Source organism: Salmo trutta, chromosome 7, assembly GCF_901001165.1.
Source record: "Salmo trutta chromosome 7, fSalTru1.1, whole genome shotgun sequence".
NCBI lineage: Eukaryota > Metazoa > Chordata > Actinopteri > Salmoniformes > Salmonidae > Salmo > Salmo trutta.
In genome coordinates, this window is record NC_042963.1 from 5,643,476 (window position 1) to 5,861,429 (window position 217,954).

Below are 217,954 nucleotides of genomic sequence, written 5' to 3' on the forward strand. Positions count from 1 at the left end.
ATCCCTCTCTTTAAGCAGTGTGTTTGAGTAGGCTAAACTAGCTAGCTGCATTTGCTAGCTAAGTAAGTGAAACTGAAAGGGAAAAAAATTACAATCTCTATCTCTCTCTTGCTTAACCCTCATTTTGGAAGAAATTAATTTCTTCAAAACTGTTCAACTATTGTCTTTCTCTCTCTTTGAGTCAACTACTCACCACATTTTATGCACTGCAGTGCTAGCTAGCTGTAGCGTATGCTTTCAGAACTAGATTCATGCTCTGATCCTTTGATTGGGTGGACAACATGTCAGTTCATGCTGCAAGAGCTCTTATAGATTGGAGGATGTCCTCTGGAAGTTGTCATAATTACTGTGTAAGTCTATGGAAGGGGTGAGAACCATGAGCCTACTAGGTTTTGTATTGAAGTGAATGTACCCAGAGGAGGACGGACGCTAGCTGTCCTCCGGCTACACCATGGTGCTACCCTTCAGAGCCCTGTTGAGGCTACTGTAGACCTTCATTGCAAAACAGTGTGTTTTAATCAATTATTTGGTGACGTAAATATATGTAGTATAGTTTTATCTAAAAAGGATAACTTTTTAAATGTTTTAAACATTTTATTTTTTGAAATTCACTGAGGAGGATGGTCCTCCGCTTCCTCCTCTGCGGAGCCTCCACTAAGTTTAAGGATAAAAAGAAACGGGATGGCGCTGAGCACATGCAAAATCCTAGAGGAAAACCTGCTTCAGTCTGCTTCACACCAGACACTGAGAAAGGAATTCACCTTTCAGCAGTACAATAACCTAAAACACAAGGCCAAATCTACACTGGAGTTGCTTACCAAGAAGACAGTGAATGTTCCTGAGCGGCCAAGTTACAGTTTTGACTTAAATCTGCTTTAAAGTCTATAGCAAAACTTAGATCCCCAACACCTTGACAGAGCTTGAAGAATAATTTTAATAATGGGCAAATATTGCATAATCCAGGTGTGCAAAGCTCTTAGAGATGTACCCAAGAAGACTCACAGCTGTAATTGCTGCCAAAGGTGTTTCTAACATGTATTCACTCAGGGGGGAATACTTATTTTATCAAGGTATATCAGTGATCTTTAAAAAATATATATAATTATTCTTCCACTTTGGCAGTACAGAAAAGGTTGTGTAGATCATTGACAATTAAATCAATTTTAATCCCACTTTGTAACACAATAAAATGTGAAGAAATCCAAGGGGGATGAATACTCATGATACTTACATTAGAACTTTTTCCTAATCACAGAATTCTAATTGTTCTTATATTTTTTCACAGGATCAGTTGAATCCATTGTTTCTTTGCTACAGTGTAACCAGGACTAGCCTATATACACAGAACAGCCCACAGTACTATCAACTCAATAGGGATGGATGGCATTGCCATTTCCCAATGTCTCCTTCCCTCCCAGCCATTGCATACAGCAGGCTACGCTGTGGGTTTATTTGATGGGCTTGTCAGTGCTTCCCCTTTATATACAGTATATTATTATTTTCTGCCAAGACACCCTTTTAAGATCAGAGTGACAAGTTACATATCTTCCTCAGATTCTCATCAGATTGTCAGAGAAACCTCCAAGCTAACTAGATAGCTTTTAATCATGTTTAGCCAACCCTATTAATAGATGTATGTAATAATAGTTAGCTAAAATACAGTAACGTTACGCTACCTAAATCATTTTTGGGGTTAATATAGAATTGGCTGGAGATGTCACTGAGATCAAGAGATAAAATGGAACTGTCCTCGATTTTCAGATGAGTTTCAAAGGAAGAGAACATAATTTAATTTTCTTGCATTTTGGAGTAGAATGTCCTTTTAAAAATTCACCAGAAGTCCCCTTCCCACAGTCGTTCAACAACAAAAATCTCCTGGGGGGGGGGGGGGGGTCCCCCATCCGCTACCTCTGCCACCGCTGTTGTAAAAAAATGTATCTTAAAGGGATCCCTTAAAACGCCAATCCCTTTAGCGGGATCGATTTGACAACACCCGGTGAAATTGCAGAGCACCAAATTCAAACTACAGAAATGTCAATATTAAACATTCACGAAAATATAAGTGTAATACATCAAAATAAAGCTTAACTTCTTGTTAATCCAGCCGTGAAAGCACATCATGTGATTATCTGAGGACAGTGCCCCGCAAACAAACACATGAAAATCATTTTTCAACCAGGCAGGTGCGACACAAAAGTCAGAAATAACGATATAATAAATTCCTTACCTTTGAAGATCTTCTTCTTTTTGCAATCCCAAATGTCTCAGTGACACAATGAATGGTCGTTTTGTTCAATAAATTCCTTCTTTATATCCCCAAAATGTCCATTTATTTGGCGCGTTTGATTCAGAAATACACCGGTTCCAACTCGCCCAACATGACTACAAAGTATCTAATAAGTTACCTGTAAACTTGGTCCAAACATTTCAAACAATGTTCCTAATCCAACCTCAGGTATCCTAAAATGTAAATAATTGATCAAATTTAAGACAGGATAATCTGTTTCCAATACCGAAGAAAAATAACACGGAGCACGCTCCTGTTCACGCGCAACAAAAGACTAGGGACCTTCAGAGTGACATGTACAAAGAACAGCACTACTTCTTCATTTCTCAAAAGAAAAATATCAACCAATTTCTAAAGACTGTTGACATCTAGTGGAAGCCATAGAAACTGCAACCAGGTTCCTAACAAATAGGGTTTCCCATAGAAACCCATTGGAAAATCCTATGACCTCAATTTCTTTTTCCTTGGATGGTTTGTCCTCAGGATTTCACCTGCCAAATCAGTTCTCTTATACTCACAGACATTATTTTTAACAGTTTTAGAAACGTTAGAATGTTTTCTATCCAAATCTACCAATTATATGCATATCCTAGCTTCTGGGCCTGAGTAACAGGCAGTTTACTTTGAGCACACTTTTCATCCGGACGTCAAAATACTGCCCCCTAGCCTTAAGAAGATTTATTCATTTGATCACTCTTTTATTGCTGTTAGTTTTCCTGCAAAATGCAAAAGTAGTGTATTTGAGGTTTAAAAAGGCTTCTGTTTGTAATTTCCACATGAATTATAATCCACATAATAATTCACATTTCCTGTTGCTGCAGGGTTATTTTCCTGCTGTAGAAAACTGGCTCAAATTAAGATCCTACATCTGTAGGGGAAACACTGGGGCTTGTTATATGGTCAGATTGTTCCTAATACCCCTATCTGGTATGGTCTCAAGAGAAGACAGTGACCAGAAGAGGATGAACAGTTCTGAAAGAAATGGTATGTGTTGTGTTTGTGATTGTCAGTTTGAAACTGAGTAGCAGCTGTGATGTAGTTGAACTGTAATCAGAGCAGACAGATAGATTCTCTAGTAAAAGAGCTCTCATTTCTCCTCTATATGGAAAGCTCATAGCCCTGTGCTAAGGGGCATCACATCCATCTGGGATTTACCACACGAGAAGCCTGTCTATGCTGAGCTGTCTGTAATGGGCTTGTTTTCCTGATCCATGTGGTGAAGCATGGGGCTGATGAGGCTCAAGTAACCAAAGTCCTATTGAACCCAACCAGGTCTAACTGGCTGTGCTCTGCTCCAGGCCTTCCTCTGTCAAAGACTGGAGGTGGATAGAAGCACTTCTAGTCACCTAGGCAAGTTGTCCTCTCAGAATTGTTTCTTCCTCAATAACTGCTGTGGACGATTACCATATGCAGTTTTTCGCTAGATAAAAATGTCAATAATTATATTTTCATCTTTCTAATGGCAGATAATTCCTCCAAATGATGCTAATACTCTGGGTAGGTTGGGCTAATATAAGGGAGAGACATCTAAACTATACTCACCTCGCTGAAAAGGGCAGGACCAGGGAGCCATTCAATTCACAAAGGTTATCCTGCATGGGCCTTTATAGTAGCACACATCACACAGTAGTAATGAGGGACTTTCCTCAAAATTGAGAGAGGCTCAGATGAAACATGTAGATGGGGCGTTCTGCGCTCTATGATGAAGCCCAACGTCTCTGATCATCATCATAGAAGTGTTTCATCTAGCAGAGATTATGAATGCAACAGGGGGCACAGTCAGTGCCTTAATGAACCTACATAGGGTGACATCACCCCACTCAACCAAGCCACTCAATCCCTCTATTCTAATGGAAAAGTAGTAGTGACTTGATCTTTCAATGAAAGTGAACATTTGCCCCAATTCATCTGAAAGCAAAAGCGTGCTTCCTTTATTTAAGTGGAATGCTGAAGTATGTTAGAGTTAGAGTGTTAAAACGACATCAAATCAAACGTCAAATCAATGTCTATTCCACGTTGATTGAACGTAATTTAATTGAAATGACATGGAAACAACGTTGATTCAATCAGTGTGCCTAGTGTGGGATACTACTCCAAGGTGCTTAAATCCACCTTGTACAATGTCTCTCAACACGTTGTTACTTTAATGTCTTTACAATAACTTTTACATATACAATAACTTATAATATATTTATGGAAGTATATCAGACAATGTGCTAATCGAAAAGTGCCAAGGCACCAATAGACAGTCCGTAACCCTCTGAAAGTCATGTTGAAGAGAGGTGTGTTTTCGGGGACGTTCGGAGGGTCGATGATGATGTAAGAGGAGAGGGAGGGATTGCCCCCATAACGCTCAACATGAACGCTCCGCGGCAAAAGGATGTGTGAGCAAGCAGCGCGCTACTGCAGGGACGGTGTCCACAAACTGCTCCAAAAAGAACAACCGAAACTCCGGGCTCAGGACAGCAAAGAGCAACCAAAACCCGTGGCCGAGGAAAGCGAGTCAGCGACGGCTGCACAGTCTGGAAACAGCGGCGCCCAGCCCGGTGGAATTGACGGGCTCGTCCGCTGGATAGTCACCAAGATGAGCGACAACAAAAGCATCTCTACCCGGGAATACGCGAAGGAGGAGGCAGCGGTTGCCCAAGAGCAGTTCTTCGCACCAGAGCCACGGAAAGGCATCTCTGTAATATTGGATGTAGGTATCGCTTACTTACCTGTAGAATTATCAGATATTTTACCTGCAAATTATTCATTGGTATTGTGACAGAGGTGGAAGAAAGTCTCATTTTAATTCAGTGCACAATTACGCGTAAAGATCCCCAATGTTGTGCCAATACTGTACTCATCATCAATTCGTTACATAGCCTCTCTGAATATACACGTATTCACTTTATATTACTTGAAAATAAAGTTTTTCTGTAATCTGTAGGCTATCTGATTCGTGTTTTCCTTAAACGGTGGATGAATTCAAAGCACCATAACCAAATCAAATAGGCTACTGAGAGTTTTTATGGAGTTGGCCGTAAAGGTAGACTATGCGAAATTACTTTTCCACGAGCATCACCGCACATGTTGGCCATGTTCGAGAGCATCAAAACCGTTATGTATCATGGGTAACTAGTGACCGATTGATTGATCTACAAATAATATTAAGTTGTTATTTATGATGCAATGTGATTTGTAGATTAGTCCGCCTTGCCTTTAATAAAGGCGGCTGCAATTTCGAATGAGCACATTGAAATCCATGAAATGCAAGACTTTGACACACATTATCTGCGCACAGCGGGTTCACTTCATGCTGTTACAGCGTGGGTTCGGGACATAAACAGCGGAACATTTAGTTGTTGCTGAAATTGACCCATTATGCTATTTACTTTCTGCATCTACCCCATATCGCTGAGTCTACCTGTAATTAAGTGCACCCCATATTGGATGTGGGTGGTGGGTATAGGCTATACATCCTAGATATAATATTCTCCATGCTCCAAATTGGTATCAATTGGTGTAAATGCTCCTAGATGTGTGCAGTTTGTTACATTGTAGTCTTACTGGTGTCATTTTATGCCACAGCATGCATATACAGTACAGTCCTTTAAATGTTGACATAATAAATAATCTTATACAGAGCTATAGATTAATATATGACTGATAGCCAGACATCTTGTCTTTATACCGCTAGTGCATCTTTGACAGGCATACCTTACTTTGAATAATTTATATATTTTTTGCAGAGTATCCAGCAATTACACTAGAGGTAGGCGGCTGAAGCTGGTCTCAGCAGTATTCATTTAGTAGGTCAAAGTGTTGCCGTAGGATTATTCATCATTGCTTCATAATTATGTGTGTCTGATGCTCCTTCTTCTAGGGATCTACATATTGCATTTAGGGGTAAAACTAATCTGAGAGTCAGAGAAACTAGTTCACTTTTAGACCCAGACCCAGATAAGCTAGGTGATGAAGAAGTGGTGCATGGAAACGCATTAGAATTCTGAAATGAAGACCGGGGGGGGGGGGGGGGGGGGGGGGGGGGCTTGTATTACTATCCTTGTGGGTACCGGAAATCCCCCAAAGCTCCCACAAGGATAGTAAAACAGGAAAAATACTCCCTTGTTGGCACATTTTCCAGGGTTATAATTAGGGTTAGGGTTACAATTAGGATTAGGTATAAAGTTAGGGGTTAATGTTAGGGGTAAAGGTTAGGATTAAAGTTAGGGTAAGGGTTAGGTTTAGGGTTACGGTTAGGGGTTAACAAAAATAGGATTTTGAATGGAAATAAATTGTAGGTCCCCACAAGGATAGTAAAACATATGCTGTGTGTGTGTGTGTGTGTGTGTGTGTGTGTGTGTGTGTGTGTGTGTGTGTGTGTGTGTGTGGCAGAGAGAGAGAGATTACAGTGGAAATATAGTATTCAATAATATTATCTATTGCTTGGTGTGTGCAATTACATATCTGCCATTAAATAGGATTCCAAGACCATTGTCTAAAGGTGTGTGAGTATTGAAAACCCATAGAATTAGAAGCCAAACTTCACAGTGGCTGTTCTTTGTACTGTATTTTTATAGCCTCATTTTTCTCCTCTCTTCTCTCCTCCACACCCCTCCTCCACACAGCAGAGGCATAGATCCATCCATTTGTAATGAGGCAAAAAGATGCAGGAAGAACACTGCCTCCCCTCTCTTCTTTCTCTCTCTACCTGTTCCCACCATTCCGTGCCTCTTTCTTTCTCACACATTTTTTCCTTCTTGTTTCTCAGCCTCTCATTATTACCTGCTTCTTAATTCTTCCTTCTGCCTTGCATGCTATTCAAGTCTCCATCCATCCCCATGACACCTCCGTTCCATCTCTCTGTGCCACAGTGAGTGGCGTTGGCAAGACACCGCTCTCGTTCTCATGTAGTGTTCTCACATGACTTGTTTAAGCTAATGCTCTGCTGAACTGTCTTCCATTTACTGTAAACCAAGCCCATCTGTATTGTTTTCTATTGTATGAGGCCCTCTGTAAACTCCCTCTCTCAGGATCATGTGGATATTGAGCAAGTTGAGGTGACTAAACTGCTTGGAGTAATCCTGGATTGTAAACTGTCATGGTCAAAACATATTGATACAACAGTAGCTAAGATGGGGAGAAGTCTGTCCATATTAAAGCGCTGGTCTACCTTCTTAACACTATCAACAATACAGGTCCTACCCTAGTTTAGTCGCAACTGGTCTACTGTTCATTCGTGTGGTCAGGTGCCACAAAAAGGGACTTGAAAATTACAATTGGGTCAGAACAGGGCAGCACGACCGGCCCTTAAAAGTACATGGGGAGCTAACATTAATGACATGCATGTCAATCGCTCATGGCTCAAAGTGGAAGAGAGATTGACTTCATCACTACTTGTTTTTGTAAGTAGTGTGTAGCTGTAGCTGTCTGTTTAAACTACTAGCACACAGCTCGGACACCAATGCATACTCTACAAGACATACCACCAGACACACCTACTTATTCAAAGGTTTTTCTTTATTTTTACTATTTTCTACATTGTAGAATAATAGTGAAGACATCAAAACTATTAAATATCACATATGGAATCATGTAGTAACCAAAAAAGTGTTAAACAAATCAAAATATATTTTATATTTGAGATTCTTCAAAGTAGCCCCCTTTGTCTTGATGACAGCTTTACACACTCTTGGCATTATCTCAACCAGCTTCACCTGGAATGCTTTTCCAACAGTCTTGAAGGAGTTCCCACATATGCTGAGCACTTGTTGGCTGCTTTTTTCCGTCACTCTGCGGTCCAACTCATCCCAAACCATCTAAAAAACAAAAACAAACGTGACGCAGAGGTGAAACAGACACTACTCAAAACTAATCACCCACAAACCCAGGTGGGAAAAAACCCTACTTAAGTATGATCTCCAATTAGAGACAATGAGGACCAGCTGCCTCTAATTGGAGATCATCCCAAACAAAACCAACATAGAAATACAAAACTAGAACATGAACATAGAACTACAAAACATAGAAAAACACCCCCTGTCACGCCCTGACCTACTCTACCATAGAATATAACATCTTACTATGGTCAGGATGTGACACTTACACAGCCTGGAGGTGTGTTTTGGGTCATTGTCCTGTTGAAAAACAAAGGATATGTCCCACTAAGCGCAAACCAGATGGGATGGCGTATCGCTGCAGAATGCTGTGGTAGCCATGCTGGTTAACTACTTTAAATATACATATAAGTGAATTTGTCCCAATACTTTTGGTGCCCTAAAATGGGGGGACTATGTACAAAAGTGCTGTAATTTCTAAACGGTTCACCATATGGATGAACATACCCTCAAATTAAAGCTGACAGTCTGCAATTTAACCTCATAGTCATTGTATCATTTCAAATCCAATGGGCTGGAGTACAGACCTAAAACAACCAAAATATTGTCACTGTCCTAGTACTTCTGGAGCTCACTGTATGTTTTTCATCTGAAAAGTAGTGAAATTGGTTCACCTATATTATGTGACACTATGCTGTAAGGCCTGACAAATGGATTATCAGACAGGTCCCTTAACACTAGAATGGCGAATGTTATACACACATACCTCTGCCACTTTTATCATTAGTCATGCCCCACTTCTGTTGCTTTAATTGTGGTTTACATTTAGTATGATATGTAATATTTTAATGGTCCCTTTGTTTTATAATGTAAGTGAGAATGGGTCTTTCTGGAGGATATGTACCTGTATTTCTTTACCTGTCCCGTCAATCATCTACATAATAATGAAAGCCATTGTGATGTATGGCGTGCTCTCTGAGTCAGTGTCCATTGTCTTTCGCTCAATGGTTTTATATCTCATCTGATGAGCTTTTCCCAATGTCCAATGGACAATTTCTTACCCCCGATTTGTTTTATTAAAAGTCTCAAGTGCTCATCAGTCTGGTGAAGAAAATAGATATCAATAATGGCCCAAAATACAAACACCTATACACAGTTGTTTATACTGTTAAATGGAAACTCCACTCAAAAACTTTATAAAATGAGTCCACTGTTGATACAGTCCCAAAATGGTTTGCATATCAGCAGTCAAGTTTTCAAGATATTGGATTATCAAAAAGTAAAGTGAAGTTCCCCTTTAACCTCGTTCATGCATGAAATGCACTTACCACTTTCAAAAGCATAGAAAGAAAGACATTAATATATATCCCCCACCAGATATAACAAGGATTTACAGATCATGTATTGGTGTTCTAAACTGGTGTGATTACTGCTTTCCCAGTGACAAACCCAGGATTGGAGTCTTAACCGGGCTATTACACACAAAACTGGTGTGATAACTGCTTTCCCAGTGACAAACCCAGGATTGGTGTCTTAACCGTGCTATTACACACAAAACTGGTGTGATTACTGCTTTCCCAGTGACACACCAAGGATTGGTGTCTTAACCGTGCTATTACACACAAGCGCACAATGTGGTTATGCTTTTTAAACAAGATTATGCTGGATTTTCACTTAGTCTTACCTAGCTATTCAGGCGGGCTTATTTACTGTCTCTCATTGACCATTTGCGGCATGTTTTATCATGTTTTTACACTGTTCACGTGACTAGTCTCTTCACTAATGCAGAGCTCATGTTTTGTCTTAACAGATCTTCCGTAGAGCTGATAAGGATGGTAAGTGTGTTTTGGTTTGTTAAACGTATTTGTTATCATGTTGTCTGTGTCCTCTCAGTGAGGTAGCCACTCTGGCCAGTCTTGTGTAATTGTTAGTACATTGTTTAATTTCCAGGCTAGCACGCACAGTGTGGTGCAGTTCCAGAGCTTCCCTCATTCCCTCATTCCCTCTGGCACTTGTTTGTTCTGCTGTCGTGTCTTGGAGCCTTTGACAGTATAGAAGAAAACTAACAGGGAGACAACTTAGAAGGATGCATTTTTATGCCAACCAGATGGCCATTTTATTTTCTGATCTGTGTGGCTGCACTGTGTCTCTAACTACCTTTTTAGTTATCTATTCTGTGTGGATGTTTCTTGGAGATACCGTAGATACACTACAAATATGTTATTAGCTCCTAGTTAAAGAGAATCCTTGTCATTTGATGTTTGGAACACGCTCAGTTTGTGCTATTTTTACCCTCCTCTCCTGGGAAATGTTCTGTGGCTGTTTCAATGAAAGAGAGATGCTAAACACGCTGTGCGAGAGGGCTGGAGAGGCTGAGAGAGAGAGAAGATAGAGTAGCAAGAGAGACAGAAAGAGATTGAGATAGATAGGGGATAAGGGAGAAAAAGATCAGGGGTCCAACATCGCTCCAAAATTTGCTCTGGTCTTCACAATGGGATCCATGTATGGATCGACTAGGGTCAAGGTTTATTGCCTCTCCCTCTCTGCCCGCTTCCAAAAGGGCACCTGCTAAATAAGCCTATATGTCTCCTAGCGTTGATAACACAATTAACAGTGAGAAGGGTAATCATTAGTGTGTGTTTTATAGCTGAGCTAACATGCTCCTTTGGCCCAGGAGCTTTTATCATTGCTGCCTCCAGGCGAGCGCTGCCTAACAGGCCCTGATTAGAGGTTCTGATCCTGCGGTGTTATGCTGTTGGGCCCACAGTCATAGAGAGGACCGCATCACAGCCCTTTAAATACGGACGTCCTGTAATGAAACTCTTTCCTGAGAGAAAGAGAGGTATGAGTAATTATAGACAAGTGTGTGGTAATGGAAATGTAATTGTCTTCTTTCTCCCACTCCCAATTGCATGATATGCTCCACTCTCGAAACTGCTCAGGGAGGGGGTGGGGGGGTGTTTCCCATCCAGCATTAATGGAGGTAGCTGTAACAGCACACATGAAAAAAATACTACAGTTTGCTATAGACTACTACAGTACTTACTGTAGAATTCTGTTGTAAACTGTAGTACCTACCTACCTACAGATTATGGAAAATGTACTCTTTGAGTAGTTTGTCCAGTAGGTTTCCTCAAGGAGAAAGCCCCCACTGCTATGTCAAAGATAATAAAGCCAAAACACTATAGTAAATACTACAGTAATATCTGCAAAAAAACACTACAGTAAATACTACAGTATAATACAGCCCGCAAATATACTACAGTAATTACTACATGTTTTAAAATTATATATATATTATAGTAAACTATAAATACTACAATATACTACAGTCATTTCTGCAACACTACAGTGAATATTACATTAAAGAATGCAAAAACACAACAGTGAATACTATAGTATTTATACCATAGTATACTATAGAATTTTTTCATTTTGGAGCACCGCTAGTTTGTATGAGAGAGTAAGCCTGTGTACCTGATTAGTGATTACCTTGCCTTGGTCGTTGTGGATCTATGACTCCGTTTTTGGAACTGGCTTGCAGAGAGTAATCCACTGCCTATTGTATAATATGCTATTTTCATGACTGCTCAGGGTACAAGTTTTCAGAAATGTTATTTTATTGAAGCACAATGAGGAAATATTTGCAGATTTCAGCCTTTGTGAGTAAGACCTTTAAACAGGTAAACATTCACAAGGCCGTAGGGCTAGACTGATTACCAGGACGCATTCTCAGAGCATGCAGTGACCAGCTAGCAGGTTTCTTCACTGACACTTTCAACCTCTCCCTGACCCAGTCTGTAATATCCATATGTTTCAAGCAGACAACCATAGCCCCTGTGCCTAAGAAAGCCTCTCCCTCAATGTCAGCAAGACAAAGGTGCTGATCGCGGACTACAGAAAATGGAAGGCATAGCATGCCCCCATTCACATCGACAGGGCTGTAGTGGAGACGGATGAGAGCTTCAAGTTCCTGTATCCATATCACTAAGGACCTATCATGGTCAAACACACCAACATGGTTGTAAAGAGGGCACGACAATGCCTCTTCCCCCTCAGGGCTTCTATACCAGGCAGTGTCAGAGGAAGGCCACCCAAGTCACAGTCTGTTCTCTCTGCTACAGCACGGCAAGCTGTACCACAGCACCAGGTCTGGGACCAAAAGGCTCCTGAACAGCTTCTACCCCAAAAGCCATAAGACTTCTGAACAGTTAATTAAATGGCTACCTGGACTTTCTTTTCACCCCTTACTATAGCTACATGTGCATAGTACAATACTTCAATCAATCACCTAACCAAGCCTACATGTACATATTACCTCAATCAATCACCCCAACTACCTCGTACCTCAGTACACTGACTCAGTACAAGTACTCATTGTATATAACCTGTATGTAGCCTTGTTATTGTTATTTATTGTGTTATTTTATTGTTTTAATATTTCATTTTTATCTATTTGTTCATTTACATACTTTTTAACTGCATTGATGGGAAAGGGCACATAAATAAGCATTTCATGGTAAAAATCACATTTTTATTGGTCATATACACATATTTAGCAGATGTTATTGCACGTGTAGCATTTACATTTACATTTAAGTCATTTAGCAGACGCTCTTATCCAGAGCGACTTACAAATTGGTGCATTCACCTTATGATATCCAGTGGAACAACCACTTTACAATAGTGCATCTAAATCTTTTAGGGGGGGGGGGGGTTAGAAGGATTACTTTATCCTATCCCAGGTATTCCTTAAAGAGGTGGGGTTTCAGGTGTCTCCGGAAGGTGGTGATTGACTCCGCTGTCCTGGCGTCGTGAGGGAGCTTGTTCCACCATTGGGGTGCCAGAGCAGCGAACAGTTTTGACTGTGCTGAGCGGGAACTGTGCTTCCTCAGAGGTAGGGAGGCGAGCAGGCCAGAGGTGGATGAACGCAGTGCCCTTGTTTGGGTGTAGGGCCTGATCAGAGCCTGAAGGTACGGAGGTGCCGTTCCCCTCACAGCTCCGTAGGCAAGCACCATGGACTTGTAGCGGATGCGAGCTTCAACTGGAAGCCAGTGGAGAGAGCGGAGGAGCGGGGTGACGTGAGAGAACTTGGGAAGGTTGAGAACTTGGGAAGGTTGAACACCAGCGAAATGCTTGTGTTCCTAGCTCCAACAGTGCAGTAGTATCTAACAATTCACAAGAATACACACAAATCTAAAAGTAAAAGAATTGAATTAAGAAATATAGGACGAGCAATGTCGGAGTGGCAATGACTAAAATACAGTAGAATAAAATACAGTATATACTGTACATACAGTTGAAGTCGTAAGTTTACATACACCTTAGCCAAATACATTTAAACTCAGCTTTTCATCATTCCTGACATTTAATCCTAGTAAAAATTCCCTGTCTTTGGTCAGTTAGGATCACCACTTTACTTTAAGAATGTGAAATGTCAGAATAATAGCAGAGAGAATGATTTATTTCAGCTTTTATTTCTTTCATCACATTCCCAGTGGGTCAGAAGGTTACATACAAATAGTATTTTGTAGTATTGCCTTTAAATTGCTCAATTTGGGTCAAACGTTTTGGGTAACCTTCCACAATATTCCCACAATAAGTTGGGTGAATTTTGGCCCATTCCTCCTGACAGAGCTGGTGTAACTGAGTCAGGTTTGTAGGTTTCCTTGCTCGCAAACCCTTTTTCAGTTCGCACATGCTTTTTCAAATTTTCTATAGGATTGAGGTCAGGGCTTTGTGATGGCCACTCCAATACCTTGACTTTGTTGTCCTTATGCCATTTTGCCACAACTTTGGAAGTATGCTTGGCGTCATTGTCCATTTGGAAGACCCATTTGCGACCAAGCTTTAACTTAATGACTGATGTCTTGAGATGTTGCTTCAATATATCCACATAATTTTTCTTCTCATGATGCCATCTATTTTGTGAAGTGCACCAGTCCCTCCTGCAGCAAAGCACCCTCACAACATGATGCTGCCACCCCCGTGCTTCACGGTTGGGATGGTGTTTTTCGGCTTGCAAGCCTCCACCTTTTTCCTCCAAACATAACGATGGCCATTATGGCCAAACAGTTCTATTTTTATTTCATCAGACCAGAGGACATTTCTCCAAAAAATACAATCTCTGTCCCCATGTGCAATTGCAAACCGTAGTCTGGCTTTTTTATGCCAGTTTTGGAGCAGTGGCTTCTTCCTTGCTGTGCGGCCTTTCAGGTTATGTCGATATAGAACTCGTTTTACTGTGAATAAAGATACTTTTGTACCTGTTTCCTCCAGCATCTTCACAAGGTCCTTTGCTGTTGTTCTGGGATTGATTTTCACTTTTTGCACCAATGTATGTTCATCTCTAGGAGACAGAACGCATCTCCTTCCTGAGCGATATGACGGCTGTGTGGTCCCATGGTGTTTATACTTGCGTACTATTGTTTGTACAGATGAACGTGGTACCTTCAGGCGTTTGGAAATTGTTCCCAAGGATGAATCAGACTTGTGGAGGTCTCCAATGTTTTTTCTGAGGTCTGAGATGATTTCTTTTGATTTTCCCATGATGTCAAGCAAAGAGGTACTGAGTTTGAAGGTAGGCCTTGAAATACATCCACAGGTACACCTCCAATTGACTCAAATGATGTCAATTAGCCTATCAGAAGTTTCTAAAGCCGTAACAATTTTCTGTAATTTTCCAAGCTGTTTAAAGTCACAGTCAAATTTGTGTGTGTAAACTTCTGACCCGCTGGAATTGTGATACAGTGAATTATAAGTGAAATGATCTGTCTGTAAACAATAGTTGGAAAAATGACTTGTGTCATGCACAAAGTAGATGTCCTAACTGACTTGCCAAAACTATAGTCTGTTAACAAGAAATTTGTGGAGTGGTTAAACAAATAGTTTTAATGACTCCAACCTAAGTGTATGTAAACTTCTGACTTCAACTGTATGAGATGAGTGAAGCAGTATGTTAACATTATTAAAGTGACTAGCGTAAAGTCTACACTTGTTTTATTCGGCGCATGTTACAAATACAATTTGATTTGAGTCACTAGATTTATTGTTGAAGTAATTATCTTTCTGAGAGGTTTAATCCTGGTGTTGCCTTAGGTTTCAGTTTGAGTGGAATGTTTGCACCATACTATAACAGGGTGAAAATGAGCTAAGTCATTGGCTAGTATAACTGTGTGTTGTTGTGTTTTGCCTCTCAGCTGTCTCCTCTTGCCTGGACAGATCTAGTGAGGCAGATCACTTTGCTGACGGAGTGGAGGCAAGTGGTCTGCCTCAAAGTGACAGGCGACTGACATTGTAATGAGAGAGCGATGGTGTGAGAGAGGATAGAGATGGAGAGGGGAAAAGAAGAGAATGGGTGAGAGAAGGGAAGAGAGAGAGTGAGAAGGAAAATGCATTGGAGAGGGGAGAGAAGCCTTGCGGGGAGGATTCGCATAAAGGTTTCAGCTTGCCCTATTTTCTTCTCCTTCTCTCTGTTGGTACACTGCAGGGAAAGTCCCTTTCCCAACCCAACAGAGGGAAACATGAGTCTGACCCGCTAATCCAACATTTCCTTCTCTGCTATAATGCTCTTTTTGTTCCCCTCTTATTCCAGTATTTTGTGTCTAATGCCTGTGGTGAGCTCTCAGGAGTGTTGACCGTGTTGCTTAGATAACGGCAGTTGTTCTATTTCCTACCTACTGATAGAAATGGGCCCATAGACTAAGTCCTCTATCGTCTATCCCAGCTGTAATGGAACCTGCACAGCGTGCTAACAGAGGTGACTTTGGAGTCTGCTTCATACGTGTCACCTCACTGCAGGGTAGGCTGATCCCTCTTGCCCCATCACAGCGCTGGATTTCCCTGGTTTTCCCTGACTTTCCCTGGCCACAGTTAGGACAGGAGTCAGGACAGAGGCTGGGGAGCTTCACAGGGCAGCTGGAAGCTGATGAGGCGTGAACAGATATAACTGCTGGTGCTACTCTCCTCTCCACCCTGTCCTGTCCTCTGTTCAGCATCATCTATTATTCAGGGGCCTCTGCCTTGGCATTTCTGACATTCTACTCAAAGTTGGAACATCATTTGAACCAGGGCAGTCGCCAATGTCAGGAAAGGACAGTGTACGTACACACACACCCATGCATTTCCACCTCATCCATGTTCCTCTTTCTCTCTCTGTCTATCTGACTCTCTCTCGCTCCCTTACTCACTCTGTCTGTTTCTCTCACTTTTTTCTCTCTCTCAGAGTAACCATATTGTGTACTGTATACATGAAGATATACACACACACACACACACACACACACACACACACACACACACACACACACACACACACACACACACACACACACACACACACAATCTTTCTCTCTCTCTCTCTCTGTCGCTCTCTCTCTCCAAGTGACTTTCCCTTGTGTTTTTTCATCATCCCTGTGTGAATACCTGTCAGACACGTGTCCTCCCGGCAGGATCGTGCCTGTCTGTCTGATGCTTGGTGCCCTTGTTCCTTTCTTTGTGGGTTTAATTATTGTTTTTGATGCTCTATAGATTTCTGACTCATTTAGCTTGAAGTAATTATTGTCACTCACGGTGATAAGGAGACAACAGGCATTTAGGGATGTTTCTTTATCCAAGATTCTCTACAAATGCGTACACAGTGATTTTAGTGTTGGGCTAGGGTAAAGGGTAATGGCGTGGTAATGGTGATTGGTGGACCTAAATGAGCAGCATTACTGCCACAAACACTTGTAAACATGTGTTCCTCTAACTGCCCCCCAGAGTTTGTCAACCAGTCCCAAACTTGCTAATTTATTTTTTAACCTGCAGCCAGGCCAGGGAGAGGAGAGGGCTGGGGAGAGGAGAGGGCTGGGGAGAGGAGCAAGAGGAGACTGGAAGAGAAAGGTGCTCATGGTTTATTCAGCATCAACACCAGCATGATAGAACCTGCTCACTAACTTTAAGCCTCAGATAAGCTATTCTATTCCCCAGACCAGACCAGGCCAACAAGAAACACAGCTTTAATATATATATATAAAAAGCCAGCAGGAGCCTGTAACACATTACTTTGAAAATGTTTTTTAAAAAGTTAAGCTTTACTGAAGCGACACAAAAGTGCATTAGTCACTCCCTACAGGCTGGCATGCTAGCTAGTACAGTACATATTCTCTGCAGGAGAGTACAGAGAGGGTAGGATAGGAGGTCTAATTAACTCCGAGCTGGCTGCTCTCATAACAATTTTCTTATTTTATTAAGTACAGATACATTTAGTTATACCACTAGTCCTTGCTGTGTATTTCAGCAGTCTCATAATTACTGATATCCTCACTCAAAACTGTGCCATCTGTATTTAATAACCAAAAGTGCTCAATTACAGTACCTGAATCCAAATGATACAGAATAGACCATCTGTCCCAACAAGCTCTCACAGTCTCACTGCAAAATTAAACGTTCATCCACGTTCTCCAAATGTCAAATTTCGAAGTTGCTCCAAAAGTGTTTTTGTTGCTCCTGCTACTCTACAAACATCAAATTTCGAATTTAATAGTTAATAGTTAAGTTTAAGCACTCATTCCGAATAGTTAAGGTAAGGGTTAAGGTTTTGGGATAGGGTTAAAATGCTTAGTTAAGGGATTGATTTGAAAGTTACTGAATGGTTACCTGGATAAAATGGGGGAGGGTCATGCTTTTTCAATTTCATTCAAGGGGAGGGTTTAGCATTTTTTTATCTAGCAAAATTATATTTCTAAGATAGCTGCTGGGATGGTGTAAATAAAACTAAGCTGCATTACACACTGCATTGTGTGGCAGTTTGTCACGTCCTGGCCAGTATATAAGGTTAATTGTTTTGTAGTTTGGTCAGGGCGTGACAGAGGGTATTTGTTTTTTGTGGTTCAGGGTGGTGTGTTTGATTAAGGGTGTTTGATTTAGTATTTCCGGGGTTTTGGTTTATAGTCTGTTTATGTATTTCTATGTCTAGTCTGGTGAGTGTGTTTCTATGTTGGTTAATTGGGATTGGGACTCTCAGTTGAAGGCAGGTGTTGTCTATCTGCCTTTGATTGAGAGTCTCATATATAAGGGTGTGTTTGTGTTTGTGATTGGTGGGTGATTGTTCTGTGTAAAGCACTATGCTTTGACAGACTGTTAGTTGTTCGTTTTCGTATTTTGTTATTTTTGTATGTTCATTTTTGTAGTGAATAAAAATCAAGATGAGCATTCACGAACCTGCTGCGTATTGGTCCACATTTTCCGATGACGATTTCGTTATATCGTCAGAGGACGAAGACAACCGTGACAGAATCACCCACCACCAAAGGACCAAGCAGCAGAGGAAGGAGCAGACGGCATTCGAGTTGGACTGGCGGGAGAAGTGGACTTGGGAGGAAGTTCTGGACGGGGCCGGACCTTGGCATCAGGCTGGGGAGTATCGCCGCCCGCAGTGGGAAATAGAAGCAGCCAAGGCAGAGAGGCGGTGGTACGAGGCCAGAGACGCGCTGAGGGAGAAGCACGAGAGGCACCCCCAAGAAATTTTTTGGGGGGGGCACACGGGTAGTTTGGCTAGGCGAGGGAAGAGCCGGAAGCCAGCTACCCGTGGTTATATGGAGGAGCGTATGAGGTGGGGAGCGCCATGTTTCGCTGAGAAGCGCAATATCTCACCCATACGCACGCACAGTCCGGTGCGAGTTATTCCAGCCCCTCGCAGGTGCCGTGCTAGAGCGGGCATCCAGCCTGGTAGGAGGATGCCTGCGCAGCGCATCTGGTCGCCGGTACGCCTCCGAGGACCAGGCTACCCAACTCCCGCTCTACGCACGGCTACCATCAGGCCCCTGCACAGCCCAGTCTGCCCTGTACGAGCACTCCACTCGTACAGGGCTACTAGTTCCATCCAGCCAAGGCGGGTTGTGCAGGAGGTAAGATCTAGACCGGCTGTGCGCCTCCATAGCCCTGGGTTTCCAGCTCCTGTCTCTCGTGCGGACCCGGAAGTGCGTCCACCCAGTCCGACTCGTCCTGTTCCCGCTCCCCGCACTAAACTGAAAGTGCGTAAACCCAGCCTCGCCAGTCAACAGTCGTCGGAGCTGCCCGCCAGTCAACAGTCGTCGGAGCTGCCCGCCAGTCAACAGTCGTCGGAGCTGCCCGCCAGTCAACAGTCGTCGGAGCTGCCCGCCAGTCAACAGTCGTCGGAGCTGCCCGCCAGTCAACAGTCGTCGGAGCTGCCCGCCAGTCAACAGTCGTCGGAGCTGCCCGCCAGTCAACAGTCGCCGGAGTGGTCAGACTGCGCTGAACTGCCGGAGTGGTCAGACTGCTCTGAACTGCCGGAGTGGCCAGACTGCTCTGAACTGCCGGAGTGGCCAGACTGCGCTGAACTGCCGGAGTGGCCAGACTGCGCTGAACTGCCGGAGTGGCCAGACTGCGCTGAACTGCCGGAGTGGCCAGACTGCGCTGAACTGCCGGAGTGGCCAGACTGCCCTGAACTGCCGGAGTGGCCAGACTGCCCTGAACTGCCGGAGTGGCCAGACTGCCCCGAGCTGCCGGACTGCCCAGACTGCCCCGAGCTGCCGGACTGCCCAGACTGCCCCGAGCTGCCGGACTGCCCAGACTGCCCCGAGCTGCCGGACTGCCCAGACTGCCCCGAGCTGCCAGACTGCCCAGACTGCCCCGAGCTGCCAGACTGCCCAGACTGCCCCGAGCTGCCAGACTGCCCAGACTGCCCCGAGCTGCCAGACTGCCCAGACTGCCCCGAGCTGCCAGACTGCCCAGACTGCCCCGAGCTGCCAGACTGCCCAGACTGTCCCGAGCTGCCAGACTGCCCAGACTGTCCCGAGCTGCCAGACTGCCCAGACTGTCCCGAGCTGCCAGACTGCCCAGACTGTCCCGAGCTGCCAGACTTCCCAGACTGTCCCGAGCTGCCAGACTGCCCAGACAGCCTGGAACGGCCTGAGCCGGAGCCACCTCCAGAAATAGGTGGGTTGGGGAGGGGGGGTGTAGCACAGTGCCGTCGTTGACGGCAGCCACCCTCCCTTCCCTCCCTTTAGTAAGGGGGAATTTTTCTTTTGGGTATTGTTTGGGGGTATTTTTTTTTTTTTTGTTAAGGTGCTTCTGGGGTAGCACCTTTAAGGGGGGGGTACTGTCACGTCCTGGCCAGTATATAAGGTTAATTGTTTTGTAGTTTGGTCAGGGCGTGACAGAGGGTATTTGTTTTATGTGGTTCAGGGTGGTGTGTTTGATTAAGGGTGTTTGATTTAGTATTTCCGGGGTTTTGGTTTATAGTCTGTTTATGTATTTCTATGTCTAGTCTGGTGAGTGTGTTTCTATGTTGGTTAATTGGGATTGGGACTCTCAGTTGAAGGCAGGTGTTGTCTATCTGCCTTTGATTGAGAGTCTCATATATAAGGGTGTGTTTGTGTTTGTGATTGGTGGGTGATTGTTCTGTGTAAAGCACTATGCTTTGACAGACTGTTAGTTGTTCGTTTTCGTATTTTGTTATTTTTGTATGTTCATTTTTGTAGTGAATAAAAATCAAGATGAGCATTCACGAACCTGCTGCGTATTGGTCCACATTTTCCGATGACGATTTCGTTATATCGTCAGAGGACGAAGACAACCGTGACACAGTTCAGGTACGGTGGCAGTTCAGGAGGAGAGTCAAAGGCTTCTTCCGAAAATATTTTTGGATTTGGCCAAGTCCAAAAAATGCACGTTGACTAGCCTATAGCCTATGTTCTGTTCAGTTTGAGAAGGAGAGTGCAAAGATGAGAAGGTGGACCGGAGGTAAACTTTGATAGCTTGCTACTACTGTAATATTTTTTTTTTAAACAATATGTTTATCGCCAATTATGTATCATTGACCTCACAATAAGACAGATTCGAGTAACTTACATTGTCGTGACATTGGATTGATTAATGTGACGACTGCTGCTCATCGAATGATTAACGGTTTATAATTACGTGATTAAATTAATTAGGTAATTATTAACTCATTAACCTGGGGCACCATGGGAAAGTTTTAGCTTTATTGAGTTTCTATTTCTCAAATTAACTCAAAGAATATCAGAATATCAATTTTACAACAGTCGCTAATTAATCAATTTCCTCTACAGTCCTCTACAGTCTCATAGGCCTTTTCTGTAGTCAAATGACTAGTGGCCTCATGGGTGGAATGCTATTCATATTTTTCATAATTTCATAATTAATAAACATAATTTTTTATGTCAAACTGTTTTGTTACATTTCAGTCTTCTGTGATGTATGTAAAGTGTAATATTGGGATGCAAACTCAAAATGTAATACATTTCAACTCTATATCTGAAATGGTACATTTCTCTGTTTTTTGCTCATAACCATGTGTGTGAGGTGTATACTTTGGTTTCAAAGCAGCTTTGTTTAAGACTACCAAGAAACACTCTATGTGACCCTGATTTAGCCCACTGCAGTAAATGGTTAAGAAATAAGAGGTAGGCCTACCTGTTTGACAGAAAAAATTAGGCTATGGGCTGCTATAGGTATATATAGATGTGTCAGTCAATTCCTCCACCCACCATGCACACTTTAAATTGCCGACCTCCGTGTCATCGAAGGGCTGTTAAGTTAAAACCAAAACTCAAATGGCAAAAAGCACAGGCCTACCTCTTGTTATCTTAAGATTTTGAAGAAAATAAACAGATCTGATTATATAAAGTGATCAATAATAGAGCTTTGGTCCACGATGCTTTATGCTTAGAAACAAGCTTTAAAATACCCGGGAAAGACGTGACTTGTTTCTTTGAAATTCAAAGGCTGAGCTACAACCTTCTATAGCCGAGGAGACAAAAAATGTGCTTGTGAAGTAATCTAATTCTGTCACTATCAATTGATTAAGCTATTCACTTTCTGTCCAATATAATATGTTTAAACCCAGACAGCTTTTAGGGTTAAGCCATGGGGTGGAAAGTGTCACGAGAATTTTCAATCCCAATGATGATAACAATCACTATAGCTTTGACCAATTCCCCCTAGATTGTAAAGCTAGCATTAATAAGACTTACGCAGACTCAGATTCTGCAAAAGGTTTGTTGTAGTTTATTCATGAGAGCTCTAAAATCAACCAAAATGTGAACAGTCTTTATAACCCCCTCTACGCACGCACACGCACACGCACACGCACACACACACACACACACACACATCACTTTTCTACCAGCCTTGGCCGTTTCTCGCCATTCCTTTCCTCCCCAGATAAGAGAGGCCTTGGAAGGGCCCTCCTGTTGTCAGCTTTTTCAGAGTTATCATGTGTAGTCTACCAGCCTCTGTTTTCTCCACATATTTGTCCCTCTTAACTTGTCCCACACATGTATTATTGGAATATAGTCTTATACATTTCAGGGTGGAATTCTTTAGTCATTACTTTAAACATATAAATTCCCTTATCAGAAAGGTAGGCCTAACTTTTGAAAGTGCCATGCTCAGATTCCTAATTATTTGCAAACAGGGACAGTTTTGTTGCAAATAAGAAACATTGATTTGGTATTGGAAAAATATGATGAGATGAACACATAACACCTATCTCTCTGTCTATTCTTAGCCTGTAATTTCAGTAATTTGTGTGGTACTAAAAAAGATTCTGCTAATATGTAAAATGACGTAGAATTGCATGAAATGTTTTTAAAAGGCAATATTTTTCTCCGACCTGCAAATACGATGATAGATTCATGCAATACTTCTACTTTAAAGGAGATCGTTCCACCCCTACTCTTGTCCACGGTGGTCTGCAAATGCACAACCTTCTGGCCCGCAGCCCTGTGTGCTATCAAAATTCCTGCGTTGCCATGAGGAATAGCAGTTTCTTAAACGACATATCTAAGGCTCTGGTCTGCCCAAAAAGTGAGGGTAAACGGTAGACATGTTCTCTGCTATCCACTTTGTTTGAATTATTATAGGTTTAGGGGAGGGTCACTTGTTTTTCTTTTCAAGCGTTCCAGGAGGGTTTATGCATACTATACATACACATGGACTTAGTACTGTAGATATGTGGAAGTGGTGGAGTAGGGGCCTGAGGGCACACAGTGTGTTGTGAAATCTGTGAATGTATTTGAATGTTTTTTAAATTGTATAAACTGCCTTCATTTTGCTGGACCCCAGGAAGAGGAGCTGCTGCTTTGGTAGCAGCTAATGGGGAACATTAATACATACAAATACAAATACAAAAGTGTTTGAAAATGGTTTGGGCACCCGCAGATCTGTCGCACTTCCTAATCCCAGGAGTCATTGGCTAATTAAAACACATTTTTGGCCTCAAGCAAAGAGCTTTGGGTTTGTTCCCATTTTCAATTGTTATGTCCCCCCCCCCCCCGCCCACCCCACCCTCTCTCTCCTCAGTACTCTATCCAGATTAATTAGGTTTGGCCAAAAGTTAATAAAGAATTATGCCAATAATGTTTTTTATCACTTCTCCCAGAATTAACAACGGAGTGATGCTGTTTTTGAATGTAGAGGTATCAAATAATGTAATCAGAATTGTTTGGGTGACAATGGTCCTGAGCAAATAGAGGGTGTGTTTCTGACTTTCTTCCAAAGGTGTCTGCCTCAATAGTGTGTGACTGTGTACCGCAGTTCGAGGCGTTACTGCATGTGGGCAGTCCTCGAGCATCTCTGCATGTGGCTTGTGTTTAAGTAACGCTTTTGATATTCTGGATTTCCCCTGATTGTCTATGCAATTAAAATGTGGTCAATAGGGAAATAAAAGTATTATCAGAGTTTATTGTTTAAGATATGCCATTATTCTAGTATAATTAATGTGCAATGTTTTATCATAAAATGTACACTACCGCTCAAAAGTTTGGGGTTTCCATGAAAACATACATTATATGATTTGCAAAATTAATAGGAAATGTAGTCAAGACGTTGACAAGGTTATAAATAATTATTTTTAATTGAAATAATAATTGTGTCCTTCAAACTTTGCTTTCGTCAAAGAATCCTCCATTTGCAGAAATTGCAGACCTTGCAGACCTTTGGAATTGTAGTTGTCAATTTGTTGAGGTAATCTGAAGAGATTTCTCCCCATGCTTCCTGAAGCAACTCCCACAATTCGGATTAGCTTGATGGGCACTTCTTAGCCTCTCTGGGCTAGGTGGGACGTTTGCGTCCCACCCTAGTCAACAGCCAGTGGAATCCCGTGGCGCAATATTCAAATACCTTAGAAATGCTATTACTTCAATTTCTCAAACATATGACTATTTTACACCATTTGAAAGATAAGACTCTCCTTTATCTAACCACACTGTCCAATTTCAAAAAGGCTTTACAACGAAAGCAAAACATTAGATTATGTCAGCAGAGTACCCAGCCAGAAATAATCAGACACCCATTTTTCAAACTAGCATATGTCACAAAAACCAAAACCACAGCTAAATGCAGCACTAACCTTTGATGCTCTTCATCAGATGACACCCCTAGGACATTATGTTATACAATACATGCATGTTTTGTTCAATCAAGTTCATATTTATATCAAAAACCAGCTATTTACATTAGCATGAGACTAGCATGTGACTAGCATTCCCACCGAACACTTCCGGTGAATTTACTAAATTACTCACGATAAACGTTCACAAAAAACATAACAATTATTTTAAGAATTATAGATACAGAACTCCTTTATGCAATCGCGGTGTCAGATTTTAAAATAGCTTTTCGGTGAAAGCACATTTTGCAATATTCTGAGTAGATAGCCCGGCCATCACAGGCTAGCTATTTTGACACCCACCAAGTTTGGTACTCACCAAACTCAGATTTACTATAAGAAAAATTGGATTACCTTTGCTGTTCTTCGTCAGAATGCACTCCCAGGACTTCTACTTCAACACCCAATGTTGTTTTGGTTCCAAATAATCCATAGTTATATCCAAATAGCGGTGTTTTGTTCTTGCGTTCAAGACACTATCCGAAGGGTGACGCGCCGGCGCGTATCGTGACAAAAAAATTCTAAATATTCCATTACCGTACTTCGAAGCATGTTTAAAATCAATTTTTATGCGATTTTTCTCGTAAAATAGCGATAATATTCCGACCGGGAGACGTTGTTTTCGTTCAAAGACTGAAAGCAGAAAATGGTGTCTTCACATGCACGCGCGGGCCCGTGTCATTGTTCTCAGATCGACCAGTATCCAAATCCCCTACTGTTTTCCGCCCAGGGACTGCAGAGTCATCATTCCCCGTTCTGGCGCCTTCTGAGAGCCTATGGGAGCCTTAGAAAATGTCACGTTACAGCAGAGATCCTCTATTTTCCATAAAGAGGCTATAGAAGGACAAGAAATGGTCAGAGAGGGCACTTCCTGTATGGAATCTTCTCAGGTTTTGGCCTGCCATATGAGTTCTGTTATACTCACAGACACCATTCAAACAGTTTTAGAAACGTTAGGGTGTTTTCTATCCAAATCAAACAATTATATGCATATTCTAGTTTCTGGGCAGGAGTAATAACCAGATTATCCGGCCGTGCAAATACTGCCCCCTGGCCCCAACAGGTTAAGATGGTGAGGAAGGCACTTTTAAAGAATAGCCAGGCATCATCTACTGATGTATCTAAGAATGCTCTTAGATACTTACCCAGAAATTGCTGCCAAAAGTGATTCTAACATGTATAAGATATATTAGTGTTTTATTTTCAATCATTTTTTTCCAAATGTTTGAATTTTTCTTCCACTTTGACATTACAGAGTATTTTGTGTAGATCTTTCGCAAAAAATAACAATTAAGTCCATTTTAATCCAACTTTGTAACACCACAAAATGTGGAGAAAGTCAAGGTGTGTGAATACTTTCTGAAGGCACTGTATGTAGTTTATTGCAATAGCACTATGTGACTTTAAAGAATATTTATATCACGGCTCAGGAGAAGACCCAGATGCAGACAGTTCGAAGTAACAAAAGTTTATTACAAAAACAGGGGGCAGGTAAACGACAGGTCAAGGACAGACAGAGGTCAGTAATCCATAGCAGAGTACGAAAGGTACAGAACGGCAGGCAGGCTCAGGGTCAGGGCGGGCAGAATGGTTAAAACCTGAAAACTAGAATATAGGGACTAGAGAAAAACAGGAGTACGGGAAAACCCTGGTAGGCTTGACGAGACAAGACGAACTGGCAACAGACAAACAGAGAACACAGGTATAAATACACAGGGGAAAATGGGGAATATGGGCGACACCTGGAGTGGGGTGGAGACAAACACAAAGACAGGTGAAACAGATGAGGGTGTGACAATTTATCTGAAAACTGTGATTCTTAAAAGATGTTTCCAGAGATTGGTCAACTCTGTCAGATTTGTCTAAAATGCTAAATTAATCAGGAATGAGCAGGGTCAGCTATACCATCAGGACCCTTTATTCGTGTCCTCATTACGTGTAGTGCAACAAGAACACTCATGGTCTGTAAATTTCTCTACTTTTGATAGATTCAAACAGACAATATTGGAATCACCATAAACTATAAACTCCATCTGCTTTATAGATTACAATAGAATATGAATTTTGATTGAAATATGTTACATTGAATTGCGTTTTAGAGTTATAAGGCAACTGAGAAAAAACGAAATTGCTACTGTGTATGTGTATACCACTTGAATGAAGAAAAGAAAATGTTGTCAACACCGTAAAACATAATCTCCGTCAGATTTGCGTCTCATGTCAACTCCATCAGAGTGCTGACAGATCTGATAGAACGGTTGTCTTTATTGGGGATTTTCAAATGAATCAATATTCAGAAAAAAATATTTTCTGTGCTAGACCTAAGTGATAATGTTTGCTTTATAAATGTTCAGAAATTTGAAAAACATGCCAAAATGCAAAATAAATGAGCCCTGGAGCATTTAATAGTGCTATAAAACAAATCAAAAAGGCGTTTGGATATTTGAATAACTTAATGTTAGAATTAAACAATAAAGACCTTTAAACACTTGTTGGACAATTACTGTAAAAATGAAATGCCTTTTATTGTGTCCAGTTAGTTGCATTTTATGAAGAAAAAATACATTGCTTTAAATGGTGTGATAGCTTATACTTTGATCCAGAGGTGGGACCAAGTCATTGTTTTACAAGTCACAAGTAAGTATCAAGTCTTAGCACTCAAGAACCAAGTCAAGTACCAAGTCAAGTCTCAAGTCAAGACCGTCAAGTATCAAGTCAAGTCTCAAGTCCTAAACTTTGAGCATAATGTGCTCTTCACCAAATGTAATACCATTTCATATTTTTAACAAGAGTAATAGTTAGTATATTACATTTATGCAAATCATGGATGCTTTTAAATATATCTATATATTTATTACTTTCCAAATAAACGTTATATTTCCATGGAAATACATGGGGAGCCATGAGAAAGACCCCCCCCCCCCCCCCCCCCATAGGGATCGACTATCGAGGATCGCTATGGGGCGCAATCGGCAATGTAGGCTTGTACACAATCGCCCAACCTTAACACACACACACACACTCTCTCTATGTGGTTTTAGGAACAGCAGTAACATCAGGCAGGATTTAGGCTACCAACTACCTAGCCAGTTGTAGCTCAATCTTGGGTGCAATGATCACGTTCCCGCACTGACTAACTGTGTGGAGGCTCATAGATTTAACGTTACGTTAGCCTACATGATACACTAGTAAAGTAATAAAATATATAGCTGTCGGCTATATTAGCCACGACTTACCGTTCTTTGTGTAGCTTCAAATGTCGAACAAAGTTGAAAATTGTTGCGCCTCCGTCTGTAATTTTCTTCCCGCATGTTTTGCAAGTTGCAATCCGTTTTTTGTTGATAAAGCGTCGTCTTTATATCCGTAAATAATAATTTTGGGTATCATCTTTCCAAGGGCTACATCTGAATTCACCCGCCGACGTTCCTCTGCACTGCCACACACAACTTTTTCTCAGCTGACACAATTTGATTGGCTGCTGTCTGATTCAAACTGTAATCTGTTAAATGAAGAGTTGATGCAGCACACTTTTTTTAATAGCATCATTTTTAATATTTGGGCTTGGGGACGGTATCACGTCAGGTTGAGTCATAAGGCTCAAGTCCAAGTCAAGTCACGAGTCATTGGTGTTAAAGTCAAAGTCGAGTTGCAAGTCATCATATTTGTGACTCGAGTCCAAGTCATGTGACTCGAGTCCACACCTCTGCTTTGATCTATCAAAATGTATATAACATTTTTTGCTAAGACCAATTTTTCCTAATTTTTTTTTTAGATTGTTCTCTTTCAAGAATCTCCGAGATCTAAAACAGCAACATTTTTACTCAGCCTTATAGCAAAATGTGTAAAATAGCATGAGATTACTGTACATTTTCCTCTCTACACCATGGCAACCCTCCTCCCCCCACCCCACCCCTCATTTTGGAGGTGAGGTTGAGGTCGGGGCTAAGCTCGAACCTTGCAAGCGGGCCCCATGAAACTGTTTTACGCCACTGTAGGCATTGATTGGAGTTAGGAGACAGACTATAAGAGAGTATGATTTTTTTCAGTAAGTGTCTTGATCTTGTGGATTTTAGATCAAAGGCTCAAAGTTAAGATGCCCCTTGAAGATTTTTTCTTTACCTGAACCTTTAAGGGGCTGAAAAGCTTAGCACTGTGATAAAACCCCCTCCCCTTCACTCTCTCTTCTAAACCCAGGTTTTGTTATCTTAGGTCATAAATTCCTGGCAGAGACTCTCTCCCCCTGGTCATGCAGAAAGAGAGGGAGAGAGCACAGAGAGAGACAAAAGGACTTCACTTGGCCAAACTCCTAAATCCCCAACATAGGAGAATTAAACATTCTTTCCACTTTTGAGAATGTGGGAATGATCTGTGTACACATAAGGGACAGTGATGTTGAGTGTGACAGGAAACACACATAACGATATCTCTTAAAGTGTACATTTCCCAGCTGTCAGGTTTACATCTAAATATTGGGAAAAGTATGTGATTAACCATGAAACTATTTGTGAAAAGAAGTAAAGTGATGTTAACCTTCTAAATGAGAGTATGGGTTTTTCATATAAAGATGAACTACTCAGTGACCATTGGACATTACGTCCACGTCATGGAACCGCCCTTTTCTACTGAAACGTATAAAACCCACTCCTGATGAAATTCACACCAGACCACGCAAACCCCGGTGTAAGATAAGGTTGAAAATGGTTGAATTTCTGAGACCAAAACATGCCGGGTGACGCTGGTGTGTGAAGTGGTTTAAACTACAACTCTACCAAAGGACAAGACTATACCAGGCCGTGTAGCACTGGCTACACGGCTGGAAATGGTTCAACTCTGAGACTATTGATCCCTACAGAATAAGAGCAAATCTTAGACACAAATTACTAGTCGGGCTAGAAATTATGTAAACCCAGGACGAGAATACAGACAACCACCAAAGTACCTATTCTATGAGAACATTTCTGAATAGTACTCTGAAGTAACCATTCTAACCACCTACAACCACAAAAGACTTTGTGACTTCAATGAAAGTTAACCAGAGACTCTGATGAACCCTACAGGATGATCAAGGATTCCAACAGAGAAGACAAACAGGCATAAATATATATACATTGCAATTATTCTCGGATGAGTAGGATTAACATTTCAATTAATATAATTATAGACTGTGTGTAATGAATCCATTTGTCTTTCCTGCTCTTTCTCAGTCCCACCCCTTTCCTTTTGTCTACCAAGCTGTAATATCGGCTTAGCCCACTAGGGACTTTTCCATCATTGTTACTAACCAATAGCTTCTGTTTGTTTGTTATGTATTTCTGTGATTATTATGTTAGTTAGTAAATAAATAATTAAGGCAATTTGTATATCGCTGATTCGTAACTTATGCTAGGGTTCGTGCAGATAACCAAGAATTTTACAACGTTCAGATCAGACTGATAGAAGGTAGCAATTAATAATCATTAATGGCAGACTGTAATTGATAAGATATGAAAATATCTGAAGAGTCGATTCGGGAAATAGAGACTCTATAAATCAAATCAAAATCAATATATCATCAGCTGATATATCAAAGTGCTGTACAGAAACCCAGACTAAAACCCCAAACAGCAAGCAATGCAGGTGTAGAAGCACGGTAGCTAGGGAAAACTCCCTAGAAAGGCCAAAACCTAGGAAGAAACCTAGAGAGGAACCAGGCTATGAGGGGTGGCCAGTCCTCTTCTGGCTGTGCCGGGTGGAGATTATAACAGAACATGGCCAAGATGTTCAAATGTTCATAAATGACCTGCATGGTCAAATAATAGTAATCACAGTGAACAGGTCAGGGTTCCATAGCCGCAGGCAGAACAGTTGAAACTGGAGCAGCAGCACGGCCAGGTGGACTGGGGACAACAAGGAGTCATCATGCCAGGTAGTCCTGAGGTATGGTCCTAGGGCTCAGGTCCTTCGAGAGAGAGAGAGAAAGAAAGAAAGAGAGAGAGAAAGAGAGAATTAGAGAGAGCATACTTAAATTCACACAGGACACCGGATAAGACAGGAGAAATACTCCAGATATAACAGACTTACCCTAGCCCCCCAACACATAAACTACTGCAGCATAAATACTGGAGGTTGAGACAGGAGGGGTCAGGAGACACTGTGGCCCCCTCCGATGATACCCCCGGACAGGGCCAAACAGGCAGGACATAACCCCACCCACTTTGCCAAAGCACAGCCCCCACACCACTAGAGGGATATCTTAAAGCACCAACTTACCATCCTGAGACAAGGCCGAGTATAGCCCACAAAGATCTCCGCCACGGCACAACCCAAGGGGGGGCGCCAATCCAGACAGGAAGACCACGTCAGTGACTCAACCCACTCAAGTGACGCACCCCTCCTAGGGACGGCATGGAAGAGCACCAGTAAGCCAGTGACTCAGCCCCTGTAATAGGGTTAGAGGCAGAGAATCCCAGTGGAGAGAGGGGAGCCGGCCAGGCAGAGACAGCAAGGGCGGTTCGTTGCTCCAGTGCCTTTCTGTTCACCTTCACACTCCTGTTCCAGACTACATTCAATCATAGGACCTACTGAAGAGACAAGTCTTCAATAAAGACTTGAAGGTTGAGACCAAGTCTGCATCTCTCACATGGGTAGGCAGACCATTCCATAAAAATTGAGCTCTATAGGAGAAAGCCCTGCCTCCAGCTGTTTGCTTAGAAATTCTAGGGACAATTAGGAGGCCTGCATCTTGTGACCGTAGCGTACGTGTAGGTATGGACGGCAGGACCAAATCGGAAAGATAGGTAGGAGCAAGCCCATGTAACGCTTTGTAGGTTAGCAGTAAAACCTTGATCAGCCCTTGCCTTAACAGGAAGCCAGTGTAGAGAGGCTAGCACTGGAGTAATATGATCACATTTTTTGGTTCTAGTCAGGATTCTAGCAGCCGTATTTAGCACAAACTGAAGTTTATTTAGTGCTTTATCCAGGTAGCCGGAAGGTAGAGCATTGCAGTAGTCTAACCTAGAAGTAACAAAAGCATGGATTAATTTTTGGACAGAAAGTTTCTGATTTCTGCAATGTTACGTAGATGGAAAAAAGCTGTCCTTGAAACAGTCTTGATATGTTCGTCAAAAGAGAGATCAGGGTCCAGAGTAACGCCGAGGTCCTTCACAGTTTTATTTGAGACGACTGTACAACCATCAAGATTAATTGTCAGATTCAACAGAAGATCTCTTTGTTTCTTGGGACCTAGAACAAGCATCTCTGTTTTGTCCGAGTTTAAAAGTAGAACGTTTGCAGCCATCCACTTCCTTAAGTCTGAAACACAGGCTTCTAGTGAGGGCAATTTTGGGGCTTCACCATGTTTCATTGAAATGTACAGCTATGTGTCATCTGCATAGCAGTGAAAGGTAACATTATGTTTTGACATCCCCAAGAGGTTAAATATATAGTGAAAACAATAGTGGTCCTAAAACGGAACCTTGAGGAACACCGACATTTACAGTTGATTTGTCAGAGGACAAACCATTCACAGAGACAAACTGATATCTTTCCGACAGATAAGATCTAAACCAGGCCAGAACTTGTCCGTGTAGACCGATTTGGGTTTCCAATCTCTCCAAAAGAATGTGGTGATTGATGGTATCAATAGCAGCACTAAGGTCTAGGAGCACGAGGACAAATGCAGAGCCTCGGCCTGATGCCATTAAAAGGTCATTTACCACATTCACAAGTGCAGTCTCAGTGCTATGATGGGGTCTAAAACCAGACTGAAGGATTTCGTACATTGTTTGTCTTCAGGAAGGAAGTGAGTTGCTGCGCAACAGCTTTTTCAAAATGTTTTGAGAGGAATGGAAGATTCGATATAGGCCGATAGTTTTTTATATTTTCTGGGTCAGGTTTGGCTTTTTCAAGAGAGGCTTTATTATTGCCACTTTTAGTGAGTATGGTACACATCCGGTGGATAGAGAGCCATTTATTATGTTCAACATAGGAGGGCCAAGCACAGGAAGCAGCTCTTTCAGTAGTTTAGTTGGAATAGGGTCCAGTATGCAGCTTGAAGGTTTAGAGGCCATGATTATTTTCATAATTGTGTCAAGAGATATAGTACTAAAACACTTGAGTGTCTCCCTTGATCCTAGGTTCTGGCAGAGTTGTGCAGACTCAGGACAACTGAGCTTTGGAGGAATACGCAGATTTAAAGAGGAGTCCGTAATTTGCTTTCTAATGATCATGATCTTTTCCACAAAGTTCCTGAATTTATTACTGCTGAAGTGAAAGCCATCCTCTCTTGGGGAATGTTGCTTTTTAGTTAGCTTTGCGACAGTATCAAAAATACATTTCGGATTGTTCTTATTTTCCTCAATTAAGTTGGAAAAATAGGATGGTCAAGCTGCAGTGAGGGCTCTTCGATACTGCATGGTACTGTCTTTCCAAGCTAGTCGGAGACTTCCAGTTTGGTGTGGCGCCATTTCCGTTCCAATTTTCTGGAAGCTTGCTTCAGAGCTCGGGTATTTTCTGTATACAGGGAGCTAGTTTCTTATGACAAATGTTTTTAGTTTTTAGGGGTGCAACTGCATCTAGGGTATTGCACAAGGTTAAATTGAGTTCCTCAGTTAGGTGGTTAACTGATTTTTGTCCTCTGATGTCCTTGGGTAGGCAGAGGGAGTCTGGAAGGGCATCAAGGAATCTTTGGGTTGTCTGAGAATTTATAGCACGACTTTTGATGCTCCTTGGTTGGGGTCTGAGCAGATTATTTGTTGCGATTGTAAACATAATAAATGGTCCGATAGTCCAGGATTATGAGGAAAAACATTAAGATCCACAACATTTATTCCATGGGACAAATCTAGGTCCAGAGTATGACTGTGGCAGTGAGTAGGTCCGGAGACATGTTGGACAAAACCCACTGAGTCGATGATGGCTCCGAAGGCCTTTTGGAGTGGGTCTATGGACTTTTCCATGTGAATATTAAAGTCACCAAAAATGTGAATATTATCTGCTAAGACTACAAGGTCCGATGGGAATTCAGGGAACTCAGTGAGGAACGCTGTATATGGCCCAGGAGGCCTTTAAACAGTAGCTATAAAAAGTGATTGAGTAGGCTGCATAGATTTCATGAATAGAAGCTCAAAAGACGAAAACGTTGTTTTTTAAAATTTGTATTGAAATTTGCTATCGTAAATGTTAGCAACACATACGCCTTTGCGGGATACGCGGGGGATATGGTCACTAGTGTAACCAGGAGGTGAGGCCTCATTAATTAAACACAGTAAATTCATCAGGCTTAAGCCATGTTTCAGTCAGGCCAATCACATCAAGATTATGATCAGTGATTAGTTCATTGACTATAACTGCCTTTGAAGTGAGGGATCTAACATTAAGTAGCCCTATTTTGAGATGTGAGGTATCACGATCTCTTTCAATAATGGCAGGAATGGAGGAGTTCTTTATTCTAGTGAGATTGCTAAGGCGAACACCGCCATGCTTAGTTTTGCCCAACCTAGGTCGAGGCACAGACACGGTCTCAATGGGGATAGCTGAGCTGACTACACTGACTGTGCTAGTGGCAGACTCCACTAAGCTGGCAGGCTGGCTAACAGCCTGCTGCCTGGCCTGCACCCTATTTCATTGTGGAGCTAGGGGAGTTAGAGCCCTGTCTATGTTCGTAGATAAGATGAGAGCACCCCTCCAGCTAGGATGGAGTCCATCACTCCTCAACAGGCCAGGCTTGGTCCTGTTTGTGGGTGAGTCCCAGAAAGAGGGCCAATTATCTCCAAATTCTATCTTTTGGGAGGGGCAGAAAACAGTTTTCAACCAGCGATTGAGTTGTGAGACTCTGCTGTAGAGCTCATCACTCCCCCTAACTGGGAGGGGGCCAGAGACAATTACTCGATGCCGACACATCTTTCTAGCTGATTTACACGCTGAAGCTATGTTGCGCTTGGTGACCTCTGACTGTTTCATCCTAACATCGTTGGTGCCGACGTGGATAACAATATATCTATACTCTCTACACTTGCCAGTTTTAGCTTTAGCCAGCACCATCTTCAGATTAGCCTTAACGTCGGTAGCCCTGCCCCCTGGTAAACAGTGTATGATCACTGGATGATTCGTTTTAAGTCTAATACTGTCTAATAAACATTTTTCCTGTGGTGCCCCTAGTTAATTAAGGTTTACATGATTAGCTTAATCACGTAATAATAATTACACATAGAGAATTGATTTGATAAAATGACAGTCTTCACATTTAAGGATAGTAAAGACTTGACAAATGCTTTGCCATCCACCCCCCTGTGAGCTGTAACATCCATGCTCTGAGCACTCATGCTGCATGTAGACAAAACAATCCACAAATATGACTCAACATTGGCTAGTCTTCGTATGTTTGTAAGCTCTCTATGCTTATAATACAATTGAAGCCTTATTCTGATTGCAGTGTTACATTATGTTAATGTTAAAGGCCCAATGCAGACATTTTTATATCAATATCAAATCATTACTGGGTAACAATTAAGTACCCACTAAGTATAGTTTGCCATTCAAATCTTTAAAATTTTTTGCTATGACTGTCTGGGAGTGGTCTGAGTGGGGAGGGGAACACTGAAAACTAGCTGTTACTGGCAGTGAGGTTTGGAACTCTCTTTGTTATTGGTCTATTAACTAATTTACCACCGGGTGATGTCACCAAGCAAGCTGAAGGTCTGGTATATATTGCATTTTCAACCAGCAACTATCAGGAAATAACACTGATCAAATGTTTACAGTGTTAGTTTCATCAGCTGTTACAAAATATGATACAAAACACAATATGAAACAAATTATTTGGACTGCACTGGGCCTTTAAAGGTATCACTTCTTTCCAGCTGTGTTGTCTCCTGCATTCACTAAAAGTTACTGACACCTGTCTAGTCAGGCGATCTATAGTGACTGTCTATAGTGTCAGCTGGAAACACTATGACACTAACACAGACACTATGGAGACACTAGAGACTGGGGTAGAGTGTATCACCTGGAATACCATGGTGAGCTGCTGTCTGACTTCAATACAAACTGCCCTGTCATACATGCAGGTGTAATATTTTAATTTGACCAGTTTTTCTCAGCAGGAAAATAATACTGCAGTAACAGGAAATGTGAATTATTATATGGATTATGGACATGGACATTTTTTGACATTTCTGTAGGGGTTGATACATTTTTTGTTAGGATAAATCAAGTCTGACATTTTAAAGTGGTTATTACATACTTTATAAGCCTTTTTAAACCTTGAATATACTACAATTTGCATTTCCTGCCGCACAGGAAAATCGTCTGTGACAACAGAGCGATCAAATTAAAGGGGCAATAATTTACCTATAAATGAATGATAGGTACCCATCTTGAAAATATATATAACTTATATAAAATATATAACTTATACATGCCTTATGAGCTTAGTTCATCTGTCGTACCCCATCAGAACCCAAAATATAAGCTTGTTTTACTCAAGATGTCCTCAAGCTGCTATAAAGGTTATTTTCCTATCACAGTAGAAGGCCTGTGTCTCACCAGGCATCTCAGAATGTCTTCCTCTGACTCCTGCAGTGAGAGGTGCAGGCAGGATATATTTACGTTGCCTGTCTGGCACCACTATCATATGCCAAGCTACTGGCAGTACTGTCATTGGAACAGTGGCAGTAGTGGAGCCGTGTAAGCCTGGGGGAGGCTGTGGGCAGATACCACACTCTCCAAACTCCTCTCCAGCGATGGCCCACAGCAAGGATCACAATTATCCATTTAATTCTGTGCTTATGTAACTGGAGTAGAGTGAGGACTGCCAGCAGGGGAGAACTTATGAAATAAGGAGATTTAGCAAAACTTTTGTTAAAACCATTTGGTTGTTGCTGAAGGGGGACTGAGGAGCTGAACACCGGTTCATGCAGCATTCACAGGCTCAGATTCATACTGTAGATACCTGTGCAGTACACACATACAGGGAATGCACACTGTCTATTAATAAGAACAATGCATACCAACAAAAGAAGTGCTTGCCTGTGGTATTATTATCTTGTGAATGATTTTACCATCATACTCAAATTAGGTGATATATCCCAGTTGTCCACCCAGTATCCTGTGAGGTGTGGGAATGAATCATTGATGTGACCTTTCTGCTCAAACCCTTTAATAAACAGACAGACAGCCTCTCTGACCTTCTTACTAACCAGAACAAACAAACAACTCAATACGACAGGATCACAGCACTGCACTGTGTGTCCTGGCATAGATTACACTACCCAAATCGACCAGGGTTGTGTCAGGTAGCAGGATGGCAGAGACAGGCGACATGGTGGCTGAGTTAGACTGAAAGTGGAGATTAGAATCAGCCTCTTGTTAATGTTGTAGTGGAAGAATGAGAGAAGGTGATAGTTGTGACTAGCAACTGGCTGGAGTGGGAGCACAGCGTGATGACTCAATCACGATTTATGACATTGTTTGGATGGCCGACCATCTGTGGGCTACCACAGGGATCAAACACACTTTATCTGTGGTTATCTCGATGAAGAGTGCGTTCTCACAGAAGTTCTAGGGTCACTGAAGCCAGGAGAGGTGATGACTGATGAAACTTGAATCAACTAAATTAATGTTACTAGGTTGATTTAATTGTCATGTTTGGATTGTTACAAGAGTTCATGAAGCGCTATGAATTTTGATATGTTTCATTGTACTCTAAGTGCTATGGATGTATTGTTACAGAGAAACTGTTATTCTGTTTGTCGGACGGCGCATAGGTCAAAGAGGAGCAACACAGGGGTGGTGATTTGATTAGATTTTTTGATTTGATTAGATTAGAGAATGTGTGTTGTTTTCATGCCTTTGTTTTAGTGTTTTTGGGCCATACAAAGTTATGTTAGTTAGACGATAGGAGATTCTGGGAGTTTGCGTTTAAACGTCGATCATGCAGTCATTGGTTAACCGATCTCCTGATGTACGTTTGTATGCCATAGATGTGAATTTTCTATGCTGTTAAGACTTAGGATATTTTGTATTCTTTTTTATTGTGAAGATTTCTGGTATGTACCATTTGGTAATTGTATTGTTATTGAGTAACTGCAATAAATCGGATTACTTCAAGCTAGAATCCAACACACAAGCACGAACCATATTCCTCACATTTCTGAGTAATATTCCTTGAATTATTATTTGGTGAAATGTTTATTGGGAAATGTTATACGCAAAGTATTCAGACCCCTTGACTTTTTCCACATTTTGTTACATTACAGCCTTATTCCAAAATGTATTAAATCGTTTTTCCCCTCATCAATCTTAACAACAACCTATAATGACAAAGCAAAAACAGGTTTTTAGACATTTTTGCTAATTTATAAAAAATATAACTTAAATATAACATTTACATAAGTACCCTTTACTCAGTACTTTGAAGCACCTTTGGCAGCGATTACAGCATCGAGTCTTCTCAGGTATGACACTACAAGCTTGGCACACCTGTATTTGGGGAATTTCTCCCATTATTCTTTGCAGATCCTCTCAAGCTCTGTCAAGTTGGATGGGGAGCGTTGCTGCACAGCTATTTTCAGGTCTCTCCGGAGATGTTCGATCGGGTTCAAGTCCGGGCTCTAGCTGGGCCACTCAAGCACATTCAGAGACTTGTCCCAAAGCCACTCCTGTGTTGTCTCAGCTGTGTGCTTAGGGTTGTTGTCCTGTTGGAAGGTGAACCTTCGCCCCAGTCTGAGGTCCTGAATGCTCTGGAGCAGGTTTTCATCAACGATCTCTCAGTACTTTGCTCCGTTCATCTTTCCCTCGATCCTGACTAGTTTCCCAATCCCTGCCGCTGAAAAACATCCCCACAGCATGATGCTGCCACCACCATGCTTCACTGTAGGGATGGTGCCAAGTTTCCACCAGGCGTGACTCTTAGCATTCAGATCAAAGAGTTCAATCTTGCTTTCATCATATGAGAGAATCTTGTTTCTCATGGTCTGTGAGTCTTTAGGTGCCCTTTGTCAAACTCCAAGTGGGCTGTCATGTGCCTTTTACTGAGGAGTGGCTTCCGTCTGGCCACTACCATAAAGACCTGATTGGTGGAGTGCTACAGAGATGGTTGTCCTTCTGGAAGGTTCTCCCATCTCCATAGAGGAACTCTAGAACTCTGTCAGAGTGACCATCGGGTTCTAGGTCACCTCCCCGACCAAGGCCCTTCTCCCCCGAATGCTCAGTTTGGCCGTGCGGCAAGCTCGAGGAAGAGTCTTGGTGGTTCCAAACTTCATCCATGATTTCATTTGGAAAGGTGATGGAGTCCACTGTGTTCTTGGGGACCTTCAATGCTGCAGACATTATTTGGTACCCTTCCCCAGATCTGTGCCTCGACTCAATCCTGTCGCGGAGCTCTACGGACAATTCCTTTGACCTCATGGCTTGGTTTTTGCTCTGACATGCACTGTCAACTGTGTGCCTTTCCAGATCATGTCCAATCAATTGAATTTACCACTGGTGGACTCCAATCAAGTTGTAGAAACATGTCAAGGTTGATCAATGGAAATAGGATTCACCTGAGCTCAATTTTGAGTCTCATAGCAAAGGGTTTGAATACTTACAGTATGCAAATAATGTATTTCAATTATTATTATTTTTTTTTATAAATGTGCAAATATTTCTAAAAACCTTTTTCTATAAGGGCACAAGGCGAGACCCAAATGCAGACACAGGAGGCAGATGGTAGAGCTTCAACATTTATTATAACAAAGGGAGTAGGCAAAGGCAGGTCGGGGACCGGCAAGAGTTCATATATCAGGTCAGGGTCAAAACAGTACAAGACGATAGGCAGTCTCGAGGTCAGGGCAGGCAGGGGTCAGAAACCAGATCTGAGTCCAAAAACAGTACAAGGGCATAGGCGGGCTTGTAGTCAGAACAGGCAGAGTGGTCAGGCAGGCGGGTTCGGAGTCAGGACAAGCAAGGGTCGAAACCAGGAGGACTAGAAACAAACAGAGACTGGGAAAAATAGGAGCAAGAAAAAACGCTGGTTGACTTGGCAAACAAGACGAACTGGCACAGAGAGACAGGAAACACAGGGACATACAGTTGAAGTCGGAAGTTTACATACACCTTAGCCAAATACATTTAAACTCAGTTTTTCACAATTTCTGACATTTAATCCTAGTAAAAATTCCCTGTTTTAGGTCAGTTAGGATCACCACTTTATTTTAAGAATGTGAAATGTCAGAATAATAGCAGAGAGAATGATTTATTTCAGCTTTTATTTCATTCATCACATTCCCAGTGGGTCAGAAGTTTACATACACTCAATTTGTTTTTGGTGGCATTGCCTTTACATTGTTTCGGATAGCCTTTCACAAGCTTCCCACAATAAGTTGGGTGAATTTTGGCCCATTCCTCCTGACAGAGCTGGTGTAACTGAGTCAGGTTTGTAGGACTCTTTTTCAGTTCTGCCCACAAATTTTCCATAGGATTGAGGTCTGGGCTTTGTGATGACCACTCCAATACCTTGACGTGGTTGTCCTTAAGCCATTTTGCAACAACGTTGGAAGTATGTTTGGGGTCATTGTCCATTTGGAAGACCCATTTGCGACCAATCTTTAACTTCCTGACTGATGTCTTGAGATGTTGCTTCTATATATCCACATAATTTTCCTTCCTCATTAATGCCATCTATTTTGTGAAGTGCACCAGTCCCTCCTGCAGCAAAGCACCCCCACAACATGATGCTGCCACCCCCGTGCTTCAAGGTTTTGATGGTGTTCTTCAGCTTGCAAGCCTCCCCCTTTTTCCTCCAAACATGACGATGGTCATTATGGTCAAACAGTTCTATTTTTGTTTCATCAGATCAGAGGACATTTCTCCAAAAAGTACGATCTTTGTCCCCATGTGCAGTTGCAAACCATAGTCTGGCTTTTTTATGGCAGTTTTGGAGCAATTGCTTCTTCCTTGCTGAGGGCCATTCAGGTAATGGCGATACAGGACTCGTTTTATTGTAGATATAGATGCTTTTGTACCCGTTTCCTCTAGCATCTTCACAAGGTCCTTTGCTGTTGTTCTGGGATTTACTTGCACTTTTCGCACCAAAGTACGTTCATCTCTAGGAGACAGAACGCGTCTCCTTACTGAGCGGTATGACGGCTGCGTGGTCCCATGGTGTTTATACTTGCGTACTATTGTTTGTACAGATGAACGTGGTACCTTCAGGCATTTGGAAATTGCTCCCAAGGATGAACCAGACTTGTGGAGGTCTACATTTTTTTTCTGAGTTCTTGGCTGACTTCTTTTGATTATCCCATGATGTCAAGCATAGAGGCACTGAGTTTTAAGGTAGGCCTAGAAATACATCCACAGGTACACCTCCAATTGACTCAAATTATGTCAATTAGCCTATCAGAAGCTTCTAAAGCCATGACATAATTTTCTGGAATTTTCCAAGCTGTTTAAAGGCACAGTCAACTTAGTGTATGTAAACCTCTGACCCACTGGAATTGTGATACAGTGAATTATAAGTGAAATAATCTGTCTGTAAACAATTTTTGGAAAAACAACTTGTGTCATGCACAAAGTAGATTTCCTAACCGACTTGCCAAAACTATAGTTTGTTAACAAGAAATTTGTGGAGTGGTTGAAAAACAAGTTTTAATGACTCCAACCTAAGTGTATGTTAACTTCTGACTTCAACTGTATACACCGGGGATAATAAGCGATACCAGGAGGGGGTGGAAACAGTCACAAGGACAGGTGAACCAGATCAGGGTGTGACATTTTTGCTTTGTCATTATGGGGTATTGTGTGTAGATTGCAGAGGATTTTATTCTATTTAATCCATTTTAGAATAAGGATGTATCTTACGAAAATGTTGAAAATGTCAAGTGGTCTGAATACTTTCCAAAAGCACATAGCATATATGCTTGGTATCTAACTGTGCATCTCTGAGGTTAACTGAATAATTGAATGCTAGACATCGATTGCAAAATATTAGCTCCTTGTTCCTCAGCCTCTTAATAATTGCATAACGGTAAACCTAGACACGTGCATTTTATAGTATTCCGAGTGGTGACGCAAGGCTTGCAACCTTGGCTATATTCCCTCGGGATACCATTCTGGGCCTATAGCATTCACATGATAATGTAGTCAGATTGACTAATGTAGTTTATTATATTCAAATAATGTTTGGATAATTTCCATCCACCTACATCATAGTGACTCATCCAATTGATGGGGATTTTCTGTATTACACTACAATGTCATCATCATCAGCTCTTTCTCTCTATTCTTCACATTCATTTTAGAGCACCGGGGTTGGTGACACAAAGGGTTAACATAGGAGGATGACATTAAGGAGGATTGTTTTAGAAGTAATATGATTGACAGGCCTGGTAAGTGGCCAGGGTGACGATATCTCTGTTTATTCTTGGCGAGGTATCAAATCAAGTAAAGGTTTATTGGTGGCATACAGTACACAGTTTAGTAGATGTTATAGCGGTACAGCGAAATGCTTGTGTTACTAGCTTCTAGTGCAGTAAAATGTCAAACAAGTAAACAAATAATAAATAATAAAGAATATCAGAAAGAATCCATTTCAAAACCCAAATAACACTGTATGAGTAATCCAAATGCAATCTATGCGTACAGTGCCTTCAGAAAGTATACACACAATACCCCATAATGACAAAGTGAAAACATGTTTTTAGAATGTTTTGCTATTTTATTTTTGATTGAACATTAAATACAGAAATACTGTATCTCATTTACATAAGTATTCACACCCCTGAGTCAATACTTTGTAGAAGCACCTTTGGCAGCGATTAAAGCTGCGAGTCTTTCTGGGTAAGTCTCAAAGAGGTTTCCACATTACACTTTTCAACATTCTTCAAGCTCTGTGAAATTGGTTGTTAATCATTTATAGACAACCATTTTTAGGTCTTGCCATAGATTTTCCAGTAGATTTAAGTCAAAACTGTAACTCGCCACTCATGAACATTCACTGTCTTCTTGGTAAGCAACTCCAGTGTAGATTTGGCATTGTGTTTTAGGTTATTGTCCTGCTGAAAGGTGAATTCATCTTCCAGTGTCTGGTGGAAAGTGGACAACCAGGTCTTCCTGTAGGATTTTGCCTGTGCTTAGCTCCATTCCACTCCTTTTTTTATCCTGAAAAACTCCCAGGCCTTAACGATTACTAGCATACCCATAACATGATGCAGCCACCACTATGCTTGAAAGTATGGAGAGGGGTACTTAGTAATGTATTGTATTGGATTTGCCCTAAACATAACACTTTGTATTCAGGAAAAAAAAAGTGAATTGCTTTGTCACATTTTTTGCAGTATTACTTTAGTGTTGTTGATCCATCCCCAGTTTTCGCCTATCAAAACCATTCAACTCCGTAACTGTTTTTAAGTTACCATTGGCCTCATGGTGAAATTCCTGAGCAGTTTCCTTCCTCTTTGTAACGGTTGTCTTCGGGAATGGAGGACCAAAACGCAGCAGGAATGTGGATGCTCATCTTGTATTTATTTTAAAATAAAGCGAACACCAAAATAACAAAATGAAGAACGCACAAACAACAAAACAGTCTTGTCATGCTCACACAGGCAAAACAAGAAACAATCTCCCACAAACACTAAACCAAACACATACCCATATATAGGACTCTCAATCAGAGGCAACGAGAAAACACCTGCCTCCAATTGAGAGTCCAACCCCAATAAACTAGACATAGAAATACAAAAGACTAGAGACCACGTAGAAATACAAACATAGAACATTACCCAAAAACCCGGAAATAATAAATCAAACGCCCTACTAAATAAACCACCACCCCGAACCACATAAAACAAATACCCCCTGCCACGTCCTGACCAAACTACAATAACAAATAACCCTTATACTGGTCAGGACGTGACACTCTTAGGCAACTGAGTTAGGAAGGGCACCTGTATATTTGTAGTGACTGGGTGTATTGAGATAGTCATTAAAAAATTCATGTTAAACACTATTATTGCACACAGAGTGAGTCCATGCAACTTATTATGTGGCTTGTTAAGCACATTTTTACTCCTGAACTTGTTTAGGCTTGCCATAACAAAGGGGTTGAATAGTTATTGACTCAAGACATTTTTATTTGTTAATAATTTGTAATACATTTAAAAAAATCCACTTTTACATTATGGGGTATTGTGTGTAGGCCAGTAACCAACATAAAACAATTTAATCCATTTTAAATTCAGGCTGTAATGCAACAAAATGATGAAAAAGTCAAAGGGTGTGAATACTTTCTGAAGGCAGTATATACACCAACAGATATAGTAAGAAAGATATGTACAGCAGTATGTGGACACCTACCCGTCGAACATCTCATTCCAAAATCATGGCCATTAATATGGAGTTGGTCCCCCCTTTGCTGCTACAACAGCCTCCACTTTTCTGGGAAGGCTTTCCACTAGATGTTGTAACATTGCTATGGGGACTTGCTTCCATTCAGCCACAAAAGCTTTAGTGAGGTCGGGCACAGATGTTGGGCAATTAGGCCTGGCTCGCAGTCAGTGTTCCAATTCATCCCACAGGTGTTCGATGGGGTTGAGGTCAGAGCTCTGTTCAGGCCAGTCAAGTTCTCCCACACCGATCTCGACAAACCATTTCTGTATGGACCTAGCTTTGTGCACTGGGGCATTGTCATGCTGAAACAGGAAAGGGCCTTCCCCAAACTGTTGTCACAAAGTTGGAAGCACAGAATCGTATAGAATGTCATTGTATGCTATAGCATTAAGATTTCCCTTCACTGGAACTAAGGGGCCTAGCCCGAACCATGAAAAACAGCCTCAGACCATTATACCTCATCCACCAAACTTTACAGTTGGCTCAATCCATTGGGCATGTAGCATTCTCCTGGCATCCACCAAACCCAGATTTCTCGACTGCCAGATGGTGAAGCGTGATTCATGACTCCAGAGAACGGCGAGCTTTAAACCACTCCAGACGACGCTTGGCATTGCGCATGGTGATCTTAGGCTTGTGTTCGGCTGCTCGGCCATGGAAACCAATTTCATGAAGCTCCCGACGAACAGTTATTTTGCTGAAGTTGCTCCCAGGGGCAGTTTGGAACTCAGTAGTGAACTGAAGACAGATTATTTCTACGTGTTACACGCTTCAACACTCAACGGTCCCGTTCTGTGAGCTTGTGTGGCCTACCACTTCACGGTTGAGCCGTTGTTAATGTACTTGTCCTCTTCCTCAGTTGTGCACCGGGGCCTCCCACTCCTCTTTCTATTCTGGTTAGAGACAGTTTGCACTGTTTTGTGAGGGGAGTAGTTCATAGCTTTGTACCAGATCTTCAGTTTCTTTACAATTTCTCACATGAAATACCCTTTATTTCTCAGAACAAGAATAGACTGATTAGTTTCAGAAGAAAGTTATTTCTGGCCATTTTGAGCCTGTAATCGAACCCACAAATGCTGATGCTCCAGATACTCAACTAGTCTAAAGAAGGCCAGTTTTATTGCTTCTTTAATTAGCACAGCAGTTTTCAGCTGTGCTAACATCATTGCAAAAGGGTTTTCTAATGATCAATTAGCCTTTTAAAATGATAAACTTGGATTAGCTATTATTAGCTAATATATTAGCTATTAGCCAGTGGAACACAGGAGTGATGGTTGCTGATAATGGGCCTCTGTATGACTATGTAGATATTCTATTAAAAATCAGCCGTTTCAAGCTACAATAGCCATTTACAACATTAGCAATCTCTACACTGTATTTCGGATCAATTTGATGTTATTTTAATGGACAAAAAATGTGCTATTCTTTCAAAAACAAGGACATTTCTAAGCACATTTCTAAGCACATTTCTAAAACAAGGACATTTTTCATGACCCCAAACTTTTGAACAATAGTGTAGTACCAGTCAAAAATGTAGACACACCTAGTAATTCCAGGGTTTTTCTTTATTTTTACTATTTTCACATTGTAGAATAATAGTGAAGACATCAAAACTATGAAAAACACATATGGAATCATGTAGTAACCAAAGAATGTATAACCAAATGTAAATATATTTTATACACTGCTCGAAAAAATAAAGGGAACACTTTAACAACACATCCTAGATCTGAATGAAATAAATAATCTTATTAAATACTTTTTTCTTTACATAGTTGAATGTGCTGACAACAAAATCACACAAAAATAATCAATGGAAATCCAATTTATCAACCCATGGAGGTCTGGATTTGGAGTCACACTCAAAATTAAAGTGGAACACCACACTACAAGCTGATCCAACTTTGATGTAATGTCCTTAAAACAAGTCAAAATGAGGCTCAGTAGTGTGTGTGGCCTCCACGTGCCTGTATGACCTCCCTACCACGCCTGGGCATGCTCCTGATGAGGTGGCGGGTGGTCTCCTGAGGGATCTCCTCCCAGACCTGGACTAAAGCATCCGTCAACTCCTGGACAGTCTGTGGTGCAACGTGGCGTTGGTGGATGGAGCGAGACATGATGTCCCAGATGTGCTCAATTGGATTCAGGTCTGGGGAACGGGCGGGCCAGTCCATAGCATCAATGCCTTCCTCTTGCAGGAACTGCTGACACACTCCAGCCACATGAGGTCTAGCATTGTCTTGCATTAGGAGGAACCCAGGGCCAACCGCACCAGCATATGGTCTCACAAGGGGTCTGAGGATCTCATCTCTGTACTTAATGGCAGTCAGGCTACCTCTGGCGAGCACATGGAGGGCTGTGCGGCCCCCCAAAGAAATGCCACCCTACACCATGACTGACCCATCGCCAAACCGGTCATGCTGGAGGATGTTGCAGGCAGCAGAACGTTCTCCACGGCGTCTCCAGACTCTGTCACGTCTGTCACGTGCTCAGTGTGAACCTGCTTTCATCTGTGAAGAGCACAGGGCACCAGTGGCGAATTTGCCAATCTTGGTGTTCTCTGGCAAATGCCAAACGTCCTGCACGGTGTTGGGCTGTAAGCACAACCCCCACCTGTGGACGTCGGGCCCTCAGACCACCCTCATGGAGTCTGTTTCTGACCATTTGAGCAGACACATGTACATTTGTGGCCTGCTGGAGGTCATTTTGCAGGGCTCTGGCAGTGCTCCTCCTGCTCCTCCTTGCACAAAGGCGGAGGTAGCGGTCCTGCTGCTGGGTTGTTGCCCTCCTACGGCCTCCTCCACGTCTCCTGATGTACTGGCCTGTCTCCTGGTAGCGCCTCCATGCTCTGGATACTACGCTGACAGACACAGCAAACCTTCTTGCCACAGCTCGCATTGATGTGCCATCCTGGATGAGCTGCACTACCTGAGCCACGTGTGTGGGTTGTAGACTCCGTCTCATGCTACCACTAGAGTGAAAACACCGCCAGCATTCAAAAGTGACCAAAACATCAGCCAGGAAGCATAGGAACTGAGAAGTGGTCTGTGGTCTCCACCTGCAGAACCACACCTTTATTGGGGGTGTCTTGCTTATTGCCTATAATTTCCACCTGCTGTCTATTCCATTTGCACAACAGCATGTGACATTTATTGTCAATCAGTGTTGCTTCCTAAGTGGACAGTTTGATTTCACAGAAGTGTGATTGACTTGGAGTTACATTCTGTTGTTTAAGTGTTCCCTTTATTTTTTTGAGCAGTATATTTGAGATTCTTCAAAGTAAACACCCTTTGCCTTGATGACAGCTTTGCACACTCTTGGCATTCGCTCAACCAGCTTCATGAGGTATGCTTTTCCAACAGTCTTGAAGGAGTTCCTACACATGCTGAGCACTTGTTGGCTGCTTTTCCTTCACTCTATGGTCCAATTCATCCCAAACCATCTCACCTTGTGTGTGTGTATTTATGTGAGTGAGTCTATCTTTGTCTCTTACTACAAGAGTTGGCGTATAGTAGGGAATCTATCCTGAGGGTAATCTATCTTTGTCTTTCTGTTAATGCCTGCCCCTTCTGTGCTCTCACTAATGAGCTGCGGTCATGAAGGTGTCAATCACATGACATGGCTGGATGCAATGTGCTTCTCTGAGCCAGGGCTCAGTAGGGTCCCTGTCCAAATGACATTTAGATGCCTGGTAATTAACCAGGCTGCCTTTCTGTGTGTTTGTCTGTGTGTGTGTTTGAGTCTCAGAACTCTGTGTGAAATGACAGAATTGTGTGTGTGTGTGTGTGAGTTTGTGTGTGTGTGTTTGAGTCTCAGAACTCTGTGTGATATCCCATAATTGTATGTGTGTTTGTGTGTGTGTGTCTTTGTCTGTGTGTGCGTGTGTGTGTGTGTGTGTGTGTGTGTGTGTGTGTGTGTGTGTGTGTGTGTGTGTGTGTGTGTGTGTGTGTGTGTGTGTGTGTGTGTGTGTGTGTGTGTGTGTGCATTAGTGCCTGAGCAATGGAGCAAACAGAGCAGCTGCACCCTCACTTTCAAAACTTTTTTACCAGAAAATGATCATGATCCATTGGGTAATTTGTAATTTTCAATGATTAGTGATGTTTTGAGATAGGTCTGTATTAAAATAGATACAGTTGAAGTTGGAAGTTTATGTACACCTGAGCCAAATACATTTAAACTCAGTTTTTCATAATTCCTGACATTTAATCCCAGTAACCATTCCCTGTCTTAGGTCAGTTAGGATCACCACTTAATTTTAAGAATGTGAAATGTATGAATAATAGTATAGAGAATGATTTATTTCAGCTTTTATTTCGTTCATCACATTCCCAGTGGGTGAGAAGTTTACATACACTCAATTAGTATTTGGTAGCATTGCATTTAAATTGTTTAACTTGGGTCAAACGTTTCGGGTAACTTTCCACTAGCTTCCCACAATAAATTGGGTGAATTTTGGCCCATTCCTCCTGACAGAGCTGGTGTAACTGAGTCAGGTTTGTAGGCCTCCTTGCTCGCACATGCTTTTTCAATTCTGCCCACAAATTTTCTATAGGATTGAGGTCAGGGCTTTGTGATGGCCACTCCAACACCTTGGTCTTGGTTGTCCTTAAGCCATTTTGCCACAACTGTGGAAGTATGCTTGGGGTCATTGTCCATTTGGAAGAGCCATTTGTGACCAATCTTTAACTTCCTGACTGATGTCTTGAGATGTTGCTTCAATATATCCACATAATCTTTCTTCTCATGATGCCATCTATTTTGTGAAGTGCACCAGGCCCTCCTGCAGCAAAGCACCCCCACAACATGATGTTGCCACCCCCATGCTTCACAGTTGGGATGGTGTTCTTCAGCTTGCAAGCCTCCCCCTTTTTCCTCCAAACATAATGATGGTCATTATGGCCAAACAGTTCTATTTTTGTTTTATCAGACCAGAGGACATTTCTCCAAAAAGTAGGATCTTTGTCCCAATGTGCAGTTGCAAACCGTAGTCTGGCTTTTTTATGGTGGTTTGGGAGCAGTGGCTTCTTCCTTGCTGAGAAGCCTTTCAGGTTATGGTGATATGGGACTCGTTTTACTGTGGATATAGATACTTTTGTACCTTTTTCCTCCCGCATCTTCACAAGGTCCTTTGCTGTTGTTCTGGGATTGATTTGCACTTTTCGCACCAAAGTACGTTAATCTCTAGGAGACAGAACGCGTCTCCTTCCTGAGCGGTATGACGGCTGCATGGTCCCATGGTGTTTGTACTTGCGTACTATTGTTTGTACAGATGAACGTGGTACCTTCAGGCATTTGTAAATTGCTCCCAAGGATGAACCAGACTTGTGGAGGTCTACAATTTTTATTCTGAGGTCTTGGCTGATTTCTTTTGATTTACCCATGATATCAAGCAAAGAGGCACTGAGTTTGAAGGTAGGCCTTGAAATACATCCACAGGTACACCTCCAATTGACTCAAATGATGTCAATTAGCCTATCAGAAGCTTCTAAAGCCGTGACATAATTTTCTGGAATTTTCCCAGCTGTTTAACCTCTTACATCTAGACATTCCGGTAGCGCGGGGGTCGGCAACCCGTGGCTCTAGAGCTGCATGCGGCTCTTTAGCGCCGCCCTAGTGGCTCCCTGGAGCTTTTTAAAAAATATGAAAATGGAAAAAGATGGTGTGAATATATATTTTTTTTAATATAATTTATTATCCAATGCTGTAAAAATGTGTATAATAAATATTTAATTTCAACATTTCTGTCAACGAAGATTTACGTCATAGAAACACACGTTTCTTTCAGCTCGGCGTAGTGCCAGACAGGTGGCTGTTGCAAACAAACCGGCGGGTGTGTCATGGGCCATGGATCCCAAAGGGAAAAAGAGAAAGATGGCTGAGGAGAACAGAGGATTCCACAGTTCTTGGACCGAATCATTTGCTTTCATTGCCAATGCGGAAGGATTGCCTGCATGTTTGCTTTGTAATGAGAAGTTGTCAAATAACAAAAAGAGTAACGTGGAAAGACATTTCCATTCTTCCTGACAGTTATAGGAACATGAAGAAATATGCATTTGGAGTATTATCCATCTTTGGATCAACATACCTGTGCGAGCAGATATTCTCAAACATGAACTACATAAAATCCAAATACCGCACCCGCCTCACAGATGAGAGCTTGCAGTCCTGCATGAAGATTAAAGTTACATCTTACATGCCCGATGTTGAGAAGCTGTCCAGTGATGTCCGAAAACAGAAGTCACATTAAACGGGTAAGAACACAATCCTGTCATAGGCACATATTTAGTAACAAAGTGGCTGTTTTTATAAAGTGATTTCTGATTTTTGTCAGTATATATTTGGAATGACACAGGGATATTGTGTTTTGTTGCTCAGGTCCGAGGATGGCTGCATTGTATTGTGCGTGTCAAAAGAGAAGAGGAGCTGCTGCACATTTGCAGAAAACTAAGGAGAAGAGGATAATGCTCAGAAATTGAACTTAAACTGTATTTTAATTTTATATACTTTACCTTTTCAAAAGGCTGCTGTTTTATTGCACTCGGTCTGTTGCCCAGATAAGGGGGAAAAGAGAAGAGGATTGTATCATATTATTGAGGATTGAAAAGGACTGCATTTTATTTCCATGGGGAGGTCTGAAATTACAGGAGGCCTATTATGCACGTTGCACATTTTGTTGTTTTTTCGAATCCTAAAATAAAAATGACATCAAAAATCTGATTTCTTTATTGTATTTCTATAATTTCATCAATGCAACGAAACATAATACATTAATATTATAATGGAAGTTAAACTTAAAGCACCATCGTACAGCAGAGTAGTCACGTGGTGCGTCATTCTCTCCAGCGCTGCATGTAAAATAAACGTTTAATCATGAATGCTCATTATGTATTTGTAGCCTACTTATCATTTTGATAGTAGGCTAATATAGCTAATATAGACACTTACAGCATGTGTTGCCTTCATTATAAGGCTTTTAATTTTTTGTGGCTCCAGACAGATTTGTTTTTTGTTTTTTTGGTCCAATATGGCTCTTTCAACATTTTGGGTTGCCGACCCCTGCGCTAGTGGAACACCTGCTCCAATATCCAATGATGGGCGTGACGCGAAATACAAAGTCCTCGAAAATCCGAAAACTTCCATTTTTCAAACATATGACTATTTTACACCATTTTAAAGACAAGACTCTCCTTTATCTAACCACACTGTCCGATTTCGAAAAGGCTTTACAGCGAAAGCAAAACATTAGATTATGTCAGCAGAGTACCCAGCCAGAAATAATCAGACACCCATTTTTCAAGCTAGCATATAATGTCACAAAAAACAAAACCACAGCTAAATGCAGCACTAACCTTTGATGATCTTCATCAGATGACACTCCTAGGACATTATGTTATACAATACATGCATGTTTTGTTCAATCAAGTTCATATTTATATCAAAAAACAGCTTTTTACATTAGCATGTGACGTTCAGAACTAGCATACCCACCGAAACTTCCGGTGAATTTACTAAATTACTCACGATAAACGTTCACAAAAAACAAAACAATTACTTTAAGAATTATAGATACAGAACTCCTTTATGCAATCGCGGTGTCCGATTTTAAAATAGCTTTTCGTTGAAAGCACATTTTTCAATATTCTAAGTAGATAGCTCGCCATCACGGGCTAGCTATTTTGACACCCACCAAGTTTGGTACTCACCAAACTCAGATTTACTATAAGAAAAATTGGATTACCTTTGCTGTTCTTCATCAGAATGCACTCCCAGGACTTCTACTTCAATAACAAATGTTGGTTTGGTTCCAAATAATCCATAGTTATATCCAAATAGCGGCGTTTTGTTCTGCGTTCAAGACACTATCCGAAGGGTAAAGAAGGGTGACGCGCCCGGCGCGTTTCGTGACAAAACAATTCAAAATATTACATTACCGTACTTCGAAGCATGTCAAACGCTGTTTAAAATCAATTTTTACGTGATTTTTCTCGTAACAAAGCGATAATATTCCGACCGGGAGTCGTTGTTTTCGTTCAAAGACAGAAAATGTAAACATGGAGTCGTCTCGTGCACGTGCCCCCAGTCTCATTGTTCTCAGATCGACCACTATCCAAATGCGCTACTGTTTTTCAGCCATGGCCTGCAAAGTCATCATTCAATGTTCTGGCGCCTTCTGAGAGCCTATGGGAGCGTTAGAAAATGTCACGTTACAGCAGAGATCCCCTGTTTTGGATAGAGATGATCAAGAAGGCCAAGAAATGGTCAGACAGGGTACTTCCTGTACAGAATCTTCTCAGGTTTTGGCCTGCCAAATGAGTTCTGTTATACTCACAGACACCATTCAAACAGTTTTAGAAACTTTGGATTGTTTTCTATCCAAAGCTAATAATTTTATGCATATTCTAGTTTCTGGGCAGGAGTAATAATCAGATTAAATCGGGTACGTTTTTTATCCGGCCGTGAAAATACTGCCCCCTATCCATAACAAGTTAAATGCACAGTCAACTTACTGTATGCAAACTTCTGACCCACTGGAATTGTGATACAGTGAATTATAACTGAAACTATCTGTCTGTAAACAATTGTTGGAAAAATTACTTGTGTCATGCATAAAGCAGATGTCCTCACCGACTTGCCAAAACTATAGTTTGTTAACAAGAAATTTGTGGAGTGGTTGAAAACGAGTTTTAATGACTCCAACCTTAGTGTATGTAAACTTCCGACTTCAACTGTATGTCCATAAGATTTGTTTTAGACATGTCTGCCTTAAGAATATTCAATAATTTTGCTTTGATCCCGCATGCCAATGTTTTGGTTCAGTGCAGTTAAAAAGTAAAAAGTACTAGTCAATTTTTGTCAATCTATTTTGTTGTGCTGTTGTTACATTTGTATTGGTGCACTCAGGATGCAGTTACGTATAATTTGAGCGCCGTACAGCATGAGCAAATTCATTGTATCATTTCACTTCGCCTGCAATAACCAAGATTAGCATGGGCATGTCTGATTAGGCTTCGATGCAAATTTGATGATGATAATTATAAATGAATAATGTGTTTGCAATATAACGTAAACATAATCTATGACCAAATTTAAATACAAAACTCTAGTTTGCATTTTCAAGTTGACAGTTCTTGTTCAGTGACTTACCAGATAACACTGCCATATTGAGAAAGAAAATGGTTAAAAGATCAATTAAAGTTCACATTTGTAATTGTGCTACATTATTGTTAGCGTATAATATATTAATTTTTTTATGTGACAAAAAGAAAATGAAAACTAAATGCAATTTAACAATGTTTTTTCTTAACCAACCAAGTACAAAATTCTAATTCAAATCCTTATTGGGTAAAACAATATTATTCCTCTCATTTTACATTTAATTTATTTATCATGCTTTGTCCTGGCCACATTCTTAACGGTTTGGCGTGTCTATCAATTACTGTGGGTGGGATTGTCAGGGGAGGAGCAGGATATTTGTGAGAGTCACAGAGTTGGTAGTGTTTCAGATCTGTCATTCAATCAATATCAGTGGGATTTTCAGGGAATGGGGCGGGGTGTTTGTGAGCCACAGGTTTGGCAGGATTTCAAACCTGAAGGAATTATTGAGGGTGGGATTTACAGGGAAGGGGGTAGATTAGTAATCTAGTGATTAAAACAGATTTTCAATAAAATGTATTGTGGAAAAACCTAATAATTTTTTTTTCTTTCTGTTCATGAATTTGAATTCCCCCTGTAAAAAACAAACAGTGTAGAATTGCAAACAGTGTAGAGTTGCAAACATTTTCTGGGAGAGATCCGACAGAACAAGATGGCTGAGTGCTTTAATGAAATGGAAATCTAATCTCAGGTCAGATTATGTCCTCATCTTATCGCATGTGCTTCATATATCCAAAGAGGTTTGACTGATTGAGTAATTGAGTGGCACATCGTACATTGATTCAGAAAATGAGCCATGTGACCAGCGTTTCCTTTGCCCTTCCCTAATGGAAGGTGAAGACCTGCCATTGAACACTAGCCGGATTTAATTGAATCGTTCCTTCCATGGTTTTCCCTTCATGTCTGTTGGTTTCAAAGTGGATGTCCAGTCAGTTGTATTCAAATGCTTTCACTACCTTTTTCACCTTTAAATCCACACAGCATGAACATGTTTTTATATTGAAAATGTTTAATCCTCTGAGGAAATAAAAGAGTCTTATTAGATTAGTGGTCCTTTAAGAGTGAGTGGGAGTAGAATGTGGGATGTTATTATTGTCTATTGTAGAGTGTACTTCTGAGCGGACTCCTTTTTTCTCTCTTATTTTCCTCTCTTTTACCCCTCTTTGGTATGTAATGTTCCAAGTGACATTTCTAGTACATTATTAGATACCCGGATAACACCAATTTTAAAGGCCATTTAGAGACTTGACCTACGTTGGAAAAAACACTTCTGGTTGTGAATTAAGGTGATTAATGGCCAAAGGACTATAAGGCAGCAAAACTACAACCATACGACCTCCTCTGTGTCCCTTATTCTATTGTCTATTATTAAGCAGAAAACATCATTATTCAACATAAAGCTGCAGTATTGACCATGAAACACTACAACTCACCATAATGACAATGAAACCCCATTAGTGATGAAATCCCCTCTGACCATGGTGTTAGTTACCATCAGAGGCCTTCTCACTGAATAAATCTTCAACGTGACACATTGCTATTTTTGACTATAAAGCATAATTACCTAAACAGCATATCATTATGGATATTTGCATGTGCACACAGATACACACACGTACGCATGTGCACACACACGTACGCATGTGCACACACACAAACACACACACACACACACACACACACACACACACACACACACACGCACACTGTACTGAGCACTGACTCTTGTTCATCTACTTGATGGATGATGATTACATGACAGTCTGTCCTTGTACCATTTGAATCAACTCTTAGCCAAAGAGGAAAAGGTGATCATTTATTGGATCTTCTTCACCCATCATATCTCCATAAAAAGCCTTAATGTACTAGATTACAGTATTAGGTTCTGACTATGCTAAATAACCCTCAAGTACTTTGTGCACAGTCCTTTGTAATGATTAGGGGTAACTGATTTTGTACAGTTGAAGTCGGAAGTTTACATACACCTTAGCCAAATACATTTAAACTCAGTTTTTCATAATTCCTGACATTTAATCCTACTAAAAATTCCCTGTCTTAGGTCCCACTTTATTTTAAGAATGTGAAATGTCAGAATAATAGCAGAGAGAATTATTTATTTCAGCTTTTATTTCGTTCATCACATTCCCAGTGGGTCAGAAGTTTACATACACACAATTAGTATTTGGTAGAATTGCATTTAAATTGTTTAACTTGGGTCAAACGTTTCGGGTAACCTTCCACAAGCTTCCCACAATAAGTTGGGTGAATTTTGGCCCATTCCTCCTGATAGAGCTGGTGTAGCTGAGTCAGGTTTGTAGGCCTCCTTGCTCGCACATGCTTTTTCAGTTCTGCCCACTATAGGATTGAGGTCAGGGCTTTGTGATGGCCACTTCAATACCTTGACTTTGTTGTCCTTAAGCCATTTTGCCACAACTGTGGAAGTATGCTTGGGGTCATTGTCCATTTGGAAGACCCATTTGCGACCAATCTTTAACTTCCTGACTGATGTCTTGAGATGTTGCTTCAATATATCCACATAATCTTTCTTCTCATGATGCCATCTATTTTGTGAAGTGCACCAGGCCCTCCTGCAGCAAAGCACCCCCACAACATGATGCTGCCACCCCCATGCTTCACAGTTGGGATGGTGTTCTTCAGCTTGCAATCGTCCCTCTTTTTCCTCCAAACATAACGATGGTCATTATGGCCAAACAGTTCTATTTTTGTTTCATCAGACCAGAGGACATTTCTCCAAAAAGTACGATCTTTGTCCCATTGTGCAGTTGCAAACTGTAGTCTGGCCTTTTTTATGGTGGTTTGGGAGCAGTGGCTTCTTCATTGCTGAGCGGCCTTTCAGGTTTTGTTGATATAGGACTCGTTTTACTGTGGATGTAGATACTTGTGTACCTGTTTCCTCCAGCATCTTCACAAGGTCCTTTGCTGTTGTTCTGGGATTGATTTGCACTTTTCGCACCAAAGTACGTTCATCTCTAGGAGACAGAACGCTTCTCCTTCCTGAGCGGTATGATGGCTGTGTGGTCCCATGGTGTTTGTACTTGCGTACTATTGTTTGTACAGATGAACATGGTACCTTCAGGCGTTTCGAAATTGCTCCCAAGGATGAACCAGACTCGTGGAGGTCTACAATTATTTTTCCAAGGTCTTGGCTGATTTATTTAGATTTTCCCATGATGTCAAGCAAAGAGGCACTGAGTTTGAAGGTAGGTCTTGAAATACATCCACAGGTACACCTCCAATTGACTCAAATTATGTCAATTAGCCTATCAGAAGCTTCTGAAGCCATGACATAATTTTCTGGAATTTTCCAAGCTGTTTAAAGGCACAGTCAACTTAGTGTATGTAAACTTCTGACCCACTGGACTTGTGATACAGTGAATTATAAGTGAAGTAATCTGTCTGTAAACAATTGTTGGAAAAATTACTTGTGTCATGCACAAAGTAGATGTCCTAACCGACTTGCCAAAACTATAGTTTGTTAACAAGACATTGTGGAGTGGTTGAAAAACTAGTTTTAATGACTCCAACGTAAGTGTATGTAAACTTCCGACTTCAACTGTATGTTGCGATAAAAATAGTTTGACTTCTTAGTGAGTGTATTTTGAGCAGATTGGTTGGTAGTGCTGTGTTCACAGTCTGTGCTGAGCTGCTATTGCCTGGGCTCATGATCATTTTAAGTCACGGCTGTTCCCCAATATAGATACAACTAAACATCTCTATGTGTTCTCCAGTCCTGAACATCAAGCCTCACCAGGCCTCTGTCTCTGTGGCCATGTTCTGAGGGATGAGTAGTAGGAGTCGATTAAATCTTAATCACGTTGGGCTATTGTTCATTAATTGATCCTGTCAGTGAGGCTGAGGAACATAATGTTTAATGAGGGTAGAACTTCGTTAATGAGGGTTGAACCCCACTCTCATCATGACAGATGACAGCCACTCATTGAGGAGACACGGGATTCATAGATTACTCAATCTCTGTCTCTACCAAGCTCTGCACTTAATGTAATCACTAATGATACAGTATGTTGCTGTATGCTTCACACCTACGCTAAAGTCTGTTCATTTATGTGGTAACATCTGTTGGTATGCAGCTGGTGTGTGAGGAGTTGGGTGTGTTCCTTTATCCTGGCAGATAGGGCAGGTCTGGCTGTGCTGATGGATGGAGGGAGATAAGGATAGCTGACAGCCTTGTGTGAGCCACTTGTGTTCCTCATTTATCAGCCAAAACAGGCCTCTGTCTCTGGAACAGGCCCTGGCTGTGTGTGGGGCCGATCCTGTGTGTGTGGGGCCGATCCTGTGTGTGTGGGGCCTGTGTGTGGGGCCGATCCTGTGTGTGTGGCCGATCCTGTGTGTGTGGGGCCGATCCTGTGTGTGGGGCCGATCCTGTGTGTGTGGGCCGATCCTGTGTGTGGGGGGGCGATCCTGTGTGTGTGGGGCCGATCCTGTGTGTGTGGGGCCGATCTTGTGTGTGTGGGGCCGATCCTGTGTGTGTGTGGCCGATCCTGTGTGTGTGGGGCCGATCCTGTGTGTGTGTGGGGCCGATCCTCTGTGTGTGGGGCCGATCCTGTGTGTGTGTGGCCGATGCTGTGTGTGTGGGTCCGATCCTGTGTGTGTGGGGCCGATCCTGTGTGTGTGGGGCGTGTGTGGCCAATCCTGTGTGTGTGGGGCCGATCCTGTGTGTGTGGGGCCGATCCTGTGTGTGTGTGGCCGATGCTGTGTGTGTGTGGGGCCGATCCTGTGTGTGTGGGGCCGATCCTGTGTGTGTGTGTGGCCGATCCTGTGTGTGTGGGGCCGATCCTGTGTGTGTGGGGCCGATCCTGTGTGTGTGGGGGCCGATCCTCTGTGTGTGGGGCCGATCCTGTGTGTGTGGGGCCGATCCTGTGTGTGTGGGGGGCCGATCCTGTGTGTGTGGGGCCGATCCTGTGTGTGTGGGGCCGATCCTGTGTGTGTGTGTGTGTGTGTGTGTGTGTCACAGGAGGTTGGTGGTTTCCATGTGTTTGATGCTATTTCATTCGCTCCGTTACAGCCATTATTATGAGCTGTCCTCCCCTCAGCAGCCTCCACTGGTGTGTGTATTATCATTTTCAGACACTCACACACTCTCTCTCTCTTTCTCTCTCACTCTCTTTCTCACTCAAACACACACACACACACACACAGACACATTATCACTTTCAGACACTCACAACCACAACTTGTTCTCTGATGAATCTTCCCTCAATCCATCATGGGAAGATATTCCTCTGTGTGTGCTAGTCTTGCTTTGTAGGGGGCTATTCTCCTGTTCTGAATGGATGGATCCCTGACATGGACCACATCAGACAGGAGATAATAACTGTAAAAAGGTCCTTTATTAATCCAGGAGATAAAAAAGAGAAAAGATGTGGAACTCCCAATCATGGCCGGTTGTTATCCAGCCTGGAATCGAACCAGGGTGTCTGCAGTGATGCCTCTAGCACTGAGATGCAGTGCCATAGACCGCTGCGCCACCTGGGAGCCCGAGTGGTGAGGAGAGAGGAGAGAGATGTGCACAGAGTGAGATTGAGACATCCCAAGGAGGGTCAGGTCACTTTTTCTGGTTGCCATAACAACCAGGCAGCCCTGCGCCCCAAAAAAACAACGATTAAGGATAGACATGAAATACATAGTGTATGTCTCTTCTTCTTCTTAGAAGCGCGCAGGATGTGAGAGCCCTGCTGGAAGTTAAAAGTGCTAATTGCATCCCTTTTGTCCGTAGCAGCAAGTTCTGCATAGCGTAGTCCCCATTCCCGTCTGCCCACTCAGACATATCAGCAGAACTGTTCCCATCTGTCTGATGTACCCCTATATGTCCTCACTTCAGATCCCTCCCCACATACACACAGTTATCAATTTTTGTCATAAAATAATACCACTGGCTTTGAGGTCTTTTCATTACTTTGAATGTTCCCTCTTATCTGGGCTCTTAATGTAATCTGAAAATCGTGGCCATCTGAGCAGAGCTTTTCATGCAGCTTGGCATTTACAGTCTGTTATTATCAGATCCTGATTCTAAGATATGAGTGATAGTCCACCCATTAACCTTGAACACAGAGAACGTTCTCTTCCCTGTTGGTGAATGGAGGCAGTGCTGGAACCTGTGATCTGCCCACATCATAACCTATCCAGCCCTTATCACACAGTACCCACTGAGCTTCAGCAAACTCTAATTTAGAGTAGAGGATGGCTGGGTTGGGCTTCAATGCTTTTTCATGCAATGGTATTCCTTAGTGGCGAGTAATGTGGTAAAGTGGGTCAGTGTTTAATTAACTAGTGGTACAATTGTGTTGTTCTGAGGCTCTACCCTTCACAGAAAATGGAGTAAGACAAGGGGACACAGAGGAGGGGTACCCTCTTAGAAAAAAAGGGATCCAAAGGGTTCTTCAGCTGTCCCCGTAGGAGAACCCTTTTTGGTTCCTGGTAGAACCCTTTTTGGTTTCAGGTAAACCCTTTCAGGTTCCATGTAGAGCCCTCTGTGGAAAGGGTTTTACATGGAACCCAAAAGTGTTCTACCTGGAACCAGAAAAGGTTCTTCAAAGGGTTCTCCTATGGGGACTGCCAAAGAACCCTTTTAGTTTGGAGATGAGCCTGTGTTCAGTAGAGAGATGGCTCTGCTCTCTATCCTTCCTCCTCTATTCCAGCAGTTCACTCAGCTTTTATGTGCCTATGCGTGTCACTCAAAAGCAAACAAGAGACAAATGACAGTGACAATGGAGAGAAGAGAGAAAGGAGGGGTGATAGAAAGAGCAATGATAAAGGTAGAGAGAAGAGAATGAACAGGGGAGGGATATCAATAGGATAAAGAGGAGGACTGAAATAGAGAGAGAAGGATGGAGGGGGGATGTGCTTCCGCAGCCAGTTGTCATTTCAATTCAAAGGACTGGATTCAAAAGATGTTCTCTTTAACCTCTTAAGGATTTTCGCCTAAAATGACATACCCAAATCTAACTGCCTGTAGCTCAGGCCCTGAAGCAAGGATATGCATACTCTTGGTACCATTTGAAAGGAAACACTTTTGAAGTTTGTGTAAATGTGAAATGAATGTAGTAGAATATAACACATTAGATCTGGTAAAATATAATGCAAAGAAAACCTTTTTACAAACCTTTTTTTGTATATATTTTTTGTACCATCATCTTTGAAATGCAAGAGAAAGACCATAATGTATTATTCCAGCCTAGGTGCAATTTAGATTTTTGCCAGTAGACAGCAGCAGTGTATGTGCAAAGTTTTTGTATTTATTTGTATTTCTGTTCAAAATGTTGTATCAAGACTGCCCAAATGTGCCTAATTTGTTTATTAATAACTTTTCATGTTCAAAACTGTGCACTCTCCTCAAACAGTAGCATGGTATTCTTTCACCGTAATATCTACTGTAAATTGGACAGTCCACTAATCCTAAAGAAGTCTCAATAGTTCTGGTCGGTGGCAATAACTAAAACCACTCGTTATTTTTAGGCTTGCGCTGCAGTCATTTTCATACACTGGAGTTTAGAGCCCACACTTTGTCCAATAGCCAAAAGTCCAGCTGAACAGCTTCAAGGGCAAACATAGTGGTATGAATATTTCATTTCCTTCCCATTCACATGGTGAGCCAGGGCACAGCACGGCTCCACAGGCTCCTGTAGTCCTTTAAAGCTGGCTGGAGTCCTCCTGGCTGGGACTGGGCTTGGAGTCTGGGGCTAAGGGTGGGGCTGGGGACTAAGTTTGGTACTGGGGCTTAGCTCTGTTTCTAGTCCTGTTTCAATTGGAGTCTGCAGCAGACTCTCTCCCACCTCCAGCTGCCTGTAGCAGCCATGTACAGTTGAAGTCGGAAGTTTACATACACCTTAGCCAAATACATATCAACTCAGTTTTTCACAATTCCTGACATTTAATCCTCGTAATAATTCCCTGTCTTAGGTCAGTTAGGATCACCACTTTATTTTAAGAATGTGAAATGTCAGAATAATATCAGAGAGAATTATTTATTTAAGCTTTTATTTCTTTCATCACATTCCCTGTGGGTCAGAAGTTTACATGCACTCAATTAGTATTTGGTAGCATTGCCTTTAAATTGTTTAACTTGGGTCAAACATTTCGGGTAACCTTCCACAAGCTTCCCACAATAAGTTGGGTGAATTTTGGCCCATTCCTCCTGATAGAGCTGGTGTAACTGAGTCAGGTTTGTAGGCCTCCTTGCTCGCACACGCTTTTTCAGTTCTGTCCACACATTTTCTATAGGATTGAGGTCAGGGCTTTGGGATGGCCACTCCAATACCTTGACTTTGTTGTCCTTAAGCCATTTTGCCACAACTTTGGAAGTATGCTTGGAGTCATTGTCCATTTGGAAGACCCATTTGCGACCAAGCTTTAACTTCCTGACTGATGTCTTGAGATGTTGCTTCAATAAAGCCACATAATTTTCCCACCTTATGATGCCATCTATTTTGTGAAGTGCACCAGGCCCTCCTGCAGCAAAGCACCCCCACAACATGATGCTGCCACCCCCGTGCTTCACGGTTGGGATGGTGTTCTTCGGCTTGCAAGCCTCCCCCTCTCCAAACATAACGATGATCATTATGGCCAAACAGTTCTATTTTTGTTTCATCAGACCAGAGGACATTTCTCCAAAAAGTACAATCTTTGTCGCCATGTGCGGTTGCAAACCGTAGTCTGGCTTTTTTTATGGAGCAGTGGCTTCTTCCTTGCTGAGCGGCCTTTCAGGTTATGTCGATATGGGACTCGTTTTACTGTGGATATAGATACTTTGTACCTATTTCCTCCAACATCTTCACAAGGTCCATTGCTGTTGTTCTGGGATTGATTTGCACTTTTCGCACCAAAGTACGTTCATCTCTAGGAGACAGAACACATCTCCTTCCTGAGCGGTATGACGGCTGTGTGATCCCATGGCGTTTGTACTTGTGTACTATTGTTTGTACAGATGAACGTGGTACCTTCAGGTGTTTGGAAATTTCTCTCAAGAATGAACCAGACTTGTTGAGGTCTCCAATTTTTTTCTGAGGTGTTGGCTGATTTCTTTTGATTTACCCATGATATCACGCAAAGAAGCACTGAGTTTGAAGGTATGCCTTGAAATACATCCACAGGTACACCTCCCCTTCACTCAAATGATGGAAATCAGCTTATCAGAAGCTTCTAAAGCCATGACATAATTTTCTGGAATTTTCCAAGCTCTTTAAAATCACAGTCAACTTAGTGTATGTAAACTTCTGACCCGCTGGAATTGTGATACAGTGATATATAAGTAAAGTAATCTGTCTGTAAACAATTGTTGGATAAATTACTTGTGTCAAGCACAAAGTAGATATCCGAACCGACTTGCCAAAACTATAGTTTGTTAACAAAAAATTTGTGGAGTGGTTGAAAAAAGTGAAAGTTTTAATGACTCCAACGTAAGTGTATGTAAAGTTCTGACTTCAACTGTACTTCACTCTAGAATCATTCTGAGATAAGGCCTATATCAAAAGCTCTTCAAGTGGTTTTCACTTCATTGATCTTACAGCTCGCAAATGCCCAAAGCATTGTATACATTCTTTATCATAATCAATAATGGTTCAGCATTGAGCCCGAAGACTGCAGGGAGATTTTGATAGATCGTGATGCGGATGATGATGATGATTATTGTTATGACGATCATTATGCTGGTTTTGCCATTGTTCGTGATGATAATGGTGATAATGATATAACACTAAAGAGGATGTTTATTGATCACTGTGTGTATATGATAGTCACAATGAGTCCAGGGTGTAATGACAGTGATCATGATGTGTGTAGTTGCATGGCTAATGGCAGCGTGGCTAAGGACAGCTGTTAACCTGATGGATGTCTCCTCCTTTCCTCTCATCTGCTCCTCTCCTGCCTGCAGATGATGGGAAGCTATCTCTGGACGAGTTCCAGGCGTTCTTCTCCGACGGGACGCTGAACGAAGAAGAACTGGAGAAGCTGTTTCACACAATTGACTCTGATAACACCAGGTGAGACAGAGCATCACATCACACTGCAACAGCAGAGCAGAGCTACTGATGGGCACAATGGGTCTGGACCTCAGTGTGGAAATATCATTGAAGCTATATGAAACTATTGCTTTTTTTTTACTGAAGTTATCCTCTAGTTCTCTAGTCTACTTTTATCCATTGCTGGGCTATCCCAGAACCTCGATTCCCCTCTATTCATGCTTGTAGCCTGTTCACTAACATATAGGGCTGCAAAAGACTTGTGTGCGTGTCTGCATATGTGAGTAAATGGGCGTATCCTATAGGAATGTGTGTTTGTGCTGTGAAGTGCTATGCAGGCAAGTTGATGTTTATTGTCATGAGTCTTGTCTTGGAGGCAGAACTGAGCGATTTCCCCTTAGATGAGCCAGCTGCAAAGACAAAATTGGCAATATTGTAAGAATTCATGTAAACTAAAATTTGCTTTTTGGTCTTAATTTAAGTTTAGGGTTAGGCATTAGGGTTAGCAGTGTGGTTAAGGTTAGGTTTAAGGTTAGGGTTAGGTTTAAAATCAGATTTGATGACTTTCTGGCTGTGCCATCTAGTGACCACTCTGCAGAGCTGCCTCCAGAACAAGATTAATGACTGAAACGCTAACCTGCACTATATGTGTGTATTTTGATCTAGTGAACTAGATCTGTAATATGTAAATCATCATCTGGACTGTTCAAATAAAGTGTGTTACATTGAGGAGGAAATTTCACAAGTCTGAGCTACAATAAAAAACTACCGTGTGTATGTGCGTGTGTATGTGCGTGTGTGTTTGTACATATGTGACTGTGCACGTGACTGTGCATGCGTGCGTGTGCGTGCGTGTGCGCGTGTGCGTGTGTGTGTGTGTTTGCAAAAGTATACAATTTATCTATACTCATAAATATCACATCCACTTTTTGAAGGTCTTTTGATGTGGAACTGGTGTAACCTTCAGCTGACAGGCCTTTGTTGATGACACCTTTAGATTAAAAAAAGAGAAAAGGAGAATGATGAAGAGAAAGATGGAGCATCAGGAAAAGAGATGGAGAATGATGAAAGAATTGCAGAGACTAAGGCCAGTCGCCCAGTTCCTGTGTTACCTGTGGTCTCTCCTCTTATCTCCTGCCACTCTTTCTGCCTTTTACCCGTGGCTATCCATGACATCAACCTTGTTATTTTCCGACACTAAATGCTTTCTCTCATTAGAATATCAATTGAAATAACTTTATGGTTCCCCTAAATTTCTCTTTAATCAGGACTTTATATTTTTTATCAAACACATCTTTAGATATTATCAGAAAGTTTCCTTCACCATTACTTGTTTTATTTATTTAACGAGGCAAGTCAGTTAAGAACAAATTCTTATTTACAATGACGGCCTGGGAACAGTGGGTTAACTGCCTTGTTCAGGGGCAGAACGACAAATGTTTACCTTGTCAGCTCGGGGATTCAATCTAGCAACTTTTCGGTTACTGGCCCAACTCTCTAAGCACTAGGCTACCTGTCACCCCCATTACTCAACAGTATAACCAGTTACTGTTGGGGGGTAATTGATTGGCCTGTTTAGAATGTTAAATTACAATGTAAGTTTTTGCTATTTAATGGCAATCTAATTTATCAGATGACTGGACCACAGCAAGCAAAGATGAACTGTTCTCCTTATTCCTGCTCCTCATCAATCTGGTTCAGGCAGATTGTAATTTGTAATCAGTGATATGTAGCAGTTTCATGCCAAAGAATAAGATTCAAAATTAATAACGATTTAGTGACCTGAAGCTGAATTCATGGGCACAGATATGCTTCTGATTCAAGTTCGGGTCTTGTAACCTGCTGGTCCCCCCTGATGGATAAGTATAGATATAGAGGGTTTATACTGTAGATCCATGTTGTGTCGCATGCCAGCCTTTCCTCTGTTTCTTACCCCATTCTCCCACTGCCTCTTCCCGCTCTCTCTCTCCCTATGCTGCTCTAACCTGTGGTGTGTTAGTAATGTTGACACTAAGGAACTCTGTGGTAAGTTTTAACAGATTCATCTGTGTGTGTGTGTATCTGTGAGCTCTACATGGTGTTTGTTTGTGTCTTTGGATGTATTGGATATGTGAACGTATGACCAGATTGTTAATATGCCATGAGTAGTTTTTCATCCCAACCATCCCAGTAGAATATCTGCATTGATTAATCACGTAGCTAGTCCGTTATCCCATAAGTTACATGAAGTGCCTGTGTGTGTGTGTGTGTGTGTGTGTGTGTGTGTGTGTGTGTGTGTGTGTGTGTGTGTGTGTGTGTGTGTGTGTGTGTTTGTGCATGCCTGTGTGTGTGTGTTTGCCCCTCTTACCACTGTCCTCTTCCCTGTCCTTCCAGACTACTTTGCCAAACACATGGGTGACTATGAGGGTGTACTGGCCTCCCTGGAGACTCTCAACCTGTCCATCCTCAGAGCCATGGACTTCACCAAGAAGGTGAGTCTCAACCCGGTACACTACACTACTAGGTGCTATTAGATGTGTGTGTGCATGTCCGTCTGCCAGTTTGTCCTGTCTGTACTACTGTATGTATTAATCATTTGCATGTGTTTTCAGGGCTGTGCTGGTCATGGAATTTTGAATGACGGTTATTACTCAGCCAAATGACCGCGGTCACAGTTATAACCGTTGGAATAGCAACAGCAAAAAATAAATACAAAAATGTAATGTAAGACACACATGTTCTCCTCTCCCCCGCTCCTGACTACATGTGTTGCCATAGAAATAGATTTCTATGGCAGCCCAGGTAACCGAAGACTTGTTTGCAACAAAGTTGCATCATGTTGTTAAGAATCCATGTTATCGTAGAAACCAGTGGCGTTCGGGTGTCGTTTAAGATGTGACAGGATCAATATATTTTGGCGGGAATATGGCCATATTTTATATTACAGCCTATTGGATGACTGTCATTCATATTCCATTCACCCAACTGAATGTAACGTCGATAGGTTTAGGCTACTACATGAGCCTATGCTACAACTTAGCCTATGAATGAAAGTTTACAACATACGTGCACAGAGAATTTTGAGTAATAAAGATGACAGACAGTGGTGACACATTCATATAATTCCTTCTCGCATCTATCTACACTCTTCCTTTCTCTCACATTTTCCCTTCGCTTGTAGACTTCAGTGCACAACACATCAGCTGTCTGTGGCCAGGTGAAAAAAACATATCATGACTGCTAACCACTAAACACAGCCTACGTCACTGTCACGTCAGAGACAACATAGCTACTAGAACTAACGTGTTAGTAAACCCGCAACAATCAGGCAGTACAGTGTACATTCAGCAGCAAGCAGTTTAGCAGGTCCTGGTGGCAATAAATTAATCAAACCAAAAGTGTACCTTGACTTGGAAGAGTTCCAGTGTTGGATAGTCATAGTCAGGTAACTCCCCTTCTCCTTCCTCTCTGTTTGAGCTGGTTGTATGAGTAGGCTACACTAGCTAGCTGCATTAGATATTAGATAAGTATGTGAAAGTAAAAAAATAGGGCCTCCCGAGTAGCACAGTGGTCTAAGGCACTGCATCGCAGTGCTAGCTGTGCCACTAAAGAACCTGGTTTAAGTCCAGGCTCTGTTGCAGCCGGCCGCGACCGATAGACCCACGGGGCGGGGCACAATTGGCCCAGCGTCGTCCGGGTTAGGGGAGGGTTTGGCTGGCAGGGATGTTCCTGTCCCATTGTGCATTAGCGACTCCTGTGGCAGGCTGGGTGCAATGCATGCTGACACGGTCGCCAGGTGTATGGTGTTTCCTCCAACACATTGGTGCAGCTGGCTTCCAGGTTAAGTGGGTGTTGTGTCAAGAAGCACAGCTCTTTGCCTTTCTCTCCCGAGTCCGTAAGGGAGTTGCAGCAATGGGACAGGTCTGTAACTACCAATTGGACAAAAATGTTTTATATATATATATATATATATATATATATATATATATATATATATATACACACAATGAAATATAGCTAGCTCTCTCTATCACTCTCTTGCTTCTCCTTCATTTTGGAATAAATGTATTTGTTCAAAACTGTTCAACTGTCTTTCTCTCACTTTGAGTCAACTACTCACCACATTTAATGCACTGCAGTGCTAGCTAGCTGTAGCTTATACTTTCAGTACTAGATTCATTCTCTGATCCGTTGATTGGGTGGACAACAGGTCAGTTCATGCTGCAAGAGCTCTGATAGGTTGGAGGACGTCCTCCGGAAGATGTCATAATTACTGTGTTAATCTATGGAAGGGGGTGAGAACCATGAGCCTCCTAGGTTTTGTATTGAAGAGGACAGAAGCTATCTGTCCTCCTGCTACACCATGGTGCTACCCTACAAAGTGCTGCTGAGGCTACTGTAGAGGTTCATTGTGAAACAGTTTGTTTTAATAAATTATTTGGTGGCGTAAATATATTTTGTATATATTTGTTGTTTCAGAGCTTCACTTCCATATTATGTGTTTGTGCCTGGCTTCTCGTTAGCGTTGAGTCTGGGTTCAACTTGATGATGGTAGGGCATCCAGCAACACATAGCCAACAGCTAGTTACCTCTCCCCTTCTAATCAAATATATTTATAAGGCCCTTTTTACATGAACAGATGTCACAAAGTGCTTATACAGAAACCCAGCCTAAAACCCCAAACAGAAAGCAATGCAGATGTAGTAGCACGGTCACTAGGAAAAACTCCTTAGAAGGAGGAACCTAGGAAGAAACTTTTAAGGGGTGGCCAGTCCTCTTCTGGCTGTGCCGGTTAAGATTATCAGAGTACAAGGCCATTAAGGCCAGATCGTTCTTCAAGGTGTTCAAATGATCATAGATGACCAGCAGGTTCAAATAATAATCACAGTGGTTGTATAGGGTGCAATAGGTCAGCACTTAGGAAGTAAATGTCAGTTGGCGTTTCATACTCAAGTATTCAGAGGTCGAGACAGCAGGTGCAGTAGAGCGAGAGATGGTCAAAAACAGCAGGTCCGGGACGAGGTAGCACGTCCGGTAAACAGGTCAAGGTTCCATAGCCACAGGTAAAACAGCATAAACTGGATCAGTAGCACAACCAAGTGGACTGGGAACTGCCAGGAGTCATCAGGCCAGGTAGTCCTGAGGCATGGTCCTAGGGCGAGAGCGCTTAGGTCACAAAGGACACCAAATAAGACAGGAACATTTCACCAGATAGGACAGACTTACCCAAGCCCCCATCACATAGACTATTGCAGCATAGATACTGGAGGCTGAGACAGGGGGGGAGACTGTGGCCCTGTCCGACGATATGATGATGTAACCCCACCCACTTTGCTAAAGCACAGCCCACACACCATTAGAGGGATATCAACAGACCACCAACTTGCTACCCTGAGACAAGGCTGAGTATAGACCATAAAGATCTCCTCTACCACACGAGCCCGAGGGGGCACAAAACTGGACAGGAAGTTCACCTCAGTGACTCAACCTACTCATGTCGAGTGTAGCAAAAAATGCCTGACACAACGTGACGCACCCCTCCTAGGGACGGCATGGAAGAGCACTAGTAAGTCAGTGACTCAGCCCCCGTAGTAGGGTCAGAGGCAGAGAATCCCAGTGGAGAGAGGGGAGCCGGCCAGGCAGAGACAGCAAGGGCGGTTCGTCAGTCCCATTCCTTGCCGGTCACCTTCGCACACCTGGGCCAAACTACACTCAATCATAGGACCTACTGAAGAGATGAGTCTCCAGTAAAGACTTAAAGGTTGATACCGGGTATGCAGCTCTCACATGGATAGGCAGACTATTCCATAACAATGGAGCTCTATAGGAGAAAGCCCTGCCTCTAGCTGTTTGCTAAGAAATTTTAGGGACAATTAGGAGGCCTGCGTCTTGTGACCGTAGTGTACATATCAGTATGTACGGCAGGCCCAAATCGGAGAGATAGGTAGGAGCAAGTCCATGTAATACTTTATAGGTTAGCAGTACAACCTTGAAATCAGCCTTAGCCTTAACAGGAAGCCACTGTAGGCTAGCACTGGAGTAATTTGATCCCATTTTTTGGTTCTAGTCAAGATTCTAGAAGCCGTATTTAGCACTAACTGAAGTTTATTAAGTGCTTTATCTGAGTAGCCGGAGAGTAGAGCATTGCAGTAGTCTAATGCGGAAGATAAAAAAATCATGGATTCACTTTTCTACATCATGTCTGGACAAAAAGTTTTTTGCAATTTTACGTAGATGGAAAAAACCTGCCCTTGAAATAGTCTTGATATGTTTGTAAAAAGAGCGATCAGGGTCCAGAGTAATGCCGAGGTCCTTCACAGTTTTATTTTAGAGGACTATACAACCATCAAGATTCCTTGTCAGATTAGACAGCAGATCTGTTTTGAGTTTAAAAGTAAAAAATGTGCCCCCATCTAGTTCCTTATGTCTGAAACAAAGGCTTCCATGGCTTCACCATTTTTAATCGAAATGTACAGCTGTGTGTCGCCTGCATAGCAGTGAAAATTGACATTGTGTTTCCAAATGACATCACCAAGAGGTAGATTATATAGTGGAAACAATCGTGATCTAAAACAGAACCTTGAAGAACACGAAAACATACAATTGATTTGTCAGAGGACAAACCATCCACAGAGACGAACTGATATGTTTCCGACAGATAAGATCTAAACCAGGCAAGAACTTGTCCGAAAGAATGTCCAAAAGAATGTGGTGATCGATGGTGTCAAAAGCGGCACTAAGGTCTAGGACAACCAAACTCAACTGTTATGTTAAAGGCAATACATCATTTTTCAGACATCTTTAAAAAAAAGAATCAACTGGATGCAGCGGCCGCTTTAACTCAGCTACCTCTTTCTCGCTCTCTCTAAGCAACGACCGCCTCTACTAGGGCCCCGTCTAATCCAATCGCGTGGTTATATGCACATACAAGAAGCCGCGTCTTACCCAATCACATTAATCCAAATATCCTCAGCGGAACCTTGGGACAAGTAGGCAGAAAGAAACAGAAAGATTTGACTGCGGTTCAACTGTAAATATCACAGATAGAAGAAGCTTAGTTACCAGTATCTTTGTTAATATGGCTTGTTGAAATATATATACTCTGAAAACCGTATATTCAAAGACGAGTGGACAGAACAGTATTTGTTAATTCTCCCCGCAACTAGCATAAAACAAATATGCCTGATATGCAATGAGTCTGTAGCTCTCGTGAAAGCAGGCAATGTTAAGCGTCATTATAACACCAGGCACAGTAAATTCGATCAGATGTATCCCCTGAACACAGAGGTGAGAACAAACAAGATTAACCAACTCAAATCCCAATATGAGAAGTCCACCAAGGTCCTTGTCAATTCTCTGACAGCCTAACAACGTGCAATGGAGTGTTCACTGAGGATAGCTTGGGTTTTGGGAAAACACCCCAAAACAATTCAGACGCTGAGATGTTAGAAGAATGCATGTGTGAAGTTGCTGACACCTTGCTTGAGGGTTAAAAAAAGATGAGCTCAGGGAAAATATCAAACAGATCCCACTGTCAGATTCCACAGCAATGAGGAGAACTGAAATATTAGCTGAAGATTTAACTTCACAACTTGATGTATAAGGGCACAAGGCGAGACCCAGATGCAGACATGGGAGGCAGATGGTTTGAGTATTTATTAAACAATCCAAAATGGGTAGGCAAGAGAATGGTTGTGGACAGGCAAAAGGTCAAAACCAGTTCAGAGTCCAGGAGGCACAGAGTGGCAGGCAGGCTCGATGTCAGGGCAGGCAGAATGGTCAGGCAGGTGGGTACGGAGTCCAGAAAATAGGCAAGGGTCAAAAAATGGGAGGACTAGCAAAAGAGAATAGAAGCAGGAGTACGGGAAAACCGCTGGTTGACTTGAAAAGCATACAAGACGAACTGGCACATAGAGACAGGAAACACTGGGATATATACAGCAGGGATAATAAGCGACACCTGGATGGGGTGGAGACAATCACGTCAAGTGAAACAGATCAGGGTGTGACATGATGAGGCTATTCAGAATGCAACATGTATTTCATTAGCTGTGGATAAATCAACAGATAACACTGATAATGCCCAGCTTCTGGTGTTTGTCAGATTTTATAACGAAACAAGGAATTCTGTGAGGAGCTGTTGGGCTTAACAAATCTAGAAGCACACACGCGAGGACAGGATATGCATGAGGCCATCAAAGGGATGCTGACAAAAGGGAGATAGATCTGAAGTCACCACAGATGAAGCTCCAGCCATGATAGGAAGAGGGAGGAGACTGGTTGCACGTTTGAAAGAAGACCACCCTGACCTGACATCTCACTGCATCATCCATCAATTTGTCCTGTGTGCCAGTCTGTGAAAATAGTATTCTGAGGCCATGACAATGATGATGAAACTTCTCAACTTTTTGAGAGCGACATCATCCCTACAACACTGCCTGCTACAAGGCATTCTGACAGAGGCCAATGCCAGTTTTGATTACTTACTACAGCACAACAATGTTAGATGACTCAGCAAAGGCAGGGTTCTGGAACATTTTTTCAGAAGAAATTGGCGCTTTTCAAGAATGATCTCCAGGGAGAATTTGTCCTCTTCCCCAATCTTTTGGTGCAAATGCAGGGAGACAAAGATGTTCCCAACCATGTTGATTTCACCCAGAAGCTGAAGGATAACTTCAAGGCTTGCTTTGATGACTTCACTGTTGGAAGATAACTGCTGCTGTTCATCCAGAACCCCATTCTTGGTCACAAATGTGACAAAGTTGTCAGAAGAAGCAAAACAGATCTTCAGGTAGGTAGATGTTGCATCACAACAAATGGAGTTGATTGAGCTGCAAGAAAATGTGGCTTTAATAAATGAGCAGGCTGGATATTGTGACCCTGATACTTTCTGGGAAAGATGGTGCCTGCAGCTGATGTCACTGTTCTCAAGAAACTAGCATTATACATCCAGACTATGGTTGGCTCCACATACAGCTGTGAATCAGCCTTCTCCACAATGAACTAAAAACAAATACTGTACCAGGCTCACCAGTGAACACCTGCACCATTGTCTCAGAGTTGCTCTCACACCATTTGTGCCAAAGTTCAAAGCATTGGCAGGAGACAGAAAGTGTAATTTCTCTCATTAATGCAAGGTAAGGCCCAGAGTGACTTATACATGAATATTGCATGGCCCACAACGACATTCTGCCCATTCAGATTATTATTTTTGTTAAACTCTCCTTTGTTCTCCAGAAAACATGCACTGTATTTTATTTAAATATATATATATTAATTCAAGGCCAATGTACAATGGTTCACAGTGCACATTTTGCATAGACAATTATGCAACCACTTTTGTTCTTCAGCAATGTTGATGCAATGTTGTACGTTTACATTCGAAATAAGTTGTATTTAATTCATAGTCTCATTTAATGTATTTAATGTACATTTTATATAACAACATGTTTCCTAAGTCGTGGACGACTATGTTTGTTACTACGCTGTACCACTGCAGCAATAAAGGATGATATCCATCCGGACCTTTGCCACCTAGGAAATTTGTGTCTCTGGACCTTCTTAAATAGTAGTTGAGTACCCCTGGTCTAGGAACAAGAGGACAGATACAGAGCCTTGGTCTGACGCCATTAAAAGGTCATTTACCACCTTCACGAGTGCAGTCTCAGTACTGTGATGTTGTCTAAAACCAGATTGGAGTGTTTTGTATTCATTATTTATCTTCAGGAAGGCAGTGAGTTGCTGCGCAACAGCTTTTTTTTTGAGAGAGGAATGGGAGATTCGAAATAGGCCGATAGTTTTTTGGGGGGGGATCAAGGTTTGGCTTTTTCAGGAGAGGCTTTATTGCTGCCACTTTTAGTGAGTTTGGTACACATCTGGAGGATAGGAAGCAGTTTATTATGTTCAACATAGGAGTTGAACTATTTCAGTAGTTTAGTTGGAATAGGGTTCAGTAGGCAGCTGGAAGTTTTAGAGGCCATGACTATTTTTGTGAATGTGTCGAGAGATACAGGATTGCAAAACTTGAGTTTCTCCATTGATTTTAGGTCCTGGCAGTTCTGTGCAGACTCTTTTCGTCGAAGAGTTCATGAATTTATCACTGCTGAAGTGAAGGCCATCTTCTCTTGAGAATGCTGCTTTATAGTAAGCTTTGCGACAGTATCAAAAATACATTTTTTATTGTTTTTATTCTTAATTTGGTTGAAAAAGTAGGCTGATCGTGCAGCAGTGAGGGCTCTTCGAAATGTAGTACTGTCTTTCCAAGCTAGTCGGAAAACTTCCAGTTTGGTGGAGCGCCATTTCCATTCCAATATTCTGGAAGCTTGCTTCAAGGCTTTATTATTTTCTACATTGTAGAATAATAGTGAAGATATCAAAACTATGATATAACACATATGGAATCATATAGTAACCAAAAAAGTGTTAAACAAATCAAAATATATGTTATATTTGAGATTCCTCAAAGTAGCCACCCTTTGCCTTGATGACAGCTTTGCACACGCTTGGTATTCTCTCAACCAGCTTCACCTAGAATGCTTTTCTAACAGTCTTGAAGGAGTTCCCACACATTCTGAGCACTTGTTGGCTGCTTTTCCTTCACTCTGTGGTCCAACTCATCCCAAACCATCTCAATTGAGTTGAGGTCAGGTGATTGTGGAGGCCAGGTCATCTGATGCAGCACTCCATCACTCTCCTTCTTGGTCAAATAGCCTGGAAGTACGTTGGTTCATTGTCCTGTTGAAAAAGAAATTATATGTCCCGTTAACCTCTCTAGGGTATGTGGGACGAAATCGTCCCACCTACTCAACAGCCAGTGGAATCCCGTGGCGCGATATTCAAATACCTTAGAAATGCTATTACTTCAATTTCTCAAACATATGACTATTTTACACCATTTTAAAGACTCTCGTTAATCTAACCACACTGTCCGATTTCAAAAAGGCTTTACAACGAAAGCAAAACATTAGATTATGTCAGCAGAGTACCCAGCCAGAAATAATCAGACACCCATTTTTCAAGCTAGCATATAATGTCACAAAAACCCAAACCACAGCTAAATGCAGCACTAACCTTTGATGATCTTCATCAGATGACACTCCTATGACATTATGTTATACAATACATGCATGTTTTGTTCAATCAAGTTCATATTTATATCAAAAACCAGCTTTTTACATTAGCATGTGACGTTCAGAACTAGCATACCCACTGCAAACTTCCGGTGAATTTACTAAATTACTCACGATAAACGTTCACAAAAAACATAACAATTATTTTAAGAATTATAGATACAGGACTCCTTTATGCAATCGCTATGTCCGATTTTAAAATAGCTTTTCAGCAAAAGCACATTTTGCAATATTCTGAGTAGATAGCTCGCCATCACGGGCTAGCTATTTTGACACCCACCAAGTTTGGCCCTCACCAAATTCAGATGTACTATAACAAAAATTGGATTACCTTTGCTGTTCTTCGTCAGAATGCACTCCCAGTACTTCTACTTCAATAACAAATGTTGGTTTGGTTCAAAATAATCCATAGTTATGTTCAAATATCCTCTGTTTTGTTCGTGCGTTCAAGACACTATCCGAAGGGTGACGAAGGGTGACGCGCCCGAAGCGTTTCGTGACAAAAAATTTCAAAAACTTCCATTACCGTACTTCGAAGCATGTCAAACGCGATAATATTCCGACCGGGAAACCCTGTTTTCGTTCAAAGACGAAAAAATAAAAACATGGTGTCGGCTCGTGCACGCGCCCCCAGTCTCATTGTTCTCTGATCGACCACTATCCAAATGCGCTACTGTTTTTCAGCCATGGCCTGCAAAGTCATCATTCACCATTCTGCCGCCTTCTGAGAGCCTATGGGAGCCGTAGGAAGTGTCACGTTACAGCAGAGATCCTCTGTTTTCAATAAAGAGAGTGTAGAAGGCCAAGAAATGGTCAGAGAGGGCACTTCCTGTAAGGAATCTTCTCAGGTTTTGGCTGCCATATGAGTTCTGTTATACTCACAGACACCGTTCAAACAGTTTTAGAAACTTTAGGGTGTTTTCTTTCCAAATCAAACAATTATATGCATATTCTAGTTTCTGGGAAGTAGTAATAACCAGATTAAATCGGGTACGTTTTTTATCCGGCCGTGCAAATACTGCCCCCTACCCTAGAGAGGTTAAGCGCAAACCAGATGTGATGGCGTATCACTGCAGAATGCTGTGGTAGCCATGCTGGTAAAGTGTGCCTTGAATTCTGAATAAATCACAGACAGTGTCACCAGCAAAGCACCTCCACACCATCACACCTCCTCCTGCATGCTTTACGGTGGGAACCATATTATGTAGAGGTCATCCGTTCACCTACTCTGCGTCTCACAAAGACACGGGCGTTGGAAACAAAAATTGCAAATTTGGACTCATCAGACCAAAGGAAAGATTTCCACCTGTCTAATGTCCGTTGCTCGTGTTTCTTGGCCCAAGCAAGTCTCTTCATCTTATCAGTGTCCTTTAATAGGGGTTTCTTTGCAGCAATTCGACCATGAAGACCTGATTCATACAGTCTCCTCTGAACAGTTGATGTTGTGATGTGTCTGTTACTTGAACTCTGTGAAGCATTTATTTGGGCTGCAATTTCTGAGGCTGATAACTCTAATGAGCTCATCCTCTGCAGCAGAGGTAACTTTGGGTCTTCCTTTTCTGTGGTGGTCATCATGGGAGCCAGTTTCATCATAGCTCTTGATGTTTTTTGCGACTGCACTTGAAGACATTTCAAAGTCCGGATTGACTGACCTTCAGATCTTAAAATAATGATGGACTGTCATTTCTCTTTGCTTATTTGAGCTGTTCTTGCCATAATATGGACTTGGACTTTTACCAAACAGGGCTATCTTCTGTATACCACCCCTACCTTGTCACAACATAACTGATTGGCTCGAATAAAAGGAAAACAATTCCACAAATTAACTTTTAACTAGTCACATTCATTGAAATGCATTCCAGGTGACTACCTAATGAAGCTGGTTCAGAGAATGCCAAGAGTGTGCAAAGCTGTCATCAAGGCAAAGGGTTGCTACTTTGAAGAATCTCAAATATAAAATATACTGCTCAAAAAAATAAAGGGAACACTTAAACAACACAATGTAACTCCAAGTCAATCACACTTCTGTGAAATCAAACTGTCCACTTAGGAAGCAACACTGATTGACAAAAAATGTCACATGCTGTTGTGCAAATGGAATAGACAACAGGTGGAAATTATAGGCAATAAGCAAGACACCCCAATAAAGGAGTGGTTCTGCAGGTGGAGACCACAGACCACTTCTCAGTTCCTATGCTTCTTGACTGATGTTTTGGTCACTTTTGAATGCTGGCGGTGCTTTCACTCTAGTGGTAGCATGAGACGGAGTCTACAACCCACACACGTGGCTCAGGTAGTGCAGCTCATCCAGGATGGCACATCAATGCGAGCTGTGGCAAGAAGGTTTGCTGTGTCTGTCAGCGTAGTGTCCAGAGCATGGAGGCGCTACCAGGAGACAGGCCAGTACATCAGGAGACGTGGAGGAGGCCGTAGGAGGGCAACAACCCAGCAGCAGGACCGCTACCTCCGCCTTTGTGCAAGGAGGAGCAGGAGGAGCACTGCCAGAGCCCTGCAAAATGACCTCCAGCAGGCCACAAATGTGCATGTGTCTGCTCAAATGGTCAGAAACAGACTCCATGAGGGTGGTATGAGGGCCCGACGTCCACAGGTGGGGGTTGTGCTTACAGCCCAACACCGTGCAGGACGTTTGGCATTTGCCAGAGAACACCAAGATTGGCAAATTCGCCACTGGCGCCCTGTGCTCTTCACAGATGAAAGCAGGTTCACACTGAGCACGTGACAGATGTGACTGAGTCTGGAGACGCCGTGGAGAAAGTTCTGCTGCCTGCAACATCCTCCAGCATGACCGGTTTGGCGGTGGGTCAGTCATGGTGTGGGGTGGCATTTCTTTGGGGGGCCGCACAGCCCTCCATGTGCTCGCCAGAGATAGCCTGACTGCCATTAGGTACCGAGATGAGATCCTCAGACCCCTTGTGAGACCATATGCTGGTGCGGTTGGCCCTGGGTTCCTCCTAATGCAAGACAATGCTAGACCTCATGTGGCTGGAGTGTGTCAGCAGTTCCTGCAAGAGGAAGGCATTGATGCTATGGACTGGCCCGCCCATTCCTCAGACCTGAATCCAATTGAGCACATCTGGGACATCATGTCTCGCTCCATCCACCAACGCCACGTTGCACCACAGACTGTCCAGGAGTTGGCGGATGCTTTAGTCCAGGTCTGGGAGGAGATCCCTCAGGAGACCACCCGCCACCTCATCAGGAGCATGCCCAGGCGTTGTAGGGAGGTCATACAGGCACGTGGAGGCCACACACACTACTGAGACTCATTTTTACTTGTTTTAAAGACATTACATCAAAGTTGGATCAGCCTGTAGTGTGGTTTTCCACTTTAATTTTGAGTGTGACTCCAAATCCAGACCTCCATGGGTTGATAAATTGGATTTCCATTGATTATTTTTGTGTGATTTTGTTGTCAGCACATTCAACTATGTAAAGAAAAAAGTATTTAATAAGATTATTTATTTCATTCAGATCTAAATCAAATCAAAATCAAATCAAAATCAAATTTATTTATATAGCCCTTCGTATATCAGCTGAAATCTCAAAGTGCTGTACAGAAACCCAGCCTAAAACGCCAAACAGCAAGCAATGCATGTGAAAGAAGCACGGTGGCTAGGAAAAACTCCCTAGGAAAAACTCCCTAGAAAGGCCAAAAACCTAGGAAGAAACCTAGAGAGGAACCAGGCTATGAGGGGTGGCCAGTCCTCTTCTGGCTGTGCCGGGTGGATATTATAACAGAACATGGTCAAGATGTTAAAATGTTCATAAATGACCAGCATGGTCAAATAATAATAATCATAGTAGTTGTCGAGGGTGCAACAAGCACGTCCGGTGAACAGGTCAGGGTTCCGTAGCCGCAGGCAGAACAGTGGGAACTGGAGCAGCAGCATGGCCAGGTGGACTAGGGACAGCAAGGAGTCATCATGCCAGGTAGTCCCGAGGCATGGTCCTAGGGCTCAGGTCCTCCGAGAGAAAGAAAGAAAGAGAGAAAGAGAGAATTAGAGAGAGCATATTTAAATTCACACAGGACACCGGATAAGACAAGAGAATACTCCAGATGTAACAGACTGACCCTAGCCCCCCGACACATAAACTACTGCAGCATAAATACTGGAGGCTGAGACAGGAGGGATCAGAAGACACTGTGGCCCCATCTGATGATACCCCCGGACAGGGCCAAACAGGCAGGATATAACCCCACCCACTTTGCCAAAGCACAGCCCCCACACCACTAGAGGGATGTCTACAACCACCAACTTACCGTCCGAAGACAAGGCCGAGTATAGCCCACAAAAATCTCCGCCATGGCACAACCCAAGGGGGGGGGGGGGGCGCCAACCCAGACAGGAAGACCACGTCAGTGACTCAACCCACTCAAGTGACGCACCCCTCCCATGGACGGCATGGAAGAACACCAGTAAGTCAGTGACTCAGCCCCTGTAAAAGGGTTAGAGGCCGAGAATCCCAGTGGAAAGAGGGGAACCGGCAAGGCAGAGACAGCAAGGGCGGTTCGTTGCTCCAGCCTTTCCGTTCACCTTCACACTCCTGGGCCAGACTACACTTAATCATAGGACCTACTGAAGAGATAAGTCTTCAGTAAAGACTTAAAGGTTGAGACTGAGTCTGTGTCTCTCACATGGGTAGGCAGACCATTCCATAAAAATGGAGCTCTATGGGAGAAAGCCCTACCTCCAGCCGTTTGCTTAGAAATTCTAGGGACAATTAGGAGGCCTTCGTCTTGTGACCGTAGCGTACGTGTAGGTATGTACGGCAGGACCAAATCGGAAAGATAGGTAGGAGCAAGCCCATGTAATGCTTTGTAGGTTAGCAGTAAAACTAGGATATAGGCCCTTGCCTAAACAGGAAGCCAGTGTAGGGAGGCTAGCACTGGAGTAATATGATCACATTTTTTGGTTCTAGTCAGGATTCTAGCAGCCGTATGTAGCACTAACTGAAGTTTGTTTAGTGCTTTATCCGGGTAGCCGGAAAGTAGAGCATTGCAGTAGTCCAGCCTAGAAGTAACAAAAGCATGGATTAATTTTTCTGCGTCATTTTTGGACAGAAAGTTTCTGATTTTTGCAATGTTACGTAGATGGAAAAAAGCTGTCCTTGAAACAGTCTTAGCTGTCCTTGAAAGAGTCTTATTTATCAAGTTGATTGTATAGTATGTTTTATTTACAAACCTTACTACAGTGGGTCACACCAAATTTAGCAACAGCTGCACAGCATTCATTAGTTATGTGCCAATTTCAAGTAGAGTTCGCTTTAAAGTTGGATGCAGAGGTCAGGTTTTATAACTTAGCTTTCTTCAGTCTTGCATATGTTTTTTGACCTTATTGATATAGTGTATCCAGTGTTAATGTAAAAATAAAACCATACACAACAACACAGAATCACACCAGCAACCTTAATAAAGAATTCTGTTTGAATTCCCTCTTCAGCCTAGCCATAAATCTATGGGCTGTAATGTATTTGGTTAGGGGCACCACAGTTATTCTATCTCCTTCTCTCTCTCGCTCACTGCAGCAGCAGTTTCTATCATATCCCCCTACCCGAGAGAGAGACCCCATTTACTTTTGGGAATAGAAACTAAAAAAAGATTGAATCCTGTAATCTATAATTCATTGAGGTCAGGGACCTCTAGAGAGACGGCCCCCTCTATCTGGAAGGTTGATTTGCTTTGTTTTCATCTTACTCTTCACCTGTTGTGGTTGTGTTGTGGTTGTGTTGTGGTTGGGCTGTGGTGCTGCTAACACATGACACCCTAGAAGCTATCATTTTTTGTTTGAATCTACTTGATTCTAATTTCCATAAATATGCATCAATGCAGTATCAGCAATGCCCGTCAGGTACTAGACCAGCCAGCCAATCCTACTGCTTTACAAACTGACTTATGATCAGATTTTCCCCCGATAATATCTTTAACTTTCATTTAGTCCAATTACAGCCCAACATAATGATGACTGAATTGTTAGTGCCTGATGAATAGTACCAGTGAATTGAATGTTGAGATTAGAAGAATCTTTGCTCTTGTCTCAACTCTTTTCTTCACCAGAGTGGAGGGAAGTGAGAGAATATGACATGCTGTCACTTTGTGTGTTTATAATCAGTGCTTGACTTGGCCTGAAATAGGTGCCGGTGCTCATTTTGGGTGCGGTACTGTTTACATTTGGGTGCAGGAGTGCCACAATACTTTAGAGCTAATATTCTATAAGAGGAACAGGAACTCAAACAGTAGAACATTTGAGGTGCTGGTACTCAGCTCCAGTAAACTCCTGCCCAAGTCAAGCACTGTTTATAATTACATCTTATCAGTTTGAAATAGGTCAGGCTTTCAAAGATTCTCTCTCTGTCTCTTCATAACTCGTTGTTCTCACGTTTATTTTGAGTTTGAGTCTCCCTTATCCATTAAGAGAGTGCTGTAGTAGCTTGTCTTGAAGTATCAACGTGGATGGGACAATAGGGTAGGTTGGGAGTGTGAAGCAGAGAGATGTTTGGGCGGCAGCAGGGTCTGGGGTGTGGAGGATGAAGATGTATGTGGTGGAGCAGCAGCAGGGTCTGGGGTGTGCAGGAGGAGGAGGAGGATATATATGGTGGAGCAGCAGCACTATGTGGGCCGGCCCATCCCTGGCTAATAGAGGGAATGTGCTCTTTCGTTAAGCCTGGGAGCCTCCTGCTCTACAGTAAACCTCTCTGGGGGTTTTCTGTGTGGCTCAAGGCGCCAGTCAGCGAGACAGACTCCACAGCCTCCCTCTCTCTCTCCACCCATTTTGTCTTCAGTGATACTCCAGGAGCGTGTTTGCCGTGCTGCAGACTCGTAGTTAGTTGTCTGAAATGTGGGCAGTTATATCCCAGAAGTGATCCCTGTCTGGAATATAAGCGCCATGTGAATTGAAACAGACTTTCGGGGGAGTTTGGCTATTGACTTTCTTTCTTTTCTTTTCTTACCGCACTGTAGTGGAGAACTCCTTTCATGCAATAATATAATATTTCTCGTTACTCCCTTTTGAAGAGGCAGGTTGTCAGTTCAGTGGTTTTACTGAATGCAGTTCTTCTGCATCATTAAACTAAATCACTGAGCGGGGACAGTATGACTCCTCAGTAACCCTTCCTCTGTAGCAGGGAGTACAGTAGGCACAGGGAACCCGAGATACAGCCGTGCTGCATCATGTCTTCATCAAAGACGATAGAAAAAAGCCTTCGTTGAAAACTATTTATTGTACAGCCTTCTCCACCGTCCAAACAAAAGCCTTATCATCATTTCAGAATGCCAGGCCTTCTCCAATCACCCTTCCTGATTAAAATTGCCTGGAAAATGGCGGTGAGCAGCAATTATAATTAGGCACTAGATGGGACTCATTTGGTGGTATTTGGGGGCATTGTATGTCGTTACCTTCCTGCTGACCTGATGGTGTGGAGAGAGGTGTCCACTGGGAGAGAAGTACACCTAGGGCTGTGGTGGTCTCGAAATTTCGTCAGCCGGTTATTGTCAAACAAATAACTGTCATTCTCACGGTAATTGACCGTTAATTAACATAAACACATTTAGCATCTCCTGGCTTCCACACATAGCCTACAAGCCACTTTAAAAAGTCTAATAAATCCATGACATATAGTCTACACCTTCACAATAAATCCATTTATTTTAGTCACGTCTAAAGAAGCATGATATGAAGAAAATGTAGTCTATTTCAGAAGAAAAGAATAGCGTACTCTGAGTTGTCCTGATGTAGCTATGCCAAATGGCTGTGGGCTACACTAGTTCATTTAGCAGACAAGATTTCCTTATAATTCCGTGGCATTATTTTATATTATTTTATAGTATGAAGAATACAATTGAACAAAGCTGAATAAAATATAAACATTTTCTCCAATCGATTTGAGGGAGTGCGCACATGCGGCTATTCTGTGTTGAGCAGTTAACACAAAAATAGGTACACATATGCTTAATTTAGAGTTATTAATATAACTTTAGCTGTTCGACAAACGTTGTGCTATATGTTTAGAATTGTAATACATTGTAAGGCTGCATGATGAGACTCTAATGATGATTTGAAAAGAGTCGCTTGAAAGGTATGAGCTCTGCTTTGTTTTTTGCGCAGGCTGTACACACTTCGTCAGTCTCTCATTCACAATTTGACAAGCACTTGATAATGCCTTGAATTTCACGGCGGCATCCCCGTTGTGGCCGCAATGCACCCTAAAAAATCCATGCCTTTTGCGGCCTGAGTGCTGCGTTGTGCCCTTCTCCCTGAGTGTGCTGCGCAGTCAGAAGTGTGTCTCACTCACACACGGCTCTAAGTCATGTGATTGAGTCTTTCTCACAGGCTACAAGTTATGACAGACAGATCAGGGACGCGTCCTTATCCAATTTCGAGGTGCATATTGAAGATATTGGATGAAATGTCCACATTTACTTTTCGTCAGCCAACAAGATGAGTAGGCCTAAAGAACACTAAAAGCACTAGCCTATGTCAATCTACTATCCCCCATAGTACAAAAGTCGACCTATTCTTTGCGAGTGTCACGTCCTGACCAGCAGAGGGAGTAATTGTATTAGTTTTGGTCAGGACGTGGCAGAGGTTTTGTGTTGTGTGTAGGTTGGGTGCTGGACTCTCAATTGGAGGCAGGTGTTTCTAGTTGCCTCTGATTGGGAGTCCTATAAACAGGTGTGTGTTTTTCTTTGTGGTTGTGGGTAGTTGTTTTGCATTGCTTTTAGTATAGCCTGCAAGACTGTTGTACTGTTGTGTTTCTTTGTTTTTTTCGTGTTCACTAATAAATAACAATGATGAGCACGCAACCCGCTGCGCCTTGGTCCATTCCTGACGACAGATGTGACAGAACTACCCACCATACCAGGACCAAGCAGCGGAGGAATTCTGGCGAGGACTGGGGAATACGGCGGGTAAGGGAGCCCGAGAGGCAGCCCCAAGATTTTTTTGGGGGGGGGGCACAAGGGCTGTTTGGCGGGGCGAGATTGGAGACCCAGGCCAGCTCCCCGTACCCTTTTTGGACAGAAAGAGACTGGACAGGTCCCATGCTTTGGGGTAGGTGCTGTGGTGAGGCCTGGTATTTTCAGGCCGGTATGTGCAGTACCAGCGCCCCGCATGTGCCAGGGGAGAGTGGGCATCGATCCTGAAGGGGTGATGCCAACCCTGCGCTCGAGACCGCCAGTGCGCCTCTACGGTCCAGCGTTTCCCGCTACACGCACTAGCCTTGAGGTGCGTGTCTCCAGGCTGGCACGTCCTGTACCAGCCCCACGTATCAGGCATCTAGTGCGTCAGCCCAGCCTCGCCAGTCTGGGGCCGCCCGAGTGGCCCGCCTGTCCTCCGGCCCAGCCCGAGTGGCCCGCCTGTCCTCCGGCCCAGCCCGAGTGGCCCGCCTGTCCTCCGGCCCAGCCCGAGTGGCCCGCCTGTCCTCCGGCTCAGCCCGAGTGGCCCGCCTGTCCTCCGGCCCAGCCCGAGTGGCCCGCCTGTCCTCGGGCCCAGCCAGAGTGGTCCGTCTGCCCGGCGCAGCCATCAGCGCCACCTAAGTGGGCGACGCTGAAGGTGGAGCGAGGTCCACGTCCCGCACCTGAGCCGCCGCCTATATAGGTGGGTTGGGGAGGGGGGTGTAGCACAGTGCCGTCGTTGACGGCAGCCACCCTCCCTTCCCTCCCTTTAGTTTAGGTGCATATTTTTGTTGTTTGTGGGTTTTTGTCTTTTCTTTTAGGCGCAGTCGGGGTCTGCACCTTTAGGGGGGGGGGGGGGGGGGTACTGTCACGTCCTGACCAGCAGAGGGAGTAATTGTATTAGTTTTGGTCAGGACGTGGCAGAGGTTTTGTGTTGTGTAGGTTGGGTGCTGGACTCTCAATTGGAGGCAGGTGTTTCTAGTTGCCTCTGATTGGGAGTCCTATAAACAGGTGTGTGTTTATTCTTTGTGGTTGTGGGTAGTTGTTTTTGCATTGCTTTTAGTATAGCCTGCAAGACTGTTGTACTGTCGTGTTTCTTTGTTTTTTTCGTGTTCACTAATAAATAACAATGATGAGCACGCAACCCGCTGCGCCTTGGTCCATTCCTGACGACAGATGTGACAGCGAGAAATACATTTTCCAGTCTGGGACAGTTGTGGGATGCGATAGATCCCAAATTAATACAACTACTAGCATCAAAAAAACTTGTTTTATGCAATGTGGCTGACGCAACAGATCAGAACCTTTAGCTTAAAATGTTGATAAATTATTAGGCCATTTCTTCACATTATAAGCACAGCAATGCGCACATGGTAGTAGGCTATAAGCTCGAATGTTCCATTAGTGGAAAACACCATTATCAAAAGTGACCGCATGTAATGCTTTTATTATAAAGGTGCATTTTTATGGTGAAAATTATTATTCCCGAACTTGAAACTCACACACTGTTTATATATGCCAGTTAGGCTCTACACCCCTTGTAAAGCGGATTAATGTGCTTAATTTTAGGAAGTTATTTGGCCAAAACCTATTAAAATATATAGGCCTATGGGCTAGGCTACATGAGGTGTGCGACTATGATTCTAACAAGTCGCAAAAAAAGGTATTGTTTCTTATGCTGGACATCATTCACAAGTGATAATATATCAAATCAAATCAAATCAAAGTTTATTTGTCAGTGCGCTGAATACAACAGGTACCTTACAGTGAAATGCTTACTTACAGGCTCTAACCAATAGTGCAAAAAAAAGGTATTAGGTGAACAATAGATAGGTAAAGAAATAAAACAACAGTAAAAAGACAGGCTATATACAGTAGCGAGGCTACATACAGACACCAGGTTAGTCAGGCTGATTGAGGTAGTATGTACATGTAGATATGGTTAAAGTGACTATGCATATATGATGAACAGAGAAAAGCAGTAGCGTAAAAGAGGGGTTGAGTGGGACACAATGCAGATAGCCCGGTTAGCCAATGTGCGGGAGCACTGGTTGGTCGGCCCAATTGAGGTAGTATGTACATGAATGTATAGTTAAAGTGACTATGCATATATGATAAACAGAGAGTAGCTGCAGCGTAAAAATAGGGGTTGGGGGGCACACAATGCAAACAATCTGGGTAGCCATTTGATTACCTGTTCAGGAGTCTAATAAGTGATAGGCTGATATTGTCACCCATCAGACTATTCTTGATTTAATCTTGTCTTTACATTTACTAAATAATATATGTGTGACATTTGTTATGATTTAAAATGGGCCATTATCCTGCACCTGTATTGAAACAGGGGCAGCGGGAAAAAATACATGTCATCTATGCACTTAAATAGCGAAAGGAGGACACTTTCCCTATGGTTAATTTTCATGCCAGCCAGGTAGGTTATACTCCTGTTGTAAATATAAGCAATGTGGTTAATATTAAGAAAGTTGAGAAATAAATATAGTAGGCATAGCCTATAAAAAGCTCATGGGATCCTCTTCTTTTTATTAGCGGCCATCACTCTGTTTTCCCCCACAATTGCATAGCCTATGTAAATGTTGCGCAACATGAGCTCATGGGCTGCCATGAAGTGTTTGATTAGATTTTCGAATACATTTGCATTGATGTCAGAGTGATTAGAGAGACACTAGAGTGCATAGTACCAGGCATTTAGCAAATTTGGTAGTCTACTAATGACCAGCAACAGCATCAGCGCTTGGAGAAGCTTAATAACCGTGACTAAACGGTCATTTGTAATTTGACTGCCTTCATGACTCGTGACTGCCGGTTTGGCGGTAATACGGTCATCTCAACAGCACAAGGTACACCCTGCTCGAGATCACTCTGCACCTGCTAAACTATTGCTAGCGCTATCTTGGATCCTTGGAACGTCTCTACCCTAAACTCTAACTCTAACATTAACCCCTACCCTTACCCTAACCATAACTCTTACCTAACCCTAACATTAACCCTTACCTTAACCATTTTAAATGTCAACTTTAATGGGGTGACGTCAGAGGTGGGACATCCCAAGGATCCTGTTTAGACATTTCTGCTAAACTATTACTGCCAACTTCACACAGAGATAACTGCAGAACTCCCATTTCCTGTCTCTCTTCTGTTTTTAGTACTACTTTTACTACTACTGCTTTCACTGTTTTTACTGTGGCTTGACTGACAGGTGGATATTGATGTATTTAAGTCATGCTTGAGCAGTTCTGTACTGATTGTGTGTATTCATCAGAATCCAGTTACCTATGGCAGGCTTCCACCTGTCACCAGAGGGTGGCAGAGACCGTCCTAGAGACATTAAGGACACTTAGGTCTGTCCAATTTAGTCATTTTGATTTCCCTGTTAAAAGAGGTGTGTTTTCTGTTGTCCTTTGCAGAAGCTTGAATTGTTTACTGTGTGCGCGTGCGCTTGTTTCCTGAGGGAGTTTTCAATACTTTTTTCAAGTGTACTGTGTAGCTACCGTTTCTAAGTAAAGTATTATGTTCATCCTTAAACTTCTTATGTATACGTGGGACGGTAGCGTCCCAACTGGCCAACATCCAGTGAAATGGCAGAGTGCCAAATTCAAATTAAATTACTATAAATATTCAACTTTCATGAAATCACAAGTGCAATACATCAAAATAAAGCTTAACTTGTTGTTAATCCAGCCAAGGTGTCAGATTTCAAAAAGGCTTTACGGCGAAAGCAAACCATGCGATTATCTGAGGACAGCGTCCAGCACACAAATGCATAACAAATCATTTTCAACCAGGGAGTTGCGACATAAAAGTCAGAAATAGCGATATAATGTATGCCTTACCTTTGAAGATCTTCTTCTGTTGGCACTCCAAAAGGCCCCAGTTACATTACAAATGGTCCTTTTGTTCGATAAAGTCCTTGTTTATATCCATAAAAACTCAGTTTAGCTGGCGCGCTTCAGTCAACAATCCAAACGTTACCAATAAACGTATCCAAACAAGTCAATCAACATTTCTAATCAAACATTAGGTACCCTAATAGGCAAATAAACAATACAATTTAAGATGGAGAATCGTTATTGTCTTTACCGGAGATAAACAAAAAGAACGTGCTCTCTCGGTCATGCGCTTGGAAACACTACAGCCAAAATGGGAGCCACTTAGAAAAACTACAACTTCTCCCTCATTTTTCCAAAAACCAGCCTGAAACTCTTTCTAAAGACTGTTGACATCTAGTGGAACCCCTAGGAACTGCAATCGGAGACGATTTCGCCCCCTATTATAAAAGTGCCAGGCATTGAAATCAGTGGTATGCTGAATGTTTTAATTTTTTGATGGTTTGTCCTTGGGATTTCGCCTGCCATTTCAGTTCTGTTATACTCACAGACATTATTTCAACAGTCTTAGAAACTTTAGAGTGTTTTCTATCCAAATCAAAAATTATATGCATATCCTAGCTTCTGGGCCTGAGTAGCAGGCAGTTTACTTTGGGCACGCTTTTCATCCGGACGTCAAAATACCGCCCCCTATCCCAAAGAAGTTAACCACTGATTCCTCGTCTGGTCTCTTCTCTGCACCTGGGTCCAACCTTACCATGTCACAGCAAGCTTCTGCCCAAACATGGACCCAGCAGAGATCACCCAGATCAAGAATGTAATTTGATAATTTGGTAATTTGTACATGTAGGTAGGGTTGAACCACAGTCCAACCTCAATCCAGGAGGAGCCAATGTCCAAGTCTCATCGCCCAGTGCTACAGGCGTCCCCGTAGTTCCTCCAGGGAACCTGCACCGGGAACCCAAGATCCCAACCCCTGAGCGGTATGATGGCCACCCGGGAGGATGCAAGGGGTTTCTCACTCAGGGTTCTCTGGTGTTTGAACTACAGTCCACCTCATTCCACACCGATCGAGCCATGATTGCGCTACATCACCTCTCTATTCTCACACAAGGCCCTGTTGTGGGCAACGGCGGTGTGAGAACAGCAGCCACTATCCTGCAGCTCCATATTAGCCTTCATTGTCGAGCTGTCATGAGTCTTTGACCAACCAGTCAGCGGACGAGAAGCAGCCAGCCGACTGTTCAACATCCTCCAAGGGGCCAGACCTGTGGCTGACTTCGCCATTGAGTTCCGCAGCCTCGCCGCTAAGAATGGGTGGAATACGAAGGCCTTGGTCACTGCTTTCCACCAGGGTTTGTCTAACTCCATCAATGATGAACTGGCCCCTTGGGAACTGGGAGAGGACCTTGAGTCCCTGATAACGCTGGAAATCAGGATCGACAACCTCCTCTGAGAACGCGTGAGACAGCGCCTTTTTGACACCACCCCAGTATCCCGGTTTCCTGAGCACCCCAAGCCCCCCGAACACAGCATTGAGGAGCCCATGCAGCTGGGACGTACACGTCTGAGCCGACAGATGCATGACAGGCGCATGCGCGAAGGCTGCTGCCTCTACTGCGGAGGTCTCGGCCATCTCCGTGCTACATGCCCAGAGCTGACGGGAAACGCCAAGGCTTGCCAGAACAAGGGGAGACCCTGACAGGCTGTGCAGTTACCTCCCAGCTACCCTGTCACCGTCAGTCACTACCCCGCAACCTTCCACTGGGACAACCGTCAGCACCAGATTCAAGCCTTCGTGGACTCCGGGCCGCAGACAATTTCATTGACCAGAGAATTACAAATCCTCTGCGTCAAGTGTCCCATCCCTCTGCAGATTCAAGCCCTTGATGGATGGCCCATTGTCTCTGGCCAGGTGGAATATCAGACCAAACCCATTCTACTGCAGGTTGGGGTGAACCACTCAGACTCTTAGTTTTTGTTTTGATCACTGCTCCCGAGAACCCCCTTATCCTAGGGTACCCCTGGCTAGCGCTACATAACTCACTATTCTCCTGTTCTATGGGACACCTACTAGACTGGGGTAAGGACTGCCAGACTAACTGTCTAAGACCCCCACCAAGAGCCTCGCCGTGTCCTCCTGCATCCATTGAAGACCAAGACTTCTCCACTCTCCCTGCCGAATACTTCGACCTCCGGGAGGCCTTCAGTAAGAGGCAAGCCACCCCCCCATTGTCCATACGACTGTGCCATAGAACTCCTACCAGGCTCTACACCTCCCCGGGGCCGTTTGTACTCCCGCCCATCCCCAGCCGACTCTGGTCCCACCTGTCCGTGTACTTTATCACAGCCACCATTCTTTATCACACCACCATTCCAAGGGCTTACCACTATCCTGGTGGTATCCTGGTGGTCGTTGATCGGTTCTCCAAGGCAGCCCATTTCATTACCTTACCCAAGTTGCCCTCAGCGAAGGAGACTGCTAATCTCATGATTACCCATGTCTTTCAACTACACAGACTTCCCCAGGACATTGTCTTGGATTGTGGGCCCCATTTCGTCGCACGGTATTGGAAAGCCTTCAGCTCCCTGTTGGGGGCCACGGTGAGTCTCTCCTCGGGATTCCACCCACAGCAGAATTGGCAAACGGAGCAGGCCAACCAGGAGTTGAAGATGTTCCTCCGCTGTTTCGTCTCCACCCAGGCCAGCAACTGGAGCAAGTTCCTCGTCTGGGCGGAGTATGCTCGCAACACACTGCCGAACTCGTCCACTGGACTACCTTAGTTCGAGTGTTAGTTTGGGTTCTTTATCCTTAACCACTGATTCCTCATCTGGTCTCTTCTCTGCACCTGGGTCCAACCTTACCATGTCACAACCTCTCCAGTCTCATGGTATGGATGTGGAGATATTGTCAAGAGAGCCTCTGGTGTACCTAAAGGGTTTTTCTAGGCCTGGGTTGTACATCATTGAAATACCTCTCTGGTGAATTGATGGTCTTCCTACTTTAATCCACACCTTTACAGTATGTAATTTTCCCATATTGACAGTCAACGGTTGAACCTTTTCTTATTGAAGACTTCATTTGGAAAATACACTTTGCATTCAATCTATATGACTCTCTCCTAGAGAGACAATCTTGGAATACCAATATCTACATTGCTTAAAATATTTATATAATTTCTGGCCGATTAATCAGCTAATAGCCTTTCAGTTTATTTGTAGAACCATCTTAAATAATTGAATCCGCTAACCATGGAACATGAAGGTGGACCTTAACAGGTTTTTATCTTCGCTGAAGGGGTGAGAAATGACATTGTAAGAAATGTCCTTTCTGGTAGAATTGCTGCAGAGCAGTATCATCCCCTTCTACTGTAGATTAGAAGGGGATGATACAAGCTTCTGTAAGGTTCCTCTCAGCATTCTGAACTCACTGAGGCTCAAGAAACTCACACAGCCATGGAATGTGCACAGAGGACAAAGAAAAGCAGAGACTTCATTTCACAGTGTATGGATTCCCCTGACTTACCTTACACACACACACACACACACACACACAATGGAAGAGATACAGCTCAATCATTGGCTCCTTTGAGAGGAGGGTCCTCGTCTCCTCCATTAATTTTCTCCAGCAGTAGATCTAATCCCAGTCTTGTAAAGTCTCTGCAACATAGCAGCCGCTGAATGGCTGTATCCATGACTGAAAAACTGCCTCATGTTCTGACTGCTTTCAAGCCTCACTAATGCGAATGAGATTCAATCTTTTCTTTCATTTTCTCTGACGCTCTGTCTAACTGGGTCAGGAGCAGGACCAAAGGAGTTCTACTGATGCAGGCAGCACATTGCCTTTACCTGTCTGTCACTGTTCAGACTCCATCATGCAGGGGATGAGTTTAAAAATCCCAAACCTTTCTTCAGCCACTCTAATGTGCTAGTGACAGTGTAACACTGTGAACTGTCTCTTATAATACAGTTGAGGTAATACAAGTCAAACTTGTGTAACAAGTCAAACTTCATGTTTGTCTAACTTCCTATATCCCATACCTCTGTCAATTCCAGGGTATGATAGTGATGTATTACAATGACTAAGTACATACACAACAGATGTCAGGTTGTCATGAAATATTATTTGATATTTGTGAACTATGTGAACTGTGGTTTTTATGGAATTGACAGTGTAACATTATCCTTATAGACAGGAAATGGGCATTATAGTAGGCTCAAGTGGAATTATTGATTTTGCTTAGAATTTTCAGTCTTTCGCAGGGCCTATTCTACAGTAAAGCATTCCTCGGTGTCACTGTCTCTGTTGTCCAGCTGGAATGCAATCCTGCCAACAAAGGTGTGATCTGTTTGAAAACAAGTATGCCAAGATAACTCATGTTTTTATCTATATTAAAATATAAACATTCAAAGCTACACATTCTAAAGTGGTTGTTGGCTGACTTGAACCAATTTATAGTATCCTAGCAACAGCAGTCAATATGTTTCTTAGCAACACCATTTGGATATGCATAAATTATATTTAATTCAAAACGGCTGTCACGCCCTCTCCATAGAGAGGTTTTTGTTCTCTATTTTGGTTAGGCCAGGGTGTGCATTCTATGTCTTTTTTTCTATGTTTTGTATTTCTTTGTTTTGGCCGGGTATGGTTCTCAATCAGGGACAGCTGTATATCGTTGTCTCTGATTGGGAGCCATACTTAGGCAGCCTGTTTTCCTTTGGGTTTTGTGGGTAGTTACTTTCTGTTTAGTTCATGTTCCTGACAGAACTGTTTAGCTGTCGTTCATTTTCTTGTTTTGTTGAAAGTGTTCTATTAAAAGTTAATGATGAGCACTCACCACGCTGCGCCTTGGTCTACTCCCTGCAACAGCCGTTACAGAACCACCCACCACAAGAAGACCAAGCAGCGTGGTATGGAGAAACAGGGGGTTATGGACTCCAGGACTTGGGAGATGATTTTGGACGGAAAGGGACCCTGGACAACGCCTGGGGAGTATCGCCGCCCGCAGTGGGAGATCAAGGCAGTGAAGGCAGAACGGCGATACTGAGAGGAACAGGCAAGTCAGCTACAGGAGCCTGAGAGGCAGCCCCCCCAAAGAATTGGGGGGGGGGGCACACGGGGAGTTGGGGTAAGTCAGGTTGGAGACCTGAGCCAACTCCCCGTGCTTATTATGGGGAGCGACGGATCAAGCAGGCCCCCTGTTATGCTGAGTTACGCACTGTGTCACCAGTGCGCAGCTATAGCCCGGTGTGGTCGATACAGGCTCCTCAGCGTTGCCATGCTAGAGTTGGCACTCAGCCAGGGAGAAGTCTGCCGGCGCAGCACATCTGGCCACCAGTGCGTCTCCTTGGTCCAGCCTACCCTGCACCTGCTCTACGCACGGCAGCCATCATTCCCCAGCACAGCCCAGTTCGCCCTGTGCCAGCGCTCCGCCCGTGCCGGGCTATAGTGACCATCCAGCCAGGACGGTGTGTGCCAGCCCTGAGCTCCAGATCTCCGGTACGCCTCCATAGCCCAGTACGTCCTGTTCCTGCTCCTCGCACTAGCCCTGAGGTGCGTGTTACCAGTCTGGCACCTCCAAAGCCAGTCCCACGCATCAGGCCTCCAGTGCGCCTGCCCAATCCAGTACGTTCTGTTCCTGCTCCTCGCACTAGCCCTGAGGTGCGTGTTACCAGTCTGGCACCTCCAAAGCCAGTCCCACGCATCAGGCCTCCTAACTGCCTTGTTCAGGGGCAGAATGACAGATCTTTACCATGTCAGCTCAGGGATTCTATCTAGCAACCTTCCAGTTACTGGCCCAATGCTCTAACCACTAGGCTGCCTGCTGCCCCAAGGTGAATGAAGTGATTGTTAGCCTTAGTAGGCTAGCTGGCATGCAAAAGATAAGAGTGTTGCCAGCCAGCATGGCAACCTGACCGATTGAATGAATGGCCAGCCGGCTTGGCAAGCAACCATAGATGTCGGGACTAGGCCTATATTTTTGTTAAGGGATGAAATAGTTGCCTATGAAAACATTTATCAAAAGAAAGTTTTTTATTTAATTGGTAACCCCTTGTAGAAAAGCAATAGTCTGTAGACGGCTCCGCCTCGTACCTATGACCGCAGCACACCCGTGCTAAAAAAGTAGTTTAGCACGCCCTCTTGTGTATAATTGCTTTAGCAGGGCCTTTGAAAAAAGCATTTGAGGAAGCCAAGGCTCACACATTATCAATAAGGAATCATCAGGCACCGTTATCTTAGAAGTCATAAAACTATGAGCTTCCAGGAGGTTACTGTATGTCTAGATTTTGCATAATCTTATAGGAGCCTACTCTGAAAGGGATACAAGTGGCAGATATCACTCAACTCAATTCAGGTATATCTCTGTCTCACACTGCATTCAACCCTCATTATGTCTCATTTTCTGACTGACTGTCGGACTGACTGACTGCTGAAAGCCTTTATCACACAATGCCTCTCTCTTGAGACCCTTCCTGTGTGTGTCTGTCCCTGGAGGTAGACCCTGTTAATGAAGAGATCATAGTCCTCTTTATCATCAGGCCCTTCAGCTCACACACACAGAGCAGCAATTAGACCTCTATCGCTCGTCTTCTGTAATCAGCCCACAGCAGCCAGGCTTAATGTTATCTATTAATGCTTTCTCTCTCCCTATGTAATGACCAGCGGAGGCTGCTGAGGGGAGGACGGCTCATAATAATGGCTGAAACGGAGTAAATGGAATGGCGTTAAACACATGGAAACCATGTGTCTGATGTTTTTGATAAGAATCCACTTATTCCACTCCAGCCATTACCACGAGCCCATCCTCCCCAATTAAGGTGCTACCAACCTCCTGTGGTAATGACCTACAGTGATATGATCTGTGGCTGAAAGGGCTTTGCGTCAGGTGCTACCTACTGCTCAGGTGTCACGCCCTGACCCTAGAGAGCCTTTTATTCTCTATGTTGGTTAGGTCGTGGTGTGACAAGGGTGGGTAATCTAGGTTGTCCTATTTCTATGTTGGCCTGGTATGGTTCCCAATCAGAGGCAGCTGTTTATCGTTGTCTCTGATTGGGGATCATATTTAGGCAGCCATTTCCCCACTGTGTTTTGTGGGTTCTTGTTTATGTGTAGTTGCCTGTGAGCACTCCATAACGTCACGTTTCGTTTGTTCTTTATTGTTTTATTTGTGCTGAAGTTTCACTTTATAATAAAGATGTGGAACGCTACGTACACTGCGCCTTGGTCCCGTTCTTACGACAGCCGTGACATCAGGACACTAATATTTGATATTTAACAAGCCCATTAGTTAACGAAACACCTTTTCTGATTTTCCCACCTCTGAATTGTCACTCATATTACAGGTACATCTGAGACAAGATACACCTTATTCAGCCGCCATTTAATATGGATGGCTCTGAAATGAATTACAGATTTTGGGAAATGAGCTCTCTTCACATGCATTTCGAGGTTGTGGCTATTTCTCTGGGCCAGCCATTTGATAATCAGTTTTCCAAATTCATGTAATTTTCCTCAACCCCTCATCTGGAGCTGGGAATCCTGTAACTTGTCAATGATGCAGGGCTTTGAACCCACAACCTTTTAACGGGCTGCACTCTGCGCACACACCCTATCCTGGCGACCTCAGCGTAATAAAATATGGACCTGTGAGCCAACACTGTAGTATTCACCCTGCCTGTGTTACTATCACACTACTAATAGACCTCTCTGTCGGTCTCCCCTGGAGACCGACAGAGAGGTCTCCAGGGGAGACCGACTTTTCAAACTCATTTTCATTATCTCCAGCACAATGACCAGTGTCTACATAACTGTGCATGCAATATATTTTCAATCCATTGCATAAACCATTATCTCTTGTTGTTACTGTCTCTAAATTACACCCTGTACTTGTAAACAACATTGTATCACTGTTTTGATGTTTTTTAATGAAAATACTGCCATGCTTGATTGCTGTATTGTCTACTATATTAATTCTCTCAGTATTACTTTGGTGCAGACTGCAGTATAGTCCTTTACATAATCCATCATCTCCTCTCTGCAGAGACAGGGTCAGAGCCAGAGCCAGAGACAGAGCCAGAGCAAGTGTCAGAGCCAGTGTCAAGAGACTCTTACACCTCCTCCTTCCTGCTGTCACACTATAACCTGAACTCTACAACCTCGAGAAAAAAAATATGATGCTGATGAAACATGGCCACGGCACCAACCCCAGATTCCATTCCATTCTGTCTGCATCTTTACTATACCAGTTCAGCAATGTCCATAGTGTGCAATTTGAGAACAAAGTTATAACTCTTCTAAAGTATCAGACAGCCTCTTCATAGATTCTCTAAAGTCACACAGTAGGCTATATTTCATATTATCACGCAATGATGAGACTTAGATTAATGTTCATTCTTTGGTATGCAATCACCAGAAATGCCAATACAAAGTCTTAGATTCAGCACATTATCTCATTTGTTCTTATCAGACCAGTATGCAAACTGTTTCTGAACCTACAGCCGACATTGGCTGAGATAATGGAATTCGATATTCACTTTCTATTTTCTTGGCCTGTTTACATTTTTCTGTGATAATTAATTATAAGGCTGATGTAAGAAAGTGTTCCCTGTGGCTCAGTTGGTAGAGCATGGTGTTTGCAACACCAGGATTGTGGGTTTGATTCCCACGGGGGGCCAGTACGGAGAGAAAAAAATAAAAAATGTATGAAATGTATTCATTCACTACTGTAAGTCTGCTAAATGACTAAAATGTAAATGTAATTATCTCAGAAATCTTATTGTGTGTCTGTTTACAAGAGCTGACAATTAAGTTTATCCAAAAGAACATAAAGCATGTTTGACAGCACAAACCATTTCCCCACAATGGCAAAGCAGGAAGAATATTGTCTATTTCAACCAGTGAAATTAAACTGACTATAGATGAGTACGGCCAAGGCTGCATACGAGCTGACTACTGCCTATATTTCATTTTTTCTCTTAAGCTTAGAGAAAGTGCCTGTCTTCAACCTTGGGGGGAAAAATGTTGTTCTAAAAGCACTGCAGGAAGGAAGCTTTCACAGGCAGTGAAAGACATGCAGAGAGGGACTTATCTGATGTGTTCAGATGGGCAGAAGGGTGCTAAGGCTTCTCTCATCCTCTATCTCCTCCGCCCCTACGCCTCACTCTATCTCTCCTCTCGCCAGGTGTACGAACGAGGAACCAACGTGGAGCAATTTGTTACTCGCTTCCTGTTAAAGGAATCAGCCAATCAGATCCATTCTCTGCTCAACTCGGTGGAGAGTGCTGTGGGCGCTATTGACGAGCAACACTGTAGTCAGTCAGGGTGAGTTGTGGAGTGAGGAGGACACCATTGCTGTGTCATGTCATTATATGTGTGAAATTTAGCCTGGAAGTCCCCCAAATGAAAATCACTCAGGTTCCTAGTAATGTGCCTTCTCTGGCTACTGTGATCCACCCTCATCCTCTCTCTCATCTCTCATCCCTCTCTGGGACAGCCGGTAGCCTAGTGGTTAGAGCATTGGGCCAGTAATCTAAAGGTTGCTGGATTGAATCCCCGAGCTGACAAGGTAAACATTTGTCGTTCTGCCCCTGAGCAAGGCAGTTAACCCACTGTTCCCCAGGTGCCGAAGACATGGATGTTGATTATGGCAGCCCCCCACACCTCTCTGATACAGAGGGGTTGGGTTAAATGTGGAAGATGCATTCAGTTGTACAACTGACGAGGTATCTCCCTTTGTCTGTCTGTCTTTCACTCCCTTTGTATAGGCACCCTACTAAGGTCAGTCAACAGGTTCCAGAGAAATGTTATGAGAACCCAGTGCCTGACTACCCTCCTAACAACAGAGTCAGTGCTGCCAAGGATGCTTCCCCAAGGAACATCAACACTGCTACAGGTGAGGCCTCTACGCCTGTGTCACACACAGCATACTGTACACTGGCATAGGCCTACAGTATGTAGTCTCTCACTGAAGAAGGTTTGTATGGATTGGAGTCAATTATCCAGCCCCTTCTACAATCCGCTGATTCATTTAAGTGATGTACTTTACATTCTGTCTCCCTCTCTCTCCCCTAAGAACACCAAACACCCTCTCTCTCCCCTTAAAACACATCCCGTTTAAGCAGAATGTAGACGTGTGTCACCTGAACCAAATGCAATGTAATAAAAAATCATCTGAATGAAGTCTGACATACCTTAGTGATTAGCTTGGAGACAAGCCTGGTAGAATGAATCAAGCAGAATGGAAGTCAAAAGCACTGTTCTCTTCAGGCAGAGTGTTTTATTTCCCATTTTCTACATTCTCAATCAATCATCTACAGGAACATGGAGATGTGACTAGTGGCTCCAGCTCTCCCACAGAGAGGATGAGGATGAGGGAGGGAGGAAGGAGCGGCTGTAACAATGACACAGATATGCAGATCAAAAAGTCAAATACATTATACTCTGCATGCAGCCATCACTTCAGTTGGAGTTGGTTCTGCAGTGAGCCGCTGTAAAGCAGCACATGTAGGCCTATGGGTTTGAGTAGCAATATCAGTCTACCGAAACCAGTGTGCATATGCCAGACACCCTGATTTATAGATTTCTTAATTCATTCAGAACCACAACGACATTTCAGCTATTTCATGCTTCTGTCTCAAAGATAATTCTGGAATGTATCAATTTAAAGCAGCTTGCATAACGTACAGCATTCAAAGCAATTACAGAATAAACAAAGAGTGTACAATCAGCATGCATCATGCATGCAGTAGATAAGCATTGTGTACTGTGGTGTACAATGGTTTGGGAGTAGACCAAGTGCTGAAAACTAACTTTTCAATGGGGATAAATAATCCCTTTTCCCCTGAATCCATTCCTGAATTTCAATTAGAGAGTGGCTCCACTGAAAAGCAGAGTTAGAGCTTCTGGCTATGGCCTCACAAATTAATTCCAGTCCAAACTGCTCTCATTTATTAACAGGCTTTATTGAATTACATTAGAATGACATGGGAACCATAGAAACGGTCTATAGAAAGGGGCAATTTTGAGTCCATTACTAAAGCCTGACACCAGTTAAACATTTCCCACAGACACTCATAAACCTGACAGTTTGGGCAATAAAAGCCAGTATTACAGCTGTCAGCGGCTGGAAATAGGGCCTTGACTGGGGCCAGCTTGGTCTGGCCTGTCATTTATTTTATCAGGAAGATATTGATCTATACTTCCCTGTGCCCCCTCCCCCTCTCTCTGTCTCTCACTCTTAGACTCACTTGTTCTTTCCTGACTATCCCTCACACTTTTATCAAATATGTTTATAAATATATATTTTTTTTCCCACAGTTGTTCCTGCTATTTTGCAATATCCCTCTTTTTTAACCATGGCAGACAAAACATTCTCATTGCAGAATCTGTCTGTGCTCTCTCTTCACTGATCAGGGAATACCTTGCCAGTGAAAGTGCTAAATGTAAACATTCATGCTGATCAGATTTGTGGAACTGCCTCCTTGCAGGACTATATGACACTATGGGAGAAATGTTGTTTTTAAATGAGCCATTGTTCATTGTTCAATGTTACCTGAGGCAAGCCACACTCCTCCATGCATTTTGACAAGGGTGTACTTGTGCTTGTGTGTGTGAGTGTGCAGGCACCAGTGTGTGGAATGAAAACGTTCCTGCGAAAATGTTCCTGCGAACATCTGCGACTGCCATATGTGTGACAGTATGCTAAGGCAGCTGCACATGGAGATGGCTGTCTGTTGTTAGCATGGCCAGTCAGGAATAATGACTGCTCTCCTGTGTATGACAGAGAGCATACTCAAACAGTATGGACAGCCATTCAGCCCAAACTGACCAAATGTGCCTGCTATGTGCATGCTTCAAACGTCTCTATGGTTATGGCTGGTAGGTTCCAAAATGCCACAGCCCCTCTAGGCTCTGTGCTTCTGTGGTAAGCTCATCAACACAGGGGGAAGTGTCATCCTCTAATTGGCTTGGCACCTTGAGAGGTGATGATTTGAAAGAGCAGAAAGCCCTTTTCCACCACTAATTGGTTATGTTGCATCACATAGAGAGGAGAATGGAAGGATTAATATTATTGGCCTTCCTATTCATGTCTGCCTCACTGAGGCCTCTTATCACAGGGCCTCTCAGTGTGTTTCATTCTATTGTCATTGTCGTCCTGGCTGGGCCTTTACTGCACACACTATTATCCAGGGTGACTCACAAAGGCAAAGCTAATCAGAAGGGCCAAGTACGTTAGGATAGAATGTGTTATTGCTTTCTACACAGAGCTGAAAAGCAATAAAAGCCTCTTCTCTGCTGAGGCACTAGGTATATATTTCAATGTCAAACCTTGAATAGTCATGATTTTTCCTGATTAACACATTTATTCCCTATTTATCAGACCTGGTTGGAACTCTTTAATTGCCTCAAATATTCATAGACTCTGGGGGAAAAGATCTGTACCATAAAATGTGTTGAATGCTGAGAGTGTGTTGGCTTCAGGTGTTGAATGCTGGGGAGTGTGTTGGCTCTGTTCTATCAGGGGTGGTGGAGGTGAGGAAAGAGACGCTGGAGGCACAGATCAACCGACTAGCTGAGCTGATTGGACGCCTTGAGAACAAGGTAAGAACACCCACCCTGCTCAAAAAAAGTATTGTAATTAAATTAAAAAATTACACTAAACAAAAATACAAATGCAACATATAAAGTGTTTCATGAGCTGAAATAAAAGGTCCCAGAAATGTTCCATTCGCATAAAAAGCTTATTTCTATCAAATTGTGTGCACAATTGTGTTTACATCCCTGTTAGTGAGCATTTCTCCTTTGCCAAGATAATCCATCCACCTGACAGGTGTGGGTTATCAAGAAGCTGATTAAACAGCATGGTCATTACACAGGTCCACCTTGTGCTGGGAACAATAGCAGGCCACTCTAAAATGTGCAGTTTTGTCACACAACACAATGCCACCAATATTGCAAGTTTTGCGGGAGCGTACAATTGGAATACTGACTGCAGGAATGTCCACCAGAGCTGTTGCCAGAGAATTTAATGTTAATTTCTCTACCGTACATGGTTTGAGAAAATTTGACAGTACGTCCAACAGGCCTCACAACCACAGACCATGTGTAACCACACCAGCCCAGGACCTCCACAACCCTGCTTCTTCACCTGCGGGATCGTCTGAGACCAGCCACACAGACTGCTGATGAAACTGTGGGTTTGCACAACCAAAGAATTTCTGCACAAACTGTCAGAAACCATCTCAGGGAAGCTCATCTGTGTGCTCATCATCCGCACAAGGGTCTTGACCTGACTGCAGTTTGGCATCGTAACCGACTTCAGTGAGTAAATGCTCACCTTCAATGGCCACTGTCACGATGAATCCCGGTTTTAACTGTATTGGGCAGATTGCAGACAGCGTGTATGGCGTCGTCTGGGTGAGCGGTTTGCTGATGTCAACGTTGTGAACAGAGTGCCCCATGGTGGTGGTGGGGTTATGGTATGGGCAGGCATAAGTTACTGACAGCTAACACAATTGCATTTTATCAATGGAAATTTGAATGCACTGAGATACTGTGACAAGATCCTGAGGCCCATTGTCGTGCCATTCATCTGCCGCCATCACCTCATGTTTCAGCATGGTAATGCACGGCCCCATGTCGCAAGGATCTGCACACAATTCCTGGAAGCTGAAAATGTCCCAGATCTTCTATGGCCTGCATACTCATCAGACATGTCACCCATTGAGCATATTTGGGATGCTCTGCATCGACATGTACAACAGTGTGTTCCAGTTCCCACCAATATCCAGCAATTTCGCACAGCCATCGAAGAAGAGTGGGACAACATTCCACAGGCCACAATCAACAGCCTGATCAACTCTATGTGAAGAAGATGTGTCTCGCTGCATGAGGCAAATGGTGGTCACACCAGATACCGGCTGGTTTTCTGATCCATGCCCCTACCTTTGTTTTTAATCCATACATTAAGGCCTAATGAATGTATTTCAATTGACTGATTTCCTTATATGAACTGTACCTCAGTAAAATCTTTGAAATTGTTGCATGTTGTGATATCTTGGAAAATGCAGTTTGTATTTTCTATTTCGGCATGATCAGCTCAGAAACTTGAAATCACTGATTATCATGACAATTTAGCCCACCCCAGTCATAGACTGTTCTCTCTACTACCGCATGGCAAGCGGTACCGGAGTGCCAAGTCTAGGACAATAAGGCTTCTCAACAGTTTTTACCCCCAAGCGATAAGACTCCTGAACAGGTAATCAAATGGCTACCCGGATTGTTTGCATTGTGTGCCCCCCCCAACCCCTCTTTTTACGCTGCTGCTACTCTCTATTTATCATATATGCATAGTCACTTTAACTATACATTCATGTAAATACTACCTCAATTGGGCCGACCAACCAGTGCTCCCGCACATTGGCTAACCGGGCTATGTGCATTGTGTCCCGCCACCCACCACCAGCCAACCTCTCTTTTACGCTACTGCTACTCTCTGTTCATCATATATGCATAGTCACTTTAACCATATCTACATGTACATACTACCTCAATCAGCCTGACTAACCTGGTATGTAGCCTCGCTACTTTTATAGCCTTGCTACTGTATATAGCCTGTCTTTTTACTGTTGTTTTATTTCTTTACCTATCTATTGTTCACCTAATACCTTTTTTGCACTATTGGTTAGAACCTGTAAGTAAGCATTTCACTCTAAGGTCTACACCTGTTGTATTCGGCACATGTGACAAATAAACTTTGATTTGATTTGACTGAAACTCCTGGACAGCAGTCGTGAGTAGCCTGATTTCATTCCATTGGCTATTGTCCATTTTACTTTGACCTGTCCTGTTTATAGGATGTGGTGTGTTTGTTAACATGTTAATTCATATTTACACTGAAGCACATTTTTATTTCATAGGTCGCCATTTAGGCTATTTAATCAGAAACACTCATGATGTAAAAAAGTGTTTCATGACATTATCATAAATTTGGTCGTCCTGCAGGCTACAGAAAAGGCCACAGAGGCTATATAGTATTTCTACTGTATAGGCTGCTACATGATTTATGTTAGATGACTTTGACGGAGCGTTGGTGGAGTGCCACAGCTCTGCGTCTCTCCAACAGTACCATGGAGAGGTGCACTGGGCATGGACAAGATAAATGTTTCGTGCCCCTGCCTTTGGCAAAGTGGACACTGCTTATCATGGGGCAGCATCACCACTCACCTTAATAGCCCATATGCCACTGGTTGAATAATGTTTCCATTGTTTTGGGCAGAATTATGTGAGGTGATATGTGTTGTTGGAGGTGCGTCTTAGTCAATTTAGCTTGTTAAATGCCACCCTCGTCAATCTGCTGCCCTAAGAGGCTGCCTAATCATGCCTAATGGGCGGGCCGTCCCTGATAGAACCAATCTCTAGCACATCCCATGGTGGCTCGTTAGCGCATCTCCAACCTCACATCCAATCTGTGCTGCACCTCTCAGGCAGGGCTCAACATTAAAACATCTCTAGCACTGGTGCTCCCTACTTGACACACTGCTCGCTTAACCCGGAAGCCAGCCACACCAATGTGTCGGAGGAAACACTGTACAGCTGGCGACCGTGTCAGCGTGCATGTGCCCTGCCCGCCACAAGAAGTCGCTAGAGCGCGATGGGACAAGGACATCCTTGCCGGCCAAACCCTCCCCTAACCCGGACGACGGATGGACAATTGTGCACTGCCTCATGGGTCTCCCAGTCGCACCCAGCTGCGACACAGCCCAGGATCGAACCCGGGTCTGTAGTGACGCCTTAGAATGCTGCGCCACTCGGGAGGCCCAGTGCTCCCTACTTTAAAAAGCTAGGAGCACAACATCACATTTTGGAGTGCCAGAAAAAATGTATTGTACATGTTAAATTTTGATCCTTACTGAACACTTCTGTTTTTTGATTCTACCTGTTGTTTTTGCACTCACCTGGTTTCCCAGGTCCCAGTTCTTCGGCCCTCAAGTCAAATCAAATCAAATCCAATTTTATTGGTCACATACACATATTTAGCAGATCAGGGTTGGAGAGTAACGTATTATGTAAGGGATTAAAAAAACTGTAATCCATTACATTAACAGCAAAAAAAAATATTGTAATCAGACACGACCCTGAGCCTAGTCACAGAGCTATCACAACAACAACCTTGAGTCTAGTCACAGAGCTATCACAAAAACAACCTTGAGTCTAGTCACAAAGCTATCACAACAACAACCCTGAGTCTAGTCACAGAGCTATCACAACAACAACCTTGAGTCTAGTCACAGAGCTATCACAACAACAACCTTGAGTCTAGTCACAGAGCTATCACAACAACAACCTTGAGTCTAGTCACAGAGCTATCACAACAACAACCTTGAGTCTAGTCACAAAGCTATCACAACAACAACCCTGAGTCTAGTCACAGAGCTATCACAACAACAACCTTGAGTCTAGTCACAGAGCTATCACAACAACAACCTTGAGTCTAGTCACAGAGCTATCACAACAACCTTGAGTCTAGTCATAGAGCTAACCAACTGTGCCACACAGGAACACAATCTACATTGCATTCTGGATGGAATGTTACTGATCTGGAAGTTTTGGTGTCAAAATGACACTTGTTGATATTCTGAATCTCAGACTGAGGTATCTATGGCTGTAGTCAGATAGCACGGTAGGTTTTGAAAAAGCAGAAAGGGTGCCAATGAGTGCTGGGGTAAGAATGATGGTAATTATATAACCTGAAATTAGGACACAGACTGTTTATAGTGTAAACATCTGCTCTAATAACTTTCTGTTTCTAGACACTTTCCTCTCCAAATTTATCAGATTACAGATACTTTTTAAAAACTAGATGATTACTTTGAGGATTACTTTTAAATTCAGAAAGGATGTTTGTGAAAAAAAATCTTTGACACTTCTCTGTTTCTCAATGACATTCAAATCAGCATTGAAAAAGGCACAAATTTAAGTTTGTTCCACCTGAGCGAGTCTGACCAGAATTCAGAGACCACTATGATGACACACCAAATGTGTTTGATGGATCGCGGGAAAAGAGCAGGAATAGGCTTTTATAGGCTACAGTCCAAACTATGTCTTCCAATGGTGCAACTGCTGTCGGCATCCAAAGATTATCCAATTTGAATAAACGCATGGAGGTAAGGATGACAGCAGTGGTGTAGTCTATGGCGATACGGATATCACTTATTATGGATATCTCCATAGCTCATTGATGTGAATCACACTGCTGCTCTCTCATTTAGCTATTTACGCCTTTACGGATTGTGGTTGTTGTGGATGGTTGTTCACAAATCTAAATGTGTATTTAAACCCAATAATGGTTGAATTCAAGAAGTTTAAGCTGATTATCAATCATTGTTTTTGAAACCAGTGGAATGCCAGTGAAAATGCGCTCTTGCAAAAGCTACATAGTGCAGATCCCAGCCTATGGAATAAAAGTGGGGCTTTTATTGCTCAATCTAATTCATAATGAATATTTTATTTTTTAAGGCTGTCAAAAGTGTGCGAGTTTGAGCATGTGGCCTATAGACACATGCTCAAACTCGCACAGTTTTGGCACACTTAAAGGGGCAATCTTTAGTTGCTACATCCATTTTTGGACTTATAAATTATATATATATATTCTTCAAGAATCAATGGATATATGGATATATAATGGATATATATATATTATCAGCATCCTTGAAGAATATAACTTATAAATGCCTCATGAGCTAAGTTCAACTGTTACACTCCATGAGAACCAAAAAATAAGCTTGTTTTCCCCCAATGTTTGTAAACATTGTAAATTTTATAGCCTATGGCATAGTTAAAACAATCATTTTGATATCACCATAGCTCTGTCTATCAATCTGAGCGTGGTTACATTTCTCCAGGTCCATCCCTCAGCGTTTTACTAAAACAGATGCGGGGCGTCCATTTTGTTATTGTTTCATCTGTGGATGTGCCCTTTAAACAGCTGTATATTACCAAGATATCAAAGTGTCATCAACAAAAAGGTGAACAAGAGGCCAATAGCAAATGCAGCATATGACGTTCATTTTTACATGGAAATAGCACTTTTCAGTAGCACTCAAAGCATGCAATTCCATGAGCGCATCATTTATTTTTCATCTCGAATCAATGAGCCCAATCAGTCCTCCAAGACAACAAAATCATAAACAACAGAGTTGTTCTGGCTAACAAGTCCTTAGATTTGGGGTTATGCTCAGGTAAAACAATATTATTGAAGATCAAGGGGTATGACATTTATTGGAAGGACTGGAATTCTAATAGACTTTGGTTTTTAATGTAAATATATAATTTAATCGTATTATTACAGTACCAGTCAAAAGTTTGGACACACCTACTCATTCCATTACATTGTAGAATAATAGTGAAGGCATCAAAACTATGAAATAACACATATGGAATCATTTGTAACCAAAAAATGGTTAAACAAATCAAAATATATTTTATATTTGAGATTGTCACAACACAACACAATTCTTCAAAGTGGCCACCCTTTAACTTCATGACAGATTTGCTCACTCTTGGCATTCTCTCAACCAGCTTCATGGAATGCATTTCAATTAACAGTTGTCCCTTGTTAAAAGTTAATTTGTGGAATTTCTTTCCATCTTAATGAGTTTGAGCCAATCAGTTGTGTTGTGACAAGGTAGCAGTGGTATACAGAAGATAGCCCTATTTGGTAAAAGATCAAGTCCATATTATGGCAAGAACAGCTCAAATAAGCAAAGAGAAACGACAGTCTAATAATTTCTTTAAGACATGAAGGTCAGTCAATCCGAAAAATGTCAAGAACTTTGAAAGTTTCTTCAAGTGCAGTCACAAAAACGATCAAGGACTATGATGAAACTGGCTCTCATGAGGACCGCCACAGGAAAGGAAGACTCAGAGTTACCTCTGCAGCAGAGGATAAGTTCATTTAGAATTACCAGCCTCAGAAATTGCAGCCAGAAATAAATGCTTCACAGAGTTCAAGTAACAGACACATCTCAACATCAACTGTTTAGGGGAGACTACTTGAATCACGCCTTCATGGTCGAATTGCTGCAAAGAAACCACTACTAAAGGACACCAATAAGAAGAGACTTGCTTGGGCCAAGAAACACGAGCAATGGACATTAGACCGGTGGAAATCTGTCCTTTGGTCTGATGAGTCCAAATTTCAGATTTTTGGTTTCAACCGCCGTGTCTTTGTTAGACGCAGAGTAGTTTAATGGATGATCTCTGCATGTGTGGTTCCCACCGTGAAGCATGGAGGAGTAGGTGTGATGGTGTGGGGGTGCTTTGCTGGTGACACTGTCTGTGATTTATTTAGAATTCAAGGCACACTTAACCAGCATCACTACCACAGCATTCTGCAGCGATACACCATCCCATCTGGTTTGCGCTTAGTGGGACTATCATTTGTTTTTCAACAGGACAATGACCCAACACTCCTCCAGGCTGTGTAAGAGCTATTTGACCAAGAAGGAGAGTGATGGAGTGCTGCATCAGAAGACCTGGCCTCCACAATCACCCGACCTCAACACAATTCAGATGGTTTGGGATTAGTTGCACCACAGAGAGAAGGAAAAGCATCCAACAAGTGCTCAGCATATGTGGGAACTACTTCAAGACTGTTGGAAAAGCATTCCAGGTGAAGCTGGTTGAGAGAATACCAAGCGTGTGCAAAGCTGTCATCAAGGCAAAGGGTGGCAACTTTGAAGAAACTCAAATCTAAAAGATATTTTGATTTGTTTAACACTTTTTTGGTTACTAGATGATTCCATATGTTATTTCATAGAAAATGTCTTCACTATTATTCTACAATGTAGAAAATAGTAAAAATAAAGAAAAACCTTGAATAAGTAGGTGTGTCCAAACTTTTGACTGGTACTGTATATGTAGTAGAAAGTGATGGGTTGGAAGAAGCCTACATAACCAAGCCATAAAGTAAAATGTAACATCCATATATGGCAAGCTATGTAAACTTTAACATTGATTTATCCTGCAATAGATATTGTTCAATTGGTAATATACATTGTTGTCTTCTCTTGAGGGGAAAGTAATCTAAAAGTAACTGAATGTAATCATATTACATTACTGAGTTTGGATAATCCAAAAGTTACATTACTGATTACAATTTTGGACGGGTAACTGTGACGGATTACATTTAGAAAGTAACCTACCCAACCCTGTAGCAGATGTTATTGCAGGTGTAGCGAAATGCTTGTGTTCCAAGCTCCAACAGTGCAGAAATATCTAACTATTCTCAACAATATACACAAATATAAAAAAATAAGTCGGAAGTTTACATACACTTACGTTGGAGTCATTAAAACTCGTTTTTCAACCACTCCACAAATTTCTTGTTAACAAACTATAGTTTTGGCAAGTCGGTGAGGACATCTACTTTGTGCATGACACAAGTAATTTTTCCAACAATTGTTTACAGACAGATTATTTCACTTATAATTCACTGTATCACAATTCCAGTGGGTCAGAAGTTCACATACACTAAGTTAACTGTGCCTTTAAACAGCTTGGAAAATTCCAGAAAATTATGTCATGGCTTTAGAAGCTTCTGATAAGCTGATTTCCATAATTTGAGTGAAGGGGAGGTGTACCTGTGGATGTATTTCAAGGCATACCTTCAAACTCAGTGCCTCTTTGCTTGACATCATGTGAAAATCAAAAGAAATCAGCCAAGAACTCAGAAAAACAATTTTAGACCTCCACAAGTCTGGTTCATCCTTGGGAGCAATTTCCAAATGCCTGAAGGTACCACATTCATCTGTACAAACAATAGTACGCAAGTATAAACACCATGGGACCACACAGCCGTCATACCACTCAGGAATGAGACGCGTTCTGTCTCCTAGAGATGAACGTACTTTGGTGCGAAAAGTGCAAATCAATCCCAGAACAACAGCAAAAGAGATGCTGGAGGAAACAGGTACCAAGGTATCTATATCCACAGATAAACAAGTCCTATATCGACATCACCTGAAAGGCCACTCAGCAAGGAAGATGCCACTGCTCCAAAACCGCCATAAAAAAGCCAGACTACTGTTTGCAACTGCACATGAGGACAAAGATCGTAGTTTTTGGAGAAATGTCCTCTGGTCTGATGAAACAAAAATAGAACTGTTTGACAATAATGACCATTGTTATGTTTGAAGGAAAAAGGGGGAGGCTTGCAAGCTGAAGAACACCATCCCAACCGTGAAGCACGGCGGTGGTAGCTTCATGTTATTGGGGTGCTTTGCTGCAGAAGGGACTGGTGCACTTCACAAAATAGATGGCATCATGAGGTAGGACAATTATGTAGATATATTGAAGCAACATCTCAAGACATCAGTCAGGAAGTTAAAGCTTGCTCGCAAATGGGTCTTCCCAATGGACAATGACCCCAAGCATACTTCCAAAGTTGTGGCAAAATGGCTTAAGGACAACAAAGTCAAGGTATTGGAGTGGCCATCACAAAGCCTTGACCTCAATCCTATAGAACATTTGTGTGCAGAACTGAAAAAGCGTGTGCGAGCAAGGAGGCCTACAAACCTGACTCAGTTACACCAGCTCTGTCAGGAGGAATGGGCCATAACTCACCCAACTTATTGTGGGAAGCTTGAGGAAGGCTACCCAAAACTTTTGACCCAAGTTAGACAATTTAAAGGCAATGCTACCAAATACCAATTGAGTGTATGTAAACTTCTGACCCACTGGGAATGTGATGAAAGACATAAAGGCTGAAATAAATCATTCTCTCTGCTATTATTCTGACATTTCACATTCTTAAAATAATGTGGTGATCCTAACTGACCTAAAACAGGGAATTTTTACTCAGATTATATCTCAGGAATTGTGAAAAACTGAGTTGAAATGTATTTGGCTAAGGTGTATGTAAACTTCGGACTTCAACTGTAAATATTAGGACGAGCAATGTCGGAGTGTCATTGACTAAAATACAGTAGAATAGAATACAGTATATACCAATGAAATGAGTAAAGCAGTTTGTAAACATTGTTAAAGTGACTAGTGTTCCATTATTAAAGTGACCAGTGATTCCATGTCTATGTATATAGGGCAGCAGCCTCTAAGGTGCAGGATTGAGTAACCGTGTGGTAGACAGCTAGTGATGGCTATTTAACAGTCTGATGGTCTTGAAATAAAATCTGTTTTTCATTCTCTCAGTCCCAGCTTTGATGCACCTGTACTGACCTCGCCTTCTGGATGATAGTGGGGTGAACAGGCCGTGGCTCGGGTGGTTGATGTCCTTGATGATCTTTTTGGCCTTCCTGTGACATTGGGGGCCGTAGGTGTCCTGGAGGGCAGGCAGTGTGCCCCCGGTGATACGTTTAGCAGAACACACCACCCTCTGGAGAGCCCTGCGGTTGCAGGTGGTGCAGTTGCCGTTTCAGGCCGACAGGATGTGCTCAATTGTGCATCTGTAAAAGTTTGTGAAGGTCTTAGTAGCCAAGCCAAATTTCTTCAGCCTCCTGAGGTTGTTGCGCCTTCTTCACCACACTGTCTGTGTATGGGGACAATTTCAGATCGTCAGTGATGTGTACGCCGAGGAACTTGAAGCTTTTCACGTTCTCCACTGTGGTCCCGTCAATGTGGATGGGGGCGTGCTCCCTATGCTGTCTCCTGAAGTCCACGATCAGCTCCTTCGTTTTGTTGATGTTGAGGGAGATGTTATTTTCCTGGCACCTCTCTGCCAGGGCCTTCTTTTCTTCATTGTTGGTAATCAGGCCTACTATGGTTGTGTCATCTGCAAACTTGATGATTGAGTTGGATGCGTGTGTGGCCAGTCATGGGTGAACAGGGAGTACAAGAGGGGGCTGAGCACGCACCCTTGTGGGGCCCCTGTGTTGAGAATCAGTGAAGTGGAGGTGTTGTTTCCTACCTTCACCACCTGGGGGCGGCCCGTCAGGAAGTCCAGGATCCATTGAAAAATGGAGTCATGATCTGATTTTCCAAAGGTAGGGCGGGGGAGGGCCTTGTAGGCATCCTGGAAGAGAGAATAGCACTGGTCGAGTTTTTTCCCAGCGTTAGTACTACAGTCAATGTGTTGATAGAACTTCGGTAGCGTTTTCCTCAAATTTGCGCATATCCTTTAATCCTCAGCTACAATAAATGTGGCCTTAGGATATGTGGTTTGCATAATCTCCAGTGTAGTTCCTTGAGGGCCGTCATGGTATCGGCTTGAGGGGGAATATACACAGCTGTGACTATAACCAATGAGAATTCTCTTTGCATGTAATACGGTCGGCATTTGATTGTAAGGTATTCTAGGTCGGGTGAACAAAAGGACTTGAGTTTCTGTACGTTATCAGAATCACACCATGAGTTATTAATCATGAAACATACACCACCGCCCTTCTTCTTCCCCGAGAGTTCTTTATTCTTGTCTACACGATGTACTGAGAACCCAGCTGGCTGTCTGGACAGGTGACAGTATATCTGGAGAGAGCCATGATTCTGTGAAACAGAGTATGTTAGTCCCTGATGTCTGTCTGGATGTAGACCCTCGCCCTGAGCTTGTCTACTTTATTGTCCAGGGACTGAACATTAGCGAGCAATATACTCAGAAGCGGTGGATGGTGTGCCCGCCTCCTGAGTCGGATTAGAAGTCCACTCCGAATACCTCTTCTCCGCCGGCGGCGTCTTGGAGCAGACTCTGGAATAAGTTCAATTGCTCTGGGGGGTGCGAACAAAGAATCCAATTCGGGAAAAACGTATTCATGGTCGTAATGCTGGTGAGTTACCACCACTCTGATATCCAAATGTTATTTCCGGCTGTATGTAATAACACAAAAAAAACATTCTGGGCTAATAATGTAAGAAATAACACACAAAAAAAAGAAAATACTGCAAAGTTGCTTAGGAGCTAGAAGCAGAGCTGTCATGTCTGTCGGCACCATCTATTACCCACCAGCACTGACATTGAACAGCCCAGGCCTATATGAATTCTAGCTACTTCTGAAGCACATGTTGTGCCATCGAAGCTCATTTGTAACTCTGTAAATACATTTGTTTATTATAAAAAATGTAAAACTCTTCATAAAAATACTTATCATTGAAATTAAAAAGACATTTGTGGAATATTAGGTTTCTACATTATGTAAAAGCACAAATTTGAGATGATTACATTAAAAATTGTACACTGCCTTTTTAAGAGTGTCAAGTTTGTGACTACAACATGCAAGTGATCAGTCATTCATTTATTCATTGCTATGACCATTGATCTCCTGAAGAAGCTATCCCTTTTCCATTCTTACTGTGCCCCCAAATGTTCGGATATACTACTGGTAAAGTTATCAGGTTGCTAGCTAGCTAGCTAATGAGGTAATTAACTTGACTGAAGAAGATATAAAAAAAGTTTTTTAAAAAAAGGTCAAGGGCCATAAAGTCCAAATTGTCTATATTGTAAAAATTCATGAAAATTCTTAATTTAAGGTTAGATTTAGGCTTAATGTTCGCAGTGTGGTTAAGGTTTAAAAAAATCTGATTTTAAGAAGATAAATTGTATAAATAAGTGGGGTTTATGACTTTGTGGCTGTGGGAATTAGTGACGACCTTTTAGAACGCAATCCGCAATAGGAAGATGGTGGAAAGGGAAGGGATGAGAGAAGAGAGTGAGGGAGAGCAAAAGAAAGAGACAAAGAAAGCAATTATAGAGCCCTGACATCCAAACTATTGCAATATGTCTTGCTATTTCTTTCACTCATCCCTCCCTCTCTCCCTTGCACTCTTCTTCTCCCTCATGCCCTCTCCCCTTCTCCACGCTGTCTTCCCTCACTCATTCCCTCAGGCTTTATCTGTGTCTCTCTCTCTCTTTCATTCTCTCTCCTCTCTCACTCGCTCCGCTCTTTGTCTCTCTCCGTTGCCCATGTCTTGTATGCAGTGAGCATGGTAGACTAATGGAGTCTCCAGTTAATTCTGTTGTATCTGGCAGGCAGGCAAGTTCTTATTGCAGCAGCTAAGAATAGCTGAACAGTTTTATTCCACGCTCGATGAAGCGCCCCTGAGAGAACAAGGAAGGCACTGTCAGATCCCAGTGAAGATTCCTAAAGGGAGGATTTTTAGGTCTTCCTAGGGAGACCTTCTGTGTCACAGGGCTAGTCAACTGTACTGCACGTCTGGCGGGATGGATTTGGTGGAATCAGACAAACGTTCCCTCACAGAAAATGTGTATTCGCAGCGGGCTGCGCTGTTTGCCACAAGTGCTTATTATCCATGTTATGGGAGAGGGGCTGTACAAATTTATGGATGTGGAAAAAATGTATCACAAAAGTGTTTCGAACAGAGTGAGAATCTTGTTTACTGGATGCCGGTATGACTAACATGCATTGCACAAATTGAGTTGTCTTCTGTCTCACGAGATCAAAGTAGTAGTCCCCTCAGCTATGTCCATGCTATCACCGTCTGTGATTGTAGTCATGAATGTACTTTTCTGGATTTCTCCTTCAAACCAGGCATATGCTTTAAATTTGTTAGTCCCATATATTGTGACTTATTTGCACACACTGAATGCCCTGATTGCTATAGTTATGTCTGATCTAGTCATTGTATATTTTTAGCGGGATGATTTTAACCAGAGGTGACCTCAAGCCCATCCCAGATGTGTGAAGGATCCTTGTCATCAGAGCTCTTGTTATCTTTAGAATGCTGTGGAATGCTGTAGAGTGCTCGCCTGCTGGTTCAGGAAGCATCATTTCCTTTCCCCGTTGTGTCATTATAAATGCCTCAATCACCGTGGCAACTGGAGCACCAGCATCCTTTCTTTCTCCAGCAGCCCTCATATTGCTACAGATGAAGGATACTAATTTGATCACTATTTTGTTGCTGAGAATTTTCCTGCACAGCAGGAAAATACAAACTTGTAGTGTATTTTCAATAACCAAAAATATAGTATTTTCACCTTTTTGAAGCTGGTGTATAAAACCGGAAGTAAAAGATACAAAGAAGAAACTTAAGAACGAGAAGCATAGAAATAGCGCACAAAGAACAGATCTGCAGCTTCTTAGACTAGCTTTCAACGAGAATGACAGATCTATAACTCACATGTCTATGTGAATTTGGTCGGGTCATTACATATTGCAGCCTTAATTATAATCCACATCATAATTCACACTTCCTGTTGCTGCAGGATTATTTTTCTGCTGTAATTTAGCAGACTGGCTCAAATTAAGATCCTACATCTGTACAGTATCTGGTGCTGTATGAAAGATAATCCAGGGTCTCAACCCACATTCAGACACATCTGCGTTAAGTCTGTTCATCATTATGCACCAATGTACACTCAGTAAGACATTTGTCGGAAGGAAACTGCTATACAATACAGTGTTTCACTCCACTCCCATCGGATAGATGAGAGTAGCTTCAGAAACACCACAGAATGTGAATTTTTTTTAGTTTTCAATAGTTGCAGTCCATAACTTACTCATCACAGTTTGTCTCATGTAATGTATTGGCTCTGTCTTATGTGGCCTCCTGTAAACTAGATTTCAGATGAATAGGCCACAGAATGCCTGCATTGCTAATGGCATTGTAACTTTACTCAGTTGATCCAGGCAACTTTCTCCTATCACTGCTTTAAATTCTGCTTTAAATTCTCAGCAACAAAATAGTGATCAAATTAAGATCCTTCATCTGTAGCATTTTGAGGGCTGCTGGAGAAAGAACGGATGCTGGTGCTCCAGTTGCCACGGTGATTGAGGCACTTACAATGACACAACGGGGAAAGGAAATGATGATTCCTGCACCAGCAGGCGAGCACTCTACAGCATTCCACAGCATTCTACAGACAACAAGAGCTCTGATGACAAGGATCCTTCACACATCTGGGATGGGCTTGAGGTCACCTCTGGTTAAAATCATCCTGCAGATAATATACAATGACTAGATCAGACATAACTATAGAAATCAGGGCATTCAGTGTGTGCAACTGAACCCAAAAACGATATTTTGGTTTTGGTTTCATTAGTCCGTTGTTGATATAGTCCCAAAATGTTTTCTATGTCATCAAGTTTTCAAGATATGTAACTTTCTAAGTACAGAAATACAGCCGGTAGGATGCTGTCTTTCCGTATTTTGAAAGTTATACATTTTGAAAACTTGATTGCTGACATTCAAAACATTTTGGGACTATGTTATCAATGGACTAATGAAACAAATACCAAAATATTGTTTTGGGGTGTTATTTTCCTTCATTATGTGATTGGAAATATAGCTCTGTAATACAGTGATGGGTTTTTCTGGGCTTGACATTTTCCTGCAGTCGGAGATGCTCATCTCTGATTAAGATCTCTGTGATTCTATATTAAATGGTTTATAAGGCCGTTCCACATTATACTATATGATAGCTACCCTCTCTGCAGTGTAACATTTTCCTCAACAGATCTGTGAGTATATTAGCGAGCTAAGCGATATAGCGTGTCACAGTATCCAAGGCAGATTTCTGCTCAAATAGAAAGCAAACATTTCCTTCATTTATTGCCTACCTCATGCCTTTTGCACACACTGTATATAGACTTTCTTTTTTTCTACTGTGTCATTGACTTGTTTATTGTGTTATTGGCTTGTTTATTGTTTACTCCATGTGTAACTCTGTTGTTGTCTGTGTCACACTGCTTTGCTTTATCTTGGCCAGGTCGCAGTTGTAAATGAGAACTTGTTCTCAACTAGCCTACCTGGTTAAATAAAGGTGAAATAAAAAATTAACAAATTACATTAAAAATCTGTTCTAGAAACAAATAGGGGGATAGTTTGACAGTTTGTTAACTGTAATAAAGAGGTAATAAAGCAGCAATAAAAGTATAATTCATGACCCCCTTAGTTACTGCAGTTTTTATTAACTTCTCAACTAATAGCTAACTACTGGAACTACACACTACTTTTTTAGAAAAAATTAAATATAGATGAAGTAAGCAAGAGTTTCCTTTATTTCTCGGCATTAGACCTGCCTAATTCTTGCTTGAAACACTTTTTGTGTGCCTAATTCTAACTTTTTGTGTTTTATAGGCTAAATTACACATTCTGTTAACATCTGACTCCAGAGTGAACTGTTCTTGCAATTTGTAGTCCATGACATTTTAGATATAGATATGATCATTTTTCACTAAGTAGTTTGGTTGTAGTTAACAACTTTTCCAAAGTAAGTTTAGTTAAGTAAAGTGTATTTTTATTAAGGGTAGCTGTAGTGTAGCTTAACTTATTTCAGTGTGAAGTAATTGGTAGCTTGGTAAACTACATTTTCAGAGTAGCTTCCCCAACACTGATATTCATTCAGCTTAGTGATCAATTGTCATCAGAACAGTATCAAGGCAAGTCTTGAGTTCGGATTAAAAGAAACAGGCATTATTTCTGTACAATTGCAAATAAGAAATATGAGGTGGAAAAAAACCTGCCCACCTGGGTGTGTGCAGTGCAGAGTAGGGTGCCTCTGTTCCACTGCAGTTTAGGCTTAACACTAATCCACTTGTGGTTCTTGTGTTTTGGTTCTTGTTGCAGACAGTTTGGTTTGACCTGCATCAGAGGCTAACAGACACTGATGGCACAGCCAGCGCAGTAAGTAGCATATTTATGCCTGAGAGCCTGGTAGGGGGGCACGGTTTGGCTGTGGCACTGCGGGGGGTTTGCTGCTCCACCCTTAGCTACCCCTCACTACCCCTCACAACCCCCAAGCTGGGAGCTCCATTCTGAAGCTCCCAGCTTGCACAGAGAATCATTGGCATCTCATATCCACCTCCTTTCAAGCAGAAAGCAGCCAAGAAGATGACTTATCTCCCTGCATGAAAAGCATGAGTGCATGTTATTTATCTTTTCTTATCAAAGTGGTCAGACTCAGTGCTTGAGTTCAAATTAAGTATTTTAAGTGTCTCCCATGGGTGGTTATTTGACCCTGAAACCTCAGGGCAAACATACATTCTGTTCATATTGTTGTTATGGCCTCATGCTTCCATATTAACAATTGTTAAACAGTTTGAACAGTTTCCTACAGTATAGCTAAGTTATTTATCTTTCAATCCGAAACATGCTTAACAAAAAAACTAAATACTCATATGTCGCTATACAGTTTGTGTAGTCTGCAACAAGCATACTCTCCAAATGCCAAAATGGTATTATGCTCTTATGACCCTTTCATTATTATTTTTTACTGAAGAGACAAAAGTTTCTCCATCTGGTTCTTGAAATATATATCCCTCCGTCAGCATGCCTGTATGAGATGTGGATGCAGTGGCTTGTAGAACTGTCACCATGAGTAAGACGGAGAGATGGCAGTTCACACAGGGACAATCAGAGGTCTGATGAATCTGAGGAATAATATAGGGACTGGTGTCTTTATCTGAGCATCAGTGCAGTTCCCCTGCTCACTCCTAGGGTCCTACTGCAGCAGTCCACTGGCAGCACCTGCTCTGAATCTGAACCAAGCCGCCCGGAACCTGCCTCTGATTGACTTCTGCCTTATTGATGCTTGAGGGATCCAAGCAAATTGAATCATTCCTTTTCTCCCATGAATCATTGTCAGCGTCTAGAGCTATCATTTGCTCTCACAAATAGGATTAGAGCAGGCTTCACCTGTCAGCTGGGCCAGTCTGATTGGTGTGGAGCTGCATGTGCGCTTGTGTGCCCAATGCTCAATGGGGGCACATTAGTAGGCCCGACGGGTATTCTTAAAGTGGGAGAGAAGATTGAACCTTTTGACCCACCATACTCTCAGCAGGGTTTTCTTGGTGCTGTGAGCACTACTGCAAGTGATTCACTCAGCATACAATCAAGAATAGAAAGATTGAATCTAAAGTCATGTTTTCTACAACAGCACGCACAGTAGAGGTGCCAGAGTTCACCATCCACATTTGAAATGCCTTGAAATAGCTTACTGAGTATCCTTGCTTGCAATTGCTCTTAGAAAGCATTTTGTATGGCATTTTGATATTAATGCGGTACCATTGCTGTATGTGTATTATGCAGTGTTCCTTAATATAAATACCTAACTCGTTCCAGTAATTTCCCCCTCCTCTCCAGCACCCAGGTCACACATACACTACTGTTCAAAAGTTTGGGGTCACTTAGACATTTCCTTGTTTTTGAAAGAAAAGCACATTTTTGGTCCATTAAAATAACATCAAATTGGTCAGAAATACAGTGTAGATATTGTTAATGTTGTAAATGACTGTTGTAGCTGGAAACGGCTGACTTTTAATGGAATATCTACATAGGCGTACAGAGGCCCATTATCAGCAGCCATCACTCCTATGTTCAAATGGCATGTTGTGTTAGCTAATACAGGTTTATCATTTTAAAAGGCTAATTGATCATTAGAAAACCCTTTTGCAATTATGTTAGCACAGCTGAAAACTGTTGTTATGATTAAAGAAGCAATAAAACTGGCCTTCTTTAGACTAGTTGAGTATCTGGAGCATCAGAATTTGTGGGCTCGATTACAGGCTCAAAATGGCCAGAAACAAAGAACTTTCTTCTGAAACTCGTCAGTCTATTCTTGTTCTGAGAAATTAAGGCTATTCCATGTGAGAAATTGCCAAGAAACTGAAGATCTGGCACAGCGCTGTGTACTACCCCCTTCACAGAACAGCACAAACTGTCTCTAACCAGAATAGAAAGAGGAGTGGGAGGCCCCGGTGCACAACTGAACAAGAGGACAAGTACATTAGAGGGTCTAGTGGCAGCTGGCAGCTTCATTAAATAGTACCCGCAAAACACCAGTCTCAACATCAACAGTGAAAAGGCGACTCCGGGATGCTGGCCTTCTGATCAATTTGATGTCATTTTAGTGGACAAAAACAAATGCTTTTCTTTAAAGAACAAGGACATTTATAAGTGACCCCAAACTTTTGAACGGTAGTGTAGATATGAGTAGGGTCTGATTATTAGCTCTTTGATATCCCTTAGTCTCTATTTAATGACATGATTCCAATGTATTGTGCCACAGCTAATGATGCTCAGGCTTCTGTTTTCTTGCTGTATTGTGATTTTCAATAGCCAAGCATTTCCATTTTACATATTGATTGCCTGCTTAGAAATTGCAATGTTTTGTACATGTTTGCCTAGAGGGGGTGGCAATGTTGGAAAATATTTGTTATTTACTTTTATTTACATAAAATGGGGGTGTGATGCATGCCCTCAAGAAGCACTCGGTATGCAGCAACCCCATTATTGACACTGATTTATCTGGTTTGACTGTGAGGAAAACAAAAGGCCAGTCTGCCTTACCTGAAAGACCACACTGTATTTCTCCTTCCATTATCCAGTTCAGCATGATATACTGTACCTGGGACAGAGCAGTGCTGCAGACCTGTTATCTGACCTAACTTCAGCCAGTACAGCGGATACTGTATATAGCACTGACCACAGTGGTACTTCTGACTGACCTTTTTCACCCTGGGTGCAGCCTGGGTAGTACATATACTCTCCAATTGTTTATTCCATAATGTGAAACTCAACAGCTATGTGGTGAGGAAGCGGGGCGTTAGAGGGACTGAGCAGTAGTTATTGCTCACTGTAGCCTTGTGGGAGTGACCAGTGCTCAAACATGCACTGTCTCCATCGGGAGAGAGTCAGTGTGTGAACGCATCATTGCTCTTGTACATCACACCACAGTGTATCTATTGTGTCAGCAGTTTCTTTAAGGGTTTCAAATGCATCTTCACAGTTGTTAATAGTCTCCCAGACCACACACAGCTTTATTTTATATTGGCAGACCTGAAATCACTGGCCCTTGTCGAAACAACCACTGTGCCATGAGGGATGGGGAGAAAGGCACAAGGAGAGAGAATCATTGGAGAAAGATATGCAGCATTGCTCATTTGGAGGGTGTTATGGTGCGAAGGGATGCACCACTGCAGAAAGAGAATTGTCTCTCTAGGACATGGATCCCAACTAGCAGTTTATGGGCCGAATTTGGCCCACGGATGGTTTTATTTGGCTCTCCAATATGTTTTTCTTTTTATATTTCTTTTTCTTTCATTAATAGACATAAAAGATTGTAAAAACACCAGGAAATCAGCTCCAAGTGATTTTAATTTTGGAAATCTGTTCCCATTTATTCCCATGCATCATATAGAGACATACAGTACATTTAGAAAGTATTCACACCACTTGACTTTTTCACCATTTTGTTGAGTTACAGCCTGAATTTAAAATGGATTACATTTTGTTTTGTTTTTTTGTCACTGACCTACACACAATACCCCATAATGTCAAAATGCAATAATAGTGTTTTACATGATTTCTGAATGACTGCCTCTGTACTCCTCAGTCGAGCAGTGAATTTCAAACACAGATGCAACCACAAAGACCAGGGAGGTTTTCCAACGCCTCGCAAAGAAGGGCAGCTATTGGTAGATGGGTAAAAAAAAAAGTTAAGTTATTGATTATACTTTGGATGGTTTATCAATTCACCCCTTTCCAATACAAAGATACAGGTGTCCTTCCTAACTCAGTTGTCGGAGAGGAAGGAAACCGCTCTGGGATTTTACCATGAGGCCAATGGTGACTTTAGAAAAAACAGTTACAGAGTTTAATAGCTGTGATAGGAGAAAACTGAGGATGGATTAATAACGTTGTTGTTACTCCACAATACTAACCTAATTGACAGAGTGAAAAGAAGGAAAATCGGCCAACGGCTGAATCCCGAGTGGCGCAGCGGTCTAAGGCACAGCATCTCAGTGCAAGAGGCGTCACTACAGTCCCTGATTTGAATCCAGGCTGTATCACATCCGGCCATGATTGGGAGTCCCATAGGGCGGCGCACAATTGGCCCAGCGTCATCCGGGTTTGGCCGGGGTAGGCCGTCATTGTAAATAAGAATTTGTTCTTAACTGACTTGCCTAGTTAAATAAAGGGGGGGGGGGGTATTCTCCAGTTTCCATGTTAACGGTGCAATTCTGTGATTCCCCTCTGAGTTCTCCGCCAACTTCTTCCATACCCTATGGGGGACACATTCCCGTACATACATTCAAATTCTCTTTCACACACACCCTCATATACACAGCCATGCACTATTATCTCATGATATATTCAATTCCTTACTGCCTTCATTATTCCATGTATGCCTGCATGTGTTCGTGTGCACACATATGCCTACATATAGATATTGCCCTGAGCCATACGCACACACAAACCCTTGTACAATCACACACAAACCCACAGACAGACAGACAGACAGACAGACAGACAGACAGACAGACAGACAGACAGACAGACAGACAGACAGACAGACAGACAGACAGACAGACAGACAGACAGACAGACAGACAGACAGACACAATAATGTAGGTAATAAAGAGAGAGAAGGGGGATGAATGGATGGATTTTAATACTGCCATTGATAAGGCCTCTTGTATCTTTATTGCAGTGGTGGTCAAAATATTTCCTATCAAACTAGCTTATAGAGTCAATAACCATTTGTGAAATGTCCCCATTTTCACATCCAGTAATGATGACACTTTATAGATCTCCCCACAGACAATTACTATTTTATGGAAACTCATGCTGAGATACACAGTTACAAGGATTTCTAGTTTTGTTTGAGTTTTTGTCTGTGCCACACGCTGTCTTGTTAAAACCAGCCTAGATGACAAATGAAAGGCACAAAATTGAATGAACTTTAATTTAGCATGATGGGCCTAGCCCTTATTTTAGGCAGCCTGGTAAATGCTGCATGTGTCTTGGTAATAGTTGATTTATTCTCCATCTGGAATGGAAGAGGAAATGTAATAATATTGCTCTGGTTTGAGGTAAGATGGGTAATTTACTGTTTCTGATTGAGTTTTGAGTTTATTATCAGTTTTTTGCCCATTTATTGCCCTGGCCCAGAGGGGATGATAACTGTGGTTTGGAATGGTCCTGTCAGACAGGAGTTTCTAATGGCTTCAATTAGTTTTTATCTTTCCCACCCGCTGAAGCACTACATGTTGGACTCAGCTGCTAGCTAAATAATGAAGAAAAACAAACAACTGTAGATTTAAGCAGTTTGATTGCGTTGTCACAGTCTCTATGTCACATATCAGAATAATGTTAGGCATCATTTAAATTCATGTATTGTATAGCAATCACCGAATCAGTGACATAAATACATACAGTATATTATATAAATTATACTTTTTTCAAACAGAAAGAACATGATTTAATGACAGGAGTTGGCGCAGGACTTAGGGTTGTGGTTGAGGCTAGGGTTAGTGTTGAACCAGGATGTGGACATGAATCTAGGTTTAGGGTTGTGATTGAGGGTTAGGGTTGAACAGGGAAGTGGACATGAAGCTAGAGTTAGGGTTATGCCAAGATTAGGATTAGGGTTATGCAAAATTAGGATTTAGGGTTAAGGCTTGGTTCTAACTAACAACTGCTGCATCCAAAATAATTATTTTGCAAAGATCACAACCAAATGTTATCTTAGCGACTGTTCAAGCAAGAATCAAAACATCCTTTTATGCATATGGAAACCCCAAAAAGTGGTTTTCACAGATGGTGATGGCTTTCTTACTGCCGCCAAGAGTCGCACGCATCTGTGCGTGACGTCAGTGTGTCACGTACTGAAAAAGGGTCTATACCATGGCTATACAGGACACTGCAAGCACTCCGTAGAGCAGGGTTCCCCAACTGGTGGCTCGTGGGAGGAATTTGGCCCACTGGGGGGTTTTATTTGCCCCCCCAAGTTTTCAGAGCGAAAAAAATAAAATAATAATATATTGTTTTTAAAATGTATTTTCATTGTTAGATGGGAAATAATGTAAAAACACCAGAGAATGAGCTCCAAATGATTTACATTTTGGAAATCTGTTCCCAAGTATTCCCACACATAATAGAGAGATGTGAATATATAAATGTAAGCAAGGTTTGAAATTACTATGTTTTAGTAAAACATTATATGTTTGGGCTTCTTGCTGTAAAATTGCAGTCTACAAATTACTAGTAATTATGTTCCGGCCCCCCGACCATCCGCTCAAGAAAAAAGAATCGGCTCCACGGCTGAGTCTAGTTGATGATCCCTGCCATAGTGTCACAGCTGTTGTTGTAAGAATTGGACCAAAATACAGCGTGGTTTGGGTTCATCATCTTTATTACGTGAACCTGCAAAAAACAATACAGAACAAAAACGAACGTGACGCTATGCAGTGCTCAAGGCAACAATACACAAACAAGATCCCACAAAACATAGTGGGGAAATGGCTGCCTAAATATGATCCCCAATCAGAGACAACAATAAACAGCTGCCTCTGATTGGGAACCATACCAGGCCAACATAGAAACAGAACGTCTAGATAGAAACACCCCGCCCCCTAGTCACACCCCGACCTAACCAAAATAGAGAATAAAAAGGCTCTCTATGGTCAGGGCGTGACACATAGAGCATTCCCATCACATTGTATTTTTTTATTTTTATATATATTTTTATTCAAGTTTTACAAAATGTACACCAAAGATTTTACCATATTCCAGCAACCCTCTCTTCCTCCCTCCACACAACACATCCACCCCCAACCACCCAAGTCCCTTCCCTACCTATCCACGCTACCTCAGTCCACCCACCTCGATTCCCTGTGATAGATGTCATGGTGAGACATGACATCTATCACACTCATCATTTACATTTGGATATATTTCAGACGATCTGGATTTGGAAAAATGCACTCTGTAAAACCTTAAATTGTTTTAGACCAAGACGAGCACAAGATGTAGTGGAGCGTACTCTATCAATCGTCTCATCCCACCACTCCTGTGTAAATTCAACACCCATTTCCCATTCCCAAGCAGTTTTAGTTTTGTTGGTGGAGTGTTTGTCCAATGACATAATACACAGATAGATCTGAGAAATTACTGCTTTCTGTCGAGGTAATAGAGTCAATATTTCATCCCAGGGTTGGCAAGGGGTTGGAGCAGGGAAGCCAGAAAATTGGGAGGAGACACAATGCCTAATTTGAAGGTAACGGAAAAAGTGAGATGGAGGCAAAGAGTATTTAGAGACCAGGTTGGGAAAACTAGAAAAATCAATTCACGATAAGTCTTGGAAGGACTTAATGCTTTCTCTCACTGGACAAGTAAAGCTATTATCTATTAGGGAAGCGGGGAATAAGTGATTCTTATCAATAGGATCCATAGTAGACGCAGAGGAGAATTAAAATGCCGTCGAAACTGGTACCAAATCTTAATTGTGGAAAGTACTGCTGGATTGCCAGTATAGCGAGAAGGGGATGCTGGGAGAGAAGAGCAGAGAAAAGCATGAAGAGAAGCAGAAATACAAGAATGTGCCTCTAGGTGGCACCATGGGGTATCTGGAGCATGTAACCAGAATAGCCATTTATGAAAGTTGGTTGCCCAGTAATAGTATAACAAGTTGGGTAGTGCAAGCCCTCCACTAAACTTGCATCTCTGAAGCAAAAATCTCCTGACTCTGGGTACCTTTCCTCCCCAGATAAATGTGGTAACTAAATGTGGTAAACTTTTTTTTAAACTTTGATAAAAACAATGGAATCGATTGAAATAGGAATTTGGGAATTTGGGTAAATGTTTCCTTTTTACAGCATTAATCCTTCCTATAAGTGATAGTGGTAAGCTACCCCATCTCTGAAAATCATATTTCATTTGCGTAAGGAAGGGAGCAAGGTTTGCAGAAAAAAGAGCATGTAATGAACGAGTTACGTTCACTCCAAGGTATTTGAAACCAGAGTGGCTAAGCTGAAAAGCAAGTCTTTCTGCTGGAGCTGTAGCGTGCTGGATTGATTTGGAAGCACTCACTTTTCTGGAGATTCAGCTTGTAACCGGAGAAAGAGACAAAGTTCTCCAGAATAGAAAGGATAGAAGGTAAACAGGTTACAGGGTTATTTACATAGAGAAACAAATCATCTGCATATAATGATAACCTATGTTCAACTCCTTCCTGTGTTACATATTGGAAAGAGGTGGATGCCCGTAAAGCTACTGAAAGGGGCTCAATGGTGACAGCAAATAACTAAGAGGAAGATGGGCAGCCTTGGCGTGTCCCATGTTCCAGGGAAAAATAATCAGAACAGGTGTCATTGGTACAGACAAGAGATGGATCCATGAGCTAACTTTGTCCCCAAATACAATTTTTTTTAAGAAAGCAAATAGGTACTATAATTCAATTCTGTCAAATGCCTTCTCTGCGTCTAGGGAGATTGCCACCTCAGGGGAGTTGAAAAATTGTTTAGAATAAATTATGTTAAACAGCGTCCAAATAGAAAAAAAAAATGAATATCTGTAACGGCTGTCGGGAGAGAGAGTAGACCAAGGCGCAGCGGAGTTAGTGTTCATCATGATTTTAATTTAATAAAGAACACTACACAAAACAAAACAAGAAAACTGACAGCCAAACAGTCCTGTCAGGTGCAAAACACTCAACAGAAACAATTACCCACAAAACCCAAAGGAAAAACATGCTCCTTATGTGTGACTCCCAATCAGCAACAACGAACTTCAGCTGTGCCTGATTGGGAGCCACACATGGCCCAAAACAAAGAAATACAAAAAACCTAGAAAACGAACATAGAACGTCCACCCAATGTAACACCCTGGCCTAACCAAAATAAAGAACAAAAAACCCTCTCTATGGCCAGGGCGTTACAATATCTGTCCTTTATAATCTGGTTTGTTCCTGTGATATGAGTCCTGGTAAGACTACTTCCAGATGCCTCGCTTTCACCTTCTGAAGCACCTTTACATCCACATTAAGGAGGCTTAGGAGCCTAAATGAAGAACAGGAAGTGGCGTCTTTCCCCTTCTTAAGGAGAAGCGCTATTGAAGCCTGTGTTAGGGTAGGTGGCAGTGAGCCACGTTCAAGTGACTCGTTATACATAGATAAAAGTAAAGGGGCTAACTTGGTATGGAATTTCTTAAAGAACTCAGTTGGAAACCCATCAGTTCCTGAAGCTTTGCTGCTCTGCATTGACTTGATAGACTGAATAACTTCTTCAAGGCTGAGAGGAGAATCAAGGTCATCAGCAGTTTCAGCCTCAACTGTGGGAGTCTCCAGTTCACCCAAAAATGTAGTCATATTGGCAGTATCTGATGGAAATTCAGACGTATACTCAGACGTATACAGGGAGGAGTAGAAATATTTGAAGGTGTCATTTATCCCCGTAAGATCAGAAATCAAGTTATGAGAGGAATCATTAATTTGGTGAATCAGACGGGTAGTAGCGAGCAGACGACTTGCCCTGTCGCCATGTTCATAGTAGATACCACGTGAATGCAATAGTAACCGTTCTGCATCTGTAGTGAACAAGAGACTGAATTCAGATTGTAGGTTCAAGCGTTGCTTATGTAGCTCTTGGGATGGCGTCAGATCATATTGATGGTCTACATTGTTTAAATGAGAAGAATAAGAAATTATTTCTCCTCTAAGATAGGCCTTAAGTGATTCCCATAAGAGAGAATGAGAGGTTGAGCTTGTCTGATTGGAAAAGAGAAAATGATCAATAGAAGTGGAGATAACGTTACAGAAGTCTGCATCAGACCTGAGAAGAGAATCGAAGTTTGTCCTGAGAGGACTATGTCGAGGGCTAAAGGTCTATGGTCAGAAATTACAATGGATAAATATTCAGAAGAGGTGACATTTGGAAGTAACTTATGATCAATAAAGAAATAGTCAATATGAGAAAAAGAATGGCGTACATGTGAAAAGAAAGAATAATCTCTTGCCTGGGGATTTTGAAATCTCCAGGGATCTGTACACCCATTCTGAACCATAAAATCTGAGAAGGACTTTGACATGGCAGAAGGATACATAGTTCTGGGGTTTGAGCGGTCTAAAGCCGGTCTAATAACAAAATTCAGATCCCCACCAAATATCAAAAGATGGGTGGTCAGAGAAGAGATTTTCCCCAGCAACCCATTGGCAAATTCAACATCATCAAAACTGGGAGCATATATATTGACCAATACTACAGGTGTGTGCCAAATGGTGCCAGTTATGATCTCCCATTACTGTCTGAAATAACATTAGTAGTAGAGAAATGTATTATTTTACTAACCAAAATTGCAACACCTCTGGCTTTGGAGTTAAAGTCTGAGTGGAAAACCTGACTAAACCTGGAGTTTTGTAGCCTTGAATGATCTTTAATGCATAAATGGGTCTCTTGTAAAAAATACCTTTTAGCTTTTTCAAATGGGAGAAGACTCTTGACAGGATTGACAGGATTGTTCTTAGTATTCCAGGATGAAAACGTTCTCGGATTAGGTCTACCTATAGTTCTATTATTAGCATTGTTAACCATCTACAATATTGAAAGGAAAAAGGTGTGAAAACAAACCAAGTATTTGCAAAAATAACAGAGAAAACTGATGAAAAAAGCTCATATTTAAAACAATTTCTTTAAATAGGACCAAAAAAGGTCACTCCCCCTCCTACCCAAATCCAAAGTCTCCTTCCCCAGCGAATGGAGACAGCAGGTTGACGTTTGCACAGCTTCGGTACATATAAACAGAAACCCTTCCTTTCCTAACGCGGAGAGGCTCCATAGCACGAGTAGTGAAATACATTTGAAAAGGCATTCACAAAATGGTAAAGTAGGTCAACAGATGACCAAAACAAAGTCAGAAAACACCATAACAGTAAAACGAAACTGTCCTGACTCAGGGAGTCTTCAATCAGTGCAACATGTGCAATGTGTCTTAAAGATGGCCAAATAAGTGTCCCGCAGTATGTTACCCTGTTACAAAAAAGAAAAGGGGCAGAATGTCTGTACATGTACGAATGATCAATGGGGTGTAATAATGTGGTGAAAAGTCCTTCAGTAAGTATCTAGATCAAAAATCTAGGAAAGCTCTGCAAAAGCCTGGAATTGTAGCCATGCATTGCTACGCTAGCCATCTAGACAAATAAAAAGGACCTCCCAAACGTGTAGCTTAAATAACAACCACACAAGACAGTATTAGTCATTTTTATCAGAGTTCAATAGTGTTTCTGCAGAGTAGAAAAGGAATGGCAACAGGGGGAAAAAGTCCCTGCCATAAAAATCAAAACTTACCTTCGACTTGGAGGGTAGGCTAGGTTATGCAAGCTAACTGGAAAAGAGTAGGACATAGATCCAAGAAACGGCTCAGAAGTGACTGTCGAACCAACGCTGGGCATCCTCGTGGGAGTCAAACTGTAGCTTGTCGTCTCCGCCCGCTGGGGAGGGGCCAATGGGCTCTGTCCAGCTTCGGGGGTGATGAACTATGGCAGGACACAGCACCTCCGCGAAGAAGTCTGACATGAACTTACATTTACATTTACATTTAAGTCATTTAGCAGACGCTCTTATCCAGAGCGACTTACAAATTGGTGGATTCACCTTATGATATCCAGTGGAACAGCCACTTTACAATAGTGCATCTAAATGCCCAACATCAATTTCAACATTTATTTATTTTGTCTCCACCTAGAGTTTCCGCTTTCCTCTGTTGTGGTGCTGATGTGTTTTCTCTCGGGAGCTGTACATGGTCCTGAAATCAAATCATCTGATTTTGCTTGGACACCAGCCTGATCTCCAGCTCCTTCCACCTCTGGAAACTATCTAGGTGGTCATGCGACTTCTCATGCGAGCTGAGGAGGTGGCACAGATTCTTCCAGTCCCTGGTTCCATCCCTGACCAGTGCAGATTTGCACTAGTGTGAAAAAGGTTTGCAGCAAAAACAGGAGGCTGCATCGTTTTGCTTGGAATAGACAAGCCTTGGTCTCTCCCAATTCTCCATCCTCCTATTGTAGTGGGCCACAGAAAACTTTCATTGTCCCTCATCTCTTGGGAAATTCCCCTCCTTATCCTGATGTGGCCCAGCCTGCACTAACATATCCCTTAAAGATCCATTCCTATATTTTGGCCACTCACCGGGATCTTTTATGTTTCTTTGTCTGGGAGTTCGGATTTAGCAGCAGCACCACCACTGTCATCTGGGACGGGGAGCGACGAATCTGAATCTGGGTCCAAGATAGTAGGGTCTTCGCCGGCATTGTTTGGAGGTGTGGCTAGGCCTGGTGCGACCACCTGTTCTTGTCCAGCCAGAGAGCTTTAATCATTGGTGGAAGTGCATGGCTCGGACTCCTCCGGTTTGCCCTCTTCGCTGCTAGGATCAGCGAACTGGGGCTCGTCATTCTCGGCGAATGAATGGCCTGTCCTAGTAGGCTTGTCATTCTCCACACCAGCTGATGGACATTGCTGCACGCTGATCAATTTCACCAGCGAATTTGTCTTTGGTTTGAGATTGTGCCTCTTTTGTCATTGTTTTTTTGTTTTTTTTTAATCTCCGCTTCCTGATAGCTTTTGTCTCTTAGACATGATAGCAAATTGTTTCAAATCTCTATAGATTACTTTTAGCTAAAATAATATCCACTAGTAGTAGCTAGCTAACGTTAACAAGCTAGGTTAGGCTACTGCCTTAATCACTAATCGTTTTCGTCACACACAAACAAAATAAAAATCCAATCACTTAACTGAGTCCCCTCCTTCAAGTTTCTCTGGTATACCAACAACCCAAAGATTGCAATGGCGAGAAAGGGATTCCAGGTCATCGGTCTTGTCAATCAGCTTTTGGTTTTCGGGGAGCTCAGACGGGTGACCGTTTTCTCAAGGGCTACTATGAGGTCACTGTAGTCACACAGGTCATGTTCAAAGCTGCCAAGTCGTTCATCTGCAGTGGCGCGGACACCATCCAGGACGGTGGAGAAGGGTGGCCAGAGCAGCATCAATGGCAGTTTTGAGCTGGGTGGCAATGGTAGCTGTAATTTCCGAGACCAGAACCGTACGGAGGTTCTGACGATCTGTGTGGAGTGTGACCACATGAGAATCCGTAACGTTTGGACTGGAGTTGGCGCCATTACCATTCACGTTTGCCATCACGGTTGAAATGTTAGTTAGAGGTCTTCTGCTCCTCAGATTGTGTGACATTTGAATCAAAAAGGTAACTTACGAACTCATCAATCAAATCTGATATGTAAGAAAGTGGAATGCAAAGTAAAAATGTGGCAAATTTAACTAATGCGTACAAGCCTCGTCCATAAGCTTCTTCTCCACTCACATGCTAAACCAGGAGCCCCCATCACATGATCAAATGGATTTCATTACCTATTTTTCTGCTTTTATCTCACTCTTTTTCTCAACCCCTCGCTTTTCACTTCTGTATTTCTTTCTGTCCAGTCCCTGTATCTGATTCGCCAGGAGATGACGGTATCCCAGAAGCAGCTGGGAGAATTCTGTGAGGCCCTGAAGCAGTACCTGAAGAATGTCTCTGCTGAAAGAGACTGCTTCCAGTGAGTCCACCTATTTAACTTTATCTGTGTATCTTTTATTGTCCATCTCACACAATACCTTTCGTGACCATTTGTCCACTGTGTGTGTTTTTCTACCTGGCTGATGTATTCACAACCTAACTGGTTATCTACCAGTGGAGGCTCTTCAGAGGTGGAAGGGGAGGACCAACCTCCTCAGTGAATTTCATTTAAAAAAAAAGTAAAACATTGAAAAGGTTATCCTTTTTAGATTAAACTATACTAAATATATTCACGGCACCAAATAATTGATTAAAACACACTGTTTTGCAATGAAGGTCTTCAGTAGCCTCAACAGCACTCTGTCGGGTAGCACCATGGTGTAGCCGGAGGACAGCAAGCTTCCTTCCTCCTCTTGGTACATTGACTTCAATACAAAACCTAGGAGGCTCTTGGTTCTCACCCCCTTCCATAGACTTACACAGTAATTATGACAACTTCCGGAAGACGTCCTCCAACCTTTCAGAGCTCTTGCAGCATGAACTGACATGTTGTCCACCCAATCAAAGGATCAGAGAATTAATCTAGTACTGAAAGCACCGTTAGCTAGCACTGCAGTGCATACAATGTGGTGAGTAGTTGACTCAAAGACAATAGTTGAATAAATGAGTTTATTCAAAAATGATGGAGAAGCAAGAGGGAGAGATTTTGTCTTTTTTTCACTTTCAGTTTCACTTACTTAGCTAGCAAATGCAGCTGGCAAGTTTAGTTACTCAAACACCCGGCTCAAACAGAGGGATGCTATGTTAGCTAGATGGCTGTGACTATCCAACACTGGAACTCTTCCAAGTCAAGGTAAGCTTTTGGATTTATTAATTTATTGCCGGTGTAACTGCTTACTGACTATACACTGTAACGTTATTGCATGATTGTAGCGGGTTTACTAACACATTAGTTCTATTAGCTATGTTGACTAGGACGTTACTTTAGATAATATGTAGGCTGTGTGTAGCGGTTATGACATGGTTTGGCTAGAAACATTTTATTTGCCTGGTCACACACAGATGATGTGTTGTTCATTGAAGTCCACAAACAAAGGGAAAAGGTGGATTTGTCCAATAGAAACTCTTGTTTGCAACTGACGAATGATTACACCCTAGATAAGCTAGATGCAGGCAAGAGTGTGCAAGGCAGTATTGAATGTGTCACTGTCTGTCTATGTGTCACTGTCATCACATTTTTCTCTCGACCCTACGTTGTAAACTTCATTCTTAGGCTAGGTTGTAGCAACCTCATGATGGGTACAGGGACTATTGTACTATCATGACGTAGCCTAAACCTATCGATGTTACATTGAACTGGGTGAATGGAATATGAATGACAGTCATCCAATATGCTGTAATAGAAATAAGGTCATGCTCATGAAAAACAAATGGTCCTCCCTCATCATAAACAGCACTGATTGCCAATGTTATCTACTGACCATGCTCAAGTACTTTACCAATCTTCAATATACAACTTAATATTGTGAGACAGATGCCCTGACACATTTCTTTGTTAACCCTGTTGTGATTGTGTCATGCCTTTACAAATCCTCACATTTGTCTCTGGCATGATGGGCCATGCCTTCATACAGATGGAGGATCTTAATTTGATACAGCAGGAAAAAAATCCTGAAGCAACAAGAAATGTGAATTATTATGTGGATTATAATACATTTTTGTAGGGGTTGATTCATTTTTCAAAAGGGAAAATAAAGTCTGTAATTTCAAAGTGGAAATTACAAACTTCAGAAGCCTTTTTAAAACTCAAATACACTACAAGTTTTAAAAGTAAAGTACTCCTGCAACAGGGTGATCAAATTAAGATCCGACATCTGTAATGCTTATTTTGTCACTATTTTGTCTGTAATGCTTATTAGTACCTTTGCTCCGCAAGGTACTAATCTCATCTCAAAGTATAATGGCAGGAAGGCTTGGGGAGGAAACTCAGAGAGAGCATGAATAGATATTAGAAAATAATGGACGAATAAGTCAACATTACAGATAGGGAGAGACAGAGCGCCTCTGAGTACTGGTGTGTACAGGTTATGGATGGTTGAGGGAGCATCTGGCAGAGAATGGATGTGCTGGCGACTGAAGAGGCAATCAGACTGGATAAACCTGTTTAACACACTGTTGTCCTCTGCCTCTCCACAACCATCATCAACCAGGAGGAATCTCCATGTGACAAGGGATGATGAAATGGAAAATAGGGCTGAGCAGATTAGAGAAACCTGGATTTAGGTGGACAGAGCCTCTCAGATCTTCTTGCTCTGAGCTGAGGTAATGTGCGGCAGCCTACTGCACAACCTTCAAATATGCTTTAGAGCACTGCTGTCATAGCAAGGAAAGAGCTGATTTGTAGAGAAGATGACATGTATATCCACTATTACTGCTGCTGCCTGTAGCACAAATGTATCTTCTTTCCTATCAATGTAGCAGCAGATTCTCATGCCGAGGGTGTTTAAGACTCAGTTCAAAAGGACAAGTTCCTCTACAGTCGGTTTCAGAGCGACTCCCTGGAGCCAAGTCCAGAAAATAGGCTGGATGCTGTCATCAACATTTTGTAGTCTCATCATAATACACATAGGGATGGTGAATAATTGATCACTGAGGAATTGGGCTCTGACTCAGTACTGTGAATAGACTGTTTTCTTTCTCTCTTTCTTTCTCACATTACCACTATTTAAGTCTGAAACTTTATGTTCCTCCCTCATGTCTCTACTATTGGTTCCTTTAAGTGCTTCTACATGGTACTAACACATCCTGCAAATTATGCCATAAGAATACATTCTCCTTTTTATGGGAAGGAAGCACATGTGTGGATGCACAGACACACTCAAACACCCTCCCCTTGTGCACATCTTTCTTTTAGATGGACACACATTGACTTGGACATGTTTATTTTCGGTTTAAAGAATGTGATTGTGGGGCCTCGCACAGCAGCGGCCCGTCAAATGAAACAACGCAGTGGTGGTCTGATCTAGATGTAACCTCAGACAGAGAGCTGTCAGCTGTAATGGAAGCATTCAGCAGGTCAATAAGATGTGTCATGAGTCTCTCCAGTTGCGAGCTCCACTGTGATGGAAGGAAACATAAAACCCAGCTCATACAGTAGAAGTCTTCTACTGCACTAAACCCCTGAGACACAGGTCAGCCGTCTGAACCACTACTGCCCTCCGGTGGAGGATTATGCGTGGGAGTGAATGGAGCTGAAGTCAAGTGACTATGGGCTTCTACTATAATGGTTGACTATGGGTTTCTATTATTATGGTTTATGTGGTGTGAAAGTGTTTCTGTGCTCAACTACCACACATCACTCTCTGACATCGGTCTGCGTAAGCTTATTGGCAATTCACTGTTTTTATTCAAATATTTTAGAGTTCTCCAATGTCCACTGGCCATTATTGACTTGCCAGTGTCTTACTCTCTCTCTCTCTTTGTATTCCTTTCTTCTTCAGTGTGACTGCAGTGAGGCTGCCAGATGGGCTCTCCTTCGTGGTGTATGAGTTCTGGGATGGAGAGGAGGAGTGGAAAAAGTAAGTTCTAGAATTGTGCCTCATTTGACTTCTCACCTACGGATCCCTCCCTCCCCCCACACCCCCTTCACCCCTTGGTCTTCTTATAATCCCCATAGGTACAATTTCCAGCAAATATGGAATCAATAATGCACAATAATTTGATATGTTGGAGTCTACTATTTTGTAAGCACAGGTCTCATATGAGATATGTGTATTTCTTTACACAATTGGGTAGATGATTACAGAAGAGCTGTCATTGCTTAGTGTTTTTTTTTATGTTCATACAAAGCTAACATCTGGAGTCAGACTTTGGTTAAGCAGACTCCAGAGGTACAGAGCTCTATCACAGCAGGAACCTATCTACAGCTATAGTCACTGAATAAGGCTGACATACTATAATGACTTATTGATGTTTTGGGGGATGTGCTGAGGCTGTAACGAGTCTCTATCTTTCAAGTTCTCGATTCATATTTTACTGTTCACAATCACAATATCATCTGTGGGGCGTAGGAGAACTGAAGGAGTGAGCGTGTATGCGTCTGCATGCATGGGTGTGCGAGTCTGTATTTATATGTGATCTCATGCCCTCCACCTCTGTCCTCAGGCACCTCCAGGCTGCATCCTTCAAGGCCTTTCAACATGTTAAAGTTGACACTCTGTGCCAGCCTGAGGCTGTGTCCACTGTTGCTGTGCCAGGTTAGTCTCCTGAGAGAGAGCTGGCATAGAGCACAATCCCCTGCGTAATGCTGGCATAGTGCCGTGTATCTGGGATGGGGAGCCCTGATGGCGATGGAACCTACTGGGGGAGAGAACTGTTTGAAGTAGAGCAGTCAGGGAAAACACATACCCTGATATTTATTATATTTACTTATTGTTATTGGTATAAATGTATGTCATAGACTTACCTCAGGCAAACCTGAAAATGTATGACATTCTAAATGAATTATATTATGCAGTGTATCATCATTGTATTATCACATTGAGCAGAGAAACACTAGACCTGAATGTGAAAGTGTTGTAAATGATTGATCTATTCCTGAGCTGCTTGTCTAACTGAACTCCCCCTCGCTCTCTCTCCCTGCAGCCGCCTGGTGCAGCCTGAGCAGAGACTGATGGGGATGGGGACGCATCGCCTAAGTCCACAACACCCCCATCCTTAGCTCCCACATACCCCTTTACCTCACTCTCACCCCCACAATCCCTCTTTCTCTCTTTTGTAAGTACATGTTTACACAGTGTCTGTTTGATATTGAGACAAAAAGGAAGGCATCAATTGCAGTGAATATTAAACAGTGCATTAAAGCGAGATTACCGCCATCCAATACATTTGTTCATTGTATCGTTCACCCTCAAGTCATTGTAGAAATGAGGTGAACAGTTAACCTGCTTTTGAGGCTCTAGTGCATGTCATCAATTTTGACTAAAAGACATGAACCTGCTGCTGCTGCTAATGACAGAGTAATAGAGCCCTCAACATTCATCTCTATCAAGCTGTGAAGGTTATTTTTTTTGTGTGTTAAGAGTACTTGTATGAATCAGCAATGGATATATTAGCTGTGAAAGTCTAGTAAAATTATATGAAAACATGTTCTATTATAATTATATTTGTATTGACGTCTTTAGTGGTACAGTGCAAAATTCTTCAGAAGAAGCGGTTACAACAAAAGCAGCAAAACGTGTGGTTTGCTGCAGACAGTTTCCCTTTTGAACAACTAATCTCAAGCCTTAAACATCAGCATATGGTTGAGGTTGTAGGATTTCCAATAACGGAGTGGCTGCAGATCCGAATTTTCACAGGATCTTTTTTCTCTCTCAGGACCTTTAGTTCCGAAGCTTCTGGGCGTGTTTCTTTACCTCTAGTTCGCGCACTCATTTTTGTGGTCTCCTTACCTTCACATTTCTCACTGATGATCATTTGTCAAGTTTTACTGGTGTAACGTCCATGCAGCATCTGCATACCAACCATTTGATCGCAATCAGTTTCATGGGGATATGCATTTAGATCTTGAGTTATAGTGTTGTTATGAATGACATAGAGTGAGGAAATTTTAGAGCAGATGGTGTTAACTGTAGCATAGCCTACAGAGACTGTGCATAAAGTAGAGAATACACACATGCACAGAATCTTTAGAACCTTTAGTCGAGGGAATAAAGATCTGGGATAAGTCGGATCCGCAGCCACGGCCCTCCCATAAACACAGAGTAATTTGATTTTAAACATCTAACGCACAGCCACATATTACAATCACAATGTTCATTGCAATTGAGCAAAAAGGAGATGTTTCACATGCCCATCAAGCAAATGATAGTAACAGAAAATATATCAGAATGTTCACCCACCAACCCAGTTGAAGAACCTCTTGTGCACATCTAGGAGCATGACCAGTTTGTCCAACTCCAACAACCTGAAATCAACATGATCCAACAGACCCAGTCGAAAAGCACAATGTAAATTAATGAAATATAGCAATTACATATATTTAACATATGAGTGTATTACAAATGATCTCAATAAAAGTGTTTTATCTATAAACAATAATGTATGAATCACTCATCTTGATCTACCTTTAGAGGTTGGAATCGTTCACCCACTTCTCCATTGAATTTCTTAGTTTGTCCTGTAAGCACATGGTGGTGGCAAGCTTGTCCTTAACCAATTGGGGGATATCAAACCCTCACTCCCCAGGATAAGATTATCATCTCAGATAATTACATGTAAGTAATAACAAAGACTGTCCTTGTTCACTGTAAAAACACAAACTTTGTTTACTTGGCTTTGATCATAACTAGGACCACTGAAATGAACACATGTCCAGTCCCATCTCTGGTGCTAAGCCACATTGCACTTTTCTTTGAGAGAACCCTGGACTTCTCCGCGTTAATACACCCGTGATATTAATAAATAGCACACCTTGGGCTTCATATTAGCCTATATCAGTATTACAGAGCAAGAGCATGGCTCCCTTGTTGACATAGACTTATGTGGGGAAATTCTACTGGAATGGTTTTCTATCCGTAGCTTCCGTTGGGTTCTGTATTAACAGGTCAGAGCCAGTCAAAAAATGCCAATTCTATTTCTGTAACATTCCTGGCTGTTCCCTAAACTGTGCAACCACATTTTTTCTCCCCATCTCTTGAGTGCATGTTAAAATGAATGTCCAGTAACTTATTTGCTTTAGTATTTAGCCATGCTACTTTCACTGGGTTTTGTGGATTTCTTATTTTTCTTTTATAGTATTCCTATAAAAAGGACAGACAAAACAAATATATATATATATATATGAATAGAAAATGGCATAGAGAATGAACATTCACTTTTATGGCAGTGTTTAAAGAAATACTAATTCTTATACTTATGTATGTTTCAGTAAAATGGCTTTCTCTCTGAGTGTAGAGACTTATTGCAGGGATGCAAGTACTATATTTAGTCTTAAAACTGTTGAAATTCTAGATAATGTAGAATGATAAAACTCAATAAAATGGAAATACACCATGAATCTGTTGCTTCATTGCTTTACATTTCTGGGAAAGCATGCACACAACATGTAGTATGACGACTAATGAAAAACAAATGCCAGTGCATATTTCCTATAAAACATTTTACTTCTGATAAACATGTCAGTACAATGAGAAACATCGACATACTGTACACAAAAGGAAGAATCGTAACTTGAGACAGCAACCTACGTGAGAATACACCGTTCATGTTCATTCAAAATATCACAGCAAACACAACACACACATTTACAAAAAGTGAAAATAACTCACTTTCTCCCCCACCCCCATATGAAATGTTCACTCTATGGCCATCCTTTCATTATGGCTGTAAATACTTTTTTTAACCTATTATGTAAACTTCCATTCCCGATTTCCTTCAGTGTATCAGACAGTGAGCAGAACACATTGTGCAAATGAAATAATACAAAAGTAAGAAGAATAAGAATAGAAAAGTCCCCTATTCCTACCCAGTCAACAAATCTCACACAATGAAGACATGTACCAGTTAGGTTTAGATCTTATTGAGGAGCTGTATGATGGCGATGGTGGTGCTCTGTCCAAAGATGAAGGCCCCACAGATCAGAGTGATCATCCCCCATGTTGTTAGGACCACTCTGAGAGGGAATGGGGGAGGGGGAGGGAGAAAATAAAGGAGAAACATGGTGTCAATGTAAAGAAGGATTTGGATGGATGAATGGTTTGAGTGAGTGACCATGATTGGTTCAAACTCACCGTGTTTTGAAAGATACTTGCTCTGACTGCATGGCAAATACTAGACATAGCCCTGCACACAAGCAGATAAAGCAAACATACATTATCTCTGCTAGTTCGATTCACATACAACTGTGTGGGAGAGAGTGAAGGTGTGAAAGGGGGATAATTTTCCCACCTGGGAAGATGAAAATGAAAAATGCGCTGATTCCCCCAATGATACTGATAACCTTGCTGATGTCTGGGATGAACATGGCAATGAGCAGGGTGATGGTGATCCAGGCTACAGTCAGCCCCACACGGCTACAGTTCTCATACGACTCGGTCACAACGTGGAAGCGCCGACGGAAACTCAGCAGTGGGTCCTGAATCACGGACCTGAGTGCAGAACGTTAGAGACACTGCAATGAGGCTCACTGGGCCAAACAGACAAATTTACTAACGAGTTCTTTATTTCGACTTCAAATGTTCTGATTTAAAAAATGGCCAATGAATGCTATTTCTACGTAATACCCATTATTAAATGCTCTCCAGCCATCATGTTACCTTCCTAGCAGGAGGATGATGGGGAAGATGGTGATGATAGAGATGCCAAAGAGCAGTCTTGCAATGATCATGAGGACATCGTCCCCTGTGTATGACATCAGAATATCAGCTGCAACATCCTTGCCAAATGTCAGGTATCCGTAAACACCTGAACCAGAAAGGGAGGGGAAACACATTCAAACACCAACTTGACCTAAAAGGTTCTTCAGCTGTCCCCATAGGAGAACCCTTTGAAGAACCCTTTTAGGTTTCAGGTAGAACCCTTTATGGTTCCATGTAGAACCCTTTCCACAGAGGAAACCTAAAAGGGTTCTACCTGAAACCTAAAAGGGTTCTCCTGTGGGGACAGCCGAAGAACTCCTTTGGAACCTTTTTTTCTAAGAGTCTACAATAGTATGGTCACTGTGTTCACTACAATCACTCGGTGCTATGAGCCAGAGTATTGAAGGGATGAGTCTCACCAGTAAGGGAGTAAATGACCAGGCAGAAGAACATGGACACCACAGAGATGAACACCCAATGGGACAGGCTTTTGTTCTCCATGCTGCTGTAGATGGCTATGCACGCCTCGTGACACTGGAGCACAGAATGATACAGAACATGGCAGGCTCAGAATGCAAAGCTCAAAGAAACATGACTACATAGACCTGTGACAGGCTTGAGTCCCAACACTTAGTGTAATCCTTTGAATCATTCTGGTGGCCAGTTAGCTCTGGCCCTTACATTGAGACTATGTATAGCATGGGGCTCCACAGCTCTTAATGCTCCCAATCATAGAACATCAGATCCTTTGTCACAAGCTGACAATTCAACTATATACATTACACTAGCAAGGTTCTTCCAGGTTTTCTCGATCAAATTTTACTCAACATTCCTCCATCCACCTTCCTTCAGGATTCCCATCCTTCCTCTTTTTTTCACCAGCTCAGTAATCAATCAGCCCGGGGGTGCAGGGGCTCAGGGAGCTGGGCTTTGTCTGCGTCTCTCCCCACTTCCCTTTTATTACGTTTCTGACAATCCCCCTGTGTTTCCTTGGTTACTCAGAAGATTACAAACAATATCTCTGAAAATGAGTAATATTTTCCAATTTTCCTCCAATCTTACCCAAGTTAAAATATTGAACAGAGAAACAGCTCTCCTCTGCCAGATAGCCTGAGGCTCTGTTGGACTGTGATGACTGACCACTCCTCAATAGACAGCTCCTCAATTGACCAGAATTTGGGGTAAATGCCAGACTTTTAACCATTGGCTTCGTAAAGAAAATGAATCTAACCTCACAAGTGACCACTTTGAAAAACAAACATGTTTGAAGCCGTACTCACCTGAAAGCCAAAGCAGATGGTCGGGATAACGCTGAACATCGAAGCCCAAGAGCTTATTCTACAGAGAGACGACAAGAAAACTTCAGAGTGGCTCTTAAAAGGGCCTTTTCAACAAGACCTAATCTGACCTGAGGCAATTTCAGTCTTTTACAGTTTCTGTCAATCACACCGACACATTACAATGTGTGGGCTGAGGGCTCGGACTCCACTCCCAGACAGTCAAAATGTAGCTCAAAATGAAAATACATTTAACAAGGGAACAAGGACTAAAATCTCCTAATATTATAGGGCATCTTACATCCTGATCTTACAGACTTCTTTACAGGTTACATTTAACTTGACAGCATTTTCCAACTATATCGATATGATTTTATGATAGGCCTATTTGGTGGCCTTTAGCATAGGCCTATTTGGTGGCCTTTAGCATAGGCCTATTTGGTGGCCTTTAGCATAGGCCTATTTGGTGGCCTTTAGCATAGGCCTATTTGGTGGCCTTCAGCATAGGCCTATGCTGAAAGCCATCACATAGGCCTGTCATAAAATCATATCGATATTGTTCACGTCACTCAGACTATGTAACAAGGACAGAAATTGCTCAAAGGTCAAACTAATATGAATTGGGATTACAAGCACTCACCCACTTGTGTACAAGGGGGGTATGTGCACCTCACTGCCCTCTAGTGTGTGATATTTCACAATGATGGCCACTGTTAGGTATGTAGCCGCCAGAGTACCTAAAACACTTCAAAAAGAGGGAAAGGGTTGAGCATAACATGAGATTGAATATGGCAGTAACAGCCACACAAATGTTGCAATGTTCTGCACCAAGTAGCCTGGGTTTAAATCTTTACAATGCTGTAGTACACTGCCCATAAATGACTCACTCACCTGATGTACTTCTGAATACTGATCTCTTTAGGGATGGAGAGAGGGAGGATGAGGAAGACACACAGGAGGATGAGGGCGAAATGTGGGTGTGTGTACCAGTGGTATGGCATGTCTGTCTCGGGCAATCCAGTGATCAACTCATAAAGGGAGATGCATACTGCAACACAAAAATTACATAAAGAAACATGTATCAGATACTGTATATGAAGTTGAAAATCTATATCATTAACCTATTTCCAATTATCATCATTACATAATGAGAAGTGGGGACAGGAAAATCTGATGATTTCAAAGGCTCCAGAAGAAATAGTTCAGGAAGAAATGATTTTATTATGAAACGGTAACATAATCCAGTAAGGAATAGTTAGGGAGTCATGCAGGAGTCATGCAGTCGGGGAGAAGCATGAAGATACTCACGTTTCTCCAGCTGGTCCGACACTATGACCAGGAAGGCCACAGAGATCATGAAGAGGTTGAAGACGAAGACGACCTCACAGAGCTGCCCGATGGCAGGCCCACACACATCCTTCACCACGGCCTGGTATGTGTTCTGACCACTGATGGAGGAGGAGTAGCCCAGGATTACCAGGCCACTGATGAGGAACACCAGGGACACCTGGGGCGGAGGAGAGATGAAGATACAATCAAGAGGTTGCTGAGTGGGAGAAGAGAGATGTGATTGAGCAAATAATAAGAGAGTAGGTCTATAACGGATGGTCTGGCTGACACCAAACTCGAAGTCTTCGTGATTCATGTCAGCCAGGCTAATAAAGGATAACATGGATGAGGGGAAGGGATAACCAGAGTGTACAACTGCTGAGAATGATGTGCTTGACTGCGGTGCTTTATTTTGATTATGTACAAAATGAAAAAATGTGAAATTGTCAACATTGATGCTATTATTTGATTAAGAATATTTAGGCTACCCAAAATTAATCAATTACGCAAGCTATCCGGCTCTTGGCATGTTAGCCCCTCCTCGGCGACACTCCGGTGGTAGGGCTGATCACCGACAACGATGAGACAGCCTATAGGGAGGAGGGCAGGGAACTGGCAGTGTGGTGCCAGGACAACAACCTCTCCCTCAACGTCAGCAAGACAAAGTAGCTGATTGTGTACTACAGGAAACGAAGGGCCGAGCACGCCCCTAATTCACATTGACGAGGCTGTAGTGGAGCGGGTCGAGACCTTCAAGTTCCTCGGTGTCCACATCACTAAGGATATATTATGGTCCAAACACACCAACACAGCTGTGAAGATGACACAACAACACCTCTTCCCCCTCAGGAGGCTGAAAAGATTTGGCTGGATGGGCCCTCAGATTTTCAAACATTTCTGCAGCTGCATCATTGAGAGCATCTTGACTGGCTGCATCACCGCTTGGTTTGACAACCGCTTGGCATCCGACCGCAAGACGCTACAAAGGGTAGTGCGTACGGCCCAGTACATCACTGGGGCCGAGCTCCCTGACATCCAGGACCTCTATACCGGGTGGTGTCAGAGAAAGGTCCTAAAAATTGTCAAAGACTCCAGCCACCCAAGTCATAGACTATTCTCTCTGCTTCCGCACGGCAAGTGGTACCAATGCACAAAGTCTGGAACCAACAGGACCCTGAACAGCTTCTACCCCCAAGCCAAAAGACTGCTAAATAGTTAGTTAAATAGTTAAGCAAATAGCTACCCAGACTATCTGCATTGACCCTTTTTGCACAAACTCTTTTGACTCATCACATACGCTGCTTCTACTGTTTACTATCTTCACTATCTGTCAATTTATTCCTAGTTATATGTACATATCTACCTCAATTACCTCGTACCCCTGCACATCGACTAGGTTCTGGTCCCCAATGTTCCCTCTAAGCTACGCATGTGTCTGGGAGCGCAGCCCGTGCAGAGAATCACAAGATTGAACCTCAATCAACCTTCTAGAGTTTTCCCTGTTAGTTAACACTATCAACGTTTTCCTTTACTGTGGCAATTGTGATCAAATCAATGCAATATTAGCCACTTTCAATGTAACATACTGAAACAAAACGAACTATGCAAGACTTAGTATGCAAAACTATGCAAGAGATTTTGTTGTAGGTAGACCGCATCGGAATAGGATTCTTTTGCATTGACAGGCATGACGCAGGCCCATACTCTACACAGACCGGTGCGCCATAACCAATCAGAGCTGCAGTAGGCCTATACGCAAATAGACCATTGCCATATATGGATATGTAAAATTTACTTTGAACTGGACTGTTTTGCAGCATGAGCGGTCGCGATTATTATGCACCTGTTTTGAGATCAAAGCGAGAGCTGCATGTAGCCACGTGTGCACATTTGTTCATATTCTTTGCTAGTTAGTGAGTCATTAGCCCAGTTATAGCTAATGTGTAGTCAGCAATGAGGGAGTGATTGCTTCCTACAAGAGCGCAAAACCTTTACATTTCTAGCTATCTTTAAAAAGCAGTCAGGTAAAGAGCTTTTTTTTATGTCTTGAAAGGCACAGTGTTGTATTTTAAAACAGGCTTGAATAAGCTAAGTACATTTACATTTTAGTAATTTAGCAGAAGCTCTTATCCAGAGCAACTTACAGTAGTGAATGCATACATTTCATACATTTTTTTCATACTGGTCCCCCGTGGGAATCGAACCCACAACCCTGGCGTTGCAAACACCATGCTCTACCAACTGAGCCACACGGGACTGAGTAGCCAATAGGCAGAGGGTAGCATAATTCTCTGTAATAATGGTATGGAATAATAATAAATTGTATTTTGTAAAGTGGTTTCTTGTATTAAACAACACAACAAAATGTTCAATCACCTTCTTGTCTGAAGGACAAGTGGATAAACAGGTTAATGTCAAGCCCAGCATGTTTTTTTCAAAAGTCTTGTGGAATGTAGGCCTACATTGAACATCACATATTAGCTGCTACTGTAGGCTGAACGATAATACCCATTTCCATGTTAAAATGTTGTGATGCATTTTCTCCATCGTTTTTTATGGAAGGCCTACAATATGATCAAATAGTCACAGTAGCCTACTTGGACACTGTTAAAACAGTAAATTAATGGGGGTATAACCCCAATATTCACAGTAAATGTGTGCTGGAAGTTGCACAGAATTTTCACAACCTGAAGTTTACTCAATGCCCCAGAAAACGAGGGAACATTGCTGGTACCCCTTGTATATAGCCAAGTTATCATTACTCTTGTTTATCTGTTATCACGTGTTTTACGGTTCGATATTTTATTTCTCTCTGCATTGTTGAGAAAGCCAATAAGTAGACTTGGCATTTCACTGTTCTTCCACAACATTTGTTCACGAAGCACGTGACGAATACAATTTGACTTGATTTGATTCCCAAAACGAATCACCAACCAATTCTAGATGGTTCGTCCTACACAGTAAATGGCAAGACTAAATCAATAGGTTTGGAGTAGGCCTATATAGATCGTTTAAATTGGTTTAAATCACGTATTAAATCAGGTGGTTAAAATGACGTTTAATATCAAGAATGCATCAAATAAAGTACATTGTGTTACTGGGGTCAGTAAAGTCATTTACCATCTCCACTGCAACCGCCGAGTGAATTCCACCGGCTTTCTCGAAAGCCCATGGGAAGTTGAGAAGTCCCGCACCAAGCGCAGATTTGAGCATGATGAAAATTGCTCCCAAAGATCCAAGTCTTGGGCCATCTGTATCGAGTGTGGGCTTGGCCAGCAAGCTGATGCTTTCTCTCGCCAACTCTTCCATGCTTTGTCAGACTTGCTCCAAACTCTCCGAAAAACCTCTGCGACTCGTGCCAGGCGATGTGTTCACAGGAATCTGCTCAAGAAATAAAGGTGAACTAGAAAGGAGGATGGAGCAAGGATTGGGTTGGGAAGGTCCGTGTACTTTTCTTATTTTGATTTCCTAGTCAAAAAGTAGAGTGGAAAAACAGAAAACGGCTAGTTTTTAGTTTCTGAATTTGAGAAACGAAAATTGTAACTCAACTTGTTCTCTAATTTCTCTCATTGATTGTTTCAAAGTTGGACATGGAATAACGTAAAACAAATAACATTTATGACATTTTGGGATTTTACTTTTTCATTTTGTCCATACCTGGAAGTACACTCCCCCTCATAGAATATTCATGAGTCTTAGGGGTGTGGCAGCACAAAGAAAGGCTTAGCCTGTGTGCGCCATGAAGATAAAAATACTCATCTTAACTAAGATGCAGAACTTATTATGAAGTTAGCATGCCAATAGAACAAACTCAACAAATTTCAGCTAACTAGCTAGCCCTGCCTGGTTACTGGCTATAGTCATGCTAGCTTGTAGTAGCTAGTGGAAGTAAGTTAGTCCCTCAACCTGCAACAAGATGAAGCTGCCCGGCCAAAGCTACCTGCTATGGAAAGGTCAGATTTCTCCATACTTTCTGTTGACAAAATTCTAATTAAAGGTCCACTGTATTTAAAGGGATGGCTTAATTTAAATGTGCTGAAAACCCCGGGAAGCTGCTGAAGGGAGGACAACTCATAACAATGGCTGGAATGGAGTAAATGAAATGGTATCAAAGACATGGAAACCATGTGTTTAATGAGTTTGATTACCATTCCAAATAGACTGTTCCAGCCATTACTATGAGCCAATCCTTCCCAGTTAAGGTGCCTCAAACTCCTGTGCTGAAACCCCTATTGAATGAAAACTCCATGAGAAAATCTGTTGGCCAGCGAGTGGGAGGGTTTTCAGCAGCTCTTACATCTAGATGTTCCGCTAGCGGAACGTCTGCTCCAATATCCAATGATGGGCGTGGCGCGAAATACAAATTCCTCTAAAAACCGAAAACTTCCATTTTTCAAACATATGACTATTTTACAGCTATTTAAAGACAAGACTCTCGTTAATCTAACCACACTGTCCGATTTCAAAAAGGCTTTACAGCGAAAGCAAAACATTAGATTATGTCAGCAGAGTACCCAGCCAGAAATAATCAGACACCTATTTTTCAAGCTAGCATATAATGTCACAAAATCCCAGAAGACAGCTAAATGCAGCACTAACCTTTGATGATCTTCATCAGATGACACACCTAGGACATTATGTTATACAATACATGCATGTTTTGTTCAATCAAGTTCATATTTATATCAAAAAACAGCTTTTTACATTAGCATGTGACGTTCAGAACTAGCATAACCCCCGCAAACTTCCGGGGAATTTACTAACAATTTACTAAATTACTCACGATAAACGTTCACAAAAAGCATAACAATTATTTTAAGAATTATAGATACAGAACTCCTCTATGCACTCGATATGTCCGATTTTAAAATAGCTTTTCAGATGAAGCACATTTTGCAATATTCTAAGTATATAGCCCAGCCATCACGGGCTAGCTATTTAGACACCCGGCAAGTTTATCCTTCACCACAATCAGATTTACTATAAGAAAAATGGTCTTACCTTTCCTGTTCTTCGTCAGAATGCACTCCCAGGACTTCTACTTCAATAACAAATGTAGGTTTGGTCCCAAATAATCCATCGTTATGTTCCATCAGCGACGTTTTGTTCATGGTTTCAAGACACTATCCCAATGGTAAATCACGGTCGTGCGCATGGCGCATAATGTGACAAAAAATTTCTAAATATTCCATTACCGTACTTCGAAGCATGTCAACCGCTGTTTAAAATAAATTTTTATGCAATTTATCTCGTAGAAAAGCGATAATATTCCGACCGGGAATCTGCGTGTCTGTAAACAGAGGGAAAAACAGAAAGGCGGAGGCGGCCAGTGCCCGCGCCTAAGCCCTTTGTCCTCTGATAGACCACTTAACAAAAGCGCTCGTGTGTTTCAGCCAGGGCTTTGAATTACGTCATTCAGGTTTTTCCCGGGCTCTGAGAGCCCATTGGAGCCGTAGGAAGTGTCACGTAACAGCAGAGATCCTTTGTAATGAATAGAGATGACAAAGAAGGGCAAGAAATGGTCAGACAGGGTACTTCCTGAACAGAATCTTCTCACGTTTTGGCCTGCCAAATGAGTTCTGTTATACTCACAGACACCATTCAAGTGTTTTCTATCCAAAGCTAATAATTATATGCATATTCTAGTTTCTGGGCAGGACTAATAATCAGATTAAATGGGGTACGTTTTTTATCCAGCCGTGAAAATACTGCCCCCTAGCCATAAGAGGCTAATTAAATGTATGCAGTGCGTGCAAAGGAGCCACGCAAAAGGTAAGTCTGAATACCAACTTCTGAGAAGTGTGTAGGAAAGGCATACATTTCCTAATTAGGAATTGGCCCATAAGTGAATACAGACTTAGATCTTCCTTGAATGTGTGTAAGTAGGTGGGGGCAGGGAGAGGAGTCTACTGCAGGTGTGTGTGGTGGCTTGGCTGGTCATTTGTTAGTGGGCTGTAGCCTCAGGAGCTTTGCCTCTTAATTCTCTGACCCCTCACATACAGTGCTGGTCATAAAAAAAAAAGCGAGCTAGCTCATGGATGCAAACAATGTTCTTCCCCAGAAACATAGCAAAATGACATCTGTTTCAGTAGCTATAGTTAGCTAGCTAACTATATAGCTCGGTGTCATCATCTAAAATAACACTAATTAATAAGACAGTTCTTACTTGATTAATGGTGGTTGGACCCATCTATGTGAAGATAGCCTCAATAAGAATTTGTTAATTTGACAAAAATCAGAAATCACACTGGATGTATTATACTTTAGAATTGCATTGGTGGCATACTTATTTCACTGTACAGCCTTACCTGTGGATTGTGGATCCATGACATGGGGTATCAGTCTACTAAGTGACACCCAGAATACATTAGCGTCATAGCTCTTATTGCGGGACTCTGAAACAACTGTGAATTGGGCCACATTTATTGTCAACCTATGTGTGTTGAACACTATTCCTGCGGAAAAACAATACTGCTTAGATGTTTTGTAGTCTGATAATTCTGAGGAGGACGTTGGGAAAAAATATCTTGGGTATTGAGTAGACTGATACCCCATTTCATTGATCCCCAATCCTTAGGTAAAGCTGTACAGTGCAATATGAATGTCAATACACATAATAGGCTGACTGGGGAGGGGATTTCACACAGTCCCGCGATAAGAGCTACAACACTAATATTTGCATAAACACTATACAGTGTGGTCTGTGGGTGTCACCGAGTAGACTGATTCCCCATTTCATTGCTTCACATTCCAACCTTGTTTAACATTATCTAGTCTAAATATGACATGATTCCACCAATTGTAACCTTCTGCATCACTTTCAAAGAGGTACTTTTATTTTGAAGGCAAACAGCAAATTTCACTATTGTGCCCAATCCTTATTGTGGCTAGCTTCAACACACATAACCCGTTTCGGTCGAGCCTCACTAGCCAGATTAAGTTAGCTTTGGGCAAAAGGGTTAAGTAGCTGGCTAGCTATTTATTTTCATGAACTGAAGTTCAATTTCAATAGGCAAACAACAAGTGGCTACCTAGCTAATACTTACATACAAGGATTCCTAAATCATTGCTAAGAATAATGAAAATGACTGCAGTTTCTCCTGGTCATTGTTTTCAGGCTGGTGGGATTGGTGCTAGCTAGGTACCAAGCTAAAGCTAGCTACCCCAGAAGTTGCGGTCATCCAAATAATGCTTTATTACCAACGCAGTATTGTAAACACATCGTTCGTGGCCGGTGTTTGCTTGTTTGCATTTTGTTAGATTTTTTTGTGTGCAGCTTTGACAGTGCTACTGATAGTAGTGGTGGTGCTTGGCTTGCACGTGCAAATTCAGAACACACAACATTCTATAATAGAACTGTGTTGTTTGACGTATCTTTTTTCACACGCAAAAACCCAAATGGCATTCCATAGTATGTTGTGAAGCTAATAGCAGTGACGCTATTACTGTGTAACTCCAGTAGGGCAACATCTGAAAAATAGTGCACTCGGTAGTGTGTCCTGGTGCTCGACCAGTCGCGAAAGCCAAAATCACCACGACATAGAACGATTGATTGTCAAGGACAATGAATTCCATTATCTTGGCGTTAATGGATTTCACCTTTGCGTTGTCTCGCTGAAATGTTCTTACTCTTTCAAATGACTGCTTGATCCATACAGCAGACATTGTGGGCTAAATTTTACGTGGCGTCATTACGTCATGTACCTACGTTACGTAGGTATGCACGTCAGCTTTGACATCGGTTTTGCACATCGGCGTTAACCTAGACATCAGGCCGGTGTTGGCATTTTTAGCTAATATCGGCCGATTCCGATATGTTCACCGATAGATCGTGCATCGCTAATTGTAATGTTTTTAAAATTGTATAAACTGCATTATTTTTCCTGGACCCCAGGAAGAGTAGCTGGGGTCCATCAGAATAAATACAAATTATATCTCATTTAGTCTTAGCTTGTATACAATTATTTGATTTTGGATCACAGGTAAAATGCAGCAATTACATTCAATTGAATTACTTATCAAGAGAAGGAGGGGAGGTAGAAGGACAGGTTTCTTCAACCAAACCCATCGACACCCATCTATCCACTCTCTCCCCCCACATCCCCCTTACAAGTGCCATCTGTCAGCTTTCAGTAAAAACCACACATGAAGCAAATTTAAACATTGAATTAAACCGATTTAATCAAAGGGCAGTTGAACAAGAGTGAGCAAAGTTTAGTATGAGGGAGATTAAGTAGTTGATTTGGCAACCTGACAACATGGCATTGGTGCCAACAGCAAAACAACTTACCCCAATGTATCCTGGAGAGAAGAGAAAAAGCAAGGGGCAGTAGAGGAATCATTTGAATTCTGTGAGATGGATGCAATATTTAAACAATAATTAGTCTGATGTGGACAACCAATTTGAAAGTGTCTAGGGGTGTTCTCTCGGTAATACCACACAACATGCGAGAAATTGAGAAACACATCTTGAGAGCATCATGCCTAACAGGAAGTGTAAATAAGGGACTTTCCTTGAAGGATGGGGAAGGAGAAGAGGGTCTCCGCTGAAGTCCAAGAATTCTGATATGTTCTGTCCAATTGTCCCTCAAACAGACCTGCAGGTGTAATCAACCAGCCTACATACCATCTGTGAGTGAACTGTGAGGATTGTCAAGACAGAGAAATAGATAGAGGGAGAGTTAACTGTTCATTTGAGTTTATTTATTCCACTTGCTTTGGCAATATTATCATACGTTTCCTATACCAATAAATCCCCATTGAATTGAGATGGATAATCACTGTTGAGCATTCCATTTAAAATATTGTAAAACTGTTCTAGAGTCATATTGTCTCAGCACAGTAGGGTACAGCATCAGGGTGTTGTAAGAGGGGATCGAGAAATACTCAGTGGCCAGTTTATTCTGTTCACGAAAATGGTTTGCTTCCTCAGATTGCGAGTCAAGTGGACGCGGCTTGCTATATAAAGCAGGCAGACTGTCATCAAGGCATTCAGTTACTGTTCAACTGAACGTTAGAATGGGCAAAACGAGTGACCTGAGCAACTTTGAGCGTGGTATGATCAGCGGTTCCAGTTTCTCAGAAACACCAGGCTTCCTGGGCTCTTCACGCACCACAGTGTCTAGGGTTTACTGGGAATAGTGCGACAAACATCCAGTCAGCGGCCGTCCTGTGGGTGAAAACTGCTTGTTGGTGAGAGAGGTCTAAGGAGAATGGCCAGAATCGTGCAAGCTAACAGGCAGGCCACAAACCGGCAAATAACGGTGCAGGACAACAGTGGTGTGCAGAATGACATCTCGGATCGCACAACTCATCGGTCCTTGTCACGGATGGGCTATTGCAGCAGACAACCACACCGGGTCCACTCAGCTGGTTGGTGTGTTTATGGACCTATTCAATCACTCCCTATCCCAGTCTACTATCCTCACATGCTTCAAGATGGCCAACATTGTTCCTGTACGCAAGAAGGCAAAGATAACTATCGCCCCGTAGCACTCACTTCTGTCATCATGAAGAGCTTTGAGAGACTAGTCAACGATCATATCACCTTACCTGCCACCCTAGACCTACTTCAGTTTGCATACCACCCCAACAGGTCCACAGATGATGCAATCGCCATCACACTGCCCTATCCCATCTGGACAAGAGGAATACCTATATAAGAATGCTGTTCATTGACTACAGCTCAGCATTAAACACCATAGTACCCTCCAACCTAATCATTAAGCTTGAGGCCCTGGGTCTCAACCACGCCCTGTGCAATTGGGTCTTGAACTTTGACTGGCCGCCCCCAGGTGGTGAAGGTAGGAAACAACTCCACTTCGCTGATCCTCAACACTGGGGCCCCACAAGGGTGCGTGCTCAGCCCCCTCCTGTACTCCCTGTTCAACCATGACTGCGTGGCCATGCACGCCTCCAACTCAATCATCAAGTTTGCAGACGACACAACAGTGGTGGGCATGATTACCAACAATGACGAGACAGCCTACAGGGAGGAGGTGTGGGCATTCGGAGTGTGGTGTCAGGAGAACAACCTCACTCAACGTCAACAAAACAAAGGTGATGATCTTGGACTTCAGGAAACAGCAGAGGGAGCACCACTCTATCCATATCGAAGGGACAGTAGTGCAGGTTGAAAGTTAAGTTCCTCTGCTTACATATCACGGACCAACTGAAATGGTCCACCCACACAGACAGTGTAGTGAACAAGGCACAACAGTGCACAAACTTTTACAGATACACAATTGAGAGCATCCTGTCGGGCTGTATCACCGCCTGGTACGGCAACTACATCGCCCTCAACCGCAAGGCTCTCCAGAAGGGGGTGTGGTCTGCACAACGCATCACCGGGGGCAAACTACCTGCCCTCCAGGACACCTACAGGACCCAATGTCACAGAAAGGCCAAAAAGATAATCAAGGGCAACCACCACCTGAGCCACTGCCTGTTCACCCCTCTACCATCTAGAAGGTGAGGTCAGTACAGGTGCATCAAAGCTGGGACCGAGAGACTGAAAAACAGCTTATATCTCATGGCCATCAGACAGAGAGGCTGCTGCCTACATACAGATTTGAATCCTTGGCCACTTTAATAAATGGATCACTAGTCACTTTAAATAATGCCACTTTAATAATGTTTACATGTCTCATGTATGTACATCTCATATACAGTCGTGGCCAAAAGTTGAGAATGACACAAATATAAATTTTCAAAGTCTGCTGCCTCAGTTTGTATGATGGCAATTTGCATATACTCCAGAATGTTATAAAGAGTGATCAGATGAATTGCAAAGTCCCTCTTTGCCATGCAAATGAACTGAATCCCCCCAAAATATTTCCACTGCATTTCAGCCCTGCCACAAAAGGACCAGCTGACATCATGTCAGTGATTCTCTCGTTAACACAGGTGTAAGTGTTGACGAGGACAGGGCTGGAGATCACTCTGTCATGCTGATTGGGTTCGAATAACAGACTGGAAGCTTCAAAAGGAGGGTGGTGCTTTGAATCATTGTTCTTCCTCTGTCAACCATGGTTACCTGCAAGGCAACACGTGCCGTCATCATTTCTTTGCACAAAAAAGGGCTTCACAGGCAAAGATATTGCTGCCAGTAAGATTGCACCTAAATCAACCATTTATTGGATCATCAAGAACTTCAAGGAGAGCGGTTCAATTGTTGTGAAGAAGGCTTCAGGGTGCCCAAGAAAGTCCAGCAAGCGCCAGGACTGTCTTCTAAAGTTGATTCAGCTGCGGGATCGGGACACCACCAGTACAGAGCTTGCTCAGAAATGACAGCAGGCAGGTATGAGTGCATCTGCACGCACAGTGAGGCGAAGACTTTTGGAGGATGGCCTGGTGTCAAGATGGGCAGCAAAGAAGCCACTTCTCTCCACAAAAAACATCAGGGACAGACTGATATTCTGCAAAAGGTACAGGGATTGGACTGCTGAGGACTGGGGTAAAGTCATTTTCTCTGATGAATCCCCTTTCCAATTGTTTGGGGCATCCGGAAAAAAGCTTGTCCAGAGAAGACAAGGTGAGCGCTACCATCAGTCCTGTGTCATGCCAACAGTAAAGCATGCTAAGACCATTCATGTGTGGGGTTGCTTCTCAGCCAAGGGAGTGGGCTCACTCACAATTTTGCCTAAGAACACAGCCATGAATAAAGAATGGTACCAACACATCCTCCGAGAGCAACTTCTCCCAACCATTCAGCAACAGTTTGGTGACGAACAATGCCTTTTCCAGCATGATAGTTATCACTTTTGCCTTATGGCAAGGTGCTCCAAGTGGCTCCGGGAACAAAACATCAATATTTTGGGTCCATGGACAGGAAACTCCCCAGACCTTAATCCCATTGAGAACTTGTGGTCAATCTTCAAGAAGCAGGTGGACAAACAAAAAATCAGTGTACAAATAATATTAAACTGGTTTCATATCATTGATCATCAACCCCCCTCCCCCAATTCCTGCAGGAAAATAATCCTGCAGGAACTGTTTACTGTGTTGATTATAATTATATATTTTTGCAAAGTTTGATACATTTTTTGTTAGGGGAAATCAAGTCTTACATTTTAAAGTGGAGGAAATGTCCAGCAACAACAGGGTGATCACATTACAGATCCTACAACTGTATACATTCAGAGAAGTATAGCCTACATCTGTCTTTCAGTGAACAGGAAAGGATTTTGGTTAAGTATACCCATAACAATAAAAAGGCTGATATTAACTTACTGTTTTGCCTGATGTAACTACATGAAGTTCATGATGATCAGCTGAGATGCCATACTGTGGTTTTCTCCTGCAGGAACACTCAGCACACACACACACACACACACACACACACACACACACACACATCAGCACTGACTGTAGCTTAATTGGATATTGTTGTATGTGTAAGAAATAGCTAAGTTAGCTATGCAAAGTGCTAGATAGTTTCTGTAAATAGTTACCTGCTGTTCATTATTACTCAGTCAATAAACACCATCACCCGGCAGAAGAGCTAGCTACTGTAAGTTAGCTACAGAAAGTAATGGAGAAATCTGACCTTTCTGCAGCAGGTAGCTCTGGTAAGGCAGCTTCACTACCAGCTAGCATGACTGTAGCCAGTAATCAAGCCATTTTCTGTTTTTCCACTCTCCGTTTTGACTTGGAAATCAAAATAACAAAACGTACATGGACCGGGTCAGAGGTCAATGAGAGTTTAATTTGGTCAGCCAGTCAAAAAAAATGAATTGATAATTTGCTATGTGAGGCTTATTTGAGGTAATAGAAGTTTTGTAATGGTTAGGTTGTTACGAATGCATTGATATAAGTGGATGCACGTGGCAAATTTGAAGAAAGATGACAGAGTTGTCTGTTGTTCACACCTGTATCTGCCCTCTCCCACCCGCCTTCCAGGCGGACATGTACTGTATTTCCATTGTTAGAGCGGTCACTCGACTATCTTGTCAATATAATACATAATCTTTGCCTTTATGAATTACCACATGTACAAACTGTTAGTGCCCAATATTAATTACTAAACTAGAATCCTTAATTGAAACAATAACAAAGCACCCTTGGGGCTAGAGAAATGTAACCACTCAAATTCATAGAGCTATGGATGCAAGCACTGACCATCCATGATATCAAATGTATAATTTTAACCATGTCTTGAGGCTATACAGTATACATTTACGTTGTTTAAAAACATTGACGTAACACGAGGCATTTATAAGTGGGTATATATATCATAAGGACTTAATTAACATGATCCACACATCCTTGAAGAGTGCACGAGTGTCTTATCCCCCTCAGGAGGCTGAAAAGATTTGGGATAGGCCCTCAGAACCTCAAAGTTCTACAGCTGCACCATTGAGAGCATCTTGACTGGCTGCATCACCGCTTGGTATGGCAACTGCACTGCTCATGACCGCAAAGCGATTCCAGAGGTTGGTACGGAGAGCGGAAGGCCTAGTACATCACTAGGGCCGAGGTCCCTGCCATCCAGAGGGGTATACTTCGATTGAAGCTAGATCTACTCAAGCTTTTATAAATTTAGCAAGCTTTAGTGATCTTCACGTTCCAGTTCGACGTTCATCCATACTATGAAGGTGAATATTGATCGTGCAGCTGCCACTAACTCAAGCAAGGTTAACTGCAGCACTTCTAATAGCCTTTTTCACACCATAGCCTGCTGAATTTGCAAGATAATATTTCATTTTGTCAATAATGAAAATGCGGCACTGCCTTGCCCCTGGGTTGATGTTTCAGCATTGTCTCAATGAAGAGTTCGGCGTTCGACATACACGCACAGTTACAAGCTTGCTAGAGTTAGCGGCAGTCGTACGAGCAATATCCACCGTCATAGAACAGATGAAGCCTGAGCTAGAATGTGAAGATAACTGAAGCTGACTAGCTTTAGAAAACCCGGAGTATATCTAGCTTCAATCGTAGAATACCCTTCAGGTCTGTGGTGGTGAAGCCTGTAGGTATGAATTTGCTGACTGTCATATTCGGAGATGTCAGCAGGGGAAATCGTTGGCTACTTTTCCTGACTGCTGGGAACCTTCCAAGGGAAAAGAGGGCATGTGATTTCACGCCACAAGATTTTAAAAATCCATTCACCACAGATCACAGGGTCAGTTCCCATGTTCTCCAGGTAATTAGCATCCATTGTGGGCTGTCATCCGAGAGGGACCAGTGACATTTTCACAGGCTATTCTCCCCCATTAAAAGTGGATCAAGCTGGGGATTTAGCAGGACCGCCCGGCCCCCATCACCTTTAATGGAATTAGTCTACTTCACAACCAAGGACGCGACTGAATGGGCGACAAGGCGACTGATCCTCAAGACAGCTCTGATGGAAGTTGAGGCAGGCTATAGTGGGATGGGGAGTTTTAGCATCTCTGGTATGGGATTACACTACCGAGATCATTTGTACACAGTTATTCTGATGTGTGAACCACTTATCAAAATGCAGCTCTGTAGAAAATCCCAACCGGTGCATTCACACTTTTCATATATAACAATGACGCTGTGTGGGACACTAGAGTTTCAAACACCAAAGTACATGAATGCAAGAGTTGTCCTTAGAAAACTATTTGACCATGACTTTGAGGTAAAATATTTGATCATTGATCAAGAATGTACCCACATAGGAAGACAGCTATTTTACCAAGAGGGACTGTATACCACTCACTCACGCTGACAGATCATGACAAGGCCATTCATCTTGTTTTAGCTGAAGATTACATTTCAGATGCTGTTGTTGAAACTGATCTTCAGTTGCCACATATGTTGATAGCACACTTAAAACCACTTTCAGGCCTCAAGTGGTTTATTGTGAAGATGGGTCCATGCCCATCTGTTGTGTAGATCCATCGAGGCACCCAGCTACATGGCTCAATGTCAAATGAATGGGAAAGATAAACACAATATAATTTCATCAATTCAGATGCTGCCTATCATTCCCATGCCATTTGGGATGGGGCAGTATATAGATGACAGAGGCGTGGGTCATCTTTGACATTAGAACACCTTTGAAAGCTTAAACTTCGGATAAGTTTAGATTAAGGTCTTGCACGTCGTAGCTTTCCTCAACATAGTTTAACACAGATTTCCCAACTGTTAATTTTCTGAATGACAAACATTACAAAAATAAACAAGGGACCCAAGGCTTTCACTTTATAATTAATTTGAAAAGTTTGCCAATGCTACTCCATTAACAGTTAAATCATGATGGATATGAGAATGCCTCACCAGAGCTCATTATACAAAATATAAAAACAAACAAGACAAGCAATTAAGCAACTCATAATCACCTGAACAAAAAGTACTAAATAAGGATATCAGTACATCAATTGTCCAGTTAATCTGACTTTAAAAGAACACAGGGAAGATGAGGCCAATCGGGGACGATGTAAATTCAAATACAAAAAGTGGACAGACATTTCAATCAAACTCCATTTGGTCAATGGAAAGAAAAGCTCCTTTGAAGAGTGGGGGCAGGATCCTGTGGAAAACATTGACTGGGTTTGTAGGCTGCATATTTCAAAGTCAAACAAACTGCCTATGAATCTTCTTCATCCAACAGCCCCAACTCAAAGGCAGAAGCACACACTGTCTCAACATCTCAGCAATAGTCTTCCAGAGTTCAGGGCCTTGTGTACTTTGGCTTAATAGTCTGGTGGTTGGGAAGGCAGCCTCACACTGTGGGGTTCTTGCCTGTTTGGTGCCAGTTGTTGCTGCTGCTGCTGCTGCTGTTGAAAGTAAGTTGGATGTTTGACTCTGGGTTTCCGTCGTTTGGGCTTGCTTTTGGATTTGGTGAGCTGCACCACAAAGAAGGACAGCACAACCATGGCTCCCAGGAAGGCAAACATGGGGATGGTCTGGCCCACTTCCTGGTTGTAGCGTCCTGGCATTATACCTGGGGAGATGACATGGGTGTCAGGGGTCACTTAGTAACTCTGGAGGCAGGCAGCAACACATATTAGCATTGTCAAAATGGACAGTGACTAGACAGTTTTACAAACGGACTCAGAACACAGTACCTCTGAAACATGTGCTGTTGAGCAGGTGATAATGCTACTCGGTATGTATTCTCACCTCCAGGGATGTCCCAGGCTCCACTCTCCCCAGGAGACAGAGGCCGGACCTGAGGTCTGTAGTTTCTGATGTTGGGCAGCACCACTTTGTCTTATGTCAATAGATAGCAGCTTCTGGTGCTTCCATAGGTTACTGTGTAACAAAGGCATGGATGCACGTTACGACACTTATCAATATGGAGGAGATTAACAGTTGAGTGTATTCAAAATAATCTCCCCATATGTTTGATAGAAAATGAAAGGAAATGCAGGAGATGGAAATGAACAAAGGAATAACACTTCAGGGGGTAGGGACATTGTTAATTTGCTTAGAGAATCGGCACACACCTGGGTGCCGTTTCGTTAAGTGGCTGTGGCTTGGACCATGACAGGTGAGGGCAGGCAGGGAGTGGGCGTGGCTTTGGGTCTCCCAGGTGAGCCTCCAATACCTTTGAATACCGATATAGATGATTACCTGGAGGAGGAGGATAGCTACTAAGTGTGTAAAGCTGAAACAAGTGCTGAGCTGGATATGTTTGAAGGCTTTGTCTTACCCTCCAGTCTCTCTGGCTGGGGGCGGTCGGAGCCAGGGGGAGGAGCCACCCTGCTTTTGGAGTGGGTGAGACTGGGAGGTGTCAAGCTGTAGGAGGTGTACTGCAGGAGAGCATCCAGTAGCCAGAAACAATATATGGGGGAGGGAGACACAACGGTCAAAACCACACCAACTGATCATTTCAGATAAGTTTAAATCATTACATTTTCAATAACTGACAGTTTCTCAGATATGGTTTTAGATATCTGAAAATGCAGGTGGGGTCTACCTTTCTGCCTGTGACTGTCATCTATACAGTTTGAGTCTCCGTAAAGGGCTATCCGACCTCCCCCTTCAGACGGTGTTTGGTACATTCCCAGTATGGGAACACCCTCCACAATCGCAGTCTCCTGCTTCAAGACTTCCAGCCCTTGGGAAGAAAAAGAAAGGGGGGGAATATGTGAAAAAGACAAGAGAAAGGAGAGAAACAAGAATATACAGCAACATCTCCATGGTAACAGCTGTCAGGTGGAAGTGGGTGTTTGCAATACCTTGATCCTTTAGGGTCTTGGCAATCACAATCCCATCTTCTGGAAACTTTGCAATACTGCAGCCTGATGCATAGTACACTGAGGAGACAGATGAGTTTAAACATTACACTAAATAATATAACATTTATTAATCCATCTCACCTTGATTCATTTTCTAGATTTATCCACAAATGAGTGACACAGCGAGTGAATGAGGGTGTGTGAGCGCGTGTGTTCTTACTCTCGTGGTCTGCCATGGTGAAGTCTCCCTCAGAGCCCATCACTGAAGGCCATCCCCCATTCAGAGATCAGATCATTCAGAGCTGGCACGTTGGCGCCCCCTGTGTCTGGCATCCACCATTGCCTGAGGAGAACATATTCAACCCATGAGAGGGGATACAAATGAAAGGCCAATTCTAAAACAGATGGGTTAGCTGACGTCACGAAAACGATGTGCACGTATCGATGGGGCAGTGTGTTGCTATAATTCTAGATGGTCAGATAGCTAGCAACAATGACAAGAAGCTGCTATGGGGGGAATCGTAGATGGCTCATTTCAGCTCGTCTCGTTATTGATACCATGTCTTGTTTTGACTGATGTCATGTCTATGCTAATATGCTGGGCATCGGCATACATTTCAGCAAATAAACACCTGTTTCAAATAAACGCTGCGTCTAAATTAATTGTTTATGAGGTTACCATAGACATAGCTCTGAAGCGAGAAATCTGGGGAATATGATAAGGCAGCCTAGTCTTTGCAAGTCAGATCTGCGATGGATTTCTTATCTTTATACTGGTCCTACTAAATCACAATAAAGTGGGGTAGTCTAACATTTTTATTAAGCAAAAACTGTGTGCATTAAGGAAATGGACGCCTGGTTTAGTTCCTCGGCATTAGGTGACTCCTGAGATTGACGGCTTTCTCGTGCCTGATTTTACACCCCATCAGCACTGGCATTCAAACCGGCAACCCTCTGGTTGATGTCCCACTCTTCTAACCTCGAAGCTACCGCCATCCCCTATTGACACAGGCTATGCTGAGGCTTGACGCCCTGTCTGTCCTTTGATGTTTTAATGAGGTCTTTAGGAGAGAGATTCAGAGAAGATACAAAATGGGGTTATAATACCTACCTGGTGTTTTCATCGTAGAATTTGACTTTCCTCATGACAGAAATGTTGTACCAGTCACTGAAGACGATGAGAGACAGTCCCTTATCAATGTCTCGCCGCAGCTTGGTTATCTCCTCTGGAAAGTACTCCTCTTCACTGTCCACCATCATCAATGTCCCTAAACACACACAGGAAATGTCAGCCCGAGACCAGATACAGAAAAACAAGCTCTGCTATGCATGCGGAGGCACTGGAACTATTGCTGTAAGCAATGACAGCATGATAAGCCATTCATTCATGTGCTGCTCCCCCATATCCAGCTCTAAAATATGTTAGATCACAATCAACTGACAAAGATTTCAAACATTCTCACCATATTGACTAGCATCAAAGCAGGTGATGGGTGCACCCAGAACCTCCACAAAATAACCCATACTCCTCAGGTGCTGGTACATGTCCCTGAAGTTGGTGTGAATGTGATCTCCATTCCTACAAATTATTCAGACAAAGCCAATATCAAGACACCAATCACAAAAAAAAGCAATGATTGTAAAGGGGGAAAAGGTCTGGCTTGCTCTTAAATGGCACCCTCTATAGGCACGTTTTAAGAATTGCACTGCAATGACCCCAAACAGCCTAATCTTCTCTCTTAAAACTAAACAGTGATACAGAGCTAAATAGTTGTCCAAAGAACTCACCAGTCCAGTGGGTCATTCTTCATGCGCAGGTTATCGCGAGGGAAGTAGCCAGGCGGATAGCGCAGGTTGTGGTACTGGTCCCACAGAACCCTCTTACTACGAGGAGGAGTGGGCACTATCTTCACCTTGACTGGCAATTTAACCGTAGAGGTCATCTCCCCATCCACCTCAGACTGAGGAATTAGACAACAATGAGGGTCAGAACATTGAACCATTGACCCAGGATACAGCAAGCTACTTTGCTAGTAGGTAGCTTGCTAACTCTAACCCTAACAGTAGTATCTAAATATTGTGCTCTCTGGTTATACATCTACATTAGAGGATGGCAGTGTGAGATTACAGAAATAACATAAAAAAGTGAATGGTGAGATATGGTAACTATGCCAAACACATCCTGGTTATTACTCACATTATTCCCAACAGGCGAAGACACGGTCACCATCACATGTCCCTGGGCAATCCCCTCCCAGGGCCAGAGAACTGGCGAATAGGAGAGTGCCACATCAATGTGGTCACCATTCTGTGGTAGGTAAGGCTGCCAGATGGGCTGGAGAGCACAATAAAGGAGAATGTCAACAAATGGGAGGATGACACAAAAATAACACAGCATGTCAGATCAATTTATATTATTTATGTTTTGACATGAGACCTAAAGCCTTCAATACAAAAGTACCTTGTCCAAAATCCTGCCAGTCACACCCATGCCATTGAGGATGGTGACGTTGACAATGGTGGGCATGCCACCGTAGTAGATGGGCTGGGAGCAGTAAGGCCACATGTAGGGACACTCAGTCAGGTCGATGTAGCTGGGACTGAGACTAAAGACAAACAAAATCAACATGATCAGGTCAGAGTTATGAAAGTGGACTGCTGGACATTGCTAGAACCTTTCAAGAAGTTAAAAGAGTGAACATATAACAAAGTGAATACTATGTAAAACAAAGTGTATGATGAGTGTGCAGAGTGTGTGCAGTACCTGGCCTGGGGTTTGTAGCTGTTGAGGATCTGGTAGGCTCTGATGAGGTCCAGTTTTCCATGGCCCTGTTCAAACATGTTGACTCCAGGAAGCCTCCGTGCTGAGGAGATCAGAGCCTGCTTCATACTGGCTGGGTTCACCAGCTCCCTTTTCAACACCGTGCTGTAGGAGGGACACAGCTGGGTTATTAACAACTATTACATTAACTTTGCATTATGTTTCAATGATCAATAAAGATGAGGAATAAAAAGCAGAGCTTCCATCGGACTCAACAGCTTGCTATGAGAAAGAGAGGGATGAGGTTTTAGAAACAGACAGAAGGAGAGATGGAGGTGCAATAAACCCATTTGTAAGAGACGTGAGAATTAAACTCAGTCTGGATCTTAAGAGACAACCATAAGTTGAGATAAAAGTGAAAGTGTGTCAGCTCCTTCCCTGGATAGAAAGTAGATTGATACTGCTAAATGTCTGTGTCCTTGTTGTTTTGAAGTGAAGGATATCTATCGATTTCATTTATCCCAAACGGTCCACAGGAAAAAACAGCATCATCAGACCACTGACACAGTCTTTCTGTTCAATTTTAACTGCATCTTGAACCTGAAAACAATTGTTGCAATTCAGCCGATAACACTTAGTCTGTCACTAACACTGCGAACGAGGTGTTCATGGTCTCTTAAAGAAATGCTGCTGAGTAAGGTGTCTCCTTCAGAAACTGCCTCCTTCAGAAACTGCAGGACAAGTAGACTAACTTATCAATCAAATGCTTTAATGCTACTAGGCCTATACACCAGACTGTAGCATAATGTTTACAGACACAAGATGTATTACAACCCATTGAGATGTGTTGTAATAGTAATTATTGAACCAAATAAATTGAGAGTGAACTGTTGGCAGACTATAGAAGAATGTTCACCATTAGCCATGTTTCAGCAGAAACGAATAATGCCTCTGGTAGGGAATGCAGCAGCCACTCCTTGTTAAGAGTATGTTCTGAAGTTATTCTGCTCACAGACAAAAAGCAACAACGTCTCTCTCACAAAGCAAAGTTTGACCATGAATAATATATTGTGTATGTGTGTTGTGGAGAAAGTGGAACCTACACAGAGAATACGGACAGTTAGAATCAACCAGCAAATAAATGTACACAAACTACAACTGCAAGATGTACAGAAACACACTCATTCAACTGTTTACACACAACCTGTTATTAACCAGACAGACACAGTGCCCCCTGCTGTCTGTCCTCACCGGTGTGTCCCATCTGCCAGAGGACATCAGCCTGCAGTATCTGGGCCACGTGTCGGGGGATGGCTCTCAGTAGCCTTCGGCTGGAGTGGCGGCCCGTGGCGTGCCAGAAGCCCGAGGCCAGAGACAGGCTAGTCCGGCGCAGCGGCCGGGACGACTGCCACTTCTGGGTCCAGCGGTGTTGTTGTTGCAGGGTGCCCCGGAGTCCGGCGCTGATGGGCAGGGATGACAAGAGAGGAAAACGTCAAGAACAATCGTTGCTGAAAAAGGCCAAGAGTGAAAAACAAACATTCAGTCATACATTGGTAGTGTTTGCACACTATTGAGAGAAATTCATAGCTCCCCAATGTGATAGGAAATCTCTCTATTCTGCATACAGTGAAGTAACCTCTTTTGTTCTCATTTAAAATAATCTGCATGTTAACGAGCTACTGAATTTAGTTAATCATGAAGAATACATGAGCTCGTTGAACTTGATTGGGTTCCAAATGAAACAGCACTCCGTGACCAGACCATTACAATATTCAGAGACAAGATATAGGAGATGGTGGTGGGTGACTAACAAGCACAACTGATCGAATCATGTGAAATGGCCCTATTGCACTAACAGTCTTCAGTGACACTGACAGAGCTGCTGATGTCTCCACTATGAAGTGTAATTATATTACACTCTATTCTCCTACAGTCACTCCAACAGATGATGATACCGCCACTGCCTACTCATAATTATTACCACCTCTAAATGGATCCAGGAGGTCAACATGTAGAGATAACTTTAGTCTGATTAATGTCAATGGAATAAAACATCACTGAAAACTATGAAAAGGTTCATCAACTCACATCACGCAAGGAGAGCACTGTGATTTTAAGTGCACTCCCCTTCCATCAAGTTCATTTTAAATGTCCCCTTTCAATTAAATCATGTTTAAATTGGTGGCAGTTAGTGGTACTGGTGTTGGTTTGTAGTGCAGCATGGTCATTGTGGTGGTGAGTGGATCCAGGAGGTGCACTACAGATGCAGACTAGGTGGTGGGAGGAGGACGACTATTTAGGGCTTTGGGGTGGAGGCGGCTCCAATGTGCCCAGAAACAGCACTCTCATTCCAACCCAGATCCTGAGAGGAGTTTCTACCAACCCCCGGGCACAAACAGTGCTCTGGAGCTGCCCCACTGTTGATTAGGAGGTAGGTGCTACATGATATATGATCCCTGCTAAACGTCTAACATGTCCAAACACAGTGACAGAACAGAGCACTGAAACTGCCTGGAGCACTGAAACAAAAGCACACTGACCAAACTAAAGCTACTGTGTAGCAGAGATAAAATAAGCACCAATTGACTGAAAGGAGGCTGTGTGTATGGGAGCAGTTTGGTGAGTGGACATGTGAGATCGAACAGTTTCATGACACGGTTTCAAGTGAGGGACAATAACATGGTGAGTTTACCAGGGGGAAAGACTTCGGGGGGGTGATCAAACACAGAAAAACAGGACCGGAGGGCAGCTATACAACTTGACACACACGTGGGATATGGGGACAGTCCATATGACAAAGTATGTGGATCAGTTAAAACAAGAAAAGCAGGGCTGAGTGGAGATGGAGACTCACAGTCAGGCATATACTCGAGTGTGCGGAACACCTTGCGCTGGGGCGTGACCCTCTTTATGTAGGGGTGGTCCTCCAGGGTGAGCAGGCTGCTTTGAGAGGCCTGGCGGATCTGCACCACTTCAAAGTCACTGGGGAAGTCACTGGCTGGGTTCTCCCGGAGCACAATGCCCCAGTCCAGGGCCTCGGCGCTCCGCAGAGCACTACTGATGAAGTGACTGCGTGCCTTGGCTGTAAAGTAGCCATTAAATGCCACAATGTACTCTGGAAAAAGAGAGAACAGGGTAATCATTAAACATCTCCAGGGTAGTTGTGCTTCGGCTGTGGGACATTCCAATGTCAACGGATTTATATGTGGCATTGCCATTTGGGGAGAGAGATATAGGTAAAACGAATTACTCCATTGGTTTAAGTTGTCCATAAACCTCAGGGTTTGCCATTACAGTCACTGTAATATTCTCGTTTCTAGAAAGAAAATTTCCCGGTTACATCTCTGGGCTGGTACAGTGATACCCTTCAAGTCTGCACTTCCCTTGGATTAAAGGACACAATAGTGCAGCATTATACTAGCAGTTCCTCTGCTGTCACTTAATTGCAATAGGGAAATATAAAGCCCTATTACGTTTGACTGACAAACAACTTCAATAACATCTAACTAGACTACACAGTTCTTGAGAATTAACACTAACCATTGAGCAAAAGAAAATAACCAAAACAGTGAAATAAAAGCCCATAAGAACAGCAATGGATGACAAAAGGAGGCCTAGAATCAAATCATACTGAATAACTTTCAGTTAGCTACATTGTGCCATTGTACAATTGCACAGACCCCTGGGGCGTGGTACCAATGCAGCTTAACTTTCATGAATTTAGTACGAATGTGTTGGCAGAGACAAAACTACAAGCCAATTCTTTATTAACTCTGCACAAGGCCCGTCACATGATCTTGACCGCTTAGCCCAACCACTCTGTCATGATGACCCCTCGCCCTGCTTCACAATGCACTGCTCTCACTGGGTCAGTAGGAATTCATTGAAAAATAGGGCTGCGGAATATAAATACCATGTTATATTCAGGCATGGTGCTCAGCCAGCAGGGCTGCACAGACATGCACCCCAGACAGACTACCCTGACTGGAGCACTGTACATTTAAGTGGAAGGAGGGTGGTATGTACGCTCTGGGACAACAGCCAATGAATACTCCACCGAACAATGAAGGATCCAACAACAGTTTAGCTAAAGCCCTCAAACTCAACTCTGGCCGTGTCTAGACTTGACAGTTCATGCAGCTTTAGTATTCTGACCATGGAATTCCGAACATGTCATGCATCTACACCTACATTTAAATGAGTCTACCGGCGCCATATTCAAATAGCAGCATGCATTCTACAAACAGTGGAATAGGTGAAATATGACAATACCACAACAACTGATGGCAGTAGCTAACTACTGTAGCTAACCTCTGTAGCTAGCTAGCAAGCATGCTAGCAAGCATGCTAGCAAGCATGCTAGCAAGCATGCTAGCAAGCATGCTAGCAAGCATGCTAGCAAGCATGCTAGCAAGCATGCTAGCAAGCATGCTAGCAAGCATGCTAGCAAGCATGCTAGCAAGCATGCTAGCAAGCATGCTAGCAAGCATGCTAGCAAGCATTGCAAACAGGTTAGCATAACTCTAGCCAAACAATCTTTTTCAAAATATTAGCTAGATGACTAGCATTTATGAGTCCAGCAAACACGTTCATCACACACTAGGAAAATATTTCCTCCAAAGTTATAATTAAAAGGTGCCTCTTGGTCCCAAAACACACCTTTGAGACTTGTGGGAGTAGTGCTGATGACGTCGCCCACTGTACGAGCTTTCGGTAGCCTGATTTTCTCCTTAGTCCGGATGCATCCGCAAGATCTGTACACAATCCGACAACAAATCGACTTGTGCGTCTAGACCAGTCTTTTCAATGCGATCTTCGATTCTGATTGAAGAAGTCGCATGTAAGTGTCAAGTGTAAACATGACCTCCGGATCTTGAAGCCAGTTCCACTGCTTTTTTTTGTTATTCCCCTCTAATCAGGAACTGATTTAGTGGATGCAATTAATTATCAGGTAGAACAGAAAACCAGCAGGCTCCAGACGTTGTAGGGTAAGAGTTGAATAACCCTGGGATAAAGTCTGCCAAGCCATGTGGGAACCTCCAGCCAGAGAGTAGAGAAGCTTGACAGTGATAGTCCTGCCATGTGCACGTTGTGTTATCGGTCTGTGGTCAATGAGTGACAATTCATTGAACAAACACCATAAAACAGAAAGATAAACTTGACTTACATGTCGTAAATGGCATTCACCGTAAAGAGAATGTGGCCTGAATATATCTCACAAACATGATTTGGCTTTGACCCAAATAATGACAAGACAAGGTGTTGTTAGGGAATGGTGAGTATGGACTAAGGACCTTGTATGTCACTCAAGATTTTTCAGAAGTTCCATAGTAGTAGCCAAGAGGCAGCCCTCAGTATTACCTGCCTGGCATTGGTGTTCTAGTATGTAAACTACAGTAACATAGCTTACCATGTTCGACTACTTTGGTGGAAAACTTCCGTTTCACAGTGAGACTTGAGCAGTTGGAACTGTGGGTCTCATCAGGGTTGGAAGAGTAGCCTCATCCCCTTCCTCTATCCCCGCTAGAATGAACCTGCCACATAGCAGAATCACTAGTATGGAGAAACATATAGGCACCAGGGTCATGGTCCAAGCTTTCCTTTTCTGTTCACTAGAAATAGTCTGTATCCCTCCAAGCCCAGAGAAGGTCTCCTAGCAGCCAGGGGGGATTTTTTAACATATGACAAGACAAAAATATGGCTATGGCAATCAACAACGTAGTTCATGTCCAGCGCTCATCGGTGCCCTTCTTGCACACGGCCTGAGCATCTTTAATTTCTTTCTACGTTTCCTCTCCATCTTTAAAGTCCAGCGTGTTGATCCTTCAGCCAGGCAACTATCAGGGATCCATTTTCACACACAGAGGAGATCCACAGAGGCAGATATGGACAGTGGTTGTGTAGTCTAGAGTTCCCCTGCAGATCTTTTCCTCAAATACCTGGAATGAAATGGAAGACACATTGTCATATTAACAGGACATAATAAAATCTAATACACACATATGCTTCAGCAACTTCATGCTTTCCATTCCCCAATCAAATCAATCAATACTGAACAAAAATATAAAACGCAACATGTAAAGTGTTGGTCTCATGTTTCATGAGCTGACATAAAATATCCCAGAAATTGTCTATACTCACAAAAACACTTATTTCTCTCAAATTTTGGGCACAAATTTGTTAACATCCCTGTTGGTGAGCATTTTTCCTTTGCCAAAATAATCCATCCACCTGACAGGTGTGGCATGTCAAGAAGCTGATTAAACAGCATCGTCATTACACAGGTACACCTTGTGCTGGGAACAATAAAAGGCCACTCTAAAATGTACAGTTGTCACACAATGCCACAGATGTCTCAAGTTGAGGGAGAGTGCAATTGTTCTGCTAACTGCAGGAACGCCCACCAGAGCTGTTCCCAGAGAATTTAATGTTAATTTCTCTACCATAAGCTGCCTCCAACATCATTTTAGCAGTACACCCAACCTGCCTCACAACCACAGACCACGTGCAACCACGCCAGCCCAGAACCTCCACATCCGGTGTCTTCACCTGCGGGATCGTCTGAGGGGAGGGAGCATTTCTGTCTGCAATAAAGCCCTTTTGTGGGAAAAAAAAACTCATTCTGATTGGCTGGGCCTGGCTCCCCAGTGGGTGGTCCTATGCCCTCCCAGGCCCAACCATGGCTGCACTCCTGCCCAGTCATGTGAAATCCATAGACTAGGGCTTTATTTATTTCAAATGACTGATCTCCTTATATGAACTAACTCAGTAAAATCTTTGAAATTGTTGCATGTTGCATTTTTATTCAGTATACTTAGATTCTATGTAGCCTAGTTTTGGAAGGGTAAACTATTGTACAATGTAATTTCAGTAGTTACAAGGCGACATAAAATCGGAATGGGGTGGTCAAAGGGACCTCTAAGCATTGGTAACGCTCTTTTGACGTATTTGACATCCACTCTTGCAAGGAAATCCGGGGAAATGCCAAAACTCAGCCACAAAGGCTTGGCCCTAAGGGGGGAAAAATCCCTCATCATTGGGATAGGTCAGGAGCCTTAAAACCCCACCCTCTAAATCACAGACCCTGGACAGGTGGGGTTTCATTTCCCTTCGGCGTCCTGAGGTATAGACCCTTCAGTCACGACCCCTCCAAAGACATTATACCACTAAGGCAGTCTTTTCTTGGAATATATGGACAGCTCTCTCCCTCCCATTGTGCACACCAGATGGGGCTTTCTGAGACCCAAACTAGTTCAGGCTCCGGCTGGGAACAGTCTGCTGGGTTAAAAAAATAGGGCTGTAAAGGCTTGGACACACTGGTAGCATTAGTCGTCCCGAGAGTACTTAGCACATCTGAACTGAGTGCCAAACGTAATTAGTCAGACGTCCACCAGCGAGTGGTCCCTAAAACACACCGTGCCGAACAAACGGCAGATCAACAGTCGGTGTGGTGTGTGTGGTCCATTAAATCAGATTAGACTAGAGCCACGTGTTAACATGAGCTGACATGAGAAAACAACATCAAACCTCTGGGTACGTCATCCCCTCTTAGAACAATTTTCCTCAAAAATAAAGATGAATCAGAACCATGTGGGTCAAAACTTTATTTTGCAAATGAACTGGGACAAAGAGTCATGTTTTCAAGTTGTTAGAAGTTACATCCCAAAACATATACAACACAAATGTCTCCTAGCCTCCCACACATAGGCTACTTTCTGTTCCTAACACGAAAACTGAAACTAAATAATATAAACGAAATAGAAATGTTTTTCTAAAACATTAAATAAAAACAAGTAAAATGGATCTGAAAACTAAACTGAAACTAATAGAAATAAAAACGAATATATAAACAAAACTATAAATGGAGTAGCTGTGGTTCCGTATTTTCTGGAAACTCAATTTGCCTGGCTAAAGAGAAAGATCTCTGTGCATGTGCAGGATATTTTTTTCCCGTAGCTGCTGCCCAATCCGCTGCCTACGTAGCTGGTGCTCAGTACTCAGCTGCTGCTTTGCCCTCCTTGATCGGTGATGAATGCCTTTGTCTGGTGTAGCCTACAAATTTCATGTTATACACAAAAGGACATGGTCGACATGTTCGAACTATTGCATTCCATGCCTCAGTAGGCTTTTAAGCAGAAGCGTGATTTCATGTTCTTTGATCAGGTGGGGAGTTGGTGTCCGCATGCTTCCCAGCCGAAAAGGTTTGGTAGAGTTCGTGAATATTCCCCCGTGGGAATCGAACCCACAACCCTGGCGTTGCACACACCATGCTGGCGTTGCAAACACCATGCTCTACCAACTGAGCCACAGTAGATTGTCGACTTGATTCATGATAATGACTGCTAGCTTGCTAGCTAATATTTTGAAAGCATGATGTTGACAATCAAAGCTACTGTAGATGACGTAATTTTACCTGTGGCCAATTACCTTGAGCCTTCTTGGATGGGCACTTCTAATGTAACCATTTGGCAGCAGCCAAGGGGCTTGAATTTTCTAGCTCTCTCCATAGATTTTGCACTGACGTAGTGTCCCCATGAGTGAGAACACTGAGCCAATCACGGCGCAACTAGAGAACATTACCACCCTTACGCTCCTTATGTTCCGCTGGCTGGCTAGGCTGAAACACCTGCATTTTGGAGTTGCATTACTCAAGAAAGCAAAAAAGAGATCATGTTTGTATGCAGCTTTATTAACTCAATGCATTTTTTTATTCGGTCTTGTGTGTAGAATAACTCAGCATACTCATTGATAGCCCCTACTTTACTAAATGTGCGCGAGTCATTAAAATACAAGAACTTGCGAAATACAGCATTGCGATAGACTAAATATTTTTGATTACCGATGCACGGTTCTGACTGTCTGCCTGGTGGCCGATATGCCTACCTATGCCTGGCTGTGACCTTCCCATCTCTCTCCCCCATAGCCCGGTCTTTCTTTGCTGTGAAAGACGCAAGACTTTGTGTTCTTGAAGTAGGCTACAGAAAATAGTTTCCTCCGTTGCAAAAAAAATACTGAATCTTAGGAGTCGACACCGTGACTCGACGGGTAAGGAATCGATTTGAGTCGACTCCCCATCACTAATTATACTTCACTCCAGCAGCAATATTTTTCGTAAGGGGACAGGGTAGTGGGCTTGATTCTCGGGACCATCTATAAAATGTATGCACGTATGAATTAAGTCGTTTTTAATAAAAGGGTCTGCTAAATGAGATATTATTGTTGTGATTATATTATCTACATAGCATACCGCTACCACAGCTGCGTTTGCTAAAACGCACTGAAGTTCCCAACAATACGCTGTTTGCGGAGCGAAGCTGCACAGCTCACGGTTGCCAGTCAACTAACAAATGAAGCATTTCGATAAAATACATTCCATTGGCTAGCTAGCCCGCTATTAGATAGCTAGCTAACTAGTTATCTAGCCCATAGTAGCTGACAGTGTCAACATATCAATGTTTCTCTCGTCGCGTGAAACGCAGCTAGCTAGCTAACACACATAGCTAACGTTATCATTTTACCTGGTTGAAAGATATACTCACCTTTAATTTGCCAGCCTGAATCATTTAATATCATATTGTATGGTATTGGTAGCTGGCTTGGTCTCAATCAAAAACAATAACTTCACAGCCGCAGAACACTGACGTTCAGATAGCTAACCATCACCATTCAGCAGCAACAGAGACGCCTCTACGCCAGGCTACGACATTAGCTATCTAGCCCTGCCTGCTGGATGGATGCAGATTGGCATCCAATTTGTTGCAACTCCCTTTTACTTTACTTGAAATAGAAAAATGTACTAAATAAATACCCTACCATCTAACATTATACTCACTAATTTCAAAATTATATAAAATAAATGAACCCCCCCCCCCTAATCCACTAATTAAATGTATTTATTCCTACCTCATGCCATCACCCTAAAGGGATTGGACATCACCACTCAACACATCCTGTACCTCTGCTGCTGTCGAGTCCTGCACACCCAAATACATCTCTGCATCTGCCACCACAACCTCAATTTCCTGAGACTTCCGATCCATCCCTGCAGTACAATTAATAACCATTGCTATAAATGCTAAAAATCCAATCTTACTGAAACTTATTTCACTTTTTGTCCAATCGCTCTGTACTGGTATATCTCTACTACTCTCACCACTCCTCCACCTTAACCCATCTTCCTCTACTTTCTTCACTGCCTCAGCATGACAACTTCTGCTCTACTCTAACCCTAGAAACCTCAACCTGCCTCTCCCGCACGGGACATTTCTGATCCCCAGCTCTATGGGCACCCCTACAATTAAAACACATTCCACTACTTTCCCCAATACTACACATTCCTTTGTCTCATGCCCTTTTGCACATTTCTCACACCTTGGACCCTCCCTCCTACATACTGCTGCCACATGCCCATAAGCTTGACACCTGTAACATCTTAACGTATTCGGCACATACGCTCGTACAGGATAAATTATATATCCAAAATTAACTTTATCAGGCTTCAAAACTCAAAAGAACAGACAATGACTCTTCTGTTTCCCACATCCAGCCACCTTGTCTACGTTGCATCAAACGCCAAGCATCACATACACCGGGAATCTTTGCCTTCAACTGGTCAACGTTTATATCAACTGTTACCCCAGTTATCACGCATTTCATTGGTGCCTTTTTCTTACTTACCCCCATTCGTTTTACTTTAAGCGCATTCTTCCTCTGCCCAACAGAAACACAAACAATTATCACTAGACCACTTCTAGATACCCTCACCGATTCCACATGACCCACCTCCTTTTTCACCCACAGTGAAACCACAAATGAATCAGCCAAAAGGCAAGAAACTACTTTCTCCATAAACTTCACTCCTAATGTCAGACTCTTCTTCATCCTGATCCTCTGTGCATACCTCGATCTCCGATGAGTTTACCGCACCTACCACCTCCGATACTTCACCGTCATTCACTTCCATTTCTCCTCCTGACTTCAGATCCCTCTGCTTACAATTTCTACCATTCTTCTTTGACAAACCATCTCCATTTTTCCCACAATTTTTATCCGATTCAAGCTCACGCTCCTTTTCCCTCACTCTCTTAGACCTCTTCTCCCTCATTCCTCCTCCGTTTGTCTCGGCATTGCTTTCCACATGCGAATAATGTGCGAATACCCCATTAGAGGCGCCAGCTTCCCGTCGTCCCAAGACTTTCGCCTGCTTTGCTAAATGAACAAACACTGCACTATAAGTGTGGTAAGAAGTGCTGTATGTATGTATATGTGAATAAGGGTGCGTTTCTTCACTTTGGTATGAACATGTGGCTGATACTTGCTTAGATTGTTGCAAGGAACTATCACGAAGACTGATCATTGCTGAAAACTGATTTAAATGACTATAAAAAAGGGTAGTCAGGTTCGAGTTTATTTGGCACATTTGTATAAAACATGACTCATTGAACCAGTTCACCATTAGTTAATGTAGAATAATCAATATGTTGTTATCACTCATTTAAACACACAAATGAACAAGAATATTCAAAATCATAAAAACAATTGTACTCAGAAGACAGTGTTGAATTGGCTACTTCAGAAAACGGTCAACAACATTTATACATGTATAGTACATATAGAAAAGGTGAAAGGAAACGCTTTAGGAAAATGTTCACATTCTGCAAAATCGCTTGCAAATACTAGTTAGTTATTCATTGACCTGGCACACATTGCACACTTTACAATTAAGTGTTTTATTTTTAAACCTTTGCTTAATTTCAACATGTTTTTTAAATTCTCTTTTGTTCCAGCAATTGTGTTTTTGTGATGTACAGGGAATTTAGAATCTCAAATGTGCAGACAGATCAACAAGTGACTGAAACCATTGCATGATTAGTTATGTGGGGTGGAAATGCATGTTACAGATGTACAGTCCATTCAGAAAGTATTCAGACCCCTTGACCTTTTTCACATTTTGTTACATTACAGCCTTATTCTAAAATTGACTAAATCGTTTTTTTTTCTTCATTTACACACAATACCCCATAATGACAAAGCAAAAACCGTTTAAAAATGTTAGCAAAACAGAAATATTACATTGACATAACTATTCAGACCCGTTATTTTGTTGAAGCACTTTTGGCAGCAATTACAGCCTTGAGTATGACGCTACACGCTTGGCACACCTGTATTTGAGGAGATTCTCCCATTCTTATCTGCAGAGCCTGTCAAGCCCTGTGAGGTTGGATGGGGAACGTTGCGGCACAGATATTTTCAGGTCTCTACAAAGGTGTTCAATCGGGTTCAAGTCCGGGCTCTGGCTGGGCCACTCAAGGACATTCAGAGACTTGTCCCGAAGCCACTCTTACGTTGTCCTGTTGGAAGGTTAACCTTATACTGGGGCTAAGGTCCTGAGCACTCTGGAGCAGGTTTTCATCAAGGCTCTCTCTGTCCTTTGCGCTGTTCATCTTTCCCTCGATCCTGACTAGTCTCCCAGTCCCTGCCGCTGAAAAACATCCCCACAGCATGATGCTGCCACCATGCTTCACTGTAGGGGTGGTGCCAGGTTTCCTCCAGACTTGACGCTTGGCATTCAGGCGAAAGAGTTCCATCTTGGTTTCATCAGACCAGAGAATCTTGTTTCCCATGGTCTGAGAGTCCTTTAGGTGCCTTTTGGCAAACTCCAAGCAGGCTGTCATGTGCCTTTTACTGAGGAGTGGCTTCAGTCTGGACACTCTACCATAAAGGCCTGATTGGTGGAGTGCTGCAGATATGGTTTGTCCTTTTGGAAGGTTCTCCCATCTCCACAGAGGAACTCTGGAGCTCTGTCAGAGTAACCATCAGGTTCTTGGTCACCTCCCTGACCAAGGCCTTTCTCCCCTGATTGCTCAGTTGAGCTGGGCGGCCAGCTCTAGGAAGTCTTGGTGGTTCCAAACTTCTTCCATTTAAGAATGATGGAGGCCACTGTGTTCTTGGGGACCTTCAATGCTGCAGACATTTTTTGGTACCCTTCCCAAGATCTGTGCCTCAACACAATCCTGTCTCGGAGCTCTATGGACAATTCCTTCGATCTCAGGGCTTGGTTTTTGCTCTGACATGCACTGTCAATTGTGGGACCTTATGTAGACAGGTGTGTGCCTTTGCAAATCATGTCTAATCAATTGAATATACCACAGATGGACTCTAATCAAGTTGTAGAAACATCAAGGATGATGAATCGAAACAGGATGCTCCTGAGCTCAATTTCAAGTCTCAAAGCAAAAGTTCTGAAACCTTATTTTCATAAGTAAATCTGTTTTTTACTTTTCATACATTTGCAAACATTTCTAAAAAAACGTTTCACTTTGTCATTATGGGGTATTGTGTGTAGAGTGATGAGGGAATTATATATTTTTTAAAATCCATTTTAGAATAAGGCCGTAACATAACAAAAAGTCAAGGGGTCTGCAAACTTTCCAAATGCACTGCATGCTGCATGACACAGAGTTGAAAAAAAAAGTGTCTACTTACAGAAACATGCACATAAATGACAACAATACAAATGTCATTAATAGGCACTTCATGTGACGAAGAGATGCTATTAAAATTGAGTTACCATTACGTCAACAGGTGACCAAGTGAACTGTGTGTGGGGGTGGGGGCACCACTGCACTTGACTGCGTGCAACGATTTGCAAAACAAATAAACAGCAGTAGGACAGACAGTGTAGATAGAGCATAATGTAACATAGAAATACCAAAAGAAAGACTGAGGTCAGCTGATACGGCTCTGTTGAATTTCCAGTATCTTAAAAAAAAAAAAAAATACCTCAAAATAACAGCAATTCTCACTGCAAATTACTTAAAAGTACATATGACCACATCATACCAATTGCGTACAATGGTTGTTCTGGTTGGGGAGTACAAAAAGGTAAACACAAAAGTATCTAACAAGAGCAGTTTTAATGAAGACATAAAACCTACAGCCTGTCAACATAAAACCAAAAGAGGTATAATTATTTCTTTTTTTAACACACAATTGCTTTTTGAAGCCCTTCAAAACTCTTGAATGACCCCTCCAAATGAAGTGCTAGAAACCAGAAACAATCAGTTAAATGTGATCAGGTTCTTGATCCATCCCTAGAATATAATTAAAATAAGTGCATTCACAGGCTATAACAAGGTACACTAAAAATACAACTTTGAAGTATTGAAGATAATTATTTGAAAGAACAATGTAAAATATGTCATCACAACACTCCAGATTTGTTTTTAAGCATATTTTATGGCAATTATTCTTGATTTTTTAAAAGACTTGACAATCGAGAACAAGTGCCAGATTTAAATTGGTCTCTCCCAATAGCTGTCTCTGAGCTCTGACTGGCAAAGCATCCACAATATCACAAATGTTGACAATCTACTAACTATACGGTTTGTTCAATGACAATTATGGAAGAAAAATACAATAAAAACATGACATGCCTAAATTACTCAGAACAAATTGGAAAGACATTTGATTGTTCTATCTAAATTAATACTGAGCCATCAACCAGTGTTCTCCATCAGTTAGCAATCTATTGGATCGATTCTCCATCAGTTTGTTAAATTACACATCCCTTGACGTGCATCCTTCATTACAACAGGGCTGTCCATCTCAGACTGTGTAGCAGGACCAGGAAAGTGCAGAGACAGGACAGGGCTCAATCCGAGTAAGTCCCCACAATGACAACTATGCAAAAGCGCTGGCTCATCTTTCCTTATTTAGAGTTTCCAGTCAACCTCCCATAGTCTTTCAAGATCACAGTTAAAAAAGAATCCCAAAATGAATAGAAACAACTCCTACATTAACAGGTTATAAAAACTGAATCCTGGCAAGAAAAATACTTAATTTTCAAATCATGAAAGCAACTGGTCAGAATACAATAATATTGGATATACTAGACTTCTAAACCAAAATTAAATAAATAAATGTTTATTTTGGCCTTCATTAACCAGGTTTCCATCCAACCTGCTATTTTTTTAATTTAAAAGTCACGACGGGCCTGATGGAAACAGCAAATTTTTCAGTAAACTTACCAAATGTTGACAAAACAATATATGCTACACACGGTGGGATCTTTTTGTGTCAGTAAAATTAATTATCAGAGAAATGTAGGTGGAAATGCTTTTATGCGCAAATAGTGATAGAATAACCATCATATCGAAGTAAACTTGGAGTCACGTGATGACATGTATGGTCCTCCCACTACAACTCGGGAAAGCATGCAGTTTATTAGGCAACAGATGAAATAAATGATGATGAATTTCACAGGGTGGTGAAAGTGCAAGGTGATGAGCTTGATGCTCCTTTACAATAAATATTGAGGGTCTTGTTCTGGTGACATGATGGCCATAATAATCTCATCATGTAGGCTATACCTGCACTGTATCTGCAAAGCCTTTCATCCTCAACAAGTCAATTTCCTGGAAACACATCTCTGTTGGAAAATGTGCATATTGTTTTTATTCACTTTTTTTGAATATTCACAAGAAAATCTGTAGTCAATTGGATGGAAACCTAGCTTCTGACATACTTGTGTTTTAGCACAAAGTATACCTTTTTTCTTCCGCATCTCAGGATATATTCACCACATGACCAAAAGTATGTGGACACCCCTTCAAATGAGTGTATTTTGGCCATTTCAGCCACACCCATTGCTGACAGGTGTATAAAATCAAGCACACAGACATTTAATCTCCATACACAAACATTGGGAGTAGAATGGCCCGTACTGAAGCGCTAAATTACTTTCAATGTGGCACTGTCATAAGATGCCACCTTTCCAACAAGTCAGTACATCAAATTTCTGCTCTGCTAGAGCTGCCCCGGTCAACTGTAAGTGCTGCTATTGTGAAGTGAAAACTTCTAGGAGCAACAACGGCTCAGCTGCGAAGTGGTAGGCCACACAAGCTTACAGGACGGGACCGCATTGCGCGTAAAAATCGTCCGTCCTCGGTTGCAACACTCACTAGAGTTCCAAACTGCCTCTGGAAGCAACGTCAGCACAAGAACTGTTAGTCAGGAGCTTCATGAAATGGGTTTCCATGGCCGAGCAGCCACACAAGCCTAAGATCACCATGCGCAATGCCAAGCGTTGGCTGGAGTGGTGTAAAGCTCGCCGCAATTGGACTCTGGAGCAGTGGAACCACATTCTCGAGTGATGAATCACGCTTCACCATCTCGCAGTCTAACGGACAAATCTGGGTTTGGTGGATGCCAGGAGAACACTAGCTGCCCCAATGCATAGTGCCAACTGTAAAGTTTGGTGAAGGAGAAATAATGGTCTGGGATGTTTTTCATGGGTTGGGCTAGGCCTCTTAGTTCCAGTGAAGGGAAATCTTAACGCTACAGCATACAATGCCATTCTAGACAATTCGGTGCTTCCAACTTTGTGGCAACAGTTTGGGGAAGGCCCTTTCATGTTTCAGCATGACAATGCCCCCGTGCACAAAGCGAGGTCCATACAGAAATGGTTTGTCAAGATCGGTGTGGAAGAACTTGACTGGCCTGCACAAAGTCCTGACCTCAACCCCATCGAACACCTTTCAGATTAATTGGAACGCCGACAGTACCCGACCTCACTAATGCCCTTGTGGCTGAATGGATCAAGTGGATCTAGTGGAAAGCCTACCCAGAAGAGCAGTTATAGCAGGAAAGGGGGACCAACTCCATATTAATGCCCATGATTTTGGAATGAGATGTTCAACGAGCAGGTGTCCACATACTAATGGTCATGTAGTGCATCTCCACCAAAGCAAGTGACCCACTGTTCTTGTAACATGAATTCACAGCAAATAATCAAGAACGGGTGCAGGAACAGCATTTTAACACCCCTTCCTAAAACTTAATTCCTAGAATTGTGTTCAACAGATCCGTTTAGATGGGCAGCTTCAAGTGACCATTTCTACAGAAACAATATAATCATGACAACAATAAATAAATGTAAGACGCACAAGGACAGGAAAGAAACATTAGGGAATAGGAATCTAGGAAAAAAGGGTGAAATATGAGGATGTTTTTCTTGCTGCCTCAGTGGCACTATGGCCTAGGAGCTGAATTTCTGTTCCAGGCAGCTGCTGGTAAGTCCCTGCTTGTGGTCTCAATGAGACACACAACATTATGAGTTTCAACATTGCAACCCACGTAACTATTACTCAGCCATTGTATTGTTGTTGGTAGCGGCGGTTGAGCTCACGCAGCTCTTTCTCCCGAGCACGACGAGCCTTGTTGGACTTGGTGGAGCGGCTGGAGCGTGTGGACTGGGCAGACTTGGTGCTGTGACAGCGTGATGAGGCCCTCTTCAGGAGGTTTTGGGAGATAGAGCGCTGCAGGTTCTTCATGGAGGATGACGCGGCCATGCTGATGATCCAGGGGTGCTTCAGAGCCTGGCCTGCTGTTAACCTCTCACTGGGGTCAACAGTCAGCACACGGTCGATGAAGTCCTTTGCCAGGTTGGACACACTGGGCCATGGCTGAGCAGGGAGAAAGAAAGAGGTTTAAATGTTGAGAAACTGCACATTTCTATGCACTAGGGGGGGTGGTCGAATCAAAGTAATTAATTAGCAGAGAGTCAATTTCTCTAGCACACTGGTTGATACCAGTTCAATTTTGGGGCATGGCTATAATGAACAATACACACAAGAGGGCAGCAGAGTAAAGCAGCTACAGTTTAATATTGCTGTACTGTAAGGCTCTGTAAACCTACATGTTAATAGCACAGTAGTAACTTCACAATGTGAACTTAAAGGCCAATTCTTTTTTTGTAGTGTAACATACGGCAACGAGATATTGAGTACAATTTCTGAACCCTAGGATCCAAGGAAAAAGACAAGGCCAAGCATGTCTTTCGCTCCTTCAAAGTGCTGTCCAATGATAAAGGACAGGTGGTGATTTGCCCTTAGACTACAGCATAAACATTAGGCCTTTATAAAGGAAGAATAGCCTCACCCATGTATGTTACCCCAACTGAGAAGCTGAGCCTGTCTGATTCAGAGTATAAGAAAGGCCCCAACGCACACACACATTAAGCATACTGCGGTTGCTTCCAGGAACTCCAGCCTTAAGCTACGTCACAAAGTCACGTAGGGGGGTCGTGTTAAAAGTTCAGAGATGACATGAGCATTACGCCCAGATGAGAAACACAGACACATGTTTTTTATTAAAATGAAACCTAACACATAAGCAACTGTCTGCAATGCATCCAGAATGAATTTAACATAAAAAAATAAATAATTAAACTAAAAAGAAGTCTAACTTTTGTTTTGATTCTCTGCTGAGATTCAGGTGTTCAACTCTTTTGGCATGATTGGGTAGCTTTCTAACTGTGAGGAATCTGTCTTTACTACAGCGGAGTCACTAAGTGCACTCAAGTGCCCTACTGTACTCTTGTTTCTACCTCAGTCAGATGTTACTATGGCTGTTGCAGTGACCATATTACTCCTACACAAGTCACAAACGCAGTAAAATTCCATGTGACTTGAGTCACGGCAATCTCCTTTTATGCACTCTGGACATGCGTTGGTAGTACTCAACTCACTAACAATCATCAGGACGCTAATGGCCTGGTACTCAGGACTCTATTGTCCCTTTAACCACTATGACATCAATGCAAATTTAATCAAAAATCACATCAAACACTTATCATCAAAACAGTATGTGGTTCTGAAACTTACCTAACTGTGACTGATCAATTTGAAGAAAGTTCAACAATTGGTTGAAACAGTAGAAAACATGGTCTTTGTGGATGTTTCAAAGCCCAACAGAACACTTTCTAAGGTGAGGATTAATTCAAAAACATCCATATGCATATTAGAGCGTATGCATATTAGAGTTTATGCATATTTGAGCATATGAATAGGTCTATATGAGCCCAAGCCCCCCCCAAAAAACGGAATTTAAAATAATGATCGTGCCTATACAATACATAGCCTAGCGCATATTATACATTGCAGAAAAACCACACAAAAAAAAAAAACGAATTTACGATGTCTTTGGTACATAATTACAATTAGTGTCCAATTAGTGAATGTTTACTTGATTTTGAATAGCCTAGTAATAGGGATTGTTTTTACATTTTCATAATGAATAGGCTGACGTTACCTTTAGCTACAGAATCTCTCACCACGGTGCGTTTCCATCTCCTCCCCTCTCTCCTTCATTCCTTTCTCCAGCACGCAGTGAGAGGGGCTGTCAACAGTTCATTAAATGTTTCGTTGTGAAAACATGTTACTATTGATGTGCCCGAACAGACTTCACTTGGTTTCCCAAATTAAGCATCGGGTAGCTGCAGGAACAGGGTTGTTGAGCTCATGGTATAGAGAGTTTGGGAAGAACGTCGCCTTTCACGTAGTGAGAGGCTGCATGCTCCTCAAATAGTTGTTAATGTGTGGAGTGAAATAATCTGAGTAGCCTACCCCGGCACATCAGTGAAAAACCAACCTGCAGGTAAGTGGCCTCCATTCGAGTGCACACAGACATCTTTTTTCCCCATGCCCATTTGATAAAGGACCATTATAGATTGAAACAAATTTTACATATTAGTAAAGACAGATTAAATTGAGAATAGTCTGATGGGTGAAAATATGATCAATCACTTGATGAGATTAGCGTGTGCAGCCTGAAGCAAGGAACAGTAAAAAAAAAAAAAAAAAAAAAAAAGTGTACTTTCTCAAATCAATAGCCTATAGTCGCATCATGCAGCCCATATACACTGCTCAAAAAAATAAACGGAACACAATGTAACTCCAAGTCAATCACACTTCTGTGAAATCAAACTTTCCACTTAGGAAGCAACACTGATTGACAATACATTTCACATGCTGTTGTGCAAATGGATTAGACAACAGGTGGAAATTATAGGCAATTAGCAAGACACTCCAAATAAAGGAGTGGTTCTGCAGGTGGTGACCACAGACCACTTCTCAGTTCCTATGCTTCCTGGCTGATGTTTTGGTCACTTTTGAATGCTGCCGGTGCTTTCACTCTAGTGGTAGCATGAGACGGAGTCTACAACCCACACAAGTGGCTCAGGTAGTGCAGCTTATCCAGGATGGCACATCAATGCGAGCTGTTGCAAGAAGAAGGTTTGCTGTGTCTGTCAGCGTAGTGTCCAGAGCATGGAGGCGCTACCAGGAGACAGGCCAGTACATCAGGAGACGTGGAGGAGGCCGTAGGAGGGCAACAACCCAGCAGCAGGACCGCTACCTCCGCCTTTGTGCAAGGAGGAGCAGGAGGAGCACTGCCAGAGCCCTGCAGAATGACCTCCAGCAGGCCACAAATGCGCATGTGTCTGCTCAAACGGTCAGAAACAGACTCCATGAGGGTGGTATGAGGGCCCGACGTCCACAGGACCTAGACCTCATGTGGCTGGAGTGTGTCAGCAGTTCCTGCAAGAGGAAGGCATTGATGCTATGGACTGGCCCGCCCGTTCCCCAGACCTGAATCCAATTGAGCACATCTGGGACATCATGTCTCGCTCCATCCACCAACGCCACGTTGCACCACAGACTGTCCAGGAGTTGGCGGATGCTTTAGTCCAGGTCTGGGAGGAGATCCCTCAGGAGACCATCCGCCACCTCATCAGGAGCATGCCCAGGCATTGTAGGGAGGTCATACAGGCACGTGGAGGCCACACACACACACTACTGAGCCTCATTTTGACTTGTTTTAAGGACATTACATCAAAGTTGGATCAGCCTGTAGTGTGGTTTTCCACTTTAATTTTGAGTGTGACTCCAAATCCAGACCTCCATGGGTTGATAAATTGGATTTCCATTGATTATTTGTGTGTAATTGTTGTCAGCACATTCAACTATGTAAAGAAAAAGGTATTTAATAAGATTATTTAATTCATTCAGATCCAGGATGTGTTATTTTAGTGTTCCCTTTATTTTTTTGAGCAGTGTATTTTGATTTAAAAGACATTAAGTTTTGTACCATTCACAACTAAAGTTGCCAAACAGATTTAGAGTTAACATATAGGACCTGTTTCAAATTATCACTTTTACAGTCAACATAGTCACTTAATCAGCGCACTCGTTCCGGAATTGAGAAAAATATCCCTTCTATTTTATTTAGCTAAGTTATATACTTCTTATTATAATGGTGTGGGACTTAAAGCATATATTGTCTGCAAAATGAAGTAGCCTACAGCATGGCACATAGCCAGATAACATACATTCGGCAAAATGTTCTTCTGAAATACATTTTGTCATGTTTCTTTAGACCGGACTAAAATAAATGGATTTATTGTGATGGTGTATATTCAATTGATTTATTCTACTTTTTTTAAACGTAGATGTTCCAAAGGCTCGCATCAGCAGCTTGTATGCGTGGGGGCCTGGAGATGCTAAACGTGTTTGTCAATTACCAGAAGACCGGCAGACTTTTGCATGACAATAACCAGCTAAGACAATGTCATGACCGCCACAGCCCTAGATGTTACACCTCCTGAACTGTAAACTGCTGCATTTCCAAATCACCCAGCAGACACCCAATATACATATTTTTAGACCCACAGATAAATCTCATATGAGCTTAATATGCATGACACATATACAGCTCATAGATGTTACATCCCCAAACCGACATGAGGCTGAATGCATTTCTGATAACTACCACTATGTCCACTACTCCAAAACAATCTACTCAAATATGTCTTTTAAAATCTACAGTGCCTTGAGAAAGTATGCATACTCCTTGACTTATTCCAAATTTTGTTGCGTTACAGCCTGAATTTAAAATGGTTTAAATATATTTTATTCTTGCCCATCTACAAACAACACTCATAATGGCAAATTAAAAACATGTTTTTAGAAATGTTTGTAAATCTACTGAAAATTAAATAGAGAAATCTCATTTACATACAGTACTAGTCAAAAGTTGACAAGCCTACTCATTATCAGCGTTTTTCTTTATTTGTACTATTTTCTACATTGTAGAATAATGAAGACATCAAAACTATGAAATAACATTTGGAATCATTTAGTAAACAAAAAAAAAGTGTTAAATAAATGTTATATTTGAGATTCTTCAAAGTAGCCACCCTTTGCCTTGATGACAGCTTTGCACTCTTGGCATTCTCTCAACCAGCTTCATAAGGTAGTCACCTGGAATGCATTTGAAGGTGCGCCTTGTTAAAAGTTAATTTGTGGAATTTCTTTCCTTCTTAATGCGTTTGAGCCAATCAGTTGTGTTGTGACAATGTAGGGGTGGTATATAGAAGATGGTCTTTTATCAAATAGGGTTAAGTCCATATTATGGCAAGAACAGCTCAAATAAGCAAAGACAAACAACAGTCCATCATTACTTTAAAACATGAAGGTCATTCGATGCGGAAAATCAAGAACTTTGAAAGTTTCTTCAAGTGCAGTCGCAAAAATCATCAAGGACTATGATGAAACTGGCTCTCATGAGGACCGTGACAGGAAAGGAAGACCCAGAGTAACCTCTGCTGCAGAGGATAAGTTCATTAGAGTTAACTGCACCTCAGATTGCAGCCCAAATAAATGCTTCACAGAGTTCAAGTACCAAACACATTTCAACATGAACTGTTCAGAGGAGACTGTGTGAGTCAGGCCTTCATGGTCGAATTTCTGCAAAGAAACCACAACTAAAGGACACCAAGAAGAAGAAGAGACTTGCTTGGGCCAAGAAACACGAGAAATGGACATTAGACCGGTGGAAATCTGTCCTTTGGTCTGATGAGTTCAAATTTGAGATTTTTGGTTCCAACCGCCATGTCTTTATGAGACGCAGAGTAGGTGAACGGATGATCTCCACATGTGTGGTTCCCACCGTGAAGCACGGCGGTGGTGTGATGGCGTGTAAGGGCCATTTGACGAATAAGGAGAGGGATGGAGTGCTGCATCAGATGACCTGGCCTCCAATCACCCGACCTCAACCCAATTGAGATGGTTTGGGATGAGTTGAACTGCAGTGAAGGAAAAGCAGCCAAGTGCTCAGCATATGTGGGAACTCCTTCAAGACTGTTGGAAAAGCATTCCTCAGGAAACTGGTTGAGAGAATGCCAAGAGTGTGCAAAGCCGTAATCAAGGCAAAGGGTGGCTACTTTCAAGAATTTCAAATATATTTTGATTTGTTTAACACTTTTTTTGGTTACTACATGATTCCATATGTTATTTCATAGTTTTGATGTCTTCACTATTATTCTACAATGCAGAAAATAGTAAAAATAAAGAAAAACCCTTGAATGAGTAGGTGTGTCCAAACTTTTGACTTGTACTGTAAGTATTCACACCCCTGAGTCAATACTAGAGGTCGACCGATTAATCAGAATGGCCGATTAATTAGGGCCGATAACAAATCGGTATTTTTGGACACCGATTTGCCGATTAAAAAAAAAAAAAAAATATATATATATATATATATATATATATATATATATATATATATATATATATATATATATATATATATATATATATATATATATATATACACACACACACCTTTATTTAACTAGGCAAGTCAGTTGAAAACACATTGTTATTTTCAATGACGGCCTAGGAACGGTGGGTTAACTGCCTTGTTCAGGGGCAGAACGACAGATTTTTACCTTTTACCTCGTTTTTGCAACCTTCCGGTTACTAGTCCAACGCTCTAACCACCTGCCTTACATTGCACTCCACGAGGAGCCTACGTGGCAGGCTGACTACCTGTTACGCAAGGGCAGCAAGAAGCCAAGGTAAGTTGCTAGCTAGCATTAAACTTATCTTATAAAAAACAATCAAATCTTAACAATCACTAGTTAACTACACATGGTTGATGATATTACTAGTTTTTCTAGCGTGTCCTGCGTTGCATATAATCGATGCGGTGCCTGTTCATTTCTCATTGAATCACAGCCTACTTCGACAAATGAGTGATGATTTAACAAGCGCATTTGCGAAAAAAGCACTGTCGTTGCACCAATGTACCTAACCATAAACATCAATGCCTTTCTTTAAAATCAATACACAAGTATATATTTTTAAACCTGCATATTTAGTTAATATTGCCTGCTAACATGAATTTCTTATAACTAGGGAAATTGTGTCACTTCTCTTGCGTTCCGTGCAAGCAGTCAGGGTATATGCAGCAGTTTGGGCCGCCTGGCTCATTGTGAACTGTGTGAAGTCCATTTATTCCTAACAAAGGCCGTAATTAATTATGACATAACATTGAAGGTTGTGCAATGTAACAGCAATATTTAGACTTAGGGATGCCATCCGTTAGATAAAATACGGAACGGTTCCGTATTTCACTGAAAGAATAAACGTTTTGTTTTCGAAATGATAGTTTCCGGATTTGACCATTTTAATGACCAAAGGCTCGTATTTCTGTGTGTCATGTTATAATTAAGTCTATGATTTGATAGAGCAGTCTGACTGAGCGATGGTAGGCACCAGCAGGCTCGTAAGTATTCATTCAAACAGCACTTTCGTGCGTTTGCCAGCAGCTCTTCGCAATGCTTCAAGCATTGTGCTGTTTATGACTTCAAGCCTATCAACTCCCGAGATTAGGCTGGTGTAACCGATGTGAAATGGCTAGCTAGTTAGCAGGGTGCGCGCTAATAGCGTTTCAAACATCACTCGCTCTGAGACGTGGAGTAGTTGTTCCCCTTGCTCTGCATGGGTAACGCTGCTTCGAGGGTGGCTGTTGTCGATGTGTTCCTGTTTGGAGCCCAGGTAGGAGCGAGGAGAGGGATGGAAGCTATACTGTTACACTGGCAATACTAAAGTGCCTATAAGAACATCCAATAGTCAAAGGTATATGAAATACAAATCGTAGAGAGAGAAAAATAGTCCTATAATTCCTATAATAACTACAACCCAATTTTTTTTACCTGGGAATACTGAAGACTCATGTTAAAAGGAACCACCAGCTTTCATATGTTCCCATGTTCTGAGCAAGGAACTTAAATGTTAGCTTTTTTACATGGCACATATTGCACTTTTACTTTCTTCTCCAACACTTTGTTTTTGCATTATTTAAGCCAAATTGAACATGTTTCATTATTTATTTGAGGCCAAATTGATTATTGAGTCCATATTTTATCTAACGGGTGGCATCCCTAAGTCTAAATATTCCTGTTACATTGCACAACCTTCAATGTTATGTCATAATTACGTAAAATTCTGGCAAATTAGTTCGCAACGAGCCAGGCAATGAACGCAAGAGCAGTGACACAATTTCATGTTAGCAGGCAATATTAACTCAATATGCAGGTTTAAAAATATATACTTGTGTATTGATTTTAAGAAAGTCGTGGATGTTTATGGTTAGGTACACACTGGTGCAACGACAGTGCTTTTTTCAGTGCTTTTTTCACAAATGCGCTTGTTAAATCATCACTCATTTGTCGAAGTAGGCTGTGATTCGATGAGAAATTAACAGGCACCGCATCGATTATATGCAACGCAGGACACATGAGATAAACTAGTAATATCAACCATGTGTAGTTAACTAGTGATTATGTTAAGATTGATAGTTTTTTATAAGATAAGTTTAATGCTAGCTAGCAACTTACCTTGGCTTCTTGCTGCCCTCGCGTAACAGGTAGTCAGCCTGCCATGCAGGCTCCTCGTGGAGTGCAATGTAAGGCAGGTGGTTAGAGCGTTGGACTAGTAACCAGAAGGTTGCAAAAACGAATCCCCGAATACCCCCTGAACAAGGCAGTTAACCCCCGTTTCTAGGCCGTCAATGGGTTCTTAATCTGACTTGCCTAGTTAAATAAAGATGTAAAAAAAAATATATATATATATATATATATATATATATATATATATATATATATATATATATATATATATATTTATTAATTTTTTTTTATTAAAAATTTTTTAAAAAATCGGAGGCCAAAAATACCGATTACCGATTGTTATGAAAACTTGAAATCGGCCCTAATTAAAATCGGCCATTCCGATTAAATCGGTCAACCTCTAGTTGTGTTTGCCCCAAACATAACGCTTTGTATTCAGGACAAAGTTAAGTTCTTTGCCACATTTTTTGCAGTTTTACTTTAGTGCCTTATTGCAAACAGGATGCATGTTTTATTTTGTACAGGCTTCCTTCTTTTCACTCGGTCAATTAAGTATGTATTGGGAAGTAACTACAATGTTGTTGATCCATCCTCAATTTTCTCCCATCACAGCCATTAAACTCTACAACAGTTTTAATGTCACCATTGGCCTCATGATGAAATCCCTGAGCGCTTTCCTTTCTCTTAGGCAACGGAGTTAGGAAGGACCCCTGTATCTTTGGGGTGAATGGGTGTAATGATACACCGTCCGAAGTGTAATTAATAACTTCATCATGCTCAAAAGGATATTCAATGTCTGCTTTTTTTTTTACCCATCTACCAATAGGTGACCTTTCCGAGGCATTGGAAAACCTTTGTATTTTGAATGAATTTGTAAAAATTTCTAAAAACATAATTCCACTTTGACATTATGGGGTACTGTGTGTAGGCCAGTGACACAAAATCTCAATTTAATCCATTTTAAATTCAGTCTGTAACACAACAAAATAAGGAAAAAGTCAAGGGGTGTGAATACCTTCTAACGGCCATGTATGTACCAGTACATTGACTGGTATTGGTACCCTCTTCATCACTCAATAATATGTGGTGTGTGTCAGTGTATGTACTGTCCAAGTAAAATTTCCCCATGAGTATATCATATAACGTTATCAACACGTCAAATGAGGACTGCTCAATAGGGGATTGTAGAATTATTAAGAAGTGGAGAAGACAACAAATTAGTAAGAAACAGAAAAGAAATGGATGAGGGTGTAACGTTATAGGTGCTTACCTCCCCAGAAAAGCTGTACTTCCCCTTGAGGATCTGACGGTAGAGGCGCATGCGGTTGTCATCCTCAAAGGGCATGGTTCCACTCAGCAGAATGTAGGAGATGACCCCTAGAGCCCACATGTCCACAGCATTGGTGTATGGCTTTCGTACCAGGATCTCTGGGGCAATGTACTCTGGTGTCCCACAAGTGGTCTTCATCAAGCACTCATCACCCTTCTTACGAGTGCTGGCCAGCCCAAAGTCAGTGACCATAATCTTAGAGTCCGCACCGGGGTGATAGTAGAGCAGGTTCTCAGGCTTGAGGTCACGGTGGGTGATGCCAAGTGTATGTAGATACTTGACCCCATCCAGTACCATCTGTAGGACACGTGTAGCATCACGCTCTGTGAAAGAGCCACGGGCAATGATACGGTCAAAAAGCTCTCCCCCTGTAGCCAGCTCCATCACCATGTATACTCTCTCAGCTGTCTCAAATACCTCCATCAGCTGGATAATGTTGGTGTGGCGTACACGCCGCAGGACACACAGCTCTGACTCACATACCTCACGTCCCTCTCTGTAGCGCGTCTCTATCATCTTGATGGCGTAGGGCTGCCGTGTGCTCTTATGCTCCACTCGCACCACCCGGCTGAAGCTACCTCGGCCTATCAGCGCCTTAATGTCATATTTGGCTGTGACCCGTGGGTCAAACTTAGCTCTGTACTTGGCTACCTTGTTTCTGCGTGGGTCAGAGGCCTCTGGTTGGCCTGTGTTTGTGGGTGCCTGGGCGGCTGAGAAAGCTGCCTGGGGAGAGCCCGTTTTCTCCCCTCTCATTTTACTCCCACTGCCGTCGCCTCGGATGAAATGTTTGTAGATGTCGGTCTGGAGGGGATCCACCTTTTTGACCAAGTCTAGCTGGACATCTCCAGGTGGCTCAGGGAGGACCTTACTCGTCCTGCACCCCATCACATCACAATCCTGTCCCACTGGGACCAGTAGGACATCCTCATCGCCCACACAACATCCAAGCACTGAAAAGCATCAAGCCACAGGAGGCAGCCAATGTTCTTGAAGAAATACTGCAGTGGCCCACTGAACCAATCACTGTGGCAGACCACTCAGAAAACAGACTTCACCACACTGTAGTAGACTGATGAAATGGGGCAATTCTGAAAGAAAGAATACAGAGCAAACAATTATACATTTGAAATACATTTTTGTCCAATACCAAGTTCAACAGCAAAAAAATGTGCATCCTGAAAGATTAGATCCATTGACTGATTTGACTAAACATTGCCAGTAGCATTTAGGCCTATTTTCTGTGGCAATGTATCACGTTCTACCTAAACTGACAACCGTTGACTACACAAAATAAAATCATGATTTATGTTAGTAGAATCAACACTGGGCTGTCTGGCAAACGTTCTAGAATCGGGCCTACCAAGATTGCCTATAAAAAATAGAAAAAAATCGGCATGTGTTGACATACCGCTAAATAACGGTTCACCCATCCCACCAACTACCCCCCCAGATCCATATCCATTTACGCTTTAGGCCTGGATACATCGTATACTGACCTTGTAAACGAGGAAAATAGCGGTGTTGGCAACAGCTGCCATGTATCAAATATATAATGTATCCACAAATGAGAAAATTATACAATGTTGTCATAAACTGCACAATGTATCATTTGGTGGATGTAACCAGCAAAATGACTTTGTCGGCCATGATGATTGTAACAAACCTAAATGCCGATAGTAGCCTAGCATTCCTCTATAGCATGAACTAAAAGTATAGGCCTAAAAGTTGTTTGAATGTTTATGGTTGGGATTTGAAACAATTTGCCAGATAAAGATAGTGAAGTTCCAAGCCATTATAGTACATTTATACTGATCGAATGTTACAAAAATACATGTAAACCTTGTATGAGTACATTTAATCGTATTATATACTCTGAAGCATCAAAACATAAAATCTCACCTTATATCAAAGTTAGCTAATTAGCAAGTTAGCTAGCAACATACGACAGCGGGAGTAACAAGGCAGAAGTCCACAACTTGCCAAAGCCAACCTCCTCCTCACCCCACTCTCAGCTGTTGTCTCAATTTTTTTGGTTCGGATTTTTCAAAGTTGAATCCAGATGATAAAACGGCACACTGCTCCCTTATGGCTCTGATAACGTTTCAAGTAAATTGCAACAAGTTGATGGCTTCATTTTGCGCGTAAAGTAACAACACCATGGCAAAAAAAAGCAGATAGAAGCGCTCGGTCGTTCGCTTCATAAAACGGTGTTCTTGAGTGGGACCACCTTTTTTCCTGCAAACTTCTTTGTTGGAACAACCTCCTCGTCGGCTTCTTTCTACCCCAGAAAATCCTCACGAGTACGTCGTGAGGTCACTTCCTGGATACAAAGAAAAGTACCGTACCAACGCATATATTTAGTTTATCTAAAATATTACAAGAACAACTGCCAAAAGTGTGGAAAATACATGAAACGTTGAAATCGCTCTTGAAATACAGTGTAGGGCAGACCTACCTGAAGTTATTGTCCTGCTAACTAACTCTGTCATAATATTTTTTCATTATTAGGCTAATAAATTAAGTGTTGAATTGGGTAATTCGATGTATTTCAGAATTTTGTTTTCTCTTGATGCTGCAAGGTCTATATCAAATGTAGGCTACTTGAAATGTGATCTGGTGTAAAGACCTAAAGCCTAAACCTCAGAATGTTGCTCAATAAAACCCGTATAGGTTAGCTACATTTTGATTTGGCATATAAATGGCAATTGTAAACTAATAAACGTTACTCTGCTTTTTAATTTTACCATACAGATCCACAGGATGGCGCTATATGCATGTGATATAGATTAGACCAGTGGTTGCCAAACTGTGGGGCGCAAGGGGTGAAACATACTTTTGAAAAGTTGTGTAAAATGTTTAGAAGTCCAGGAAATAAGCTTAAACCTGCAAAACAAGATGGGTGTGAACAATTTGTGTCATGAACAGCGCTTGAGCCCATAGAAATAGACGTGGGTACGCTCAGGGGTGCACAAGATGTTCCCCTAGACTGGAAGGAGGCCCAGAGTTAAAATGTTTGCGAACTCCTGGATAAGACCAGTATCTCTCACCATTTTCCTTATGATTTTGGCAGCTACCCCTTTATCTGTTGTATTCCTATTACATTTTTGGGCGGAAATTCATATTTTTCATACTTCACGCTTCTTGCTGAGCTTGTGCTCAGCTGGCTACATGGGTGACTTTTGATTTAGAATGTTCAGATAAACAATTCCACCAAACAGGGGAAGGCAATGAAAAGCCTATGTTTTTTAGGGTCAATGAATGTTATGAAATGTGTTGGATTAGTTGTAAACGATTGCCACTGACATGCCTCCCGCCCCTGCAGCGGGGACCTCAACATGACAGCTGCACATATACACAGGCAATGAGCAAAGCAACAGGCCCAATCCCCACTAATACACCCACCCAAGTCCCATCCTGCGACCTAAGAGGTCTGTATCAGGTGCTCAACATGCTCTGCTCACACCTACTGTAATGGTCTGAGCCTAAACCACACGAAAACAACACTATGGAACACAAATCTTTTCCTATCTCACCCTGGAATATACAAGGTCTGAGGTCATCTGCCTTTGGCCTAAAGAGCAGGAACCTAGACTTCATCAAATAAATTGGAAATACAGACATTGTCAACCTACAAAAAAGATGGTATGGAGTAGACAGACCCACAGGTTGCCGTCTAGTTTACAGAGTGCTGCTAGTCCCATCCACGAAACTACCAGGTGTGAAACAGGGAAGAGACTCAGGGGTATGCTAATTTGATATAGAGCAGACCTAACCCACTCTATTAAATTATTCAAAAAAGGAACATTTTACATCTGTTTAGAAATTAATAAGGACATTATAGAGAAAAATGTCCTCATGTGTGCTACCTACAGTGCATTCGGAAAGTATTCAGACCCCTTGATTTGTTACATTACAGCCTTATTCTAAAAGTTATTAAATACACGTTTTCCCTCATCAATCTACACACAATACCCCATAATGACAAAGCGAAAACATTTTTTTTTGCAAATCTATAAAAAAAATTAAAACAGAAATACCTTATTTACATAAGTATTCAGGCCCTTTGCTGTGAGACTTAAAATTGAGCTCAGGTGCATCCTGTTTTTATTGATCATCCTTGAGATGTTTCTACAACTTGATTGGAGTCCACCTGTGGTAAATTAAATTGATTGGACATCCTTTGGAAAGGCACACACCTGTCTATATAAGGCCCCACAGTTGACAGAGCATTTCAGAGCATAAACCAAGCCATGAGGTCGAAGGAATTGTCCGTAGAGCTCCGAGACAGGATTGTGTTGAGGCACAGATCTGGGGAAGGGTACCAAAATTGTCTGCAGCATTGAAGGTCCAAGAACACATTGGTCTCCATCATTCTTAAATGGAAGAAGTTTGGAACCACCAAGACCATTCTAGAGCTGGACGCCCGGCCAAACTGAGCAATCTGGGGAGAATGGCCTTGTTCAGGGAGCTGACCAAGAACCCGATGGTCACTCTGACAGGGTTCCTCTGTGGAGATGGGAAAACCTTCCAGAAGGACAACCATCTCTGCAGCACTTCACCAATCAGGCCTTTATGGTAGGGTGGCCAGACGGAATCCTTCCAACGGGACAACGACCCTAAGCACAGAGCCAAGACAATGCAGGAGTGGCTTCAGAACAAGTCTCTGAATGTCCTTGAGTGGCCCAGCTAGAGCCCGGACTTGAACCTGATCGAACATCTCTGGAACGACCTGAAAATAGCTGTGCAGTGACGCTCCCCATCCAACCTGACAGAGCTTGAGAAGATCTGCAGAGAAACTCCCCAAATACAGGAGCACCAAGCTTGTAGCGTCAACCTAAGGAAACTCGAGGCTGTAATCGCTGCCAAAGGTGCTTCAACAAAGTACTGAGTGAAGGGTCTGAATTCTTATGGAAACGTAATACTTGTTATTTGTAATAATTTTGCAACAATTTCTAAAAACCTGTTTTTGCTTTGTCATTATTGGGTATTGTGTGTAGTTTGGTGAGGGGGAAAAACGATTTAATCAATTATAGATAAAGGCTGTAACGTAACAAAATGTGAAAAAGTCAAGGGGTCTGAATACTTTCTGAATGCATTGTATATCCCCCCAATATAATCCCGTACTTTAACGATGACCGCTTCTCCATCCTAGAGGGAGAGATCAACCATTTCCAGGCCCAGGGACATGTACTTGTCTGAGGCGGCATAAATGCCAGAACTGGACAAGAACCTGGCACTCTCAGCACACAGGGGGACAAACTCCTGGAGGTGACAGCATTCCATCCCAAATATGCCGCCCTAGACACAACTATGACAAAACAACCAACAAAAACGGGTCACAACTCCTGCAGCGCTGTACACAGTCAATGGTAGGCTTCAAGGGGACTCTTACGGTAGGTACACCTACAGCTCATGCCTTGGCAGTAGTACCATAGATTACTTTAGTCTCTCGGAGCGTTCAGTCAGCCCACTGACACCCCTATCAGATCACAGACTACTTGAACGGAGCAATAATCAGGCATCAAAGCCAAAGGAAATGCATAATATTATGCAATGTTATAAATGGAAGGAAAGTAGTGTAGAAAACTACCAAAAAAAACAATTAGGCAACAAATTCAATCCCCGAGGACGAGGAGTAGGTCGGTCCGGGCTGCAAAGATGGAAATCACAGATGATTGTGGGAGCCAGAATGTTGTCCACCGGAACACAACACCGCTCCTCTGGGCCGTACCCCTCCCAGTCCACCAGGTCCACCCACGACGTCGGGAGTCCAGTAGGGCTCTGACGGCATAGGCGAGAGTCCCATCTACGTCAAGGGAGGGCAGAGGGGTGTCGTGGGGGACAGCATCAGCCAGGGGAACAGGAACCGCCGGCCTGAGAAGGGAGCCATGAAAAGAAGGTGAGATGCGGTAATCACTGGGAAGCTGTAACCTATAAGTCACCTCATTGACCCACCGGAGAACCTTGAACGGCCCCACAAACGGAGTGAGAGATTCCCGTTAGAGAGCCAGATGCGATCCCCAGGGTAGAACACTGGAGTCTCGCTGCGGTGGTGTTCTGCCTGCTCCTTCTGATGGTGGACAATGCGCTGGAGTCTGACCTGAGCCCCGCTCCACACTTCTGCGTGCCTGAACCACTCATAAACTGCAGGAGCAACGGTCTGGCCCGGGGTCCACAGAGCCAGAGCCGGCTGAAAACCCAGAACACACTGGAAGGGAGTCAGCCCGGTGGAGGAGTGACATAACGAATTCTGGGCGTACCCTGCCCATGGAAGGAATCAGGCCCACTCTCCCTGCCGGTCCTAGCAGTGACTCCTCAGGAACCTCTCCAGCTCCTGGTTCATCCTCTCCACCTGCCCGTTGGACTGAGGCCTATACCCGGAAGTGAGGCTGACGTGACCCCAAGCTTTTCCATAAAGGCTCTCCATACCCGTGATGTGAATTGGGGCCCACGGTCGGAGACGATGTTCTCCGGAAGGCCATAATGCCAAAAGACCTGCTGGAATAGTGCCTCAGCGACCTGGAGAGCAGTAGGGAGACAAGAGAGAGGAATAAAATGACAGGGATTTAGAAAATCTATCCTCAACCACCAAAATGGTGGTGAACCATCAGAGGGGAGATCAGTGACAAAGTCAATGGATAGATGAAACCAGGGACACTGAGGCATGGGAAGGGGAAGGAGTTTCCCTGCTGGAGCGTGTATGGAGAGACTTAGTTTGGGCACACACAGAACAAGAGTTGACGTAGCAAGTAACATCCTGCGCCAAGGTGGGCCACCAATACTTCTTGGAGAGTGATTGTATAGTACGGGTGATCCCAGGATGTCCAGCAACAACAGCTGTGTGTGCCCAGGTCAACAGGCACTCCCTTATCGCCATGGGAATGTAGATGCGCTTAGAAGGACAGGTAGTGGGAGCGGGTTCCCTCTTCAGAGCCTGGCAAATGTCCACATCTACATCCCAGACCATAGGGGCTACAACATGAGAGGGAACAGGAAAACAGGTCCTCCGGCATTCGGGTGACCAAGTCCGTGATCCTCAGCCTCGACCATTATGCGTTGGAGCCGTGGGAGGCCGAGGATGATCTTATGAACTGGTGATGAAGAAGGGGATGTTTTCCTGATGTCTGGATTCCACGGTGAGGGTGAGTGGTGTGGTGATGTGTGTGATGGTTCCGGGGATCCTAGTGGCCGATTGTCAAGGGCTTGCACCAGAGAACGGAGAGGAGAGCAGGTATGAAGGGATGTTCAGAGAAGCGGCAAGGGTCTGGTCAATAAAGTACCCCGCAGCACCTGAATCCACTAGCACTGTAGAAACAGGACGAGGGACAGCCAGCTAGTGTGATCGACACTAAAAGGCAGAAACTGATGAAGATGGGACACTCATCTTCCACCCAGGCGGTGGAAGATCACGTGACCATCCCTCTACTCAAACTCGCATATCTATTGGGTGAAATACCACAGTGTGCCATCACAGCAGCAAGAATTGTGACCTGTTGCCACAAGAAAAGGCAACCAGTGAAGAACAAACACCATTGTAAATACAACCCATATTTATGTTTATTTATTTTCCCTTTTGTACTTTAACTATTTGCACATCATTACAACACTGCACATAGCCATAATATGGCATTTGAAATGTCTCTATTGCTTTGGAACATTTGTGAGTGTAATGTTTATTGTTGATTTTTTATTGTTTATTTCACTTTTGTTTATTATATATTTCACTTGCTTTGGCACTGTAAACATATGTTTCCCATGCCAATAAAGCCCTTTGAATTGAAGAGAGAAGAGAGAGAGAAGATTTACCAGACCACACGTGTGCCTAATAGTTTACCCTGTTTTTACCCTGCTGTTCCTCAGGTTGACAGCTGTATTTTAGGCCTGGTCCTGCCGTGCAGATGTGGTCAGAGACCTGAATAATAGATGGGAGGTTAACAGTTAAACATTTCTGATCGAGTGCTCTTCTGTCCCCCTGATAAAGATTCTTTGCTCAATCCCTTCAAAAGTATTGACACTCATGTTCTCTCTCCTGCATAGTAATGTCCACCACATTCTCCCCTGTCTTAGTCTGTCTATACCCTCCCTCTTCAAACTCCAAAAAGGTAAATATCATCTGTTAAATCCGAATTTGCTGACTGCTGTGAATTATTTATCAACATGGAGAGAGAAGCGGCTCTATTAAAAGCTCTACTGACTGTTTCTCTCTCGCTCAATTATTCTCATGATGACCATTCTTACTCTGTGTATCTATCTGTCTCTTGGCAGATGGACAGCACTACAAACATAATGAGGCAGAGTTGGTAGATTTGGTACACTGACTTTTGTCAGATCCCCTAAACTTATTGTGGTTTTTGTGGTTCTATTCCTGCTCGACAATCTCATTTCCTGTCCCGTCCAATGGCACTGGGGACTTCCCTAGCAAAGCAGGCTGAAGAACAGAGGAACATTATTTGGCTGATTGCTCTTCTGCCCTGATTTAAACTTCCATAACGATCAAGGACACAGAACTGAGATTGAATGGAAACCATTCTCTTTGAATGTTTTAGTTCATTCCTGTCATTTCCCTCTCTCAGCAATAGTGGGGGATCCAAGGCAGAACACTAAAAAAACAGTAGTATATTTTAACATAATTTCAAGAAATAATGTTAAGAATTGAATGCCTGTTGTGCATTTTTTTGATTACCACTTCAGGGGCTATTTCTCCACTACCCACTGCTCATTTTGAGTTCCAGCATAAACACTTAAAGGTAGTTCTTAGCTTGCAAAGTGCTACTTGAACCGTTATGTAATATTGTGAACAATCCTTTTCTAAGCCATTCTCTGTAAGTACCTTATCTTTTGAGAAGTTCTCTTTATACAAATATTAAACCTATTAAAGCAGAACGAATGTCCCTGAAGACAGGCTGTTAAACATAAAAAAATCTATCATCCAAATTTGCCCAAGTACATGCATTCAACGTTGTATATCTCGTGGAAGGATGAATTAGTATGAATAAATGTAAAATGTTTCAATCATTATTTGAATATGTTGGTAACCCGTTGTATAAAAGTGATAATGCCTTCGAAAGCGGTGTTTGGAGGATATATTAGCATGGTTTCGTCTCAGGCCTAACAACACTGATGACAATATATCCTCCAAACACTAGCTTCTCAGGCATTATCACTTATGTGACCATGTTAAAAATGTATACTAGATATAAGTATGGTATAATGCTCTCTAACTGTTATTCTGTGTCCCACTGAGTGTATACGCTTTACAGAGTATAAAAGGACATTTTCTCTGTAGAATTGTCAATATTAAAGTTTTCAGATGAACAACTTTGTAATCGTTGCTAAAGAGCTGACCAATTTTTGTTTATGTAGAGATCATAATACAGTGAGCCAAATAAACAAACACAATAACAGTAACACATTAGTCGTCAGGTACAGATTTGAAGAAAAACATTGCCACAGAGGAAGAAATCTAATCAAATCAAATTGTATTGGTCGTATACACATATTTAGCAGATGTTATTGCGGGTGTAGCGAAATGAGTGTGTACAGGCAATGGATTTTCCATGTCATAGACATTGTGTATATGACTCTGTGCATTCCTATCATCCCTCCTCAGCACCCTCCACACACACCTCTCTCCCTCTGTTCGATCGATTATTAATCACTGTTTCTCCGAGTGCAGAGCAATTGCAAGCACACTGCTGCCTAGCATGATTTCCACTGGGACTCTTTCAGGGACCATTCCCATCTCAGTTGGAAATTAGAATATGATTACAGAGAGAAATTAATCACAGCTTTATACTTGCTACACACACACGCACACACAAAGACAAGCACGCATGCACGGGCACCCACACACATAGCATCCTATAGGGCAGGCAGTGTAACCCCTCATGGGCTCTTGTGATTGGTGTTTTATGACGATCATAAAAACACTGCTACAAATCCCTCTGGACATTATGCAGTGGGATAAGTTACATACATTGACTCATGTTAATCTATACTCAGATATCAAGAACAATTCAGAATCCTTAAATAATAACTAAGACTCAAATGCTCTTTTACTGTCATGTTGATTTTTATATTTCAACTTCCATTAAAGATAGATATATGGAGAGAACGTAAGATGGGAAAAACAAGAAAAGTCAAACTGCTCATCACTGGCTCCTCCAGGGAACCAATCTCATGTTGAAATGTCATGTTTCAAGTGCACCATGCCATGCAATGGTCTTATGACATTTTGAAGAAACAATATCATAACATGCAGAAACAGGGGGAGGGTGAGCAGAAAATGGGATGAACGGGACTTCCAGCCCCTACATACCCCTGTTTTTTTGTGTGTCTGGATCCAACAGAGAAAGAAGTCCCTAGGGAGGAAGTGAGGCCATAGGGTTAGAGAATATTGATTTGAATAGAGTGGCACCCTACATGCGGACCAGAGGGAAGGAGAACGTAACAAACATCTCTTCTGCTTCAATTCAATGTAAGGGCAGCCAGTGTTTTGTTGGGGGAAAGATATGGGCAGGGTCAAAACGCTCAATAACCAACTACATTATGTTTTCTGTGGCTGACACAACAAGGATTTATGCTGCACATTGCCCTTTGCAGGTACAAACAGACAAGATAATTGTGTAGACTGCCTCTTGTAGACTGTAAATCTCTGGTGTTGTTATTGGAGAGTTTGAGAGATTGATTGATTTGAAACAATTAGTTAAAGGTCAAACAATCACTCGACCAATACCCTTTCTATTAAATTTATATTCAACACAATTACTGGCAGAACAAAAACAAAAATCTCTTGACTTGTTCATTGGATCAATTCACCACGGGTGACTGGGACATGTGAAAGCATAGCATCCAGACTGTTTACCAGCCCATCCAACCCTGTGTTTTAGTGTCGGATCAGGATGTATTCTAATATGGGAGAGAGGACAAAGATTGAATAGTGTTTGTGTGTTATGTATCATTGTGCGCAGTACTGTACAATGGCCCAGTAATCATCTCAAATACATCCCTATTGAGCACACAATAGGAATCATTTCATCTCAATACTCCAAGGCTATGCCACTTGTATCAGCAATGCTTTTCCTGTCTTTTCAAGGTCAGTCCATACACTGAGCAGCCCATCTCCTTCTCCTTCTCTTTTATTACTTAGCCATCTGTCCTCTTGACACGTACACAATATATACAAAAGTATGTGGACACCCCTTCAAATTAGTGGATTCGGCTATTTCAGCCACACCAGTTGCTGACAGGTGTATAAAATAAAGCCCACAGCCATGCAATCTCCATAGACAAACATTGGCAGTAGAATGGTTTTACTGAAGAGCTCAGGGACTTTCAACATGGCACCTTCATAGGAAGTGTAAGTGTTGTTATTGTGAAGTGGAAACGTCTAGGAGCAACAACAGCTCAGCCACGAAGTGTTAGGCCACACAGAAAGGGACCGCCAAGTGCTGAAGCGCGTAGTGCATAAAAATCATCTGTCCTTGGTTGCAACACTCACTACCGAGTTCCAAACTGCCTCTGGAAGCAAAGTTCGTCGGGAGCTTCATGAAATGGGTGAGCAGCCGCACACAAGCTTAAGATCACCATGCTCAATGTCAAGCGTCAGCTAGAGTGGGGTGAAGCTCACCGCCATTGGACTCTGGAGCAGTAGAAATGCAATCTCTGGAGTGATGAATCACGCTTCACCATCTGGCAGTCCGACGGACGGAAATTTGTTTGGCAGATGCCGGGAGGACACTACCTGCCCGAATGCATGGTGCCAAGTGTAAAGTTTGGTGGAGGATAACTAATGGTCTGGGGCTGTTTTTTATGGGTTGGGCTAGGCCTCTTAGTTCCAGTGAAGGGAAATCTTAACGCTACAGCATACAATGACATTCGAGACGATTCTGTGCTTCCAACTTTGTGGCAACAGTTTGGGGAAGGCCCTTTCCTGTTTCAGCCTGACAATGCCCCCGTGCACAAAGCCAGGTCCATACAGAAATGGTTTGTTGAGATCAGTGTGGAAGAACTTAACTGGCCTGCACAGAGCTGTCATGACTGTCCACGAGAATTCAAATAGGTCAGATCAGGTTTGCAATGAATAACTTCAATCAAACCCCCTCTCACCCGCAGAGGGGTTGAGGAAAGAACTAGTGTGGATTAACAACTCACGTCCTGTTGTAAATGAAAGGAAAAGGAGATTCACGTCTCCCTCTCCAAGATTCACCAAAGGAATGTTCTTTGTTGCAATATACTTTTCCCGACAAAACACGTTCAAAAGCGAATACTGCAAAAATATTTATATCATAGAACGTGGGGAATGGTTAGAGGCAATCTATAGAACACTAATGTCATTTTGTTTGTTATTTTGTGAAGTCATTAAAAATGTTACAAAGGAAATATTGCAACTTGAAAAGTATACCCACCATGTGTTGTGCATGTAATATGACAAATGATACAAGTATTTTTGTTAAGAGAGGGATGTGATTTGAGAAGCAAAAAGAGATAGTTGTTTTACATAGCTTTGCACAGTGACAAGTCACACCCCCGAGTGAGGTCAGAGAGCGGGTCAGCCTGATGGAACTGCCCCTTTCGAACAAACTGTATAAATGATGGGTTAAGAAAGTAACATACCAGACCAGAAAGACGTGAAGCTGCAGCTGCACGTTTAAAATGGTTTGAACTTTGAATCTCAACATGAGGTAGAGATGATAAACTCACCTCCCGGACAATCACAGGTACGGTTGATTAGCTGTCCAAATTAAAGTATTTTCAAAAGCTAATTTAAATAGGACCATTCTGTTACTCTGCTCAAACCATCGTATTACGCTACTCTCATCACTCCACTGGGAACCATCGACACGGCTGGCAAGCCTATCTTCAAAGAAGCATCTTCAAGAGTGAATAGAAGGAAAGTCAACTCTGTAGTTCAATTCAGGGCTACACGACAAGTCACCGGATACCGGACAACTACAGAGAAGGACAACAGTAGAAGAATTGTCGGAACCATTTCGGTCAATCAGAGCCTTACAAGCGTGCTGCGAAAAGGCCCAAAGCCCTTTCCTAGGTTGCCCTGTCCACCGAGAGAGATCCCCGGCGAACCCAGGCATTTCACGTAAATACATTTATGATTTCTTACTCAAAACGGGCGGCGGTTCGTGTGCAAAGTATATGGTTACTGCAAGTGAGAGTAGTTCCTGAATGTACCCATGTTAAGTGTCTCTGTCCCTTTCTCCCTCCCTCTCCATCTCTTTTGTAACAAGCAGCCATGTTGTTGTCATTTCGCTAGGGACTGTTTTTAACATATTAAGTCTCCAGTCAATAACTGGTGCAGAGTGTGTATGTATCCTGTGTTCCCATTTAATTAGCTAGTAAATAAATAATTAAACCAATATGTGAAGTACTGATTCATAAGTAAGGCTCAGGTTTTTGCAAATGCAAGGTTACGACTGTTCAGAATGGTGATATGATACGAGGTTATGATTAATAAATTCATTGTTTATAGATGTGATAGGTAAAGATCTTTTAGAGTTTAATTCGGGAGATGGTAACTCTTTAAAGAACCGCTCTCATGGTGCCCCAGATCCTAATGAGCTACTTGTTACATGATTAATCTAGTTGATTAGATAAATAACAGTCTTCAGATTAATGTTAAAGACAAGTCATGACTTCAAGAGCCCTGACTTCAACCCCATTGAACACCTTTTGGATGAATTGGAACGCCGACTGCGAGCCAGGCCTAATCGCCCAACATCAGTGACCAACTTCACTAATGCTACTGTGGTTGAATGGAAGCAAGTCCCCACAGCAACGTTCCAACATCTAGTGGAAAACATTCCCAGAAGAGTGGAGGCTGTTAGAGTAGCAAAGGGGGGACTTAATGTTAGATGAGCAGGTGTCCACACACTTTTGGTCATATAGTGTACCTTCTGTTCTCTCTCTTTCTGCCCCCCAACCTCTCTCTGCTTTGCATTCTCCATTCCCCTTCTCAATCTCCATCTGCATGATCTCTCCTTTCCTATCCCTTCTCCTTTCAGACAATGACTTGAGAGCTTGTATACAAAGGGGAGAGGAAAGGAAAAATTAATCAAAATTCTCTCTGTGTTGCTCTCAGACTTACAGACTGCTGAAATGAGGGAAATGCTAAAAGTAAACTCCAGCCAGCCCCTTGGGCACAGTTTTAATAAGCAAGTGTGTGCTTGTTTTCTTTGGAGCTGGTAGGGGCAATATCAGGATTTCCTGAGTGATAAATCACCTATTGTCTTCCTGAATTTATTAAGTGAACATTGAGAGGGATTTTCAAGCAGCAGTAATCCATCATGGGGGATTACCTCTTGGAGAATGCAATAGACCTGCTTTACATGGTGTGAAAACTACAGTTACTGTATAGCAAATCCTTGACAATGTGTGCAAAAATGAGCTTTGTCGAGAGAACATACATCTCTCCTGTTTGGGTGGGTCCGTGTTACTCTGTCTGAATTGATTTGAAAAACAAACACATCTTTAACAACAGTTATTTCAATGCCATTTTCATAGAATGGGTATATTTCAGGCAGACACAGCACCCACATAAGAGCTATACTGTACACCACATTAAATGAATATTGGTGGCACCACAGCTAGCTAATTTAGACAGGGTTGCTACTTCTCCAGTTAAACGTTATACATTTGTAATGACATGGTGGGTCTAATCAGTTGCTATGGATTCAAATGCAATTTTAACATAAGTGACATACAGTAAGAGAAAGTATTCACGCCCCTTTACTTTTTCCACATGTTGTTGTGTTACATCCTTAATTTAAAATGGATTAAATTGAGATTTTGTGTCACTGATCTACATACAATACCCCATAATGTCAAAGTGGAATTTTCTTTGTAGAAAATGTTTGAAAATAATAACAAATACAAGTTGAAATGTCTTGAGTCAATAAGTATCCAACCTCTTTGTTATGGCAAGACTAAATAAGTTAATGAGTAAACATGTGGTTATCAAATCTCATAATAAGTTGCATGGACTCATTCCTTGTTCAATAATAGTGGTTAGCATGATTTTTGAATGACTACCCCATCTCTGTAACCCACACATACAATTATCTGTCAGGTCCCTCAAATGAGTACTGAATTTCAAGCACAGATTCAACCAGGGAGGTATTTCAATGCCACGCAAAGAAGGGCACCTATTGGTAGATGTGTAAAAAATGTAAAATAATAAAAAGCAGACACTGAATATCCCTTTCAGCATGGTGAAGTTCTAAATTACACTTTGGATGATGTATCAAATGTTTTTATATATATATTTGTTTACCTTTATGTAGCTAGGCAAGTCAGTTAAGAACAAATTCTTATTTACACAGACGGCCTACACCGACCAAACCCGGATGATGCTGGGCCAATTGTGCGCCGCCCTATGGGACTCCCAATCATGGCTGGTTGTGATACAGCCTGGATACGAACCAGGGTGTCTGTAGTGACGCCTCTAGCACTGAGATGCAGTGCCGTAGAACCGCTGCACCACTTGGGAGCCCCAAAACAAATGAATACACCCAGTCAGTACAAATATAGAGTAGTCCTTCCAAACTCAGTTGCCGGAAAGGAAGGAAACATGAGGCCAATTGTGATTTTAAAACAGTTACAGAGTTGAATGGTTGTGATATGAGAAAACTGAAGATGGATCAACAATATTGTAGTTACTCCACAATACTAACCTAAATGACAGAGTGAAAAGAAGGAAGCCTGTAAAGAATAGAACATATTCCAAAACATGCATCCTGTTTACAACAAGGCACTTTTACATTTTTTGTATTTTTTTACTTTATTTAACTAGGCAAGTCAGTTCAGAACAAATTCTTATTTACAATGACGGCCTACCCCGGCCAAACCCAAAACCGGACGACGCTGAGCCAATTGTTCCGCCGCCCAATCACGTCCGGTTGTGATACAGCCTGGAATCGAACCATGGTCTGTAGTGACTCTAGCACTAAGATGCAGTGCCTCAGACCGCTGCGCCACTCAGACAAAACTGCAAAAAATGTGGCAAAGAAATGTTATTTTTCTCCAGAATACAAAGCGTTATTTTTGGGGCACATCCAACACAACACATCACTGAGTATCGCTCTTCACATTTTCAAGCATGGTTGTGGCTGCATCATGTTATGGGTATGCTTGACATCGGCAAGGACTAGGGAGTTTTTCAGAATAAAAATAAATGTAATGCAGCTATAAGCACAGGCAAAATCCTAGAGGAACCTTGGTTCAGTCTGCCTTCCAACAGACACTGAGAGACAAATTCACATTTCAGCAGGTTAAGAACAAAAAACACAAGACCAAAACTACACTGGAGTTGCTTACCAAGATGACATAGAATGTTCCTGAGTGGCCTAGTTACAGTTTGACTTAAATCCGCTTGAAAATATATGGCAAGACTTGAAAATGGCTGTCTAGCAATGATCAGCATAAACTTGACAGAACTTGGAGAAGTTAACAAATTATTGGCAAATATTTTACATTCCAGGTGTGCAAAGCTCTTAGAAACTTACCCCAAAAACTCACAGCTGTAATTGTCGGCAGTGGTGCTTTTACAAAGTTTTGACTCAGTGGTGTGAATACTTACAGTTGAAGTCGGAAGTTTACATACACCTTAGCCAAATACATTTCAACTCAGTTTTTCACAATTCCTGACATTTAATCCTAGGAAAAATTCCCTGTCTTAGGTCAGTTAGGATCACCACTTTATTTTAAGAATGTGAAATGTCAGAATATTAGTGGAGAGAATTATTTCTTTCAGCTTTTATTTCTTTCATCCCATTCCCAGTGGGTCAGATGTTTACATACACCCAATTAGTATTTGGTAGCATTGCCTTTAAATTGTTTAACTTGGGTCAAAAGTTTCAGGTAGCCTTCCACAAGCTTCCCACATTAAGTTGGGTGAATTTTGGCCCATTCCTCCTGACAGAGCTGCTGAAACTGAGTCAGGTTTGTAGGCCTCCTTGCTCGCACACGCTTTTTCAGTTCTGCCCACACATTTTCTATAGGATTGAGGTCAGGGCTTTGTGATGGCCACTCCAATACCTTGAGTTTGTTGTCCTTAAGCCATTTTGCCACAACTTTGGAAGTATACTTGGGGTCATTGTTCATTTCGAAGACCCATTTGCGAGCAAGCTTTAACTTCCTGACTGATGTCTTGAGATGTTGCTTCAATATATCCACATAATTTTCCTTGCTCATGATGCCATCTATTTTGTGAAGTGCACCAGTCCCTCCTGCAGCAAAGCACCCCCACAACATGATGCTGCCACCCCTGTGCTTCAACAATGGGATGGTGTTCTTCGGCTTGCAAGCATCCCCCTGTTTCCTCCAAACATAACAATGGTCATTATGGCCAAACAGTTCTATTTTTGTTTCATCAGACCAGAGGACATTTCTCAAAAAGTACAATCTTTGTCCCCATGTGCAGTTGCAAACCATAGTCTGTCTTTTCTATGCCGTTTTTGGAGCAGTGGCTTCCTCCTTGCTGAGCGGCCTTTCAGGTTATGTCGATATAGGACTCGTTTTACTGTGGATATAGATACCTTTGTACCTGTTTCCTCCAGCATCTTCACAAGGTTTTTTGCTGTTGTTCTGGGATGATTTGCACTTTTCGCACCAAAGTACGTTCATCTCTAGGAGACAGAACGCGTCTCCTTCCTGAGCGGTAGGACGGCTGCGTGGTCCCATGATGTTTATACTTGCGTACTATTGTTTGTACAGATGAAGGTGGTACCTTCAGGTGTTTGGAAATTGCTCCCAAGGATGAACCAGACTTGTGGAGGTCTACAATTTATTTTCTGAGGTCTTGGCTGATTTCTTTTGATTTTACCATGATGTCAAGCAAAGAGGCACTGAGTTTGAAGGTAGGCCTTGAAATACATCCACAGGTACACTGCCATTTGACTCAAATGATGTCAATTAGCCTATCAGAAGCTTCTAAAGTCATGACATCATTTTCTGGAATTTTCCAAGCTGTTTAGAGGCACAGTTAACTTAATGAATGTAAACTTGTGACCCACTAATCTGTCTGTAAACAATTGTTTTAAAAATTACTTGTGTCATGCACAAAGTAGATGTCCTAACCAACTTGCCAAAACTATAGTTTGTTAACAAGAAATTTGTGGAGTGGTTGAAAAACAAGTTTTAATGACTCCAACCTAAGTGTATGTAAACTTCCGACTTCAACTGTATGTAAATTAGATATTTCTGTATTTCATTTTCAATAAATTTTCACCAAAAAATCACTTTGGAATTATGGGGTATTGTGTGTAAATGGGTGACAAAGAAAATATTTGTAATCCATTTTGAATTCAGGATGTAACACAAGATGATGTAGCTGGAGCAGTTTATGAGCAGCCTCTCTCCCGGACAACAGAGAATTGAACACCTTCCGTTCTTCCACCACAAACCCCTCCAGACTGAGGCAGACGGCGGACTCTTGCTCCCTCACCGCCATAGCCAAGGCCGGTGCCCTCCCGGACATCAGCGTTATGAGGTACGCTATCCTCGAGGGGTCCGAGGGGAACGACAAAGGCTGCAGCTCGAAGATGATGGTGTCACGTCTGCTCCCGCTCTTCCCCCCCTGGCGCTTGAGGGCGCCAGGCTGCCCTGCATCACGCACTCATTCCATCCATTACGCACACCTGCCTTCCCTCGTCAAGCGCATCAGCGATATTGGACTCACATGGACTCCCTCATCACCTGTTTATTACCTCCCCTATATTTGTCAGTTCCCCTGCTCTGTTCCCTGCTGATGCATTAATTGTTTTTTGTCTTTGTTACCCTTGTGCTGACGCTGTTCCTGTCTCACTCCATGTCCGTTCTTTATTAAATGTTTGACTCCCCGTACCTGCTTCGCCTCTCCAGCGTCAATTCATGTGACAGAGGGAGCACTGGGAGAGAAATGGCCCGGCAGTTTCCAGAATCTCCAGCGTAGCGCTCCTGAGGAGGTAAGCGGGGTTCTCGGGACACTGGTGGCGGGGTTGCTGAGAGTCCGGGGAATTACTGGTGTGGCTTGTTGCCTTGTAGGGAATCCGCGGAATTGCTCCAGCAATGTATCGAACGCATAGTCATGGCGTTCTTCCAGGGTATGGAGTCCCTCCATAAGGCAATGCAGTAACTCCTCGTGTCTTCCAATGGTGGTTCCTTACTGGGAGACAGCATAGTGGAGCTAGTCTGAGTCTGCTGGGTCAGTCATGGCCAGTTCGTACTATCACTACTCAGGATATGTCCCAGATGCAGACATAGGAGGCAGATAGTACAGTTCTCAATAATTTATTATAACACGGGGCAAAGGGCAGGTCGTGGACAGGCAGAGGTTTGTAATCAGGTCAGAGTCAGGCAGGTACAGGATGGCAGGCAGGTACAGGATGGCAGGCAGGCTCGGGGTCAGGGCAGGCAGAGGTTAGTTATCCGGTCAGAGTCAGACAGGTACAGGACGGCAGGCAGGCTCGGGGTCAGGGCAGGCAGAGGTTAGTTATCCGGTCAGAGTCAGACAGGTACAGGACGGCAGGCAGGCTCGGGGTCAGGGCAGGCAGAAATGGTCAGAACCGGGAAAACTAGGAAAGAAACACTTGAGAAACAGGAAAACGGGAAAGCGTGCTGGTAAGACCTGACAAGACAAGACGAACTGGCAACAGACAAACAGAGAAAACAGGTCTGAATGCTCAGGGGATAATGGGGAAGATGGGCAACACCTGGAGATGGGTGGAGACAAGCACAAAGACAGGTGAAACTGATCAGGGTATTAAAATGGTTTCATTTTGTGGACGGAGTTGGCCATTCTACTTCAAACTTTCAGGCTTAAAGAGAATAAAACTCTCATTATTCAGTAGGTCAGCTTGCTCCCAAAGCCCAAATCCCAAGTTACACACTTGATGTTGTTCACTGAGGCTGAAGCCAAGGTTTCCAAAATACCCCTAGCTGAAAACGGAATCACTCTCATCTTCAGCCAGTGGCTTCATAAAACATAACCTTAATTGAACCTCTTGTCGATGGGTGGGGTTTTCTGATAGATCAGAACAGCAAAGCCACAGAGAGGAGGGTAGCAAGAGCCAGAGTTTTGATCAAACACCCTTGGTTGTCCACGATCAATCAGTCTGTGTTAGGATTACTGCATGCAGTGGTTTTTGCAGGGGAGCACTGGCCGTGGGTGGGCAGGGTATGTAAAGAACTACTTATCTACAGAGTTGATCTCTTACATTTCTTAACAGCATAATTTGATCCATAACTGCAATAAACAGATCAGAGAGATAGAGGTTCCAGATTTGAAGCCTGATATACATTTGAACCTTGAGGGAGGGATGTGGGGATGTTGCATTTTTTATGTGTCAAACATAACATCTCCTTTTCTAGTATGATCTGCACATGAACTACAATGCTCTATGTTTACATTCTGTACATGTCAGCATTTGTCACGTCATTAATTAATAATCTGTCTGTACTTACAGTCAGTCTATGGTATAGGAATATGGTGCGTGCTGGGACAAAGTTTCCTCCATTCATTTAACTGGATATGTTTTTCTGTTTACTGAGGCAGCTGGGAGGCATGAAATATTAATATATAAAGTCTTCCAAATAACCAGGAGCAAGTTTTGCATACCTCCCATATTTACACCAAATCTCAATCTGAAGTCCTGTAGTTGTGCAGGAAGGTACCGTATCTGTCCAAATCTCAGTCACTGAACACAAGACAACACTCAGTGTACTAAAGCCATCAACTAACTCGCAACACCAACATTTCCGTTTGATATTTCATCAAAACTAAAGGACATCTTTGAAGCCGTCATTAGTTGGCTGGCTTAAGTACACTGAGTAGAACATGTAAAACCCACTGAAAGTAAATGCAGATTCAGCATCAGTCATCACTATTTTATTGATTATTTATAAATGTAGCAAAACATACTTCATACAGACAGACACATAGTGAAAGTGAAAAGAATTTGAACCAATGTTGAAAACTCAGTCCAATAAGACCGGAACACCCTGGGGAGATACATGGCTTTCTGTACAAAAGATAAGCTTCTACTGAAGATTGTCAAGACACACTATTGAACTGAATGACATATGTTGTTCTCACAAGCCCAGTATCTCTGAACTAGGTCCAGTGTGTGGTCTGTCCACAGTGGAAAAACCCCATAGATGAATGTCCCTCAGAGGCTTATTCATCCCCGGGGCTCTAAATAAGCATTCGGTTTGATGGGCCGCCTTTAAGATGACAGTATCACGTATTTAAAGGGAGGAATATATAATCTGTTGAATTTGCACCCTTCGTCTCATCTGCTTCATCTGTTTCTTCTTTACGCCCGCACGCAAACACACAATTTTGAAATAGAGAGTTTTCCAACAGCCTAAAACGTGTTATCCACTAACCTAAAATGTTGCAGTGTTAGCTGATGTTATAGCCAGACAATATTCTTTAAATATTTACATTTAGTTAATGATCAACTGAATCCACTTGATATATTTTACAATGCAGATGAAAAAAGATTTCCTTCAGGTTTTCACTCCAGTTTACTACTGTTTCCCTTACCATCCCACATAATTTTGCTGCATTAGCAAACAAGATTAATTGCCAATAAAAAATGCAAATCCACTGCAAATCCAAATTGACCTCTAAAGCTGTTGAGTAGGGCAGAGCAAGTAGAAAACATGAACTTTTTAAAAGGTACAGTAACATTTCCAACATGGTAGTTTATCTCAGACATACATTCAATTAGTACTAGGTTTTAAACGCAGCTAATTTTTCATGTCATGGAGTCAAACAGGGGTTATCCTCATGGTGTTTAGTGTTATAAAATAAAAGTACTTTAGAGTAAAACCTATCTTATTTCTATACCGTTCCTATTCCCCCAGGGTCTCTGCGTGATATGTACATAAATATGAATATTAATAAAATACATTATGTACATGTTCATCCATATTTCTTCAACACAAACACTAAATATAATTCTAGGTTAGTCTAGACTTGAGCTAGACAACAGACAATAAGAAGTGATGTTGAATGTAAGTTAAGTGGTTTATCTGTTCATAAACACTGTATTAAACACACGGGATGACTGCACAGTTGATCGGTGGCAGCGAACTGCCTAGAGCTGGGTATACTTCATTATGCTTGCCTGCAGGTGAGCTCTATTGTTTTAGAGGTTTTACTCTAAGTAATCCTCTCAGTAATCATCAGTGAGTCCCAAACGAAATTTTAAAAACTAGACTTCAATGCTACAAAACATCCCACAGTGCTCTCTGATTGAATAGCAACCTGGCAAACTTAGGATGCAGTGTTTGAGACGTTGCTGTTAAGCCTTGCCTGGTAAGGCTTGAAGACTCTGTCTTGGGTTCCAGATGTTTGAGGTTTATGTGCTCATTTACATTCTAACCTCAGCTCTCCCAGACAGCATCCCCTGGAACCATACTATTCAACTGAACAGTTTCATTCCAAAACACTGTATATCCATTTTCAGAAATGTTTGTAAATTAGCTTTTTTCTTTTCAAGAACTTATGAAAGAGTGGTGTGTTTCTTCCTCATCTTATCATGAAATGGGGTTGTTAAATTACAGAAATGTGTTTGTTTGAAATCTATCACTAGATGGTTTTATTTCAGAGAGACAAATAATACATTTTGGTTGCGAAATGAGATATACAGTGGGGCCCGAAATAATTGACACCCTTGATAAAGATGAGCAATGAGACATGCTAACCTCCCCTGTTATTGGTAAAGGTGAGAGGTTAGCATGTCTTGGAGGTATGATCTTTGACTCTCTGTAACTTTCTCAATCATCATTAATCACGATTCATTAAGGATTATCCGTAATCATAGTAAGTGTTTAGAAACATATTCTATTCTTATTTATAATAAAAGTGACTTGAAATGACACAATACATTATTTACTATTCATTTCTATTGGGCACAAAATAATCTAAAACACAACCAAAACTAACTGCAAATGCATCCAACAAGTTTGTAGTCACAAGCCTGATGTAGCCATTGCATGCTAGGAATATGGGAACAAATACTAAACTTTTGACTACCCGTAATTTCCGGACTGTTAAGCACACCTGAATATAAGCCGCACCCACTGAATTAAAAAAAAATATATATTTTGAACATAAATAAGCCGCACATGTCTATAAGCCGCAGGTGCCTACCGGTACATTGAAACAAATGAACTTTACACAGGCTTTAACGAAACACGGCTTGTAACAAAAATAAATAGGCTTTAACGAAACACAGCTTGTAACAAAAATAAATAGGCTTTAACGAAATACGCCTTGTAACAAAAAATTAGCAGTAAGCTTTAGCTGTTTTTTTGCACTGAGTCAATTCCTCACGCTGCTGTTTCCAACGTCTTATCATCGACTCATTAAGACCAAGCTCCCGTGCAGCAGCTCTATTTCCTTTTCCAACAGCCAGATCAATCGCCTTCAATTTGAAAGCTGTATCATATGCATTTCTCCGGGTCTTTGCCATGATGAGGGTGACAAAATGACTACCGTAATCAGAATGATGGGAAGTTTGAGAGAGCTCGATTTAATCTAAACAGTAAACAAAAAAGTTGTTTGACCTTAACCCGTTCGGCAATTTCATTGGTCTAATGAAAGCTTCATGCCGCCAAAAAACTGAGCACGTCACAGAATGTGTTTTTTTGGAGAAAAAAAAATTGAAGCGGGAAAAATCCATATATTAGCCGCATCATTGTTTAAGCCGCGATGTTCAAAGCGTGGGAAAAAAGTTGTGGCTTATAGTCCGGAATTTACGGTACTTTATTTATAAGAATCTTTAGGGATTTCAATCATTTTGACCCCCACCTTTTTGAGAAAAAAAGGTATACTTATTAAACACAATCTCTTTCTCTGAGCAATTGTGTTAGCATAAAATAATATAATTTACACATTTTTTGGAGCATACAATATAGTTCATTATTTGAATTATTTATTTTACACATTCATTATTTACTTTATCAAGGCTCTCAATAATTTCAGATCACATTGTATCCACCTCCCTCTCTGAGAAAAAGAGTAGTACTGCAAGGTTTTACACAGTCAAATGTGACATATAATTAAATTTTTATCAAAGAACTGTAGAAATGATACATTTGGGACATTAATATTTAAAATATATATATATTAAAACATTTATCAATACCGTAATATGAGATCTAGGCTCTGGTTAAAATTAGGCCACTATATAAGGAATAGGGTACCATTTGGGATGAGCCCTAACTCTAACCAAGTACTATAGCATGAGGTTATTTATTATGTGTTGAATTTATATGTTAAATATACAGGATACGAACATTCCATTCCAGCTAAACAATGGATACAGTGGCTTACGAAACTATTCACCCCCCTTGGCATTTTTCCTATTTTGTTGCCTTACAACCTGGAATTAAAATTGATTTTTGGGGGGGTTGTATCCTTTGATTTACACAACATGCCTACCACTTTGAAGATGCAAAATAAGTTTTCTTGTGAAACAAACAAGAAATAAGACCAAAAAAACCCAGAAAACTTGAGTGTGCATAACTATTCACCCCCCCCCCCCAAAAAAAAGTCAGTACTTTGTAGAGCTACAGTGAGGGATAAAAGTATTTGATCCCCTGCTGATTTTGTATGTTTGCCCACTGACAAAGAAATTATCAGTCTATAATTTTAAAGGTAGGTTTATTTGAACAGTGAGAGACAGAATAACAACAAAAAAATCCAGAAATACGCATGACAAAAATGTTTTTGATTTGCATTTTAATGAGGGAAATAAGTATTTGACCCCCTCTCAATCAGAAAGATTTCTGGCTCCCAGGTGTCTTTTATACAGGTAACGAGCTGAGATTAGGAGCACACTCTTAAAGGGAGTGCTCCTAATCTCAGCTTGTTACCTGTGTCATGAAGTTGCCCTCTTTGAGTACAGGGAGGACAGTTGACCCCCTCCCCCTTGCACCATCCCCCAACCTACCTCCCCCCACCCAGGCCCTGTGTGAAGGGGTGGTAAAATTCTAAGAGGAGAATCTCCTGCCACATGGCCCATAGAGAGACACAGGAAATTCTTCCAACTCACAGAATTTATGTTCTGGAGAAGGTATAAAAGATTGGTGAAGAATCCAGCTATGAACTGGTCCGCTTGGTACAATTTTGTGATACTCAGAAGAGACAATATAGCCATATTACCATTAAACTGTTTATATAATAACCTCAGCTATGGGACTTGCATCCAAATGGTTGTATACAATGTATTAATAAGGATAAAGCTATTTGTAATACATTGAGATGCTATGTACTGATGTTAATGTGATAGAATGTATTTATGTTCAAAGATTAAATCAGTCATCGGCACGCCCCCAGGGACACAGACAGGACCAGGCGTCATGTGACAAGCCTGTTGTATGTTCAAGTATAAAACCCCACCCTGATTTACTTTCTTTAGACCAGCTTACCTCAGAAGAGAGAGCGAGACCAGCTTACCTCAGAAGAGAGAGCCGAGGTTTGACCCCCAATTCCTCTACTGAAAGTTAACTATACCACATGGTTAAACTTTTAGACTATCGAGACCGACAGAATAAGAACAAGTCTTTGATATTAATTATTAGTCTGCAGCTAAGAAATTATATCATTGAACGCGAAGACCAACGAAACATCCATTCTAAAACGACATTAAGGAATGTCGCTTTGAAAGATCCATTCTAACCGAGAGAGAGAGAGAGAGAGAGAGAGAGAGAGAGAGAGAGAGAGAGAGAGAGAGAGAGAGAGAGAGAGAGAGCTCTCCAACAGAACGACTCTCCAACAAGGATCCCGACGACACACTGAGTGTAAATATATATTGATTGCAATTGTTCCCGAATGAGTGAGCGTTCATGTGCAAAGGATTAGCATATCAATTGTTAATATTAATGAACTCTGTGTGCCTTCTCAAGTGCCCTTTATGACCCTTTGTTTAACAAGACACCAGCCATGCCTGTTTAGTCCACTACGGCACATTACTCTACCAATTCTTTGTGACGATAATTACTGTTTTTATGCTTTCTGTGAATTACTTAGTTTAGTAAATAAATTATTTTAAGACAATTGATGTATGGATGACTTTAGTAAAGGCTGGATTCATGCAGATACAACAATTTACGACGTTTGGAATGAGACTGGACGCGAGGTAAAATACACCATTTAAACCAGAAGATAATCGGCCTATACTATAATATAATATATATTGTTATAATATAGGAAAGTTATATTAGGAAAATTATAACTTTGTAATCTGAATATTTTCCTTGGTGCCCCGATCTCCTAATTAATTACAATTAAACGATTAATCAGTTTAATCGCGTGATAATAATTACAGGGAGTTATTTGATAAACATGTCTTCAGTTTAATGGTACCCCAAAGACACGACACCTGTATAAAAGACACCTGTCCACAGAAGCAATCAATCTATCAGATTCCAAACTCTCCACCATGGCCAAGACCAAAGAGCTCCCAAAGATGTCAGGGACAAGATTGTGGACCTACACAAGGCTGGAATGGGCTACAAGACCATCGCCAAGCAGCTTGGTGAGAAGGTAACAACAGTTGGTGTGATTATTCGCAAATGGAAGAAACACAAAAGAACTGTCAATCTCCCTCGGCCTGGGGTTCCATGCAAGATCTCACCTCGTGGAGTTGCAATGATCATGAGAACGGTGAGGAATCAGCCCAGAACTACACGGGAGGATCTTGTCAATGATCTCAAGGCAGCTGGAACCATAGTCACCAAGAAAACAATTGGTAACACACTACACCGTGAAGGACTGAAAAGGTCCCCCTGCTCAAGAAAGCACATATACATGCCCGTCTGAAGTTTGCCAGTGAACATCTGAATGATTCAGAGGACAACTGGGTGAAAGTGTTGTGGTCAGATGAGACCAAAATGGAGCTCTTTGGCATCAACTCAACTCGCCGTGTTTGGAGGAGGAGGAATGCTGCCTATGACCCCAAGAACACCATCCCCACCGTCAAACATGGAGGTGGAAACATTATGCTTTGGGGCTGTTTTTCTGCTAAGGGGACAGGACAACTTCACAGCATCAAAGGGACAATGGACGGGGACATGTATTGTCTAATCTTGGGAGAGAACCTCCTTCCCTCAGCCAGGGCATTGAAAATGGGTCGTGGATGGGTATTCCAGCATGACAATAACCCAAAACACATGGCCAAGGCAACAAAGGAGTGGCTCAAGAAGAAGCACATTAAGGTCCTGGAGTGGCCTAGCCAGTCTCCAGACCTTAATCCCATAGAAAATCTGTGGAGGGAGATGAAGGTTCGAGTTGCCAAACGTCAGCCTCGAAACCTTAATGACTTGGAGAAGATCTGCAAAGAGGAGTGGGACAAAATCCCTCCTGAGATGTGTGCAAACCTGGTGGCCAACTACAAGAAACATCTGACCTCTGTGATTGCCAACAAGGATTTTGCCACCAAGTACTAAGTCATGTTTTGCAGAGGGGTCAAATACTTATTTCCCTCATTAAAATGCAAATCAATTTATAACATTTTTGACATGCGTTTTTCTGGATTTTTATGTTGTTATTTTGTTCAAATAAACCTACCATTAAAATTGTAGACTGATCATTTCTTTGTCAGTGGGCAAACGTACAAAATCAGCAGGGGATCAAATACTTTTTCCCCTCACTGTACCTTTTGCAGCAATTACAGCTGCAAGTCTCTTGGTGTATGCTTGGCACATCTAGCTCTTGGGGTAAGCTTGGCACATCTAGCCACTGGGATTTTTGCCCATTCTTCAAGGCTAAACTGCTCCAGCTCCTTCAAGTCGGATGGGTTCCGCTGGTATACAGCAATCTTTAAGTCATACCACAGATTCTCAATTGAATTGAGGTCTGGGCTTGGACTAGGCCATTCCAAGACATTTAAATGTTTCCCCTTAAACCACTCGAGTGTTGCTTTAGCAGTATGCTTAGGGTCATTGTCCTGCTGGAAGGTGAACCTCCATCCCAGTCTGAAATCGCTTGAAGACTGAAACAGTTTTCTGTCACGTTCTGACCAGTAAAGGGGTCATTTGTTATTGTAGTTTGGTCAGGACGGGGCAGGGGGGTATTTGTTTTATGTGGTTCGGGGTGTGTGTTTATGTAGAGGGGTGTTTGTTTAGAGTTTCCGGGGTTTTGGTAGATGTTCTATGTTGTGTATTTCTATGTCTGATCTATGGTGTTTAGTTCTATGTTTAGTTAATTGGGATTGGGGCCTTCAATTGGAGGCAGCTGTTTCTCGTTGCCTCTGATTGGAGGTCCTATAATTAGGGGTGTGTTTGTTATGGGAATTGTGGGAGGTTGATTTTGCATTGCTGTGTGTTAGCCTGCATTACTGTTTGTCGTCCGTTCGTTGTCTTGTTTTGTTTAAGTGTTCAATAAATGTTAAAAATGAGCACTCAACCCGCTGCGCCTTGGTCCACTTCCTACGATGACCGTTACAGAACCTCCCACCAACAACGGACCAAGCAGCGGGCCCAGGAGGAGGAAGGATCCTGGGCCAGGGAGAGAAGGGAGTGGAGGACATCTTGGACATGGGAGGAGATAATGGCAGGGGACAAGACCCTGCCATGGAGACAGGTGGAGACAGCAAGGGAGGAACGGCAAAGGTGGAGCGAAGACCGGGACTGTTACAGGGGTTCACGGTTGGCATTTAAGCCTGAGAGGCAGCCCCAATAATTGTTTTTTGGGGGGGGCACACGGGTAGTTTGGCTGGGCCAGGGTTAAGCCCCAAGCCAACTCCCCGTGCTTATCGGAGGCAGCCTATTACTGATCAGGTCCTGTGCTATGGAGTGATATGCACGGCGTCAATGCCAAGCATTCACAGGCCGGTGTGCGCGGTACCAGCGCCCCGCATTTGCCAGGGGGAAGCGGGCATTCAGCCAGTAAGGGTGGTGCCAGTACTGCGCTCGAGACCGCCAGTGCGCCTTCACGGCCCAGTGTATCCTGTTCCCGCTCCTCGCACTAGCCTTGAGGTGCGTGTTTCCAGTCAGGCACCTCCCAAGCCAACGCCACGCACTAGGCTTCCAGTGCATCAGCCCAGTCCAGTACGTCCTGTTCCCGCTCCTCGCACTAGCCTTGGGGCGCGTGTCTCCAGTCTGATACCTCCAGTACCAGTCCCACGCACCAGGCTTCCAGTGCATCAGCCCAGTCCAACTCGTCCTGTTCCTGCTCCTCGCACTAGCCCTGAGGTGCGTGTCTCCAGTCTGGTACCTCCACTACCACCCCATGCACCAGGCCTCCAGTGCATCAGCCCAGTCCAGCTCGTCCGGTCCCTGCTCCTCGTACTAGCCCTGTGGTGCATGTCCTTAGTCTGGTGCGTCCTAAGCCAGCCCCACGCATCAGGCCTTCCGGCAACAGTGCCTCATCCAGAGTGTCCGGCAACAGTGCCTCGTCGAGAACTTCCGGCAACAGTGCTTCATCCAGAACTTCCGGCAACAGTGCCTCGTCCAGAGCTACCGGCGACAGTGTCCCGTAGAGAGACGGCCCACAGTCCGGAACCAAGAGAGACGACCCACAGTCCGGAACCGAGTGAAACGACCCACAGTCCGGAACCGAGTGAGACGACCCACAGTCCAGAACCGAGTGAGACGGCCCACAGTCCGGAACCGAGTGAGACGGCCTACAGTCCGGAGCCGAGTGAGACGGCCTACAGTCCGGAACCGAGTGAGACGGTCTACAGTCCGGAGCTCCCAGAGTCGCCCTACAGTCCGGAGCTCCCAGAGTCGCCCTACAGTCCAGAGCTCCCAGAGTCGCCTTACAGTCCGGAGCTCCCAGAGTCGCCCTACAGTCCGGAGCTCCCAGAGTCGCCCTACAGTCCGAGGTCTACAGTGACGCGCTTCAGGCCGAGGTATTCAGCAGGGGTGGACTGGTTAGGTGGGGGAATAAGGCCAGAGCCTGAGCCACCTCCACAGTAGGTGGGTTGGGGGGGGGGGGGTGTAGCACAAGAACCGTCGGGGACGGTGGCCACCCTCCCTTCCCTCCCTTTAGTTGGGATTATTTATTTATTTAAAAAAAATTTTGGGGGGGGTTATTTTTTGTTTTGTGAAAGGGGGAAAAGGGGTCTGCAGCTTTGGGGGGGGGGGGGGGGTACTGTCACGTTCTGACCAGTAAAGAGGTCATTTGTTATTGTAGTTTGGTCAGGACGTGGCAGGGGGGTATTTGTTTTATGTGGTTCGAGGTGTGTGTTTATGTAGAGGTGTGTTTGTTTAGAGTTTCCGGGGTTTTGGTCTATGTTCTATGTTGTGTATTTCTATGTCTGATCTAGGGTGTTTAGTTCTATGTTTAGTTAATTGGGATTGGGGCCTTCAATTGGAGGCAGCTGTTTCTCGTTGCCTCTGATTGAAGGTCCTATAATTAGGGGTGTGTTTGTTATGGGAATTGTGGGAGGTTGATTTTGCATTGCTGTGTGTTAGCCGGCATTACTGTTTGTCGTCCGTTCGTTGTCTTGTTTAAGTGTTCAATAAATGTTAAAAATGAGCACTCAACCCGCTGCGCCTTGGTCCACTGCCTACGATGACCGTTACAGTTTCCCTCAAGAATTTACCTGTATTTAGCGCCATCCATCATTCCTTCAATTCTGACCAGTTTCCCAGTCCCTGCCAATGAAAAACACACCCACAGCATGATGCTGCCACCACCATGCTTCATTGTGGGGATAGTGTTCTCGGCGTTTTCCTTGATGGCCAAAAAGCTCAATTTTAGTCTCATATAACCAGAGTACCTTCTTCCATATGATTGGGGAGTCTCCCACATGCCTTTTTGTGAACACCAAACATGTTTGCTTATTTTTTTCTTTAAGCAATGGCTTTTTTCTGGCCACTCTTCCGTAAAGCCCAGCTTTGTGGAGTGTGCGGCTTAAAGTGGTCCTATGGACAGATACTCCAATCTCCTCTGTGGAGCTTTGCAACTCCTTCAGTATTATCTTTGCTCTCTTTGTTGCCTCTCTGATTAATGCCCTCCTTGCCTGGTCTGTGAGTTTTGGTGGGCAGCCCTCTCTTGGCAGGTTGGTTGTGGTGCCATATTCTTTCCATTATTTAATAATGGATTGAATGTTGCTCTGTGGGATGTTCAAAG

General features: G+C 42.5%; 3 protein-coding genes, 1 long non-coding RNA gene and 1 pseudogene across 5 annotated transcripts; 2 read left to right on the top strand and 3 right to left on the bottom strand.

Moving 5' to 3' along the window:
- Positions 1 to 4,610: 4,610 nt before the first annotated feature.
- On the top strand, positions 4,611 to 136,189 carry LOC115196791 (N-terminal EF-hand calcium-binding protein 2-like). 2 transcript variants are annotated; one of them, XM_029757701.1, is made up of 13 exons: positions 4,611 to 4,985; positions 9,920 to 9,944; positions 62,934 to 63,042; positions 65,021 to 65,046; positions 65,395 to 65,492; positions 96,068 to 96,207; positions 96,651 to 96,778; positions 99,407 to 99,486; positions 115,420 to 115,476; positions 129,060 to 129,172; positions 132,633 to 132,710; positions 133,297 to 133,388; positions 133,777 to 136,189. In XM_029757701.1, exons 1-13 carry the CDS (start codon positions 4,668 to 4,670, stop codon positions 133,803 to 133,805), a joined length of 1,293 nt encoding a protein of 430 aa, XP_029613561.1. In that variant the 5' UTR covers positions 4,611 to 4,667; the 3' UTR covers positions 133,806 to 136,189. The 2 variants fall into 2 exon arrangements, with proteins under 2 accessions (XP_029613561.1, XP_029613562.1); XM_029757702.1 differs by lacking the exon at positions 115,420 to 115,476.
- On the top strand, positions 50,036 to 50,317 carry LOC115196792 (uncharacterized). Its single transcript, XR_003878907.1, has 2 exons — positions 50,036 to 50,124; positions 50,249 to 50,317. It is a non-coding gene; the product is annotated as an uncharacterized LOC115196792 (long non-coding RNA).
- Positions 136,190 to 136,274: 85 nt separating the features above from the next.
- slc38a8a (solute carrier family 38 member 8a) lies at positions 136,275 to 143,658 on the bottom strand. The gene is made up of 10 exons (XM_029757700.1): positions 143,216 to 143,658; positions 140,075 to 140,273; positions 139,658 to 139,814; positions 139,407 to 139,511; positions 138,770 to 138,827; positions 137,909 to 138,023; positions 137,448 to 137,595; positions 137,080 to 137,279; positions 136,923 to 136,974; positions 136,275 to 136,804 (listed from the first exon to the last, which is right to left on the bottom strand). Exons 1-10 carry the CDS (start codon positions 143,402 to 143,404, stop codon positions 136,702 to 136,704), a joined length of 1,326 nt encoding a protein of 441 aa, XP_029613560.1. The 5' UTR covers positions 143,405 to 143,658; the 3' UTR covers positions 136,275 to 136,701.
- An 11,581-nt stretch (positions 143,659 to 155,239) lies between these two features.
- On the bottom strand, positions 155,240 to 170,046 carry LOC115197768 (membrane-bound transcription factor site-1 protease-like; annotated as a pseudogene).
- Positions 170,047 to 176,562: 6,516 nt separating this feature from the next.
- On the bottom strand, positions 176,563 to 189,162 carry LOC115196793 (serine/threonine-protein kinase H1 homolog). Its single transcript, XM_029757703.1, has 3 exons — positions 188,770 to 189,162; positions 186,811 to 187,958; positions 176,563 to 177,471 (listed from the first exon to the last, which is right to left on the bottom strand). Exons 2-3 carry the CDS (start codon positions 187,753 to 187,755, stop codon positions 177,154 to 177,156), a joined length of 1,263 nt encoding a protein of 420 aa, XP_029613563.1. The 5' UTR covers positions 187,756 to 187,958; positions 188,770 to 189,162; the 3' UTR covers positions 176,563 to 177,153.
- Between the last annotated feature and the right edge of the window lie 28,792 nt (positions 189,163 to 217,954).

Excerpts from the sequence above, each read along its gene's own strand:
- LOC115196793 (XM_029757703.1), bottom strand. The coding sequence starts at position 187,755 with ATGGGGTGCAGGACGAGTAAGGTCCTCCCTGAGCCACCTGGAGATGTC. Across the intron at positions 177,472-186,810 it reads AGTACAGCTTTTCTGGGGAG|CCATGGCCCAGTGTGTCCAA; the intron begins GTAAGCACCTAT and ends CTCCCTGCTCAG.
- slc38a8a (XM_029757700.1), bottom strand. The coding sequence starts at position 143,404 with ATGGAAGAGTTGGCGAGAGAAAGCATCAGCTTGCTGGCCAAGCCCACA. Across the intron at positions 139,512-139,657 it reads AGTATTCAGAAGTACATCAG|TGTTTTAGGTACTCTGGCGG; the intron begins GTGAGTGAGTCA and ends CTCTTTTTGAAG. Across the intron at positions 138,828-139,406 it reads CCCCCCTTGTACACAAGTGG|AATAAGCTCTTGGGCTTCGA; the intron begins GTGAGTGCTTGT and ends GTCTCTCTGTAG.
- LOC115196791 (XM_029757701.1), top strand. The coding sequence starts at position 4,668 with ATGTGTGAGCAAGCAGCGCGCTACTGCAGGGACGGTGTCCACAAACTG. Across the intron at positions 99,487-115,419 it reads TTGGACGCCTTGAGAACAAG|ACAGTTTGGTTTGACCTGCA; the intron begins GTAAGAACACCC and ends TTCTTGTTGCAG. Across the intron at positions 133,389-133,776 it reads GTCCACTGTTGCTGTGCCAG|CCGCCTGGTGCAGCCTGAGC; the intron begins GTTAGTCTCCTG and ends CTCTCCCTGCAG.